This window comes from Lynx canadensis, chromosome E3 (genome assembly GCF_007474595.2).
Source record: "Lynx canadensis isolate LIC74 chromosome E3, mLynCan4.pri.v2, whole genome shotgun sequence".
NCBI lineage: Eukaryota > Metazoa > Chordata > Mammalia > Carnivora > Felidae > Lynx > Lynx canadensis.
The window spans coordinates 12,240,075-12,507,774 of record NC_044318.1 but is presented as its reverse complement, the minus strand read 5'-3'; the positions used below and the strand labels follow the sequence as shown (position 1 = coordinate 12,507,774).

At 45.3% G+C, this 267,700-nt stretch overlaps 3 protein-coding genes across 7 annotated transcripts; 2 read left to right on the top strand and 1 right to left on the bottom strand.

Annotated features, from left to right (window-relative positions):
- The first annotated feature begins 24,370 nt into the window (after positions 1–24,370).
- Positions 24,371–39,081, top strand: LOC115504310 (group 10 secretory phospholipase A2-like). The gene is made up of 4 exons (XM_030301184.1): positions 24,371–24,433; positions 27,451–27,601; positions 29,341–29,447; positions 38,893–39,081. The coding sequence occupies exons 1-4, from the start codon at positions 24,379–24,381 to the stop codon at positions 39,033–39,035; spliced, it is 456 nt and encodes a 151-aa protein (XP_030157044.1). The 5' UTR covers positions 24,371–24,378; the 3' UTR covers positions 39,036–39,081.
- Positions 39,082–41,547: 2,466 nt separating this feature from the next.
- On the bottom strand, positions 41,548–74,572 carry BFAR (bifunctional apoptosis regulator). 5 transcript variants are annotated; one of them, XM_030300068.2, is made up of 8 exons: positions 74,468–74,572; positions 60,998–61,334; positions 59,244–59,448; positions 58,029–58,198; positions 55,208–55,352; positions 46,930–47,103; positions 44,793–44,995; positions 41,548–42,879 (listed from the first exon to the last, which is right to left on the bottom strand). In XM_030300068.2, the coding sequence occupies exons 2-8, from the start codon at positions 61,258–61,260 to the stop codon at positions 42,687–42,689; spliced, it is 1,353 nt and encodes a 450-aa protein (XP_030155928.1). In that variant the 5' UTR covers positions 61,261–61,334; positions 74,468–74,572; the 3' UTR covers positions 41,548–42,686. The 5 variants fall into 5 exon arrangements, with proteins under 5 accessions (XP_030155928.1, XP_030155927.1, XP_030155931.1 ...); XM_030300067.2 differs by having other exon boundaries at positions 74,362–74,549; XM_030300071.1 differs by having other exon boundaries at positions 60,998–61,273; positions 74,468–74,508.
- Positions 74,573–78,199: 3,627 nt separating this feature from the next.
- Positions 78,200–247,090, top strand: PARN (poly(A)-specific ribonuclease). The gene is made up of 24 exons (XM_030300066.2): positions 78,200–78,328; positions 78,777–78,854; positions 80,291–80,370; positions 80,835–80,902; positions 80,987–81,068; positions 88,013–88,073; positions 93,233–93,398; positions 94,589–94,654; positions 95,382–95,420; positions 96,747–96,789; positions 99,574–99,654; positions 103,917–103,973; positions 108,145–108,222; positions 112,523–112,566; positions 113,655–113,697; positions 114,829–114,904; positions 117,355–117,465; positions 117,785–117,854; positions 139,598–139,653; positions 141,092–141,178; positions 144,414–144,488; positions 205,168–205,357; positions 235,406–235,599; positions 246,014–247,090. Exons 1-24 carry the CDS (start codon positions 78,310–78,312, stop codon positions 246,064–246,066), a joined length of 1,917 nt encoding a protein of 638 aa, XP_030155926.1. The 5' UTR covers positions 78,200–78,309; the 3' UTR covers positions 246,067–247,090.
- The last annotated feature ends 20,610 nt before the right edge of the window (positions 247,091–267,700 follow it).

Sequence of the window (267,700 nt, the reverse complement as noted above, 5' to 3'; positions counted from 1 at the left end):
AAAGAAAGAAAGAAAGAAAGAAAGAAAGAAAGAAAGAAAGAGATAACCTTCATGCCAGAGCGCCTCATCTTGGGGCAGCCTGCCCACGGCTGTGCTGACAGCTCAGAGTCCAGAGCCTGCTTCGGATTCTGTGTCTCCCTCTCTCTTTGCCCCTCCTCCACTCGCACTCAGTCTCCCCAAAAGGAAATAAATGTTAAAAAAAAAAAAAAAAAAGATATTGGTTAGGGATGCCTGGCTGGCTTGGTTGGTGGAGGGTGTGAATCTTGATCTCAAGGTTGTGAGTTCGAGACCCACGTTCGGGGTAGAGATTACTTAAAAAAAAAAAAAAAAAAAAGATACTGGCTCTCCTTATCAGTGCAAAACTGCACAGCATAGATCAGTTACAGTGAAAAATTTGCTTTTGGAGGGGAATATACGTGAGTGGCGCATGGGGGTTAGGAAAAACAGAGTGCTGAAGAATAAAAGTGTCATTTACTGTTTGACGTCCTGAACAAACCTCCATCCTTGGGAGTGGGTTTTCTCACAGGTAAAATAGGGGTATTACAGGGAATAGTGCAGGGGATTATGAGGTTCTGAGCCTTATAATCTTCTATTACAGGCTTGATGCTTTGAAGGGCTTCTTTACTTATAGGAAATTGATTCATTAGGGGGAGAGGTTTTGAGGGATCTATGTGAGTCTTGATAGGAGACGCACTGTGGATTCTGCCATCAGTTGAGGACTTTTCCCATAAAGAAGGTGGTGGCTGATTCAATAGGAACAAATGCCCCGTGTCCCCAGACACTGCCATAGTCCCATCAGAGACAGAGCCCCGAGGAGATGCCAAAAGGTCATTTATTTCCCCTGGTTGGTTATTTCAGTTACTGCTATCAAATTCTAGAATTATGTCTTTCTTTTGGGAGAAAGGAATTCCAGCATGGTACTTTTCTAAGAAATCTCAGCCCAAGAAATGAAGAGGGCCAGAGGAACTAAGGAGAAAAGGGTACATTATCTCTCAAAGAGCCTCGACAAAAGGGAATGAGTTCAGACATAGGAACCTGTTGAGGTTTATTAGAGACCCCCACGTTTGAACTGTTTTAGTACTCTGAGACCCAGGGTGCTTTATAGCAAAGGGGTTGAGCACCAAGAGTGTGCTTCCAGTATAAACAGGGATAGAGTGATTGATTCCCAATCTGGAGAGTGCTTTCTCTGAGCCCGTGGAGAAGGAGGGTTGGAAAGAGCCCCTGTAGTTCCTTGGATCCCCATCGTTGATAATTGCTTCAGTGGGTAACTTTGTATTTGTTTTTGTTTTTTTTTTTTTCAAATGCCCTGGCTCTTTGCAATAATAGCAGAAACTAGGGGATTTTTTTTGTTTAGAACCTTCATTTGCTGGAGGTGAAAACTGAGAATTTTAGCAGTCTTTCTTTTAGGGGACTCATCTAGGACGTGAGCAAGCTGGTTTGCCAAATTACCTAACTCTGGAGTGGGCACCTATGTGAAAATGTTGGGGTTCGGAGGGAGAGGTCAAGAAAGAATTCTGGAGACATCTTTGGTGCAAATAGGTGGTTTTATTAAATAAAGCACAGAGAAGGGACCCATGGGCAGAAAGAGCAGCACTGGGACTGTGAGAAAATGGCTGGTTGTATACTTTCGAGAGGGGAGGGGTTTAGGGATAGCCGACTTCTTCTCTAAGGAATTTTGGAAGCAAGGTTTCCAGGACCTTGAGGGGTTAGCTATCGTTAGGAAAAGGTCATTTGCTACTGTCTAATAAAACCTTAGTCATGAGACCCTTCCGATGTATATCAGTGGGCCATATGCTTGGAGGGGGATTGCGAACATATATCTTGGGGGGTAGAGATAAAGGAAGTTTCCAAAGGACTTTTATGTGTTTAAGTGAGACTTACAGGATCCTGGAGGTCAGGATAATGTTAAGCTAAGATTGCCTTTTTCCCTTAGCAAAGTATTAACCTCCAGGCAGCTGAGAACGTAGAGGGAGGTCACTCTGTCCCAAGGACTTGTCAATGGGCTGTAAGTTGTAAGGAGATTTAACTTTTTTCTTTTGCCTTTGTTCCTGACAGGAGGCAGTTTCCCATTCCATCCTGATCTTTTTAACTAAAAGAGAAGGATCTCGGTTCAGTTGGTTAATAACCACAGTGTTAAATGCGACTGGGGTGGATTCAACATCTAAACGGAGGTCAGGGGCGCCTGAGCGGCTCAGTTGGTCAAGCATCTGACTTCAGCTCTGGTTATGATCTAAGGACTAGTGAATTCGAAACCCGCCTCAGGCTCAGAGCTTGGAGCCTGCTTTGGAGTCCGGATTCCATCTCCCTTTCTCCCCTTCCCTGCTTGTGCTGTCTCTCTCTCAAAAATAAATAAACATTAAAAAAATTAAAAAAAAATTTTTTTTTAACACTTACTCATTTTTAAGAGACAGAGAGAGACAGAGCATGAGTTGGGGAGGGCAGAGAGAGAGGCAGACACAGAATCTGAAGCAGGCTCCAGGCTCGAGCTGTCAGCACAGAGCCTGATGTGGGGCTCGAACCCACGAGCCATGAGATCATGACCTGAGCCGAAATGAAGAGTCGGATGCTCTGACTACAGAGCCACCCAGGTGCCCTAAATTACTTTTTGTTAAGTCAGTAACCTTAGTTACTAACTTCGTAACTTAGTTGTAAATGTGCATGTGGAAGGACTGTAGTTTTGCTTTTGTTTTTTAATTTTTTTTTTTAATGTTCATTTATTTTTGAGACAGACAGAGACAGAATGCGAGTGGGTCAGGGGCAGAGAGAGAGGGAGACACAAAATCTGAAGCAGGCTCCAGGCTCCTAGCTGTTAGCACAGAACCTGACGCAGGGGAGGAACCCACGAACCGTGAGATCATGTCCTGAGCTGAAGAGCTGAAGTCAGACGCTTAACCAACTGAGCCACCCAGGTGCCCCTTGCTTTTGTTTTTTAAATCAATGTTATCAACAATTCTGGGTGTTTTTTAATACTTATTTATTTTGGGAGAGACAGAGAGAGAGTGCTCAAGCAGCGGAGGGGCAGAGAGATTGGAGAGAGAAAGAATCCCAAGCAGGGTCTTGGCCGTCAGTGGGGAGCCCCATGAGGGGCTTGAACCCATGAACTGTGAGATCACTACTGAGCTGAAAGCAAGAGTTGGACACTTAACCAACTGAGCCACCCAGGCACCCAGAAGGACCATAGTTTTTAAACATAAAACAGGCCAGAGTTTCAGTAGGGAGGGAAGAATCCCATTTCTTAGAGGTTTTTCTCTAGTGGAAAGAGAACAATGACTAAACAGCAGTTTCAGCAGGAACAGCCTGGTCCCAAAAAGGAGTCAGACCAAAGGCCAGCAGTTTGGTAGGAACAGTCCAGTTCCAACTAGGACTGATACCAAAGGGTGAAGAAGTACTCTCAGAAGGCAAAAGCAAACAAACAAAAACAAGAAAGACAAGAAAACCCAAGGCCTTAAAGTAGATCTTGAATATATGGCATACAGCTTGAAATTCAGGAGAAAACTTACCTTCAATCTCCAGGGTTGGAGAGAAAGCAGTGAGCCTGATTGGGTGTGTGGGTACTGGCACCTGTTTGCGCACCAGCGTCAGGGTTTTTAGGGGTCTTCTCTGGATCCCACATCGGATAATCAAGTAATGTTCACCCTAAAAATAAAACTGCCAATTATTCCATCAGCAACAGCTGGGTTTATTCAGGAATAGCAGAGCATTGCAATTAGAGATAAGCAAGCTATGGCAAAACCATAGGCAAGTCTTACAAAAAAAAAAAAAAAGAGAGAGAGAGAGAGAAAAACTGTCGTATTGTGGAGAAGGAGGAAGTTGGGAGGGGTTGTTTGGAACAAAAGTCCATTGGAGAGAAGCGAGAGTTCAGGGTGATGACGGTTTCTCATCCGCTGAGCTGCAGGGGTGGTTGATTTCTCCTAGGAGATGTACTGTACATCTTTTCCCCTTTGGGGTGTGTAAATGATTCCTGTTGAGATTCTTCTGGTCTGGAATCTGTAATTGACAATTCTTCCTGTAATTGACACTGGGTGGCAGGGCTCCCCCTTCTGGCACCCAGAGTCCACCTTAATGACATTTCCCTTCATTAATTTTCACAGTTGGAAGCATAAATCTGAAGGGAAAGGAGGGCCAGCATGCGTAATGGGTCTTTCAGCTAAGCAGGGACATTGTGTGAGCAGGGGACAATGAAAACAGCCTGGCATATTAAGGAAACTGCCAGTGGACCAGTGTCGTTGCTGGAGGTGCCTGTGTATTCGGGGAGAGTGCTGGAGACATGGGATAGAGACACACAAGTGGACAGATGAGGCTAGAAGGGGTTCAGTGGTCAAAGAGTTTAGGACATGATATAGGGGTTAGCATTTTGTGAGCAGGGGGAAACCACAGAAGGGCACTGAGCAAGGGAATGATAACAGAATTACGGTTTTGGAGACTGCCCTCTTAGGTAGTGTGAAAGGTAGATCGAAGACAACAAGTTTATCATCAGCGTCCCAGTTGGTTAAAGTTCAAGCAGTATTTCAGCGTTAAAAGTATGGACTGAGGCAACAGGCGTGGGTTAAAGAATTAGTGCCTGACACAGGGCACCTGGGTGGCTCAGTCCATTAAGCATCCGACTTCAGCTCAGGTCATGATCTCATCGTTCATGAGTTCGAGCCCCGTGTCAGGCTCTGTGCTTACAGCGTGGAGCCTGGAGCCTGCTTCAGATTCCGTGTCTCTCTCTCTCTCTCCCCCGACTCCACGCATGCTTTGTCTCTCTCTCAAAAATAAATAAACGTTAAAAAAAAAAAAAAAGAATTAGTGCCTGACAAGAAAAGAGTTAAGAAAGTAGAATTGACAAGGGAGAGTATGAGGGAACTTTCACTGATGAGTCATAGCCCGCAGCTTAAAAACACTGTCCTGAGGTCCCCCCTGACCCGGTGGCTTTTTTATAGTCTGAAGTGTTTTTTGTTTTCTTTAAAAAAATTTTTTTAACTTTTCTTAGTGAGAGAGAGAAAGATGGACAGAGCGTGAGTGGGGGAGGGGCAGAGAGAGAGGGAGACCCAGAATCCAAAGTAGGCTCCAGGCTCCGAGCTGTTAGCATAGAGCCTGAGCTAAACCATTAGCTCATGACCTGGGCCAAGGTCAGACACTTAACCGACTGAGCCACCCAAGTGCCCCATATAGTTTGAAGTTTTATACACTATATCTGCTATTTGTTTGTTTGCTTTATTGAAGTAGAATCAACACACAATGTTCTATTAGTTTCAGGGGCACAACATACTGATTCAACCATTCTGTACTCTGTGCTCACCATGACCTGTGTGGTCGCCAGCTGTCACCAGGCAAAGTTATTACAATATTGAGTCTCTTCCCTATGTTGTATTTTTCATCTCTGTGACTTATTTATTTTATAACAGGAAGTTTCTCCCTCTTAATCCCCTCTTTCCTCCCCCCCCTCCCGTCCCCTACACCTCCCCACCTCCTCTCTGGCCACCACCAGTTTGTTCTGTGTATTTAAGGGTGTGGTTTCTTTGTTTGCTTGTTTTGATTGGTGAGATTCCACACATACAGTAGGTCCTTTAAATCACAGGTTTGAAACCTCTGTGAAGTCAGGGCCCCACATCCATCGTGCTCACCACTGTATTCCTGCTGAAGGATCCTGAAACAGATTTTAAAATAGCTATTACAGGGGCGCCTGGGTGGCTCAGTCGGTTGAGTGTCCAACCTCGACTCAGGTCATGATCTTATAGTTCATGGGTTCCAGCCCCACTTCGGGCTCTGTGCTGACAGCTCAGAGCCTGGAGCCTGCTTCAGATTCTGTGTCTTCCTCTCTCTCTGCCCCTCCCACGCTCACCCTCTGTTTGTCTCTCTCTCAAAAATAAATAAACGTTAAAAAAATTAAAAAAATAAAAATATAGCTATTACAGACCAAAGATTAAACAGTATGTTCTTTGACTAAAAGAGTTAAAGTCTGGCATCAGATGTGAGAAGAAAATTCAAGTTAACTTAGCCTGATACAAGCAAAGCTTTTTGGGGGCTTAAAAGAAGACCACATCAGAAATTTGATTAAGAACTGCTAAAAGCTAATGACATGTGAGAAGATTTTCAAATTCTTCAAGTTGAACAGGGCTTAGAAGAAATTATACCTGCATTTTTCAGTGTTTTTTTTTAAGCCATAAGATATTTTTTGAGTACTCAAAGAAAGTTATTATTTTAATGAAAGAAATGCTTACTTTACTTACCTGATGGTGAAAAGTAGTTCTTATACAAGAACATAGAACAAAGCCTTTCAAGACAAAAAGCACAAACGGGCAGTGGATTGTTAAAAAGCAATGCCATGGAAACTCTTTCTTTGAGGCAGGGTCTTGATTAGATACTTATGACAACATACCTTCTCAGAGGAAGCCACTTTCACCCCTCAGATGAAGTGAATCTTAATTTTTTAAAGTTTTTTTTTTTTTACTTCACTCATTTTCTAAAAATGTGGTAAAATACACGTAACATAAAAGTTACCATTTTAACCATTTTTTCCAGCTTTGCTGCGATGGAATTGACATCTAACATTGTGTGAGTTCAAGGTGTAAGACAAGTTGATTTGATACACTTGCAAATTGCAAATTGATGACCACCATAGAGTTAGGTCACATCTCCATCACATCACCTAATTACCATTTTCTTTCCGTGGTGAGAACAGGTGAGGGTGACTGTCTCAGTAACTTTCAAGTACATAATGCAGGATTTTTTTTTTTAATATGTATGTATTTATTTATTTATTTTTCAATGTTTATTTTATTTTTGGGACAGAGAGAGACAGAGCATGAACGGGGGAGGGGCAGAGAGAGAGGGAGACACAGAATCGGAAACAGGCTCCAGGCTCCGAGCCATCAGCCCAGAGCCTGACGCGGGGCTCGAACTCACGGACCGCGAGATCGTGACCTGGCTGAAGTCGGACGCTTAACCGACTGCACCACCCAGGCGCCCCCTTATGTATTTATTTTTGAGAGAGAGAGAGAGAGAGAGAGAGAGAGAAAACAAGAGTGGGGGAGGGGCAGAGAGCGAGGAAGACAGAGGATCTGAAGCAGGCTCTGTGCTGACAGCAGCAAGCCTAATGCAGGGTTCGAACTTATAAACCGTGAGATCATGACCTGAACCGAACTTGGAAGGTCAACCGAGTAAGCCACCCAGGTACCCCGATAATACAGGATTATTAATTAAAATCACCATGCTGGGTGTTAGATCCCCAGAACGTACTTGGCTGGTAACTGAAAGTTGGTACTCTTTGCCCAACATCTCTCTATCCCTCCTACCCTTGCACCCCGGTCCCCTAGACTCTGGTGACCACCATTTTCCTGTTTCTACGAGTTTGGCTTCTTTATTTTTTAAAAAAAATTTTTTTTTCAACGTTTTTTATTTATTTTTGGGACAGAGAGAGACAGAGCATGAACGGGGGAGGGACAGAGAGAGAGGGAGACACAGAATCGGAAACAGGCTCCAGGCTCCGAGCCATCAGCCCAGAGCCTGACGCGGGGCTCGAACTCACGGACCGCGAGATCGTGACCTGGCTGAAGTCGGACGCTCAACCGACGGCGCCACCCAGGCGACCCCCAAAATTTTTTTTTTTAACGTTTATTTTTGGGACAGAGAGAGACAGAGCATGAACGGGGGAGGGGCAGAGAGAGAGGGAGACACAGAGTCGGAAACAGGCTCCAGGCTCCGAGCCGTCAGCCCAGAGCCCGACGCGGGGCTCGAACTCCCGGACCGCGAGATCGTGACCTGGCTGAAGTCGGACGCTCAACCGACTGCGCCACCCAGGCGACCCCCAAAATTTTTTTTTTTAACGTTTATTTTTGGGACAGAGAGAGACAGAGCATGAACGGGGGAGGGGCAGACAGAGAGGGAGACACAGAATCGGAAACAGGCTCCAGGCTCCGAGCCATCAGCCCAGAGCCTGACGCGGGGCTCGAACTCACGGACCGCGAGATCGTGACCTGAGTTTGGCTTCTTTAGATTCCACTAACACTGTATGTGATGAACATACAGCTCTTGTCTTTCTCTTGCTTAATTTCACTTAGTAAAATGTCCTCAGGGTCCGTCCGTGTTGTCTCAAATGGCAGGATTTCCTTTTTGCTGATGGCTGAATAATATGATAGTGTGTATATGTAGCTCTTTCATTTCAGATTTTGTTTATGAGTCTTGTCTTTTCTTAATCTAGCTGAAAATGTGTCAATTTTGTTTATCTTTTAAAAAAAATGCTCTCAGGGGCGCTGGCTCAGTCGGTTAAGCGTCCGACTTCGGCTCAGGTCATGATCTCACAGTTCGTGAGTTCGAGCCCCGTGTCAGGCTCTGTGCTGACGGCTCAGAGCCTGGAGCCTGCTTCTGATTCTGTGTCTCCCTCTCTCTCTGCCCTTCCCCTGCTCATGCTCTCTCTCTGTCTCAAAAATAAATTAAAAAAAAGTGATTGGGTGAAGAAGATAAGAGAAGAGTAAAAAGAGAAGAGGAAGAGAAAGAGGGAGAGTACAGGTGATAAGAGAAAAAGAGATGAGAGGGGAGAGAAGGAAGAGAAGAGAAGAGAGAAGGAGGGGAAGATGAATAAAGAGGGATGAGGAGAGAGGAAACGGAGAAAGGGAAGGGGAAAGATAAAGAGAATAGAAGGTAGGAAGAAAGTGAGATGAACTAGAGGAAAGGAGAAAGAGGAGAGAAAAGATGGAGGAATGAGAGGTAATATAAATATTTATATTTAATATATAAACATATAAATATTAATATTTATTAATATTTATAAATAAATTAATATTATTTTATATAAATAATATAATATAAAATATATTATATTATATAAATATGAATTTTAATATTAAATATAAATAATATAAAAACATTTTTTAATAAATAAATAAAAAATGCTCTCTGTGTCATTGATCTTTTTTATTGTTTTTCAGGTCTATATTTCATATATTTTCTGCTCTGATCTTTGTTATTTTCATCCTTCTGGTAACTTTGGGCTTAATTTCTTCTTTTTCTAGCTCCTTGAGGTGTAAAGTTAGGTTGTTCATTTGAGATCTTTCTTTTTAGGAATTTATAAAGTTGCCTCTTAGAACTACCTTTACAACATCCCATAGGTGTTGTTGGAATGTTGCATTTTCATTTTGGTATGTTTCCCTTTGATTTCTTCTTTGATTAATTGTTTGTTCAGGATTGTGGTGTTTAATTTCCATATATTTGTGAATTTTCCAGGTTTTCTCTTGTTGATGTTTTTTGAAGTTTTCTTTATTTTGAGAGAGCGAGAAAGCAAGCAGGGGAGGGGCAGAGAGAGAGGGAGAGAGAATCCCAAGCATGACACCCCAGAGCCCCACTCAGGGCTTGATTCCACAACCCTGAGATCATCACCTGAGCCAAAATCAGAAGTCAGACACTTAACCAGCTGAGTTAACCAGGTGCCCCTCTCGTTGATTAAAAAAAAAAATTTTTTTTTGGGGGGCACCTGGGTGGCTCAGTCGGTTGAGCGTCCGACTTCAGCTCAGGTCACGATCTCGCAGTCCGTGAGTTCGAGCCCCGCGTCGGGCTCTGGGCTGATGGCTCGGAGCCTAGAGCCTGCTTCCGATTCTGTGTCTCCCTCTCTCTCTGCCCCTCCCCCGTTCATGCTCTGTCTCTCTCTGTCTCAAAAATAAATAAACATAAAAAAAAGAAATTAAAAAAAAATAATTTTTTTTAATGTTTATTTATTTTTGAGAGAGAGAGATTGGGAGACAGAGTGCGAGTGCGGAAGTGGGCGGGGGGGGGTACAGCTCACAGTTTGTGAGGAGCAATGGCTTATATACCTTTAAGTTGGGGGGGTAAAGATAAAAGAAGTTTCCAAAAGGATTTTCCTCTGTTAAAGAAGACTTGTATATCTTGGAGGTCCTGCTGTGGTCGAGCTAAGCTTGCTTTTTGCCTCTAGCAAAGCATTAACATTTAGGAGGTCGTGTTCCTTGAGGAATGTCATACTCCATATATCTCAGGTATTCATCAATGGCTGCTGCTTGGAAGGAAATTTATCTACATTTCTTTTGTCTTTGTCCTCCTTATCACTTCCCCCTTGAACAATTTTGACCACCTGGAGCCAAGACTCCTTCACTGCCAAAACTTCAAGCCAACAGATGATCCTTTTTTTTTTTAAGTTTATTTATTTTGTTGTTTTAAAAACAATTTTTTTTTAAAGTTTATTTCTGAGACGGAGGGAGACAGAGCATGAGCGGGGGAGGGGCAGAGAGAGAGGGAGACGCCGAATCCAAAGCAGGGTCCAGGATGCAAGCCGCCAGCACAGTGCCCAACGCGGGGCTCGAACTCACGGACCGCGAGATCATGACCTGAGCGGAAGCCAGACGCTCAACCGACTGAGCCACCCAGGTGCCTCCAGATCATCCCTTCCACTCAAGGAGATTCACACGTGTTGTCCACCTCGGATTCGGCGACCTGTACCTTTTGTAACTCTGATGTATAAACTCCCCAGCTGACCAACGTTGACCCAAAGGCGACATCTCTGTGCCCCAAATCATCAGGAAGAAGTGACAGAAGAGAAGACCTTCCGCCCTCAGCAACCTTCAAGATTTAAGCGTCCATCTTCTTTCAGTTAACACCCGTGTCGTTCAGGTTCATCGTTGTAGCACGTGTCAGGATTTCATTCCTTCCTGAGCTCATTCATTTCCATTGCATGGATAGCCTGTGGGGCACCCCGATTGAGGGGAGACCGGCGGCCCGGGTGGAGAAAGAATTCATCCAGAGCAGAACAAAGGAGATAGAAATGTACCGGATACACCACGTGGGAGTGGCAGGCCCGACCGCAGGGGAGAGACTGTCTACCACAAGGCAGTGGTGGGGGCTGTAGTTGAGAGGGAAGGTGAGGAGGTAGGAGAACGTATGGACTTTTCCTTTTTATGGTAACTGTATCCAGGTGTAAGTTACCCAAGGGTCAGCTAAGGCTTCTGGATATTTGGAGGTGGGTCACCTGATGGGCCTGTTTATAGTTAGTCGGGAGGCCACTGTGGGTCCTCCTACCTTCCTCAGTTTTCCATTGTTCAGGCTGGTTGCCTAAAAGAAGCTTCTACGCAGACATTCTGTTTATCCATTCATCAGTTGAGTGACGTGGGCTCGCTCTTCCTTTTGGCTATCTTGTCTTTAATCTTTTTTTTTTTTTTAATTTTGAATGTTTATTTTTTAAGGAGAGAGAGACAGGGGAGAAGGAAGAGGAACAGAGAGAAAGGGACACACAGAATCTGAAGCAGGCTCCAGGCTCTGAGCTGTCAGCACAGAGCCCAACGCGGGGCTCACACTTATGGACGGTGAGATCTTGACCTGAGCCAAAGCGGACACTTAACTGACTGAGCCACCCAGGCTGCCCTGTCTGGGCTTTAATGTTGATCGTCAGTCCAAGAATCCTATAAGTAGTCCTCCCCATCAGTGTCATTTGAGTAAAGTACGAGCTGTCTGGAAATGGACGAATTCCAACCTCCTTGCAATGATCTTTAAGGAAATGGTAGCCGAAGACCCCTCCATGTTACATGTAGAATCTACCATTTGAACTTTAAAAATGCATTTTTTTTATTACTGGTATCTGTTTATTTCTATGCCATCTGTCTGTTGAACTCTTTCCTCCTTTCCTTTAAGAAATTTAATACTTTAGGGGCGCCTGGGTGGCTCAGTTCGTTGAGCATCCAACTCTTGATTTTGGTTCAGGTCATGATCTCAGGTTTGTGGGATCGAGCTCTGGGCTGGGCTCTGTACTAACAGGCACAGAACCTGCTTGGGATTCTCTCCCCCTCTCTTTCTGCCCTTCCCCTGCCCATGCTCGCTGTCTCTCTCAAAAATAAGTAAGTTTTTGAGAGAGCGAGCATTCGTGCAGGGGAGAGGGGCAGAGGGGGAGAGAGAGAGAATCCCAAGCTCAATTCAGAGGCCAACATGGGGCTTGACCTTGGGGTCAAGACCTCAGCTGACATCAAGAGTCAGATGCTCAACGGACTGAGCCACCCAGGTGCCCCTCACTTGGTTTTACCTGTTCCAAATTTGCCAGAATGAAATATACTAAGAGCAGGATAATTGTCGTCCGCCTCATAGTTCAGTTTTCTCTACAAAACTATTAATTTTAGCCATTTATTAAAATAAGAATGGGACGCCTGCGTGGTTCAGTCAGTTGAGCGTCCAACTTCAGCTCAGGTCATGATCTCATGGTTTGTGGGTTCGAGCCCCATGCTGGGCTTTGCACTGGCAGCACGGACCCTGGAGTCTGCTTCGGATTCTGTGTCTCCGTCTCGCTCTCTCTCCCTCCCCCACGCATGCTCTGTGTCAAAAATAAAAACATTTTTAAAAAATCTTCAAAATAAGAATGTGTATTTTTAGAAGACAGATGTTTATTATGAAAAAGATACATCATGAAAGGGAACCTGGGAAAACAGAACAAATGAAAGTGTAATAAAGAAAAATGTATCACGCATAACAAAGTCTCCAAGAAAACGTACCAAAGGTCAATGGCAATTAGGATTAGAGAGGCACTCAAGAAACATGAGTTACACAATTTTTTTTAAATTTTTTTTTAATATTTATTTATTTTTGAGACAGAGCATGAATGGGGGAGGGTCAGAGAGAGAGGGAGACGCAGAATCCGAAGCAGGCTCCAGGCTCTGAGCTGTCAGTACAGAGTCCGACGTGGGGCTCGAACTCACAGACCGCGAGATCATGACCTGAGCCGAAGTCGGACGCTTAACCGACTGAGCCACCCAGGCGCCCCTACACAATTTTTTTTAAATAAACTTTTAAGTAGGAAGAATTCAGAATAATTTAAGTTACTTTCTGGAAGAGCCCTCATTTTCACCGTGGGGGAAACAATCAAAGCACCAAACGCTATTTGTTGCCCATATATAAAAACAATGCCAGGAAAGAAGCCAAGATACTCACTGTATCTCTCTAATACTTTTCAAGTTAAAAAATATTCTGAGGACCAATACCCATTATATTCCTTTCTAAGCAAAAAGATCTTACCTTCACACGAAGGAAGTGTTTGTTTCAAAGGAAAAGTAAACAACTTCCGAGTAACACCAAGGCATTTTATAAGAAATTTTTATTACGTTTACCAATTACAAAAAAAATAGCTCTTAAGCAAGGGATTAGAAACCATTACAAGAAACAGGCAAGATATCTTTTAACCATTAGAAACCACCTATTTCTGCAGAGAAGAAATAAAACATACAAGTCTTCTCCACCTCTTGCCTGTTTTAAATATATGGGATGGATTGTCCTTAATTACAATACCATCGGTTTTCAGAGGGACTCACGTTTACGGCTCCAATTTGTAATTTTTTCCCCTAATTAAGCTTGTGGCTTCGTGTTCTTCTCTAAGTGGTGAAGGATCTCATTAACAGAGGCTGTGAGCAACATTTCTTACTACGGGGAATGTTTCTCAGTCCTGTTGCCCGGAAGAATCAAACATCTAAGTTGCTTTAAAAAATACAGATGTGGGCGCCTGGGTGGCTCAGTCCGTTAAGCCTCCGACTCTTGGTTTCGGCTCAGGTCATGATCTCACAGTTCATGGGTTCCAGCCCTTCATCTGGCTCTGTGTTGACAGCATGGAGCCTGCTTGGGGTTCTGTCTCCCCTTCTCTCCGCACCGCCCCCACCCCCACTCTCTATCTCAAAAATAAATAAATACACTTAAAAAAAAATACAGATGCTTCTGCTCTGCTCCAAAACACCTGACTGGTAAGAATTTCTGGGGGCCACATCCTACACCAGAAGAAATGAAAAGTTCCCAGGTTGTTCTAAAGATCATCCAGGGTCAACACCTAGTACTGTAAAAGAAGTAATTTGAAGGTTAATTATGTATAAAATTAGAAAGTAATACAATGATTTTATGTATTAGTTTTATTAGTTAAAATATCTTCAAAAAAAATTTTTTTTATGTTTATTCATTTTTGAGAGACAGAGACAGAGCATGAGCAGGGAAGGGGCAGAGAGAGGGAGATACGGAATCCGAAGGAGGCTCCAGGCTCTGAGCTGTCAGCACAGAGCCCGACACAGGGCTCGAACTCATGAACTGTGGGATCATGACCTGAGCTGAAGTTGGTTGCTCAACCGCCTGAGCCACCCAGGCGCCCCTTAAAGTATCTTTTTTTAGTAAAGCACTATAATACCCCTGGACGTGCAGTAACGCTGGGTTAAATACAGGATTCCCAGTTAAAACAGGAGTTTCAGATAAACATTCAATAATTTCTTAAGTATAATTTTGTCCATAATATTGTCTACGATATACTAAAAAACTCATTGTTTGGGGACCTGGCTCGTTGAGTCGGTGGCACATGCAACTTTTGATCTCAGGGTTGTGGGTTTGAGCCCCACGTGGGGTGGGGCTTAAACTTAAAAATAAAGTCTTGGGGCGCCTGGGTGGCTCAGTTGGTTCATCATTTGACTCCTAATTTCAGCTCAGGTAGTTCTGAATAGGGAGCCTGCCTGGGATTTGCTCTCTCTCCCTCTCTCTTTTCCTTTCCCTCTCTTCCTTTCTCTGTCTCTCTCAAAATAAATTAAAAATTTTTTTTTAAAACTTAAAAAATTCATTGTTTATCTGAAATCCCCATGTAACTGGGCATACCATATTATTTATTTATTATTTATTTTATTTTTTAAGTTTATTTATTTTGAGAGAGAGAGACCACAAGCAGGAGAGAAGGAGAGAGAGAGAGAGAGAGAGAGAGAGAGAGAGAGAGAGAATCCCAAGCAGGCTCTGTAATGTCAGTGAGGAGCCCGATATGGGGCTTGAACCCATAAACCTCAAGACCATGACCTGAGCTGAAACCAAGATTCGGACACTTAACTGACTGAGCCACCCAGGTGCCCCCTGTATTTTTATTTTCGAAATCTGGCAATCCTATTTAAATCTCCCCAACATGGTTTTAAATTTTAGACCTTTAAGAACAAGATGAATACACCCTTTTCAGAATAAATGCTTTTTTTTCTTTATAAAAATAATTCCATATAGAAAATTTGGAAACGATGACTCAGTTAAAAGAAGACAAAAAGCGTCCCATTCACTGAGAATTCAGTGTGAAAAAATACACGAGAATGTTCACAGTGTTTATGCCAGGTGGAATGCTCTCATGAGTAAATGACATTATTTCCATATAGACTTGAATTTTGAATAATTCAGAACAGTTTGAGTTATTCAGAAGTATTCCCATTTCACTGAGGCAACATGAAACACAAAAGGGGGTTCTCAAATGATTTAAAAAACAAACAGAAAAGAAAAAGAAAAATCAACCTGTTACCTATTTGGAAAATTTGTAGAGAAACAGAGAGTATACTTATGGAGTCTTTATTTTGATTAGTTTCCACTTCTCTCACTGGAGAACCGCTGTGGGGAGGAAGGTCCTTGAAAGAGACAGATTAAGCATGGAATTTGGTGGGGAAAATGGAGCCTGGTTTTTGGCATTTGAAAACATATTTTTAAACATTTCTGTTTCAGGGGGCCCCTGGGTGGCTCAGTCGGTTCATGAGTTTGAGCCCCGCGTAGGGCTCTGTGCTGACAGTCCAGAGCCTGGAGCCTGCTGCTAGGCGCCCCTCATTTTTTTTTAAGATTTTATTTGTAAGTAATTTATACACCAATGTGGGCCTCGAACCTACAACCCCAAGATCAAGAGTTGCACGCTCCACTGACTGAGCCAGCCAGGTGCCACCCCCCAAAAGAACTACCTTCTTTCTTAAAACATGGTTTTAAGAAACTAAAACATAGTTTTAAGAAACTGATTGGAAAAGTAATACTTATTTTTTTGTACAAAAATTAGAAAATTATAGAAAAACACAAAGGATAACAACCAACAGAGAAAATTTGATTATTTGTATACAGTATTTGTGACTTTTTTCAACACCATATAGACCTCTAACAAATGAAGGGGTATATATTACTACACTTAGTGTCTTGTGACCTAATTTTTTAGCCCCCAAACATATATCAGTCCTTTCTCAGATAATTACATTTTCCCTCACATAATTTTGATGGGGACGTAGTAGCTACTTATAGGAATGGTTATATAATTATGTACCCCTCCCCATTGTTGACTATTTACTTTTCCCAAGTTTCCCAGTTGTGGATATGGAACATCCTTGGATTTACGTGTGTGTGTGTGTGTGTGTGTGTGTGTGTGTAAGATTTTATTTATTTTTAAGTAATCTCTACACCCAACGTGGGACTCAAACTTATGACCCCGAGATCAAGAGTCACACCCTCTACTGACTGAGCCAGCCAGGCGCCCTGATCCTTGGATACAGGTTGTATTGTATATATCTGATTATCTCCTTGTCCTTAGAAGGGGCTTTTCTGGATCACAGGGCATTCTTCTTAAATGCAGCCACAGGAATTTCACAGGACATTGGGGAGGACTTTCCATGATGCTCCAGAAATGGCAAAAAGGACCAAGGTCCTTCGCAGGGGACAAGACCTTCAGCCAGCACCCTGACCATCCATTCCCTTGCTGTCTATTTAAACTGACCTGGGAAGGAGAGATATCAGGCTTGGGAGCTTTGTGGGCAGTGCCAGGAAGGAAGCCCCAGGCAGCGACTTACAGAAAGACTTAGAGGAGGAGGAGGCTGTAAAGAAGGGAGAGCGGGTAGCTGGATGTGTGCCAAGGCAGAGAGAGAAGGACCTGGGAGATGGGAAACCAGAATGGTGTTGGTGGACAGGCCAGGTTTCCGCTATCTGCTGTAGCGAGGATGTAGGAGTTTTCCCTGCCCAGGTGGACCCTGGGGAGGTAGAAGGTTTTCAATAGAAAATGCAAAAAATATAAATTTTGAGAGATTGAGATAAAGATGAAGCAAATAATATATACATCTATATTTTTTGTTTCGTTTTGTTTTTTGGAAGGGCGAAAGAGCATGAGCTGGGGAGGGGCACGGAGAGAGGGAGACACAGACTCCCAAGCAGGCTCCAGGCTCTGGGCTGTCAGCACAGAGCCTGACGCGGGGCTTGAACTCACGAACCATCAGATCATGACCTGATCCAAAGTCGGATGCTTGACCGACTGAGCCATCCAGGTGCTCCACGAAGTAAATGAAGTTTGAAAAAATCTCACCAACCACAACAGCATCATCCTGTCATTAACTGATACCTGGAGTCCTAATGCCTAGTTAGGGTAAGTTTCAATGTTAACCATCGTGGACATAAAAGCGTTTCTTCAAGAAGCCTTCTTGATAATTTTCCATTTTCTTGGTGGATTATTATTTTTTCAGATATGATTAGGTTGCTATTTTTACCTCCAATATAGTTGGACAAGAGCTCCTTGGGGGAGTCAAAGAGGCATCAACTCTGCCGTTTTTTGGTTTCTGCCCATTTTGTGAAGGTCAAGTTAGAACTATTTTTTTTTTTAATTTTTATTTTTAACGTTTATTTATTTTTGAGACAGAGAGAGACAGAGCATGAACAGGGGAGGAGCAGAGAGAGAGAGGGAGACACAGAATCTGAAACAGGCTCCAGGCTCTGAGCTGTCAGCACAGACCGTGAGATCATGACCTGAGCTGAAGTCGGACGCTTAACCGACCGAGCCACCCAGGCGCCCCAAGTTAGAACTATTTTATAATTTGTAAATCCAGTGGCTACCCATAGGGGTACACACAAAATCCTGAAAATGAACAGGTGAGAGAGAATGTCACTGTCAGCTGCTTTCTGTTGTGGTTCCTGTACTCTCCTGTTAATAGATCTGGGTGCTGACATAACCCACGGAAAATGTGGCTGTGACATCACGTATTCATCTACATTAAGTTACCAGCAAAGTTTCATATCTTTCATTTTCTTTATAAACTTAAAAAAAATATTTTAGAGGTGGAGGAAGGGGCTGTGGGAGAGAGAGAGAGAGAGAGAGAGAGAGAGAGAAAGAGAGAGAGAGAATCTTAAGCAGGCTCCACATCTAACATATATATATATATATATATTTTTTTTTAACGTTATTTATTTTTAAGACAGAGAGAGACAGAGCATGAATGGGGAGAGGGGCAGAGAGAGAGGGAGACACAGAATCGGAAACAGGCTCCAGGCTCTGAGCCATCAGCCCAGAGCCCGACACGGGGCTCGAACTCACGGACCGCGAGATCGTGACCTGAGCTGAAGTCGGACGCTTAACCGACTGAGCCACCCAGGCGCCCCAAACAGGCTTCACATCTAGCATGGAGTCCAACGCAGGGCTCGATCTCACGACCCTGGGATCTTGACCTAAGCCAAAATCAAGGGTTGGACGCTCAACCGACTGAGTCACCCAGGCAGCCCTCGTTTTCTTTTTAGATAAAAAGAAATGTAAGTAGAAGTTTCCATCTTTTCTCTCACACCCCCAGTGAATTTGTTCATTCCTTTAGGTTCAGGCACCTCTCTATGAAGACTACTGGCTTAGGAAAAAAAAAAAAAAGGAAAATGAGGATATAGATGATGTCCTGCCTCCTCCATTTCATCTCTGACTGCAAAATGGGTACGAGGAAGAACCACACATCCTTTACAACAGCGGGTTTTTAAATGAAAGTGGAATTTTTCAAAGAAGACTTTATTTTTTATTACTTTTTTTAAATGTGTATTTATTTTTGAGAGAGAGAGAGAGAAGAGTGCGAGTGTGGGAGGGACAGAGAGAGAGGGAGACACAGAATGCGAAGCAGGCTCCCGGCTCTGAGCCGTCAGCACAGAGCCCGTCACAGGGCTTGAACTCACAGACTGCGAGTTCCTGACCTGAGCCGAAGTTGGGAGGCTCAACCGACTGAGCCACCCAGGTGTCCCAAAAGACTTTATCTTTTAAAAGCAACTTTAGATTTACAACAAAATTGATAAGAAGGTACAGGATTTCCTGTGTACTTCCTGCCCCGGCACACGAATACTCTCTCCCGTTATCGACATCACTCAATGAGCCTACGCTGGTCCATCATCATCACCCAACATTCCTAGTTCGCTTTAAAGCTCACTCTTGGTGTTGCGCCTTCTGAGTTTGGCCAAAAGCATGATGACTCAGATTCATCATTATAGCATCATATAGAGTATTTCCATTGCTCTAAAAGTCCTCTGTGCTATGCCTGTTCATCTCCCCAAACCCCTGCAACTATGGATCATGTTGTCGTTTTCATAGTTTTGCCTTTTCCGGAATATCATAACGTTGGGATCATATAGAATGTAGCTTTTCCCGGGAGAACTTCTTTTCACTTAGTGACATGCATTTATCAAGCTCTTCCGTATCATTTCTCTTTTTCCTTTTTTTTAAAAAATATATATTTTTTAATGTTTATTTACTTTTGAAGGAGAGAGAGACAGAGTATTAGAGGGGCAGGGGCAGAGAGAGAGGGAGGCAGAATCCCAAGCAGGCTCCACACTGTCAGCACAGAGCCCCATGTGGGGCTCGAACTCAGGCACCGTGAGATCATGACCTCAACCGAAGTCGAGTCCCACGCTTAACCAACTGAACCACCCAGGCGCCCCTCCTCCGTATCCTTCGTGGCTTATAGCTCATTGCATTGTAGCGCTGAATACCATTCCATTGTCTGTATGTACCACAGTTTATGTAGCCCTTCACCTCATAAAGGATATCTCGGTTTGTCTCCAAGTTTTGGTCGTTATGGTTCAAGCTGTGTTCAGGTTTCGCGTGCACACGATCTTTCAGCTCTTTTGGGGGAATCCCAAAGAGAGCAACTGCGGATCACGTGGTAAGAGTATATTTGGTTTTGTAAATTGCCAAACTGTCTTCCCACTGAGGCTGCACCATTTCACGTTCCTGCTAGCAATGAACGAGAATTCTTGTCACTGCACATCCTTGCCAGCATCTGGTGGTGTCAGTGTTGTGGATTTTGGATATTCTAACAGGTGTGTAGAGATACCCCACTGTTGTTTTATTTTTATTTTTTGTTTTATTTTTCTCGCTGTGGTTTTAATTTGCATTTCCCTGCTATAATAGGGAGCATCTTTTCCTATATTTCTTTGCCCTCTGTATATTTTGTTCATGGAGGTGTTTGTAAAGCCCTTTGGCCTATTTTTAAACCAGGTTGTTTCCTTTCCCCCCTTCCCCCTTTCTGTTTTATCGTTTTATGATCACTGATAAGAGACTCACAAGAACTTGCAAAAATAGCACAGAAAGTCTCCATATACTTTTCATCCAGTGTATCCCAATCATTACATTGTACATAATTATAATACAATGTGAAAACCAGCAGATTAACACTGAAATGATATGTGTATACGGTTGGATGTTATTTTATCACATGGGTAAATGATTGGCTTCATATTTCTGTTTTTTTAAGTTTTTTATTTATTTTGAGAGAGAGAGTGTGCATATGCAAGCAGAAGGCAGGGAGGAGAGAGAGAGAGAGAGAGAGAGAGAGAAAGAGAGAGAGAGAGAATCCCAAGCAGGCCCCACATTGTCAGTGTGGAGTCCACTGCGAGGCTGAGTCATGATCAAGAGTCAGATGCTTTGGGGGGCGCCTGGGTGGCTCAGTCGGTTGAGCGACCTACTTGGGCTCAGGTCATGATCTCATGGTTTGTGAGTTGCAGCCCACATCGGGCTCTGTGCTGACAGCTCAGAGATTGGAGCCTGCTTCAGATTCTGTGTCTCCCTCTCTCTCTGCCCCATCCCCACTTATGCTCTGTCTATCTCTGTCTTAAAAATAAATAAAACATTAAAAAAATTAAAAAAAATAATTCATTTGCTGGGTTGAAAGGTAAATGCATATGTCTTTATATTTATTAAACAACAACTTCCTCCTTTTTCCTCCCTTAGCTCCTAGTAACCACAAGAATACGAAGTTTTCTAAAAAATTCAAAATGGAAAACCCCAAACCGATGAATATTTCTATTTTTATGCCTTTGTTTTTGTGTTTTTAGAATAATACCAAGACAACTTTCCAATCTTTTTTTTTTTTAATTTTTTAACGTTTATTTATTTTTGAGAAAGAGAGAGACAGAGTATGAACGGGGGAGGGTCAGAGAGAGAGGGAGACACAGAATCTGAAACAGGCTCCAGGCTCTGAGCCATCAGCACAGATGCCTGACGCGGGGCTTGAACTCACGAACCACGAGATCATGACCTGAGCTGAAGTCGGATGCTTAACCGACTGAGCCACCCAGGTGCCCCTCAAGAGACAATCTTTATTGAATTAAAGCTTACGGCTTTGTTTCGATTATTTCCCCATCTGAATCATAAAAATTGAGGTTCTCATAGAAATTTGAAAAATAAAGAGATAAAAATAAGATCCAAGCAACTCCAGCCTCAGAAAATAATCAGAATCTGGGGCATCTGGGTGGCTCAGTCGGTTAAGCGACCTACTTGGGTTCAGGTTATGATCTCATGGTTTGTGAGTTCAAGCCCTGCATGCGGCTCTGTGCTGACAGCTTGGAGCCTGCTTGGGATTTTGCGTCTCCCTCTCTCTCTGCCCCTCCCCTACTCATGCTCTGTCTCTCTCTGAAAAATAAATAAAGAGGAAAAAAATTTTTTTAAAAAGTACATTTATCATGATAAGTTCTGGGGATATATAGAATTGAATTACTATATTGTACACCTGAAATGAATATAACACTGTATGTTAATTATACTGGAATTAAAATAAAAAAAGATAATCAGTATTACGTTTTGATACCTTTCATTCCTTTTTCCTATCTTTCTTTTCCTTCTTCTTCCAGAGAGCCCATGGATCTATGTGCACTGGGTATGTGCATAAAGGCATGCTTATACATGGCTCTGTCTCAGTTGTATAGTCTATAATTATACTGTAACTTTCTGCTTGTTGAAGTTTTTTTTGTCTTTTTTTTTTTTTTTAGAGAGAGAGAGAGAGAGAGAGAGAGAGAGAGAGAGCATGTGAGTGCAGGAGAGGGGCAGAGGGAGAGAAAGAGAAAATCTTAAGCAGGCTCCACACTCAGCAGAGCCCAACTTGGAGCTCAATCCCACGACTCTGGGATCATGATCTGAGCCAAAAAATACCTTTCTAAAGTATTTTTAAGGGCACCTGGGTAGCTTGGTTGGTTAAGTGTCCGACTTCAGCTCAGGTCACGATCTCACGGTTCATGGGTTCGAGCCCCGCGTCAGGCTCTGTACTGACAGCTCAGAGCCTGGAGCCTGCTTCGGATTCTGTGCCTCCCTCTCAGCCCCTACCCCCCTCTCAAAAATAAACAAACATTTAAAAAATTAAAGTATTCTTAAATGGCCACTAAATGTTCTTCAAAAACATCCTCTATTAATTAGAATGGATGTGTATTCTGGGAGATGAAAATCCCATGAAGTTACTACTATCTTATTGTTGGAAACTTAGGTTGTTTCTAGGTTTTTGCTCTCTGGTCATGACCAATTTGGTGCCTAAATCTTGTTTAGAGCGTTTGATTTTCTTAGAGCTAGCCCCTAGAAATAGCTGGGTCAGAGGATGTGGGAGTCTGAGAATTCACTGTTCTGTTTTCCGGGGTCTCATGGGCTGGAGAAAGCACACAGATCCACAAGCTCCCCTTTAAGTGTAGAGAGTTAAGTGTAGAGGTCGTAGAAGATACCCACTTCTGTCACACAGAAGAAGAAATCATTTCACTTAGCAAACATTGGTAGAACCTTTTATCAATGGACCCGGATGAAACCTGAAGGCGTGTTTAGACTCAGACCTACACCAGGGCACATCTCATTGGTCCATATAACTCCCCCTTGGGAAGTGAGCCCGTTTCTGACTGCATTCCATTCTGCGATATCCCCTCATCTCTTAGCACATTCAGCTGAGGCGCCTCTGCACAAGATTTATAATTTTGGTTATTTTTAATGTGTTAATGGAGAAGAGCGTGACTTCAGTATCTTTGGGGATGGACCCGATGCCTCCATTTTTTGACATAATTGTGAACCGATTATTCTGTGCAAACGAGCCTTGCAGATGATGGAGGCTAACTAACCAGTTAAAGTGGTCAAGGTTGGGTACACAAGGTCTGATGCTGAGAACAGGTTTTCCTGACTTCTTAATTATAATGGACCTATTGTGGCAAGTTGGCTTTTCCTCTGTTTATATTGACTGGGAAATTCCTTGAAAGCGAAAACATTTCTCCTGGGTTTACATGCGTGACTTAATCTCCCATTGCTCGTGGGAGACCCTGAGAAGAAAATGTTTTTTTACCCCATGTTTTGGAAAGTCTGACACCCATACTCCCTGAGTGGGCAAGCCTGCATAGAACACTTTTTCTGTGTCAGGCAGGCCCCTTCTGGGTGTTCAAGAGAGGCCCAGGCCTTGCCTTGAGGGGCTCACTCCATTGGGGGGGGGGACAGTGAACGCAGAGTGGGGCTCACTGCAGTGGGGGGACAGCGAACGCAGAGTGGGGCAGCTGCATGGCCTGATGTCTCAGGCTTTCATAGAAGGAAGCAGACGGTGACTGAGCACCAGGCCAAAAGGAATTTGAATCTGGACCCTCCTAATTCTTGGTTCTTCGCTTCTCTGATCCTCAGTGTCTGTCTGTGAAATGGGGACACTGGGGGTCTGAGGTTGTGATAAGATCTGGTGCCGGCTGCCCTTAGCACACGACAGCTGATGAGCCATCGTCACCTTTGTTACTATTACCTTCACCAGAGCTCGGCTGCTGCAGGTGGGGAAGGTGGGGGGTTCCGCTGGCAGAAGTAGTTATGACTCAAAATCAACAGAATTTGCTGACTAATTTGGGTAGGGCTAGCACCGGAGACGAAGGAGAACCAACGAGTGTGAGCGTCGCGATTGTCATCTGTCTCCAGGACCGAGCACCTGCTGCTGTGGTCGACCTTCCCAGGCCTCACGTCGTCGCCCCTAGCGGCCCTTCTTTGCCCCCGAGCGGATGGGAGCCCGAGGCGAGAAGGGACCGCGGTGTGGGTTTTGCTCAGACCCGCCTGCAGCCTCGTCGCCCTCCCCCACGACTCCAGCTCCGTCTAGGAATCTAGGGTGGGGGCGGGGGGGGGTCGCGGAGGGTTGATTCCGAGTCACGTTTCCCGCATTTAAACTGTTTAAGATCATCAGTGCGGTTCCGCCCACCCCGCCCAAGACTTGTGCTCCTTTGGGGCGCCCAGGTGAGCGCCGGGGGGGGTGGGGGGGCTGCAGGTGACCACCGTGAGCAGAGCACCTCTGTTGCACGTTTGCTCCTGGACCCGACCCGTGCCCTCTCTCCGTAATTCTCCCCAGTTCCCCGTCCGAGACCCCAGGGCCAGATTCTCCCTCTGGCCCGGCGCGCCCACTGCCCACCTGGGGGCCCAGCTGCGGAGGTCCTGGAGCGCCAGTCCCGCCCGCCCGCGTGCCGGGGGCCCCGGGGCGGGGGGGAGGTGGGGGCCGGCTGAGGCCGGGGGCGGGGCCAGGCGGGGCGTCCGGGAGCGGGTGCGCCCGGCCCCGAGGCTAGTCCCGCCGCCTGAGCGGCCCGCACCTGCAGCCGTCCCTCAGTCCGCCGCCTCTGAGCCCGCGCGTAATGCTGCCGCTGCTGCTGCTGCTGGTGCTGGGACCCGGACTCGGGCTCGGCGCGGGTGAGTGAGTGAGGAGGGGGGGCCCCGGAGGACCCGGGAGCCCCGCCGCCCCGTCCCTCTGCAAACCCTCCGACCCATCAGCCTCTCCAGCGTCCCCGGAGCCCTACAGCCCCCAGCGCTCCTTCCTGGCCCCACTGCTGCTTTCCTTAGCAAGTTTCCAGGAACTCTGTCCCCCCTCTCCCCCCAAGCCCTGCCCCAGGGGCGCCCCCCAGTCCCCCGGCCTGGGGTCTGTGAACCGATCCTTCACTCCACCTGTCCCTGAGGTAGGACTCCCTGGGGGACGCCTGGGAGGAGCAGGGGAAGTACACAAGGTGGCTTTCTCACCTGCCCCTGGCCATCACCCTTGGGGAGGTCTCCTCGGCAGCTGACTATTTCTGGGGTGCACAGACACAGCCACTCACAGGAAAATACACAGACGCGCCACAAGCAGGGAGACAGGCGGGCACAGGACACCTTCAGCCTCACACATGCAGACACAGGCAAAGATACCTCGGAGGGAACACACACACACACACACACACACACACACACTCACACATACCAGACAGCCCCACATAGACACACACACACACTCTCTCTCTCTCTCTGTGTCTCTCTCTCTCAGGCCCACGGGACGCCTGGATAACCTTGGTGCTGTCGTGGGCAGACAGAGCAAACAGACCCCAGAATGACCTGCCTCACCTAAGTTGGCATGGAGGGAGTGTTTTCCTTGGTTCCAAACCCAGTGCTGGGCGTCTTCCCCATGTCTTGGTTCTGTGTAGGGCTGTGCCCAGGACCCTGAGATGCCAGAGTGTGGTCAGGTCAGGGCGGAGGACCTCTAGGGAGCGCTTTTGGGTGTGGGGTTAGGACTGGGGCCCTGTTAGATATGCTGGGACTGGGAGTGTTCCAAGGGGCTTGCTGGATCCAGGGACCAAGGGACTTTTTCTGGAAGCCCACTTCGTGCCAGCGAGATCATCTGGATCTGTCTACAGCAGAGATCCGCCCTCAAAGAGCTCCCAGTCCAGAAGGGCCACTCCCATAGGCAGACAGCAGCCCAGCGTGGTGAGGACCCCTGTGGTCACCTGGGGACCAGGCAGATTATAGAAGGAGGTGACAGGTGAGCTGGGTGAGCATGGGGTGAGGGCATTTGCAGCGAGGGGGTGTATGTGATAGGAAGTTTGACTGGAGGAGAGGGTACTGGTGAGCGAGGTCCATGTGGGGGCGGTGAGACAGGACCGCTCCTACAGGACCTCTGGGTCGTGGTGTGGCCCCCGAGCTTTATCTGGAGGGTGGGGGGAGCCACAGGCAGAGGTGTGGGCAGCTGGGAGCAGCACCTGGCCAGTTCGACAAGAGCAAGGACTGATCACCCAGAGAGGAAGGCGACATTTTGAACTAAACTCGTTTCTACCTTTTCTGTTTAACTCATCACTCTCCTCCTGCCCCAATAAATGTGGTAATTTTTTTTTTTTTTCCCACTGAGAAAAAACAACAGTGGGTTTAACTTTGGCCGGGACTCTTCACAAAAAGTCAGGGTGGGGCGCCTGGGTGGCTCAGTCAGTTAGGCGTCCGACTCTTGGTTTCGGCTCAGGTCATGATCTCACAGTTTGTGAGTTCGAGCCCTGCATCGGGCTTTGTGCCAACAGTGCAGAGCCTGCTTGGGATCCTCTCTCTCCCTCTTTCTCTGCCTCTCCCCTGCTAGTGCTGTCTCTATCTCTCTCTAAATAAATAAACATTAAAAAAAAAGTCAGGGTGATGAAAACTTGTTTCAGATGAAGAGTTGAGATGTTATGGGCGGGTGGAATGCACAGACCCTCTCTGGACCCTCAGTCCCTGAGTGGTGGAGAGCAGACGCCCAGGAGTCAGGCACAACCCGGCGGGGGTTACTGCTCTGGGCCTTGCCAGCCCTGGGAATCTCCTACCCTCAGTCTCCCAATCTGTAAATGGGGTAATGGCTGCCCACAAGACAAGGCCGCTATGCTGTTGACAACAGGAGATGCCTGTAAATTGGGGAGCACAGTGCTCGATGGGAGGTGAGGTTTAAGGGATTGGTTTTGACCAAACGCCAGAGAGCAGACTCGTTGCTTCACCAGAAGGAGGAGGTGCTTTGCGATTCACGGATGCCCAGGTCACAGCGGGTTTGGGGGCCCCTGGCCCCAAGCCGTGGCCCCATTGATGCCCCTCGACTCTGTCACCCTGCCTGGCCTCCTTCCCTTGCTGTTATTGGTGAAGAGGAAGGTGTGGAGGTCATAAGCCTGGGCTGGAGCCCCCGGGTCAGATCAGGTTCCTGTTGACTGTGGGGGTCGTCCTTCCTACGCGGCTCTCCTGTTCCTCATCTGTGAAATGCAGGGCTGCGTGTCACAGCTGCACGGGGTTCCAGAGAATGGCTGGGCACAGGCTGCAGGGCCTTCCAGTGTGGGAGCAAGCCACGCCTGGGCAGTGGAAACAAGGAGATGCAGAGGGCTCAGAGCCAGACTCTGGAGGGGACTGGTGGGGGAGGGAGGGCAGGGGAGACCCAGGGACAGCAAAGCACCTGCAGAGGAGCCCTCCTTGGTGGCAGGGACCCTGTTGAGCTCATCTCTGGTGCCCAGTGCCCGGCACAGGCAACTGGACAGATATCTGATGTGGGACTTGCGATCTGACTTCACCTGGAGTTGACTAGGGCGGGAGATTGAAAATCAGGACATTCCAGGAAGAGGGGCCAGCCCGTGCAAAGGCCTAGTGGTGTGCTCTTTCAGATACTGTGGCTCTGGAACTTGTTTTCTCTTTCATGGCTGCCTTGAAGATAGTAATAACAGAGCTTGTCATGTGCCACGTGTTTTACATGTGTGATGTCATCTCATTCTATGAAGCGAGGTCTCCTTGTCTCCCTGTTTTATAAATGAGAAAACCAAGGCACAGAGAGGTTGAGTACATTGTCCAAGGTCACACAGCTAGGAAGGAGGAGAGGCAGGATTCGAACCCAGTCATCCAAGCCCTTCTTGGACTAGTGCCCTTTCTCAAGCCCTGCCTTGCAACCTCTGACCTTTGTTTCCCCCTAGCTTCCTGGAGGTCACATGTGCACCGGCGTGGGCTTCTAGAATTGGCAGGGACCATGAATTGTGTTGGCACCCGCAACCCCCTGTCCTACATAAGCTACGGCTGCTACTGTGGCCTGGGTGGCCATGGCCAGCCCCGGGATGCCATCGACTGGTGAGTGCACGCTCCAGCCTGGGCTTAGAAGGTCCCCCACTCCCTGGGGTAGTTAAGGCCTATAAGGAAATACCCACAACTGAGGTTGCTGTTTGGACTAAGAAGATTCCAGCACATGGTACAGCCTTGCAGGAGGCTCAGGGCCTCCTGGGTAACATGGCCAATGAGGGCACACTTTGGTGTCGGCTGCCCCCCAGCCTGGTTGTAGGCTGATTACTTTGGTTGGAAAAAAAAAAAAACCCATAAAGTTGATCCGACTTATTATGCACCAGGATCTGTCCTGAGAACCCCTCTCATCCTCACAACAACCCATTTCAGAGATGAGGACACCGAGGCAGGAGAGATGAAGTAACTTGTCTGGGGCCACATAGAGGGCGAGGGGTGGGGGCTGGGATCTGAACCCAGGCAGTGTGGCTGGATTTGTGCCCCTAATCACTGCGCTCCGCTACCATGTGAGAAGTGCCTGTTCTGTGCAAGGCTGTGGGTTTAGATCTTTCCAGACTGGCTTTCATTTATCCTGGTCATCCTTGGAGGCGGGCAGGCGGGCCGTCCCCGGAGGCTCAGGGAGGCACAGCCACCCGTCCATTTCCACACAGCTAGTAGGTGGCAGAGGGCAGAATTTGACAGTCTCTTCCCTGGCTTAGAGGATTTGATTGTCAAGGACAGCTTTTGGCTCCTCCCTGCCCTTCCGCGGCTCCTGCTGCCGGCCCTGCCCTTCCCTGCCCTCCCGTGCGTGGTTGTCTGCTTTCTCCAAGCCCTCCAAGTGCAGCCCAGGCACTGCCCCCTTTGGGAAGACTTCCCCAAAGGCTGGCTGGGCCTCGCATACCCATTCTGGCCTCTGGCTCCCAGAATCCCCATCCCTTTTCCCCCACTTTCCAGCACTTCTCACCAAGCACGTGGGGTCTGGTGGCTTGTTTCTCCCCCACCAGCCTGGGGGCTCCTTGAGGGCGGAGCGGAATCTGGCCGACCTCTCCCTGCAGGACCCCACCGAGGGCTCCACAGAGCGACTCCACTGGCGGCTGGAGGGAGACAATACCAGTGAATGAAGGAAGGAAGGACAGGGTTAGGGACATTTGTGGATGTTTCTCAGAATTTCACAACAGCCAGTTATTATTATTATCACTGAGATCCTCTTATGCAGCAGGCCATGGCTGGACACGGGGGACACTGTGCAGAATGGAGCAGAAATGGTCTTGTCCCCATAGAGCTCTGGGGCTCTGGCCATTGAGGAGGACAGAAGCTGATCAGTCTTCTCCGGAAAGTGAGGGTCTCATTGTAAACCTGCCCTGAAGGGAAGGACCTAGTTTTATGAGAGGGTGTAACCAGGACGCTGTTATAGACTGGGGAGGCCAGGGGCTGGATGACATCCTGGGATGGGAGCAGTTCTTGGGCTGAGACCTGAGGGAGGAAGGATGGGCGGGAAGCTGCCCCAGGCAGAGGGCAGGTCACGTGCAAAGTCAGGAGGCACGTGGGGCTTGGCTCACTCCCAGCACCGAGAGGCAGCGGGTGTGGCTGGAGCTCAGAGACACAGAGTGAGACAGGCAGGGGCCAGGGGACCGTGCCAGGGCGCCCCACACTGGGGTCAGCAGAATCGTTTCCCGGGGTGGGGGGGATTCTCGGGGACAAAGCTCGGCCCAGAAGATGCTGACCCCCTGCGAGACTTCGCTTACCCGGGAGGATGGCCAAGAGGGCATCCCCACCTCCACCCACCTGCTGGCCTGCCCGTCTGCCACCCACAGGTGCTGTCATCGGCACGACTGCTGCTACACGCGTGCCGAGCAGGCCGGATGCAGCCCTAAGATGGAGCGGTACTCGTGGCAGTGCGTCAATCAGAGCATCGTGTGTGGTGAGTCCCCAGCGCCACCCGCGCCCGCTTCCGCGAGTGGCCCCGGGCGTCCCGGCTGCAATAGCTCACCCCAGCTTCCGACGGTCAACACCACCCCCTGGGGGGATTTACTACAAGCGATCTTCAACACGGAGCGCTGACAAAAACAAAGAGGGGCACGCGGGTGGCTCAGTCGGTTAAATGTACAGCTTCTGCCAAGCGCATGATCTCGCGGTTGGTGAGTTCGAGCCCCGCGTGGGGCTCTGGGCTGACCGCTCGGAGCCCGGGGCCTGCTTCGGATTCTGGGTCTCCTTCTCTCTCTGCCCGTCCCCCACTCGTGCTCTGTCTCTATCAAAAATAAATAAACGTACCAAAAAAAAAAAAATGCAAACAAAGAAACCTATTTCTTTGTTGTCTGGACCAAAGCTAAAAGAGATATCACCAGGTACCTCCAGCCTCCATGCCCATCCGATGGGGCCTGGGTAAAGAAACCCATGAGGTATTCTTACTGCGGGAGACGACTGTAGCGAGCGGAGGAACAAACCACAGAATGATATGTCCAGGAAAGCACCATTTCTGTTAAAAAAAAAAAAAAAAAAAAAGCAGCAGCAGCTTGCAAACTAGTAGCCTACTTGCTTTCCGTGGCTACGTGTAGACACTTGCAGAGCTCAGAAAAAGGTATGTAAAGATACACTGCATGACGGGATCAGGCTGGGGGCGGCGGTGGCAGAAGGCAGTTTCACGTTCCTGTAGTTTCCTTCCTCCCTCCCCCCCAAAGAGAATGTCTTCATGAATTACTGGTGAATCACAGCTTAAAAAGAAAAGGAATAGGGGTACCTGGGTGGCTCAGTCGGTTGAGCGTCCGTCTTCGGCTCAGGTCATGATCGCGCAGTTTGTGGGTTCAAGCCCGCGTAGGGCTTTGCACTGAGAGCACGGAGCCTGCTTCGGATCCTCTGTCTCCCTCTCTCTCTGCCCCTCCCCTGCGTGTTCTCTCTCTCTCTCTCTCTCTCTCTCTCTCTCTCTCTCTCTCTCTCACAAATAAACATTAAAAAAAAAATGATCTTTGAAAGAAAAAAGAAAAGGAAAGGCATACACAGCCTGAACCGTTGAAGGGTAAAGTGCCTGATCGCTGCAAATTACCCTGACCGGCATTGAAACAAAACACAATAAAAAGGTGGACAGACAGATGGGTGGGTGGACAGACGGAGGGGTAACAGGTGAAACAAAATGTCAATGGTAGCCTCTACGAGGTAGGTATGCAGATGTTCTCTGAACAGTTCTTTCAGCTTTTTTCTGGGTTTGAGATTTTCTACAACAAAATGTTAGGAAGCAAAAGCAAATGAAAGCAAAGAGCTTAGTGAGAGGGGCCCACGCCTCCCTTTCCTCACCTCCCAGCCCCAGTGGGTGAGTCTCAAGATGCAGGCGAGCTCCACCTTGGTGTGGTTTGATGACCCCCCTATGCCATAGCTCTGAGACTCTGGCCTCAAATGTCCTGTGCTAGGAGGACCAGAGGCTATGGGTTCTTTCCTTGTGAAACGAGGGTGGGGGTGGGGCGGGGAGTAGAACTTGGACTGACTTTGTAGTGTGAGTGCTCATGTCACTGGCCCTTCCTCCCTAAGGCTGAACCGGCGAAACAAGTCTGTGTTCTACAGACATCTACCACTCACCATTTGGGGACCCTGGGAAAACCCTTTCCTCTCTCTGGAACACTGTGGGCTCCTCTCTCAAAATAGGGATAACAGTATCGCAGTTTGGTGTCTCGTGGGCTACGTTTATCCTGCAAACATCTTGCCTCACCTGCACAATGTTTGGAACAGTTTGAGCCAGTATTTAAAAAATCAGGGGTGCCTGGGTGGCTCAGTTGGTTGAGCGTCCTACTTCGGCTCAGGTCATCATCTCACGGTTTGTGGGTTCGAGCCCCGCCTCGGGCTCTGTGCTGACAGCTCGGAGCCTGGAGCCTGCTTCGGATTTTGTGTCTCCCTCTCTCTCTCTGCCCCTCCCCTGCCTGTGCTTTTTGTCTCTCTCTCTCAAAAAATAAATAAATACACATTAAAAAAATTTTTTTTTTATTAATAAAGTAGGCTTCACACCCGGCATGGAGCCCAAAGTGGGGCTTGAACTCATTATCCTGAGATCAGGACCTAGGCTAAAATCAAGAGTTGGATGCTTCACTGACTGAGCCACCCAAGTGCCCCCTCTTTCAATTCTCTTGATTTTTCTAACTTTGTGGAGGAGAAGTTCTCAGTTCATTGCTACTTTAGCATCCCTGGAATATTTGTTGACTTTTTTTTTTTTTAAATGTTTATTTATTTATTTTGAGAGAGAGAGAGAGAGAGAAAGAGAAAAATCCCAAGCAGGCTCGTGCTGCCAGTGCAAAGCCTAATGTGGGACTCAAACCTACGGACCATGAGATCATGACCTGAGCTGAAATCAAGAGTCGGATGCTTAATCACTGAGCCACCCAGGTGCCCTACTTTTTTTTTTTTTTTTTAACAGAACAGGCTTCTGGCTTATATCCAAGAACACCAGTTCATCAAGTTAATTCTGGCTTGAAAAAAAATTCTTCCTATCTACCCATCCATTTATCTACTTATCTTTACCTCAAGCGGCATGCATTTAATGAGGATAATTGTAACAGAATCTATCCTAACCTTACTGTACATTTTATAGGCCCAGCCACTTCTGAAATTAAAAGAACAATAAAACAGCAGTTAAAAATGTTAAGTGTCCCTCAGGGCAATCTTACTGTTTTTTTTTTTGTTTGTTTTTTAAACAAAGCAGTAAGAAAAGAACTGGGGCATTTATTTTTAAGATTACCTTCTGATGGATGGATGATATTTTCAATTTACAGCTTCCTTTCAGTTAAAAAGTGGAATGCATTTTATTTTATTTAAAAAAATTTTTTTTTTTTTTAATTTTTTTTTTTTTTTTTTTTTAACGTTCATTTATTTTTGGGACCGAGAGAGACAGAGCATGAATGAGGGAGGGGCAGAGAGAGAGGGAGACACAGAATCGGAAACAGGCTCCAGGCTCTGAGCCATCAGCCCAGAGCCTGACGCGGGGCTCGAACTCACGCACCGCGAGATCGTGACCTGGCTGAAGTCGGACGCTTAACCGACTGCGCCACCCAGGCGCCCCTTAAAAAAAATTTTTTAATGTCTATTTATTTTTGAGAGAGACAGAGAAAGAGACAGCATGAACAGGGGAGAGGCAGAGAGAGTGGGAGACCCAGAATCCCAAGCAGGCTCCAGGCTCAGAGCTGTCAGCACAGAGCCCGACGAAGGGCTCAAACCCACAAACCGTGAGATCATGACCTGAGCCAAAGTTGGCCGCTTAACCGACTGAGCCACCCAGGTGCCCCTAGGTTCACCCATGTTGTAGCAGGCAGCTAAAACTCCTTCCTTTTGACGGATGAGTAACACTCTGTTTGTAGGGATCAACCACATTCTGTTTATCCATTCATCTGTTGGTGGACATTGGGTTCTTCACACCTTCTGAGTACTGGGAATAGTGCTACTCTGAACATTCGTGAACAAGTATTTGTTTGAGTGCCTGCTTTTATTTCTTTGGGGTACATCACTGCCAGGGGGATTAACTGGGTCATCTGGTAATTCTCTGTTTTACTTTTTGAGGAGCCACTCCACTTTTCTACAGCAGCCACACCACATCACATTCTCACTCAGCCGTGTCTGAGGGGTCCAGTTTTTCCACGGCGTTCTCAACGCTTGTTATTTTCATGGTGTTTTGTTTGTTTGTAGTGGGGGTGATGTGTGTGCCTCAGTGATTCTGGTGTGCATTTCCCTAATGGCTAATGCTGTTGAACGTCTTTTCATGTGCTTGTTTGGCCGTTTTTATATTTTCTTTGGAGAAATGTCTATTCAAGTCTTTTGCTCATTTTATCCATTCATTCATTCATTCATTCATTCTTAAAGTTTCTCCTTTTAAGTAATCTCTACACCCAACATGTGGCTTGAACTCGCAACCCCCAAGATGGAGAATTGCGTGCTGTACCAACTGAGCCACCAGGCTCCCCTTAGCTCATTTTTTTTTAATGTGTGCTTTATTTAAAAGATTTTTTTTTTAAGTTTGTTTATTTACTTTTAGAGAGAGAGGGATGTAGAGAGAGAGAGACAGAGAGAGAGAGAATCCCAAGGAGGCTCCATGCTCGTCAGCACAGGGTCCAACTCGGGGCTCAAACTCACAAACTTTGAGATCATGACCTGAGTTGAAATCAAGAGTTAGGTGCCTTAGGGGCGCCTGGGTGGCGCAGTCGGTTAAGCGTCCGACTTCAGCCAGGTCACGATCTCGCGGTCCGTGAGTTCGAGCCCCGCATCAGGCTCTGGGCTGATGGCTCAGAGCCTGGAGCCTGCTTCCGATTCTGTGTCTCCCTCTCTCTCTGCCCCTCCACCGTTCATGCTCTGTCTCTCTCTGTCCCAAAAATAAATAAACGTTGAAAAAAAAAATTAAAAAAAAAAAAAGAGTTAGGTGCCTTAAAAAATTTTTTTTTAAGTTTATTTATTTTGAGAGAGAGAGAGAGAGAGAGCAGGGGAGGGGCAGAGAGAGTGGGAGAGAGAGAGAATCCTAAGCAGGCTCCGCACTGTCAGCACGGAGCCTAATGTGGGGGTTGAACTCACGAACCATGAGATCATGAGCTGAGCCAAAACTAAGAGTCGGACACGTAACGGACTGAGCCACCCAGGTGCCCCATCCCCTTTGCTCATTTTTAATTGTGTTGTTTTTATTGTTGAGTTATAGGAGTTTTTTATATATTGTTGGTCCTGGATTCTTATCAGATACGTGATTTGCAAATGTTTTCTCCCAGGTTGTAGGTTCTCTTTGCATTTTACCAATAACATCTTGAATGCACAAAAGTTTTAATTTTGGTCAAGTCCAGTTTATCTATTTTGTCTTTGGTTCATCAGGTTTTTGGTGTCCTAAGAATCCACTGCCAGATCCTACGTCATGAAGACTTACCCCTCTTTTCTTGTGATAGTTTTATAATTTGAACTCTTACATCTAGGTCATCGATCCACTTTGAGTTCATGTTTGTATATGGTGTGAGGTAGGGGTCCAACGTCATCCTTTTGCCTGTGGGCATCCAGTTGTCCTGGCACCATTTGTTGAAGAGATTCATCTTTCTCCATTAAAGAGTCTTGGGACCCTTGTTGAAAATCACGTGGCCCTAGATGGATACCTCCCTGAACTTCCATTCCCTTACCTGGAAGATGGGTGTTGTACAGATGAAAAAGGGGCTTATAACATGAGAAACAGATCCGATGGGGGTTGTTATTCTCTCTCCTCCCTTCTCCAGCTGTCCTCCTGATCTGAACCTCTCTCTGACCCTTGCCACCTCCACCAGAGAAAACAGAGGCTCTGGCATGACTCTCCATTAAGCCCGCAGCTTCTGTGCTGCAGGGAGGAAACCGTCAGAGCGGTTACCCGAAGGTCTGGTCTTAGATATTCATGGGCTCCCAGCTGTATCTCCCTAGCATGAATCAGCATTTGGCACAGAGCAAAGCTGAATTAGTATGGAGACATGGTATCAGTTTTTAGGAGCCGAGAGTGCCTCAGACATCCTCTCCTTCAATCCTCTTACTTAGAGTTGGGGAAGCTGAATGAAGGTCAGGGAAAGAAGTGTCTCACCTAATGTGGTGGTCATGTGTCTACTCCCAGGCACATCCCCTGTCCCCCTCCCATTGTGAGCAGAGAGAGGAGGTGAAATCGGACTTGCCTGGGAAAGCTGTTAAAGATCTCTGCCTTCTCTCTCCGACCTGCATGTTTCCCTTGCCTCTAATCCTATGAAAGTGGTGTCTATAAAATATTTATTGGTGTGTCTGCTGGTGAAGCCCATGGCTGTTTACAGACCTGTCCTCCCTGAACCAAACGAAAAGAACCAAAATATCTATTCTGCATTTTAGGGGGGCTAAAAATATTCTCTTATTCTGTTTGGAGATATTCCGAACATAGCTGTTTACCTAATTACAGGTGTTGCCCATTTTCCATTTATGGGCCTGGCTTCAGTATATTAACATTTTTTTAAGCCTGTAATAATATTTACTGGCAGGCCTTTATTTTAAACTTAATCCTTGGGGGCTGCTTTTCCTTTTAAGTTTTTGTTATTCCTGTTTTTAAAACATGTTTATTTATTTTGAGGGAGAGAGAGAGACAGCATGGGTGGGGGGGGGGAGGGGGGTGCAGAGAGAGAGATGGAGAGACAGAATCCCAAGCAGGCTTTGTGCTGTCAGTGCAGAGCCTGGTGCGGGGCTTGCTCCCCCGAACCGTGAAATTATGACTTGAGCTGAAATCAAGAGTCAGACGCTTAACTGGCTGAGCCACATGGGCACTCCCAAGTTTTTATTATTCTTGGATAACCTGATGCTGTTGCTTTCCTAAGGCCATGGAGCAGTGAGGCCAAGTCTTGCTTTTGAGAGGAACTTTCTTGCTCAGGGAAAAGGGTGATAGCATTAGGCAGGTACAGGCATGGGCTGGAATCTGGGTCCCCCCTTCTGCTTAGTGCTGTGACTTTGGACAAGTTATTGAATCCCTTTGAGCTCCTCTTTCCTCAGCTGTAAAATGAGGATAATAAAATTTAGGTGCTGGGCTTGGATGAGAATTGGAAACGGCGTATGGCTTTGCTATTGTTCTCCCAACAGATGGTAAGAATCTGCTCTGTGCCCGGCTTCATGCTAGGCTTTGAGCGGGAAGGAGAAGCAGGAAGCTATAGTCTAAGAGGAGGAGAGGGAAATCGTGTCTGTGCTAATTGCTATTGTAAGTGCTGTGTTGGAAAGTTAAGGCAGGAGAAGTATCGTACCTGCTACGAGGTGGATGAACCTTGAAAAAGTCATGCTACGAGAAAGGAGCCAGACGCAAAAGGTCACCTAATGTGTGATTCCACTTATGTGAAAGGTCCGGGATAGGGATAGAGACAGAAAGCAGATTCGTGGTTGGCAGGACAGACTGCTGGGACTCGGGCAAGGGATCATGGGGAGTGACTTCTAAATGGGAGTGACTTCTAAATGGGGTTTCTTCTGGAAGTGATAGAAATGTTTCAGATCTAGATAGAAGTGATGACTGCGCGATGTTGTGAATGAACTAAATTCCACTGACTTGTGCACTGGAAAATGGTAAATATTGTTATGGGAATATTGCCTCAATAAAAAATGCAGCAGAGCAGGTGGGGGACACTCTTTTCTTTTTAAATTGTATTGTTTGTTTGTTTGTTTGTTTATTTATGAGAGAGTGCAAGCAGGGGAGAGGGGCAGAGGCGCAGAGAGAGACAGACAGACAGGGAGGAAGAGAGAGAGAGAATCCCTAGCAGGTTCCACCCTCAGTGTGAAGCCAGATGCAGGGCTCAATCCTGTGACCCTGGCATCATGACCCTAGCCAAAACCAAGAGTTGGACATTCAACCGACTGAGCCACCCAAGCGCCCCAGGGATACTCTTTTAGACCCTGGGTGCAGTTGTGCAGATAAATACCTTTAATCAAGTTCTGCTCACAGCAGGGCCTGGGAAGATGATTTCCAGAGAGTGCCTGCCTTCTGCCTCCTGTCATCCTGTCCCTCCCTCCTGGTGCAGCCAAGCCTTCTGGCTCTCATGCTTCACCTTGCGATGGTCTCCGAGGAACATTTTACTTTAATTTTTTTCTTAAAGGAAGTTCTTTTTTTTTTTAATGTTTTTTAAAAAAATGTTTATTTTATTTTTGATTGAGAGAGAGACAGCATGAACAGGGAAGGGGCAGAGAGAGAGGGAGACACAGAATCCGAAGCAGGCTCCAGGCTCTGAGCTGTCAGCACAGAACCCGATGAGGGCTCACACTCATGAACTGCGAGATCATGATCTGAGCTGAAGTTGAACGCTTAACCGACTGAGCCACCCAGGCGCTCCTAATGTTTTTTTATTTAATTATTTGCTTCAGAGAGAGAGAGCACAAGTTAGGGTGGGGCAGAGAGAGGAGGACAGAGGATCCAAACAAAGCAGGCTCTGCGCTGACAGCAGGGAGCTCATGTGGGGCTTGAACTCATGAACTGAGAGATGGCGACTGAGCCCTAGGTTGGATGCTCAAACGGCTGAGCCCCCAGGCGCCCCTCCAAGGAACACTTTAAGAACGGATCCTTAAGGAGGTCAGCTGCAGCTTACTGAGTGCCTGCTGTATGCTCTGCATTTTACACGTTGGGTAAAATGACCTGTTGTGTGTTTTCTCACTCTCCCAGAAGCCCTTAGAAGTAGGTATTATTAGTATGCTCACGTTAGCCTGAGGAAACATCTGGAAGGGGTGAAATGATGTGTCTGAAGGCACAGAGCTGCTACATCCGCGGCTGAGCCGGTTAACTCCAAAGCTGGTGCTTCACGGTGCCTCTGGAAGGAAATTTGGAAGGATTTAATGGCGGGTGGGTTTTATATTTACATCTATGTGAATAACTAAAAGCTAGCACTAAAAGGCCACGGGTGGCATGGTTGGGGGGGGGGATTTCCAAAGCTGTTTCAGGCATTATACCTTCTAGATTAGTAAGATACCACTTGAAGATCACCAAATCATTCTAGTCCCAGGTCGGGAATCTCTAGTGGGAGGATCACCAAGGTAGAAGGAGACTTTGGGTGGCTGCCTCTGTGCCAGGCAGGTCCTGGGCTGGTGGGGACAGATGGACACTCCAGAAGGAGCATGTGGAAGCGATGTGGAGAAAGAAGGCAGAGATATGCGGGTGGAGCCAACGTTGACCGAGTGTACGTCCTGTGCCAAGCCCTTCTGGGTGCTTTCTGTGGGAGTTGTCACTCAGGCTTCCCGGCGGCCCTGCCAAGTGGGTATGCCCCTGGTTTTCCAGGAGGATTTGGCTCCGAAAGCTTAGGCAAGATCACACAACCAAGAAGTAGCAGAGCAGGTACCCCAGAAAAAGCTCTAGATGGTTCCCGGGCACCTACCTACTGCTTATCAGAATGGATCCTCAGATGAAGGGGTATGCAAATATATATACTATATATACTATATATATAGTACTATATAGTATATATATTCATATAAAATGTTTTGGGGGAGAGACACAGAGAGGCAGAGAGAGCCTCAAGCAGGCTGCACACCCCAGTGTGGACCCCGACGTGAGGTTGATCTCACGAACTGTGAGATCATGACCTGAGCCGAGATCAAGAGTCGGACGCTTCACTGACTGAGCCGCCCAAGGCTCCCCAAAGCGGTGTAATATTGATGCGGAAGAGAAGCCAAAAGGTCGCACGGACTTTGAACTTTGCATCTGAAAACGCTTCCCTGGCCACTTCGATTTCCTTTTCTGTAAAATGGGTTGGACGCCACCTCCCTCTGGAAGCTGCCATGACGGAGATCACGCGGTGACTTGTCCCGTGTCGCATAGATGCGACGTATGACGCTTCCCGCCTCCAGCGTCGTTGGCTTCCCTAGTGCCTGTTCTCGAGTCTCTGCCACCGCCTGCTCTAACTCAGTCTCCCCACTTCTTCCAGGACCCGCGGAGAACGAATGCCAAGAAATCTTGTGCAGGTGCGACCAGGAGATCGCTAACTGCTTAGCCCAGACTGAGTACAACCTAAAGTACTTACTGTACCCGCGTTTCTTGTGTGAGACAGACTCGCCCAGGTGTGACTGACCAGCCTGACGTGGAATGTTCTTTTGCACGAGGAAATAAAACTCTTTTTCACTCATCAGCAGCTGCCTTCAGTTCTTGGCAGGAGGGAACGGAGGCTGAGTGTGAAGGCTGCAACCCTTGTTTGCTTTCTCTCCCGGAACTTGGGCCGGAGCCTGTGTGGTTTCCAGTTGAAGGTCAAAAGTCCCATGCTTATTTTATACAAACCACAACCATGCTTGTGGCTGTATTGGGTTTGGTGCCATTTTTGAGGCTCGCCCTTTATACGAAAAGGGCTGAACTCGGTCTTCTAACCTGCTCCCGATGGCGGGTGGTCAAACGTGAAGGAACACCCACCGTGTGCCTGGCCTGGCTCTGGGTTTCCGGACGAGGCCGTAAACAAGGTGCTCGCTCTTGGGAAGATCTAGTCTAGGAGTTAGGAGCTTAAGAAAGAATATTCTTTCCCATCCCTCTCTGCCTAATGGTTGAACTTCCTGATTACAGAAGTGGTATATAGTCAGTGTTTACAAAGATAAAGGAAAACAAAGACAAATATAAAGGAGGGGAGAAAAATCACTTCCACGATCCAGAAAAACCACTTGTGGCATTTCTGTGTGCTACTGTCATTGTTTTCTGTAATGTTCAAAAATGCAGTTGAGACCATCACATGGGATTTTTCTAAGTTTTTCCCCAGGTCATTAAAAAACCTTTGATAACTTCATTTTTAAAAACGTTTTATTTATGAGAGAGAGAGAGAATCCGAAGCAGGCTCCAGACTCCAAGCTGTCAGCACAGAGCCCGATGCAGAGCTTGGACCCACAAACTGTGAGATCATGACCTGAGCCAAAGTCGGACGCTCAATCGACTCGAGTCACCTAGGCACCCCCAGAATTTCATTTTAAATGGTTACCTGCTGTTTTATAGGTTGCCGACTTTGGGGTACTGGTGATATTTCCAGTTTTGATTGATTGTTGATGTGATGAGGACGCTTGTGAATCTTTGCCACACCCCCCCCACCCATGTTTTGATTGTTCCTTAACCCAGAGTAGGGGCCGAGGGCAGGCGGCCCCAGCACAGGAAACTCTGGCCTGAAGATTATTTTGAGCTGAAGCAACAGAGACCCTGCAGGCTCAACAAGAACCCCCTGCCCCTCCCTTAACTACCTCGAAGCATCTAAATTGGGGTCTGTCCTAGAATAAGGGTTATTACCAGAGATAAATTTTATCTGAATGGCCCATCTGTATGGCAGGGCAAACATCTCATTACCAGACATCAACTCTTACTGCCCCGTGAAAGGCATGCCTTCCCTTTGAAGTCCCACACCCCTACCCCCTTCTCCTTAGTTCAGGATGGACATAAAGGCCTCGTTTTGTCCGTCTTTGGAATATCCATGCCCATGTGGCTCCCCCGTATGTACCAAGTTAAATTTGATTCTCTGTCTCCTATGAATCTGATTCTTACTCGACCTGGAAGGACCCTGAATGGGATCAGGAATTCTTGCTCCCTGACAGCAGATCTGCAGAAGTGGAGTGTTTGCATCAAAGGGTCTGAATGTTTTTGACCAACGCCTCCTTCTGATGTACCCAACCCGCTATGATCGAGCGGGTCTGAGGGAGGAGGCGGCCAGTGGCCCTTGCCCTGACTGTACCTGTCTCTGCTCTGGCAATAAGAAGCCAGAGTCCGGCCCAGTCCGCTTGCTCTAGGCCAGTCTTTGCCCCTCCTCCTTCGCAGGGCATATGTGGCTATTACACACTCATCTTCGGAGCAGGATGTGGGGAGCAGGTGGGGACAGCGTGAGGCCACAGGGTGCAGGTGGGGGCACTGGACCGGCAGCGTGGCCTGGGCCCAGCTCCACCAATGCCAGCCAGCCTCCACGTGCTCATCTGGACAGGAGAACGGTGGCTCAGCCAGGCACCAGACCAGCAATGTCAAATACTGTGCGGTGTCTCCAGACCTGTTGCTGTCCGTGAAACACGCAAAGTCAGGCAGCCCTGGGGCCTGACGAGCAAACGCAGGAGGTAAAAAACACTGTCCCTCCTTTCACTTAAGACACCTTGGGGTGGCTCCCTGGTTCCATGTTCACAGCAGGCTGGGGGATTTAAGCGTGACTAGTAGGTTGGTCAGGCAATGCAGATTTTCTGCACAGTTTCTAAGCAATTTTTTCTCTATATAGAATTAAAAAGATTTTTTTTTTTAAGTTTACTTATTTTGAGAAGGGGCGGGGGAGAAAGAGACAGAGAGAGAGTGAGAGGGAATCCCAAGTAGGCTCCACTCTGTCAGCCCACGTGGGGCTCAAACTCGAACCGTGGGATCATGACCTGAGCTGAAGTCGGACGCTTAGCCGACCGAGGCACCCAGGCGCCCCTAAAATGTTTTTTAATGTTTATTGGGGGGGGGGGCAGAGAGAATCCCAAGCAGGCTCCCCGCTATCAGTGCAGAGCCCCACGCGGGGCTTGAATTCACAACCTACGAGATCACGACCTGAGCCAAAATCAAGAGTCGGAAGCTCAACCAACTTGAGCCACCCAGGCGCCCCTATAGAACTTTTATCTATACAAAAATCTTTATTTTACTTTCAAGTGATTGCTTCAAACTTTCAGATGCAAAGTTTGAGTGAAATCTTCAAAGATCAAAGGAGTAACGAGTGGTTCACAGAGTCACAAAACTTACCTCTGGGGCCAATCTTCAGATGCTCAAATTCACACTTGATGTCTTCATACCAGAAAGAAATAAGGGCCCTGCCTCATCTTATTCATATTTACAACTACAGCACTTGGTGTAATTATACCTTGCTGTTTTATACATCAGAACAGGACAATAAGAGAATACAGTGTGAGGTCAAAGTACAAAATGTTTCCTTGAACATAAGGGCTCTCCTGGATTTTACAGATCAAATTCCTGAAAACCAACCATATAAACCCCCACACAGTAATTTTAAGTGGCACTGAGGCAGCGCGGCCTGATGAGAATGACCCTCCATTACTGCCTGACTTCGTCCTCGACACCCCCTGGGAGTTAGGGATCCAAAGTTGCAGTGATTAAATGCAGAGAACACTGACGACAGTCTGACCACCACTCCGTCTCGAACCCTTTTAGAGGCTTCCATCTGAAAAACCTACCACCTCTTTAATAATACAGAATCGTCCATCGGATTTGGGCTTTTCCTCCGTATTTTTTATGCGCAACTGTCTGTGCCTATGACAAAATCTTTTCCTGTTTTCCTAAATTTGATTCAGAGGACAGGCCTGGCCCCAGCAAGCCTGGTCTCAGGCTCAGCCTTGTGCTGCCAACTCGCCCTGGGAGCCTCTGTCCGTCACTGAGGTCAGGGCAAGCGGGACTGCTGACCCAGCAGCCTTCTGAAGTCGCCAGACTGCATCCTCTGGGGACCCCGAGTCCCTGACAGCCCCGGTGGACGGGGCCTCCCAAGTCCCTGTGAGGAGGGCGGCTGGGGGGAGAGGTGCTGTCGCCGTGTCAGCCAAGCTCTGGGATGTCAGTCCCCGCTGCCACGATGCCGCAGGCAGAGGGACAGAGGACCTGGTTGTAGCCTCTGACAGAGCAGCACCTTGTTCGCGGGGCGGAGAAACAGGAAGTCCACGCCCCCCGCCCCCTACTCGAGCATCGGTGCGCACATGTCGAGGAGGCTGGAAGAATCCTTCAGAGCCTGGGCACCGCCAGTCACAACACCTGGGTTTCCAGCCGTCGGACTTCCTTGACCACAAGATCGATATTAATAATTGGGTTGAAGTACAGGGCCCAGTAAAATAGACAGTTGCAGACAAACTGAGGAATGAGGGGCCAGAACATGGCCACAAAAAGCCCCTGCGTCGATACTTTCCAAAAATGGCTCCACATCCTCTGAGGCACAGTCCTGTAAAAAGAAGAGAAGCCTCTGAGAGGTGGACTCGTGACGGGGTCCCTCGTGACAACGCCCAAGTGCTCGGACGCCGGGCCTTTATCCTGATGCACAGCCTGGCTGCCTGTGCTGCGCCGACCTTGCTTCCTCTCCCCTGGGGCCTGAGACGCACCTCTGCCTGACCGACCCATCTTCCACCCCCAGGAGGCAGCCCCACACCAGGTGAGGGCCCCCCAGCACAGCCCCACCTGCTTCATCGCTGTGTCGCACTTGTATGTATCTCACAGACACGGTTTCTCTGCGAGGCTGTAGGCCGTCAGGGTCCAGACTGTCTTCTCTTTTTGTTTTTTGTTTTAATGTTTATTTATGTTTGAGAGAGAGAAAGATCACAAGCGGAGGAGGAGCAGAGAGAGAGGGAGACACAGGATCCGAAGCAGGCTCTGGGCTCTGAGCTGTCCGCACAGAGTCTGACACGGGGCTCAAAACCATGAGCCGTGAGACCATGACCCAAGCCGAAGTCAGACGCTTAACTGTCTGAGCCACCTAGGTGGCTTCTTTACCAAAACATCTGCAGTGCCCAGCAGAGAGCCCGGGACAGAGCAGGGGCTCAACTAACTGTGCATGAATGAACCAATAGGAGATTCTTATCAGGTTTTTGGAACTGTTTATAGGGCTGTTACTGACTGACGAGGCCAAGAACTCTGAGTCATGGGATGTTTAGGGCCGGTGCGATGCTGGTGTGGGGCTGTGTTACTTCTACCTGTCTAGAAGCCACCCCCTTTCTTCTGGAAATGCCTTCTGAGTTTTCCTTCTGGGGGCCTCCTTCCTCATTCTTTGCCGTGTGGTCTCGGTGGGGCTGATGAAGCCAGCCCTTGGTTGGGGGGTGAGAACAGGTCCTGAGCCTGGATAAGGAGAGCCTGGCATGACTCTGCACCATGTGGGAGGTCTGGGTGGGCATGTGATCCAGGCTGGGCCAATCAGAGCAAAGGAGCATGGGCCCCCCCCCCCCCCCTGCCCGACTGTCAGTGCTATGGGGAAAGAAGTGCCCTCTCTCCACCAGGGTTGCTGAGCTGCTCAGATGTATGCCCGGAGTGACCAAGGGCCCCGCATGAAGTCAGCTGAGGCTGAACAACAACACATCAAAGAGAGGGAGAGGGCGAGTCCTGATGACAGCATTTGGGTCTCTGGGTCCAGCCATGCGGGAAGCCTTGACTGGGCATTTCTCTTTTTAAGAAAGCCAATTTAGGGGCACCTGGGTGGCTCAGTCCGTTAAGCGTCTGACTCTTGGTTTCGGCTCAGGTCCTGACCTCACAGTTCGTGAGTTCAAGCCCCGCATCAGGGTCCAGGCTGACAGTGTGGAGCCTGCTTAGGATTCTCTCTCCCTCTCTGCCCCTCCCCTGCTTGTTCTTTCTGTTTCTCAAAAATAAAGAAATAAACTTAAAAAAAAAAAAAAGAAAAAAAAAGGAAGGAAAGCCAACCAAGAGGCACTTGCAACCTAGAGTCCCGGCCCAACTCTCTCATTTTATGCATTAATCTAGAGAAGTTATTAGTGTCCCGGCTGACGGCACAGCAGGATTAGAACTCATGCCTACAGAATTCCTCACCAGATCTCCTTCTGCTCTACCCTACTGCCCCTTTCCATAAAGCACCCTCTTCTCCTTGCTTACGTATTCCTTCATCAAACCCTTCACGCACACCCCCACCCCCGGGAATGACATGGTATGTTCTTACACAGGGAGAAGATAAATGGAGACACACTTGTCCAAACCCCGCCCCCCCCCCCCCCCCCAGACACGAGGAAATTTTCCCATCTGCTGCTTAAGCCACATCTACAAATCAGAGCAAGGGGTGTTTTCACGTCTGCGTAATCAAGAGGACTCTTCTACTACCTGCTGCTCCTGCCACCTCCAGTGTAAACACACACTTACTTCAGTTCACTTCGTGACCAGATCCTCCAAAAGGAGAATAATTCCAGAACCGAGAGTAACATGGCATTGACGATGAGAAAACGTGATGTCCAGTAATGGACCTCCAGCCAGTCCCAAGCAAATTCAGCAATCAGCTGGTATGGAAGGAAGGAGTATTTGACAAGGAATTCTCTCCATTGCTTCCAGGTGGGCTCTCTTAGATCCTTTAGAATAACATAAAAGTAAGCAAAAGGTGGACACAAAAAATCATTAGGATTGACTCTTACAGACTATACCGCAGTCATCACGGTGAACTTTACATTTACTAAAACACAGATATCCAACAACATAACACGAAATTTTCCACCCATCGACTCACCTTTTAAGAATCTTATACTGGATAAATGTTACTGAGGAAGCTGAACAGAGATGCTGGTTATGGAACTGTGGAAGCTCAGAAGTAAAAGTAAAAAAACTCCGAAGCCTGAGTTATAAATAATGAGGGTGCAGGGGCGCCAGGGTGGCTCAGTCAGTGGAGCATCCGACTTCAGCCCAGGTCACGAGCTCATGGTTCTTGAGTTCGAATCCTGCGTCGGGCTCTGTGCTGACAGCTCAGGAGCCTCAAGCCTGCTTCGGATTCTGTGTCTCCCTCTCTCTGCCCCTCCCCCACTCGTGCTTCTGTCTGTCTCTCTCTCTCTCAAAAGTAAATAAACATTAAAAAATAAAATAAAAAAATAAATAATGACGTTGCAATGAACGGAAATTAACCAGTTTTAAAATTTCTTCATCACTGCATGGGTAGCTCAAACGATTTCCTAAATTCAACATCTTTGCTGTGGTAGGATAACAGATCATGGGAAAATTAAACATACACTTTGAAAAAGTAATTTTGGGGAAAATAAACTCACTACAGTTATTAGCAGATAATAAACCAGAGCATTTAAACAACTCATCGAGGCATCCAGAAGGCTTACGGAAGTGTAGCAGGACTGTGCACTATGGAGCAGATACTAAGTATCCCAAGAAGAAAGTGAGCCTCATGAGCACAGGGGTTGTTGAGGCTTGTGAAAACGGAAAGGTAACAGGTGGGGTCTCTGTTCTCCCAGTCCAGAGAGGGCAGGTAATAGCAGGAAACTGGGTAATTAGACAAACACTGTGCCTAAGGGCTAATTAGCAGGCTTTCAACTACATCCAAGGCTCAAGTCAGGCAGATACCTGACTTTAGTATTTTAAAAAGAGTTTTTGGAGATTTAGAAATTCGTAGGTTTTTTTTTTTAAGTTTATTTATTTGAGAGAAAACGTGGTGTGTGCACGTGTGAGCTGGGGAGGGGCAGAAAGAGGTGGAGAGAGAGAATTCCAAGCAGGCTCCATGTGGTCAGTGCAGAGCCCGACGGGGCTTGGTCTCATGAACCGCCAAGATCGTGACCTGAGCCGAAATGAAGAGTCGGATGCGTAACCGAGGGAGCCACCCAGGCACCCCTAGAAATTATTTTAACATTTATGGGTGTGGATCATACACGATGCTTCCTACATCCATGTGACTTTTAATTTAAATAGATCAGAGGGACTGCCCCAGGAGCAGCAATGCAAAGGACAGTACCCTGCCATGACCAAGCAGACACAGAGACAGCCCTGTGTAAGTGGGATCCACCAACAATTCTGAAGACACAAAAGCCAACGTGGGTACCTATCTCTGCCAGGGACCTATGGTCAGCTGAGGTGACCACTCCCATCAGTGAGCTGGACAATGGCTTACTTTTCTGAGGCCCCCAGGATGGATGCTAACCCTCCCTTGCAGTGGGACAAATGATCATCCTTCGGGGATCCTCTTCGAGACAGACCACCAAGCTGGAAGGTCCATAAATTTGACCCTCAGGCAATCTGAACCTATTCTATCTTCTTTTGTAACAAAAGCGATGCCGGTTTTTCCCCCCGTAAATATTTCAAGTCCAGAGGGTAGCCTTCTTGTTACGCAATGCAGGAAATAAAACAGGCTTCTGGGAGTGGGGAAGTTCTGCTTGATTTTCTTTTGGAGGGGCTCTCCTTGCAAAAAACAAATGAAGGCTGGGCGTCGTTGGCTCTTCTGTGACAGCTACAGCCCCGTCTCCAATTCCATACGGCACCGAGGAGTGCCATTCAAGGCACTGTGCAGACCTACCAGAAGCTTGGTGATGATGTCCTCCCCAGAACTGTCTTCCTGCAGGGGGCAGATGGTGTGGATGAAGGGCAGGAAGGTGTCTGTGTAGTCAAATAGGTAGAGGTATAGCAGACCAAGTCTCGGGGAGCTCTTGAGGGCATACAGCAGGAACAGGGACCTGCCGGGGTTCACCGCCTGCAGAGGACAAGGCGAGCGTGGGGTCACATCACAACCACGGCAGCCAGCTCCCCACCCATGCTCCCTCCACAGTCTCACGCCCTTTGCCTTCAGCTTTTCTGTGTGTGGTTTGCACAGTGAATGAATGGATGAATGAATGGGTGGCAAGAAGAGGCCAAGGAATCAATCTGTCGGGCTCTATTTAATGAAGACCCAATCCTTCTCCATGGCTTTGGTGTGTGCGTGTGGGGGAGGTAGGGGGGTGCTGAGACATACACTCCCAGGCGCTGCTAGTAAAACCCAACTTTTTTGGAAAACAATTTTGTAAAATGTATCAAAGAGTCTTCAAAATGTTCAATTTAACCAATGTATTAGGGGGCACCGCTTAAAAGGAAATCAGAAATACAGAAGGCTTTATGCACAAAATGTTTCGTGCTACACCGTAAGAGAGAAAAAGTGAAATCTGGGACCTCAGTAATGAAGTTACAGCGGATGTTCAGCACAGAGTTCACGCAGCCCGTTGAAAAGTGAACATGGGCATTTTTGGATGCTGCTCTTGTTACAGTGTTAGGTGAAAAAAGGATTCCAAGACATGTGGCAATCCGATCTCTCCGGTGTCAGCCCCATACAAACCAGGCCTCTTTCGTGACCCTTCTTAGAGCAGCACCTGGCTCACAACAGATATAAAGATTTGTGGAACGAATACATAAACTAAAGCACAATTAAACTACGCACAAAAAAACTGTCTAAGAAGACGACAGAGCAAAATGCAACGTTAGCCACGTCTGGCTCTCAGGTGGGATTATGGGCCATTTATTTTCATTTTCATCACTTTGGTCAATTTTGCTACAAAGAACGTGTATTTATGTTTTTCCTGATTGTAAAAGTAACTTCAGACGATTCTGTTTACTTGGTGCTACTAAGCATCAGATAAAATGGCCAAAAGATATGAATGGCCACTTCACCAAGGAAGATACAATAAAATAAGCACATAACAAGATGCTCAAGAGAAAGAGAAAACGGAACCAGTTTTCCACATTAGCACCGCGTACTTTATTTGATGGGGAGGGGTGGGGAGCAGGGCTCACAGAGGGGCAGGAGGTGGCTTTGGGGACAGATGAGTATGTTCGTTAGCCTGATTGTGGTGATGATTTCACAGGTGTGTGCAATATGTCCAAACTTACCAAACTGCTGAATGCGGAAAGATGATGTGGTGTATATACACACCATGGAATATTACTCAGCCATAAAAAAGAATTAGATTTTGCCATTTGCAACAATATGATGGACCTCCAGGGTATTGTGTTAAGTGAAATTAAGTCACACAGAGAAAGACAAATACCAATGATCTCACTCATATGCAGAATTTAAGAAACAAAACAAACAAACGAAGAAAAAAAGAGACAACCCAGACTCCTAACTGCAGAGAACTAATGGTGACCAGAGGCGGGGGGTGGGCGGGGGGGGGGGGGGGGAAGCAGGATGGGGATTAAAGAGTACACTTATCTTGATGAGTCCCGAGTAATGCACAGAATCGTTGAATCACGATCACTGAAGCTAACATAACAATGTACTTTAATTATACTGGAATTTACAGAAACTTATCAAATTATACATTTGAAATATGTGTATGTTAACTGCAGCTCAATGAAACTGTTAAAACACATTCAACTTATTTGATGCTATTAATGGCTTACTGTTAAATGTTAAGAAAAGAGTCCTTCTCTTCAGAGATTTACACTCAAGTATTTCAGGGTGAAATAATATGATGCTTGGCTATGCTTTAATATAACCCCATGCATTGAGGGTGTGTGGGGTGTGTAAGAGTGGGTGGAGGGGTGTGTAAAAATAAGAATGGCCACTAGTCAATACTCACTGAAGCTGGACAGGTGTATACTCTTCTATTTCTGCATGCACCTGAAATTCTATAGCAAAAAGGTTTTTTAAAAAGGCCCAACCTATGAAATGGCTGATTTCAGGTCTGGGATAGAAAAGGTACAAGAATAACCTGAACATCCTGTCACATAAGGAAAGAAAGTATCTGGATAGCAACACGCAAAAGAATGAAAATGGACCACTTTCTTACACCATACACAAAAATAAATTCAAAATGGACTCAAGACCTAAATGTGAGACCCGAAGCCATAAAAATCCTAGAAGAGAACACCGACAGTAACTTCTCTGACATCAGCCATAGCAACTTTTTCTAGATATATCTCCTGAAGGCACGGGAAACAAAATAAAAAATGAACTATTGGGAGTACATCAAAATAAAAAGCTTCTGCAAAGTGAAGGAAACCATCAACAAAACTAAAAGGCAGCCTATAGAATGGGGGAAGATATTTGCAAATGACATATCTGATAAAGGGTTAGTATCCAAAGTGTATAAAAAACTTATAAAACTCAACACCCAGGGGCACATGGGTGGCTCAGTTGGTTAAGTGTCTGACTCTTGATTTTGGCTCAGGTCATGACCTCTCAGTCAGTGGGCCCTGTGCTGGGTGTGGAGCCTGGTTAAGACTCTCTCTCCCCCTCTGCCGCCCTCCCCCCTGCTGATGTGCTAGCTCACTCTGAAAACAAACAAAACACAGAAGACAAAAACAAAAACAAAAAAACCCTCAAGATGCAAAAAACGAACAATCCAATTAAAAATTGGGCAGAAGTCTTGAACAGACATTTTCCAAAGAAGAAATACAGATGGCCAACAGACCCATGAAAAGATGCTCAACATCATTCACCATCAGGAACATGTAAATCAAAACTACAATGAGATACCACCTCACACCTGTCAGAATGGCTAACCCAACAACACAGGGAGCAACAGGTGTTGACAAGGATGTGGAGAAAAAGCAACCCTCTCGCACTGCTGGTGGGAATGCAAACTGGTGCAGCCACTCTGGAAAACAGTATGGAGGTTCCTCAAAAAGAAAAGTTCCTTAAAAACAGAACTACCCAACCTACAATCCAGCAATTGCACTACTAGGTATTTACCCAAAGAATACAAAAATACTAATTTGAAGGGATACCTGCACCCCAATGCTTATAGCAGCATGACCTACAAATTATGGAAACAACCTAAGTGTCCACTGATTGATGAATGGATAAAGAAGATGTGATGCGTATATACAATGGAATAACACTTAGCTGTAAAAAAGAATGAAATCTTGCCATTTGCAGTGACGTAAATTGAACTAGAGAGTGTTATGCTGAACGAACAAGTCAGTCAGAGAAAGACAAAATGCCGTACGATTTCACTCATACTGAAGGAAAAAAACCAACCGAGCAAATGGGGGTAGGGAGAGAGATGCCAACTACGAAACAGACTCTTAACTGCAGAGAACAAACTGATGGTTACGGGTGTGTGTGTGTGTGTGTGCGCGCGCGTCTGTGTGTGTGCATGAAACAGGTGATGGGGACTAAGGAGCATACTTATCTTGAGTATCAAGTGTTGTATGGAGATGTTGAATCACAAGTATTGTACTCCTGAAACTAATATTACACTGTATGTTAACTGGAATTTAAATAAAAACTTAAAAAGTATCAGACTTTTGGGGCGCCTGGGTGGCGCAGTCGGTTGAGCATCCGACTTCAGCCAGGTCACGATCTCGCAGTCCGTGAGTTCGAGCCCCGCGTCGGGCTCTGGGCTGATGGCTCAGAGCCTGGAGCCTGTTTCCAATTCTGTGTCTCCCTCTCTCTCTGCCCCTCCCCCGTTCATGCTCTGTCTCTCTCTGTCCCAAAAATAAATAAACGTTGAAAAAAAAATTAAAAAAAAAAAAAAAAAAATATCAGACTTTTGAGGTCATGTCAAAAGGACTCATGGGCAAGTACATTATACCTCAATTCAAATGTTAAATTTTAAAAATAGACTCAAGGGGTGCCTGGGTGGCTCAGTCAGTTGAGCGTCAACCCTGATTTCAGCTCAGGTCACAATCTCAGGGCCGTGGGATCGATCCCCACGTGGGATCGAGCCCTGCATGGGGCTCCACACTCAGTGTGGAGCCTGTCTGGAATTCTTTCTCTCTCTCTCTCTTTCTCTCTCTCTCTCTCTCTCCCCCCACCCCCATTCCCCACCCCATCCCCCTACTCTCTCTCTCTCTCTCAAAATAAAGCTCAGGGGCATCTGGGTGGCTCAGTCGGTTAAGCATCTGTCTTCAGCTTAGGTCACCATCTCGTGGGGCATGAGTTCGAGCCCTGCACTGGGCTCTCTGCTCTCAGCACAGAGCCTGTTTCAGATCCTCTGTCCCTTTCTCTCTGCCGCTCCCTTGTTGTGCGCTCGCTTGCTCTCTCTCTCTCAAAAAACAAACAAATGCTAAAAAAATAAATCTTAAAAAAAAAGAACGCAAAATAATTTCAGGAGACTTATACTCCAAAAATATGGGACAATCTGAGCATCAATTAGAGTAATTACTAAAAGGTACTCAAACATATCAAGAACGTTAAAATCCTTAGTTAATGATGATCCTAAAGAAAGAAACTGGTTCCCTATCTAGGTAACAGAGAACCAAATCATTATTATGAAACTGGTAAATAAAGGGAAAGAATCGAGCATTTAACTGACCTTTCTGTATAAACTGTGCTTAGGGTAATCAAAATGGTTGCTGAGTGAAATTTTCCTTTTTTTTTTAAATTTAATTTAACTTTTTTAGACGTACTTAGCTAACACATGAGGAAGTGACAGAATTACAGAATCACCATTTTGCAGGCAAAGGATGAACGATCATGGTGGCTGCTACCATCAGAGAGAGAGAGAGACAATTAGCCATGCTGAGCCTCCTAATGGGAGAAGATGCCACCAGCTATGAAGCAGTCTTGTCAAAATACCTAAACCAATGCAAGCCTCTAGATTTCCCTACTGAATTATGGGATGTACAGGACACATTACGTGTCTGGTGACAGAGGAGCCTGTCAGGGGACACCGCAGAGGGACAATGAGCAAAATTTAAGATGTGGGCAAACTACGGGACAAAATGACCTGGTTTCGTCAACAAATAAATGCAGGGTGACAAAAAAAGGGAGGGAGAATCCAGACAGTAAAAGAGACTTAAGACACATAATAACCAAATGCAGACCTTGTTTGGAACACGTCAACTGGAAGAAGAAAAGATGTGGTCTATTTGAATACCGACAAGTTACCTGATATCAGAGAATTCAGTTTTGTCTTTAAAAGAGTCTTTACTTTCTAGAGATTCCCAATGAAATACTTACCTATGGGAAAATAAGATATCTTAGATTTTCAAAATAGTCAGGGGCGGGAGGTGGAGGTTATCACTGAAATGAACATGGCCATAAGTTGTTATAGCTGGTAAGGGTACATGGTAGTTTCGTACTCTTATCCTGTTATTGTGTGTGTTTGAAATTAAAAAAAAATATATGTAACTTAAAAAAATTTTTTTTAATGTTTATTTTTGCGACAGAGAGAGAGAGCATGCGTGCGCACATGAGTGGGGGAGGGGCAGAGAGAGAGAGAGACACAGAATCTGAAAAAGACTCCAGGTCATGAGCTGTCAACACAGAGCCCGACGCAGGGCTCGAACTCAAGAACAGTGAGATCACGACCTGAGCTGAAGTCAGGCGCTTAACCGACTGAGCCACCCAGGTGTCCCCCTCAAAAACCTAACTTCTAAAGATATCTTTGCCTCCTAACTTAGATGAGAAATAGAAATGGGGGTAGTTCTTTATCAAAAGTGTTTCCCAACCTGTTTTTTTTTAAATCAGCCCTTAAGAAATCTGTTAAAAACTTTTTGTTTTTCCCCATAATCCTGCCCCCATGAAATGTTAATACCACAGATATACTATAAAACTGTTTATGTACTGTGGTCTTTTAGAGGGGGCCGCAACTCCTGTATTAGGGAAGACTTGTGCATTCCACGCCTATCATCGCCCTGGGGGCAATCCTGCTCTTGCTGAATATGCAAGCTCTCCCGGAGCACCGGTCCCAGAAATAAAGTCTTCGTGTGTCCAACCACATCATGGTTAGTACAAGAGAAAGGGAGAAGACCAGGTTATGGATTTGTAGGTCTGGCGTCAGGGTGGGTGCTGAGGAGGTGAGTGCTTGGCTATTTCCTATCAGATACGGAGGAAAACCAACCACCCAGTAAGGTGGTTACTGGGCGGCACTTCAATGGGGAGCGGTCTCTTTCCCGTCTAATGAGAACGGGAATTGCACCAGGCACTAGGGTTGGAGGAATCTTATCACACACCTCTCGGCCTTTTGGCTAGTTGCCTAATTGTCAAATGGCCACCTCAGGGAGGGGCTGGTGGCACAGAAGAGCCAAAGGAGCCCACTGATAAGATTCTGCCTGCTTTCACACTGGGTGCGGAATCACGTGCCCGTTTGCTCTGGTTAATGCTAAGATTACTTTTATGTTTTTTAAATAGAGGGTCATCGCTGGATGTGTGCCCCACGAATGTTCTGCCAGACACTAAAAACCTACCAGAGGGCTAATATTGGCTACAAAAAGCCCAGAGTTTACTGCATAAACAAAATGGGTAATTTATGATAAAAGCAGGGATTTTCCAAAATTAAACAAATAACAGCGATAACACAAAAAACAACAAACCTTCTACCTAAGGACCTCCGAGCCCATTCGTCAAAATTTCTGAAACTAATGTTTTTTTTGGTTTTAAGATAATACGTGTACACAGTAAACACAATGTTTTCTAAATGGCACAGAAATGTGTTAAGTGACACATAAAATTCTCTCTTCCATCCAAGTCTCAATCCGTAGAGGAAAATACTGTAACAGTCTGCGTATCCTTCCAGACACATTCTGTGCATATGACAACATACAGATACGTACACGTGTGGATTTTCCAATGTGCTTTTCCCTACTTTCAGTTAACAATACAACGTGGGCATCGTTCCTTATTAGCACACCAGCGTCACCACCTTCTGCAGTGGATCCACGGTTGGGTGGGCCCAATTTATGGAACCTGTCCTGGTGACAGGCACTTCGCTTGGTTTCTTTGTGCTGCTGTTACCAACGACGCTGCAGTGAACGTCTTGTTTAATGACGTTTTGGGGCTCAAAGTTCAGCTCTCACTGCGACTGTCACTCTGTGAAGTCATTTACCGAGGAGGAGACAGGCACACAAGGCCCGGGTGCCTGCTGGTGTCCCATAGCCAGCGTGTCCTGGAGAAGCCCAGCGAGCAGCCCAGGCAGTCAGGCGCCTAGCCCTGCTCTTCACCTTGACCGCCCCCCCACCCCCCACCATGCCGCCTGTGTTCCAGGTGCAAAGAAGTGAAACGGCAGATCACAGGGCAGGTGCGGTTTGAATTTGAACACTTATTGACAAACTGCTCTCCAAGGAGACTGCGCCAATTTAGCACCCACCACACCCACGAGTGTCTTTTTCTTCGTATCGTAATGCTCTCTCATCCTTGACAGTAACATGGGTGAAAACGATGCCATCTGGTTGTTTCAGTTTACATGTCTTTAATTATGAGTGAGCGTTTTCTCCCGTGAACTTATTGGTTATGTGTAATTACTTTTCTCCATGCAAATGCAGAAATTTGCCATGTCGGCACATTCCAGGTATCTTATAATTAAAAAAATATTCATTTTATAGCACAGCATTTGCTAAATCTTCGTGAAGGAGAAATCAGCTGGTGCCGTCAGAGCAAAGAATAATTTATCAATACCTCATAAAGCTGAAGATGCCTATTACCTGTGAACTACTAATCCCCTGCTTCAGTATATAACCATAAAGCATAAGAACTCTCCAAGAATTTCCACAGCGGCACTGTTTCTAAGGGCAACAACCTCCATGTGCATGGACAGGAAAATGCACGAACTAAGATACGCTCAAAAGAGAAAATGCGTGAACTGGAGCCAGAGAGGTCAAAGCTCAAAGCTACTTGCAGAAGGACATGCTCAGTTCATGCCTCTCACGTTCAGGCTGAGGGCTCCTAGCGCCTGTGTGTACAGACCCGTAGTCCAAGGAGGGAAATGCGCCCAGGAAGGGCGCCTGGCTCAGCTGCGGGAGCATGGTTCCGCTAGAGAGGGTGGGGAGCCGGGGGCTTCAGTTGTGTCTGCGGTTTTCCTAAGCAGCGGGCATGGAGATGACGGATGGGCTGTTCGCTCTACTTTTTTCAATTAAAAATAAATAAACAAAGAGCTCACCTTATATTCCCAGAGATTCTGGGGGGGCTTCACCCCCAGTGCTTTGACACGCTCCAGTTCCAGGAGGATGGCTCTTCTGTGGCTGCTGTTTTCTATGTTATATGGCGCCCTTGAAAATTCTTCCTCTGTCAGAGTTAAAAGCAACCTGTGGGGGGAGGGGAGCAGTAGATTTCTTGTGAGATTATACACCGGAAGCCAACTCTTCACACCCAGGGTTCCATCCTATCAACACAAATACTTCGGGCTTCCGGTAAGGCAAGATACCTGGTATATGAAGTAACAGTAATAACAGCAAACTACTGAATGCTTGTTAATTGTTAGTGACTCTCTGAAAGTACTTCCACAAACCGTCACCAATCCGTTTAACAATTCTGCAGAGTAGGTGGAATTATGAGCATTACGTGCATGACAAAATGGTTTGGAGGAATAGAGGGGCTCGGCCGAGGCACACCCCGGTCTGTTTTGCTCCTAACTTCTGATCTTTCAGCTAAGCAGCTGAGTTCTCCCAGGGTACTCTCTTTTGCAAAGAAAAATGTAGTATATATTTTACATAGAATATAATGTTCTATATAAAATTATATATATTTCTATAACATATAGAAAAAAATTGGAAAGAAATCCAATAAAATGTGATGACTCGAACAGGAGCTGTTCTGGGGTGGGGGTGGGGGTGCGCCTGAGTGGCTCAGTCGGCCAAATGTCCGACTCTTGGTTTTGGCTCAGGGCCCAATCTCACATTTCATGAGTTCAGGCCCGGCATCGGGCTCTGTGCTGATGGTGCAGAGACTGCCTGGGATTCTCCCTCTCTCCCCCTCTCTCTGTCTGTCTCCCGATCACGCTGTCTCTAAATAAATAAGTAAATAAATAGAAAAAAAAAAAGTAGCTGTTTTGGGGTCGTAATTTAATAAAAATATTTGTAGATCCCTTATCTGGTCCCTTCCATTGGAAAATATGACTCCGCCTCCACAAGAGCCAATCGTTAAAACCACCCCTGTGCACCAGCAAGCGGAGACCCAGCAGGCACACAACCACTGGGGGAGGGATGTGAACTGATGTCCTCTCGTGGGTGATTTGGAAACAATGATCAAAGTTATAAAGGTTTATTTCCTTTGACGTGGAAATTCCAGTTCTAGGAATCCATCTTCTGGAAGGAAGGCAATGAGGCAAAGATGTATCAGCCAGGTAGACAACAAAAATGTTTTTAACCACAATTCGGGGGAGGCGCCAATTCTTACAAAAAGCAGACAACTCAACTGGGAGCGTGTGGCTTTCCCAAAGGAGAGTTAAGAGTTGAAAGTTCAGTTCGGGGGGAAAATGTGACTGGGGTGTGAGGTGGGCAGGCAGGGGCCTGGATGGTGCATCTGAAACAAGTAGATTAGCAGGAGTGGCCGTTCTCAGCACTGCGTGGCACACTATACTCTCCCTACACAGTCCCTCCAAGGAAGGAAAGAGCCCAAGAAAGATGGACAGTGTTCTGGAAGGGGGCATGGGGACATGCTGATGGGCAGAGGCAGGCCTGCCCATAGCCTGGCAATTCCATCCTGGAATTCGTTGTATCAGGGCATTTGCTACAACATTGCTTGGAATTGCCTGGGATAGGAAAAAGGAAATAGCCCAGACGTGCCTTGGTGAGATCAACTAAAGAGACTCTAGTACACACACATACGTACGTACATATGTATACGTATATGTACCTATAATCACAGATCTGTTTAATACAGTTGTATTTCCAGTTTAAACAAATAATATACACTTATGTGTATCTCTGTATAAACGTGGAAGAAAATCCAGAAAGATGTCCAGAAACATGCTAACAGTGGTTTTCTCTGAAGAGTAGAATTATGAGGGTATTTCACTTCCATACCCTACAGTCCTATGTTATTTTAAAATAACTAAAAAATACATGGTTCTTTTCTAATTCAGAAGCAACACACAAAATGCCAGTCACATAAAATGGTTCGGCTGCTCTGGGGAGCGGTGTGACGTTTCCTCAAGAAGGGAAATACAGAAGGTGACTTCAGGCCCCAGCAACGGCACTCGGGCAGACATGCATGGGCCCTCGGAAGCACAGGGTTACACAAAAACCCACATGCAAAGGATCAGAACAGCTCTGTTCGTGAGAGCCCCCAAACGGAGCAACCTGAACGACTGAAGGACGGGTACTCAAGTGCAGTGTAGCCACAAGTGGGAATACTGCTCAGCCATAAAGATGAAGGAAGCATTAGGGGTGCCTGGGTGGCTCAGTCAGTTAAGTGTCTGACTTTGGCTCAGGTCATGATCCTGAGGTTTGTGGGTTGGAGCCCCACGTCAGGCTCTGTGCTGACAGCTCAGAGCCTGGAGTCTGCTTCGGATTCTGTGTCTCCTTCTCTCTCTCTGCCCCTCTCTCGCTCGGTCTCTCTCTCTCTCTCTCTCTGTCTCAAAAATAAACACTAAAAAAAAAAGACGAAGGAAGCAATGACCCACGTGACAACTTGGATAAACCTTGAAAATGCTCTGCAAGGTGAAAAGGCCAGACGCTAAAGGATTCCGTTTACAGGGATTACTCTAACAGGCAAATCCACGGAGCCAGAAGGAGAATGGTGGTCGCCTGGGGATGAGGGAGGGGGCATGAACACCAAAGCGGGGAGGGTAAGAGCTTTCTTTTTGGGGTGATGAAAATGTCCTAACACTAGACTGTGGTGATGGCTGCACATGTCTGTGGATACATTAAACAACATGGATTGGACACTTTCAATGGGTGAATTTCATAGTATGTGGGTTATGACTCAGTAAAGCAGCTTACAAAAAGGTCAATGACACGTCAGAAGAGCCAGCGTCTCACCTTCCATTCACTCTTTCAGATAAAAACCGGTCTCTGTAGAGAGAGGCCCAAGGGCCCAGCTGCTCCAGCCAGAGGACCACTTCTTCTGCTGTCCATTTGGCCACAGCCTTGTGGACCAGGAGGTCGTGCTCAGATTCCCTGCTGCTCCAGTGATACACGAGGAGGACCACCTGGGGACAAGGGACAGAGGCCTTAAGACACAGAAAGGTCAGAGAAGCCAGCTTCTCACGAGTGTGGGGCAGGGAAGGGAAGGCTGAGCTTGACGGGAATGACGCTGAGGCGGTACAATGAACCACTGGCACCGAGAGTTGCGGAGGAGAACTCCAGGTGGGCCCCTGTCTCTGCTGGTTGTGGGGCCGTGAGGGAACAGAGATGGGAACAGGACTCGGCGTAGAGCATCTGGGAGCGCAGCACCCTGGGCCCCAACATCCTGGCCAGCATAACTGCCTCATGTGCCTTTTCTACTGGAAAATTTGTAACCTTTAAATTTGTGTAGCATGGGGCGCCCGGGTGTTAAGTTAAGTGTCTGACTTCAGCTCAGGCCGTGATCTCGTGGCCCATGGGTTCGAGCCTCACATCAGGCTCTGTGCTGACAGCTCAGAGTCTGGAGCCTGCTTCAGTCTGTGTGTGTGTGTGTGTGTGTCTTTCTCTCTCAAAAATAAATAAACATTAAAATAATAATAATAAATTTTCGTACCAGGGAACCGAGAATAAAACAGTCTCCATGTGAGATGTTAGTAAAGGGCTATGCTCAAGACTCAACCACCCAGGTAGACACGGTCTCGGATTCCAGTTCTCACACCTTCCTGCATCTGTTCCCTCACCTCTAAAATGGGAATAACGGGCACCTGGCTGGCTCAGTCGGTATAACATGCGACTCCTGATCTCGGGGTTGTGAGTTCAAGCCCCATGCTGGGGATAGAGCTTACATTAAAACCAAAATAATAGAAATGGACAAATGGGATGGGAATAATCACGGTGACTATTGCAGGGGTGAGGAAGAGGATGAATGGAACGAAGCTAAGAAGAACTGGGCCCTGAATATTACACTGCCTACTTGAGTACACAGCTTCCCTGAAGAATCATCCGACCCAGCGGATGTCAAATGCGTGCAGTGAACGACCACATACAGGTAAGCTATCAATTTCCACAGAAGTGATGTCAGTGAAAACTGGGAGTGGGTCAGGGGGCAGAGAAACATAGCGGTACACTTACTGCCACACCAGTTAAAGCGGTGAGCACTCCGGAAAAGAATCCCCCACCTCTCTGTGCATTCACTCGGCCTGTGTTGGTAGCCAAAGGAGCCTGATCATTCCCGTATTTGTGAAAGGCTGCAAGACTCTGGATTATGTCATTATTCTGCTGAATGTCCTCAAATCGCATTCTAATGGCATCAGGAAATAATTTTTCAATGGCATCCCTATGAAGAATAGGAAAAAAAACCACGTGACAGTTGTTTGACTAAATACGCTTAGGATGTTTAGAGGCTAAAATAAAACTAACAGTCAATATTTAACAACATACAGGCACTTTAGAACAATGGTCAAGACTGACTATGGCCGGGTTGGTAACACCAAAAACGACTGGAAACAACCGATGTGTCCACTGTTAGAGAAACAGTTAAATTATGGTCTATTCACACAATGGAATGTTACAAAGTTTTAAAAATGAATTTACTGGATATCATTTGTATCGAGATGGATAAATTTAAGACATACATATTGTTGAGCGGAAATAATAAACGATGGGGTCGCCAGGGTGGCTCAGTCGCTTGAGCGCTCGGATTTCGGCTCAGGCCATGATCTCACGGTTCATGGGTTCGAGCCCCACGTCAGGCTCTGTGCTGACAGCTAGGAGCCTGGAGCCTGAAGCCTGCTTCGGATTCTCTTTCTCTCTGCCTCTCCCCCGCATGCACTCTGTCTCTCAAAAATAAATAAACATTAAAAAAAATTAAAAAACAAAACAAAACTGTGGAGCCTTACAGATAGTACACCACTGATGTGAGGAAATACTTGCATTTCCTGCTGGCACACATAGGTACAAAAGTATCGTTAAAATTCTGAAGGAAATCACAACAGAGGCATGACTGAAATGACTCTGGGGAAAAGGAAGGACGTGGTGTAAGATGGGGAGGGGGAGGGCAAAGGGATCTTTATCAGTAAGCACTCTCATTTTTTAAAAAGAATATAAACAAATGAAGGTTATCTAGGTATTGCTGATGTTATTCAACATTAATTCCAGAAAACAAGTGGAGCTGTCTTCGTTTTCAATTACACATAATCAGAGAACCTTCCTTCAATTTAAGATCAATCTGCAGGTACCCCAGGCTGAGAGGTGAGAGCAAAGCGCTTGTCAATGTATCTCCCATGAAAAAGAGAATGTTAGGTTAACGTTTTCAGGGAACTTTCTGGTACTCTGTTAGTATCAGGAAGGTAACAGAAGAAAAGCAAGGACTTTAGGCTCGAAGACGTGACAGGTGCAATATGCATGCAAGCAGAAAGGAACCCTCTCTCTGAAAGGTCTTGCCATTTGTTGTGTGAAGCTATACACGGGAGACCATCTCTACCGATGTGAAAACTGGAACAGTTTATCAAAGATTATGAAAATCAGCAGCAAACCGATTCGTACAGAGTTGTGCGGTGACGCCATTTTCTCTATGAGACCTGGGGTGTTCTCAGCGGATACAAATCGATAAAAAGTGTTATAGGACAAAGCATTACAAGCAATGGTCTGATAACCAGAATTTGTTTTTTCCTTTATGATAAATAAACACAAACAAATCACGGTCACCTGTGAGGAAGGAAGTCTGGCTTTGCAGGTCCTTGAGCCCCCCGACTCCCAGGCCAGCAGATCTAGAATGACAGTGGGGGTCGGCCCTGCGCCTCTGGCCTTCTCAAACATGGCTGCTCCCATGAAGACAAAGCATAGCGCGCAAGCTGTATGGGCTACCGATATGGACCGAGCGTTACCTGAGGAGAATATTGACTTTGGGGAAACCTTCCCATTTTTCTCTGCATTCTGGACACTCTGTTTTCTTCGAAGAGGCCCACCATAAAGCTAGGCAGTGCCGGCAGAAGCTATGCCCACAGTTCAAGGTGGTGGGGTTAACCAGGATGTCGTAACAGCAGTGGCATGAAAATTCACTAACAGAAATCTGAGGGGTGGTGCTCTTGAGAGGGTCACCTTCCTCATGGGTCATCTTGTTCAGATCGTTCTGTGCAGGCCCCTCCATCTCTTAGAAAATCCTGGGGTTCACAAGCACAGAAAATTTCAGACTTAGGAAACTGCTCCAAAGCATCATTAAATCTAGGAAAAAAAAAAAAAAAAAAAAGAAAAGGCAACAGAATTAGGACAAGGGTTTGACATTACTGCCGTTCTGTTAAAGCTGGTTTTTATAAATGTTTTTCTTTACATTTTGTTTACTTTGAGAGGGAGTGAGAGCATGAGTGGGGGAGGGGCAGAGAGCAAGAGGGAGAGAGAGAGTCCCAACCAGGCTCCTCGCAGAGCACAGTCATGGGGCTTGATCCCATGTCCATGAGATCATGACCTGAGCTGAAACCAAGAGTCAGATGCTTAACTGACTGAGCCACCCAGGTGGCCCCATTAAAGCTCATTTTTAAATGTGATCAATTTGACTTCTAAAAATTCACATTCCAGAAACCAAATAAACCTACTGAATTTCTTTCTGCCCTGTCAGACTTCTGAAAATTAGGTGAAGCAAAATAATGCAGTAGAAAGTTCAGGGGACTTGGTGACAGTGGGGAATTCTAGATCCTTCTCTTTCACTAACTTACTTGGAAAATGTAATTCCTCTGGCCTCAGTGTTCTTAATTACATTTCTAAAGTCCTTTCTTGTGTATGATTTTACATAAACCAACTTCTTGGTGGAGGGGGGCGGGTCCCTGGGTGGCTCAGCCAGTTGGGTGTCCAAGTCTTGATTTCAGCTCAGGTCATGATCTCACGGTTTATGAGATGCAGCCCCACATTGGGGTCTGCATTGACAGCATGGAGCCTGCTTGGGATTCTGTCTGTCTGTCTCTGCTCCTCCCTCACTTGCTCTTCCTCTCAAAAATAAATAAGTATTAAAATAAACAAGCACATCTATAAACAAAGACAGAAGAAAATACAATGAAGTATTTGTAGTGGGTCTGGGTATGCTGGGTGGGGGAGGGTCGTGATTATTTTGGTTTTCTGTATATACCAAATTGTTTTGTTTTTTTTTTTAATTTTTTTTTTTTAACGTTTTATTTATTTTTGAGACAGAGAGAGACAGAGCATGAACGGGGGAGGGGCAGAGAGAGAGGGAGACACAGAATCGGAAACAGGCTCCAGGCTCTGAGCCATCGGCCCAGATCCCGACGCAGGGCTCGAACTCACAGACCGCGAGATCGTGACCTGAGCTGAAGTCGGACGCTTAACCGACTGAGCCACCCAGGCGCCCCATACCAAATTGTTTTTAATAAAAATGTATATTATAATAATTACAAAAACACATATAAAATTGTAAAAAATATCTTGTATTCCCTTTGACACAACACTAGTGGGGGATTTTAAACTCCAACAATAAACACAGCTAAATTTTAAACTCAGTGTTAAAGTGGAATAAAGGTCCTCATCAGTACTAAAAAGACAATTAGGTAAAGATAAATATAAAATTAAAGGATTAAATATAAAATATAAAATTTTAAAATATAATAATTACATTCATACTGTTATTCACAATAATAAATTATAGTAAAGAGGGGGACCACCTTCTGTATAAGCCTAAACTGTTGTTTTTGGGGCACCTGGCTGGGTCAGTTGGTGGAGCATGCTACTATTTAAAAAAAAAAATTTTTTTTTAATGTTTATTTATTTTTGAGACAGAGGGAGACAGAACATGAGTTGGGGAGGGGCATAAAGAGAGGGAGACACAGAATCAGAAACAGGCTCCGGGCTCTGAGCTGTCAGCACAGAGCCCGATGCAGGGCTCGAACCCACGAACCGTGAGATCATGACCCGAGCCGAAGTTGGACGCTTAACCGACTGAGCCACCTAGGCGCCCCAAGTTTACTCATTCTTGAGAGAAGACACAGCGTAAGTGAGGGAGGGGCAGAGAGAGAGGGAGACACAGAATCCCAAGCAGGCTCTAGGCTCTGAGCTGTCAGCACACAGCCCGATGCAGGGCTTGAACCCATGAATCATGAGACCGTGACAGGAGCCGAAGTCAGACGCACAACGGACTGAGCCCCCAGGCACCCTGGAGCATGTTACTCGTCATCTCAGGGTTGTGAGCTTGAGCCCCACGATGGGTGCAGAGATTACTTAAAAATAAAATCTGGGGATGGGATGCCTGGGTGGCTCAGTGGGTTTCAGCTGAGGTCATGATCTCACGGTTCGTGAGCTCAAGCCCCATGTCAGGCTCTGTGCTGACAGTGCAGAGCCTGCCTGGGATTCTCCCTCTCTCTCTGCCCCTCCCCTGCTTGGGCTCTCTCTCTCAAAATAAATAAACTTAAATAATAAAAATAAAAAATAAATAAAAATAAAATCTTGAGGTGCCTGGGTGGCTCAGTCAGTTAAGCGTCTGACTCGATTTTAGTTCAGGTCATGACCTCACGGTTTGTGAGTTCGAGCCCCACATCACGCTCCAACTGTCAGTGTGGAGAGTGTACCCTTTTTCTCTCTCAAAATAAACTAAAAAACACCAATTTTTTTTAATCTTAAAAAAAAGCTGTTCTTTTTGGAAGAAAGAGTTCAAATAAATATTCTTAATGACAAACTCTAAATCATTTCTGATCATCATATTTACTTATTAGTTGTATGTTTAGTAACACTAAAAAAATTCCTAAGTGCTTTCCTATAGGCAGTCCCTTCACATTGCTAAGTGGGAGATCTTACGCAGATTTTTAGAAAAAGGAATCATTTGCATAAGGTAGTTCCTTTATCTGGCTAATATTGATTAAACAACTGCCATGAGGGGGCCATTATCCCAGGAAATAAATAACTGAACCACTGCTATTAACTGAGCACCTCCTACGAGCTGGGCACTGGGCTTGCCTTCTAGGTACATTCAGGATCTCATCAGGATTCAGTGTCAGAGGAAAGATCCCAAGTGAAGGAGGGGCAGGGGAGGGGTCAGGAAAGATGGGCCGGACTCAGTGCCTTCGTGGGGAGCAGTGAGTGACCCAGAACTACCGGTCTGATATGGGGTCGTGTGTACCTAGGTAATGAGAGGTGGGCCAATGGGAGCAGAGAAAGGTTTCAGACGCATTGGGATCAGCAAAGCGGTGCCAGAGGATGATAAATCTCCTCAGGAAGGAGGGCCGGGCTAGGACATCCTAGAAGTAAAATGTTTCATCACTTCTGGGACTGAGGGGATAAAGAGGGAAAACAGCACAAGAATGACAAGTGATAAAGAAAGGGATCGATGCTATCTGAGGGCTGTTAAAGAAATAACTTACAGGCTCTGGGGACGAGAGAGAAGAAAGACCAAAGATGCTGGCCAGGTGTCAGAGCTGGGGAGGAAGAGAGGTACCCTTCAGCAAGCCTCAGAGAGAAGGTTAAGTTGAATTTTAGAAAAGGTGAGTTCGAGGTGATGACACGACTCCCAAGTAGGATGGTCTAGTGAGCAGCTGGAGGGACCAAACTGCAGCTGGGAGTTAAGAATGAGGCCATTGTACGCACTCGCGAGTAATCTGCAGAGAAATGACAACTTTGTACTGAAATTAGTTTCTCACCAATTAGCCTTTTAAAACTAGAAGGTACCAGTCGTTCCCAGCTTACCTGATCTGAAAGTTTATTTCTCCTGAGAGAAAACAAACCACACGCTGACATCTAAAATGTACTTTTGGGGCGCGTGGGTGGCTCAGTTGGAGCGTCCGACTCTTGACTTCGGCTCAGGTCCTGATCTTGTGGTTCATGAGTTTGAGCAGACCCTGCTTAGGATTCTGTCTGTCTGTCTCTCTCTGCCCCTCCCCTGCTTGCTCTCTCTCTCTGTCTCTCACAATAAATTAAAAAATAAACTGAAAAAAATAAATCAATAAAACATGTTTTTTAAAATAAAAAAAAAAATTTTTAATGTTTATTTTTGAGATAGAGAGAGCACAAGCAGGGGAGGGGCAGAGAGACGGAGACGGAATCCGAAGCAGGATCCAGGCTCCGAGCGGTCAGCACAGTGCCCGACGCGAGGCTCGAACTCACAAGCAGTGAGATCATGACCTGAGCCGCAGTTGGGCGCTCAACCAACTGAGCTACCCAGGTGACCCTAAAGCATATTTTTAAGTCGTATTTTGAGAAGCTGAGGTGGTCACTACCTTTGTCTTATGATTGTCTTTAACAAACTAGAAATGGCATGGACTTGGATTACATCTTGGGAATTTTGCTAGTTTCAGCTTCCCCTAAATCCAAAATGTGAAAGCGAACAGAGAAAAGAGTCCACATCTTAACCAAATTCAGTTGATCTTTTCTGCTATTTCTGTCTGCATTTGGGTCACTTCCCTGAGGGAAAACAGCACTTTCAGGGGAAGAAAGTGCTCTTCAGGGATAAAACGCAGTTCAAACCCTGAACTTCCAAGGTGTGGGTCAACACACCCTCCCGCACTGGCAATGACTGAAGGCCTCTTGGGAGCACAGCGTTCCCAAGGATGTTTATAGATGTTCTGTATAAACTCGGCCCATGGCAGGAGCAGTGAGAGGCTCTGCTGGCTCTGAGTTCCTGCACAAGTAAGCACACATGAGAACGTCCCTGTAGCCTGCTGTCCCCCCCCCCCCCCCCGCCCCTGGTCTGGAAGGCCTCAGAGAGGACGCTGGGGGGGGGGCGGGGAACGTCAGTAGGACTGGGGGAGGAGATTCATTCCCTTTTCCAACTCCTGTGCCCGGTCCACACAGATACACTTTGGTTTGTGTTTAAGCATCACGTGAAATGACAAGTGTTAATTATCTAGTTCAAAGCTAAAGGGGAAGAATGCCTGAGTTCGGAAAAGTCTGCAAGACTGCAAACAGAGACAGGATTAAAACGACAGGTTGAACACTGCAGCACTGAAGAGTACAGTAAACCTCTGGGGACTGAGCCACTCTGAAGAGCTGTGGTTTCTGGATAAAAACTTGGGTCTTTAACTGATGTCTATAAGGCACGTCAAGAGGTCTGTGCACGCAAAGAAATTATAAGCCAAGCTTGCGGTTGTCCTTATGAGGATGTAATATGAACTCTTGCCTAAAGAAGTCGATAGGTTTTACTTAATTTTTTAAAGTCCTATTTAAGTAATCTCTACACCCAACGTGGGGCTTGAACTTACAACCCTGAGATCAAGAGTCGCATACTCCTCTAAGCCAGGCTAGCACCCTGGGAAATCTATAGTTTTTATTAGGCTCTCAAGGAGGACCAAGACCGAAATAAGGTTAAAAACTGTTTATCCACTAGGATAAAGACTTTTAAAATGTTCGCCATCCCACTGGTCCTGGAGCGGTCACGATGAACCCAGGTGAGCCTTTCCACAGTGACGTAGCATCACCGTCATGCACTCCCACCCTCTGGGTCCTGGAACAGTCTCAACACCAGTAGCCACCACTCCACTGTGGTGACATCTGGCCTTCAGGCAGGCTTTCACATGCTGTTTCTCTTTCTCCCTCTCTCCCTTTCTCTTGAATTAGGTGCCAGCCTTTAAAAAAAAATCTGATTTCAGGGGCACCTGGCTGGCTCAGTTGGTTAAGCGTCTTGACTTTGGCTCAGGTCATGATTTCACGGTTCATGAGTTCGAGCCCTGCATCAGGCTCGGTGCTGACAGCACGGGCCTGCTTGAATCCTCATGATCCCTCTCTCTCTCTCTCTCTCTCTGCCCCTCCCTGGCTCTCCCTCCCACTCTCTCTCAAAAATAAACAAACAGGGGTGGCTCCGTTAATTGAGCACCCGACTTCGGCTCAGGTCATGATCTCGTGGTTTGTGAGTTTGAGCCCCACGTCGGGCTCTGTGCTGACACCTCGGAGCCTGGAGCCTGCTTCGGATTCTGTGTCTCCCCGTCTCTCGGCCCCTCCCCTGCTCATGCTCTATCTCTCTCTGTCTCTCAATAATAAATGTTAAAAAAATAAAAAAAAAAATTTTTAATGTTTATTTCTGAAACAGAGACACAGCATGAGTGGGGGAGAGGCAGAGAGAGAGGGAGACACAGAATCTGAAGCAGGCTCCAGGCTCCCAGTTGTCAGCACAGAGCCTGATGTGGGGCTCGAACTCACAAACTGTGAGATCATGACCTGAGCCAAAGTCAATCGCTCAACCGACTGAGCCACCCGGCACCCCTAAAAAATTAAAAAAAAAAAAAAACATTAAAAACTTTTTTTAAAAAGGAAAGGATACATGCACCTTTATAAAAAAATTTTTTTTAATTCAAAAAAAATCTGATTTCACATAAAAATGCAGACTCTTGGTTTCTCCTGAAAAAAATCCGATCAAGCAAGACTGGGATTGCATATGGAGTGACAAGAATCATCGCAAGCTGCGTAACTCAGCAGCTGCACTCTTCAGGGAGGGCCTATCTGCTCTGGTTTGCAAGTCCTCATCCACTTGTGTTCCTCCCCGACCTTGGGGGTATTTGCATTTTCGTGACCCCTCCGTAGGTGAGGCCGGCAGAGTCTACTGATGAGCTTATGATGTTTCTGGGTTAACTGGTCTTAGGCTGGTAAGCTTTGGGAGTTCTATCAGCTGAGAGTCTCCCTGTCTCTGGATTTGCTGGCAGGTTATCATCATTGCTGAGAAAATGATTGCCTCTGAGGTCTTTCACCAAGTTTTCTGAACTATTGCTTCTATTCTGTTACAGACCCTGAGGTCAGACACCCCTACTCAGCAGACTCCGTGTGTGAAAGGCTGTGGGTGAATCGGAGGGCAAGTCTAAAGATTGTAGGTTGGCTTTTTTTCCTCATCATTTCCCCAGAGACCTAGGTCAAAATGAGTGAAGAGTTTGTGGGGTCTTCTGTGAACCACATATTTAGTACAGGCATCTAAAACGCCTGTTTTAATATTTTGGAGGTATTTACTTCCGGGTTCTGAGAAACTGTAATTACACCACATTTTTTTTCCTTCTGTTTACTTGTATCATATAACAATGATGTATACTTCCCAGTTTTAAAGGCAGATGACACATTCTGAGTCCCCCCCCCTTCACTACTTATGAGCCATGAGACTGTGGGCGAATCACTCCCTCTCTCTGAGTCTAACATGAGCATATATAAGACATGGGGTTCCCACTCCGACCTCACAGGGCTGTCGTGAGCATTAAGGAGACACGTGTAAGCACCAGCACAAAGGGAGTATTCAGTAACTGTGGTCTCTTCTTCCACATCATGGTTCTGGTGGGACACTTCCCAAACCGTCCAAGTGAGGGATCCCAAAAGCTGTTCGCATGCTCAGGCCATATAATCAACAACTTATTCTGACATCTCATCAATGTAACTTTTAAATGTTTATTTTTTTGGAGACAGAGTGAGAGAGAGAGAGAGAGAGGGAGAGAGGGAGAGATCAGGAGTGGGGGAGGGGCAGAGAGACAGGGAGACAAAGAATCCCAAGCAGGCTTCCCACAGTCAGCGCAGAGCCCTCTGCGGGGCTCGAACCCACGAACCGTGAGACCATGACAGGAGCCGAAACCAAGAGTCAGATGCTTAACCGACCGAGCCACCTAGGTGCCCCTCACCAATGTAACTTTTAGAAACACCTGGAGAGATATTATTTCCTGAGGAAAACGCCATCTCTAAAATTTCACGGTCAAGAAATGGCATAAAGTCTTAGAAAGCACGACGTGAACGAACTGGGTCATTGAGCTTTTCCAGCGTCACGACTTGGGCAACTGCAAGAGCTCTAGCACTGGAACCTTTTCCGTGTTTCCGCAAGAAATACCTAACTGACATGGTACAGTTATCTGAAAAATCTAGGAAGGAAACAAAAGGACTGGAATACCATATCCCAGCTATTCTGTGTGATTAAAGAACTGGCAATAAACGTGTCTATTGCTCCCTCGGAAGGAAAACTGTTTGATTTGGTCAAGTACCGATCTGTAGAATCATCTAGAGGAAGTGGTGGAAGGAGGTGGTGTCACTGCCATTAACTGTTTGATTCTTTAGTCACCCCGAGGTCAATTAATACAGTGATTGTCATTGAGTTCAAAGAAGAATGCATTCATAATGAGTTTAAATGGAGGATTTTTATACCTCAGCTTATAAAGACTGCATGCAATGAATCACTAAATACTACTCCTGAAACCAATGCGACGCTATATATTAACAGACTTGAATTTTAATAAATGAAACAAAGATGTCACGTAGTGATAGTTAACTCTTTAGAAGTCATAATCTTCAAACTACTTTGTTCAGTGACATATAATTATGGTTCTACCTTTTTGTTCAACAAGACGTTTATTGTGACGATAGTACATACCTAATGTTTTAGGAGTAACTAATTTAGGAGGACTAATTTATTGGGATTCTAACCTGAAAAGAGGATCTCAATCACTACTTAGCAAAGATGTTTCCCTGCAAGAATAAAAAGATTTTGCCTTTATATCATCTTTTAACTAGGTCATTTACTTCTCTTCATTACATATTACCTGACAGCAAAGAAGAATGACAACTACTAGCATCTACTGAGAGCTTATCATGTGAAAGATGATCCTGTGAGATGATTATTGCTCTCAACTCCACTTTACAGATGAGAAAATGGAGGCCTAGTTAATAGAGGACAGAGCCAGGTTTTAAACCATGGTCTGACTTCTGGGGCACCTGGGTGGCTCAGTCGGTTGAGCGTCCAACTTCAGGTCAGGTCATGATCTCACAGTTTGAGAGTTCGAGCCCCGCGTCGGGCTCTGTGCTGACAGCTCAGAGCCTGGAGCCTGCTTCGGATTCTGTGTCTCCCTCTCTCTCTGCCCCTCCCCTGCTCATGCTCTGTCTCTCTCTCTCTCTCTGTCAAAAAATAATTAAACATTAAAAAAAATTAAAAAAAAATTTAAACCATGGTCTGACTTAAAGCCTGACCTCATAGCACTACATTGTTATTGGTTCAAAGGACTAACTGGCCCCTCTATCCTGCTACTACAAAAGCTGAGAAATCCAAACTGCAGAAAATAAACCAGGAAGGGACAACACCACTGCATTTCAGAACATGAACTCTGGCTCGATGAGCATGGTGTTGCGTGAGACAAGCAGACGCAGTCACAAGAGAAACTGGGGTGAAGGGTGCTGGGTGGCTCAGTTGGTTGAGCATTAAAAACTCTTGATTTCTTGATTTCAGCTCAGGTCATGATCCCAGGGTGGTGGGATCGAGACCTGTGTCTGACTCTGTGCTGAGCGTGGAGTCTGCTTAAAATTCTCTCTCTCTCTCCCCACCCCACTCCGCCATTCTCCCTCTCTCCCACTAGCACTCTCTAAAAGTTAACAGAAAGAAGGAAAAGAAAGAAAGAAATAGGGATGTGAGGGGTGCCTGGCTGGCTCAGCTGGAACAGTATATGACTCTTGATCCTGGGGTGGTGAGTTCGAGCCCTATGTTGGGCATAGAGATTCCTTGTATAAACTAAAAAAAAAAAAAAAAAAAAAAAAGAAAGAAAGAAAGAAAGGAAGAAAGAAAGAAAGAAATAGTGGTAAGAGTAGTCGGGAACGCCCTTATTTCTGGCACCCCAGGTCTACTTCTGGGGACACCACTATAAACACGAGTAGAATACTACAGACATTTTAAATGTCCAAAGAGTGACCACACATTTCTAGTGACTATGAAATGAAATGTGCCCAAATGCAAGCAAGGCAAAGGCCATACATGGCAAAAATAAGAGAATATTGTGTACACCTCTTGTAGGTGGCAGAAAGTGGTTTTCATGAACACAAGAGAAGCACTTCCAGGCTCTTCCCATAAAAAACCTTGTCCAAAAATATTTTCTTACTGGACGGAGTCAGACATTACTAGGGCAAAGGTAGCTAGCTAGTGCACTGGCTGACGTGCTGCCTGAACTTTGAGACCCCATGATTCACTGCTCGTGAGGGATGTTGGGCAAGACAAGGGAACACTGAGAAGAGTGTCCTGGATCTCCCTAGAGACTCTTCTTTTGTTTACGTTATGTGGCGTATATTCAGCGATCTATCCTGTATTAAATGCTGTAGATGTCCAATAACTTGGGATAAAAAAAAAACTGATTAGAAACCATACTTTAATTATTGGTTTGAGTAGTCTCTCCTTCTCCAATCAAATTCTCAGCTTCTTGAGATGAGGAACCAAGCCACAGAATTCTATCATCGTATTTGAAGTAGCTGGCACAAGGATGGGTTCTGGATACTTGCAGATGAAAATCAAATCAGCATATATCTGACTCCCCATCACAGTAATTTCTTAGAACCTCTGACATAATCATCTGAGTTTTGTGAAGCTGAAATGAAAAAGGATATCTGACAGAGAGGCTCAAGAATGTACATTTTATTTTATTTTATTTCATTTTATTTTATTATTTCTAAGCAAGTTCCATGCCCAGCATGGAGCCCAACGCAGGGCTTGAATTCATGACCCTGAGCCAAGATCAAGAGTCAGATGCTTGGGGTGCCTGGGTGGCTTAGGTAGTTAAGTGTTTGATTCCAGCTCAGGTCATGATCTCAAAGTTTCACGGGTTCAAGCCCCGTGTCAGGTTCTGTGCGGACAGCTCAGAGCCTGGAGCCTGCTTTGGATTCTGTGTCTCCCTCTCTCTCTGCCCCTCCCTTGCTTGGGCTCTCTCTCAAAAATAAATAAATAAAAAAAACAAAAAAACAAAAAACAAGAGTTGGATGCTTAACCGATGGAGCCACCCAGGTCCCCCAGAAGTGTACATTTTAAACAAGCCCCTTAGGAGATTCTTAATGCACACAGAAGTTTGGGAACTAGAGAGTTGTTACATACAAATAAATAAACACGTGTGTGCCTAAATATATGTTTCAGACAAGGTATAGGTAAGGTGTGAACAAAATAAAGTTTAAACAACATTTTCAAGCTCATTTCCTCTACTCTCCAATCTCTCCTCTCTCCAGTGCCTGAATCATTCTGCTGTAGCAAAATTCTGATCAAACATTTCCTTTGCTCAAAACCACCTTGACCGTGAGAAACTAAAACCCATAGTTGTAAGCTTGTCATTTAAGAATCTTCATGGTCCACAAATCAACAGAACTTTTTAATGAGGTCTTTTGTTTTTGTTTTTGTTTTTTTTTTTTAATTTTTTTTTTCAACGTTTATTTATTTTTTTGGGACAGAGAGAGACAAAGCATGAACGGGGGAGGGGCAGAGAGAGAGGGAGACACAGAATCAGAAACAGGCTCCAGGCTCTGAGCCATCAGCCCAGAGCCCGACGCGGGGCCCGAACTCACGGACCGCGAGATCGTGACCTGGCTGAAGTCGGACGCTTAACCAACTGCGCCACCCAGGAGCCCCTTGTTTTTGTTTTAAGTAGGTTACATGCCCAATGTGGGGCTTTAACTCATGGCCCTGAGATTAAGAGTCGCATGCACTACAGCCTGAGCCAGCCAGGTACCCCAACACAACTTTTCAAACAAGAGCACATCATAAAAAAAAAAAAAAAAAAAACCCAAAAAACAAGAGCACAAAGTCTGGAGCCAGAATGATCGATTTCAAATCCCAGCTCACCAATCACTAGTGTGATCTCAGGCAAGTCACTTAATCTGTGTGCCTCAGTTTCCTCATCTGTAAAACTGGGATATTAATACTACCTTACTGATGGGGTTGTTGATAGGATTAAATGAGTTAATAATATACACACTGCACTCAGAATAGTAGCCAGCACATTAGTGCAAAGTAAATGTTAGTTATTACTATTATTACAATTATCCCCTATTACTCATCTACTCACACACTACACTTTGGTCCCATCTATTAATTCCTGCTCCTTGGGCATTTTTCCGTCACATTGTTTCCTTCATCTGTAACCCAGCTATGCACCATCTCTGGGTCAAAAGTGTTCAATTGACAAGACCCGAATCACCTGCCACTGGAAAGTCTTTAATGGCTAATTCCACTAACACCCAAATTAATCCTTCCTGCCTCTGTGCATTACTGTAACTTTTATTTGTGTGTTTACTCATCTCCTAGACGGCTATTTCCCCTGAGAGGCTTGTATACTTAAAACGTTATGTTCCCAGGAATGGAGACCTGGGTGCCAAACAGGTCACATTTATTCTCCCTAAGCCTCATATTTCTCATTCATAAGTTCAGGATAATAATATCCACTCTGAAGGAGATTTAAATAACAAACTCTATCCATAGGTAGTCAAAGAAGCGTACCGAATAGTGATAGAATGATTAATAGCTGCCCTTACTGATGTCAGCTACGTTACTGGCGTCAGTGCCAAGCACTGGAGGAGACAGTTTTTCCATCTCGTTTATGGAAACAGGCTGGGAGACGCAGAACACACCATACACCCAGATAGGCTGTTTACAAAACAGCCGGGACAAAAACAAACCAAACTACCTAACTCGCACGTGCGCTTTGCGCCGGCTCTGGGGCGTGTCCGGAGGACAGAGCAAACCTCTTTTCTATTGGCCTTTCAGAGGGTGACATCAAGACCACCCCCAAAGGACCGACCAATGGGCTTTAGCGGGGAGGACCCAACGGCGACAGCTGAGGGCATGACAGTGTCTGGACTTTATAACCTCTCCACCAAAGTTGGGGGGCCGTCTCCTGCCCCGCCAAAGAGCCTCGGCTAGACACAGCCTGATCTTCATTTACCCCTCTTTATATTTTCTTTTAACGACAACTTTTTGTACAAGTTCCCATTAGAAGCCGTGAGCATGGAATCATAACAGCTGTGTTCTAGCCTAACCCCAGTGCGACTCTGGGGTTTCACTTTCCCTTTTGAGCGCGTCCGTTACCCTATTTTATAACGGGAGCAATCGTTCCGCGTTAGGGCAGGAACTGCCTCTCCAATCAGACCCGTAGCTCAGTCTAGCACCAACCTGATCAATTCTGGACGCGCAACCAACGGCTGCGGCAGGGGCTCCTGGGAGGCAGGCGTCCCTTCGTTCCACTCCAAAATGTGTGGAAGCGATGCCTCCTCCCTCCCGCCCTGGGGAGATCTTGGAGCGGTAGGCTCTGACCCTGACCCCTGAGGGGACGCAGGCAAGTCCCGGCGATCCGCCCTGTCGACGTAGGGCTCTCCGGAAAGGACGGGGAAGTTGGCCACGCGAGGGTCCGGGCCCGGTGGCCGAGACCGCGGATGCTTAGGACTCGGGCCTGGGCGAGGAAAGCCCCTCGCACCTGCTTCTCTAACCCGTCCCCCACAGCCGTCCTCAATACGCCGCCCCGAAATGCAGCCCGGGCCTCCCTTTGCCCTTTCCCGCCACGCTGGGGCTTACCACTCTGCTCCTTCCGGGCCCACCCGGCCGCCGCCCGCCTCCCGGACTCCCACCGAAGCAGAGGAAGAGGTGGCCACTTCACTTCCGGAAGTAACCGAAGACTTACTGGGGAGAAGAGAGCCCCGGCCCACGACCATAGAGGAGAAGCCGCACTCTTCTCTCAACCCTCTCAACCCCGCGACCTCCCCGCTGCCTAGAGCGGCCACTCCCCGGCCGAGGATTTCGGCGCATGCGTGCCACCGCCGGCCCCGCCCATTCCTCTCTAGAAATAGACTCGGGGCCACGGTGGCTTTACACCCAGAGGGTGAGGCGGGTGTCTGGTTCAGGTCCTCTTGGGAGGTTGTCTCTGTGTCTGGAGGAAACAGCTTTACCCAGAACTTAAATAAGACCGCACTGTACTCTCCACAAAGATTTTTTGCAGAAAATCCCAGGACTTTGGCGGAAGTTCTCTGTGTAGTGTTAAGAACGGGAATTAAAGTGACTTTATGAACCTTTTTTTCTCCCATTGTTTCGGGGCGTTGAGAATTCATGCTGGGTATTTTTAAACCACTGGCCTGGAGTTTGTTAAACTGATCAGTTGGAGTGACATTTTTCTTTCTAACATAACAGATTGGCAAGGAATTAAAAGACTGGTCCTATGCTAGGGCAGGGAGTGTGAACTCATTTTCTGGAGGGTAATTTGTGTCAGTGTCAGTGTGTATGTGTGTGTGATACGACATAAAATTTACCATTTTAACCATTTTTAAGTGTACAGTTTAGTGGCATTCAGTACTTTCACGTAGTTGTACATCTATCAGCATCCATCTCCAGGACTTTTTCACGTTAGCAAACTGAAAATCCATACTCATTATACATTTCCAACCCGCACTTTCTCTCCAGCCTCTGGGAACCGCCTTTCGACCTTATGTCTTCGTCAATGTGACTTTGCTAGGTACTTCACGTGAGTGGCATCATACTGTATTTGCCTTTTTGTGACTGGCTTATTTCACTTAGCATAATATCCTTAAGGTTTATCCACCTTGTAACGTGTCAGAATGTCCTTCCTCTGTAAGGCTCGATAACGTTCCATTCTAAGTATATACAACTTTTTGTTTATCTGTTAATGGACACTGGGTTGTTTCCACGCTTTGGCTATTGTGAATAGTGCTACTAAGAACATGTATGTGCAAATACCTATTCAAGCCTCTGCTTTCAATATTTTTAGGTGCATGCGCAAAAGTGGAATTGCTGCATTACATGATAATTCTATTTAAAAAATTTTTCAGAATCTCCATACTGTTTTCCACAGCAGCCACACCATTTTAGCTTGCCACCAACAGCACACAAGGGTTTCAATTTCTCAGCGAAGGGATGTGAAAGGATTGGAAAAAAAGAAAGGCAGCTCTTTCTGCCCACAGGTCCTGTCCCAGTGCTTTAATAAAACCACCCTTTTTTTGCATCAAAAAAAGGGGAGGGGATGGGAAAGGATATCTCATTACTGTTTTGGTTTGTGTTAGTGATGCTGAACATCTTTTCATGTGCTTACTGGTGATTTGTACATCTTTGGGGAAATGTTTATTGAAGACCTTTGACTATTTTTTAATCAGGTTGCTTTTTGTCATTGAATTGTAGGAGCCCTTTATGTATTGCGGATATTAGTCCCTTATCAGATATACAGTTTGCAAATATTTTCTCCCGTTACATGGGTTGCGTTTTCACTTTGATGATAGTATCCTAGTATCCTTTCCTGCACAAGTGTCATAAATTTTGATGTCTGATTCATCTATTTTTTCTTTTGCTGCCTGTGCTTTGGGTATCATATTTAAACAATAAAATCATTGCCGAATACAATGTGAGGAGGCTTTTGCTTTATGTTTTCTTCTAAGAGTCTTATAGTTTCACCTCTTACATTTAAATGTTTCATCTATTTTGAGTTAATTTTTTAAAATGTTTATTTCTTTAGAGAGAGAGCGAGCATGTGTGAGCAGGGGAGGGGCAGAGAGAGAGGGAGAGAGACCCAAGCAGGCTCCCCTCTCTCAGTGCAGAGCCCAATGTGGGGCTCAGTCCCACAAACCTTGAGATCATGACCTGAGCTGAAATCAAGTCAGACACCTAACCAACTAAGCCACCCAGGTGCCCATATTTTGAGTTAATTTTTATTTTATATATAATTTGTATTTGGTATAAAGTAAGGATCCAACTTCATTCTCTCCCATGTGGACATCCAGTGTTCCCAACACTATTACTGGCAAGACTGTTCTTTTCCCACCGAGTGATTTCAGCACACTTGTAAATCATATGTCCTTAAATGCAAGGGTTTATTTGGGGGAGGGTCTCTATTTCATTGGTTTCTAGGTTTTTCTTTATGCCAATACCACACTGTTCTGACTACTGTAGCTTTGTAGCAAGTTTTGATATTTATTTAAATTACTTAAATTTTATTTAAATTACTTAAAATTACTTATTTAAAATTATTTAAATTACTTAAAATTTAAATTTAAGTGCCATATATGTTTAGTACTTTCTGTATTTGACTTTTTTTTTTTTTTTAAGTAGACTTCACACCCAGTGTGGAGCCTAAAGCAGGGCTTGAGCTCATGACCGTGAGATGAAGACCTGAGCTGAGATCAAGAGTCCGATGCTTAGCTGACTGAACCACCCAGGCACCCTGTATTGCACTTTTTAAGCCGAAACAAAAAAAGGCAGAGAAATATTTCAAGCCTGAGGTTTGACTACTTATCATATTTTTCTCCTTCCCATTTCCCCTGAACTCTAGAATTCACATTTACTCTCTGCTGTTCACATTAAGATAGTAGACATAATTACCTATATGTAAATTTCCACTGAATGAGGCAAGGGAAATGAATTTGTTGAGGGAATTGGTGGGGAAAATATGGCCAGACTCTTATGTGTTCTTTAGAATATTTAATACTGCATTTTGGGGGGGAAATGGTCATCTTTTTTTTTTTTTCAAAAAACAGAACGGATTTTGTACTCAATAAATGTCAAAGTAAGGTGTGAACGCAAGGGAATTGTGGCAAGGCACAACTCTAATCCTGTCTTACATTGACGCAGCACTCTACACTTCACAGACATCATCACCTATCCTCAACCCTATTTAGTGGATGAGAAGATCGAGGTTTAGGAATGACGAATACGTTCCAAACCTAATTAATGGCAAAGGTAGCCTTTGAAAGCTGGTCTTCTAACCAACTACATAGTCGGCTTTTGTGAAAGATGAAAGTGAATTCATTCACTCAGCTATGTTTATCGAGCATCCACTATGTATCGACACCGTTGTAGGCTCTGGGGATCCACAGTATACTCCAAACAAACCAAACCAAGACTTCATCTATTTTGTTCGCCAGTCCCAGTGGCTAGTGCAGTAGGTCTCAGCTTTGTATTCTCTTCACCTCTCTTAGGTAACCCTCCCTCCAGTTATTCCCCCCCCCCCATTATTTTTATTGCAGCACCGGGCTCTCGCTCTTCATAGCGCTGATTGTGTTTCCAAGTGGCAAGTTTGATACCTGCCTGACTTTCCCCCTTTTCCCCCAAGTTAAGCTCCAAAGGGGCAAAGATTTTGTCTCCTCTGTTCAACACTGTATCCCCACCCGTTTGAAGCGCCTGGCGCATAATATCGCCAGGAAATATTTGTTCACCAATTGGGCGTCAAGACATGATTATTTCTTAATCTGAACTTGCTGTCCCACGTCTCTGGCCTCGCAAGTTAGCCCAAGTCTTGGCGATTTCCATAGCCACGCCCCTTCTCCAGCCCTGAAGTAGTGAAAAGAGCCCAGGCTGGCCCCGCCCCCGCCGCTGACGCAGACACACGTGACGCGCGCCGGCGCGCGCTGTTTCCGGAAGTCGCCGCCGCGGTCTCCGCCGCTTCTGCCTTCGCTGCTGCTGCGGTCCCAGCGGAACTTTTCGTGTAGAACGGCCGAGGCGGGCCGAGGCGGGCCCATCTGCAGAATGGAGATAATCAGGAGCAGTGCGTGTCGCGCCGTGCATCACCCCGAGACTCAAGGCCCCCTCACCCGGCCTGCTAGGCCCAGACCAGCGCCGGTGTGCTTGGCGGGGCCTGGGGCTGAAGCATCCCCTCAGGGGTTTGCCTCCCCTGAAGTCTGTGAGCTTTAGGGGGTCTTGTCCCTGCCTTGTCCTGCCTTGTCCTGCCCGGGCGTCCCCCAGGGCTATGTGCCTCTGTGGCCCGTGCACCCTCGGGGCTGGTCTTCCTCCGGCCCACGCACCCACTGGGGACTTGATCCCCTCCCACCATGCACCCCTCGGGGACTTGATACTCTGTCTTGTTTATCCCTCTAGGACTTGTCCTCCTCCCGCCTGAGGCCTCAGGATCTTCCCAGCCCTTCCCTTTCCCATTAGGAGCTCTTGGGCAGGAAGCCCGGCCACTGGTTCTGAGCCTCTTCTCGGTTTCTCTGCAGATTTTAAGAGTAATCTTCAAAAAGTGTACCAGGCCATAGAGGAGGCCGACTTCTTCGCCATCGATGGGGAGTTTTCAGGTATCCCTCGCTTGCAAGCTGGGGGCTAGCGATGCATAGCCAACGCTCCTCGTGACCCTCTGACTCCCCGACCCCCCCCCCCCCCCCTTCTGCCTGCTGGCCCCTCCTGTTTGTGGCCTTGGGCGTTGGTTATATGAGTCTCAACGATTTCTCTTAAGCGTTTCAGAGGCATGGAAGACGTGCACTGGGTTTGTGAGAGTTACAGATAGAGATTACGGTTTTGGTGCAGCTTAAAACTGACATGCACGTGGTAGGGTAAAGGTCAGGCTTTTTTGTGCGTATGATAAAATATACATCACTAACATTTACTGTTTTATTTTTTCTAAAGATTTTATTATTTTTTAAGTAATCTCTGTACTCAGGGTGTGACTCGAACTTACAACCCCGGAGATAGTCACAGGCTCCACCAAGTGAGCCAGCCAGGTTCCCCTAAAATCTTACTATTTTAACCATCTTTAAGTGGTTTTACAGTTCAGTGGCATTAAGCACATCCACATTGTCTTGCGTCCATCTCCAAAACTTTTCCATTTTATCAAACTGGTATTCTACTAATTGGACAGTAACTCCATTTTTCCCTCCCTACTGCCTCTGGCAGCCATTATTTCTGTCTTCTATGAATTTGACTGTTCTAGGCACTTCCTGTAGGTGGAATCATCCGATATTTTTCCTTTATGACTTTATTTTTTCCTTTAGCGTCAGGCTCTTGGAGGTAATGAAGGTTTTCCTTTATGCATTAGTGGAAGTGTTCGTTGCCTACCTCTGCATGGGTGTATATGTGTGTGTAATGCTTTACCAGCACTTACAGGTGCAAAGTTTTTTTCTCCCCCTTTGGATGAAAGACTAATTTCTGAGTTTTTGAAGTCAGTGTGAACAATTGCTATAGATAGCCACTTTTGCTAGCAGATTTTATATGTTAAAAACACTTCAGACCTTTCTAAAGGAAATATGTTCCTTACCTTTAAGCATGAAGTGTCTAGCTGGAGTCAGTTCACTGAGAAGCTGTGTTTTCACCAGAAATAAGTTTTCTCTTTGACCTTCAAAATTCCTTTGTTGTGTGTAGATCTTTCTCCAAACTGTTAATCAAGACTTGTACTCTAGCAATAATATGCGTCATGATTCCTTGATGTCTGATTATGCATTAATCCTTTTGAAAGCAGAAAACTTAATTAATTATAGAGATTGCTTTCTTAAGTCATTACTGCGTTTTGAAACCTATTTTAGACCCTGGAACTGGGTCTAAATTGAAGCATTTACATCTCTGAATTCGTTATTACAGAGTTCAGCTTGATGGCCAGTGAAATTAATAACTAATTTTGAAAAAGTGAAGTAAGGCGTGCTTTCAAGTAATCTTAATTCATAAGAAAATGAAATTACACAGCCTTTGAATAGTTGACCTTTTTATATTAGTGTTAAAATTTTTTATTTATTAAAATTAGGAATCAGTGATGGACCTTCAGTCACTGCATTAACAAATGGTTTTGACACTCCAGAAGAAAGGTATCAGAAGCTTAAAAAAGTAAGTGAAAATCTTTTTTCCCCCACGTTGGTCTTCCTTATGTTGAATCGTAAAGAAACGTTGTCATAAACTTGCACGTTAACTTCTCTAATCCCAGCTGTGAAATGATATTTTAGTGATGTTAAAAACAACAGCAAAAATAATTGTTTGCTGGAAAACATTTGGGGAAGGTTTACTATTTTCATTGTTAATTTGATTGATAGGAAATATGATGGGATGATAGTAATCATTTGCAGATCGGCCTACTGTGATGCTCTGGTTGGTGGATAGGTGGTTAATCAGGAAAAATATTAAGAAGCATTTATAAGTTAACGCTTCTGACACAAAAGGTGTAGCCTGTTGTAATCGGAAGTATTCTGCTAAAAGTCCAATTGAGTAGTTAGAAACCCCACGTGCCTGAGTGTACTCTTGTCACATTGAATATACAGCACTGATTTGACAGGTGTTTTGTTTCCCTTTTCCAGCATTCCATGGACTTTTTGCTGTTTCAGTTTGGCCTTTGCACTTTTAAGTATGACTACACAGATTCAAAGTAGGTTGTTTTAACAAGCAGTGGATTTCTTTTCTCGTGCTATAATGTAACCCACTAAGTCCCCTTTTATCTTATTTCCCCCAGGTATATAACGAAGTCATTTAACTTCTATGTTTTCCCGAAACCCTTCAATAGATCCTCGCCAGATGTCAAGTTTGTTTGTCAGGTTGGTAGCAGAATTGATTTTCTTCTGTTATGAATTGTTGATGAGGCAGTATGGAAACGTGGAACCAGAATTCTTTTTTAAAATTCGGTTCTACTACTACCTTTGGGCTTTCGGCAAGCCCTTCCACCTCTCTGACTTGCAGTTTTAGGGTTGTGAATGAACGACACTGCTGTCTTCCTCTTTGCTTCAGAATCAAGGGATAAGAGCAAGAAACAGGCAGATGGAAACCAGAACACGAGGTGTATTGTGAGCAAAGCTGACTTTGGGAACATGGCTTTGTTGGGGACTTTTAACGTCTGGCCCCTGATTTGAACCCATAGATCAGGTCCTTCAGGCTTCTTCCCACCCCTTTATCTTTGTTCCCATCTTTAAGGGTGGAGCTTTATTTTCCAGAGGAATAAGTATGTGTGTATCTTGTTTAAAAAGAGAGAACCCAGTTGGGATGAGCACTGGGTGTTGTATGTAAGCCAGTTTGATAATAAATTGTATTAAAAAAAATAATAAACAAAAAGAGAGAACCCAGAAGGGGCTACACTGCATACATATGCTTATTTCTTTTTTGCAAGTTTCCCAGTTAGGAAAAAGAGTGCATGGTTTGCCCCTGAGGAGGAGAGGGCATACTTTCTGAGCCAAGGTAAGGATACAGGGAGGTTCCCCTTTAGAACATCACCTTTAGAATTGGAACCCATCTGTTTGACACTAAATATCAGTTTCCTCTTCCTGTACTCTTAATAATCTGTGATAGTGATAAGGAGGGTGTGAAAAAGCTGTGTAGTATATGGAAATGTGATTAGGGCTGAGGGTCGATCTTGTTTTCCCTTCCAATCTTGTGTCCTCGCTTCTCTCCGGGTGGCATCATTAGTTCTTGTGAGTCTTGCCATCCTTCCCTTCTCCTCCACATAAGTAGGAACACAGCTGGGAAAGCCTGGGGGGTAGGCTTCTGAGTGACTGAGCCGTACCAGATTCTTTGTGTACTATGGCAAGAGAGAAACAAGTGAAATAATGAGTTATTCATATGTCTGGGGCTGAAGAGAAAAGGTGAAGGCAGTTTTGGTCTTGTAACCTGGCTTCTCAAATTACCAAGTAGGCCTTTATTCAGCAATTGGTTGATAACTACTTAACAATTCCCTTAGTAGGGGATACTAATGAGACAGTATTTATGGATTCTAAAGTTTTCCAGCGGTACCAGGAGAAGACAGAAATGTAAGTGGGTTCTATGGCTTTAGCCGGGAGTCAGTCAGGCAAAAGTGGACAATCGCCATGAGACACCTTTGGATGATGCTTTGTTCTAAAATGCCACCACCAGTACAGTTATTCTAGGAGATCCACTAGAAGTGGATCAGAAGAATCTACCTGTTGTACAAAGCTATTCTGTGGCTACACCTGGAATATTTAATGCAATCTAGTTGCTAGCCACTCCCTAAAAAAAATATAATAGATTTGAACAGGCTAGAGACCCCTGTCTAAAATAGACAATGGGATAAGCGTGTTAACAGTGTTTTAGTCTGAAAAAGCAAAGGCAGAGAAAAGATTTACACTCAGTATGAACTTGTGAATTGTTTGGCTGGAGTGAATGATAGTATTTTTGGGGCGTCCGGGTGGCTCAGCCAGTTAAGTGTCTGACTTCGGCTCAAGTCATGATCTCATGGTTCGTGGGTTCGAGCCCTGTGTGGGGCTCTGTGCTCACAGCTCGGAGCCTGGAGCCTGTTTCAGATTCTGTGTCTCCCTCTCTCTCTCTCTGCCCCTCCCCTGTTCATCCTCTCTCTCTCTCTGTCTCTCTCTAAAATAAACAAACATTAAAAAAATTTGTAAGTGAACAATAATATTTTTGAATTTTCTTTTTTTGGTTCTCAATCTAGGGTGGTTTCTGTTTTGTTTAAAATTCTTTGAAAGAATTTTTTTTTTAATGTTTATTTTTTGAGAGAGAGAGAGAGTGAGCAGGGGAGGGGCAGAGAGAGAGACACACACACAGAATGGGAAGCAGGCTCCAGGCTCTGAGCTGTGAGCACAGAGCCCGACACAGGACTTGAACTCACGAACTGCAAGATCATGACCTGAGCTAAAGTTGGATGCTTAACCGACCGAGCCACAGGAGCCCCTGTTTTGTTTAAAATTCTAAGACTGCAGCACTTGCATCTTACAAGGAAGTTAGCTTCTTGACTCACAGAGCAGGGTGAAAATTGTGTCTGGTCAAAAACCACTCTTGGAGGGCACCTGGGTTCACGAGTTCGAGCCTAGTGTCAGGCTCTGCACTGACAGCTCAGAGCCTGGAGCCTGCTTTGGATTCTGGGTCTCCCTCTCTCTCTGCCCCTTCCCTGCTCTCTCTCTCTCTCTCTCAAAAATAAATAAAACACTAAAAAAATTTAAAAATTAAAAACAAAACAAAATATGAGATCATGACCTGAGAGCCAAAATCAAGAGTCAGATGTTCAATCCACTGAGACACCCAGGCGCCCCCATGTTTCACTTTCAATATGGTATTCAATAAATTACATGACATACTTAATGCCATATTATAAAATGCTTTGTGTTAGATGATTTTGCCCAATAGCAAGCTAATGTAAGTGTTCTGAGCACGCGTAAGATAGGCTAGGCTAAGCTGCGATGTTCGGTGGGTCAGGTATACTAAAAGCAGTTTCAACTTAACACTATTTTCGACTTAGAGTGGGTTTATTGGGGCATGCACCATCGTAAGTGGAAGAAGTTCTGTGTATGTATACATGTATGTAAAAGCTAGAAAAGAGTGAGATGGGGAAGGAGGTGGCACGTGGAAGAGGGTATTAAAAAAAGAAACTCGTTTCTTACCCTAGAGTCAGGAGGAGTATTTTCATATGTCACAGTCGTTTGTGTATTATTGTCAGTGAATTCAACATTTGATGTTCAGCTAGAAAAATGGAGAGAAAGAGATGAAAACAATGTGAATGCCTAAATATAGATGGTTGCCAGAGGGGAAGGAGGTAGGTGGATGGGCATAGTGGGTGAAGGGAGTGGAAGGTACAGGCTTCTGGTCATGGAATGAGCAAGTCATGGCAACAAAAGGTACAGCACAGGGAACACAGTCAGTGATGTTGTAATACTTTTGGAGGGTGACACGTGGTAGCTACCCTTGTGAGCCCAGCATGACATACATACAGAGATAGTGAATCACTATGTTGTACACCTGAAACTAGCGTGATATTATGTATCAGCTGTACTCAAAAAATTTTTGAAATAATGTAAATACCTGCCATCCCACAGGATGGGTACCTTCCCTGGGAGTGTGTGTGGTTCTCAGTCTGCCCGTTCTTCCATATCCTGCCCAGTGTGTGAGCATCTCACTGTGCGTACAGACGCTTATTTTGCAAGGAGCACCTTCAGTTGCTTTGTTTCCAAACTCTATCTGCTTTAACAGTGATAAGAGCTTTCCAAGAGTGATTTTTTTAAAAAAAAATTTTTATATTTATTTATTTTTGAGAGAGAGGGAGAGAGACAGAGAGCAAGCAGGGGAAGGGCAGAGAGAGAGGGAGACACAGAATCCGAAGCAGGCTCCAGGCTCTGAGCTGTCTGCACAGAGCCTGACGCAGGGCTCGAACCCACAAACTGTGAGATCATGACCTGAGCCGACGTCAATACGCTTTACTGACCCCCATGATCTCATGGTTTTGTGAGATTGAGCCCCGTATCGGGTTCTGCACTAACAGTGCAGATTCTCTCTCCCTCTCCCACTGCCCCTTCCCTGCTTGTACTCTGTCTCTTCTCTCAAAATAAAAATAAATAAACATTAAAAAAAGAAAGTGAAACACAGAATGGTTGTAAGTGCTGGTGTTTGCATGGCTGACCGAGAGCTGCAGCTGGTGCCGCTGTCCAGCATCGTGAGAGAGTCTTGTACTGTGTATCACTAGTCTGGAAAAGGTCCAAGTTCAAAACTCAAAGTATAGTTTATACTGAATGCACCACCATGAGGTGGAAAAATCCTGAGTTGAACCATTGTTAAGTCAGGGACCATCTGTATCTGTGTGTCTACACACATGTATGTAACTTTAGTTCTTTTCTTTAATATACACAGAATTCTGATACTCATACTTTAAATAACTTGCATTTTCCACTGAACACAGTTTGTACATATTTCACCGCGTGGATGTGGGTAATTTATTTAATTTGAATTTAAAAGTTTCCAAAGGTTCTCTATTTTAAATAATGTTAGAGTCAACATTCATGTGCAGTGTATCTTTGTGTATATGTAGGAATTAAAAAAAAATTTTTTTTAATGTTTATTTATTTTTGAAACAGCATGAGCAGGGGAGAGGCAGAGAGAGAGGGAGACACAGAATCTGAAGGAGGCTCCAGGCTCTGAGCTGTCAGCACAGAGCCAGACATGGGGCTCGAACACACGAACTGCAAGATCATGACCTTAGCCGAAGTCAGACGCTTAACAGACTGAGCCACTCAGGTCCGCCCCCCCTCCCCCCCCTTTTTTAAGTAAGCTCTACATCTAATGAGGGGCTCAAACTCATGACCCCGAGATCAGGAGTCGCACACGTGCTCCACTGACTGAGCCAGCCAGGTGCCTCCTGTATGTAGGAATATTTTTATAGGATAGATTTCTTAGAAGGGAAATTGCTGAATCATAAGGCATATGCATTGAAAATTTTGATAGAGGCTTGAGATTGTCATCCCAAATAACTGTGCTTATTTTTTGAATCCTGAAAATGATACATTTAGGACAAATCAAAGTTATTGGATACAAAGCACAAATATATTGTGTAGGTTCAATGGATTTTTTTTTTTAATTATGGTAAGAAATACGTAACATAAAATTCACCATTTTAAGTAATTCTAAGTTCAATGGCATTAAGTACATTTCTCTTGTGTAAATTGAAAGGTGGTATTTGAGTGGAAAATACAGAGCTTCAAAAAGGGATAGATGAACTTTTTTGTTTTACATTTATTTATTTTTGAGAGACAGAGACAGAGCGCAAGTAGGGACGGGGCAGAGAGAGGGAGACACAGAATCTGAAGCAGGCTCCAGACTCCAAGCTGTCAGCACAGAGCCCAACACAGGGCTCGAACTCATAAACTGTGAGATCATGACCGAGCAGAAGTTGGGTGCTTAATCAACTGAGCCACCCAGGTGCCCCGGAAAAGAGATGCAGTTTTAACTGGATATTTATTTTATTTATTTATTTTTTAAAGTTTACTTACTTGTTGTGAGAGAGGGAGTGAGCATTCGTACCATGTGGGAACGGGGGAGGGGCAGAGAGAGAGGGGGGGAGGGAGAAAGAATCCCAAGTAGGCTGTGCTTACATCACCGAGCCCCATGCAGGGGAGATCCCAACAACAAGGGGATCGTGACCTGATATCAAGAGTTGGATGTTCAGTGACTGAGCCACCCAGGCGCCCCTGACTGGATACTTAAAGGAAAGGAGGTTAGGGTGTTTTGGAGTCTAGTGAAAGGAGGACAGAAATGCCTTTCCGTAATCCATCTTTCAGTGCCTCTGTCAGTGGGGAAATGTTTTGTGGGCAGAACTGCAAATATCGAGGCATGGTAGACAGAAAGGAGGCTTGTGGCCCAAGCCGGAAGACATTGGATCTTGGTTCAGAACAAGATAAAAAGGGAAGATGTGGAGGGAAAAGTTGCTTGTTCTAAACCACAGAGAAGCTGGAGATGGTGAAAATAACGTGCATGTACCCAAGTGTGTGTGTGTGCGCGCGCGTGTGTGTGTGTGTGTGTTTGCGTATGTTTGTGTGTGTGCACGTTTATGTGTATGTGTATGGTGGGGGGTTAAGATTGCCATTTACATCTCATCACTTTTTAAGAAGAATCTGTTGTTGATGAAGATAAATATAGTGTTTACTTCTTAGCATAAGGCTTACAAAATGAGTCAAGGAAAAATTGGAAGAAATAAAAAATGAAGACAGGATTCCTACAATATGAATAGAACACAGAAATTTGTGCTAAAGAAAGTCTCTGCGCTTCCTAGCAGCTAAGACAGGGGAAACACACAGTCGCTTCTGTGGTCCACAGGATCAGCACAAACCAGGGCTCGGAAGTAGAGCTTTTTGCTCAGGCTAGAGACCTCAGGACGTGCGCCTTTCATTATCATACGGAAATCACGCATGTAGAAACCCTTGTCTTCAGCTGTAGCTTAGCGTGAACACCGTCACGAATGTAATGGGGTGGACACAGCGTCCCTCATCTGGGCTGATGGTGTCCTGTGACAGTACAGGTCAGGAAAGGTAGATCTGTGAGGAACCAGATTAAAATGGCCCAGGCGTGTCGCCCTCTCATGTTCTGATGAGATATTAGAGTAGCTGCGGTCCTTTTTGTGGCTCTTCCGTTAGATCGAGTCCAGAGCTTTGTGGTGTTTGCCGTTCTTGTGTACCATGTGTGGTAGTATCTATTTAATATTTTCACTGAAATTTACTTCTGTATTGTTGCTCACTGCATATTTGAGATGTGTTGGTTTAATCAGCCTTGTTACCAAGAACTTTTCTCTATTTTAATCTCAAGTGTGAAGAATAAGTTATTAGAATCTACCTTGAGGTGGATATTGATGTGTTAGGATTTCTACATGTGAGCTACTTTAAACTTGAACTGGGGGGGGGGGGGGGGGGGGGGTCAGATAATATCAATACATTTTTTTTCTTTTTATAGTTTCCTACTCAGTACAGCGATCAGGAGTTTTCCGCTTCTTGGAAGGCTGTGATGTTTACCCAGTATATTTTTCTTAAATATTGTGAAACAAAGGATATTGTTTGTAAGCCATAAAGGAGAACAGCCCACCTAGTTTAAGTGAATGGATTATATGGCAGCCTTGGAGTAGAAATCTTAATTTTCTGACCTTTGACCTGCTCCTTTGTTGCCTGGCTGCCTTTGTTTACTTGTCTGAGTTATCTGTCTGTGTCTGTTCACGTATCTGCCACCGACATCACCAAAATGTATGTTCTGTTCACTCTTGTTTCAGAGCTCGAGCATTGACTTTCTAGCAAGCCAAGGATTTGATTTTAATAAAGTTTTTCGCAATGGTAAGATTACATCTGACCTCTCCTTAGCGCTCGTAAATTTGGGTTTGATTGAGAATGATCTTTCTGTGCCTGCTGTCTGAGACAGAATCTCAGGGTCCTGCCACACCATGTGCAGCCTTAGAGTTGTAGACGACTCTTTTATCATGCCTTTGAAAACCTTTAGCCTCGTCAGCCACGAACGGGGAGAGTAGACAGTACTTCATTTTGCCCTAACGAGGCCGTGCCAACTCCTCATTTTATTTTATTTAAAAAAAATTTTTTTTAGTTTATTTTTTTATTTTTAAAGTTTATTTTTGAGAGAGAGAGAGAGAGAGAGAGAGAGAGAGACCGAGTGCAAGTGTGGGGCGGAGGCTGAGACAGAGGGAAGCACAGAATCGGAAGCAGGCTCCAGGCTCTGAGCTGTCAGCACAGAGCCCGACGCGGGGCTCGAACTCACGAACCGTGAGATCATGACCTGAGCCAAAGTCGGATTCTTAACTGACTGAACCACCCAGGCGCCCCTGTTTATTTTTTTGAGAGACAGAGTGAGCAGGGGAGAGACAGACAGGGAGAGAGAGAATCCCAAGCAGGCTCTGCCCTGGCAGCCTGGAGCCCGATGCAGGGCTTGAACCCATGAACCATGAGATCATTACCTGAGCCCAAGTCAGATGCCCAAGCAACCGAGACACCCCAGCGCCCGATTCCCGATTTGATTGAGTGGAATTTATTCTCCTGCTGGTATTGTGACTCAAGTGGCCTAACAGACCCACTGTGGAGAGCACAGTTTCCCCCATTTTCTTCCAGTGAGACAGGTGTTAGAGGACTTAAGAAAGGACCTGCATTCTAGTAAATGCCGTAATGAAAAACTCCCTCTTCCAAGTGATGCTTGTTTATTATTCAGAGAGAGTTGCTTAGTTCCTCACACACGGCGCAGTCATGACAGCTCACCGTGTCGTGTGACAGATGGGCGAACGTGCTTAGGAAAGGGACTGCGTCTTATACGTTTCATGTCCCCAGGGCATAGCCCAAGTCGTCTTCTGTGTCAGGGAGGTGACCCTAATATTCGATGAGCGAATATTGGCCGTGAAAGTCCCTACCGGAGTTTTTCCCTTCCTTTTGTTCCTGAAAAGTGTTTAGGAAAGCCTCTGGTTTTCCCAGCGGTTTTCAGCACCTGCTGCTGTAAGGTCAGTAACTACTTTTACCTAATCTCATAAATTGTATTTTTTTCCATAGTGAATGCCCAATTATTGAGTGAGTTAAGGAGGGAGATTTTTTGTAATACAAGTGTTGGAACACATATTCAAAAACTTCTCTTCCCCCCACCAGGATCTCCTTGTGAGCCCTTCAGAACCCACACCATAGTGTTTTTTAGTTGACTCAGTGGTGCTGCACCTTCACTTTTTTTTGTTGTTTATTTTTGAGACAGAGAGAGTGAGCATGAGTGGGGCAAGGGCAAAGAGAGGGGACAGGGGATCTGAAGCGGGCTCTGCACTGACAGCAGAGAGCCCAAGGCGGGGCTTGAACTCACCAACAGTGAGATCATGACCTGAGCCGCAGTCAGATGCTTTACTGATTTAGCCACCCAGGTGCCCCTTAACTTTTATCGATTTTTTAAAATGTGTATTTAATTTTGAGAGAGAGAGAGCATGAGCGGGAGAGGAGCAGAAAGAGAGGGAGACACATACTTGAAGCAGGCTTCAGGCTCTGACTTGTCAGCACAGAGCCCAGCTTGGGGCTCGAACTCATAAACCAGGAGATCATGACCTGAGCCAATGTTGGATGCTTAACTGACTGAACCACCCAGACACCCCAATGTTTTTGACTTTTTGAAAAAAAAAAAAAAACAAAAAAAAAAAAAGATTTTGGAGCCCAAAACGCTTAATGCAGTGAGTGAACCAGCTGGGCAGCACAGTTTGGGTATTCTAAAAATTTTTTTCCCTTTGGCTCAAACTTGACTCTGAAAGCTGTTATCAAATACAAGTTCCAAATGTAGTTAGAGCGCTCTATTGGAATAAGTGCAAAAATCTGTTGAAGGAACTGCTTTAACCAGTCTCCTGTGGATGTATAATTTCCAGCCTGATGGTTTTATTTTCATAAAAGGAGAGAAACAGCCAAGTTGGAGTGTGTGCCTCATTCTCCTTGTTTTATAGTCAGACCTCGGAGTATTTTCGTCACAACTGAATCGGGACTCCCAGGACATCTGTCGTTGCCAGACTCTTAGCCCCACACTGTGGCTGATGCTCTCTCAATCTGTTCTCGACCGTCCCTTCTCTTTCTTACCAGTTTTTTGCACTCGGGCTCTGCAAATCCAGACCCTTTTCTTCTGGCCGTCTTGTCAGAAGTGCCTTTGACTTCCTTGCGTGAAAGGGAATCAGGTGACTCTTGCTTCACTTCCCCTACACCCTCTGGAGCATAGGTGGTTTTCTCTCTCTCTCTTTCTCTCTCTCTCTCTCTCTCTCTCTCTCTCTCTCTCTCTCTCTCTCCAGGCAGGCGTCGGTGGGTGTCCTTGTTCTACCATGCCATGTGACAGCCACGTGGATTCCCTCTTCCCAGGAGCCACGGGATGTGTCATGGGCTCTACGGCCCCTCTTTTTGCTGATTTCATGGGTGTGGCATTCATGACAGCCTTGGCTTCGGCTTTCTGTCTTCTCTCCACTCCTAACTCTCTCCTCATTATGGGTGACATCACCACCCACAGGGATGACCAGCAAATGCCCTGTCCTGTCTGTTTCTCGACCAGTTGCTCAGCGGTCTTTGCTTCCAGCTCCCCTTAGCCATCTCTGCCCTTGGGAGCACCGTGGGTCTCATCACCAGTAACTGAACCCACCTCCAGCCTTTCTTTCTGTGACAGCACTACCTCTTGTCCTTCTCAAGTACTCAGTCTCATCACTTGTGGTGTTACCTTTTTTTTTTTAATTGTGGAAAAATGCGCATAGGATTTACCATCTTAACCATTTTTAAGTATTCAGTTCAGTGCTAGTAAGTACATTAACGTCGTGCAACTGATGGTGTTATTAATGTTGATCGCCTTTTCCGCCAATTAGTTTTAGCATTCACCGATGATTCTTGCATGGAATAATTAGTATTACTGATAAATGGTGATTTTTCTAATTCTATCATCAAAAAAGTTCATTACTGTCCCGTGGCTTTTAATGCCACCCGTATTCTGATGATACCTAAATTTATATCTCATTACCTTTCTCCTGAGCATTAGGCTTATATCCACAGCCCTTAATTCATAGACACCCTTAGCTGATTTATGTATTCAGATGGTAGGTTTTGATTTTCATGTCTTGGGCCCCAAAGCTATTCTTTGCCCAGGGTTCCCTACCTCTTTTTTTTTTTTTTTTTTTTTTTTAAATTTTTTTGTCAACGTTTATTTATTTTTGGGACAGAGAGAGACAGAGCATGAACGGGGGAGGGGCAGAGAGAGAGGGAGACACAGAATCGGAAACAGGCTCCAGGCTCCGAGCCATCAGCCCAGAGCCCGACGCGGGGCTCGAACTCATGGCGCGCGAGATCGTGACCTGGCTGAAGTCGGATGCTTAACCGACTGCGCCACCCAGGCGCCCCCAGGGTTCCCTACCTCTATAAGTACGCCTGCCGTCTTCCCAGCTGCTTACACCTAACAACTAGGTAGCGTTTTCGATTCTCCTCTTCCCTTTATCCCTCCCTTCCAGTATATCAGCAGGTTATATCTCTCCCATCTCTGTATTCATCTTCTCTGTCTCTAGTCTAAGGTGGGTCACAAACCAAGACCCACAGCCCATTTTGCAAATAAAGTCCTATTGTAAATAAAGCCATGCCCATTCATTTACCCGTCGTGTGTGGCCATTTTCATGTTACAAGAGCAGAGTTGATTGGTTTCAACAGAGATTCCCCATGTGGCCCACAAGCCTAAAACATATAGTTTACGCTTTAAGAGAAAGGTTACTGACCTCTGATGTAAGCAGTTATCTCTTGCCTGGATAATTGCTTTTAACTGGCTTCCCTACTTCAATCTTCATGGGAGTCGAAATGATCTCTTTAAAAAACAAACAGATAATGTAATTGTCTTGCTTAAAACCTTCTAATGGCATTCTGTTTCTCTTCGAATAAAACAAGTTCTTTTTCTTCAATTTAAAAAATAAAAAAAAATTTTTTATCATTTTAATTTATTTTTGAGAGACAGAGAGAGACCGAGCGTGAGCGGGAGAGGGGCAGAGAGAGAGAGGGAGACACAGAATCCAAAGCAGGCTCCAGGTTCTGAGCTGATAGCACAGAGCCTGATGCGGGGCTCAGACTCACCAACTGCGAGGTCATGACTCGAGCCGAAGTCGGACGCTCAACAGACTGAGCCACCCAGGCACCCCTTTAATTTTTTTTAATGTTTATTTATTTTTGAGAGAGAAAGAGAGTGAACAGGGGAGGAGAAAGAGAGACTGAGACAGAGTCCAAAGCAGGCTCCAGGCTCTGAGCTGTCAGCACAGAGCCCTGTGTGGGGCTCGAACTCACAAAACCGTGAGATCATAACCTGAGCCAAAGTCCGACGCTTAACTGACTGAGCCACCCAGGCGCTCCCAATGCCCCTGAATAAAACAAACTCATGTCATGACCTGTAAAGGCCTGCGCAGTCTCACACCACCGTCTCCATGCTGACATTGTGCCATTCTCCTGTTCCCTGTGTTCCGGTCACGCCAGCTTCCTTGCTGTTTCTGGAGCTGTCCACACCATTCCGTCCTCTGGGCGTTGATCGTTTTTCCCCAGCCTGAAATACTCTTCTCCTGGCTCCTTGCTGGCCTGACTCCTTCTCACCCTTTCGGTCTTTGCTCTCAGTGGCCTTCTCTGATCCTCCTGTCAAAAGTCCTTCCCTTCACTATGGAGCAGAAGGTGTCTGCTTTGTTCGCTGTTAGATCCCTTGGGCCCACTGCAGTACCTGGCCCGGTGTAAGTGCCAAAGAAACATTTGTTGAAAGAAGAATGCATGGTGCAGAAGCAAAGACCAGTGTATTTCAAAATCATTTGTCTTTTCTGTTGATTTTTTTGGGATATAGTTAAATATGGTAAGTCTTGCCTGAGCATTTTAGATTCACTGGTTTGCTAAAAAAAAAAAAAAAAAACAAAAAAAAACCCAACTTTTTATGTTGAAATTTTTATGTTTAGTTACCTCTGCTAATGCATTCTTTTTCAAATTACACTTAGGAATTCCCTATTTAAATCAGGAAGAAGAAAGACAGTTAAGGGAGCAGTATGATGAAAAACGCCTACAGTCCAATGGTGCAGGAACTCTGTCTTACGTATCTCCCAACGCGTCAAAATGTCCTGTGACGATTCCTGAGGATCAGAAGAAGTTTATTGACCAAGTGGTGTAAGTTCCCGGACTAGAAGAACGCGTCACGCAGATATGTTGGGGCAGGACTGACGTCTGTATCTCAGGCTTGTGCGGCACGAGCACTGCACACACGGGTGTGATATCGTGAATGGCAGGATTCCACTGGGTCATGTCTGAATTTGTGCAATCACAGCACATTGTAAAATAGAATTCGATGTGCTGTACTTAGACTGGTAGCGTGTCACCCGGCAAGAGACTATCTCAGTAAGTGGGCAGACCTCCCAGTTGGGTCGAGTAGGCATGGATCAAGGGCCTGATAGGCACTGTCCAGTTTCCCTGAAGGCAGGGAATGAAACAGGCCTATCCAGATATTTACAACATATCCACGTTTTTTAAAATTAAAAAATAAGTTTATTTATTTATTTTGAGACCGAGAACCTGGTTAGGGAAGGGGCAGAGAGAGAGGGAGAAAGAATCCCAGACAGCCTGTGGGCCAATAGCAAACCATGAGATCGTGACCTGAGCCAAAATCAAGAGTCGGATCCTTAACTGACTGAGCCATCCGGAGCCCCTCGTTTTGTTTCTTTGAATGAAGTTTCTGACAAGTACGCATGCCATTGGAGGAGTGTCTGGTTTCACTGGGTTTTCAGTATAACTGCCTTACGAGGAAAGTAAAAATTAATCACTTGATTTTATTGGAGTATAGTTGACATGTTGTTATGTTAGTTTCAGGTGTACAAGGTAGTGATTTGACGGGTTTATATATTATGCTGTGTTCGCCCCGAGTGTAGCTACCATCTGTCCCATTACATCACTGTTATACCATCATTGATGGTATTCTTTTTGTTCTCTTTTTATTGCTGCGACTTACTCATTCCATAAGTGGAGGTCTGTATCTCCCTCTCCCCTTGACCCGTTTTGCTCAACCCTCCACCTCCTCCCCTAGAAAAGTAAAAATTTAAGTTCCTTGTATCAATGAATCCTTGAGAAGTTGTCACTAACTCATGAATAACGACAACGAAAAGAATACGTCCAAATAAAGTATTTTTCTTTAAGGGTAACCAGGTATAACTCTAAGTATAACTTACAACTTATAACCTGATTGGGTAGAGTTACATTGTCCTGGGTTCTTATATTTAAATTGCTTCGGAGTATGATTAATCTGTTGGTTGGTCGCTTCATTCCTGAAAGGTACTGATGGCGATGTTTTCATTTTAACTCCTCAGAGAGAAAATTGAAGATTTATTACAAAGTGAAGAAAACAAGAACTTGGATTTAGAGCCATGTACTGGGTAAGTTGCCCTCAATATTTTCACATGTTCTTTTTTTGGAGAGTGGATGATTTCTGGCATGTGCTCTATTTTGGGTTTTTAAACCCACGTTCATAAACGGCCTTTTTATTATAGGTATGTTCCCAAGATGTAAGCCCTAACTTTAGCATTAACACATTGGGGACACTGGTATATTGTGACAGAGTGAACAGTTTGTCCTGTCCTGGAGGGGAGAAACCCCTTGTTGCATCTTTGACTTTATGTTATGCTCCAGCTATGCTCTGGCGTAGCTACCTGAGCCTCGAGGGGTGCTTAATACATAAAGGCTTCAAAGAAAAGAATTCGCCGTCGGGCTACGTCTATCCTTTTAATTTCTCTCTGCAGTAGAAAACATCAGTGTTTCAAAGAGTCAGTGGCTCAGATAATTTGTGCCTAGCTTCACAAAAGTGTTTCAGTGTGTGTGTCTAGTTTAAACTCCTTGTACAGCCGCAGGCAGTAACACTGGGGTTGGAGAAGAACTTCTCCCTCTTTGACCCATGCGATACAATAATATTAAAGAACATTCTGATGAGGACAGATGGTAGGAGATCCTGCCACTCAAACATCCTGCCGGGTTTTGTTTGTGTGAGACCTGTCGCTTCTCGTGGAGTCGCTTTGAAAAATTAAATGTCTTTCCTAACCAGTGCTTGATCAGTTAGGATTTTCTTTTAATGAGCCCCAATCAGTACCTTCTCTTTTGTTTTTATAGGTTCCAAAGAAAACTAATTTATCAGACTTTGAGCTGGAAGTAAGTGTTTATATTCTATGTGAGAGCTCTGTGAGGGACCCAGGATTGAAAACTAAATATTATGTCTTAGCTCTCCTTTCACTTCTGAGATTCTTGGTGATCTGACCATACCATGTTCTTGGGCAGTGCTGTATTGAACTTCCCCTTACTTCTTAAGTTCCTTGAATACCCACTGATTTTCTTTGTTGTTATTTCGTAGAGGATGCTTTTAAACCTTTTAAATTTCCTTTCAGTTGTCACCTTGGCGATAGGTTCATTAAGTTCCGGATGTATAGTGTTTTGTTCTTTGAAGGTTAAATGATAAAGATTGGGTTTTAAGATCTAGGAGATAACTCAGATGAATGCTCTTTCTCAGGCAGGGGTTAGACCATGGGTACGTTTTAGGCGGTCTGTGAACCCCCTGAAATAATATCCAAAATTGTGTGCCTGTATTTCTCCGGCGCTGTATCCGTTTGTTTCACTGTATTTTCGAGCAGACCTCTAACCCCAAATTGAATATCGTTGTCGAGCAGGGGGAAGTTTGCATTCGACTTTATTTGGGCCTCTTGTTCTTCCATTAGAATCTACCAGTGATGTATGTGCCTGGAGTTTACTTTGAACAAAACTGGAGAAGGGCCACTGTCCTCTGACTAGGCTCCTGGCCTGTCATGTTGTCCTTTCAGTGGACTCCATGTGGGTTCCAGATCCCTCTCCTTGGCTAATGCACGTGCTGCTGCCAGACTATAGTAGAGTTACTCTTCTCAAACCTCCTCTGTGTATGCCCCATACCATTTAAAACAACCTTCACAATTTCACTTAGGAAGTAAACGTTATTGCATTTGGGAGCAAGATGCCTGTGTCCTAAAACGTTAATTTGAAATCAGATACACTCTGCATTTTTTTTTTTTTTTTTTTTTTTTTTAGTTTTTATTTTTTTTAATGTTTATTTTTGAGAGAGAAAGAAAGAGCACGAGTGGGGAAGGGACAGAGAGAGAGGGAGACAGAGGATCCAAAGCAGGCTCTGTGCTGACAGCAGAGAGCCTGACGCGGGTCTTGAACTCACATCAACCATGAGATGATGATCTGCATCGAAATCAAGTCGGACACCCAACTAGCTGAGCCACCCAGGCGCCCCTACACTCCTGCATTCTTAAAGCAGACATAGGGAAACATTCAGTAGCTGAAATATTATGGAATAGGTTTACTATAAAGTCTTTGTTGTAGTAGTATTTATTTTATATTTAATAAAACTTCTTAACATAGCTGTCAAGTTGCTTTTTAAAACACCTAGGGTTTTAGCTGTCATTGGCTCATCTAGTGATGTCCTCTTGTCTCTCTCTTCTTTAGGTATCCCAAAGGCATTCACGTTGAGACTTTAGAAACTGAAAAGGTAACCCCAAGAACTGTCCAGGGCCAAACACATACAATGATACAATGACGTGCTGAGAGTCAGAATTGACTCCTGGCTCTGCTTCCTGTGAGCTGGGTGACCTTGGGCAAGTCACTTTACTTCTCTAAGCCTCATCTTCCTCCTTTGTACCCTGGAGATGAGCATGGGGATGGTGATCTGTGCCTGTTTTGATCACAGCTGTTTTGTGGTGATCAAGCAGGTTAACGGATATGAACATGATTTGTAAACTTGAAAGTATGCACATGTTACTTTGTTAGTATGTTAGTATGTGTTCTTGTTACGGCAGAAAGCTGTAGTGGTCTGCATGAAAAACTGGCTTCCTGTTACGTGGGCACGGGAAATGAAATTCTAGAATCTGGGGCATAAGCGTGAGCATTGGGAATACATTCAGGCATGTGTTCCCAAGGTGCGCTGATGGAACCGTGATGGGTAATGGGAGGCTGAGGGCGGGTTCCTTTAGCAAAATTTTAGAATTTTAGAATTTTGTTGTTGGTCTTTTTTTTTTTTTCTCTGTTGTTGCTCTTGAGTCAGATGTCAAATGAGAGATGAAGTAAATTAAAAAAAAATCTTGCTTGAAGATAAATCTCAAACTTTGACATAGAATGTGGTGTGCTTACTTGATTCAAAACGGAATATATGAGAAAGAAGGGACTAGTTTTCTGACAAGTTACCTGGAAATCCAGGATATGTTTCTAATGTCAATGAAATGAGATAGAGACATTTTATTTTTCATTGAAAAAAAATTTAAATTGTAGTTAACATACAGTGCAATATTGGTTTCAGGAGTAGGATTCAGTGATTTATCACTTACATACAACACCCAGCGCTCATCATGACAGGTGCCCTCAGTCCCCGTCCCTCATCTAGCCCAACCCCCACCCACCTCCCAGAATCAACCCTGTTTGTTCTCTTTCGTTCAGTCTCTTGTGATTTGCTTCCCTCTCTCCCCCCAACTTTTCCCCCCTTCCCCTATGTTCATCTGTTTTGTTTCTTAAATTCCACATCTGAATGAAATCATATGGTATTTATCTTTGTCTGATGCACTTATTCAGCTTAGCATAATACGCTCTAGCTCCATCCACGTCATTGCAAATGGCAAGATTTCATTCTTTTTGATGGCCGAGTAATAGTCCGTTGGTGTGTATTCATACACACACACACACACACACACACACACACTTGCACGTGCACACATGCCTATACACACTACCACTACATCTTTCTCCATTCATCGGTATGGATATTTGGGTTTGGGTTCTCTCCATAGTTTGGGTATTGTTGATAACACTGCTGTAAACAGTGGGGTGCCTGTGCCCCTTCGAATCAGCATTTTTGTATCCTTTGGGTATCTAATAGTGCAATTGCTGGATTGTTGGGTAGTTCTATTTTTAGAAGTAACTCCATACCCTTCTCCAGAGTGGCTGCACCAGTTTGCATTCCCACTAACAGTGCAAGAGGGTTCCCTTTTCTCCACTTCTGCGCCAACACCTGGGTTTTGTGTTGTTAATTTTAGCTATTCTGATAGGTGTGAGGTGGTATCTCAGTGTGGTTTTGATTTGTATCCCTGATGATGAGTGAGGTTGAGCATTTTTTCATGTGTCTGTTAGTCATCTGGATGTCTTTGGAGAAGTGTCTATTCGTGTCTTCTGCCCATTTCGTCACTGAGTTATTTGTTTTTTGGGTATTGAGTTTGATAAATTCTTTATAGATTTTGGATACTAACGCTTTATCACATATGTCATTTGCAGATGTCTTCTCCCATTCCGTTGGTTGCCTTTTAGTTTTATAGATTGTGTCTTTCACCATGCAGAAGTTTTTTATTTTGATCAAGTCCCAATAGTTCGTTTTTGCTTTTGTTTCCCTGGCCTCTGATGATGTGTCTATTAAGAAGCTGCTTCAGGGAGCCTGGGTGGCTCAGTTGGTTGGGCGTCTGACTTTGGCCAAGGTCATGATCTCACGGTTCGTGGGTTTGAGTCCCGCATTGGGCTCTGTGCTGACAGCTCGGAGCCTGGAGCCTGCTTCCGATTCTGTGTCTTCCTCTCTCTCTCTCTCTGCCGTTCCCCTGCTCACACTCTGTCAGTCTCTGTCTCGAAAAATAAATAAACATTAAAAAAATTAAAAAAAAAAAAGTTGCTTCAGCCAAGGTCAAAGAGGTTGCTGCCTGTGTTAGAAATTTTATTTTAAAACTGACTGTTTAGAAATTCACGTTCACATGCGGTGTAACTTCTTAGTGTTAGTCGTGGAAAGTGTCTTATTCTCATGGTCTATTGATACTTAAAAAAAATTTTTTTTTATTAAGTTTATTTATTTTGAGAGAGAGAGAGAGAGAGAGAGAGAGAGCACAGCAGGGGAGGGGCAGAGAGAGGGAGAGACAGAATCCCAAGCAGGCTCCACACCATCAGCGCAGAGCCTGATGCGGGGCCTGAACCCATGAACTGCGAGATCATGACCTGGGCCGAGATCAGGAGTCGGACGCTCAACTGACTATGCCACCCAGGCGCCCCTCATAGTCTACTGATACTTCTGATGTCGGTGGGGGTGAGTTAATAAACTGCAGGAGGATGTCATTTCGGCGCAGAGGCAGAATCTTGGTTTGTAATGCATCAACTCAGTTTTCGGCAGCGTTTCAAAATGCTTTCAGGGTATTTAGCCCATGAAAGGCTGTGTGGTGATAAAACATGTAACTTCAAATGGTAGCAGTATCTGAATTGCTTGCCATCCGGTTGCTTGCAGAAAGTTGTACGTCTGGCTTATGTCTTTCAGAAGGAGCGATACATCGTCATCAGCAAAGTAGATGAAGAGGAACGTAAAAGGAGGGAGCAGCAGAAACACGCTAAAGAACAGGTAATGGAGTCATGGTCACGTCGTTTGGGTGAGAAACAGCATCTAAGTACTGATTTAGTCCTTTCGGTGTGTTTGCAGATCACGTGTCACATTCCAGTGTAATGAATAGTTTCCTATCACAGCAGAATTGAACTGGCAGAAAAACCTAGAACGGAATGAGAGCAACTTAACGGTGAAAAGTGTAGACATAGCCACCAACAGGAGCCTGACATGGTGGTTGACCACCGTTCACCTTTGTGAATCTGTCTTGAGGGAAGTGTTCTTGGTCTGCATTCAGATTGTGTGGCACGGAACCTCATGCCCGTTAACTGATACTGCTGTGTTGAGCCTCGGGCACGGTTGCTGTTTTCCTAAAACGAAGGGTAGTACGTGTGATTTGACAGGTTAGGATGGCTTGGTTGGATCTGCGTCGTTAGCAGCCTCCTCCTGGTTGCTGTTATGTGCTGTGGAGTAAGTCATCTGGCCAAGAGGTGTCGGTGAGCGAGAACAGAACAGTGAGTGAGTAGCAGTTGAGGTGGAACCTGGAAGCATTTAGAAGGTAGAATCGGTGGAATTTGGGATGGGGTGTGGGTGGCGAAAGTGGAAGGGGAGAGAAGAACGATAGGCCAGAGATTGGAGCTGCTGAGATGGATGGCAGGTGGGGTGGCCTGGAGTGATACGTGGGTGGAGGAGGCCAGGAGGTGACCCAGGGGTGAGTGGGGGCCACACCTGACCGATTGAACCAGTAAAGATGCAAAAAGCCACTGTTGGATTTAGGCAGCTTATTATATAAAGAAGGAGGATCAGCCAGTGGTGCCAACTACACCTGGTCCCTGTCCCACACACCAGAAAGACGACACTGAAACCAGAGGGGCCAGGGGACTGCGGCGTGAGTTGTGGCTACCCGTTACCGAACAGTGGATTCTAGACCACAGCTAAGTGCTTTTCTGTGCCGTAGCTCCATTCTGCAAAGGAGGGTGGGGCAGAAAACACACATGCCTCATCAGAACCTGAGAAGCGGTGAGAAACCCTGACAGCCTCCTGGGAGAGAGAGGGAGGCGGGCGGGAGATGGCCGCGTAGCAGCTCCTCACAAGCCCCTGCGTCCCACCCACCGGCTCCCCCTGGGGTGTTCCATCAGGAGATTGGTCCTGACTCAGGCCTTAGCCTGTGTGTCTTCAGTGGATATGTGCAAGGGTGAGTGTCCTGTAGGCAGGCTTGTCATTCTGGAGCGCAGGAGAGAAGGTGAGGTGAGGGCTAGGTGTGGCTGTCGCGGGCGGAGAGACTGGGCCTGGGTTGGAGCACCTCCCAGGTGCTGAAGAATGAGAGTAAGATGGTCTGGGGTGGGTTCCTGAAAGGTCTAGCATTTAAATGTTAGGCAGAAGTAGAAACATGTGCCCAGAGAGTATTGTGGCCAGCAGCCCAGGAAAGAGAATGTTCAAAGAAGGGGACGTTGGCGTGGAGGAGTAAGGATAAGGACTGAGATGTGGCCGTTGGCTTAGCCTTGGGAGGAATTGTTCTTTTTTTTTTTTAAGTGTTGCAGTAAAAGTTTAGTAACAGTTTTGAGAGATAGAATTCCAAATATCTGTTATAGTTTGCCAGAGGACAGAGGAGAAAGAGACAGAAATCTTGAGACCCAAGGGAACCGGGATATTTAGCTGGGACCCCATCCCAGCACTCCCTACCACAGGAATTCATGCACTTGACGAGAAGGACCTTTGGTCACAAGGAAGAATCAAAACTTTGGTATAGGAATTAGGGTCAGATTATTCACCATTTATAACATATTCCCCATATGTTCAAGCATTATGGTAGGTACAGAGGGTATAAGAATAAATGATTCCTGGCTTTCCTGTCTAAGAGCTAACAGTCTGTCTGGGAGGAAGCCATCAAAATGTCATTAAAAATTTGCATAGCGATGTGAAGTTTCTAAAAAACGGTCTTAAAAGTTAAAAAAAAGTTTTAATTGTGGCAAAATACACATAAAATTTACTACCCTATTTCTTTTTTTACATTAAGAATTTTTTTTATGTTTCATTTTTTATATTTGAGAGAGAGAGAGAAAGAGAGAGAGACGGAGTGCGAGCAGGGGAGGGGCAGAGAGAGAGGGAGACACAGAATCTGAACCAGGGGTCCAGGCTCTGAGCTGTCAGCACAACCTGATGCGGGGCTCAGACTCACGGACCATGAGATCATGACCTGAGCCGAAGTCGGATGCTTAACCCACTGAACCACCCAGACGCCCCTAAACATTTATTTATTTTTGAGACAGACAGAGAGAGAGAGAGAGAGCGAGAGCGAGCAAGCAGGGGAGGGGCAGAGAGAGGGGGACAGAGGATTAAAAAGCAGGCTCTTTGCTGGCAGCAGAGAGCCTGAGGCGGGGCTCAAACTCACAGACTCAAACTGTGAGATCATGACCAGAGTGGAAGTCAGACACTTACCTGACTGAGCCCCCCAGGCGCCCCTATCCTATCTCTAAGTGTACATACAGTTCTGTGGTAGTAAGTATGTTCACCTTATTGTCTAGCCATCACTGCCATCTGTCCTCGTAACTGTTTTCGTCCTGCAAAACTGAAACTCTGTCCCCATTAAACACTGGCTCCCTGTCTACCCGCTGCCCCAGCCCCTGCCTCCCACCATTCTACTTTCTGTCTCTAGGAGTTTGACTACTCCTGGTACCTTCTCTGAGTGGAGTCCTACAGTGTTTGTCTTTTTGTGACTGGCTTATTTCACTTAGCGTGATGTCCCCTGGGTTCATCCATGTTGTAGCAGGGATCAATATTCCCTTCCTTTTTAAGCTGAATAATAGTCCGTTGTCTGTATATGCCACATTTTCTTCACTCATGCATCATGGATACTGGGTTGCTTCCACCTTTTTGATCTTTGTGAAATAACGCTGCTGTGATCAAGGGTGTGCAAATATCTCCTGCTTCAGTTCCTTTGGGTATATACCCAGAAGTGAAATTGTTGGATCATATGGAAATTCTTTATTTAATTAAAAATTTTTTTTTAAAACATTTCTTTATTTTTGAGAGGGAGAGAGACAGAGTGCAAGCAAGACGGGGACACACAGAATTCGAAGCAGGCTCTAGGCTCCAAGCCGGCAGCACAGAGCCCGACTCGGGGCTTGAACTCACGGATCTCGAGATGACGGCCTGAGCTGAAGTCGGACGCTTAGCCGACTGAGCCACCCAGGCGCCCCTATATATTTAATTTTTTGAGGAACCACCATACTGTTTTCCGTAGTGACTGTGCCACTTTCTGTTTCCACCAACAGGGCACGAGTGTTACAGTTTTCTCCACATCCCAGCCAACACTCGTTAGCTTTGGGAGTTGTTGAAAGAGAGGAGCAGCTTCAGTGAGGGAGAGGCCAGAGAGCAGAGGGCTGCAGGTAGCTGACAGTGAGGCTGGAGCTAGTGAGCAGAGGGAAGACTTGAGTTATGTAGCCATGATGAGAGCAGACGGGGCTGCGGCTGCTCGCAAGATAGAGAAATTGAGCCCATTTACCCACCACCGGGAAGAAAGCAGTGACGAAACCGAATGGGGATGGGTCTCAGAATGTTGTACTATAAACGTTGTATAAAAAATGCATTTGACGAAAAAGCCGGGAGAATTTGGAGAATGCTTGATGGGATCCGTCAACTGCTGGATAGGTTTCCTCAGAATTTAATGCAGTGTTGAATTTGGTCAGCAGGTGGCAGCTGAGAAAAGTTTGTGTTTTTTTTTTTTTTTTTATGTTTGTTTATTTTTTGAGAGAGAGAGACAAAGTGTGAGTGGGGAGGGGCAGAGAGAGAGACACACACACACACACACACACACACACACACACACACGCACACAGAATCCGAAGAAGGCTCCAGGCTCTGAGCTGTCAGCACAGAGCCCGATGTGGGGCTACAACCCACAAGCTGTGAGATCCTGACCTGAGTCAAATGCTTAACTGAGCCACCCAGGTACCCTGAAAAGTTTGTGTTTTTAAGACTGCTAGCTATCCATAGAAATTTCAGCAAACGTTGTGCAGTGATGGGTAAACCCTAGGCACTGTTAGTACAGTAACTAATAAATAATTTGCTCCTTGCTAGTTCCATGTTCTAAAACAGAAGAGTGGTCTATGCATTGGTCATTTCAGATGCAGTTGTTTAGGATGATGGAGACAGAATATGGGAAACTAAAGCTGTCTAACTCGATGTAACATTTCAGTGCTTTTTGGGGGCTAGGTTTTAACCTGTCCAACTAAGGAATATATGTACGTCAATAGTTTCCTTGGTTTGTTTCTCTAAATTAGGAAGAACTGAATGACGCTGTGGGATTTTCTAGAGTTATTCATGCCATTGCCAATTCGGTAAGTGAACCAGGGTCTATCTATTTTCCTTCCTTCCTCCCTCCCTCCCTCCCTCTCTCTCTCTCTCTCTCTCTCTCTCTTTCTTGCTTTCTTGCTTTCTTTCTTTCATTTATTTTGAGACAGAGAGAGACCGTGCGTCAGAAAGAGGGAGGGAGAGAGAATCCCAAGCGGGCTCTACACTGTCAGCATGGAGCCACTGTGGGGCTCGAACTCATGAAATGTGAGATCACAACATGAACTGAAACCAAGAGTTGTACCTTTGACTCAGCCACCCAGGAGCCCTTTTCCTCTTCTTCTTTTTTTTTTTTTTATTTGTTTATTTTGAGAGAGAGGGAGCCAGAGCGGTGGGTGGGGAGGGGTGGGGGCGGGCAGAGAGATTATCATAGGCAGGCTCTGTGCTGTCAGCATGGAGCCTGATGTTGGGCTTAAACTCACGAATCATGACCTGAGCTGAAGTCTGACGCTCCACTGACTCAGCCACCCAGGCACCCCCAGGCTTTTTCTTTTTAACTAGGTTTCTGAATATAACATCTAAGGTGAGATGCTTAGTTATGATTGTGGATGAGCCATTTGGTCATGTGTAGAATGTTTACCTGGTATGGAGGGAGACTGGTTATAATGCACCGGGTGGGACATTGTAATTGTTGATTGGATCCACACCATTTTTCGGAAGGTTTTCTCGTAGGGGCGCCTGGTTCCTCAGTGAGTAGAGCGTTCAGCTCTTGATCTCGCGGTTGGGAGTTCGAGGCTCATGTTGGGTGTAGAGATTACTTTAAAAAATTGAAAAGAAAAGGTTTTCTTGTAAAATGCATAGGGTTATACTACAATGTCTTGATATGGCTGCGTGAAACTAACATTTATTATTCTCAAAACTAGTAAGAAGTGGAATAAGAAAGGACAGAGTGTGGGGAGAAATAATCAGGTTTCTGACTGAGGGCGTTTTTGTTCCTTAATTAGAAGAATCTAGAGGACAAAAATAATGGAGTTCTGTATAACTGTAACTGAATCTTCTATCTTGATAGCTTTGATGATATTTGATGAGTTTTCAAAATGTGTTGACCATTTGTGTATATATGCTAGAGGGTTCCATGATAGGTATGGTAGACATTTTTGCTTGTTTCCTAAGTTCCTTTGGCAAAGAGGCCTCCACATCTTGCACAGATAAACTGGGTCAGGCTGCTGGTGGTTTTGCGGATTGTATATCCGAATCAGGCAGCTTGCTGGGTTGCTAAATAGCCTGGAGTCTAAGACTTTCTGTTCCTTGAGTGTCCGCCATGGAGAAGAAATTGTCCCCCCTAGAGACGGAATCATCTCGTCCCTTAGATGCCCAGCTTTGTATCAAGGACACTTTAAGGCAATAGAGATCCCCCCAGAGTTCCGTGGCTGTCCCACCACCAGGCGTGGGCTTGTCAGATCAGGTCTTGAGGGCAGGCCTGCCACTGTCCTCGACTGGGGACAGACAGCAGTGACAGAACCCTGAGCTCACTGGGAGCTGTTGGTCTGAAGTGAGTGAGGTAGTCAGAGTGGAATAGAAAGCCAGATGAGTCTGGAGAGAAACAAGGTGAGAGTCTGTTCAGAAGTGGCTAGGATAACAGGTATCCAGAGGAGCGAAGAGGGTCTTCTGGTCACATTTGCTTCCATTATACACACTCAGCCTGCGGACTTCAGTCAAGTGGTTAATTTGACTGAGGCTGGCCTGTACGGACATGCAGGGCGTCAGTTGGCTTTGAGCTCTGGTAGCCATCCTGAGAGTGTTTGTTTTCCTGGTTCATATTCAGATGCCTTCGCTGGCTGTGTGTTTGTTGGTTTTCCCTCCCTGTTGTCTTGTCTCCTACAGAATAATTCATAGCATGTTGATGACCGTTGGTAGTTAACGTCACAAAGCCTATTACTGAAGAAAAGTCCTATTTCTTAGCAATCCAGACATTTAATATTTCTAAGCCGCATCCCTTAAAAACATACTCGGGCTATGTAAAGCCAGTGAACACTGAACACTCTTAAATATTTATATGACACCACGTTCTCTCCCTGGCACTGTTCGTAGTAAATATGTATTTTCTATAGTTTAAGAAACTATAGACAAGTCGCAAAAATAGTAGAGTTTCCGTAGATCCCTCGCGAGCTGCCCTTACACTGATGCCTCATATAGCCACGGGGGTATCAGAACCAGGAAATCAACGCTGGTACAGTATTATGAACCGGACTCTCGAGCTTATTTGAACTTCTTCACTCTCCCCACTGACTCCGTTTTCCATTCACAATTCTTTCCAGGATCCTATGTCGCATTGACTTGTCCTTTCCCTTTAGTCTTCAGCCCTCTGAGCAGTCTCTTTTTGTCTTTTGTAATTCGATGTGCTTAAAGAATGCTGATGGTAATTTTGTCAGATATCCCTCAGTTTGGGTTTGCCTGATCTTTTCTCACGATTGGATTGAGGATGTACAGTTTTGGCAAAAATCCCACGGAAATGATAGTTTGTGATGTTGACCTTGATCACCTGGTTGAGCTGGTATCTGCTGGAATTGTGTACTGTGACATCATTTGTCCCTCTGTGGCTAATAAATTCGGGGGGATACTTTGAGACTATGAAAATACTGCTTTTTCTCAACCTCTTGCCCACTAAAACAGCATGTCAGTGGATTTTGTCTGCAGCCATTATTGGTTTGGTGTTTTAATGGCGAGTTTGTATTTTCTTCTTTCTTTCTACCCTTGTTCTTGGAATTCTTCTGTAAGGAAGCGATGTCCCTTATTTCATGTTTATGTATTCATTTAAAAAATGTTTAAAGGGGCGCCTGGGTGGCTCAGTCGGTTAAGCGTCCGACTGCAACTCAGGTCACGATCTCACAGTCCGTGAGTTCGAGCCCCGCATCGGGCTCTGTGCTGACAGCTCAGAGCCTGGAGCCTGTTTCAGATTCTGTGTCTCCCTCTCTCTCTGCCCCTCCCCCATTCCTGCTCTGTCTCTCTCTGTCTCAAAAATAAATAAACGTTAAAAAAAAAAATTAAAAAAAATGTTTAAAGAAGCATACACTTCGAGGAATTTATGTTATTCTACAGATTGTAATCTGATATTTTTATTGTTTATTTTGTTGCTCAAAATGTATCACTTTTGGCCATTGACGCTTCTTCAGCTTGGCTCCTGTGTCCTTTGAACAGGCCCCCATCCTTCTTGGAGCAACACCTTACTCTCTGGCATCACAGAATGTTCAGACTCCTATTGTGTTTTCCCTGCCTTAGTCCTAGAACCGTAAGGTCTCCATGGAGGCCTGGTTCCTTTCATTGCATAATGGTGTTTAGAAATCAGATCTGGCAGTAGGTTCCTACTGTGGTAGTTACTGCTGTGGCCGAAAGGAGAGCTTGTGTGCTGGATTTGGAAGATTTTGTATGGAATTATTTATTTCAGAGAATTGTGGTTAGCCCTATGAGTCAAGGAGTATCACTCTGGAGGTGCACTGGGACCCGGTCAAAAGCTCCATGGTAATGACCAGATGCTTTATGTTAAAAATGGTGTCACCTGGCTAGCTGAATGTAGGTCAATGTTCCATTTTGATAGTTAAATTTTTATCATGATGGAGTAATTGATTGAACACATATTGTAGTTCAGTTGGTTGAAAAGCAAAGCAGCAAATGGCACTGGAAATGCACATGAATTTTGACATAGATGTGAAGGAAATGGAAATTCATCCTGTTTAATAGAACTCAAGTTTATTTATTTTTTGTACCTTTCAGCGTTCTTGTGAATGTATCTTTTAAAAATAAATGAGTTGTTTTAAAGAACACACTCCTAGAATAGATGTTTGGAATCTGTTGACAAATTATTGACAGGTCAAGGTAGTTAGCATTTTCAGTTACTTTTTTGAGCTCTTCAATAAAAATTTTACTACTTCTGATTCTTGAAGGTGGCAAGATGAATAAAAAGCAGAGAAAAACATCAATGAAATCAAAGTCATTGGTGCTTTTACTTTGCATTCTGGATCTAATACGCTGAGATTAAAGAGGAAGAAAGCCAGGCCCAACTTATTTATCCACATATAAGGTTTTTTTGGTTTTTTTTTTCCATGTCAAAAAGTCAGTTTAGGACAAAGTCCTCATAGAATCTGAACCGCACATTTCCGTCTCAAGCACCAGTATAATTTTGTGCCAAGAAGTCTTTTTCCTGACATTGACTTTCTGTAGGGAAAACTCGTCATTGGACACAATATGCTCTTGGATGTCATGCACACGGTTCATCAATTCTACTGCCCTCTGCCTGCGGTAAGTGACTGAGCCTGGGCCCAAATTTTTTTTTAATGTTTATTTATTTTTGAGGGAGAGAGAGGAGAGAGAGCGAGTGAGCACAGGGGAGGGGCAGAGAGAGAGAGGGAGACACAGAATCCCAAGCAGGCTCCAGGCTCCGAGCTGTCAGCACAGAGCCCGATGCAGGGCTCAAACTCACGATCTACAGGATCGTGACATGAGCCGAAGTCGGACGCTCAACGGAGTGAGTCCCCCAGGTGTCCCAAGCTGTGTTAAAACTTCATGATTCCTTGCCATGGCAACGACATTGGCGGAGCTAGAGAGTATCATGCTAAGTGGAATAAGTCAGAGAAAGACAAACACTGTATGATTTCACTCATGTGGAATATAAGAAACAAAACGAACGAGCAAAGGAGAAAAAGAGAGAGAGGCAAACCAAGAAACAGGCTCTTGACTGTAGAGAACACGCTGATGGTCACGAGAGGGGAGGCGGGTGGGGGATGGGCTAGGTCGGGAGGGGGAGGAAGGAGTGCACTTGTTGGGATGAGCTCTGGGTGACGTGTGGAAGTGGGGAATTACTATGTCGTCCGCCTGAAACTAATATTACACCGTGTGTTAACTAACTGGAATTTAAATGAAAACTTAAAAAAAGAAGAGAAATTCCCAGTTCCTTATTACTATGACAGTGTTCTCTACACGAGAGCTGTTTCCTTGTAGGCACCATGTTCCCAGGGAGAGAGTCTCATGTGCTTAGTCGTACATTTTTGAAGAGATGTACTTACAAGCCGTTATCGGGAATCTTCAGTCATCCGCCATTGCCAGAGCAAAGTTGGACCTTTGTTCCGTCTTGACGCCAGTGGTTTGCTCAGTTAGCGCTGGCCGGGGCTTCTTCGGCCACGGCTGTGGTCTCCCAGTTCGCTGCTGCTACCTTTAGCTATAATGGGGCCTTTGAAGGCCAGTTGTGCTGCGGGTCAGCCGAGCTGGATCAGGTCCTACAAAATTCACGATTACCTCTTGTGGGGCTGCCTCCCTTAGATTCTGTGTCAACCTTGCCGTTTTTGCTCCTGGAGCCAAGTTGTCTCAGTGCACCAGGGCACAGGCTTCTTGGGCCCTGCAGGAAAGGAGGTTCTCTTCTGTCTCTTCCTCCTCTGCTCCCAACTGTGCACGTGGCCTCATCTTGCTTACCTCCCATTGCTCGTCCTCCCCTCTCCTTTATTGGCTCTCCCTACTTTCCGCCTTCGGGGATCTCACCCACACTCATGCCGTCAGCTGAAGACAGTGCCATCTTTGTCGCCAGCCGTAATCTTTCCCCGGATGCAGGTGCACAGTGCCCGCCGACTCCACACGACTCCATCCGGATAGCCTTCAGACCAGGAGGTGTTTGTGATTTACAGGTCTCAGACGAGATGTGTAGCTTACACTGCCTTTCTTCCCTTCTCACTCTCTCCCAACCAGTTATCTCTCCTTATTCCTTTACTATAAATTATAAATGATACCCTCTCACCAGTACTGTTTTTTGACATTAGTTGGGCCTCTTCCTGGTCACTTACGGAATCCTGACCACTTGTCTCCGTGCTGTCTCTCACATTTGGACCTCTTCATTTTAACTGCAAGTAGCCTTCTCATCTGGAGCCTAGCAGACCCCAGGCAGGCTTCCTTGTCTTTCAGCTCATCCTTTAAAACAAAGGTTGGCAAACTTTTTCTATAAACGGCCAGATAGTAAGATATTTTAGGCTTTGCAGGGTGTACAGTCCATATCACAGCTCTCAGCACTGCCATTATAGCCCAAAAATGGCCATAGAATGGATAAACAAATGGGTGTGGCTTTGCTCGAGTAAAACTCTGTTTAAAAAATAGGTAATGGGCCAGATTTGGCCTGTAGACCATGGTTTGCCAATCCCTGCTTTCAGCTGCCACCACATTAATCTTTTATGACTTCTGGACTGGAAGAGCTCCTTCAGAGCTCAGTGTCGCTTATACATAGGCAAAGCCTGAGTTATTTCATGTTTCTTATGAGACATTATTCCATCGCCATCTTGATTGCTTTCTTTGGAAAAGTCTAGCAAAGCCCAGCTGAGAATACAGTGGATCTGCTGCTCCCCTTGTCCTATTTCTGTACCCTCAGGACTGTCAGGGCTTTTAGGACAACTGTATCACCCTCTGGGACTCAAAGTTTTCGTAGTGGTGAGTCTCAAAACAAATAGGACCGATGTGAATTTGCAGTGTATAATCTAAACAGCTAATGTTTATTGCAGATCAGCCACTTCTGTTGGCCAAGTACAGCAGCTCCTCTCGTGATTTTTTTGACCTTTAAACCAGTGAAGTGATTGGTAAGGAAAGAGGAAAGTGTATTACATCCTGCGTCTGAACGCCAAATAGATCTTGGCACAGAGGAGGCATTGAATGTTAACAATTGAGCTATCTTCCGACTGTGCTAGTTTTATAATCTTCTGATATATGGCTCTGTTCACATCACTGACCCTGCTCAAAAGTCTGAACCTAATCCCACATTCTTTGCTTTTCTATACAGCTGATTCTTTGTAGCCTGGCGTATCCAGCTTCTCTGTGATGTGGCCCAGCTGTCCTGTGCCTTCTAGTCACTTGTTGGTCTCCTTTCGGCCAGCAGGCCCGGCTCATTTGTTCCTGGGAGCTGCTTTGTGTTTCAGCCTGTCCGTGGTTTGGTCTACCATTTCCTCCACTTTGGATTTTCTCCACGTTTGCTATGTGCAGCTTTCCCTGTCTTACCAAGGTCCAGCAAACGCCTCTTCCGTGAAGTTTTCCATGCCCGCTTGCCTTGCCCAAGAGGTGATCTTTCCTTTCTCTGAACTCTCACAGAACTGTGTACCTCTTGTGCCTACAGTTTTTGTTGACAGCTCTCCCCCTTTCTTCTAGGTGATCGGCTCCTCTGGAGAAGGGGTTTACGGGTCCAAACGCCTAGTATAGCACATTGTCCACGCGCTTAATAAATGTCACCTTGAATGAAACTATTGTAGTTCTGAATCCAGTTCTAGTAGAAAGGGCATGTGATTTGCCGCAGAGTCGGACATGAGTTAGGAGACTTGGCTTCATCCCTTGCTTTATTACTAAGGCGACCTTAGTAAGTAATTGAACTTTGTGTTCTGTCCGTCAGAAGGAGAAAATGGTTTTCTTCCAGCTAGTTTTGGAAGAAGCATTGAGAATAAATGCGAAAACATATTTAAAATGGGAGAACTTTTGCATGCACTAGTAACACATTTTGCATTTAAAAGTGTTCTGAAGAATCCATGTTTTGGAGCTGCCTTTTAGGGGAGAGTCTCTTCTGAAGAATCTTCTTGGTACTTAGGCATGACCTTTTAGAAGGCATTGGTCCAGAGCTCTGTTATATATGCTAGCCCTGGAAGGAGCCAGAATTTTAATTTTTTCTTGCTTTTGAGGCTCTGTGATGGCATTGAGGGGTGACAGCAGTCATTGTATTTTTGTTTGGCTTCAGCACTGAAACCACTTGTTCACGTATTGTCTGTTAATTTAACGACAGCCACTGAAAAGCTGGTAAATATTCCAAACTAGCTAAATACAGTGTGTATTTATAGACTTGGAAAGCTAATTGGAAGTGGCAGTTTGCTATGAAGCATGAATAACGCTGAAGAGAAGTGTAGTTACAAAGGGTCAGGAGTATGACGATTCAGTCTAGCGTGGCAATTATGTATGTAAATGAGTTCATTCAAAATTGGAGTCGCCTCCTTTCAGCTTTAGACTTCCTGATCAAAACAAACCGGGAAATAAATTGTCTAATTTAGGCACTTGCTACTGGTGCTTCTTTAGCAATTTTCTGAGTAGTTAAAGCATGCATCTTGCATATTGGAAGGTCTGTGCTTTAATGGCCTTTTTAACTAGCATTTCAGAGGCGTTCTCAGTAACGGTATAGCCTAGTTTACACAATGCCCATTTCCTATATAAACCATTCTATTTAAATAACCGTGCTAGTCTCGCTGTTAGGATGGATTTGTTGAATAGAGCTATTACTAAAAGCTTTCTTTGTGTAATAGAAACCTTTCCCCCTCCTGTTTCAGCCATAAGATACTGGAGTTTGTCTATTTTGGTTATGCAAAGGTTTTATTTCAGATCATAGGATCCCAGTCAGTGAGGAGATTGTGAAGATTTTCAGAAAGTAATTATTAATTGGAAATGAATCTGGCCGTTGAGTTTAAAGGGCCCGCGTGAGTATCAGTTTGAAGAGAGAGCTGTGAAGCTTGAAATGTTCATGTATGTTTGCAGTATTGTGAGTGTGTTTAGTAAAATCGCAGCAAGTCATCGTCCGTGTTTTGTTGTTGTTTTTTAGGACTTAAATGAGTTTAAGGAGATGACAACATGTGTTTTCCCCAGGTAAGCTTTCTTCAAGGATTCTTTTTGTCTTTCATTCAAAACAGTGCTCCTACTATCTGTGATACAAACAGGTAATAAATAGTAATAATAGTAATTACCTGATCATGGTTATGATCCAGTTGATACAAGCTGGGAAATGTTTTAACAGGTCCAGCTGTGATGGTTTGATTTTATAATCGATGGTTTGTTTTATTCCACTAAAAATCAAAATTTGAACTCAGAGTGAAAATAGACGGCAATTTATTTCTTCTTGTCCCACACCCTGCGGTCCGAAAAACCGGTGGAGACTTCTTGGATTGGCTCTTGTCTCTCTGATACGTTGAACCTGCCTTGTCCTTGTCAGGTGTCCAGTTGAGAGTATTCTGTAGTTTGTCAAGAACTTTCTGGCTAGAGATTTTTTCCCTCAACTCTGAGTTTACCTGTTAGTGTCACAGGTCCCATGTCAGCCACGTGGAGCCTCCAAAGCGAGGGTCTGTGTGTGAGGACAAGTCTGAAGAGGGACGGGCATGGTAGCAGAGCTGTCATTCTTCTCTCTGGGCTAATTCTGTCCTGTTACCTACACTGTTCACATTTATGCCAAAAGAAACAGCGTTTTCATATTAGTGTCTCTCTCCTTTTTTTTCTTATTCTAATCTCTGAAACCGAATTCTAACAAATAACAAGAATACCATGAAACTAACAAATGCAGATTTTTCCCTCCACGAGTTTATTTTGTACAAATCTGGGTAGGACAGCAGTTGGTAATGAATGGTGTTGGGGGCGGGGGGGTGGGTGTTAGACCTGCAACCATATTTGAACCATGTAAAAACTTGGGAAGATCTTTGCTTTCTCCTTGAGAGTGACATAGCCCACACCCTCTCGGGGTCCAAGCAAATCTAGAGCTGTGCTCTGAGTGTGGTGGAGTCCCGTAGTCTCGTGATGAAGAGGGGTTGAGAGGACGGAGTCCCAGTCTGATGTGGAGATGCCGGCCCTATGTCAAAATGGCTCACGTGTTTAATTCTCCTGTCGGCTTTTAGGACAGTAGGCTTTTCATTTGAGTAACATACGTTTTGGACCGTTTGCCTTATTGAAAATTCTTTTGTTTTTAGACTCTTGGATACAAAATTGATGGCCAGCACACAACCTTTTAAGGTATTTTTAAAATTTGAGCTATCACTGATAAGCTGTGTTTTGATGTGTTTCGAATTGCCACTAGGAGCTTGAAATTCTGGTCTATTTAAATATCATTTTCTTTCTTTTATATATATATATATTTTTTTTTTTTAACATTTATTTATTTTTGAGACACAGAGAGACAAAGCACAAGCAGGGGAAGGACAGAGAGAGAGAGAGAGAGAGAGAGAGAGAGAGGGAGACACAGAATCTGAAGCAGGCTCCAGGCTCTGAGCTGTCAGCACAGAACCTGATGTGGGGCTTGAACCCAGGAGCCCTGAGATCATGACTTGAGCTGACGTTGGACACCGAATGAGCTACCCAGGCGCCCCTAAATATCGTTTTCAAATATACCCAAAAAAGAAAAAAAAATTGGAAAAGAACTAGAAATAAATATATCAAAATGTGAATAATGGTTGTCTTTGGGTGGTGGGATTATTTTTTCTCCTATATTCTTTTTGAATATAAACGTTTTTAATGTTAAAATATATAATGTGTTTTTTTGAGGGAGTGCGCTTGGCTGGCTCAGTCAGTAGAGCATGTGATTCTTGTTCTTGGGGTTGTGAGTTCAAGCCTCATGTTGGGCATAGAGCCTACTAAAAATGTGTGTGTGTGTGTGTGTGTGTGTGTATAATGCATTTTTTAATAGGTTACACATGCACACACTTCATTATTTTGCTGATTTTGTATATTTTGGTTCTATTTTCTAATCAGGAAAATTCAGGTAAAAGTATAGTTGTCTGCTGTTTTGTGAAGTGACTTTATATAACTGAGCAAAATGAATGCCAGAACTGTATAGGTTTCTGGCCCAAGTTCTGTAGGTATTTAACATGACTTAAAAACCTTTCATGTGGTGATACTTACCAAGCATGGTGAAAATGACACTTGGCTGTCTTTCACATTGAGTGAATGATGACTCATGTGTTTCTTCAGAGAACACAAGGGGGCAGTACTAGATACTGGGTTTTATTTTGGTTTGTTTTTGTTTTTTGTTTTTTGTTTGTTTTTTTGTTTTTTTTTGGAGGATTCTGACATTCAGTGAATCTCTGCTGTAAGTTGTACTGAGATGATTTAAGCTCATACATAATTCTCTGCTTTTCTGGTTTGTAGGATATCATTAACAACACATCTCTTGCAGAACTGGAAAAGCGGTTAAAAGAGACACCTTTCAACCCTCCTAAAGTTGGTAAGAATATAAAGTGATACTGATAGTGCCCAAGGCCCTTGTGATCATTACTGACGTATATCACACAAGGAAGGAAAAGTTGCTCTGGAAACCAGCCGTGCACATTTGTGGATCTTGGCTGAGTTGCCTTGCTCCTGCCCTGTGTTGACTTATGCTTTCTGAACAAAGCTGGTCTCATAATCCTACATCTATTTTAGGTTAATCAGTCAGGTAGTCATGCATTGAGAAGTTTAGCAATTAAAGCTTCAGGGCTTTTATTTCTTAATGCTTGGAATTCTCCCAAAACTTGATGTATCTATCTTTTCTATGGGGCAACGTTTAAGCAGAGACAAAGAGTTGGTGCTTAATTGCCAGGGGTCGAATGGAAACACACTTTTTGTCTCAGGAAAGCCCAAGAACTGGGGGTCTAGGAAGGAGGGTCTCCACCTTTGCCTCCCATCATTGGTGGCCAAGCTATGGAAGGGCAGCAGCGAGGAACACCAGAAGTAGGGAGGAATGTTTCTCAGGGCAGAGATGTTTTACCATGTCTGGTCATGGCCCCTACCCAGGTAGGGCCCTACCCAAGTCACGTGTTCCTTCCTTGGTTCCCGTTCGCCTCATTTTGCTGCTGATACCATAATTGGCATTCCATTAGCTGTAGTCTGCAAACTTCTGAAGACATTGATAATTGGACTAATGGTTCAGAAATTGACAATGGAAGGTACTAAAGCAGCCAAGATTACAGCCATTTGTTTCCCTTTCTGGGTAATAGTCCAAAAAAGGAATTAAGAAAAGGAGGGAGGGTGAGGGAGGAAAGCCTAGACCTTTTTGTCTAACACTATGATGGAAATCATTGATTTTGGAAATAAATGTGTGTTTCAGTTGATGGTAGAGTAGAGCCTCTTACCTACTTGGCGTCATGTTAACAGATTTTTTTAAAGCTTAATGTCTAATATTTAATACAGAGGTTAAAAAAATTCTTGCTTAAAGACCCTTATGTTGACTTAAGAACATTCACAGTCTAGGGGCGCCTGGGTGGCTCAGTCTGTTAAGCCTCGGACTTTGGCTCAGGTCACGATCTCTCTTTTAAGAAAGAAAAAAAAAAAAAGAACAGTCACAGTCTTTTTGTTGTTAATTTCCATTCATGCTTTTGGTTTTGTTGCAGCATTTTGATACTCATTTCCAGAATGGTGCTAGGAAATATTTATGAGTGATAGTTGTTTTTTTGTTTGTTTGTTTTTGTTTTTTGTTTTTGTTTTTTTTTTTAAAGAGTTAGAGTTTTACCCTATTCTTTCTGTGTAATATTCTGGGACGTGGCAGAGAATTTACTCTAAAGCAGGTTACTCTTCCCAGACACTGCACTCAGCATCTGTGTGTTGATCAGTGTGACGTAAGAATCACGTAAAGCGGTCTGTCCTAAGAAGTGGCCCCGTATTTGATGGGCAGCATTTTTCTTTAATGTTGTTTAATGTTTTATTTATTTTTGAGAGAGAGTGAGAGATACAGAGCGTGAGCAGGGGAGGGTCAGAGAGAGAGGGAGACACAGAATCCGAAGCAGGCTCCAGGCTCCAAACTGTCCGCACAGAGCCCGACGTGGGGCTCGAACTCACGACCCGTGAGATCATGACCTGAACCAAAGTCGGACGCTTAACTGACTGAGCCACCCAAGCGCCCCTCCATGGGCAGCATGATCGCACGTTCTGATCTAGTTTGGGAGTTAGTTGTACCTTCATCTTTAGATCCATACATTTGGAAATGTGGCAGAGGGCAGTGCTGATCATTGGCAGAGTTGCCAATGCCGAGTGGCGTCTTTTGCCTTCTGGGAGGGTTACCTGGGGTATTGATAGATGACAGTTACCAAGCATTTACTACGTGCCAGGCACGATGTGAGAGCTTTACTGACATTAGGTCGTTTGATCCTCACAAAAGCCTAATGAGGGAGGTTTTCATCTCCATCCTGCCAAAGTGGAGGCCCTGAGGTCAAGCGACTTGCCTAAGATCACATAGCAAATAAATGGTGGAGCCAGGATTTAAACTCAGACGGTGGGACCCACAAATCCATGCTCTTAGTCATGACTGAAATACCCATTACGTCTCTCTATCATCAGGAAGAAGTTCCTCGTGACCTCAGAAAGTGGGCAGAAGACAGGTCATTGTCATAGAGCAAGTTATACATGATCGTAAATAGCACCTGCCCGTGTGCAGTCGGGAGGCCTGTGGCTAGGTCTCTGATGATGTAACTGAGGCATTTCTCTAGTCTAGACCCAAGCTCTCATGTTCAGTGACCCTTTTTTCTCATATTGCAAGGTCTTGTGTGGAGAGAATGAAGAAGTAGATAGCCTTTTCCTGCTTGTCTGGGATATTTATACAGCACATACCAGTGCAATTTGGATGTGGTAGGGTAGCGTGCCTACTAGTCTTCATGATGTGTGATGTCCTTGGGAAAACCCTTTGTTCTTTTTTCTCTTTAGAAAGTGCAGAAGGTTTTCCAAGTTACGACACAGCTACTGAGCAACTCCACGAGGCAGGCTATGACGCTTATATCACAGGGCTGTGCTTCCTCTCCATGGCGAACTACCTAGGTACTCACTAGACCTGTTTCCTCCAAACACACCACGGTCGGGGGTGGATCTTGCCTGTCTGCGCTTTACGTGGGGCCCACTTTCCCAGGTAGAAGTGGGGGGGGGGTTGGAGGTCAGAGTGGGAGGGCTTTGCGGTAGGGCGTGGAGAGTGCATGAGGAAGACCCGTTGACACTTAACTGGTGTGGCGCCTGGCACTTGGCCCTTACGAGTGCCTCTGACCCTTCTGAACAGGAGAGTTGATTGACATAGGCTGTCGTCTGAACTTTCAGGCTCTGTCTCCTTGACCGTGTGTAACACTCTGCTTTTTTTCTTCATTAGGTTCTTTTCTTAGCCCTCCAAAAATTCACGTGTCTGCCAGATCAAAACTCATTGAACCTTTTTTTAACAAGTAAGTAAGCAGAGCCCCAGTGGCCACGTTCTCTCACTGATGTCAGGGTGATTGGGAGCTCTTGTGCATTTTTACATAAAGGATTTCTCATCTCTAGTGACTCATGTGTTTTTTTGAAAACAGAAATTGACCTTCTGGGAAATAATTTATTAAATACATTGGCTTAAAAAGAAAGAAAGAAAACACTGCCAAAAGCAGTGTGTCTCTTCCAAGACGAAGAACTGGTGGTTTTGGCATTTGAATTGCCTTTAAGGGAGACTCTGAGAGAGAGAGAGAGAGGGAGAGAGGGAGAGTGTGTGTGTGTGTGTGTGTGTGTGTGTGTGTGTGTGTGTGTGTATGTATACACAGTTGGACCTAACACTGCTAACATACTTTACACATGAGGTTATTATTTATACTTGCATTATTATCTCATTAAAATTCTTTCTAAGGAGATGTTGGTTACACAAATGGCTTTTAAGATAATCTATGGAGAAGTCTTGATTGTCATTTCATCCTGAGCTTTCATCTGCGTGGATTCAATGAAGTAAAAAGCTTGCTCGTGTACTTACAGTTGGAAGAAGTCTGTGTGATTTAGGGAGACGTCAAAGTTCAGAGCATTTTCAAAGACTCTCTAGATGATGACTTCAAAGTGTGGCTTGTGCTTTCTTGGCATCGTTGAGACTAAAGTTATGGATGTGACCCTCAGGCTGGCCACAGTTGGGCTCTGTGCCAGAGCCCTAAGCCTTCTTTACCCCTGCTTTCTTAACAGAATTTGTTCTAGGAGATTCTGGGTGAGCCAGAAAGAATGAGGCAGCCCACATCGGTCATTCCCACTGGGAGAAAGAACTGTTTGAGCGTTGGGTTGGTTACATCATTTCCTTACATTATACACAGCACTTTACAATTCTTTCAGTGAGAACACCATCTCCTTTGGATGTCTATATAAATGCTAGTATCGCAGTGCTTGTACTTAAGTGACATGCTGCAGAGACAGATGTTAATTGCAAACATCTGGATTCCTACAGGTTTGGAATTTGTGTAGTCTGAGTTAGTAAATTTTATCACACTGTGGCTTCTGATTTTGAAATCTTCTTTTATCTGGAAGTTCAGAGGTAAATGTGTTTGATTTTTTTTTTTTTTTTTTATTTTGAGAACGAGGATGGTGGGGGGAGGGACGAGGGGGAAAGAGAATCTTAAGCAGGCGCCACACTCAGCGTGGAGCCCAGCACAGGGTTCACTGCCGTGACTGTGAGATCATGACCTGAGCCGAAATCACGAGTCAGACGCTCAACCGACTGAGCCACCCAGGTGGCCTTCTACTGTGTTTGACTGTCAAAACGTCTTTCAGAGAGGAATGGGAAGCAATGTAGTATATATTGAAAATCAAGTTGAAATTTTTAATTAAGTTTTTAATTTTAGTTCCAGTATAGTTAACATACAGTGTCATGTTGGTTTCAGGTGTATACTATAATGATTCAGCAATTCTATACATTATTCAGTGTGCATCATGCTAATATACAGAGTTTAATTTCTTTTTTTATGGAAAATTAATTCTGCTAACAGTTGAGCCCTTGCTGTCTATCCAATTCCTTATGGGAAAAACAGAATATTCTTAGCTCTTAACTTTTATTTTGGGGGTTGTGTTTATCTTTGTAAATCTTTGAAAGGGCAGCTTAAGTCATAGACCATGGAGTGTGCAGGTGACCTTAAATATTGTTTGGGTCATGGCCAAACATTTTTGCATTTTTATGTGCAGGATGTTAATTCATTGTTCAATGATATTTTTCAACTGGGACATGTTTACTCATTTTTTAAATATAATTTTAAAAATCAGTTTATTTTTTATTTTTTACTAAAAAAAATTTTTTTTAACATTTATTTATTTTTGAGACAGAGAGAGACAGAGCATGAACGGGGGAGGGTCAGAGAGAGAGGGAGACACAGAATCCGAAGCAGGTCCTGGGCTCTGAGCTGTCAGCACAGAGCCCGACGCGGGTATTTTTAATTTTTAAATGTTTGTTTTGAGAGAGAGAGAGCCTGCATGAGGGTGGGGGAAGAGCAGAGAGAGAGAGGGGGAGAGAGAATTATAAGCAGCTCCACACTGTCAGGTGTCAGCACAGAACCCCATGCAGGGCTTGATCTCACGAACTGTGAGGTCATGACCTGAGCCAAAATTAAGGCACCCCCGTATTTACTCATTTTTAAATATTTAAAACAATGATCCTGCTTCTCCACTAACATCAAGTCCTTATAAAATCAGGTGATGGATACAGATTGGGTTTGATAATAGGCTGCATCTAGTTTATCAGTAATCTGCGTGACCGACATGAAGAGCAATCAAAATTAGCTTTAAGAAATTTAACAAAGACTTGATATATTTCTAGATGAATTTGTTATTGCTGATAATATGCAAGGCTATTACTCAAGAGAACTGGACAATTTCATTAAAAATTTTTTTACATGTATGTATTTTGAGAGAGCGAGAGCGTGCGTGTACGCAGGAGCGTGAGTGGGGGAGGAGCAGAGAGAGGGAGACACAGAATCCGAAGCAGGCTCCAGGCCTTGAGCTGTCAGCACAGAGCCTGACGTGGGGCTTGAACTCATGAACCACGAGATCATGACCTGAGCCGAAGTTGGTCACTTAACTGACTGAGCCACCTAGATGCCCCAAGGACAGTTCCAGTTTAAATTTGGAATGTTCATTTATATTTTTTTCCTGAAACCTCGCTGCATAGCAAAAATGGTTGAGGATTCAGGAATCCTCCTGTGATATTGCACTGAAAATTCTTGATTTTTTGCTCCATTTTCCCCCCCATCTGTAAAGGAAGAATATTTTCTTCGTCTTTGAAGGAAAAAAAGTCCTTCTTGAAATGCAAAATAGGAACTATTTTTATTGTGTATTGGAATAGCATGGTCAAGTACAGTCATCCATTTTTCTTTGAAAAATAATTGGAATGCAACGTTGTGTTAGTTTCAGGTGTACAAAGTAGTGACGTTATATTTACATACATTATGAAATGCGGTCATCCCTTCTCAACCCACCTAAAAAGTGGGAAAAGCACTTGCTTCTTTGAACATCTCTTTCTGTGTTAATAATGACCTCATTCTTAACTTCCATGCATGTTTGATTTATGACATTAACCTTGATTTTGCCATTTTTTTCAAGATACCCTTGTAGAGAAACATCCAGAAATGGCCATCAACATTCCCTCAAGTGGTTGATTTTAGAAAAATCTGTAAATTTTTCTGAGAGTTTATTTGTTTGGCACCAGGCTTTTCTCAGCGTGAGCTTAACTAAATATTGCACAGTCCTAACATAAATTTGGATGGAAATCTAACTGCCTACATATGCAGAGAACGTTTTGTTCCTCTCTCGCCAGATTTATGTTTAAAAAGTAAACCTTGAGGGGGAAATAAACTGCACCTATTTCTGCATTATTCGGAATTAGCATTTGGCTACATTAGTTATGCCTTCTTGGGAAGTTTTTATTGAGAGCTATCGGGAGCTCCCTGAGACAGCTGGCATTGGAGAGGTCTGCAGAGACGGAATGAAGCGTGAGGTGCTTTCTGAGCCATATTTGTCTGGAAGATCGTCCTGTGAGGATTTTGCATGCTGCCATTTTGTCTGTTTCATGGTCCTGGGCACCTCCTACATTTCTCCTTCCTTTGTTGGAAACCGAAGGCAAGTCCTAAAGGAGTAGAGCAGTGGCAGTCCGCATCAGACCGCTGCTGCTGATTGGCTGTGTGGAGTGTGCCCTTTGTTTATGTTGTAGGCTCTCTGGGCAGGAAGTGATTCACCTCCTTTTAGAACCTTGGTCAGTTTTGATCAATGCGTGGAAAACCAAACTTCGAGAAGATCCTTTGGTCAAATCCTTTTAGGCTGGAAAGAGCTAAAAATACTCTCTGCTTTCACTTCTTTTCATACCACAGAAGGCACAAAATCAGGCTTTTGCCTTAGGTTTTGTTAATAGTCATCTGTGTCTGCAAGGCACGTTGAACTCTCGCTCGATAACCTTTTCTGAAGGTTTTTGGGAAGGTTGTTTTCTATTGACCTCATTTCTTAGAAGGAGGAAGGAAATGAGCAAATCTTATTTTGGCTAATCTCTGCACGTAAGGGAATTAAAAGGAAGACTTGCCTGCAGTTTGCTGTAGAGGATGGCCGTCTTGTTCTTGACACAAGTGTCCTGAGTAGGAACAGGATTCCTCTAGAAATCTAGGCCTTCCTGGGATGACATTGCTGGATTTTGTCCCTACACTCGAGGTGAGGACAAGCCAGAAGAAGGAGTGATAGGCTCTTGGGCAAATTGTTTCCTCCCCTGTAAATTGGGGATAAAACTATTCATCTCCCATAGAAGTTACCAAGATCGCATGAGGTGTTAAAGTTCATTGCCCGATATTTACTATTTTCCTTTCTCGAAGCGTAAGAGAATTTAGCACGCTGGGGGATCTGAAAAGGAGATGCGGTGGTGGATGTGTTTTGTGTTAATGGTTTCATGATAAAGAAGAAAGTTGGTTATCACGTGGATATAAAATTAGAGCACATGGAAAGTGTTCACTCTTTTTTTTTTTTTGAATGTTTATTCACTTTTGAGAGAGAGACAGTGGGAGTGGGGAAGGGGCGGAGAGAGAGGGAGACAGAGAATCTGAAGCGGGCTCCGGGCTCTGAGCTGGCAGCACGGAGCCCGACGCGGGGCTCGAACTCATAAACCGTGAGGTCATGACCTGAGAAAGTCGGACACTTAACCGACCGAGCCACCCGGGTGCCCCAGGAAAGTGTTCACTCTTGCTTGTACCCACCTTTTAGTGTTTGCCTGTGAGAAATCAGGTGGTGAGGAAGTGTTTCAGATTGGTCCATGGCGGAAGCAAGTTTGCTTTGGTTTGGAGCATTTATATTAAAATTCTATTAGTCAGATGAATACAGCAGTTTTTGCAAAAGGTTGTGTAGGTACCAGTAAACGTGATTAGCGTAGAGGGGGAGGGGTCATTATGATGCCTGAAATAAAACACACCGTGTTTTTTCCCATTTCCTCTGTGGAAAGCAATCACGTGCTCGCCGCAAGTTGTTTTTTTTCCTTTTGTTTAAAACCTCTATTCATTATTTTATTTTATTCTACTTATTTATTTAATTTTATTTCTTTAATTTACATCCAAATTAGTTAGCATATAGTGCAATCACGATTTCAGGAGTTTAAGATTCCTTAATGATTCCTTTAAGATTCCTTAATGCCCCTTACTCATTTAGCCCATCCCCCCCCCCCCACAGCCCCTCTAGTAACCCTCTGTTTATTCTCCATATTTGAGTCTCTTATGTTTTTCCCCCTTCCTGTTTTTATATTATTTTTGCTTCCCTTCCCTTGTGTTCATCTGTTCTGTGTCTTAAAGTCCTCACATGAGTGAAGTCATATGATATTTGTCTTTCTCTAATTTCGCTTAGCGTAATATCCTCTAGTTCATCCACATAGTTGCAAATGACAAGATTCCATTCTTTCTGATTGCCGAGTAATACTCCATTGTGTGTGAATGTATGTATATATATCTATATATCTATATCTATATCTATATCTATATCTATATCTATATCTATATCTATATCTATATATCTTTAAAAATTTTTTTTAATGTTTATTTATTTTTGAGAGAGACAGAGATAGAAGGTGAGTGGGTTAGGGGCAAGGAGAGAGGGAGACACAGAATCCGAAGCAGGTTCCAGGCTCCAAGCTGTCAGCACAGAGCCCGATGTGGGGCTCAAACTCAGGAGCTATGAGATCATGACCTGAGCTAAAGTCGGACGCTTAGCTGACTGAGCCACCCAGGCACCCCACATCTTCTTCTTTTTTTTTTTTTTAATTTTTTTTTTTAACGTTTATTTATTTTTGAGACAGAGAGAGACAGAGCATGAACAGGGGAGGAGGGTCAGAGAGAGGGAGGCACAGAATCTGAAACAGGCTCCAGGCTCTGAGCGGTCAGCACAGAGCCCCATGCGGGGCTCGAACTCATGGACCGCGAGATCACTACCTGAGCTGAAGTCGGACTGAGCTTAACCGACTGAGCCTCCCGGGCGCCCCCACATCTTCTTTATCCATTCATCCATCGATGGACATTTGGGCTCTTTCCATACTTTGGCTATTGTTGACAGTGCTGCTATAAACATTGGGGTGCACGTCCCCCTTTGAAACAGCATCCCTGTATCCCTTGGATAAATAGCTAATAGTGCAATTGCTGGGTTGTAGGATAGTTCTATTTTTAATTTTTTGAGGAGGCTTCGTACTCTTTTCCAGAGCGGCTGCACCAGCTTGCATTCCCACCAACAATGCAAAAGAGATCCTCTTTCTCCCGCATCCTCACCAATATCTGTTGCCTGAGTTGTTGATGTGAGCCTTCTGACGGGTGTGAGATGGTATCTCATTGTGGTTTTGATTTGTATTTCACTGGTGATGAGTGATGTTAAGCATCTTTTCATGTGTCAGTTGGCCATCTGGATGTCTTTTTTGGAGAAGTGTCTATTCATGTCTCTTGCCCATTTCTTCACTGGATTCTTTGTTTTTTGGGTGTGGAGTTTGAGAAGTTCTCCATAGATTTTGGATAGTAACCCTTTATCTGATATGTCGTTTGCAAATATCTTCTCCCACTCCGTCGGTTGCCTTTTAGTTTTGCTGATTGTTTCCTTCACTGTGCAGAAGCTTTTTATTTTGATGAGGTCCCAATAGTTCATTTTGGCTTTTGTTTCCCTTGCCTCCAGAGACGTGTTGAGTAAGAAGTTTCTGTGGCTGAGGTCAGAGAGGTTTTTGCCTGCTTTCTTCTTGAGGATATTGATGTCTTCCTGTCTTTCGTTTAGGTCTTTTATCCATTTTGAGTTTTTGTGTCTGGTGTAAGAAAGTGGTCCAGGTTCATTCTTCTGCATGTCGCTGTCCAGTTTTCCCAGCACCACTTGCTGAAGAGACAGTCTTTATTCCATTGGATATTCTTTCCTGCTTTTTCAAAGATGAGTTGGCCATACGTTTGTGGGCCCATTTCTGGGTTCTCTATTCTGTTCCACTGATCTGAGTGTCTGTTTTGTGCCATCATTTTTTCCCTTGTAATATATGCGTGTGCATCACACTTAACATCAGAGAGATTCAGAACTGAAGGACTGTAGGAAAACAAAATATGTCCTTTCTGTCCAGCCCTTTCACTGACAATGGGGAGAGCCACGCTCATTTGCCCCATTTGCTAGCAACTGCCATTCGTACGGAGCAGCGTGGAGTGCTGGATCACTCGTGAGTTGTCCGTGGGCACAAGTGTTTGGAAGTGCAGACCCTGCTTGTCTCTCGAGAGTGCTACCCAATCACCTGCCAGGTGATTGCTTATCCTCTTCCTGGTGGTCCCTCCCTCATACAGAAGGTGCTGGAATAACAGGAGGACCAGCCTGCTGTATTCTGATTCCCTGTGTTGGCTCTCAGTTTTTAGCATCCTGACTGATGGGTCAAATGTGTCTTTACTGACTGTTCAGGTCGAGTATAAATTAAGTCTGTCGTTAGAAGCGTTACAGTGATTTCCCCCACCATGAGACTTGCGACGTCCCAACATAAGTGAGAGTTACAACACAGTTTGTACCATTGGTAAGGCACGGCTGGGGCTGTCACAACAGCCCGCATAATTGGTTCCATTTGCTTCTCAAATTTTAAAAGACTTGTTTAATTCCTCTAGTAGAATTGTTTCATTTTGGGATATCGGGTGGTAGCACGGTGCACTTGTGGTCTGTGTGGTCAGGTACCTGGGTTTGAATTTGAATCCCAGTCCCATTTCTTAAACCTGTGCCACCTTGGGCAAGTTACTTACCCTCTCTGTGCCTCAGCTTCCTCATCAGTCAACGGAGAACGTTCCTGCTCATTTGATAGGCCTGTAGTGAGCTTAGAATGAGAGAATGTGTGTAAAATGGACAGTGGCTGGCAAATCGTGGTGCCCGGTCAGCCTGGGGCTGCTACGCTGCCATGGGGACATTTATACCTGGAGGATGTGCTTCTCTGACCAGCTGCCAGGAGCACACACAGGGCTGTTTGACTTTCATAGAAGACACCCTACGATCATCCCTCCTGTGCTGCCCACACCCTGAAAGTGCGGTTCTCTATTCACTTACGAGCCTTGATCAGCAAAGGGAAGGCGGGGAGGAAAGGCCGCCTGTAACTGAGTGGTGTCCAGGGAGAGGACCTGAATGTGTTTTCTTCTTTTCCTTATTGCTTTTGTCCTTTGAGGCCTGTGGTTGTTTCTCAGCCTTTGTGCTGTGTAGCATTTCCAGGTGTGGATTTTTACTGGGAGAAGAGAGGAAAGAGATAGCATTTGCTTAGTGACCTGTGGGAAGCTGTTTCTTTTTATTTTTTTTTAACAGCTTTATTGGGATGTAAATTCACACACCATATAATCCACCCATTTAAAGTGTCCGATCCAGGGCTCCTGGGTAGCTCAGTCGGTTGAATGTCTGACTTCGGCTCAGGTCATGATCTTGCAGTTCATAGGTTCAAGCCCTGCATCAGGCTCTTTGCTCACAGCTCACACCCTGGAGCCTGCTTTGGATTTTGTGTCTCCTCCTCTCTCTGCCCCTCCCCTGCTCATGCTCTCTCTCTTCCTCTCTCAAAAATAAATAAATGTTAAAAAAAGTAAATAAATCATACAATCCACTGGTTTTTGGTATATGACATTATTACTTTTAAATTATGGCAAAATACGTGTAACATCCAATTTGCTGTTTGAAACACACATTTTTAAAAAAAAAATTTTTTTTTCAACGTTTTTAATTTATTTTTGGGACAGAGAGAGACAGAGCATGAACGGGGGAGGGGCAGAGAGAGAGGGAGACACGGAATCGGAAACAGGCTCCAGGCTCCGAGCCATCAGCCCAGAGCCTGACGTGGGGCTCGAACTCACGGACCGCGAGATCGTGACCTGGCTGCAGTCGGACGCTTAACCGACTGTGCCACCCAGGTGCCCCTGAAACACACATTTTTAAGTGTACAATTCAGTGGCATTAAGGACATTCACAGTTTGGTGCAACCATCTTCCTATATTTTCAGAGCTTTTTCCTCACCCCAAATAGCAGCTCTGTAACCATTAAGCAATAACTCCTCACCCTTGCCTCCCCTCAGCTCCTGGGACCTTCTTCTGATCTACTTTTTTGTCTTTATAAATTTTGTCCTTTTCGTGAGCTGTTCCTTTTTGAGCACCTCATTGCTTCAGTGAGATTTTAATCTGTTAGAACAGATTACACTTTGCAAACACCTGGGGCATCTTTCTTTCCCATTTGTTTGCTGTCTTCTGTTTCGGTCACTTCTTAGACACACGCGCCTCGAGATAGGTGGATGCGACGTTGTGCGAGTACCTCGGCCGAGGGTTGCTTGTTGGCAGGTCTGCGGAAGCCTGACGAGCGGAGCAGAGGCCTCAGGCTGGGCCATCCCGCCACGCTGCTGGGACAGTCATCCTTTGCGCCGCTGGGCTTCTGCGGCTGGGAAACGGGGTTAATAAACTTTCTCCTGGTCGGGTAGACCTGTGGCTGCAGCGCGGCGTGCGGCCTGTCGTGGGTGCACAGAGTGCGGTTGTCGCTGTGACTTTGACTGAAGTGAACCTCCAAGAAGGGAACGTGATTCTCGTTTTTCCTGGTAGCAGGGGCAGTGGTAGATAAAGCAAGCAGGCTGTGTGTGCGTCGCTGAGTTGTCTTGGGGCCGAGGTGCACGATGGCCATGAAAACCTTTCTCTAGACGACAGCATCCCGGGATCTGCTCAGAGAGTGCCGCCTAACTGTCTTCGCGTCGGAGTGAAAAAGGTCTTGCCGCGAGGTTGGGTCGTGAATGGGAACCGGAGACTCTGCCCGTGTGCCGGTCACGCTTGCGTGTGTGGAGACTTACGAGGCCGGCGAGGCAGCCAAGTGAGGCACACGGTGTCCTCTGTTCATCTGCCACCGGGAGTGCCTGTGCCGTGTGCGCGTCTCTTGCCCCAGCAGCCTCCGGTGATGCCGGAGCCGAGGAGGTCAGGGAGGCGGGACGGAGGCAGGCCGTGGCAGTGGTGATTGTGGGACCCTTCTTGTCCAGTGGGCTGGCTTCCCCAAAAACATGTAGCGGTTGTCCTTTAATTCTGTATTCGCGGCGCTGGCATGAAGGGGTCATGTCCTCTGCCCCTCACCTTCTTCCAAAACTGGATTTTGCACCAGGGACAGGGAGCACAGTCCACCACTCATTGTGAACTGAGTAGAAGGGGACTGTGGTGCTATCGTGGAGGTGACCTTTTCGTCATAAAGAGCCAAGCAATAGGAGTCCAGGGGGCGCCTGGGTGGCTCACTGGGTTAAGCGTCTGACTCTGGCTCGGGTCATGATCTCACGGTTCATGAGTTCGAGCCCCATGTCGGGCTTCACGCTGACAGTGCAGAGCCTGCTTCATTCTTGCTCTCTGCTCTCTCTCTGCCCCTCGCCTGCTCATGCTTTCTCTCTCTCTCAAAATACATAAATAAACTTAAAAAAAAATGGAGTCTGGGGGGCGCCTGGCTGGTTCAGTCGGAAGAGCATGTGATGCTTGATCTTAGGGTCATGAGTTTGAGGCCCATGTTAGGTATAGAGATTACTTAAATAAATAAAAGAAAAAAACTTAAAAAAAGAGTCCATTTTCAACTTCTCCAATTTGTGCAAATCTTGGAGTCTGGCACCATGAGGAGTAAAATCGCAGCACTGCAAATTCTTAGAGCAACCTCCCAGATTCCAGAAGGATTAGAGCCGGTTTCTCCCTAGCTTCCAGAATGTGTTTTACTCTAGTACACAGGATGTATTTTATCCTCACATACCTTAACCAAAGCCCTTTGTTTATTAATTTTTTAATTTATAAAAAATGTTTATTTATTTTGAGAGAGAGAGAGCACACATGCACAAGCGAAAGAAGGGGCGGGGGGGGGGGTGGGAGGAGAGAGAATCCCAAGGAGACTACGTGTTGTCAGTGCAGAGCCCAACTTGGGGCTCGATCCCATGAACCGGGAAATTATAACCTGAGCTGAAATCGGGAGTTGGACGCTTAACCGACTGAGCCCCCCAGTTGCCCCCAAAGCCCTTTATTTAAACCCGAGTCATGTTTGCTTCACTTTTGGTTCCCCGAGTTACTAGGATAGAAAGAATCTCCAAGAATTGACTTGGTTTGATCACCCCAGAAATTCTTAAGTACGTTGGTTTTCAGGAAGGTAGAAAACCGCTGAGTCTCGGGCACATTAAATTCTTCTCAGGCCTTTAGTCTGGCTTAAGACGGGGACCCTGTGGTTGTTTCCATGACTTCTTCAGGGAAGAGAGGGCTCGCCTCAAGTTAGTATTTCCTTGTCTAATTTTGACCTTGCTGTCTTGATTGCCGGAGATCAGCTGAGATGTGTCTGTGGCTTTATCAAAAGGCTGCTTTTGAAGAAAACGTAAGGGGCACACCGCACACACCTCTTCTTGTGTTGCTAGCCCCGCGGGCCCTACGGCGGCTGTGCACCTGCTGGGCCGTGCCAACCTTGTGTTGGCTCTCCTTACTTTAAACTACATTTCCCCCTGGCTTAATAACTTGTTTACCCTTATGATAAACATATCACCTGTAGAGGTAAAAAAATCAACCAACCCCCAGGTAGGTATGTAAGCAGCTCCCTCTTCCACAGAAGGGTATTGTATTAGTTTTCCTGTTGCTGCTGTAACAAATCACAGCAAGCTTTGTGGCTTTAGACAAGAGGAATTTATTCCCTATTCCCTTCTGGTCTGGAGGCCAGAAGTTTGAAATCGAGCTGTCGGCAGGGCTGCATTTCCTCCAGAGGCTCTGGGGAAGGATATGTCCCTTGCCTGTTCTAGCTTTCGGTGGCTGCTGGCAGTCCTTGGCTTCTGGGCACATCTCTCCGCTCTCTGCCTCCATGGTTACATTGTGGCTTCCTCTGTGTGTGTATGTGTGTGTGTGTGTGTGTGTGTGTGTGTGTGTGTGTGTGTGTGTGTGTTCTCCCTTTGCCTCTCTTGCAGAAGGACACTTGGGCTGGCATTTAGGGCCCACTTGGGTAATAATCCAGGATAATGTTCTCAAGAGGCTTAACAATGATTAATTACATCTGTTGGGACCCTTTTTCCATATAAGGCAACATTGACGGGTACCGGGATTAGAGTGTGTGTCTTTTTGGAGACCACCATTCAACTCACTGTAGGCTGTTAGTAGTAAAGTCAGCATTCTTAGGTATTCCTCGCCTTGCTTTAGCAAGGAAAAACCAGGTGGTAGTTATTTTTAAGACTATGTAACATTTCATTCGTACAATTCGAGGGTCACCAGTGTACCTAATATCTGATAGTGGCTACCCCAAAATCTTCTCCGTTGAACACCTTCCACTCTTCGGTGAGTTCCCTACATCATTTATTCACATTCGCTCTAATTGCTTCCAGCAATGCTCAGAGGTAAATAATAATGTCCCCACTTTAAGTCCTTAATTTTTAAAAAAATTTTTTAACGTTTATTCATTTTTGAGAGAAAGAGTGTGAGTAGGGGAGGGGCAGAGAGAGACGGAGACACAGAATCCGAGGCAGGCTCCAGGCTCCGAGCTGTCAGCACAGAGACTGATGTGGGGCTCGAACTCATGGACCACGAGATCAGGACCCAAGCTGAAGTCGGACGCTTCACTGGCTGAACCCCCAGGCGCCCCTTGAGTTCTTACTTTTAAGTAATCTTTCCACCCAAAGTGCGACTCAAACTCACAACAACACCAAGATTAAGAGTCACATGCTGTACTGACTGAACCAGCCAGGTGCTCCAATCATGTCCCCATTTTATTTTTTTAATTAATTTATTTAGAGAGAGCTCACAAGTGGGGGAAGGGTGGAGACAGACAGAGAGGAAGAGAGAGAATCTTAAGCAGGCCCCACACCCAACATGGAGCCCAATGCTTACAACCCTAAGATCATGACCTGAGCCAAAATCACGAGTCGGATGTTCAACTGACGGCCCCCCAGGCCCCCCAGTCATGTCTGCATTTTAAGGCTAAGGCTGTCTGCCAAGGGTCTCAGAAATGGCAGAGTCGGGGATGACCCAGGTCTGTTCTCGCCCAAGAATGGTTTCTTCCTTCCCAGCACACGGTTTCTAAAGAGTCAGTTCTGTGGTGGTTTGCTCATTTTTGTAAGAGACAGTGCCAGTATCTTTGAAGGGTTTCCTTTTCTCTTGGGGTTTGGCCTGAGCATTGATCATAAGAGATGTTGACTTTGACCCCTGGGTTCTGCGGGACTAGTTTCCTGTGACATTTTACAGTCCACCCTTCCATAGGCCGCACGCATGACTTCTTTGTATAATGCTTAGTTTAACGTTTTTATGTGATGCCATTTGATACGGTTCATTTGATGGGGACTGTTCACATGAGCTGCTGTTCTCACCCCCCTTCCTTGTTTCTAGTGTTGTATCTGTTTAAGAAAGGCCATGAGTTGGCTTCAGGACAGATGTTGGGTAACGCTCTATTTGTCAAAACATCAAGCGACTATAGATGGAGAATTGGGTGCCTCCCGCCCGAGTGAAATTAAAATAACTGATGCCACAGCCAGTCCCTTCCAGCCCGCGGATGTCTTCGTATTTTACACGAGAGCTTTAGCGAGCAAAATAAATGAGCTTGTTTTGTGAGAGATGTCTGCATGCTTCCTACCCTGGATGATGAGATTAGTTTTTTATGGCACATAAATATGTATAATGATGAGCCCTTGCGTACAGGGTTCTCATGAAGTGCTTTTCCTGCTGTGTCCTGAAGGAAATACCGAGACCGTTTGCAAGTACAGGAGAGCTGGCCGCTGTTAAAGGTTGCAGTTTTCCTTTGGAAGGCTCAGGACGTGGGGCGAGCCTCAAATTAATTCCCTGCTCACATTGTGTAGAGATTAGATTTTACTCCACATCTCTCTATCCCAGTCTTCAGTGGTGTCAGGGGAATGCAGTTTTACTTGGAAAGCTCTTTTCTGAGACAAAGCTTCTTAGGAACAGAAGCGCAGTCTGGAAGAAAGCACTTGAGCGAACGCAAATGTTTAACTCATCGAATGAAATCCTGCGTTTCTAGGAAGAAGAGCAAGGCGTTCGGGGGCTAAAGGTTTTTCTTTTTGTTGGGGTGGCGGGGGGGGGGCAGGGATCAGACGAGCACTGTTGTACTTTATTCAGACATGCCATAACATTAGAGATCCTTCCAGATCATTCAGACCTGGGTGTTATGTGTACAACTCTGATGTTACAGGAGGCAGACTCTCGTATTCAGGCGCCTATAGGTCTCCCAGGCTGGGATGTGCCGGTTCGAGAGTTTTCCTGAGGTCGATCACCGCGCGTGGGGGCAGCTGTGCCTGGGAAGCCTGGGAAGCCCGAGGCCCAGGCAGCCCACGGTAGCAGTTCTTCCTGCATTGCAAACAGGGGAAGATTGTCCTTTTCTTTTCTTTGAAGATTATATTATTTATTTTGAGAGAGAGTGTGTGCGAGTGGGAGAGGGGCAGAGAGAGAGAGAGAGAGAAAGAGAGAGAGAATCCCGAGCATGCTCTGCACAGAGCCTGACGCCTGACTCCGAACCCACAAATCATGAGATCATGGCCCGAGCAGAAACCGAGAGTCAGACGCTTAACCAGCTGCGCCACCCAGGAGCCCCAGAAGGTTGTCCTTTTCGTCTGTTGACAGCCTGGCTTTCCTTGCGGCCTGTCCTTCCCATTGCCTTGAAATTTCAGCCTCCCCGCAGCTCTTGCTCAAACGGCAGCCTCATTATGTGCCTGGGCTTGGTTATAATTTAATCGGCCATTAGAGCATTACCAAAAAAATGTTTCTGGGACCTTGTGTCTGAAGCTCTTGCTTCATCTGGGGCTTGGGTAGCGACTGAGGACTAAAAACGTGACTCGTCCCTGTTTGTTCCTGCTGGGGCTCCAGCCTCAGCATTTCACATCGAGGCTTTGGAAACAGCTCAGGTTACAAGCCACACGTGAGAGGGGTACCCAGCAGAGGCGGGTGGGCATTACTGTAGAGCTGGTAGTGAGAAGCTTTGGGCCTGAGTCCTGTCTCTGCTCCCGTGGCGGCCAAAGGGAAGCCAGTGAACTTGGAAGAACCTTCCTGCTTCCTGGTCTGATGAGACTGGCACTTATCTGCCTGTCCCTCAGACACCAGATGAGATAGGGTAAACGTACAACAATACATTTTGTCTTTCTGGCCAGGCACTTTGTGCTTCATGTTTTTTTGTCTCATTGAAACACAAAATACCCACTCTTAATTCCACCAGCCAAAAAAAAAAAAAAATCCCCTCACTTTAGAGCATGTCTCAGCAGTGTGTTTTCTGTGTCTGTTTCATTTACTAATTGAGATCAGTATGATTCATTTACTGATTGAGACGGTACTCGTTTTATAATTTTGCAGCTTAAAAAAATACAGTAATGAATTTCCACAAGACATTCAAACCAGTGGCCAGCATCACGTGGATGGCTTTCAGTGGTTCGTTGGGTGGATGTATCATGGTCCTCTTACAACCTAACCTTCGTGTTTGGGCCTCTTGTCAGTCACCATGTCCCCTGCACTGTGATGGGCATGACCGTTTTTTGCCAGTTGCTTTTTTTTTTTTTGAGAGAGATGGAGTGTGAGTGGGGGAAGGGCAGAAAGAGAGGGTGACACAGAATCCGAAGAAGGCTCCAGGCCCTGAGCTGTCAGCACAGAGCCCGATGTGGGGCTCAGACCCATAAACCATGACATCATGACCTGAGCCGAAGTCGGACGCTTAACCCACTGAGCCACCCAGGCACCCCCCTGCCAAGTTGCTTCTTTTTTTTTTTTTTTTTTTTTAAATTTTTTTTTCAACGTTTTTTATTTATTTTTGGGACAGAGAGAGACAGAGCATGAACGGGGGAGGGGCAGAGAGAGAGGGAGACACAGAATCGGAAACAGGCTCCAGGCTCCGAGCCATCAGCCCAGAGCCCGACGCGGGGCTCGAACCCACGGACCGCAAGATCGTGACCTGGCTGATGTCGGACGCTTAACCGACTGCGCCACCCAGGCGCCCCCCAAGTTGCTTCTTAAAGTGGCCATCGACACACCGCTCTGATTTGCTTTCTTTCTCTACCTTTGGATTTAGCCCTGGAAAACATGTTACTGTGGGAGCAGAATTAAATATTTTCTTTCATTTCCAAATAGAATCATTGTTCTTATACATAGTTGTGCTTATGCAGAATTTCAAAGAACTGTAAGGATCTTTTCAGTTCCCCGAGATTTGAGCCTCTTGTGAATAGTGTTCCTGAATCACCTTTGGGACTTCTTGCGTGCATTTATTTATTTATTTTATTTATTTATTTATTTTTTTTTATTTAAGATTTTTTTTATTTTTTTTATTTATTTTTGGGACAGAGAGAGACAGAGCATGAACGGGGGAGGGGCAGAGAGAGAGGGAGACACAGAATCGGAAACAGGCTCCAGGCTCCGAGCCATCAGCCCAGAGCCTGACGCGGGGCTCGAACTCACAGACCGCGAGATCCTGACCTGGCTGAAGTCGGGCGCTTAACCGACTGCGCCACCCAGGCGCCCCAATTGCGTGCATTTTTGAATATCACTTTTGCCCTCTTTGTTCGTTCTTTTCCTTTCTTTCTTTCTTTCTTTCTTTCTTTCTTTCTTTCTTTCTTTCTAATATTTATTTATTTTATTTCTGAGGTGGGGGGGGTGGGCAGGGAGAGAAGGGGAGACACAGAATCCAAAGCAGGCTCCTGGCTCTAAGCTGTCAGCACAGAGCCCGATGCTGGGCTTGAACTCATAAACCTATGAGATCATGACCTGAGCTGAAGTTGGACACACAACCGACTGGGCCACCCAGGTGCCCCTGCCCAGGTCTTTGTTTTCTTTAGCAAGAATTAAAAAAAAATTTTTTTTTAACGTTGATTTTTGAGAGATAGACAATGAGCAGGGGAGGGACAGAGAGAGAGGGAGATACAGAATCTGAAGCAAGTTCCAGGCTCTGAGCTGTTAGCACAGAAACAAGTTCCAGGCTCTGAGCTGTTGTTAGCACAGGGCCTGATGTGGGGCTTGAACCCACGAACCCTGAGATCATGACCTGACCGGAAGTCAGATACTTAACTGACTGAGCCACGCAGGCGCCCCTGCCGTCTTTGTTTTCTTGAGCTTAGCTGCACAAAATGGGTTAACACTGGCATCAGCTTGGCAATCCGTTTTTATTCACCAGACAACTAGGGAATGATGGTTCAGAGAAGCCATAGTCCAAGGCAAGCTGTCGTGTCATCAAAGAATAACCTTTAATCTAAGTGTACTTCTTTGAGCAGCCCAGTGTGCTTTGTGGTTGCCAGAGTCAGAGTCTGACACTTGCTGGTGAGGTCAGAGAATTTCGATAAGGTTAGAGGTGTCTGATTCCGTGTGTCGGGCATGTTACTCACGCCAAGTGTTGGCCAATCTTCGGTGCCGCGTTAGTGCTGAAGTTTAACGCGTGATGCTAGAGGTGTTCATCTGTAGCCAATTCACAGAACCGGGGGGACTTTTGCCTTAAGTTGGCAAGAGAGTCATATTAGTGATCTTTTTGCGCCTTTCTAAAAAATGAGAACCACGGTTGTCAGCAATAATGTCCCCGCAGTTTAGCTCTTGCAGAGAAGCTAGTTGCTGGTCACAGTTGACCTCCTGGTCTCAGGGAGTGGTGGAAGACTTATGTCATTGCTTCCTTGGTTTTTGTTTTGGTAGTTCTGTGTTTTTCTAAGCCAGACTCATTTAATGTACACACATCATTAAGACTGATGCTTTTTTGGAGCCGTTGGCACAGCTTCTTGGTCCTTCTTATGCTGGTTGATTACTGAATCATCATTAATGGCAATTAGCACGAGATTGAACATGCTCTTTTCGTGTTCTCTCAACTTGGTGGTTCTCAGTCTGTAGAGTTTCTGAGTCGGTAGGTCTTCGGTAGGGCCCGGGGATTTGCCTTTCTAACAGGTCCCCAGGTGGTACTGATACGGCTGGTCTGGGGAACCCCATTTTGATAAGAACTCAAGGTTCTGGGCTGCTAAGAAGTTTTATACCTGGAATGAGCTTCTGCAGTGACTAGCAAGCCTCCTCACGTAGTCTAGGTCCCAATGTCATACTGCCCTAGGCTGGAAAGGATATGGGCAGATGGCTTTTCGTGAGTGCTATGCAGCATATGGGAGACTTTAGAGATAAAAACATTGTGCACAGTAGCCCATTAAAGAGGCTGAGCTGAAGTTACCTCGTCTGATGAGCAAAAGACCTTGGAATTTGCTGTGCTTTACTGTTGGATCTTTCCAGGCGTGTTTGAAAGCCGAGATAAACAGCATCATGAATCACTGGAGAACACTAAAAATCTGACAGACGCCCACAAGGGTAAACTTTGTTTCGCGGCATCTAGAATGTGAACTTGAGTTTACGGTTTCTTAGAATAGAATCTTGGTATAAAATTGGCGATTGTACCAAATAGGAGTTTTAATTTTAACCTTTGATGGAGTTAGTAGCGTCAGCCCTTTTAGAGGGTAGGTGCTAAAATAATATTTCATCAGAAAGCTTGCGGGGATGTGGCAGGACTTCTGCCCTGTCATGTCTGTACTCAATTACAGCCATCTTGAATCTTCTCGAAAATAGAAATACCATGTTGTGCAAGTGTTGGTCCAAATGTCTTTGACACCCGCAGATTCTGAAGGCCTTCGGCAAGAGCATTGTTCAGCACAGTTCACGGCCAAGGAACACTCCTGAGCGTATTTACCGGCGTTTCTGCCTGCCCAGTGCATTGTCTCGTGTGTTAGAATGAACACTGTCAAGCAGATGACCCCCGTGTGAGGTCTTTGGTCACATCATTTCAGGCCTTTTGACAGCCAGTTTGTATGAGGCAAGCGTACAATCAAATGTTGTAATTTTTTACTTCAAAAGGGCAGGGATGTGACCAGAGCGGTGGCTTGCAGACAGCCTGGCACACAGAGGTGGGGGGGCCACCGGGGAGTTGACTTTGGTTCAGTTCCACCGACGCTCAGCTACGCTTTTAGGGTCGGTTTCCCAATGACACAGCTTTCTCCAGAGTTGCAGTTGGCCAAGTCACACGCGCACTTGGTTTGCGTGTTCTTCCAGGGTTTAGGGCTATTCATTTCTCTCTAAAGCCCAGACACGGAGGCATCGGGGAAGAGTGAGAAGCGCTATTAATAATTTATTTGAAAGGGGTTTCTATTTAGTGAAAGTGTTGAGCAAGCAAACAAGATAGTGTGGAATTAACTAACTTAAAAAAAAAAAAAATCTTTGTGGAGTCTTTTTGCCAAGAACAGATTTTTATTTATTTCAGTCAGAGGAAATATGAGAGAACAAATAGCCTGTATGTTGGGTGACGGAAGATACCTTTCAAAAAAGGGTTTGAAACATTTAGGTGGTGAGAGGGATTGGGGAAGTCTCCTTTTTAAGTATAATTCTTGTTGCAATTCATAGCACCGTTGATTTTCTCAGTGTGTTAGTGAGGTCGCATGATTTTAGAAACAAAATGATACTTTAAAAAAGAAATCAAGCAATTTCAGACTCAGACATGTGATTTTACTTTATATTCCTCTCTCCAGGACGGGTAAGATGGGGCACAAGATTGATCTAAGTGGCATTTTCAGTCAGGTGTCTCTGGCAGTCTCTAGTTATTTCCCCTGGGCCTCCCAGTTCTGCTAGCCTTTAGTTTATTTTTTAAGTTTGAAAAGTAATAGTGGGGCACCTGGGTCGCTCAGTCAGTTAAGCGTCTGACCTCGGCTCAGGTCGCGGTCTCGCCATTGGTGGGTTTGAGCCCCGCGTCGGGCTCTGTACTGACATCTCAGAGCCTGGAGCCTGCTTCAGATTCTGTGTCTCCCCCTGTCTCTGCCCTTCCCCTACTCATGCCCTCGCTCTCTCAAAAATAAATAAACATTAAGCAAAAAATTTTCATTGTTAATTTGGATCATTTAATGCTGTTAGAGAACATGAGCTATTATTTACTGACAGCCCAGTGTATTATTGAACCTTAAGGTCACTTTTGATTTTTGGGGTGTTTGTGTAGCAATGAACATGTTGATTCAAGCTTTTATTCTTCTGTTGAAATTAGAGTAAACATTTTAAATTATTTTTATGGTGCTTGCTATGTTGCATTAACTTTTAAATTAAGGTTTTTTTTTTTTTTTTTTTTAATTTGGTTTTTAGAATCGGGGACTATCTCTAAATTTACTAAATGGAAAATTGAAAACTTTTTGAAGCATAAATATATTGAGCCTTCTCACCCAGGAGTAACTTCATAGGTTCTGGTCGGCAGTAGTAGTAATAGCTGCCGTCAGTGACAGACTCTTTTGTGATGGGTGCTCTGTGCGATAGTGTCTTCTGGGGTCCCAGGTAGTGTTGATTGAATTGGGTAAAAGGCTCCCAAGGGCGCCTGGGGGGCTCAGTTGGTTAAGTGTCTGTCTTTGGCTGAGGTCATGATCTCATGGTTTTTGAGTTCAAGCCCCGCATCAGGCTCCATGCTGACAGTGCAGAGACTGCTTGGGATTCCCTCTCTCTCTCTGTCTCTGTCTCTGTCTCTGCCCCTCCCCTGCTCACGTTCTCTCTCTCTCTCAAAATAAATAAATAAAAACTAAAAAAACCAAAACCAAAAACGGCCCCCAGAGCCAGAATAGTATATGCTTGAGCCTAAATTAGTGAACTAAAAATAAAATTGGTTTCTTAGCCATAGGATTTGGATTATTAAATTGTAGGCCAGGCAACAAGTTCTTAAACCACAGAGTACCATGGCTTTGTTTTTTCTGGCATTAACCAAACAGTGTTATTTATACTGATGGTTCCATTTGTAAACTAGATCATGCCCTGCTTGGCGTTTGAATGCCTGAATAATATGCCTTAATTGTGGGTCAGTGAAGCCAAACTAATTGCTTGTTGGGCTCTTGGATTGCCTTTTTAATTTGCTGTATAATGCAGTCTCCACCAGAAACATACCATGTATTGTCATCTAAGCAAAGCTTATTAAAATCATCTTACAAACAACGGAATGCCTGATATTTTGTCCATAATCTTGCAAATAAAAAAATTAAATGCATTACAGAGAGTTGTAAGTTACAAATATGCTTTTTTGAGTGCCTTTGTATCTGTTTCGGAAAGTATACATAAAATGCCTGTTCTACGTTTTATATCAATGTGATTGCTTTCTTTACCACAGATTGTTTCGCTTTGTGCTTTTAATATGTTTTAAATGACAGTAATGGCATGAGCTTCTAAGATGGTCACTTATTTCAGACTGTGCAATTCACCCAATAAGATTGGTATTGGTATTCGTCCAGTGACTTTCTGTTTCAGTAAAAAAAAAGAAAAGACATATTTGCTGTCATTATCAGTTCTCCAAACACCAGTCATAAGAGTTCCCTTTATAATTTGTAGGGACAGTTGTTCAGAAGTCGGTAAGATTGTTAGCATTCTCCGATACTTGTTTTCTCTCAGTTTCTCTCAACTAACAAGCAGACCTGCAGAGGACTTTCTTTTGACTCTCTGGTCACTAATTTCGTCCATGTAGCTAATATTTATTGAACAGCTGCTGAATGCCAGGAACTGTTGTAGGTGGAGGGATGCCACAGGTTGGTGGTTGTTTGTTTGTTTGTTTTTTTTTTCTATTTATGATTAATATTTAGTCCTAGAGAAAAATCTTTGAGGTGAATTGTAAGAGCTTTTTAAAATGATTTTAGAAATGGAGTAATATATTTAAGAAGTGTCTACTTAAGAATTTAATAGATGCCTATGTCGGGTTTTCAGTAGAAATTAGCCCATTACCTGTTTTTCTTTTCTTTTTGTAGGTTATTTCTTATGAGAGTCATGGATATCCCCTATCTCAACTTGGAAGGACCAGACTGTAAGTGAATTTGTATTTTCTCTTTGCATCTGCACATGTAAGTGTGTGGTCTGGAAGGGATAACAGGAAAAGTACGACTGAAGAAAGAGCTTTATTTACTTAAAAATAGGCAGTGATTTTGTGGTGGATATGAATACTATGCTTAACGTAATGGTACCCTTGGGTCTTGATTAACTCATCTCTTGAGTTATATTTTCCAGTTTATGCATGAATTGAATGTTGAAAAATGTATATCTTCTCTTCATTATTTCGTTTTCACTCAGAACTCTAAATTCATCATTTCCCATAAGCGCACATGATAAATTTTGAGATGTGTTAGCTGTGTTACTAACCATAAGTTCTCTATTTTCCAGTTACTTGAGTATGTATATTTTTTGGTTGGGTGGGGTTTTTTTGTTTTTTTTTTTTTTCATTTTCCTTTTTCATTGAAAACCTTGGAAGTCCAGTCCTTTAGGGAGATGGTTACTGCTGCTTCAGATTAGTTTTCTACTTCATCCTCCTCACCTTCCCACTTTTCTTTTCCATCGCTTTCTTTTTTTTTTTTTTTTTTTTTTAATTTTTTAACATTTATTTATTTTTGAGAGACACAGAGAGAGACAAAGCGCTAGCAGGGGAGGGGCAGAGACAGAGGGAGACACAGAATCTGAAGCAGGTTCCAGGCTCCGAGGTGTCAGCACAGAGCCCGATGTGGGGCTCGAACTCACGAACTGCAAGATCATGACCTGAGCTGAAGCCGGCCACTTAACCAGCTGAGCCCCCCAGGCACCCCTCCATTGCTCTCTTTCTAACCTTGGTTTATGGGCCTCAATCCCTGCCATTGGATATAGATGTGGGAGAACTGTAACTGATGGTAACAGTCCTTGCGGTGATGATCAGAGGACATAGGTGCAGAGACAGAGACAGAGGACATAGGTGTTGCATTCCATATCGGAATTCTGTTTCGGTGTACTCTTGTCACAAGAATTCTGCCACCTCAGTGCCCTCATTCCCGGTTTATAGCCACGAGTAGCCAGAGCGGTTCAGTCCTAGGACTACCTCTGCTTAAACTCAGCCCACTGAATGTGGACGGTGCGTTACCTACACATGCAGACAACTAGATTAAAAGGAGAAAGTTAAACACTTAGTGAAATATCTTGAATAGAGTAGCCTTTTATTTTTCCCCTTTAAATAATTTTCATGGGAACTTCATGAGTTCCTGTGGTCTGCATAGAATTGTCAGGATTCAAATTGTTGTGGGTTCAATAAAGTATCAGAGCCCGAGTCAAGGGTGAGATGACAGAGTGCTGCCGTTCCAAAGAATACTTTTAGGAGTTGTTTGGTAATCATGAGTCCTTCACAGCAATTCCTCAAGTTAGCTTGGAGGCAGTTCCTTTAAAGAACCCCTGGTATATCATTCACTTTTCAGCTGTCAACCTTTTATCCAAAACTTGTCTCCTAGTGCAACCAAAACGCGATCATGTTCTCCATGTGACATTCCCCAAAGAATGGAAAACCAGCGACCTTTACCAGCTTTTTAGTGCCTTTGGTAAGTAAATCACAAGTACATATGTACTTTTAGGATTTTGCTATGTTTTTGGTCTGTGCAGGTGGCCACAGGTATATGACAGCTTCAGCTCGGACGTGAAAGAGTATTGCTCTGCAAGAGTTTAGTCGCACTCATGGAGTATTTCAGGGTTTGATATATTGCTATTTTTGTGCTAATGTGACCTGAGGAACTTTTAATAGCGCCCCACAATAGAGTGCTATTATTAATCCACGGAAAGCAGGATACTATTACTGTGACTGCCCTTAGTGCTGACCATGGAAAATAAATCTAGGCAGAGGATAAATCATGTTTAAGATTAAATTCAGAGAGAACGTCTGTTTCGTAAGGGCAAGTCACGGCTTGACACTGAATAGTCCAAGCACATGAGCACAGATGTTTAAGAGGACCGAGATAGGAGTTATGAGGGCGGTAGGGCACCGTTTTATCAGGTCAGGTGATAGGTGGAATCGAACAGTCTTCCGATGAGGGTTTATAATGACCCTTCTGAAGTCTTCAGCAGTTCCTCTTTAACCAGTGAAATATTTAAGCTCTTCTCTTTTGAAATTTTAGGTAAAGGCAGCACGAAATCTAAATGGCCAATACTAAGACTGTCCGTTAATGTTTATGTACCTTTTCACTGGGCTAATATCCTCTAAAATGTAGCCATTTAAAAAATATCTGAAGAGTTTATTAAAAGATGGTAAAGTGTTTATATTTTAACATTTCATGTAAAAAGCAGGTACAAAGTAGAATTCCTATATAACTTTTTTTGTTAACACTTTGTATAGAAATCAGACTGAAAGGAAGCTTCATGCTATTACCACTGACTATTTTGAGTTTTTTTTTTTTTTTTAATTTTTTTAGACAGAGAAAGTGCGAGCAGGAGCAGGGAGGGGCAGAGGGAGAGAAAGAATCTTTTTTTTTTTTTGAGAGAGAGAGAGGGCACAAGTGAGCAAGGGGCAGAGAGAGAATCCCATGAGGGACAGAGAGACAGAGAGAGAGAGAAAGTCAGGGCTCATGTTTCTTGCCCCAAGCAGGGATCGAGCTTACCCGAAACGGGGCTCATGGAGAGAGAGAGGATCTTAAGGAGGCTCCACGCTCAGAGTGGGGGTCCAACACAGGGCTCGATCCCACGACCCTGGGATCATGACCTGTGTTGAAATCGAGAGTCAGACGCTTACCTGACTGAGCGACCCAGGCGCCCCATCGCTGACTGTGAGATAGGCTTCTTTATGCTTTTCTGTATTTCCTAAAATAAGCATATATGTATTAGATTTTATAAGCAAAACACTTTACAGACTTAACTTTTAGAAACGTAAGCGAAACAAGGTATGTTTCCCAGTCTTTGCAGCCATCTCAATGACGTCTGAAATTCTGGTCTTGCTTGTTAATTTAAATACAGATCTGGAAATGCAATTGAATTTCATGGCTAATTTGTTTTGAGAGCTTTTGATGTTGTTGCCGTTCTTTCTCGAATTGCGAAGTGCTTACCCTATTTAGTCAACCTTTAATTGGGTAAATTAAGTAGAAGGCTCAGGGGAGAATTTTGTTTTCTTTTCTTTTTTTTTAACATTTTTTTAAAAGTGTATTTATGTATTTGAGAGAGAGAGCACAAGCAGGGGAAGGACAGAGAGAAAGGGAGAGAGAGAATCCCAAGCAGGCTCCACGCTGTCAGTGCAGAGCCCAATGCGGGGCTTGAACCCATCAACCCTGAGATCATGACCTGAGCCGAAATCAAGAGTTGGACGCTCAACCAACCAAGCCACCCAGGTGCCCCTCAATTTTTTTCTTTTTAAGTTTATTTATTTTGAGAGAGCAAAAAAGCCTGGGTGGGAGAGGGGCAGAGAGAAGGTGAGAGAGAATCCCAAGCAGGTTTTGCACTACCATCTTGGAGTCTGATGTGGGGCTGGAACCCATGAACTGTGACATCATGACCTGAGCCTAAATCAGACACTTAACTTGACTGAACCATCCAAGCGCCCCTGTTTTCGTTTTACTTAAAAAACAAATGAGTTGTGTGATACTGGACAGATAATCTCTCTGTGTGTCTGTGTCCTCACCGGAGATGCTGATGATGCCACTTACTGTATTCAGCATTTCACGAGGACTAAATGAGCTAATTCGTGGAAGGCATTTAGCATAGTTTGTGGCCTACAGCAACTAAATAAATGTTGACTATTATTATTTATCTAAAACACACACAGTAGAGAAGGGACTTTAGTCATTGAGGAAGTCATTATGGTACCTTGCTGTGCAACAGGAAGTGAGTTTTTGTCCTATGACAATGAGTTTGCAAGCATTTGTAGCCTTTGAAAATTTCAGCAGGAATTAAAAACATTTTTTTTCACTACTAAATTCCGGTGATGTTTACCCAGTTTTAATAATTCCAGTCTTGCGTGTCTTTTGGAGGAGAGCAGTAGCAGAATAATTAGGCCTCTGCTTGCCCTTCAGTTTTCTTGAGCTCCTGCCCCACCACACCTGTCCTTCCTTCTCCCCAGCGCCCTCGTGCCTTCTGTCTGTCTGCAGGTGGTTAGCCTTTCTGGAAGGTCTGTCTCTCTTCATGTGAACATCACTTGGTTTCGCTAGACTGCTTTCTGCCCCTCTCGGGTTTTTCTTGCGTCCGTTAGTCTGTCTTGGTTTCCTCTCTCTGACACCTTCTTTTCTTTGGTCCTCGTCTACCTGCTACCTGTTTGCTTTACCTGGCCTTGAGATCAACGTTGAGTTTTTCTCACTTCTTGCTACTTGGATTCCTTTTGTGTTTTCCAGTTGTAATTTTCAAAGCTTATGCCTCTCCTGAAATGCTTAATGCAGTAAGTGCCATCGTCATCATCTGACGAGGACAGAGATGCAGAGAGATTATCTGTCCAGTATCACACAAGTCATTTGTTTTTTTAATTAAAATGAAAACAGGGGCGCTTGGGTGGCTCAGGCGGTTAATCGTCCGACTTCGGCTCAGGTCATGATCTCACGGTCTGTGGGTTCGACTCCCACATTGGGCTCTGTGCTGACGGCTCAGAGCCTGGAGCCTGCTTCAGATTCTGTGTCTCCCTCTCTCTCTCTGCCCCTCCCCTGCTCATTCTCTCTCTCTCTCTAAAATAAATAAATATTAAAAAGGAAAACTAGGGGAAAAATTTTAAAAAATTAACACATTCTGAAATATATCAGACATGCAAATGAAGTCTGGTAGTGATCTGAAGGGTCACATGTTCCCTTTACTTTTATTTCGCTGTTACAGGTAACATTCAGATATCCTGGATTGATGACACATCAGCGTTTGTCTCTCTCAGCCAGCCCGAACAAGTACAGATTGGTGAGTGCTTGGGGTAGAGGTTTTGTATATGAATGAAAATGCAAGCTTGCCCTCTTTATGCGGTGGCTTCAGTCCTCTGATACACAAGCATTGCTGCCTGGTTTGTTTAGAGCTGTGTCTAAAATAAAGGGGGTAATCAGTCAGTATCACGTGTAGATTGCCTCCTTTCTGTTCCCCTCGCGTTGCACTTTTTTAAAACGAGTTGCAGATTGGCTTTGAGAATTAAAAGTAGCAAATTGAGCAGAATGGGGAGCATCAAAAAGTGATACCTGTATCCATTGTTCATCTCTGTACTGTTTCCATTTATTTATGTTTTTGTCATCTATTCATTTCATTAAACTTGTCTCGAATACTTGTTTTACAAACACACTGGAAGATGTTTTATTTGCTTTCAAAATAGAACAGTAAAAGATGGAACACCACATCTCTTACTGGATCCTAAATAATTTTGCTCTTAACCATCTGAAAATGTATTTCCTTAGGACTGAAAGTTATTGATAAAATATGTGTTGTTAAACAGCTGCTTCCTCAAATAGATTTCAAGTTTCCCTGGTGCTTAATAATGTAAGCGGTGTGGAATTTTAAAGTGTTCTGTCTTTTTTTTTTTAATGTTTATTTATTTACTTTGAGAGAGAGAGTGCTTGTGTGAGTGGCAGAGGGGCAGAGGGAGAGAGAGAGAGAATCTTAGGCAGGTTCCATGCTCAGCAGCACAGAGCCTGACGCGGGGCTCGATCCCACGACCGTGAGATCATGACCTGAGCTGAAATCGAGTCTGACTCTCAACCGCCTGAGCCACCCAAGCTCCCTAAAGTGATATGTCTAATTAAACTTTTGTTTATTTAACAAGGTACCACGTACTGAAACTATATAATTCTGATAAGGTAACTAAATGAGTAACTATATATGAAAACTTCCACAAGTATGCCCATTCAGATCAGAGTATTTTGGTGTTTCTTCTTAATTATATGACCACTGCAGGAATATAGGTTACATTGCAGTGAAGAGCTTAGACTCTGGAATCACACTGCTGCCCTACCTGTAGTTGTATGACCTTGGGCAAGTTCTTTAACCTTGACAAGCTTCTGCTTATCTCTCTAAAGTGAGGATGACAGTATGAATTTATTGGGATTATTGTGAAGATTACAGGAGATGATGTACATGAAGCTTGGCACAGCTTTGAACGTGTATGACGATTACTTGGTAGTGGATTTCAGTGTGAAATGTCCTTCAGGAGCATGTGACACCGAGAATAGTGTTGGATACAGGGTTTGAATGATGTTGCTTGTTAAATGTTTTGGTGTTTGCTTATTTCTGTGATTCATTCTCCTGCGATCCTTAGAAAGGCCTTCGAGATGGCCCCCAGAGGGACTGATTATTAGAGAGGCAAAGATAACTTCGGGGAGGGGAAAGGGACTCTGAGATCGAGAGTGTAACAAGACTTTCTTGCGGCTGCAAGGACACAGAACTAGAACTTTTGGCTGGAAGTCTAGCCACACCTCCTTGGCCCAGCATCACCCTTCACCTCCCTCACAGCGCATACTTGTGTGACACTGAAGCCACATGGTGGGGTAGAGGAGATGCAGACTGCCCCGGGGCCTACCCTCGCCCCACCGCTCGTCGGCTGTGTGTCTTTGGGCAGGTTATGTGAACTCTCCAAGCCATGGGCTCCTCATCTGAGAGGTGGATTCGGTGACGGGTACTTTGTGAAGCGAGGTCACAGACATTAGTGGGGGGCCTGGCACTCCACCAGCGGTGCTTGACAAATGCTAGGTGATTATTCCCATATCTGCTTGGCCTCCCTTGCTGCGAACAGTAAAAATGAGAGTGTGTGAACGTGCCGTGAGATGTGTACAGCACCAGCTGGTGGTATTTGCTTGCACACACGAGCAGACTCCTCGTTTATGTGTGTGCGGTATCACAGCTTCTTGTGACGTTCCTCTGGTACCATGTTTGACGTCTAGTAATGCTTGCTCCCTTGCTTACGATCGCAATATGCCTCCAACGGTAGCTTTCGAGCTCACTATTTCATTCGGCGATACCTGACATCTGGGAACTGCATTTCAGAATCACGTTGCTCCGGAGGCACATCATTTGATTGGTTTTGTGTGTTGCTTCCCTGAGGGCAGTATTGAGTCCGCCTCGTTCCCCACTGACTCCTTCTCCAGTGCCGAATGCACCGTGGCATGAGTAGAAACGTGTGTTTGAGTGGGTAACATGGGGAAGAGGCCAAGATGAAATTGTGACCTTTTTACCTTTTTCCTCGTACCTGAAGTAGGTGACTATTGTGTCTCAAGAGATGCAGCTTTACTAGTAAAGTCTCAGTTTCCATTGTAGGCTCTTACACAGAGGACAACACTTAACAGAAATACCTGGCCGTTTGCACATGCTGTGCCTATGACCATAAGTTTCTTTGCCACAAGCCACCTCTTTACCATCCTTTTCCTCCAGAGCTTGGCTATGTCCCATTTCCTGCCTCGTGTCGGCTTAAACATCCATTTCTCTGGATGTCTCCTTCTCTGGGCCCCATTTCTGTGCAGCCTGGCATCCTTCATGGATATACCTTGTTTATCTTCCCTGGCGAACTGTAAACTCTTTGAGAGCAGGAACCAGACCTCTTGCTCACCGTGGTGTTTTTAGTGCTGAGAGTAAATGTTTATTGAGCTGGGTAAATGATAGTCAAAGTATCATGACTTGGAAATGCCTTTTTGCTGGACCACCTGGGTGGCTCAGTCGGTTAAGCATCTGACTTCAGCTCAGGTCATGATCTCACAGCTCCTGAGTTTGAGCCCCGTGTGGGGCTCTGTGCTAATAGCTCAAAGCCTGGAGCCTGCTTCGGATTCTTTGTCTCCCTCTCTCTCTGCCCCTCCCCTGCTTGTATTCTGTCTTTCTCTCTCTCAAAAATAAATAAAAAAAAACATTTAAAAAAATTTTTTTAAAATGCCTTTTTGCATGGGATGGATATTTATAATGTCTCTGGTCTTTTGCCGTGATGTCTAAAATTATGCAGTTTCATTGAAAGTGTAAAAATCTGTTTTTTATAGTAGTAATTCTGATGATGAGAGAGACCTAGGATAGCTAATGTGCTGCAAATCCTATTAGTGTTAACTTAAACAAATTACTTATTCATTTCAGCGGAAACAAAGGGCCTGTTAGATCAATAATGTAACATTGGAAAAATCATTAAATGCCTATTTATATAGCAGCTTGTAATGGCTTCTTTGGCTCTGTTACAAACTAATTTTTGATTTACATTTAAGAAATGGCTTCTAAACTGACACCTGTCTTTTGATAATACTAAGTCTAACCAAGATTAAAAAAAAAAACCAAAACATTTTCAGTATCTTGAATATGAAAGTTCCCTTTTTCTAGGGAACGTTGTTATACTAATAATTAAAATCTTTCTACTGAGTGCCATTTGGTTTGATTCCTGATTGTTTTGTTTGTTTGCAAAACATCAAGGTGAGGGTCTTTGTGGCTTTGGGGTGTTCAGGTGGTGATAGCCCATTCAAGCCATACACTGAGCATTGTTCCCCGGTAGCTCTTGAGGTAAGGTAGTTCGTGACCATGGAGAATGTCACTTAATGTCACTGTTGGGGAATTTTCCTCAAAGAACTGGAGTGAGAAATCACCTTTCATTGTAACTTCTGAATTGCTCATTCATATTTAAGATTCTTATATTCCTGGGGTACCTGGGTGGCTCAGTTGGTTAAACATCCAGCTCTGGGTTTCAGCTCAGGTTATGATCTCATGGTTCGTGGGATTGAGCCCCGCCTCAGGCTCCGTGCTGATAGCTTGGAGCCTGCTTGGGATTCTCTCTCCCTCTCTCTCTCTGCCCCTCTCCTGTGTTCTCTCGCTCAAAATAAATAAAAATAAACTTGCAAAAAAACCAAGATTTTTATATACCTAATGTAGTTTTGTTAGGGAGGGGCCCAGCAATATTTCAAAAGTTCAGAGAACCATCTAGTCATACCCTCAATGTTTAGACATTGAGTATTTTTGTCTTGAGTGTCCTAAATGCATCATACATTTTCAAAGTAATAGCTTGAGAAAAAAAAACCTTTTCACTTATGTTGAAAGCTGGAAATTGTAGCATACTGCCAGAAATATTTAAAAAGCAGAAATTGATAAAGGCACTTCAGAAGAGGTAGAAATCTGACAATTATTTTGTAAAGCCAGCAGGTAGTTGTATAAATTTCTGATATGCTGCCTTAGGAGCTCGTTCAGGACAGTTTGTTGGGATGGAGGGAGAAACTTGCTTCACTTCACTTTAGAGTATGAGCATGTTTATATTAAATTGTACTTTTAAACGCACAGCTTTTATTTGCGCAGAACAGGCAAATCTTTGAGTTGTGGATATGACCCGAGGCGATTAGTCAGCATTGTTTTGCTAAAGGGTGCTTATAACTTTAAAATTTACCCGTGCTTTTTGTTTTCCTTTTAATGCCTGCAGAGTCTGTAGTGATAATGCCTTGCTTCATACGTGATATTAGTGATGTGTGTTCTTATTTTTCCTTGATCGTGGTTGGTTGGGGTTACTAATTTCGACGGTCTTTTCAAAGAACCAGCTTTTGTTTTAATTCATTTTCTGTATTGTTTATTATTGCCTATTTACTGGGTTTCTGCCCTTTTTTTTTCTTCCCTTTTTCCTTCCTTTTATTTGCTTAGGGTTTACTTTGCCCTTCTTTTTTTCCCACTTGCTGAAGTAGAGCCCTATGTGATTGATTTTTATTTTATTTTATTTTATTTTATTTATTTTATTTTATTTTATTTTATTTTATTTATGTTATATTTTATTTTTTGGGGGGGGTACAAAAAGGTGATTTTATTAAAGCACAGGGACAAGACCCGTGGGCAGAAAGAGCTGCCTTCTGTGATTGATTTTTAAACGTTCTTCTACACTTGTTCACCCCTGGCTTCCTAAAGGTCGCCCCTGGGTCAATATAGCTCAGTGGTCAGCCAGGGAGTGGTCATGTGTGTGCTTAAACACCTTGAGCCGGTGAGGCTTCTACCTTTTGCCAGCTGGGTTGGGGAAGATATGCGACGTGTAAGCAGTTTGCACATCTGCCCCGTTTCTTACTCTCAGCTGTACCTTCTTACTTTCTGTGTGGGTGTGCAAGCCCTCACAGCCAGCTAGCACTGTGGATGTAGCCGAGACTCTTTCCTAGCCATTGACTTTGACCTTTTTTGTTTCCAATATAAACATTGCAAGCCACAAATTATTCTCTAAGCACTGCTTTAGGTGCCTCCCACAAATTACGTGTTGTAATCCCATTATTATTAAATTAGATGCATTTTCTAATTTCTCCTTTGACCCTGGATTGTTTAGAAGCATATTGCTTCATTTCCAAGTGTTTAGAAATTTTCCTTGAACTCTTGACACTAATTCCTAATTTAATTCTGTTGTGATTAGAGGTTTCGCTATGATTTCAGTCTTCTAAAGTTTACCGAAACTTGCTTTATGGCCTAACGTAAGGTCTACCTTGCTGAACATACTGTGTGCCCTGGAAAAGAATGTGGGTTCTGCAGTATATGGTTTGGTGTATAAAGGATACTGGTGCTTAGATATTCAATGTCTTTACCAGTGTTTTATTTAATCTATTAATTTTTGAGAGAGGGTGTTAATAAAATCTCCTGTGATTATGGAATTGTCTATTTCCTTTTTTTTTCTTTTTTTTCTTTCAACGTTTTTTGTTGTTTTTTTTTTTATTTTTTTATTTTTGGGACAGAGAGAGACAGAGCATGAATGGGGGAGGGGCAGAGAGAGAGGGAGACACAGAATCGGAAACAGGCTCCAGGCTCTGAGCCATCAGCCCAGAGCCCGACGCGGGGCTCGAACTCCCGGACCGCGAGATCGTGACCTGGCTGAAGTCGGACGCTTAACCGACTGCGCCACCCAGGCACCCCTGGAATTGTCTATTTCCTTTTAATCGTGTCAGCTTTAAGATTGTGTTATTAGGTGCATACACATTTTTTTAAGTGTTATTTATTTTTGAGAGAGAGACAGAGAGACAGAGCAAGTGAGGGAGGGGCGGAGAGGGAGTGGGGGGCACAGAATCTGAAGCAGGCTCCAGGCTCTGAGCTGTCAGCACAGAGCCCAAAGGCGCCTCAGTGCTTTTGTCATTTTAAAATTTGTTCTTTGTTCCCTCTACTTTTGTTCCTTTGTTTCTCCCTCTCCTGTCCTCTTTTGGGTTATTTGAAGTTTTTAAAGAATACCATTTTAATTTCTCCCTTGCCTTTCTAATGCTCAGTTCTTTACATTATTTTTTAGTGGTTGCTTTAGATATTTTAACATCTGTTCATAACTTTTCAGTGTAATTAGAGTTCATATTATACCACTTCACACATGATGTAGAAAGCTTACATTCCATACAGGTTCATTTATTGCAGTCCCCATTGGTTTCAAGCTATATTTGGTGTATGTATAATATTTGCATGCATTATAAATCCTACAAAGTCGTGTTATAATTTTGCTTTAAACAGTCATATGTATTTTAAGATATTAAAAGGGTGGATTCTTTTCTCTTTACCCAGTACTTAGCAATTCAGATGTCTTCATTCATTCCTGAAGATCCAAGTTTCTTTAGAGTATCATGTCGCTTTAGTGTAAGGAACTTCCATCAGTATTTCTTATAATGCTGCTGTTGTGGCAGCTGATCCTCTTAGTTTTCCTTTATATGAAAATATCTGTATTTTGTCTTCATCCATGTAGGTTATTTTAGCTGGGTATGGAATTCTGGGTTTCTCTTTTAGCATTTTAAAGATGTTGTTCCACTGTCTCCTGGTCTCCAACGGTTTCTGAGGAGAAGTGTACAATAATTGCATCATTGTTGCCATGTAGAAATATAGATATTCAAGATTATCTCTTTATCCTTGGTTTCAGCAGTTTGACTATGATGTATTTAGGAATGGCTTTGTTTGTAATTATCCCATTGGGTGTTGACTGAGCTGCTTGAATCTATAAATGTATGTCTTTCACCAGATTTAAGAAGTTTTTAGACATTATTCACATATTTTTTTCCTGTTCTGTATTCTCTTGTATCTCCTCCTGGGGGCTCCAATTACCTATATGTTAGAGGCTTTTTGATGTTATTCCAGTAGTTCATTTTTTTTCCTACCTTTCTTTTCTCTTCTTCTTGTTGGGTATTTCTGTTGATCTACAAGCTCACTGGCTTTTCCTTCAGTTCTCATTTTTCTACTGTTAAGCCCATCCAGTGAATTTTACTTCGTGTATTATATTTTTCTGTTCTGTTATTTCCATTCAGTTTATTTTTATCTTTCCTTTTTCTCTGTTGAGGTTTCCTGTCTTCATTTATTTTGAGCCTCTGTTCCTTTACCTCACTGAACATAATTAGAATAGCTTATTTAAAGTCTTTGTCTAATAATTCTAGCATCTGCATCACTTATGTGTTGGTACCTGTTGATCACGGTTCCCTTGAGATGGGTCATGTATTCTTGGCTCTTCACATGCTAAGTAATTTGGGATTGTTTTCCTGGACATTGTGAATATTCTTTCCCGGAGACCCTGCATTCACTTAGGTCCCTCAGAAGAGTGTTGATATTTTGTTTTAGTTCTAGCAACCATTTAGTTTAACTAAACTCAGACTACAAACTCATGTCTATGGCAGGTCTGTGGCTCAGATCTCAGCTCACACTGCTTTCAGTCTGCCACATGCGAGGTTAAGTAAGGGTTGGAGCACCTGGCTCAGTTGGTAGAGCATACAGCTCTTGTTCTCAGGGGCGTAAGTTCTAGCCCCATGTTGGGTGTAGGGATTACTTAAAAATAAAATCTTAAAAAGGTTAAGTAAGCATCATGCAGACACATGGGCTGAGGCTATACACCAAATTTGGAGTTCCCACTTTCTGGTTTCTTCTGTTCTGGGATTCCTTTGTCACTGGTTGCCTCATGCTTCTGGTTCCTCTTACCAGGAAGACATAGGATTCTTCTTTCAGAGTTTTAGTTGCCCTATGCCCCTTTAGCTGCAATTTCCCTTGAGGGCATAGTCTCTCTCTGTCTCTCTCTCTCTCTCTCTCTCTCTCTCTCTCTCTCACACACACACACACACACACACACACACACACACACACACACACACACAAACAAACCCCCAGGAAATTTACTTTGTGCCAGCTGGCTTCCTCCAATTTTTGACTCCTTTGCAAAATCTACCTGTTTCTGTTTATATTCCAGAGCCCTCAGATACTTGGGGTTGTTTTTGTTTTTTCACTTTTTCTCAGATCAGCAGAAAAGTTGATTTGTCAGAAGCGTATTTCTCCAGTACTGGAGGCAGAATACCTTTATTTGTGCTTTTAAATTGTGTAGTATATGATTTCGATGGAACACTTCCTGCCATATTATTATGTTGTGCTTAACTACCTCTTTCTGTTTGTTAAATAACATTTATTAAAAAAATTTTTTTTAAATGTTTTATTTATTTTTAAGAGAGAGAGACACAGAGCTTGAGTGGGGATGGGGCTGAGAAAGAGGGAGACACAGAATCTGAGGCACGCTCCAGCCTCTGAGCTGTCAGCACAGAGCCCGACACGGGGCTTGAACTCACGAACTGTGAGATCATGACATGAGCCGAAGCTGGACACTCAACTGAGCCACCCAGGCGCTCCATGTTAAATAACATTTTAAAATCTCATGTTAATGCATTTAAAAACAAAAAACAAAAACAACAAACAACCTGGGACTTAGCTCCTTTAACCAATTAAAAGTGACTTAAATTCAGTTCCTTTTGGGTAGGCATGTATGCCAATAGACAAAATCAAAGGATTTGATATCTTTGCTTCTTTCTATTTGTTGCCTTTTTCATAGTTGGCTAGTGTGTTATTGTGTATTTACTCTTGTCAAAGAGGAAATGTGCAGAACATTCAAGAAAGAACCAAAAAAAAAAAAAAGAATGTTTTTCCTTTCATGTTAATTTTCCTAATCTTAAACTCTGTGTAGTGTTACTTTACAACAGTTATCTTGAATTATAAATATAGCAGTAGATAAATGAGTTCAGCTGTGACATGACTTTCTAATGGTTCTATTAAATAAGCTCGTTTTAGAGGGAGGCCCTAATAAATTACTTGTGTGTTTAAATGATACATGAGTTTCATGCCATAAGTACTGCATCCGAGAAACAATGCATTTGTTTTTATACAGGCGAAGTTTTTGTAGTAGTGGCTTATTGGTAAAGGAAAATCATTATTAGTGAGATAGCGTGAATGTCTTGTTTTGTGTATATATATCTTCTGTTGAAAACTTCTTAAAGCAATTGACTTTTTTTTTTAACTCCTCTAAATCACTTAATCTGCAGAAAGTACTGTGGAAATTTTTAATAATATTTATTAAGAGCCTTGTTTTCCTAATTCTCCCATGTGTTTAATCTTGAGAATTAGCAGTGTTGCACATCTGTCCTATGAGATCTGTATCAGGCAGGTTTATGTAAGAGAGTAGCGATAACTTGAAATCTCCCTAATTAGTATTCTTTAGGGCATTAGCTGGTATGAGAATTGGGCAGAAAGCTTCCTGACTGCCAGATAAGGCTTCCCAAGTTCTTAACATAATTACCCGTTTTAAAGCAGCAATAAGAAAATGAGTTCTGTGGCAGTGAGAATGTAACCAGGAGAAAGAGATGCAGTGTTAGAGCTCTAGAGGCTGAATCTTCATGTTCTGTTAAATTGTTTCTGGTCCATAGCAAAACATGGGATTTGATTTTTGTGTTCTCGAGCCCATGTTGTCTGGACCTAAGAATGTTGGCTTTCTGTTACACTATCAGAGTATTTAGTGGATCTGTCATATTTAATTGTAGTATCACTTGTAACAAACTGCTTTTGTTGTGCTCTCTTGCCCCCAGTTTTAGAAGTAAATCAGATTCATTGTTGGAAATGTGAAAAATACTTGAAAATATGAAGAAGAAAATTCAACCATGGTCTCACAACCTGGTCATAAATACTAGTATTATTTTGATTAGTATTTCTTTTTAGTTATTGTATTTTGTAGAGATGAGTATTTTCATGACTTTTAAAATCAATTGGGATCTGACTTCAGATGCATTTTTGAGTCTGCTTTTTTAGTTAATATTAGGTCATGAGCGTTTCTCGTGCTGTCACACAGTTTTCTGGGAGTGTTTTCTTTTTCGGATGCATTGCATTTCACGTAACTTATTTAACTATGTCCCTTTTGGATGACAAGTGTTTACTATTTTAAATTCTTTAATTTAAAGGTGTCTTTATTAATGCCTTAGTCTATCTTTCATTTCAAAACATTTTTTTCAAGTTTATTTATTTTGAAAGAGGGAGAGAGAACAAGCTGGGGGTAGGCAGAGAGAAGGAGGGACAGATTCCCAAGCAGGCTCCGTGCCATCAGCACAGGGCCTGACGGGGCTCAGACTCACAATTTTATTTTTAAAATAAATTCTGGAGATGCAAAAATTATTAGATTCAAATGAAAACGAAAAAAAAAAATCTAAAAACAGCTCATTTTTTTCTTAGTAAACAGTGATGATTTATTGTTATTAATAGTAACATTTTAAACTACCAGAGAACTCGAAAAATTGTCCAGTGTCCCTCTCTTTATTAACAAAGATAATTGCAGTAATATTTGGGATTTACCTTTCACTTGTGTATGTGGTATTTAAGTGTATATTTCATCTAAAGTAATGTATGCTTTGCGTATTGTTTCACAGTTTGTTCTTTTAACAGTTTTCTTTGTTGGACATTTAAGCAATTCTAGGCCTCTTGACTCCTATTCCAAAATAAGCTTTTATTTATTCTTCTGATTGAGCTTTAGAATCGTTTTGTTAGGGTCAGTCAAACAGCCCATTGGTATTTTTCGCTGACATCTTAACCAATTAATTATATTGACGTCTTTATTTGGACATACTGAATCTGTATGACTAGGGATATGATGTGTCTCTTTATACACTCAGATAATTCTGTGTATCCTTGAATGGAGTTGTATGTTTCATTGTTATTTTTTTAAATTTTTTTTTTTTCAACGTTTATTTATTTTTGGGACAGAGAGGGGCGCCTGGGTGGCGCAGTCGGTTAAGCGTCCGACTTCAGCCAGGTCACGATCTCGCGGTCCGTGAGTTTGGGACAGAGAGAGACAGAGCATGAACGGGGGAGGGGCAGAGAGAGAGGGAGACACAGAATCGGAAACAGGCTCCAGGCTCTGAGCCATCAGCCCAGAGCCCGACGCGGGGCTCGAACTCACGGACCGCGAGATCGTGACCTGGCTGAAGTCGGACGCTTAACCGACTGCGCCACCCAGGCGCCCCTCATTGTTATTTTCTTTTTTTTTTTTTTAATTTTTTTTTTCAACGTTTATTTATTTTTGGGACAGAGAGAGACAGAGCATGAACGGGGGAGGGGCAGAGAGAGAGGGAGACACAGCATCGGAAACAGGCTCCAGGCTCTGAGCCATCAGCCCAGAGCCCGACGCGGGGCTCGAACTCACGGACCGCGAGATCGTGACCTGGCTGAAGTCGGACGCTTAACCGACTGCGCCACCCAGGCGCCCCTCATTGTTATTTTTATCGTACATACTATTTAAGGTTATGCAGAATACTAAATCGTGCCTGATTTAGTGCCGTGTCACTCTTAGTACATTTTTGGAGTGTTGGTGGTAGTAGGACGTTTAAAGCTGTGAGGCCGATCTTTCTGATTGTTTTCAGGCCCCTGATAGACAAACTTTGAGGACTCAGTGTGAACGTTGTGTCTGAGTGTTGTTCCTGAGGCTTCCAGTGCCAGTAGGTGTTGTGTTTTTGTCATCAGAAATAGCAAACTGCTGATGAAGTAGGTTAGCTGTGTCCGTCTTTACGCATTTACGTTGTTCTCTCATCCGTGATTCCACATTTTACAACCTGATTATTTTTAAAAATGAAATAAATCTGGTTTTAGCAAATCTGAAATGGTATACGTGAAATAATTTGGGGGCACATCAATGGCTAATTCAAAATACTATTTTGTTACTAAAAATGTCACCAGCAAGTCACTTGGGGTGATGGAATTACAGGTAGTTTTACTTCATTGTGTGTTGTGGTTTTTCTTTTTTTTTCATTTTCTGACTTTTCTAGAGTGAACAGGTTTTACCTATGTGTTAAAATATTTAAATTTAAGACTGAAACATTACTTGCCTTTATATACGTGCAGGAGCACAGCAAGGGGAAACATTTTGCTTTTGAAACAGACGGCTGGCAGAATAGTTCTTCATACGGTTTGACTGTAGTTATTTTATGTGTCTGTTTTCTAATCCTGAAATTTATGGAATTAGTTTCTCTGAATTTTCCTCCTTCAATTTCTTGGCTTAAATCTGCTATTCTGAAAGGATGAATATGAAACATTTTTGATACATGATATTTGTTGATAATATTTTCACTGTTGAGTATTTTTACAACCTGTCTTTTCTTGTTTGTCCTGGAAAGAAGCCCAAATATCACTTTAGTAGCAGGCTAAACGTCACTTCATTATGTTTAGCAAAAATGCCAGAAAATGCTAGACAACTGAAGTGTTAAGTAACTTATAACTGATGGTGGTGATGGCCCCTAACACTTCAGACCATGGCTTTGCCTTAACTTCCACACCCCACTTCAATATATCTAGGTATTAGTGTTTTTCAGGTTGTATGATTATAAGAAGCAAACATTGCTTAAAATAACTGTTTAGTAACAAGGCTTTATATTAACACTGTCCAGTTAGAAGGAATGGCCTTTGTCCTTTCTACATGTTAATTGGAGAAATGTGGGGTACTGTTTTTTTTTTTTAAGTTTACGTATTTATTTTTGAGAGAGAGGGAGGGGGAGAGAGAGGGACAGTGTGAGTGGGGGAGGGGCAGAGAGACAGGGAGAGAATTCCAAGCAGCCTCCGTGCTGTCAGCCGTGAGCCAACTAGGGGCTCAATCCCAGGAACCACAAGATCATGACCTGAGCTGAAATCAAGAGTTGGGATGCTTAACCCACTGAGCTAGCCAGGTGCCCCTTGGTTTGTTTTCTAATTGCATCAAAGGCAGGGAGCAACCTGCTGTAGTATTAGGAAAAGGGAGCCTAGAAAAGGCAACACATTAAAATGAAACTTTAAAACTGAGTTTTTTCCCCCACATGCATCCTTTATTACCATGTAGTTAACAAGAGAAGGGAAGTAAGTTATGACAGCATATTATGTAGCAAAAAGAAAATATGAGCCACTTATAGGAGATCTGCTGATTTTGGTAATTGTTTATTTTTAATGATTTAAAATAATTATTTAATAATTTAAAATCATTAAAAATTGAATAATTTTTAATAATTAATTGTTTAGTGTTATTTATAGTAACAACGTAGAAGAGAATAATTATGAAGGTATGTTGTACAGGTTTTAATAACATGGTTTTCTTCTGAAATCTGCAGTGTTCATCTTTGCATAAATATTTGCCAGTCTACTCTTGAAGAACGGAGGGACTAAATTTAGATGGGAATAGATATGAAATAATAGTCTCTGCACTCAAGGAATTCATGGCCTAATGATGCAGATGGGTATCTAGGCAGCTAGCGCGTCCACACGCGCTCAGTGCCGTGATGAGGGAGAACCCGCCCCGCCTGGCGTGGAGTTGCAGACGGGGGGGAAAACAGGGAAGGCTTCCTGGAGCAGGTGACGCCTTTGCTCACCCCGGCAGGTAACCTGGTACAGGAAGGCTCAGAAAGCTTTGCTGGAGAGCACGACCAGCGCATCCTTTGGTGGGACTGGAGCAGAGGGTCCATGTGGTGGATTGGCTGGAGGGGAAGTTAGAAGGTAGAAACACAGAAGTTTGCGTGTTTGAATTTTACCCTTTGTACGAATCTTGCTGTAAGGTTGGTTCGGTGTTTTGCTTTGTTTTGTTTTAATTCAATCAAGTTTTAAAAATAAAATACTACGTCTGACTAGTTTTCTTTTAGAAGCCGGGGCTTTTGAGAGAATTTCCAGGTGTTGAGTGCCAAGTTTGTCGACCAAACAGGGAGCCGCCTTTGGAAAGCCTCATTGTTGTCGGAGTTGGCTCCCCCGTCCCCACGGCACTCCTCCATATGTGTATGGTGGCGTTGTGGTACCGAGTCAGAAATAGACGGACATATTCGAGCAAGTTCTATTTATTTTTAAAAGTCTAGAAGCGTGGTTTTTGCATTTACTCTAGTTCATAGCCCTCTCTGAGAGACTGAGGCCAAATTGAATTTATCTGGGAAGCTGCCACCTCTGTAAATGCTGCACAGAGTAATAAATGGGCCATTGGCTTCCAAGAATTGGTGACAGTGCACTTCGGTTCCCAATTTAGAGTTCATGAAAATTATCCCTTGACAAACAAGATTATAAAAAAAAGAAATTCCACTTGATGGATCCATCTTTTGATAAACTGTTAAATGTCATTTACGGAAGCATTTCTGGGGCGAGTCAGGGTGGGGAGTAAATGACCGAATGAAGGAATGCCAGTGGCAGGTGTTTTGTGTTCAGGGCAGGGGCCGTGTCTGAGCCAAATCTTGTCTCGCTCGCTTTGTCTCAGTAGACTAGGGTGGGAACCAGCTGTGGTTGTTCATTTACATCCTTGGAATCTGGGAAGGTGCTGGGCGCTGAGCTGGGGAGGCTTTGAGGAGAGGCCTGGGTGTGGTCCTTGAGAGGGCTGCCTCTGGGTTAGCAGAGAAGAGGGAGGCGTGTGCAAGCACAAGAGGGCCGAATGAAAGTGGATGTTGGCGGCAGCGTTTATCAGACGCTGCTTCACACTCTCTCTGTGGGTTGTGAAATCATTTTAGTGAGCATGACCAGCTTTTTAAAAAAAAATGTTTAGGGGCACCTGGGTGGCTCAGTCGGTTGAGCGTCCAACTTTGGCTCAGGTCATGATATCTCAGTACATGAGTTCGAGCCCCACGTCGGGCTCTGTGCTGACAACTCAGAGCCTGGAGCCTGTTTCAGATTCTGTGTCTCCCTGTCTCTCTGAACCTCCCCCGTTCATGCTGTCTCTCTCTCTGTCTCAAAAATCAATAAAGGTTAAGAAAAAAATTTTTTTAAATGTTTATTTGTTTAGAGAGATCGAACGTGCACATGTGTGTGCGCGCAAGTTAGGGAGGGGCAGAGAGAGAAGAGAGAGAATACCGACAGGCTCCATGCTTTCGTCACAAAACCTGGACTCATGGCTCAATCTCCTGAACCGTGAGATCACGACCTGAGCCGAAATCAAGAGTTGGATGCTCAACTGACTGAGCCACCCTGGCACCCATGAGGCGCATTTTTATAAAAGGAAGGATTTAGGAAATTTCAGAGTGAGTCCCATATAATAAAGGTAGGCTTGCTTTTTTTTTTTAATTATTAGTTTTTTAAAATTTACATCCAAATTAGTTAGCCTACAGTGCAACACTGATTTCAGGAGTAGATTTCCCTAATGCCCCCTACCCATTTAGCCCATCCCCTCTCTCACAACCCCTCCCATAACCCTCAGTTTGTTCTCCATTTTTATGAGTCTCTTCTGTTTTGTCCCCCTCCCTGTTTTTACATTATTTTTGCTTCCCTTCCCTTATGTTCATCTGTTTTGTCTCTTAAAGTCCCCTATGAGTGAAGTCATATGGTTTTTGTCTTTCTCTAACTGACTAATTTCACTTAACATAATACCCTCCAGGTCCATCCATGTAGTTGGAAATGGCAAGATTTCATTCTTTTTGATTGCCGAGTAATACTCCATTGTGTATATATACCACATCTTCTTTATCCATTCGTCCATCGATGGACATTTGGGCTCTTTCCATACTTTGGCTATTGTGGATAGTGCTGCTATAAACATGGGGGTGTATGTGTCCCTTCGAAACAGCACACCTGTATCCCGTGGATAAATGCCTAGTAGTGCAATTGCTGGGTCGTAGGGTAGTTCTATGTTTAGTTTTTTGAGGAAGCTCCATACTGTTTTCCAGAGTGGCTGCACCAGCTTGCATTCCCAAGGCTCGCTTTTTTTCATGTAACCTTTTTAGGTATAAATCTGTACATGCAGATATACGTGTATGTGTACCAGGTTGTAATAAAACAATATCATTGCAGGTTTGGTCCCCAAGGTTTGAGCTCACATGCTTTAGGAGACTGCCATGCATGCAGAGCATGATAGCTGGTGTTAGTAGTGGGGGAGGAAGTGAGGGTAACGGACAAAGATCTTGATCCTTGGGTGCTTCCTGTCTCTAGACCAGTCTGGCGCCACAGGTTCATGTGGACAGCACCTAGGAGGCACGTTCATTCCTTTACATCGCATCTCCAAGGGCCAGGAGGAGACCTTTATGCTTGTCACCAGGAAAGGGAGATTACGGTTAAACATCTGACCCTGTTGTCCGTCCCCCTTGTTTGGGCCTCCCTGTGGAAGGAGGACGGATGTCATTATCTGATTATCTCACAGCCAAGGGCCTTTTTGGCCGGGAGGTAGGGGTGCTGCATTGAAGAAGGCAGGCCTGGAAGCCAGCTGTTGGGGTCCCTTGTGGCAGCACAGACTAGGAAGCAGTGGGGAGTGTAGAGGCTCCTTGCAGCCGTCCGGTCTCTTCACGGATGGGGTCTCCTGGGCTGGTTCTTTTTGGCGGTGGTAGCAGCTGTGTAGTAGGAGGCCCTGTTTACCTCAGGCCCAAGATCCATCTCCGACGCCACCTCCTGAGGAGTCCTCGACTTTGGGGGACACAGAAGCGAGGCTGAGTCACATCTTCCATCTTTCTCTCGACTTGTGAGGACCCCTGAGACAGGGTGATGCTCCCCACCTGCCATCCAGCACCAGTGGGAGGTGTGGTCGGAAAGGGCCAGATTCTGACGGCCTGGGTGGCGGTGGCTGGCCCCGTCACATTTCGCTGTGGCATATGAGCCACGGGAAAGGCTTTCTGCACACCCAGCAGGGTATGGGTGTGACCCTGGGGACATGGTGAGGAATCTCTTTCACGGGGCATGACAGGTTCTGCAGTGTGGGAGGGCTGAGAGGCTGGGTGGGGCTCTAAAGTTTCCAGAAGTGGAATGACAACCAGTAGGGACCCCTGGTTCAAATTGTGTCTGTTCAGGGGCGCCTGGGTGGCTCAGTTGAACGTCTGACTCTTTATTTCAGCTCAGGTCATGGTCTCACAGTAGTGAGATCCAGCCCTGCATCGGCCCGAGCTGGGTGTGGAGCCTGCTTAAGGGTTCTCTCTCTCTCTCTCTCTCTCTCTCTCTCTCTCTCTCTCTCTCTCTCTCTCTCTCCCCCTCCCTCCCTCTCCCTACCCCTCCCCCCAAACAAAAAAAATAATTTTTTTTTTCTGTCCATGATTGGTCTCTTAGGGTGTTTACTTACCACTGACATGGTTCAGATTTTGTGAAAGCTTCATTTTCTAGTTTGCCTCCCCTCTGGGTCAGTTACCAAACTGTTGAAGGGCTATTTAACTCCACAGCCGACTTTGTGTCTTAGTTACGTTTCACCAACCAGAAGATGGTGCTGGCGTGCTGGCAAGCCAGTCCTCCGTTCCCTCTTGAAGGGAAACTTGTCAGCCGAATGCTTATTCATGCTAAGTAATGCAGACAGATTTAGCAGGCTGTGTGCGCCGTGTACCCCTCATGCAGTGTGTCGCCGGATAGGCAACAAGGAACATTCGAGGGATCAAACCTTCAGGACCTGGGGCTATAGAAAGCTGACACAGGGGCCCTGGTTTTAAGGTGCTCGCTCGGGGCCACCTTTGCACTTGGGGTAAAGTGACACTGTTAGAGTCAGAGTGAAAACATCCTTTAGGTGCTGTGTGCGTTTGTAAACTGACCCCCGTACTCACAGAGGACATGGGGAGACAGCAGAAAGAGGCAGACCGCCCCAAATGGGTAGCCAGTAGGTTTAATAAGGGAACTTACGAGGCTTGTCACGGGCGCCGCAAGACAAACAGATCTGCTCCTGCCGGCCAGAATCTTCCAAGTTTATGTAGAGGCCTTAATGGGGTTCAGTCACGTATACTGCCCAGATGGTTGCAACACCACCTTGTGGTCTCAAGGCTGTGTCCTTGGAACAGCTCCCACTGTGGGAACGGTAGGCGGGCAAGGACAGGGGAGGGGGTGAGGATCCTCCGAGGGCCCGGAGCCAGCCCGTGGGTCAGCTGGGGATCACGCCCTCACCATCATCTCCCGTAGCATGCATTTGATCTGCGTGCAGTCTTCCATGATTTGGTTTGAAGATTTCTGAATAGAGACAAGAACAGTTTCCATAGACGGAAAACATTTTCTCTTGTTCTCTTTTTGGAAAAGATCTGAGTACTTAGAGGAAGACTCATGAATTAACTTGTAAGAGATACTGTGCGCGGTTCAGGGCTTAATTAAACCCTGAACTAGCGTTCAGCTTGAAATACCTGAGCCATCTCTTGATTTATTTTAACCTCTTGAAAGAAACCCAGATTGGATGATGGACTCGGGAGTAAAGTTGTGTGATCTCGGGTGCCCGATTGCACCTCTCTGAGCCTGCAGCTGCGACCTGACGTTGGAAAGATCCACCGCTCAGGGCTGGGAAACATTGACGGAGGTCATAAAGGTAATGTTCTCAACACAGTGCCTGGCACCGGCTGCTTGGTCAGTGTCCATTTCTTCCCCCCATGTCACCCCTTTCAGAAGGGACATCGGATTAATTCAGACATTAAATAATATTCAAACACGAAAAATCAGAAATTCAGACATTAAAATAAGCTCTTGGCGTTTGCTCAGCTTGCAGGACGATGTGGCCTTCAGGTGAGGCCACGTTTGTTGCTGTAAGGGACTTCCAGTTAGAAGCTTCTCCTGCCTGTACCTTTTGAACAGAAGGCCTGAACTGTTGCCACAGTGGCTTTTAGTTGTCTTTCCTTTTCTCTTCCGTGGCTTCCGACAGCCGGACTGCCATTCTAATGAATCCCTTATCCTTGTAATGAGGGCTCTCCCCCTGAACCTTCTCGGTGGGTCCACCTGACAGTTCCTGGCTCAGCTGTCCGTGATGGAGGGTGGCTCTCCAGCAGATTCCTCAGTAACAGGAGGGTTCTGCAGACACAGAGAATTCTGTAAGATTGCTCTGAGGTCGGCCTATGGATTTATCCTCAGACTTGGTTTGGGTAGCTGGTCTGGGGACGGTCTTCAAAGTACAGTCAGTCCTCATTCTGCACAGATTCTGTGTTTGCGAGTTCACCTACTCGTTAAAATTTTTTTGCAACCTCAAAATCAGCAGTCTCGGAGTTTCTGCGGTCACTCATTGACTTGCGCAGAGTGCTGAAAATTCTAGTCGCCCAAGTCACGCGCTCCCTAGTGGAGGTTGAACAAGGAGACACTCTGCCTTCCCGTTGCAGTCCTCAGACTGTAAACGAGTGTCCTGGCACAGTCTGTTTAGCGCCACGTTTTCTACATCTTTGTGCTTTTTGCTGGTTGGTCTTGCTCTCTGAAATGCTCCCCTCCCCCCGGCACAGTGTGCAAATGCTGTCAAGTGTTCTTGGGCCCGAGAGGCCTGGGATGTGCCTTCTGGAGCACATATGGGTGTCAGACGCGCTTCGTCCAGGCACGAGTCGTCGTGCTGTTGTTAGCAAGTTCAGTATTAATGAACCAACAATGTATATCAAGTAAGGTGTCTTGGAACAGAAGCACGCATAAATCAGGAGTGCGTGTTGATTGGTTTACGGAGATGGGACTAAAGCCTTGAAGGAACCTAACCCTGGTTTTCTGTGGGAGCAGTGGGTCACAGACCGCCGTTTGTTCCCTTCTGCCTTCCTTTCTCCTCCAGGGGGTTTGGCCCAGAGCCCTTAGGGAAAAGGATTTCTGGGCCACCTGCTTTTTATTTGTTTTACAAGGGCAGGTACCTATTCATAAGAGCATCCTGGCCCTTAATTGACAGGAGCACTGGGTTGTCTCCGCGACGCAGTATCGCAAGTTGAGTCGCATACTCACTGGCTGTGTCATAGAGGATTAGGTGGATGGAGACATAGGGTCTTTCTTTGGTGAGACGAGAATGTCGAGCCATATTCTCAGTTTATTACAACTTTGGTCACTTTTTAGAAATTGTAGTCCCTATAGCTAAAGGATCGAGATTAAATTTATTTGTGTATTGAACATCTGTGCTTTTATTTATTTATTTTGGTTTTATTTATTTATTTTGGGAGAGTGAGAGAGGGAGAGTGAAAGAAGGGCAGAGAGAGAAGGAGAGAGAATCCCAAGCAGGCTCCATGCTGTCAGCGCAGAGCCCGACGTGGGGTTCAAACTCATGAACCTGTGAGATCATGACCTGAGCTGAAATCAAGAGTTGGAGGCTTAACCAACTGAGCCACCCCGGAGCCCCAGACATCTGTTCTGTGCTTTTTATTCTGTGCCTTGAATTTGACTGTAGTCAAAGATGATGTTGTCTTTTTCTCTTGATACCTTCTGTCTCCAGATCAGTCCTCCGATGGACTTCTACCTTAACTGTTTCCATCGTGGGGTGAGGTTTGGCAGAAGCACGGCCATGTGGTTTGCCTTGCCGGCCCTTTCATTTCAGGCTCATTTTAACTGGTGAGAAAATTTCAACCCTTGAGGGAAGAAAGGGTTGAGATGGGAGAAGAGTATAACCTAGTGGAGGACTCCGTTAGTTCTTTCAGCAGGTAGCTGGGAAAGGAACGAGTAGCAAATTTGGTTGAATTCACAGGAAGAACACCCAACGTCGCGCTCTGTGTTCTGCCTTCCCACCTCTGCACACGTGCCGCACGGACCTCCCCCTGTGGAGCCACAGTGAAGGAAAGTGCCGTGTTCACTCTGTCAAGCGAATCAAATCCTTGGATTCACTGCGCAGCTCTGACCTGTCCTTTGGCCTGCAGGACCCCTTTCCAGGTGGGCGATAATGAGGAGAGGCAGCAGGGAATGTGGTGGACGTGCCCAGCTGGACTGTCCTGGGCCCCCGTGACCGCCCGGCTGGCCCGCCTCTACCTTCACTCATCCACCTGGGAACCTGTTCCACAGACATGGCCTCACTGACTTCCATGGGAGTGGGGTGTCTGCGCACCCTGCCTCCGTCTGGGAACGACGGGGTGCCCTGCCTTGCTGTCTTGGACGGGTTGCCCCTTTGGTGACCGCTGCATCGACGGGACCATTATCAGTATTAACTACTGACACTGACAAGCCTTGGCCAACTTCAAGCCAGGCTTCCTGCATTTTCCAGACACATCCCTATCTTTCAGATGGGAGGGCGTCATCTGTTTCATTTCTTGGCAGAGAATGGCCTGTATCCATTGGTGCATTTCCTTCCTCATCTGTAGTTAAGAGTGGCATAGGAACCTAATCTGGTTGTTTTCCCCAGAGGTCTCCAAACTGAAATTCTGTGACAAGATTATCTGTAAGTATTCTGGATCACGTCAGACGGGCAGAAACAAGGAAATACTTCAAGACCCCCATGTGTTGCTTTTTAAAAAACTTAGGAGTAGTAGTATTTGTTCTGGAAAATATCTAGCTTAGACTGTTTTAAAATCTGTCATCGTTTAATCCTCCTTTTTGTCCTTCCTCATGAAGTTAGACCTTTCTTCCTTGCTATTACATATACTGGGTCGGGCTGTATTTGAAAGGATGTATATACGTACATATGTAAAATGCAACCGCAGTATCTAGTAATAGAAAGATTTGGTGGATCTGAATGAGGAAAGATACACACCATAACCATAGGCCAGGGTCTGAATGGCACCACCGATGACTATATTTTGTTGATGTTCACTCCTTGGAGAAATTTTTACAACCAGTCGATAATCAGTTTTAATATTGCTTCAGAGACATTTTAAGGGAAAAATGTGTGCGAAATTACATAAAAGTAGAGAGAAAGTGTTTTCAGGAAAGCGTTTTAAGCAACTTTAAAGACTTTCCTCTAAATTTTCATTGAATTTCTCATTTGAATACAGGGAACTTTTCCCCTGCCATGCTTGCTAGCATTTGGAAAAGTGATTATGTCAGAGCTTGATCTTCGGCTTCTTATCTTGATAAATCGAATCCTCTTAACGCTGCCATCTAGCAGCCTCGGTGAGCAGCTGCCCCTAGGAGTAAAGATCTTTTTTCATAATTCATGTTTGGACGGGAAGGTGTACCTGGTAATGAATCTTGATTATCTCAACTGCCGGTGACGGACTGGGGGTATGATAATATACTGGTTTGCCTTCAGGCCTCGGCTTTTCTTTGAGAGCTTACTGATAAGGAAAAACAAAACAAAAGAATCCATAGGTAGTTGTCCTGGGGAAACAACAGCTCCTGAAATGTTTTAGGCGTTTTAGACTGAGGAAGAAAGAGAATTTAAATAAAGCTCACAGGTTAGAACCAGCTACTTGATTCGTCTCTGGGCTCCCCTGAACGACTTAGTCCTTTGTTGTCTTCTTGATCCTTCATGGCTCCCAGGAGACACTGGGGTCAGGCAGGTTTTGTTTTCCTCATGTGGTTAGCTGCTCTGTCTTTGATATTGTGTCATAATCATTCCTTGTACTATATGAACGTATAGCCTTTCCTGTGGTCGTACAGGAAGTCTACGTATATACAATATTCGTGTTATGTTAGCTGGAGGACAGACTGTTCTGTGCTCAGAGAAATGGGGCAGAAAGTGAGGATTGTTCCAGTTTGTACCCCAGTCCTCACCTCAGAGTTCCTGGCTCTCTTCACATCATGTTACAGACTGTGGTTGGGACGGTCTTGGGTAGGGGCTCCTGGGTGGCTCAGTTGATTGAGCGTCTTGCTCTTGATTTCTGCTCAGGTCATGATCCCAGGGTTGTGGAATTGAGCCCCGAGTCGGGCTCCGCACTGAGCGGGGAGCCTGCTTAAGATTCTCTCTCTCTCTCTCTCTCTCTCTCTCTCTCTCCCTCCCTCCCTCCCTCCCTCTCTCTCTCCCCCTCTGCCCTTCTCCTCCACTAGTGCCTCTAAAAAAAAGATAGTCTAGGGACATCTGGGTGGCTCAGTCGGTTACACATCCGACTCTTGATCTTAGCTCACGTCATGATCTCATGGTTCGTGGGATCGAGCCCTAAGTTAGGCTCTGTGCTGACAGTGTGGAGCCTGCTTGGGATTCTCTCTCTCCCTCTCTGCCCCTCTTCTGTGCACACACTCTCTCTCAAGAATAAATAAAGAAAAAGAAAAAGATAGTCTGTGGTATTGGTTGAATCTTGCTTTATGACCAGGTTCATTTTTGTACAAATTCCAAGCGTGTTTGGAAAGAAAGTATAGTTTTCTAACTGTGAAGTCTAGGGTTCCATATGTCTGGCAGATCCAGCTTGTTAAATATGTAGTTTTAACGTCTTATTTATTTGCGAATTACTTTTGTTTGATCTATAAATCTATAATTGGGATTTTTTTTTTTTTAACTCCTACAGTGCTTTTGACATGGTTGGTTTTCCCTCGTAATTCTGTCCATTTTTGCTTTGGATAGTTGAATGTTGTCCTTCTAATTAGTGATTTGTCGTCTCACGGTTTGGACCTGAACCCAATTTTGTCTGATATAACTTGTTGCTAGTAAGTTGTTGCTTTCTTAAGCTAGTATTCGCCACAGATGTCTTTGTATGTCTTCTTACTTCCAGCCTTTCTGCGTGGCTCCAGGCGTGCGTATATGTCTTTGGTGAGTTGCATCTAGATGCAGATTTGCGTCTCTTCAGTCTGAGAATGTTTGTGTTTATTTTAATTTTTAACTTTTTTGTTTTTTAATTTTTTTTTTAATGTTTAATTTTGACAGAGAGAGAGAGAGAGACAGGTAGAGTATGAGCAGGTGAGGGGTAGAAAGAGGGACACACAGAATCCGAAGCAGGCTCCAGGCTCTGAGCTCTCCACACAGATTCTGATGCGGGGCTCAAACCTACGAACTGTGAGATCATGACCTGCCAAAGTCGGACACCTAACCAACTGAGCCACCCAGGCACCCCCAACTTTATTTTTTTTAATGTTTATTATTTTTGAGAGAGAGAGTGCGCGTGTGCGTGGAAGGGGCAGAGAGAAAAAGAGAGAGAGAGAGAGAGAGATGGAGGGAGGGAGGGAGGGAGGGAGGGAGAGGGAGGATCCCAAGCAGGCTCCCACTGTCGTGTCAGCTCTTCATTTGGAGACATTGGGCTCGAACCCACGAACCGTGAGCTCATGACCTAAGTTGAAACCAAGAGTCAGATGCTCAACCGACGGAGCTGCCCAGGCGCCCCAAGAATGTTTGTTTTTTAAACGGTGAATCTGGTCGGGATGCCTGGGTGGCTTGGTCAGTTAAATATCTGACTTTGGCTCAGGTCATGATCTCACAGTTGATGAGTTCGAGCCCCGCGTTGGGCTCGGCACTGACAGCCTGGAGCCTGCTTTAGGTTCTGGGTCTCCCTCTCTTTCTCTCTCTCTGGCCCCTCCTCAGCTTGTGCGCGCTCTCTCTCTCTCTCTCTCTCTCTCTCTCAGCAATAAATAAGTAAACTTAAAAAAATTATAAATGGTGAACTTGGTCAATTTATCTTTACTGTTTACCATGCTTGTTTCTTTTTTCGTCACACCCACTTGTGGAGGAGGCTCGAGGTGTGATTTCTTCTCTCTTCCCAGCTGCGGCCTTCGTCAGGGACAGATTTGGTTGGCCCTTCTCCGGGCCAGTTGGCTGGTCTCTGTGAGAGGGCAGCTCTTCTGTGTGCCCAGCTTGATGCGGGGCCCTCGGGTCAGCTTCCCGCCCACACACGCCTGCACCCGGGTCTGGATCTGTGTGTGGCTGCTGGTGTTGGGGCCTCTACCCAGTTCTGGTCCTCCTCTCAGGACCACCTCTGCTGCTTCTCTTCTGAACTCCTGGCTTTATGTTCTCTTCTTGGTGACACCTAAGGGTTTCCTTTTCTTTCTTTTTAGCTCCGCTGGACGTTTGGAGGGGGGAACGTGGTGCTAGTTTGCTTTCCCTGCCATTCCTGTGTGTTTCTGGTGGGAGGAAACGCTGCATCGTGTGTTAGCTCCCTCGGCCTCCTCGATGGCACCTCCCTCTCTTTGCTTCTTCATGTGATATAAGTGACGGCTGTGGCTGTGGGTCTTCCTGTGGTGGTGGGTCGGGCTTTTTTGCTTTTACCTGCTGAACTGCTTTTACCTTTGACGTCGCCCCCTGCTGATATTTAACAGAGATTCCGAGTGGAAAATAGCCGTATTTGTCTGTTGGCGTGCACGGATGTTCAGTGGTTCCACGTGTTCATTTACTGATGCGTGACTCTGTCCAGATTTTACCACGCGTCGGATGTTTGCCCTGCTGGAGGATCAAGGGTGGCTGGGACCTGCGGCCGTCGAATTTTTTGGCAACCCTGGTTTGCTTTCAGAAAACTGCTATAAAAGCTTGAGTTTGGGGATGTGTTGGCTCCATTTATTGCTTGAACTCCTAATGCCCACGAGAGTGAATGTTCCAGGGGAGCCAGATTGTGGCTTAAGCCAAAGATGTCTTAGCTGATGCCTAGGCCTCGTCTGGATTATTCTGGAAAAAAAAAGATTAGAGGAACTGGGTTCGTTGCATGTCAAGTGCTCTATTTTCCTTTAACATGTGAAAAAGAAAAGAGAATGCTTTGGTTTGCCAGAGTGTGTTGTTATAACAGCTCTTGGGAGAGCTGAAAAGCAGCGGAAGTGAAAATGCCGTTCTGACAAATCTTTTACCTTAGTTAATTAAGCTCTTTGGGGAAGTAGACTGGAAAACCGAAGGGTAACACACTGCAGCATAATTACCATAGAGGCCAGTACGATGGAGAGTCTTGGGCCACAGAAAATTCTTGTAGGCTCTTTGAGGGGCATGAGGAGGGGAGGGCAGAGACTCCCGTGGTCTGGTTGTCTGCTTGGGTGAACTGTTTTTTGTTGTTGTTATTGTTGTTGTTATTTTAATGTTTATTTTTGAGAGACAGAGACAGAGCGTGAGTGGGGGAGGGCCAGAGAGAGAGGGAGACACAGAATCCGAAGCAGGCTCCAGGCTCTGAGCTGTCAGCACAGAGCCCGACGCGGGGCTCAAACTCACAAACCACGAGATCATGATCTGAGCTGAAGTCAGACACGTAACCAACTGAGCCACCCAGGCACCCCTGGGTGAACTTTTTATTGTAGATAACTTTTAAAGATAGCCAGAAAAGACAGAACAGTGTCATAATGAATCCTTCTAGGACTCACCCCTTCCCCCTTCTTCCCTACCATGGCCAATCCTGTTTGATCTCCACCAACCCTCACTCTCTCCCTTTTTGTCTTACTTTGAAGCATGTTCTAGATACCACATCATATTCACTGGTAAAAAAAAAAAAATACTCCACTGTGTATGTCTTAAAGACAATTTTTTTTTTTTGCAACATAGCCACGATATTATTATTGCTCTTAACACATAAGTTCTTAATACCATCAAATATTCATTTACTGTTAAAATAAGTTCTTAATACCATCAAATATTCATTTGCTGTTAAAGTTTCCAATTATCTCACAAATATGACTTTTTCTTTTTCTGTTTGAGTCAAGATCCATGTAAGGGCCACACATTGCCATTGTTGAAATGTCTCTTAGGTTTCTTAACCTGTAGGTCCCTCTCAGAGTCTCTTCCTCTCATTTATTGAGGAGACAGGGTCACTTGTCTGCAGTTTCCCGCAGTCCTGATTTGAGTGATCGTATCCCCTTGTGTTGTTCTACGTATTCTTCTGTCCTCCTCTTTAACCTAGATCCATTATTTCATTAGCAGTTGCTATATGGCAGCTATTGTAATTCTCTCATTGCTTTTCCTGTATTCGTTGGGCTACATCTATATAGAGAAACTCTCACTTCCCTCCTGTGTGGCTTGCAGTTGGGATAGGAAAAGCAAAATATATATTTGATTCTTTCCTTTTGTTTACTGCTTGTTGAAAAAGTGAGTTGCTTTACTAGAATTCTCCATTGGTGACCAGTCAGTTAGTTACTTTGTCTTACTGTCCTTATGAACTCATGGACATATGACATTTAAATATCTTCAGTGTGATGCAGTCATTTACAGTTTGACACTTACTAGTGATCTAGTGCAAGTGAGAGCCTCTCTGGGTTGGCTGAGTCCTTTTGACTTGCCCTGTGATATGACAAGACGTTCCTAGGCTCATTTTGTACATTTTCTGCCCCCTGCCTGCAATCAGCACTTCTCCAAGAAGCTCTGGTTACTTTTCATTAAAATACTGTTTCAAGACCACAACCTGAGTGTTAGAGTTAGCTAACCAGTACTCGGTTGGTCGTAGTTTCTGAGCCTTTAATAGACAGAGCTAAGAAAATTTATTTTCTCTTTGTTTCTCTCTCTTTCAGGTAAAAATACATCTTGAGTTCAAACTAGTATTCCTTATTCAGCATCAAGACTACAGTTTTTTTTATTTAACCTCTCTGTGTCCTACATATATATCTTCTTTATCTTATACGAAGAATCCTGGTTCTTAATAATACCAGGAATGGTAGAAATAGAATAGCATATAATTATTCATTTGCATTATCTGAAAATACATACCCAGCAGTCTCAGAATAACAAAACCAATGCATTCACCAACAGTATGACAATTGAGAATAGTTTAATATTTTTTTGCATTCCTTTTTAGCTTAGAGTATCTCCTTTGATGGAAGCCCAATCTGATAGCTGTTTTAAAGCTTCCTCAGTTCTGTCATTATTTTATATTACATACGTATGTGCACAAGTCTTTTATACAGATAGTCTTTCTCTATATGGTCTGTTTTATTTATTCTCTTCTCCTTTAATTAGTATGTTTTTTGGTTATTTTCCTGTCTTTTTTTGTTTTTAGAGCAACCTCACATTTTTATTCTGAGGGCTGCATATTCTTTTTTTTTTTTTTTTTTTTTTTTTTAAATTTTTTTTTTTCAACGTTTATTTATTTTTGGGACAGAGAGAGACAGAGCATGAACAGGGGAGGGGCAGAGAGAGAGGGAGACACAGAATTGGAAACAGGCTCCAGGCTCCGAGCCATCAGCCCAGAGCCCGACGCGGGGCTCGAACTCACGGACCGCGAGATCGTGACCTGGCTGAAGTCGGACGCTTAACCGACTGCGCCACCCAGGCGCCCCTGAGGGCTGCATATTCTAATGCCACTAAATAATTCCTTAGCCACCCCCTTGTTTTATCATCTGTTAGTACCCTTTCTGTGCATGATGATTGTTAATATGCCTTCAGCTGAAGCAGATCACATGACAATTTTAGATTCAAGGGAGAAGTAAGTTTACTCTTGATGAAAAGAGTAGGAAAGCCACATTGCAAAGGGTGTACCATAAAAATAAGGCAGAATTTTTGGCCATTTTATAATCTGCCACAACTATAACACTATGTAATATTTTTATCTGGTCTACTTTTTGTCATTGTCTGTTGGTTTCCCATGGTGAGCAGTATTGAAATTTAGCCCGTAATCTTTCATTTTCCCTGCCTTCCCTCTCCCGGGTATCTGATTCGAAGAAATACCCTTTTACTCACCATTGTTAACTGTAGGGAGGGCACCCCTCTCTTTCTGCTTTTCTTGTATACCCTCCCTTGTTTTCTTTTTCTTTTTTATTTTTTTAACGTTTATTTATTTTTGAGACAGACAGAGCATGAACGGGGGAGGGGCAGAGAGAGAGGGAGACACAGAATCTGAAACAGGCTCCAGGCTCTGAGCCATCAGCCCAGAGCCCGACGCGGGGCTCGAACACACGGACCGTGAGATCGTGACCTGAGCCGAAGTCGGACGCTTAACTGACTGAGCCACCCAGGCGCCCCTCTTGTTTTCTTTTTAAATAACTATACAATACCTGCATTGTCAGAGCAAATGGCCCTTACACACCACACTCTCTCCCTCACAGCCATCATTTCGTCTTAGTTGGACAGGTGAATATGTAATGCTCCCTTTTAGTTCCTCTGATGACACTTCTTCAGTTTGGTTATCTGAAACTTCTTCTCTAGTAAGGTTTTTAGGAAGTCGTGGGAAAAATGCTCCCAGAATTCTGGCATGTTGGTTTGAAAGCCAGTTTAGTTAGATATATATTTTTATTTAGAAGAGTTCAAATATTCTTTCCTTGAGTATTTTGAATATGGTATTCCATTTCCTTCTGACTTATAGCGCTTCTCTCGGAGTGTTAGGGCAATTTGATTTTTTTTTTTCTCTTCTAAATGACTTCTTTTTTTTTTAAGTTTATTCGTTTATTATTTCTGAGCGAGAGAGAGAGAGAGCGCACAAGCAAGGGAGGGGCAGGAGAGAGAGGGAGACACAGAATCCAAAGCAGGTTCCAGGCTCTGAGCTGTCAGCACAGAGCCCGATGTGGGGCTCGAACTCCCGAATCTCGAGATCATGACCTGACCTGAAGTCAGACGCTTACCTGACTGAGCCACCCAGGCTCCCCGCAGTGTGTCTTTTCGTTGTGCAGGAAATAACCGTGTCTTTTTTTGTTGTTGGTTACTTCAGCCAAGTTGTCTTGAGTTAGCATTGTCAGCATTGTTCTGTTCCGTTGCTTTTGTCTTTGTCTATGCAAACACAAACCCATTTGGGCCTTTTTTTACCTGTCTTCTGTGTCACTTTCTTGGATGTCATTTTGAATCTCTTCATTCCTTTTGGTTTAAAACGTGTCTTCCTTCTCATCTTTTCTCTCCTAAGACATGTTGCACGTACTCACCTTTGTATTCCGATTTCGTCATCTATAAAAGTATTTCTTTTGTATCTCATTCTTTCTTGAGTTCTGTTCTCTTAAGCGCCGTCACCTCCTTTCTGAGTTTTTCTCCTTGTGATTTTGTCCTCGTGCATTAGATTATGGTCTTAAATTCTTTCAGTTCCTTTCAAAATATTAGGTTCAGTTTTCATCTCTTTTGCAGGCATGTCTGACTGGCCTGCTCTCACCCGCTATAGGGATAATTTTTCCACTGCTTCTTTATAATAACTTCCCATGGGATTTGAGCACAGTCCTCTTCTGTTACTCATTTTGGCTGTACTCTCTTTTTCTTTTTACTACTAAAACCCCTGAAGAAACATTAAATTGGCAATAAAATATGTTCTTGTACACATACTTGAGCTCACTTGTCAGTCCAGTGATCTAACGGCAGTGAAGTGTACCTGAGAATTCACTTCCTGAGGTGAGTTACAGCCATTTCATGTTTATGTTGTGGACATTGTTTAAAAAGGAAGTGAGGGGCGCCTGGGTGGCTCAGTCGGTTAAGCATTCTACTTCAGCTCGGGTCATGATCTCACCGTCTGTGGGTTCGAGCCCCGCGTCGGACTCTGTGCTGACAGCTTGGAGCCTGGAGCCTGCTTCGGATTCTGTCTCTCTCTCTCTGCCCTTCTCCCACTCGTGCTCTGTCTGTCTGTCTCTCCCCATCAGAGATAAATAAACATTAAAAAATTAAAAACTACAAAATATGAAAACAGGACGGGAGCATCTCCCGAGTCCACGGGTCCAAGTTATGCGTGAAATGCTTATGTCTGAACAGTGAGAGTCAACAGCAAGTACGTGTTTTAGAATTTGGCCAACACAATGACTTGGGCAAATTTGGTTCAAGGGGAGAGTAAGGAACGGGCAAGTGTTGCTTTGGGCCTCCTGTAAAGACGTGTGTTCCCTGGACCACGTGACCTGTTATTACCAACAGAGGGGTTCTGTGACGAAAACTTTGCTTCACCTCTGCAGCTGTGATCACGAATAGTTTCACTTCACATGGCTCCTCTGTGCCGTCTCCTTTGTACAGAACGTCATTATCGAGTGCCCACTGTACGCCGGCTTGTTCCAGGCTCACTCCTGCTGTGGGCCTTTCCACTGGCTCCTTCCTCCACCTGGAATGATCTTTCCCCCAGAAATTTGGTGACTCACACTCTCACCTCAGCTCCTGTGAATCAGTGCTCAAAAATTCTTCGTGGTGCTTTGCCTTGCCTCACTCCACTGAAAAGTCACTCTTCCATCCCCGCCCGCTTCCTTGCCTTATTGTTCTCCAAAGCAACGTGACTGTTTGGTTTCCCATTTTGCCAGCACCGCCCCACCCGCCCCATGTCTGTTTCCCCTTATCAGAACCTAAGGTCCAGGAAAGATCCCTGGATCCTAGAACAGTACCGGATCGACCCTCGGCACGCAGAAGTTTATTGAATGAGTGCATGCATGCTGGGCCCTCACCTCGGTGCTGAGGATAGTGCTGAGAGCAACAGTTGCCCCCACCCTCATGGAATTTTGGGGGCTTAGTGGGAGAGGGGACTTAAATTAGTCCAAGTGGGGAAAGTGCTGTGTGAGAGGGCAGAGCAGGGATGCAGAGCTAGTCCGGGGCAGTCGGGGTGGGCTTCTCCAAGGGAGAATTTTGAGCTAAAAAGTGAAGGCACAGTGGCGTATGAGCTTTGTGACCGTGGTGGGGAGTGTTCCAGAAAGACGGAGCACCTTTCTCAAAGACTCAGTGGCCAGCGGGAGCAAGGCTGACCTGTTCAGTTCAAGGAATTGAAAGAAGGCCAGTGCAGCTGGAGCCCCGGCGGGGAGCTGGAGAGAGGTGAGCGGGCAAGAGGTGAGCAGACACCTGGGTGCAGCCGCCCGCCCAGCAGACCCTTTAGGCCCAGCCCTCGACTAGCTCTCGGTGAACTTCCAGAAAGTTATACCAGTCACAGTCACGTCGCTTGGGTCAGAACCTAGACGGTACGGTCTATCACAAGATGTATAGTAAACACAGGATTTTACAGGACATCCAGCATGTCATTAGAATGATTAACAATGGAATCCATTCTTCATGGCCCACAAATGGTTCCCTCATAGCGATTTTGAGAGCCCTCGGATACAATGAACTTATGTACAGTAAATGGTTCATGTTTGCATTATGTGTTAGCAAGGTTACGGTACTGTGATGTTTTTGTTCTTACTAGTACACTTATTTGCTGAATTTTGGCAAGTATTATTTTAAGTGCTCCTGGAAGAGAAGCATTTATTTTAGTTGTAAGATTAAAAAAAGAAGGGGGGGAGGAAACCTTTAAAATGTACTAGATGGTTGCTTTCAGTGCTAGTCTCCCTCGGAAAGGTCAAGTTTTATAGATCCGTATGGATGAAAAAAAGCATCCAAGGCACTAGGGCAGAATGGACAGGCCTGTGTGACTTCTGGGTCCTGGCTCTTAATGGCTGTGTGACGTTGGCCAGTTACTTGTGCAGTCTTTCTGAGCCGAGCTTCCTCCTGTTTAAGACAGAGCTGAAATCCTACTTTGCCCACCCACCTATAGCAAGTCAGGGAGCCTCCCCTCCACGGAATCAGGAGCTTCCCCTCCTGGGAATGGAGCCCCATTCCCACTAGCTGCTTTGTTACAGGCCCTGGAGGCTGGGTGACGATATGTGAGAGGCTGACTAGGGCCACACTCAGCCCGGGCCTGGCCCTTCGGAAGCGCCCAGCTAAGTGCTAGTAGCTCTTACGTAGGGAACGGAAGACAAAGTTATGTGTCTTACTGGGTTTTGCACACAATTAATGGCTTTTAAAATATGCCTTCCAAAAGGAGAAAATAAAATCACTTATTTTTAGACCCTGGAGGTTTTTTTTAGAATTACTTTTGGATGCATTTAACCCTTTGGGTCCATGGGTCTCAACTTGAATCTGTTAAATGTAGTAACTGCAGAGGCATACGAGAGCCAAGAGATCTCAATCTTAACTTTGTCTTGATTTCAGTGCGTTGATTCAAGCTTATGTTACATGTGATGTGTTTATCAGCTACCCTCTCTGACTAATGTTGTAATCATCTCTTGCTTGAATGCATCCCAAGAAATTTTTTTTTTTTTTAACGAACCATCAAATAGGTTGTGGCTTGGGGTTTTCTCAGCAATGGGAATATACATGTGTTAATATGTCTAGACTCTCTTTCCCCCTTCTTTGTGATCAGCAGAATTCATTTCCAAGCAGGGTGTTAGGGATATAGACTGTGTCCCTAGAATGAGCCAAGCTATCTCATCCTTGACCTTTAAAAGATAACAGGACCTTGGACTTTCCGCCCTGCCCTGTGTTAGCTCATGGAGATAAGCGAGGTCTGTGCTTTATAGTCTGAGCTGGCAGTGAATTAAAAAAATTTTTTTTTATGTATAAGGGAAGACCATTGTACAACTTAAAGAAATATTTGTATAGATTGTAGATAAAATAAGAGTAAGAATTTGTGATCTGATTTTTGTGTGTTCTTGGGACTTTGAAATGGAAAATGATCCAGAAAGCACCTTTATTGTACAACCTCATGATTGGGTGGCGTTCAGAACTTTGGAAATTGGTGAACGTATTTTTTTTTGCTTTGTGATTCGGTTCTTTTCTACCTTTTCTGCTCTTTGTGTGGGTTTATTTTCTTCTCTTGTCTTTCCTCCTTCCTGGTTTATCCTAACAGAAGAGCAAGCTTGGCTGGATGATAAGCATTGTCTGCACAGCTAAGTCAAAACACCATGTCACAAAGGGGGTGGTAGGTACATGGTCTGATGCCCTGTGCTTCCACTGGGTGCAGACCCAGGGCTCCAAATGCAGGGACCTCCCGTGGTCTTTGGAAAAGCAGAATGGTGGATTAAGGAACTAAGTCCGGCTGTCGGTTTGGGCTTCCTTCTTTGTCATTGTCACTAAGCAGTTATTTCCTTGCCTAGATCATCCTTTTTCCTCTTCAAATCATACAGATTAATCTCTCTTCTTGTGCTTTAAAAAAATGAGTGTTTAGGGCCTCCTGGGTGGCTCAGTTAAGCGTCTGACTCTTGATCTCGGCTCAGGTCATGATCTCACAGTTCCTGAGTTCGAGCCCTGCATCAGGTTCTGTGCTGATGTCATGGACCATCACTACCACCCCCCCCCCCGCCCCCCACCGCCAATTATATGCTTGCTTGTTCGCTCTGTCTCAAAATTATTAAATAAACTTTTTAAAAAAGTGAATTTTTTATAAATCCCTGTATCATTTGTGGTTCTACACAGGGACTTAATTATCCCTAAGTAAATAGTTTTCCCAGCCTTCATTTTTTTCTAGAATTTGTAAGAATGATAGAAAAACACAGTACTGGTTAAATTAGCTATTATAATATGTATTAGGAGTTGCCCTGGATGGCAGTTTATAGTTTTAGGAGAATATCTCTTTTTCTGCAATTCTTGTTGAAATTTGTTTGCTGAAACTCATTATTACCCCCACGGTTTGGAAATGGCCCTGACCTTTTCTTTTCCTCACAAAAGAACAAATCCCCAGCCCTCTGCTGTTGTATTTCCCCTCCAGGGAAGAGTCTTAGGCAGCAGACAAGCTTGAAAGTGCCCCGTGGCAATACTGAGTAGGTTAAATTAGTAACCGTTGGATTTCTGGGAATCTTCTCTGAATACAAGTGTTTCTGCCAGCTGTTTCTGTCACTGTTTTGTTGGGATGTTTTTGTTTGTTTATTGGCTCTGGATAAGGAGTTAGAACTTTCTACTGAAAGAAAATTTAGGACCATGATAGCACGATGGATTGTCTGCCTCCACTCTGGAGAGTTGTGAAGCCCATTTCTTAGGGACCAGGAAGAACAAGGGCACTTAACCATATTCTTCCCTATTAATGAAAGTTGCTACCCAAGTGTTTATTCCTTCAAGACTAGAAAAAAATATATAATCCGCCCCACCTCCCGCAAGGGTTAGAAAATGCACTTTTTCTTTTTTTTTTTTTCAAAAAATTTTTAATGTTTTATTTTTGAGAGAGAGACACAGTGCATGCATGCGTGCGCCCACGGGGGAGGGGCAGAGAGAGAGAGGCAGACGCAGAATCCGAAGCAGGCTCCAGGTTCCGAGCTGTCAGCACAGAGCCTGACGCGGGGCTCAAATCCACAAACTGCAAGACCATGATCTGAGCCGAAGTGGGACGCTTAACCGACTGAGCCACCCAGGGGCCCCAGAAATGCACTTTTTCTTGTGAAAGGAATTTCTGCCTGGAACACTAGATTCTGTAGGCTTCTGTTTGTTTTTTACTTCAGCTATGGAAGTCTCTAATTTGCTTTAATACATTTTTACCCTAACACAGTGTTTCAGTTAATATTACAAATAAAAATGCTTTTCAGGTGCTCTTAGATATTGTGATCTTTGATCAAGTACTAGAGCTTAATATTTGTGAGTTTTAAATCATAACACGAATGATCAGAGTTTACAATTTGATATTCATTTGATAGCTCTTACGTGATGGGCAGGGTTAAGGGTTTAAACATTTCGTCCCCCAAGTATTCCTTCCCATGAAAGTGGATTGGTAGTTACAGTGCTTTACCATCTGTGACATTTCAAAATAATCTCTTCTAGCTGCAGAGAAACTTAGTAACTAATCATGCAATACATCATATTTTTTGGATAGAGTCTTCTCTTCCCCTTCTGGCCACCCCCAGTTCAGTAACTGTTAAGTGCACACTGTTTGTTCTTTCTGTGGGGAAGCAGCATGGCCAGTGTAATGACGACATTCTCACGACGGAGGCTGGAGTCAGAGTACCCGTCTGTGCGGTGGTGTCCTTGTCTGCATGGACAAGGGGGCCGACCGGGGAAGTCAGAGAAGCAGGTTGACACAGTGTTGTTTACTCTGGCAGCTTGTAGCCTCCTGGGAAAGGTTCCCTTCTCAGTAGAGGGGGCTTTCTTGGGAGATTCGTCTCAGTACGCACAGTCCACTACGTGGTTTATTTTATGGCAAACTTTACATATGATTTCAGAATAATTTTTATTTTTTAGTCATTCAGCTTATTTGGAAATTTTACCTCCGGGATCCTCATAATGATTTTATTATTCTCAGAATACTATACCTCTAAGAGTAATTTTTAAATTCTATCAAATGGTAGAAATTGTCAAGTTAAGATGTTGATTTGCATACGTTCCACAATGATAGAGAGGCGCCTGGGTGGCTCAGTCAGTTGAGCGTCCAGTTCTTGATTTCGGCTCAGGTCAAGATCTCGTGGTCATTGGATCGAGCCCCGCCTCAGGCTCCGTGCTGGGATGGAGTCTGTTTTGGATTCCCTCCCTCTTTATCTCTCTCTCCCCCTCCCCCTCTGCCCCTTTCCCCCACCCGCATGCACACTCTCTCTCTCTCTCAAATAAAAAGATAAATTTTATTTTTTTATTTTATTTTATTTATTTATTTTTTCAACGTTTATTTATTTTTGGGACAGAGAGAGACAGAGCATGAACGGGGGAGGGGCAGAGAGAGAGGGAGACACAGAATCGGAAACAGGCTCCAGGCTCTGAGCCATCAGCCCAGAGCCCGATGCGGGGCTCGAACTCACGGACCGCGAGATCGTGACCTGGCTGAAGTCGGACGCTTAACCGACTGCGCCACCCAGGCGCCCCAAAAAGATAAATTTTAAAAAAGAAATGATAGAGGGATTTCCATTTACTTTGTGATCTTTTAAGCCAGTGAGTAGTCATAAATGAAATGAATTGTGGAATTTTGGTTGTGTCTCGATTAGGATTTTTGAGGTTGAGCTATAGCCAAACACCGAATTTATTAAATAAAATATTGAGACTACATTTATTTCGGTGTTGGCTGGCATTAAATCAATCCTTTTGAGTATCTAGCATTTCAGCATATTAATAATAATTTGTGTAAACTTATTCATAACTCATAGCCTTCCTCTATAATTTTCAGAAACTTTGCTATACCGCGGCCAGATAAAAAGTTTTCATTTTAAATAGAGCTCTCTCCTAGTTATTACAGAGGACAGCACTGTAGGAACATGAGCCTGTATTCCCTACACCCAGTTTTCAGGTCATCAGACAAGGTAACTACAGTAACAAAAATTTCACTATGTTTCAAGTCTAAGAATGCCAATTTTTCTGGTCTTTTATTTTTAAAAGACACTTTAAAAAATTTTTCTTTAATGTTTACTTTTGACAGAGAAAGAGACGGCGGGGGGGGGGGGGTCGGAGGGAGAACGAGCAGAGGAGGGGCAGAGGGAGAGGGAGACACAGAATCTGAGGCAGGCTCCAGGCTCTGAGCTGTCAGCACAGAGCCCGACACGGGGCTGGAACTCACAAACTGCAAGATCGTGACCTGAGCGGAAGTCAGATGCTTAATGGACTGAGCCACCCAGGCAACCCTATTTGCTTATTTATCTTTAAAGTTGATTTATTCATTTTGAGAGAGACAGAGACACTGCGAGCAGGGGTGGGGCAGAGAGAGAGGGAGAGAGAGAATCTCAAGCAGCCTCCATACTGATGTGGGGCTCGAACCCAGGAACCGTGAGATCATGACCTGAGCTGAAACTAAGAGTCGGACGCTTAACCGACTGAGTCACTCAGATGCCCCTAAAAATACTTTAAAAAAAAATCGGAATACAAGCTCGTTATAAAATTTCTTTAATGTTTTACTTTTGAAAAAGAGAGAGAGAGACAGAATGAGCAGTGGAGGGACAGAGAGAGAGAGGGAGACACAGAATCCAAAGCAGGCTCCAGGCTCTGAGCTGTCAGCACAAAGCCCGACGTGCACCCTGAACCCATGAACTGTGAGATCATGACCTGAGCGGAAGTCGGAAGCTTAACCTACTGACCCTCCCAGGTGCCCTGAATACGTGCTCATTGTAGAAAATCAAGTAGAGACACACAACACACCAATAGAATTAAAAAACAAAATCCCCTAGAAATAATCGCGATGACATTCAGGCATATTTTCTTGCTGTATTTTGCCTCTTTATCTTATGTGGGTAGAATCATACCATACACAGAGCTTGAGGTTTTGTTTTTTTTCAATAACAGTTGTGAGAAGTTTTCTCAAGTTATTTTAACTCTGTGAAAACTGGCTGCATTCGTTAAATCAGTCTGGGTCGATATACCATGATTTACCCAACAATATTATTATGGAGTTTTTAAGCTGTGTTTCATTTGTAATGTTATCAATAACACTGTCAAACCTCTTTGGGCACAAGAATGTTATATGAAAGAAGAAATTCCATGTGCAAAATTCCAAGTCTCTGGAGTGTCACTTGGTCCTGTCTGTGGCACGATTTTTGGTTTTTGGTTTTATAAAAGGCTTACAAATCAGAATTTCTCATATTGCCAGTTTGCCCCATGCAAAGGTGTTATGTCGGTTTATCATCCATCCAGTGTTAGGTATTTTTTTTTTTTTTTTTTCAAAACATTATCAGCACTTCTTTGATTGCTGAGGAAGGATGTATTTTCTTTCTTTGTTTTCCTTGCAGTTGGACTTGATGCATTTTATTTTGTTTAGTTTTTGCTATTTTCCCCAACTTTATACTTTGAAAAGTTTCAGACCTGTAGATAAGATAGCAACTTTGTCGTATCTGCTTTAACTCCCCCTTAGTCTCCAGGCACATACATGTGCACACACACATATACACGTACATTCATAACAAAATAGCGTATATCAATGTGTGTGTGTGTATAGGGGCGCCTGGGTGGCGCAGTCGGTTAAGCGTCCGACTTCAGCCAGGTCACGATCTCGCGGTCCGTGAGTTCGAGCCCCGCGTCAGGCTCTGGGCTGATGGCTCGGAGCCTGGAGCCTGTTTCCGATTCTGTGTCTCCCTCTCTCTCTGCCCCTCCCCCGTTCATGCTCTGTCTCTCTCTGTCCCAAAAATAAATAAACGTTGAAAAAAAAAATTAAAAAAAAAATGTGTGTGTGTGCGTGTATTTTTCTTTGTAGGAAATGCATGATCTTGGTTTAGGTCCCAGTTAATGCCTATTAGAGTTTTTTATTATTTTGAAACAAGAACCAGTCATCACGTATTTAGTCCTCATGGCTCTTCAGTGTTCCTTATTCTAGAACAGTTCCCCAGCACGTTTTTGTTTTTCACAGCGTTGACATTCTTGAGGAGTTCAGCCCAGTGGTCATTTTGCTCTGTGTGCTTTGTCCTTCCCATGATAAGATTCCAAGTAAGAGCTTGTGGCGCGAGTCTTACCTAGGCGATGTGTTCTCAGCGACAGTGTGTTCCATTATTACTGATGTTGCAGTAGATGAGCTCGTTAGGTGGTGACTTCTCTCTCCCCTGTAGCTTTCCCCCTTTGTGATTAATAAGCACTCCACAGATAAGACTCGTGCAAGGATGTCATCTGTTCACTGTACTTGTTGTCCCAGCGGCCCTGGAGTTACTTTGACAGTTTAATTGGTTCTTCTTATTTAGAGAATTGTGTGCTTTTCTTACTGATTTGTAAGTATACTTATGTTATGATTGTGATTTATTTTTAATACTCAGCGAACCATCGGTTATTAGATATTAGATGCTGTTATCAAATTTTCCTAACAACTCTGTGGAACACAGGTATGATTTCCCCCCTTCATTTCACAGAAGAAATGGATGCTTAAGGAGATTAATTCTGGGTTTTGTGTTTGCAGATATTTACCCCCGTTTGTCATGTACTTCTTCACATAGGTCTATTTGACTACACCACACCTTTGCATTTTTCCATAGTAACAGCTATTAATTTATTTTTTCATAGTTTCTACCTTTGGCATCTTCTTTAGAAGCATGAAATATTTAATCCAATGGGAACAAGTTTTGCTCAAATGACACTTGTTGGTAAATATTTAGGATTGCCAGATTTTGCTTAAAATAAGTGTGTCCCAGATATTGTATAGAATGTACTAATACTAAAAAATGATCTGTTGCTTATTTGAAATTCAGCTGTAACTGGGCATTCAGTATTTTTATTTGCCTCCTCATCAGGAAGCCTTTCTCTATGTCATTTAAAACTGTAAACCCATCTCAGCACTCCCTGCTTTTCCTTTTTTCCAAAGCACGACTCATCTATGGTGTATTTTCAAGTTTTTGTTTAGTGTCTCTATTTTTTTTTTTTTTTTACATTTATTCACCTTTGAGAGAGAGAGAGAGAGACAGACAGACAGAGTGTGAGCAGGGGAGGGGCAGAGAGAGAAGGACACACAGAATCTAAAGCAGGCCCCAGGCTGTGAGCTGTCCGCACAGAGCCCGACGCAGGCCTTGAGCCCAGGAACCATGAGATCATGACCTGAGCCCAAGTTGGATGCTTAACCGACTGAGCCACCCATGCACCCTTCTTCTTCTTTTTTTTTTTTTTTTTTTTTTTTTTTTTTTTTAAGTAGGCTTCATATCCAGCACAGAGTTCAATGCGGGGCTTGAACTCATGACTCTGAGATCAAGTCCTTAGCTAACTAAGATCAGGAGTCAGACGGTTAATTAACTGAGCCACCCAGGTGCCCCTAGTGTCTGTATTCTTCTATTGGAATGCAAAATCCATGAAGGCAGGACTTTTTTTTTTTTTTAATTGAAGTTTAACATACATAGAGAGAAGTGCATGTATTGGGGCACCTGGGTGGCTCAGTCAGTTAAGCGTCTGACTCTTGGTTTTGGCTCAGGTCATGATCTTATGGTTTTGTGAGTTCAAGCTCCATGTCCAGCTCTGCACTTAGCAGCACGGAGCCTGCTTGGGATTCTCTCCCTCTCTTTCTCTCTCTCTCTCTCTATCTCTGTCTCTCTCTGTGCCCTCCCCCACTCATGCTCTCTCAAAATAAACTTAAAAAAATTTTTTTTGAAAGTGCATGTATCATAAATGTACTTCTCAAAGAATTACCTCAAAGTGAACATACCCATCTAACCACCATCCAGAAGGGCAGAGATTTTTATTCTAAATGTATTTTCAGTGCCGAAAATAGTGCCTCACGTATAGTGGGTGATCAGCACGTATTTGCTTGAGTGCATCAGTATTGTAACCTGTGGGCTAGGCATCCAAGTTACTTTTGTCCAAATAACTAGCCAGAGAACTTACTGATTATTGTTTGGTTATTATCCCTTTGAAAGGCATAACTTTTAGTGAATATGACTAGCACATTACTTAGCTTTTACCCTACTGTTGAACATTTAGAAGGTTTATTTATGTTTCTCTTTTTAAGTTTTATTTATTTATTTTGAGAGCAAGAGAGAGCACGAGTAGGGGAAGAACAGAGAGCGAGAATCCCAAGTAGGCTCCGCACTATGAGCACAGAGCCCATTGTGGGGCTCAGACTCACAAACTGTGAAATCATGACCTGAGCTGAAACCAAGAGTTAGAGCCTTAACTGACGAGCCACCCAGGTGCCCCTATTTATGTTTTTTTAAATGTATGTATATACATTTTCACCTCCAAACATCTCTGTGCATAAAAAAATCAATTCTCATCTTAGGTTGTTTTCATGGACTGGTTTCCTAAAAGAAGAATCACGAGGTCAAAAGATATGAGCTTCTTTAAGCCCCTTCTCACGTAGATAGAACATTCACTGACAGTCTGTGGACTGTCTGCTGCAGAAGGCACACAGAGAGGACTGACGGGATGGGACTGTGTCCCCTACGTCCGAGAACAGCTAGGGTAGGTGGCCAGTGCGTGGCAGCTTCCTTGCTTTGGTCGCTAGAGTGACCGAATGCCTTGTCTGGGAATGCCACTTTCTCGCATTACATAGGCTGCAAGACTTTGGTCCAGTCAGTTCGCAGATTTCAGTTTTCTCCTCTTACACAATGTGGGGAGCAGAGGGTAGCGTCAGCGGTGTGGACCATGCCGGATGTGGTCTCAGCAAGTGTCAGCGGCTCCTTCAGTGCACGTGGCCCCCGCTGCTCAAAGTTCCCCCAGGCCCTGGTCCGTACCATTCAGACGAGCTAGCTGACTGATGCAAGGGGACCCCTTCACCCAGGCCAAGACATAGTTGTCCGGTCAGTGAGGGATGGGGTGTGAGCTTGCAGGACAGGATTCCCACCTTCCATTGTGCCCACACCTCCGTGGGTCAGAACCCCTTTTGGACAGATTTATTTGAACTTTGAGAGCGCACCCTCATAGCATGGGCTGCCCCTGCCTTTCCTAGATGGTCCACGATACATCCGTTTCTGGCACCTTTGCTGGAAAAGTCGATATTGCATTACCCATTACCCTTTTCTCATACCAGTCAGCTCTTTCCAGGACTGCTTCTAACTATAGAGAACTCCTCTAACAGCTCCATGAATGTCGTTTGTGAATCTAGAGTACAAGTTGTCCTGTGTAAGCTACTCTCTATGTATATTACATCCACCTCCTGGCTGCCAAGAGAAAGTGGGGGTTCCTTCTTCCTTCTTATATTCTCACTCTAGCAGAAAAGAGAATTGGTCATTCATTCAGCCAGTATTTATTCCCAAGGGCCTCTGTGGGAGAACGTGATTCTTAAAATCCTGAACTTCCACTAAATACCCCTAACACCAAAGGAGAGCCGGTTGGAACGCTCAAGGGCATTGGGGGCGAGGAGGGGGGGAGTGGAAGGAGAGATAGAGGAAGGAGTTGGCATTTCTGTGCAGTCTCGTGTTTTATTTAAACCCTTCTCACAAATTTAAAAAATTCCACTCTATAATACATCTTTTATTTTAATATTAAAATGTTTTAAATTACCAGATTAATTATTCAGCTTTTCCTTCCCGATCTCCAGTAAAATCCATGCTCCGGGAAAGTTCAGATGTGGTTATTCAGTGGCTTGTAGTAAGTCTGCAGGCACGGGGCTGTTCGGCAGCAGAGAGGTAACCGTATGAGATATTCTCTCCCAGAGAAACGTCGCTGGTGATACAGGATGACTGAAACACGTTCCTTGTCTTCCCAGAACTGGCCTGGGCGTGTGTGGTTAGAGGACAGGCACAAGGCGTGGATTGTGTAGTCACTAGTTTTCCAACCACAGTTGCTTCATAACATTTTTAAGCTTGAGTAAATTCAGCCATTCAAACTTACTCATTTGGGGGAGGTGGTTTTTTTTTTTTTTTTTTTTTTTTTTTTTTTGCAGCAATACTGGTTTTGCTGGTCGCTCCACCCAGTGAAAGGATGCATCCAAGTGAGTCGGAGATGAAATGGGAAATACGGATCTGCTTCTGCCATGTGAATATCAGTTCTCCCCTTCTGCCCGTAGCGAGCTGTCTAGAGTGTGGTCAGCCGCGTGGTCCTCACGTGCGACCTGTCTTCCGCCTCTGGTGTGGGAGGGAAGAGGAAACGCGGTGTACGTTCTGACCTTGAGGGGAGGAACAGCCACGTGGGGTGCCAGTGTGGCACCTCCCAAGGGCATTTTCTCTTCTTTTTTAAGTTTTATTTATTTATGTTGAGAGAGACAGAGATGGCGTGAGTAGGGGAGGGGAGGAGAGAGAGAGAGGGAGTGAAAGAAAGAAAGAAAGAATGAGAATATCTCAAGCAAGCGCCACACTGTCAGCTCGGAGCCCGACGCAGGGCTCGGACTCATGAAACCGTGAGGTCGTCACCTGAGCCAGAACCGAGAGTGGGACGCTTAACTGACTGAGCCACCCAGGTGCCCCCAAAGGGCAAACGTTTTCAAGGGTAACTTTGACGCAGTCTTCCTCTTTAGCCTCCCTGCACACGTGCACACTCTTGCAACCCCGCAGCGCTGGTCACCCGCCCCGAACTGAATGCGGAAACACCTCGACTTGTCAAAGATAAGACAACAGTCGTCCGGGGAGGCTCAAGTGCTGGTAGCCACTCAGTCCAGCGGTAACTGCCCAAGCCCAGAAGACACATCCTCCCACTGGGCCTGTGCGCATGCGGTCTTAGGAAAGTCTTTCAAACCGTGAGGCGATCACACCGTTTTCCTCCCTTAAATAACCCACACAGCATTGAGTCCAGGCTTCCAGGGAACCGGGGACTGGCTCTGCCCGAGCTCTCTCTTTGGCAACTGCGGTGCCTGCCGGCCGCGCTCTGCCTGGAGTTGGAGAAAGAACGTGCCCCCTGATCGGCAAGGCCGCCTTCAGGTAGCTGCTCCTCGCGGTTCACCCCCGCCCCCGCCCCCCACGTTTGTGGGGAGAGAACGCGCAGGGGGAGCTGCGGAGTGCCTGGGACGCAGCCTTCCGGCCCGCCCTCGGGACTCCGCCGCCCGCCGGCCGCTGTGAGAAAATGTGGACGTGGGGCGGTGGGGATTTCTTTCCTCCTTCCCGTACCCAGAAGCCCTGCGTCAGCGCCTGCCGACCGCTCCGGGAGGAGTAGCGGATAAACTTGGCTCTGCGGGCCGGCCTCTTTAGTGTTCATGCCTCCGCCTGCGCTTTGACATTTGCTGTCTTTTCCGTTCTCGTTTGCGTGTCATGTAGTCGGACGCTCAACTGTCTCAGCCACCCCGGCACCCCTAAATGTTTTTAGCAGCTGGACGGTTTGACTCCCACATCGAGTCCTGAGGGGAGTTAGCTCCCGAAAACACGCCCTTTTGTGTAAAGGAGTCGGCATTACTTTGTTTTTCTTTTTTTAATTTAATTATCGTTTAATTTACATCCAGCGTTACTTCATTTGTGAATCAGGCCCATGGCTGGTCTCCCTGAGCGTCAGCCGCGTAGCAGCAGTCTGTGGCCAGGCGCATCCTTGCTGCGGATTTGGTTTTGATGACGCCACTGTGGCCTTCGGAGCCAGCCTGGCTCGTCCTTGTCCAGCGGTTGAAGGCCTCTGACGGCTGCCCCATCCTGGCACAGGGCGCTGCCTGTGAGCTTGCTGAGAAAATGTGCTTTGTGGAGCTCTGCCTCTGGGTCCCAGGGACGTCGCTGTCGCACACTCCCGTCTTCCTCCGTTACGGTCATAGCACGGTGCCATTGCAAAGGCAGCGTGAGCACGTCCAGTCACTACACAGACGTGCTGGAGCTGTCGGGCCTTAAATCGAGCGGCTGGTGTCAGAGGCCCTAGATGCGGGGCCTCAGAGGTATGATTTAAAGGACGGTACCGTTTTTGTAGGGAGAAGTAAACGTAGAGTACTTTTAAAAATCCACGGTTGCTGCATGATCAAGCGCTCCGCGTTCTGGATCGATACGAGATTTTCAGAAGCCATTGTCCAGCTTCCCAGTTTGTGTCGGCTGTTTTGACGTTGCGGGAAACCCTTGGGTCGTTGGGAATTTTAAGAGAAATATGTTACACAACATTCCAAAATACGTCAAAGTGTAGTGATGTCATGACGCTTGCCACTCTATTGTTGTTTTTCATGTAAACGGCTTTGTTATTTATGTATGTAGGTAGTTATTTTAATTGCTTTTTTCTTTTCTGCATGTAAATGTTTTTAATTAATTAATTAATTAACTAATTAATTTTCATTAGAGAAAGAACACGAGCAGGGTTAAGAGTCACAGGGAGAAGGAGAGGGAGAGAGAGGGAGGGAGGGAGGGAGGGAGAGAGAGAGAGAGAGAGAGAGAGAGAGAGAGAGAGAGAGAATCTTAAGCAGATTCCATGCCCAGCACACAGGTGGATCTCAGGACCATGAGATCATGACCTGAGCCAAAATTGAGAGTCAGACGCTCAACTGTCTCAGCCACCCCGGCACCCCTAAATGTTTTTAAGTGTGACACTTGGTTGCATTATCTAACCAGTTGGATTTGGCATTGAATGTCCAAATAGACAAAAATATCTACATTACTTTCTCCTTAGGATGTAGAAGACAAAATGAGTATTTAGAACAACTTAAGAGATATTAACAACTCGAGGCAGGAAAGCTTAACTTAAAAAAAAAAAATCAGAGCACCTGGGTGTCTCAGTCGGTTGAACGTCCGACTTCAGCTCAGGTCCTGATCTCGTGGTTCACAAATTTGAGCCCCACATCCGGCTCTGTGCTAACAACTCAGAACCTGGAGTCTGCTTCGGGTTCTGTGTCTCCCTCTCTCTCTGTGCCTCCCCTCCTCGCATTCTCTCTCTCTCTCTCAAAAATAGTTGAAAACATTAAAAAAAAGTTTTTCAATCTACCTCGGGGCGCCTGGATGGCTCAGTCGCTTAAGTGTCTGACTCTTGTTTTCAGCTCAGTTCATGATCTCATGGCTCGTGGGTTCAAGTCCCGCATTAGGCTCTGTGCTGACAGTGCAGTGTGGAACTCTCTTGGGATCCTCTCTCTCCCTCCCGTTCTGTTCCTCCCCCACTTGCGCTGTCTCTGTCTCTCTCAAAATAAATAAATAAAACTTCAAAAAAAAACCCCAAACCTTCCTTTTTCTCCTGCTGGCAGAGAGGCTCATAGGTTCTTCAAATGTTCAGGAGCAGAGAAGCACTCGTTCTCTGATTTTCTGGGAGACACCGCCTTCTGAAAGCACTTACCACATGGGAAAAGCTGTTCTCCTGGCGCTCCCCACCCACTTCCCCTCCTTGTCCCTCTGTCCCTCTGTCCCTCTCTTCCCCTCTCTCTTTCCTTCTCCCGCTCGCTCTCCTGTGTATACATATGTTTGACTGGAGAGAAGTGTCACTGAGTCGGCCTCAGCAGCTTTTGACAGCCTAACGTGCCCTCGTCAGAGCCCAACACTGCCTGTCGGGCTGACCACGGATTGCTGGCACCGGGAGCCTGCCATCACAGGGACACAGACTTACTTAGCAAATAAAGAGGTGACCAGTCTCCCTCAGATTGTGAAGTCCCTAGAGAAGTGATTTGGTAACATGAAAGGAGAAAAATGATGCAGGCGCAGAATGAACGTGTTAAGTGCCGAGTGGGGAGGGGCTTGGAAATTGAAATAGTTCTCATCCAGTTTCCTGCTGCCCCTTTGGCATGTTTGGGCATCCTTAGCGTTTTAATGTGTCCCCTACACACGGGACCCACCCGTGAAATACATTAGTCTTTGGGCACATCTCAGCAAAGCAGAGTAAACTTGATGTGGAAAATGAGACTTCACTTTGTAATTCTTTGTTCGCCCTTTGGAGAAGTGTGTGATTTCTTTTTGGATACTTCTCTTCTGAGGCCAAGCATTGCCAGTTACATCAAATGCATTTCATTGTGTCAAGGCAACCTGTATCTGAAGAGCAGATTTCATTCCTTTTGTTATGAACTGATTACCTCCCCACAAAGGGTGGGCCCCGGGCCAGCCAGGAGGGCTCCGTGAAGGCGCGGAGGTGGCTGGCCGCGGTGTTAGGTGAGGTTGTTTTGGCATTTTTCCGAACCTTTCTGGTGGTGACAGATCCTACGTGGGGTGTCCCGGAGATGCTGAGGAGGCGGGTGCGTTTCAGAATGTTCTGTAGGCACATCGCAGGCGTAGAGTAGAGGAGGTGAAAGGTAGAGCTCAAGAGAGCGTTCGCGTTCACATGGTGGCCTCGTGGTGCCATCATGAGAGCGCCGAGTGGGGCCAGACTGGCGGCATGACAGGAAACAGTTAACGGGACCCACACGCAGAACTGTCAGGGTTTATGTGGAATCCTTTCCTTATTGGGAAAGGCTTCTGGTGGCCGACACCCTGCCTCCCAGGGGTGATGACTCACCTTGCAGGTGAGATGGCTCGGCCCTGCCTGGCTGATAAGGGCCTGTCATTCCTGTCTCTCCAGGGCTCTCCTTCCCTCCCCGGTTCACTTGGTTAATGAATAAGCTGAGTCATGAGGTGTAAGTAAATAAATGCCTTTATCCAATGAAAACCACATCAAAACATCCAGCAGAGACATTTAATGAAGGTGTAAATATTACAGCCCAGCATCCAGTATCTGGTTGGCTTATAAACAAACAGACTTTAAGCTTTTCACTCCTGAAACCTTTAAATCTGAAAATGGAGCTGCCCTGTCAGGCTTTTTGAGTCAGGGCTTTGGGAAGTAGAGGGAAGATGGGATGCTTATGCTTTATCGCAATGGCACTGACATTGTGGCAGATTTAATGCTTCATAAACAGCGCAACAAGCCGCCAGAAGTATTGTCCTGGCGTGTGTGGTGTGCGTTGATACTGGGCGCATATCTGGGTCTGGCGTCCGAAGTGTTAGTGAGAGCTAGTCCGGATTAGAGAGCCCGCTTAAGTCGGACTGCGGGCCCAGCCGCTGCCTCCAGTTACAGGCATGCTCTGGTCGGTGAATAGGTTGTGTCCTAAAAGTTCCTTTGTTGACTAACCTTTGAGAACACAAAGCTCATTGTCGCACAGAAATGCCGTTTTGAATGGTGGGCGTCAGTGAGCCGTGGGGTGTCTCAGACTTCGGATCAGGGCCCATTTGTGGGCCAGGAAATCAATGCTGGTCGACAGCAGTATGAAAAAAGAAGGTAGAAAGAAACAGAGCAGAAGACATCAGAGTGGGTTGCGTGTCGTCAAGGTGGGTATTGTTTGGCGATGCTGTCACAGCTTAAAACTTACTGCGCACTGCTGCCTTTGGAGCCCCAAGGACTCTGATGCAGGGGTGTTGTGCCCGCGGTGACTTAAGTCTGTCCATTTGCACTGTCTAACACTGTGACATCAGGCAAGTGACTCGTCTGGGGCTCTGTCTTGTCATGTTCACAATAGGGCACTTCTGTGGAGGTAGGGTTACAGACAGAGCGTGTGTTAAGATTAATATATTAAGATCCTACAGAATATAGGGTAACATACCTGGGGTGGGAGCTAATATCACACTTTGTGCACGGTAACCGTTCCGTAAGCCATGATGATTTTTTACTTGTGCTTCTTTGTGATGTATATGGCCAGACCTTAAAGACACTGTTAGAAAATAGTGTAACTGAGGCATGTACTATTTATATTTAGTCTTCCCCGGAGTAGAATTTATTCAGTGGTCTTGACGTTTAGGGTCTGATGTTTCAAATCTGCTGTGCTGCAGAATCTCGGAGATCTTTGATTTTACCTTAAATTATTCCTGTGTAGTTGAGACATCAATCTTGATCTTCTCCCAGGGAGGATGAAGAATGGTGTAAATTACTTAGGTCTTTCGGCTGTCAGGTTGACCGAGACTAGTAAGTATGGGATTCTTCCCAAGTCCTATTTTAAGTTGTGTGTCTTAAATAAAAGGGTGGGGGGCATTCTCATTCTCTCTCTCTCTCTCTCTCTCTCTCTCTCTCTCTCTCTCTCTCCCCGCCCCCACTCTCCCTCAAAGTAACTCTCACTTTTAAACTTTGTTGGAAGTTGGTCCACTCCTGTGTGACTCCATCGTGAAATCCCTTCTTCCTGTCTGGTCTCCACGCCTCAACACCACTTGTAAGGAGCTGTGTCGGCACTTGAGACCTGCTTTTGTTCGTTTGTTTGTGTGGCTAAGGTTTAGAGCCGCTGCTTTGTGGACGGCCGTGAGGGGTAGGTTAAAACAGTCATAGAAGCATGGCATCAAAGTCAGGGGCGTCTGTCAAAATAGAGTTTACTGCCCAGCTCGTGGGGTTGTTTTGAAGAGAGGGTGCAGGGGCGCGTCGGTAAGTCTGCACAGATGGCCGCTGTCTCAGGCCGGATCCTCATCTCATCAGCAGCTGGCCCCACGGCTGTTCTCCCGTTCTCTCGATCTGCACCCCGGTGCTCTCAGGAAGACCCAGTCCCTCACCCAGGAAACAGCCAACTTCCGGGTGCTGCCTCCTACCCCTGGATTCCTAAAGCTCTGTGCCACACCTCCTTTCTCTCAGAAGCAGATCCCATCGTGTGCCTGGGGCCCCGTGTCCTCTCCGGGGCCCTGTGCTGCACCTTGTCCCTGTGTCCACCCATTGACTTCTTCCCAACAGCGTGGAAACCTGCTTTATCCCTTCTGTCTTTTCAAAAGACTCGCAAGATCCCAGTTCGCCTTTGCTCCTGATGATTGCTTTCCTTCTGCAAAGTCAGGTGCTCTGCATGTGTCACCCCATGTTCCCCCTCACTCGGCTGTCGGTGGACCCCGTGCACCACTCAAGTCACTCTTGCAAATGTCCCTGTGACCTCCGTGCCATAAAGCCACCAGGCTCTCCCCTCCTCTGGCCTTGGTCACTCAGTCCCCTGTCCTGTTCCTTGTTGGGTTCCACAGAGCCGTGCTCTCTAGGTTAGTCCCCCTCTTCCTTGGCCTGTGGCTTCCCGGGCGCCCATGCCTGCGCTTCCCCACGTGTATGATGAGGAAGTGTTGGCGTTCCTTGGAGTTCTGTTATGACTTCTTTTCTTACTTCAGGCTGTCTCCATTCCTCTTGTTCTTGCCCCTTCAGGGGCAGCGGTCTTGTAGAAACACACGTCAGATCACATCCCTCCCCCTGACTAAACACCCCGTGGTGACTCCCCCTGCATGCAGCGTGGCCTCAGGCCGTTGCACTGTGCCCCTCGCTCTAGCTTTAGCTTGGGCTCCTCTCCGCCCCCTCCTCCGTGTCCGCCATGATGGTCTTCTACTTCCTCGGCCAAGGCTGTGCTTCCTCATTCAGAGATTGGTCACTTCATGTTCCTTCTGCCCAGAACACAGTTCCCACCCCCAAGTAGCCTCCCAACATTCCAGTCTCAGGAAAGAGCCCAGTGTCTTTTCCTTAGGGAACCGTCCCCACATCCTGGGCGTGGCCAGCTCCCCGTGGGGCCCCCAGAGCGCCTCTCCATTTCCATCCCTCTGCACACGTGTGGCGCTCTGTTCACAGTCTGTCTCCCGGCGAACACAGGGCCTGTGTCTCTGACCTACCCTCACAGCCCCGGTCGCTGAGGCTTAGAGGATGGCATGTTTGTTCCCGAATGAATGGATAGATGGATGAATGAACAAATGAGAATTTAATACATCAGTGTCTGTATTCATAAACTAATGGATGCACGAAGAAGTGACCAAGTGAGAACTAAGTACATTTGTTTGTAAAGCGTTAACATAGTTCTTATAGACAGTAAATACTCAGTAAATGGGAGCTTTATTTATTTCTCGTTGACTTTTCAGCTAGGAACTACGAAAAGAAAAAGAACAAATGCAACACCGGCCGGTTAATGGAAGCAGTGTTCCTTAGTGACCTCATTCATTGGATGCTAAGGCGCTTGGCGTAGGCCTAGGCCTCGGGGGCTTAAGCCCAACTAGCACCCTCGCCCTCAAAGTCTACCTTTAGCCAGTTGGTGTTGGTCCTCCCCTCTCCTTCCCTCCTGCCCCTCATGTGAACATCCTCATGCCTGGATTCTTGCCTACCTGGCGTTTGCTACCAATCTGTTCCCTTCCTGTCCTCCTCTAGATTGTGGGCCTCTTCAGGGCGGAGAATGTCCCATGTCTCCTGCCACACCCCGGCGCCCAGCGCATCGCGCGGCGCCCGTGTTTGTGAATGAATGAGGTGAATGTCTGTAAAGCTGACTGTGGTGTTGTCAGCAGAGTTAGTGAAAACAATTGGATTTGTTTTGGCCTCAGTACGGTTTTGAAAAATGATACTTACAGACTTCTGGATTTTACACTTGTCGAGTACGGTTGGTATACCGGTCCCCCCGTTTTCCGTTTGGTTTCCACGCTTTTGCACGGGAAAGCTTTTGCTAGATGGCATCCGTGTTCTAAACAACGGCGTGTCCCGTGAGCTAGTGCGGACTCGGGGATGTCAGGCCACGCTCGCCTCGGGCACACCAAGGTGTGGTGAGTTACAGCTCGCTGATTCCGTGTCAGCTGTAGAACATCCATATGGGCTGCAGCACCGTTCTCTTTGTCCGAACTACATGTTTTGTGATTTAACAGCAGTAGCCTCCCTAACGAGGCACCTACTGTGTGCCAGGCCCTGTGCTAAAAGCTTTGCATGCACAGTGTCCACTCTTCTAGCCGCTTCATAAAGTAAGTAGGGAAGCCCATTTTATGGGTAAAGAAAAGAAGCCAGGGAGCACGTTAAGATTCAGGCAGGATTTGAACCCAGGCCTCTGTGGCCTCAGAACCTATGGTTTTGCCACTTCGTTGTCTTCCTTTTAAATAAGTCAGAGGTGGGGGTGGCGCCTGGGTGGCTCAGTCGGTTAAGCGTCCCACTTCAGCTCAGGTCATGATCTCACGGTCTGTGAGTTCGAGCCCCACATCGGGCTCTGTGCTGACAGCTCAGAGCCTGGAGCCTGTTTCAGATTCTGTGTCTCCCTCTCTCTGACCCTTCCCCCGTTCATGCTCTGTCTCTCTCTGTCTCAAAAATAAATAAACGTTAAAAAAAAAAATTAAGTCAGAGGGGTTTTAAGGTTTTAAGTCAATGTCATCCCATCTACATGCCAGCCTTTCCGCACTTTGCAGAGTAGGTTTTCCTTGCCACTTCTTCGGCCTTAATTAGAGAGCTGGGAGGTGACATGAGGCATGGGAGCAGCAGGCAGAGTGAGTGGCCGTCTGTCTTTAATGGAGGGAGTGATGTGGAGAGAACACGGTCACGGGCACGGCCTGCAGGTGGCAGAGCCAGGGTCACACGCACTTCCTTCTCTCAGCCTTGTCAGCACGCAGGGGCGCCGCCTGCCCTGGCGGTGAGGAGCCCTGAGCGGGCTCGGTAGCACTCAGCTCTCCCTCCGCCTTCACATTTCTGTAGCCTGGTCCCCGGCCGCCTTCTCTTACCGGGCGCCTCCTGTGTGTCAGCCGCTCCGTGGGGGACCTCGGGGAAGCAGAGATGACAGCATCACGTCCCCTCTGCCTTTTCCCTCGTTATTTCTGTGCGTCCTCTTCCACAGGCCTTGAGGGCTTTCGTTTCCACCCTTTTATTAATTAATTATTATTATTTTTTAATGTAATTTTTTGTGAAGTCACCTAACAAACAGTGTGTACAGTGTGTTCTTGGTTTCGGGGGTAGATTCCCAGGATTCATCGCTTAATACAACACCCCGTGCTCATCCCAACAAGTGCCCTCCTCAGTGCCCATCACCCATTTCCCCCTCTCCCCTGCCCCCCACTCATGAACCCTCAGTTCTCTGTATTGAAGAGTCTCTTATGTTTGCCTCCCCCACTCTCTGTGTGTAACTATTTTTCCCCCTTCCCCTCTCCCATGGTCTTCTGCTAAGTTTCTCCAGTTCCACAAATGAGTAGTGAAACCATATGGTATCTTTCTCTGCCTGACTTATTCCACTTAGCATAATACCCTCCAGTTCCATCCACGTTGCTGCAAATGGCAGGATTTCATTCTTTCTCATTGCCAAGTGGCATTCCATTGTGTATATAAACCACATCTTCTTTATCCATTCATCAGTTGATGGGCATTTAGCTTTTTCCATAATTTGGCTGTTGTTGAGAGTGCTGCTATAAACATTGGGGTACAAGTGTCCCTATGCATCAGCACTCCTGTATCCCCTGGGTAAATTCCTAGTAGTACATTTGCTGGGTCGTCGGGTAGTTCTGTTTTTAGTTTTTTTGAGGAACCTCCATGCTGTTTTCCAGAGCGACCGCACCAGTTTGCATTCCCACCAACAGTGCTAGAGGGTTCCCCTTTCTCTACACCGCCAGCATCTGTAGTTTCTTGAGTTGTTGATTTTAGCCACTGTGACTGGTGTGAGATGGTATCTCAGTGTGGTTTTGATTTCTATTTCCCTGACGAGGAGTGACATTGAGCATCTTTTCATGTGCCTGTTGGCCATCTGGATGTCTTCTTCGGAAAAGTGTCTATTCATGTCTCCTGCCCATTTCTTCACTGGATTATTTGTTTTTCGGGTGTTGAGTTTGGTGAGCTCTTTATAGATTTTGGATACTAACCCTTTATCTTATATGTCATTTGCAAATATTTTTATCCATTCCATCAGTTGCCTTTCAGTTTTGTTTAGATTGTTTCCTTTGCAGTGCGGAAGCTTTTTATCTTGATGAGGTTCCAATAGTTCATTTTTGCTTTTAATTCCCTTGCCTTCAGAGACGTGTCAAGCAAGAAATTGCCGCCGCTGAGGTCAAAGGTGTTATTGTCTGTTTTCTCCTCTAGGGTTTTGATGGTTTCCTGTCTCACATTTAGGTCTTTGATCCATTTTGAGTTTATTTTTGTGTATGGTGTAAGAACATGGTCCAGGTTCATTCTTCTGCATGTCTCTGTCCAGTTTTCCCAGCACCATTTGCTAAAGAGACTTTTTTCCATTGGATATTCTTTCCTGCTTTGTCAAAGATTAGTTGGCCATACGTTTGTGGGTCCATTTCTGGGTTCTCTATTCTGTTCCATTGATCTGAGTGTCCGTTTTTATGCCAATACCATACTGTCGTGATAATTACAGCTTTGTAATACGGCTTGAAGTCCAGGATTGTGATGCCTCCTGCTTTGGTTTTCTTTTTCAGTGTTACTTTGGCTATTCAAGGTCTCACTCTTTTAGCCTCAGCGCTTTGAAAAAATAATTTGGCCCAGTCGCCAGAGCATGCAACTCTTGATCTCGGGTCGTGAGTTTGAGCCCCACTTTGAGTGTAGAGATTCCTTTAAAAAATAAAATAAAATCCTTAAAAGATAATACCGTCTGTTGGAGAAGTGCCCACTGCATGGAAGGAAGAACAAGGAACCAGGAATTGTGGGTCTTGAGTCCTCACCCGGTGACTAAGGCTTCCCCAGTCTCAGCTGTCAGCAGTGCTCATGCCTTGCTTTCCCAGTGTCGCTGTGAGGTTCAGGTGGGGTGACGTGCACCGATTGTCACTGCCCCGGGAAGCCCGTCTTGAGAGCCGGAGCCAGAGCCCCGCTTGCAATCCGGGGCTCTCGTACACCAGCTCGGGCTTCAGCATGGACTTCTTAACCGAAGAGGTTCTGCATTTTCCCTCTCGGGTGGACACAGGCTGCCAACAAGTATAAAAGCTGTGCTTCTTCCCCGCCCCTCTCCTGCCACAGTCTTAGATTCACCTCCTGTCAAAGAACCGTGGTGGAACCCAGTTGCCAAAAATATGGCTAGGGCACAGGCCCTGCCCTCAGAGAGCACCCGGGCCTGTCGGGTAAGAGTGAGGAAAGAGCCGGCATCGAGGCCGGCAGCCGGCCACGCGAGGCTGCGGCTGACGGCCTGGACGGCACCCTAGCACGCTGGCGCTTTCTCAGCAAGACTCGAGAAGGGCCTGGCTCTGGAGGGGAAGGAGGGACAGCAGAGGGTAAACCAGAGGCCGCCGCTGTCCAGGCTGGCTGGATCACCGCCATGACCTGTTCAGACAGCAGTGCACCAGTGTTCGGTCCCCCATTCCTGCCCTGGCCTCGGGCTGGGCCTGCTCTCTCTGATCGAGGGAGGGGATGTCCACTCACAAACACAGGAAGATGTTCAGAGTGACCGTTAGGGTCGAGTGTTGGTGTTTTGTTTTGAACTCCTTTCTCTAAAGACTTTAAAGTTTGGGTTCCAGTAGAATCCAAGAGAACAGCTGCCATGCTCTGTCTGGTAAACGGGGAGAGGTGGTCAAGCTGTTGTAAACCCAACCTGGTCAAAATCAGGTGGAACGTGAGAAAACTCGTGTTTACCACGTTCATATTTAGATAAACGAGCAAACACAAAACAACATTTGGCGTCACCCTGGTGTGGGGTGACAACCCAAAATGACAGCGCCGTGGTGCAGGGCCCTGAGCTGCGGTCGTGGGAGGAGGAGGGAGAGGATGTCTTCCAGTGTCTGACGTAGGCAGGCATGACGGTTAAAGCACACGCTGACGCCCAGGGAGTCGGGCTGCGTCTGCAGAGCGTCTTCGGCTGGTGGGTGAATGTACTGGCTTATCAGGCTTCTCTGTCAGGTACTCAGAACTGTTGTGGAGAGACAGACTGTGATTCTCTTGAAAGACAGAGGTAGATGCCTGCATTAACCCTGAATGACCCCATCTGGGACCCTTGCAACGCCCATGGGTGTCATGAAAAGAATGTAGGCTTTGGTTTGGATCCTAGCCCAAGCACTTCAGGTCCTTGGGCTAGTCCCTTGGTCTGAGCCTCGCTTTCTTCACCTGTGTAGTCAAGATAACGCTCACAGGATTCCCCGTGCCTGGCGGAGGGAGCATCCAGTAAATTCCTCCTTCCCAGAGCGATTAGACTAGTAAGAATGAAGCGTGAGACGTTGAGAACTTAATGTCCGCAGCGGATGGCCGTTGCAGACGCCACACGCGGGGCTGATGGTACACCTCACCGACCTCAGCCGTCAGGTGGCCAGGTGGCACTGATGTGCCTGGCTTCCTGAGGAAGTTTGGAGATGCGGCACCGCCGTGTCACCGAAGACATTGAACCTGGAGAGACTTTTCACCTTGTCTTTGAGACGCCTTCCAACTTGGAGCATCTGTCCCAGAAACGGCCCTTAGTACTTGGACAGGGTAAACTACAGAAAACCTGAAGAATTTGTTTCAGATGTAGGGAACATCTATGAAACTGCCGCTCAACCAGGGATCTAAACTGCTAATAAATTACATCTTTCTGTTGTTCCTCCCCGTCCCATCCTTCTGGTTCCCTGCCGGGGGCGACCGCTCTCCTGAAAGCTGTGTTGATCATTTTCTTGCTTTTTTGTTCTCTGTCTCTCTGACTGTCTCTGTCTTTGTTTCTGTCTCTCTCTCACTCACACACACACACACACACACACACACACACACACACACATACCCGCACACCTCCTGGGATATATTTTTTGTTTGTTTGATTTTTGTTTTAGAACACAATAAAAAGGGTGTCATTCTGCAAATGAACTTCTAGGACTTGAATTTCTCATTCACTATTACATCCCTCAGATCCATCCATTTTATTATATGTTGTTGTAGTTCATTTGTGTTTACTGATACATAGTATTGCATTGTGGGAATATACCACAATTTGTCCGTTCACCTGCTGATGGACATTTGGATTGCTCCTGCCTGCCTGCCTGCCTTCCTTCCTTCCTTCCTTCCTCCCTCCCTCCCTCCCTCCGTCCCTCCCTCCCTCCCTCCCTCCCTCCCTCCCTTCCTTCCTGTTTCCCTTGCTGCCCCCCAGCTGTTAATAACCAGTGTGTTCTTTAAAAAAAAGAATCCTTGTATTTACCTTGTAATACGTAGTATTTTATATTTAGGAGTGGAATTGTTGGGTCATAGGGTATGTGCATCATGGTCCACTTCAAATGAGAGTGCTAAATTGTCTTCCATAGCGGTGGTACCAGTGGAGATCCTATTGCTCCACATCTTCCTCATCATTGCTCTTAGTCTTTTCTGTTTTTGCCAACAAAACAGGCACAAAGTGAGATCTTACTGTGCTCATAATTGACTTTGCCTAGGCTTGAGCATCTCTTTAAATGATTATTGGCTTTCTGTGCTTCCTTTTCTGTGAAATGACTGTGCATGCTTTTCATGTCTTTTGCCCATTTTTGTGTTGGGTGTTTTCTTTCTGATTTGTAGGTGTTTTTACATATTCTGGTGCTAAACCTTCACCAGTTCCACACATTACCAACATCTTCTCCCGGTTTGTGGATTGGCTTTGCTCTCTAAAGTGTCTGCTGATGGACAGGTTTTTATTTAATGTAGTCCTACTAACTGACCTATTTTAATGCTTAACGTTATTTGTGTCTTCATAAATTCTTTCCTACTTCAAGCTCAGAAAAGATATGCACTTATATTTTCTTTTCAAGTTTTCAAAGTTTGCTTTTGACATTTCATTTCTTCATCCATCTGGAGTTGATTTCTCAGCATGATGTGACTAAGAATCCAATTTCGTTTTTTTTTCCTATGGATAAACAATTTTTCCAACTTTTCCTTTCCCACATTTTCTGTCATGCTGTCTCTGTCAAAAATCAAAGTTTCAAAGATGCATCAGTCTGTTTCTAGGCTCTTCTGTACCCTTGGTCAGTTTGTTGATCTCTGTACCATTTATACACCATCTTAGTTACTTTGGCTTAAAGGAAGCTTTTATAGCTAGCAAGGCAAGTCCCCCTTCCTTATTCTTCTTCAGAAATGTCTGGGCCATTGTTGGCCCATTTGTTCTTCTGTTTAACTTTTGGAATCAACCTTTCCAATTCCACAGAATAATTGGGGTATAATTTTTGTAGAGTAAAAATACCCTCTTTGTGGCGCAGCTCTGTGTTTCAGCAAATGCATATAGCCCTGTAACCACCACCGCAATCAAGATATAAGACTGTTCCATCGCCCCCCAAAATTCCCTCATCCCCTTTGTACTTCACCTCCCCCCCCCGGTCCCTGACTAACCCTGTTCTGTTTTCTATTGATATTTGTTTTTAATTTCATTTTTAATTTTTTCGATCTTTTATTAAAATGTGGAATTAAGTCTATAGATCAAGTTAGGAAGAAATCTATATCTTAAGTCACCTGATCCATAATCTTAACGTATCCACCAACTTCGTTGGAGAGGCTTTGCGTGACAGTAATAGAAAGTTCTTAAATTTTTAGGGAAAAATCTAAACATTCTTTAAAACCCCTAGTAAAGGAAGCATTTTAGAAGACAACCATCAATCTAAATAACCACATAAGTACATACAAATATATGGCAGACACATGGTGGTATCACCTAAAAAGTCATGTTTTGGTTCCACACCAGCTTTGTCACTTGCCTACAAGACCTTAGGCCAGCAGCCTGGCTTCCCTGATGTCAGTCTCTGTCCCTGGGTGGTGACTAGAGCATCCCTTCCCTGCGGGGCCCCCGTGAAGATGAAATGCTGTAATGCGTGCCGGGTGTCAGGAGATGAGCGGCCCTGGCCCGGGGAAGCTGTGGTGGGGTGGGGGGGGGCTGCCTGGCTCCCCTCCAAGGAGGTGGGGAGGGCCGTCGGCATGTGCGCTTCCCCAGAGGCTCTAACCAAGTGGCACCACCAAAAGGTGGCCTTGAATCATTTCCCTGACAAATTTGGAAAAGGTTAGTATTACCGCACGGCTCGCTACATGCTGCTGCTGACAGGCGAGCTGGAACCACTGGAGGACACAGCTGACAGCCAATTCATTTTGCTGATTCATCCGTTCGAGGAGGGGTGGCTGTGAGCCAGAGCTTGGCTTCCAGATGAAAGGCCGCGAGCTCTGGAGCTGCTGGGACGTGAAGGAATGCTGGTAAATGACTGCCATGTGAAGGCCAGCGGTGAAAAGTGGCTTGTTATTTGTTTCCCCTTTTAAGTGATCCCCATTCCACATGTTCTCGGGTAAATTCCCCACCGTGGTCAGGGGCTTGTTTGTAACATTTGTCCGTGGGGCTGCCCGCTGGATTATTGGAAACGACCAGATACTGTTAAATAGATCATCTTGGCTCCTTTATGACCCTATCATCACCTTTGCTTTCATGGGGAATATTGACTCAAGCCTACTCTTTTACTTGGGAGTCCAAATGAAACTCGAGAGAGGAATCATTGCAGATGTCATCCCTTTGGGGCATGCTCGCAAAATAAACCTGCTGGAAGAAGGAATGGAACTTAAGGCAAGGAAATTCGGGAGCTGCTCATTGGCCGACCATCAGGACCGAACAGTGATGATAGAATCTTTGGGTTCTCATCATAGATCACGCTGAAAGTTTAACCCGTGTCAGTAAGGTGGTCTTACGCTTCCAGTGAAATCCCCTCCACGTGACGTTTGCATGTGACAGGATAAGCTTCAGAGAGTGGAAATTGTGTCTCGTTCTCCCGAACATCTGACACGGTCCCCGGGACAGCGAGCAGTGGCCAGGTGGGAAGCATGGGTGGTTGATGTGTATTGGATGTATAAATGGTCGGGTGGTTAAGTGAGCGGAGAAAGTCAGAAATGCAGTCCACTGAAAGCAGCAGAAGTAGCTGTCCCACGGAGTAAGATTTTCAAGAAAGGATCCCGTTTTCTGTGGTTCTGTGCTCAGAGTGACTTTGGCCGGTAGTGCGTCTCCAAAACTGGATGCTTCTTCTGTTTATCTTCTTGTGAGTGAGTCAGGGCACGCCGCCTTGAGCACACATCTCAGCAACTCACTCTCCTTCTCTGGGAGACTCGCTGTAATAGGGAAGTTCTGTAATACTCTGAGGGTCCTCCCTCCCACCTTTTTTCCTCTTTAACTCTAGAGTGATTATTTGAAAAGTTACAGCAAACTTCTTAGTAAAAATATGTGTTTTTCTTCAAGAGTGGAGTTGGTTTTTTTTTTTTCCTTTCTTTCTTGTTTTGTTGTTATGTTTTGCTCCTCAGATGGCTAAACGTTTAGGGCATGACATTCTGTAAACCACTGCTGTGCTTAGAAGTTTTAGGCAAATCTGGCCCACTTAGAGCGAAGGTGAGAAGCGTTAGGTGTCAGATATGTGGAGCCTCTGCCTCTGATACAGTTGTCTTTCCCTCTGATTTAAGGTCCCCGATGTCCTGGAGTCCCCTGTCTGGTTCTGATGTGCTCACGGGCCGTGCGTGCTTGTCACTGCCGTGTGCTTGTTTGCGTGTTATTTAGTGAGAACTACTCCGCACCCAGGATGTTGCCAGGAGTGGGGACACGGACCCTCTTGTAGACATCATGGTGCTTTTGCAGCTGTCCAGGTAGAAGGTCTGCCCTCAATGGCCCCTGCCGGCATGACCAGGCTCTCGCTGTCTCACCGCCACCGTGGGCAGTCACTGTTGGTGGTGACCGTGGGCTCGGAGAGTCTGTGCGCAAGCTGCAGAAGCCAGAACCAGCAAAATGGCCACCCGGCCACCGACAGGTCTTCCCCGGGTCGTCGGTCCCACGCTCCCAGAGTGTTCTGTCCACCAGCCTCTGAAGAGCAGGCAGCGAAGACTGTAAGAAAACTGACCTGGCCTTAGTGAAATGTCAGCACTAAGGAGGGAATGAGCTCCAGCTTCCAAGCGCTCCCGCCAGCCAGAGGCACATTGCAGAGAATTAGCAGTCTTTCGGTGTGGAAGGAGGAGAGGCGTGCTTGTGGGGATATCTTGAATTTGCACAGTTGAAAGTGACGTGCAGAGTGACAAGAAGGGCCCTGGCCTTCGGGTCCAGGCAGCCTGGTGTTGCTTCCCAGCGCTGCCACCAGCCCGCCGTGTGGCCTGTGGCAGCCACCCAACGTCTGTGCCTCGCTTGCGAATGTGTTGTGAGGTTAGACGTCTCGTATGGAAGGCACTGGGCACAGACATAGGGTAGACCTTCCATATCGGACACGGTGGTCTCGGCTCTCCTGTCAATATTGCTTTCATTTTCATTTTCACTCTCTAACAAGGAGGAGTTTACAGTTTTCCCTTAGTGGGTTTTTTTTTTCTCCCATTTTCTTACTCTGAAAATGAGTAATGTTACCTGCAAATGCACTTTACTTATCTCATAATGGTTCTTTATAGTTTACAGAGCACTTGCACAGAATCACAAAGATTGGGGTATGACGGCTCTCTTTTCTCCCGATGAGAAAACAGATTTGAAGAGCCTGTGGGACATTCCCGAGGCCACCTGGCTTCTAAATGGCACAGCTGGGGTCAGAACTCAGACCTGAATCCCTGGTTTCTTTTACTACCTCTGGCCACCTTTTGAAAGTGACATCTCCAGGGCAAGGCCAGACATTTTTACATGGATTTTTTTTATTTTCCTCGTAGCCGTCAATACCAGCAAATACGCGGAAAGCTATCGGATCCAGACCTATGCTGACTATGTGGGAAAAAAACACGAGGAGAAGCAGATCAAGAGAAAGTGGACAGAAGATAGTTGGAAGGAGGTTGAGAGAAAGCGGTTAAACACTCAGTGCATATCCTATGCTCTGCAGAATCACTATCACCACGCCAATAGGTAAGAGTTCTCGGTGCTTGATTTAAACGGGCAGAGTTGTTCTGGCAACGGCTTTTCTTGTTCTCACAGGACTAGAAGTCATAATTCTGACTTGTGAGAAAGAGCGTTTTCTAACTCTCCATGTCATACCAGAAGTTATTGCCACCTTCATTCCTTCCGCGCCGTGTAGACCCAACTCCTGTGCTTAACACTCACACGGCCCCACTGAGGCAGACCGGATACGTGTTCTTCCCAATTGAGGGTGCGGCAGCTGGGGCTCTCTGACCTGCCCGCCAGTCCAGTGAGAGAACCAGGATCAGAGCTGAACCCCTTCCGTGTCCAGTGTATGCCCCCTTCCTCCCCCCGGTCCACCATCGTGCCCCTGCCTGAGTGTCCGGCCTCCTTGCAGATCCCATGGAGACACTGAACCACATCCCTGCTGTAGAAAGAGAACTTGACTTACTACCCCTCATGACCCATAACCCTTCCTTCAGAAGATATAGGCTGGTCACATGCTGTCTCTTAGTAGAAGGACAAAATACAGGTGTAGAAAACCAGGAGAGAAAGTTCATTACAGAAAACGATGAAGATTAGAAAAGTGTGAACTTAAAGAAGAAAGTATGAGCCATAATCCCACCACCCAGAAACAATCACTGTTAATATTTTGGATTGCCCTCCATGTCTTTTTTCTTTTTGTTTCTTTCTTTTTTATTTTTTAAGAGTGTGTGCGAGCAAGGGGGAGGGGCAGAGAGAGAGAGAGAGAGAGAGAGAGAGAGAAAGCATGCAAATGGGGCTGAGGGGCAGAGGGAGAGAGGGAGAGAATCTTAAGCAGCCTCCATGCCCAGTGCGGAGCCCAAAGCTGGGCTCGATCCCACAACCTTGGGATCATAACCCGACCTGAAATTGAGAGCCAGATGCTCAACCAACTGGGCCACCCAGGCCCCCTGATCCTTCATGCATTTTAAGTGGTTGTTTAGAGATTTAAAAAATTGAGGTATAATTAATATATAATAAAATGCACAGGTCTAAGATGTTTATTTCAGAGGTTTTTTTTTTTTTTAAGGAAAAGATTTTTTTTTTTTTTTAAGTTTATTTCTTTTTGAGAGAGACAGAAAGAGTACAAGCAAGGGTGGGACAGAGAGAGGGAGAGAGGGAACATCCCAAAATGGCTCCATGCTGTCAGCACAGAGTGTGACCCGAGGCCCGGTCCCATGAACCGTGAGATCATGACCTGAGCCAAAAGTGAGAGTCGAATGCTTAACCGACTAAGCCACCCAGGTGCCCCCTTCCTTTTTTTTTTTTTTTAACAGTTAATACTTTTAAAGAAAATAAGGGTCTAAAACATGATAAAAATGGCATACGTATACTCACAAAAATTCAGGCCTTCCTAGTTAAAGGTACAGTTAAGATTGTGGGGGCCCTTATGGTCGAGAGGAAGGACCCCCGCAGCTGTGTGCCTCACTTCTCTCAGCCTTAGCAAGTGGACTCCGAGACCCTGGGAGCGCTGTCACCACCGCTGAGCTTCTCCTGGGGGCTATTAGCAGTGCTGATAGAAATGGACATTAGTTTCTCCAGCTGCTTGCATTGGTAAGGCACATGCTTCTTTTCTTTCCGGTGAGAGATTCAGTGTCCAGAATATTCAAGAAGTTTAGGTTGATAACTGGACAAAACTAGGGCTGAGATTCTGAGAAACTGGACTGGACGTAAATTTGCTTGAGGGAGAGATTTGGTTGGGCGGCATGAAATCTGAATAAATAAATACAGGTTAGCACGGTGTCTGAAGAATCCTTCTTTACAGTAGATACTTAAACACTTAAAATCTCCCTAATAGGTATTTAGTCCCCATAAATAAACACTGATGCTCGAAAGATTCCTGAAAGGCAGGTGCTGTTACCATTCTCATTTTATCAAGAATGTTCTGTAATTAGAGAAAAAGGTTTTCCAAAGCCACTTTGTCCTCAAAGCCACTTTGTCCTCAAAGCCACCTTGCCCTTTCGAGATTTGGGTCGGTCTTATCTACAGATTATTTGCAATTTGGCATTTTTCACCTGTTGGGAAAAACCCTTTGGCTCGTCTCTTCTTTCTAGTCTTTTCTGTCTGTGAGACTCCACTGCGGCCTTCCTTGACAATGTAGTAGCTCCTGGGAATTCCTGCTTATGTAAGAAACGCTAAAGCATACATCAGAGTTACGGTTTTCAGATTCCACATGATTGTCGTCAAAAGTTCGGGCTTTCTCCAAGTGACCAAATGAGCTTATTACAGTAGGGAAAAGGAGGGGCTGCCCTTTAGAGACCAAGAATTCTGATTAACCTGACTGTATTCCAGGACCCATTGCTTTGTCAGACTGCTTGCACATTTACTTATAAATGTGGGGCAGGTGTTTTCTCTGTTCCTACTGAAAAATGCCCTGGAGACAGCAGGAGCCATGGAGTGGCGAGGCCATGGAGGGGCGAGGCCGTGGAGGGGTGAGGCCATGGAGGGGCGAGGCCATGGAGGGGCGAGGCGGCTGACTCCCCAGGCAGCTAGCAGACAAGGGTTCTAGTTCAGGCTCTGCCGGTACCTTGGAAATGACATCGTTCACTCTTCCCTTTAGTAAATACCCTTCCAGAGCCCAGTATCTGCCTCTGTCTTCTCATCTTAAAAGAGGCATTTTGTTAAAGTCCATTTGGCTCTTAAATTCCAGATGTGTTTACTATGTACAATGCAAGGAAGAAATGGATGCACGCTTTAGAGACCCTTTGACTTTCTCCTCAGGGAGCAAGTAGTTTCTTCTCAACCTGTGAATGAGAGTGCTGAAAATGCCCCTGGTTGGAGAAGTTTTAGATAAGGAGCATATAATAAAGACCAGATTGGGTGAACCAGTGTCACAAGCAGACCTACGAATGCCTTTTACTACAACGAAATCGTAAACGACGGTGCACCAAATGCAGAAAAGATCCTTGACCATTTCAGTGGGCACTGCCTTTTAACCTCCTCCCTGCCGCCTGTACTTACTCTAGAGTTTCTCAGAAGCTCTTCTCCCTGTGATTCAGGATGATCAGAAACCACTAGCCCGTGGTGCATCCGATTGGGTCTCAGCCCTTTTTTGTCCTCTGTGTCTTGGTCCTTTGCTTACACGTTCATTGCCTTCCCGCTTCTGTGACTTAGAGGGGTGGCCTCTCGCCTTCAGGCCCCCCGCACCCCTCCCACTGTCTCAGAATGTCTCTGTAGCCGAGCACCACCCATTTTACCCTGGTGGCAGCTCACTCTCAGAGACTGGGCAGTGCATTTGCAAGCTCCTTGTTGACCATCGCTTGCTTCTTTTTTCTTGCCCTGGCTCCATTGGTCCACAGCAGAGATCTTCGTTCAGCTTCTTCTTCTTCTTCTTCTTTTTTTTTTTTTTTATTAAAAAAAAAAAAATGGAAGTAGGGGCACCTGCGTGGCTTAGTAGGTTAAGCATCCAACTTCGGCTCAGGTCATGATCTCGCGGTTTGTGGGTTCGAACCCCGCGCCAAGCTCTGTGCTGGCAGCTCGGACCCTGGAGCCTGCTTCGGATTCTGTGTCTCCCTCCCTCTCTCTCTCTCTCTCTGCTCCTCCCTCACTCATGCTCCGTCTCTCTCTCAAAAAAATAAACATTAAAAAAAAATGGAAGTGTAGTTGCCATATGATATTGTATTAGTCTCAGGTGTACAATACAGTGATTCAGTACATGACTGTATCCATGACTCAGTGCTCATCATGATAAGTGTAGTCACCATACAGCGTTATTACAGTGCTGTTATCTGTATTCCCTTCGCTGTGCCTTACACCCCCGTGACTGGTTTGTAACTAGAAGATCGCACCCCTTAATCCCTTTCCCCTGTTTCGCCCATTCCCCCCCCCGGCAACCACTAGTTCCTCCCGTTCAGCTCTAACTGCTGCTGCTTCTCCTGGAGGAGATGCCGTTGTTTTCCTTCTTGTCTGCTTCTGGGTTCTGTACTTTAGGAACAGACTTGACGTGCAAATGACGTTTCCCCAGTTTGCATGTTCCCTTGGATAGACCTTACACTTCCTGAAAGGGCTCCTGAAGTTTTCTCGGCTAGCCACCTCGCAACCCTTCCTGTATTTGGGAAGCGCGGGTGTCCGCAGATTCAGTGTCGAGCCTGTGGGTTGGGTACGTTTGAGCAGAGAGGATGTTTCCGGTGACACTTTTTAAACCATTGAAATGATAAACACACATAATCTTTAAAGATTTGCCTAGGACAGGAGTATATAAAATGCAAGAGGGGAGAATCATTGCTCCTCCCTCCCCGCCTCTTCTTCCCAGTGCCTGCTACTCTTCCATTTTCTTTCTTTCTCTTTTTTTAGTTTATTTCTTTATTTTGAGAGAGAGAAAGAGAGAGAGAGAGAGAGAGCCAGCGTGGGGGAGGGGCATAGAGAGGGAGACAAAGAGAATCCCAAGCAGGCTTTGTACTGTCACCACTGAGCCTGATGCAGGGCTCGCATTCACGAACTGCAAGATCGTGACCTGAGCTGAGATCAAGAGTTGGACGCTTCACTGATGGAGCCATCCAGGTGCCCCTTTTCCCTTTTCTTTCGGTGGTTTCCGCTCTACCTCTCTTACCAACTTTGACCAATATACCTTGGTCAGTTCTATAAAAGACAAATTTAGCGCGTGCATATTACCTTCCATCTCTCTGTTTCTCTTGTCCCCAGGGTTCGTTATATTATTTATACTGTTCACTACTTTTTTGTGTCTCTACTTTTGTGCTCTTTTGAGAAGTGGATTTTAAGAGATGGCAACAGGCATACGTCCTGTTTATATTATGATTATGTAAATGCAATTCTCTGAAGGAAAAATGTTGCAGCAGGGCCCACGGGGAAGAAAGTGTATTGCTGTGTCATAAAACTTTGCTGTCCAACCAAGAATCTTCTAAATATCCCAGGCTTTTTTGTGTAGATCTTTTTGAGAGAAGCAGTTTCCTTTTGCTTGAGTGATTTTGATTTTTTTTTTTTTTTTTTTTGCGTATATAGTGTATGGTTAGTAAACCCTATGAAAATGTGTCTGTTTCACCTTCATAATTGATAATGTTGCTGGATAGAGAATTCTAGATCATAAAATTTTATCCTCTCAGAGCTATAAATACATTGCTCTTCCCACTGTAATCAATAATCTGCTTTCCTGTTTTCCTTCAAGGCAGGTGCCACGTTTTCTGTGTCTTTTTATCTCTCGCACCTACCCTAGAGTCTGACCCAGAGTTACATTCGCAGACGTTTTGTGAATTAATGGATGAATAAGTACTGGAGTGTCCGTTTCCTCAGTGTGGGCTCTGGGCTAGGTCATGTTTTCGCTCTTGTGATGCTCACAAGAAGCATCATGAGGGAGGTGAGGTCTGTCCCCCTCTCCCAGAGGCTCAGGGAAATTAAACAGCTCTTGGCAAAGATGTGGGTTTGATACCAGGATTATCTACAGAGCCCTGTTCTTTCCACCATGTCCCTCCCTGCCCCCCTACATCTTCCCAGATCTGGTAGATCCAGTCCTGTCCTCAAGGGAAGAAAGGACTCAGATGATTGCCTCTAGGTACGTGCCACATAGGGGACAATTGTCTTGACTGTAGTCCCCACACCAGCAAAGAAAACATCTTAAGAGCTTGTATCTTTTCATTTAAAAGCAATATCCTGGGAAGCACAAGAGAGGCCCTTTTGGATTTCTGCTTAGAAGAATCCCAAAGCTTTCGTTACAGAAAAATCTCAAGCATAAACAAAAGTAGTAAAAATAATATAAGAAAGTCTTAGCGTGCTGTCACAGAGTGTCAACAGTTAGTGTGTGGACGGTCCTATTTTAATTAATACTCTTTCTCTCCTTCTCCCTTCTGGTCATTTTGAAACAAATCACAGACTATTGTTTCAGCCATAGGTCTATGTAAGCATGTATCTAAAAGATTGGCAGTCACTTAAAAACAGAACTACATTGCTAGTAACCACAAAAAAATTAACAATGACTCCCAAATATCAGAGAGCCGGTATTCAAGTTTCCTGCTCACTGATTATTTTATTTTTATTTTTTTAACTTTTAATTTTTAAATTAAAAAAAATGTTTTATATTTATTTTTGAGAGACAGAGAGATACTGAGCATGAGCAGGGAAGGGGCATAGAGAGAGGGAGACACAGACATCGAAGCAGGCTCTAGGCTCTGAGCTGTCAGCACAGAGCCGGAAGTGGGGCTCAAACTCATGAGTTGTGAGATCATGACCTGAGCCGAAGTCAGACACTTCACCGACTGAGCCACCCAGGTGCCCTACAGATTTTTTTTTTAACAATTGTTTTGTTTGAGCTCTAGTTTCCAAATAATTTGTGTACTACATTTGGATGATATGTCTCATCTTCTCTCAATTTAGAATCCCCTCTGTGGATTCTCCCCCAACCCCCAGTGTGCACAGGAAGGTAGGTTGTGGGGCGCCTGGGTGGCTCAGTCGGTTGAGCATCCGACTTCGGCTCAGGTCACGATCTCGCGGTCCGTGAGTTCGAGCCCCGCGTTGGGCTCTGGGCTGATGGCTCAGAGCCTGGAGCCTGCTTCCGATTCTGTGTCTCCCTCTCTCTCTGCCCCTCCCCCGTTCATGCTGTGTCTCTCTCTGTCTCAAAATAAATAAACGTAACAAAAATTAAAAAAAAAAAAAAAAAAAAAGAAGGTAGGTTGTTAGCTCTGTAGAATTTCCCACATTCTGGTATATTCTTTTAAGTTTAACACATCCCCTGACTACTGTATTTGAAATGAACTGGTAGTGAGATTTACAAACTTGATCAGATTCAGGACTGAACTCATGGCAAGAATATTTCATAGGTGGTGATGTATTTTTCCTATAACATCACATTGGGTGGAACCAACTGTCTACTTGTCTGTCTTTTTGTGATAAGATTGATCAGGTGGCTTCAGATGTTGCCATCCTGGTCCATCCAGTGTAAAGTTCCCTATCAGCTTTTTACCTGATGGTTTTACTGACCATTAATGATCAAAGGCTACATTCATTATTTCATTAAGGATGCAAATGGTAATATTCTAGTTTACTTCATTTCTTATCCCAAATGCTCTTACTAAATTAAAAAATTTCTGGGGTGCCTAGGTGGCTTAGTCCATTAAGCATCTGACTCTTGATTTCGGCTCAGGTCATGATCTCAGGGTTGTGAGATCAAGCCCCTGCATCGGGCTCCGTGCTGCTCATGGAGCCTGCTTAAGATTCTCTCTCCCTCTGCCCCTCCCCTGCTCACTCACTCACTCACTCTCTCTCTCAAAATAAAATAAAAAATTTCTTCTCATCATCTCTTTGGTTACCTGGAGATACAGTTCATATAGGAAAAGCAGAATAAATTGTTTAATCTCTCCCCCCCCCCAAAAACACCTTGTAAAAACCAGTTTTCAGGATAATTATTTGGTTTCCTATCACCTTCTAACAGTGGGCAATGAGATTTTGTTTTATTTGTTTGAATCATGAGGTTTCTAAAATACATATGTTTTATGTATTTTAGTGCATTACAGTTGCTGTTTTTTTTCTTAATGTTTATTTAATTTTGAGAGAGAGAAAGAGAAAGTGAGCATGTAAGCAGGGGAGAGGCAGAAAGAGAGGAAGACAGAGAATCCCAAGCAGGCTTCTCGCTGTCAGCACCAGCCTGATGCGGGGCTCGAACTCAGGAACTGTGATATGACCTGAGCTGAAATCAAAAGTCAGAGGCTTAACCGACTGAGCCACCCAGATGCCCCACTGTTGCTGTTCTTTTCGATGCTCTAATTATCTCGTTTCTGAGCACTGGAAACAATTTTGAGTTGTCTCTTGAGTCTTCTGGTACAATCCCAGTAGCCTTTAATAGCCTCTTTCACTGCTAGTATTTTTTATCCCAGGCTCTTCTGTGTATTTCCTACCTTATGTTTAGAATCAGCCATTTCTCCAAGGGGCCTGTTCCTTTTGATGGAAAATGGTATTTAGAAACCGTAATCTAGGTTATCAGGGTGTTTATTGATATTGGATTCATTGTTGTTTATAGCCGTTTTGAATTAAAAGGGCTAACAAGGAAGTCTTCCTTCTTTCTTTCCTTTTTCTTTTTAAAATTATTTTATACTGTTATTTCCAATTCCAGTTAGACTCCAGGACTTCTTTAACTTTTTAAGATTTTGTTTCTTTTTTCTTTTTAAAATTTTATTTAAATCAAAGTTAGTTAACATAGAATGTAATAATGGTTTCAGGAGTTTTTTGTTTGTTTTTTTTTTTCTTATGTTGACCGTTATGGTTCTCAGTGATATTAAAGTAGTTTTTTTTATTTGCTTTATATTACTATATATAATAATTTCAGAATAACTATAACAGTACCATTACAAGTAATATAATTACTGAAAATAATTTTTTTGCAGTAATTTTTTCCCCCTAGAGTGTATCTGACTAGAGATGAACAAACCACCTTATTTTAAAGTCACTTGAGATAATTCCTTTGTGTGGTTAATCTGCCAACTCAATAAACATTTATGTTTGTTTCATTTCTAACTTTAGGGATTGCCTTTTTTCAAATCAGTTTTGCCTTATAAGTATGCAGAACATTTATGTGGTTCCAGAGTCAGATCTCCTCAGCTCTTCTCCCTGCCTTCCCCGGCTGGTTTTCTCCCTCCCTCGTGGCGACCAGTTTTGTTAGTTTTTAGTATATTCTTCTATTTTACAAATGTATTAAGCAACTTCATATATAAACTCTCACCTTCTGCTAGGTAGATGGGAATGGACCGTATGAACTTTTCTCTACCTTCCGTTCTTTATTTAGCCATGTGTCTTGGAGGTCCCTGTTACTCTGCTTTAGGTGAAATGAGATTCTTTGCACTGCAGATGGCTTTAGTGTTCTTGAGCCTCCATAACAGAACATCCCACACAGCTGAGTCTGGTGTGTGTTCCTAGTTCATGGGATCAACCTCATGGTGAAATTCACGAAGATTGTATGTCAGATGGTTTGTGAAAAATGAATCCATGACCTGTGCTCCTTTTGAGAGGCATCATTCTTCATTTCCCTTTTCTCACCTTCCCATCTCTTCCTCTGTCCCATCAGTGTGAAGGTGTAAAACTCACCGACACCATGCCTGCTTTTGGAATATCTTTGGACCTAAGTGAAAAGCAAGAAAATGTTCATATATATTTGTTTTTTAAGCAGATTCTTCATTCCAGGCACTGTGCTAGATGCTTTACATCTTTTAAAAAAATCTGTTTAACAACTCAGTGAAACCCTTGGTGATATTTTTAATTTATGTATGAGAAAGTTGAGTCTCAGAGAAGCTGAATAATTTAGCTGAAGTGACACACAATTCTTACTTACAGTGCATTACGTTGCCTCTTAGGAACATAGCACATCTACACCTGTGAGCCTGCATGTTTGAGAGAGATACGGTCTCATTTTAATAAATTATGTTTTCTTAAGAAAACAAAACAAAACAAAACAAAAAAACCTGTGTTAAACCCTAAGTCTGAAACCTCTGAATTTCACCCTTACTTCTTTGGGGAGTGGATTTAGATGTCTAGTCCTACGCATCATCAATGTAAAATTGTTAGCTGAAAAATAATTTTTCTTAATTTTTTTTTTTTTATTTTGAGAGAGAGAGAGAGAGCATGCGATCATAGGCAGGGGAGAGGGAGAGAGAGAATCCCAGCAGCTCCATACTATGTGTGGCTCAAACTCACGAACTGTGAAATCATGACCTGAGCTGAAATCAAGAGCCAGTCGCTTGGGTCACCCGGGTGGCTCAGTTGGTTAAACCTCCAACTTCAGCTCAGATCATGATCTCACGGTTCATGGGTTTGAGCCCCTCGTCAGGCTCTGTGCTGACAGCTTGGAGCCTGGAGCCTGCTTTGGATTCTGTGTGTATGTGTGTGTGTGTGTGTGTGTGTGTGTGTGTGTATGTCTCTGCCCCTGCCCAACTTGCGCACATGCGCACAAGTACACACTCTGTCTTTCTCTCTCAAGAAAGGTCAGACGCTTAACGGACTGAACCACCCACATGCCCCAGTTTTTAAAAAATTTTAAAAGAAACAGGAATGACCCTGGGATGTACAAGCCAATAAATATCAAAAATCCTGAAGTGTCATCCCCTGGTATGTTCAACACTTAGTAGAATCCAGTCTTGGGCTTCGATGGGTTGAGGGGTTGATTTTAAGTAGAGGAACTACAGCGAGGCCGGAGGAACATGACTTGGCGGTGAGAAAGGACAGACACGCATGGTGTGTTCAGCCTGGGACAGCCACTGGAGGGAAGGGCAGGAGGAACCATGGTTAAGATCCTGAGGTGCCTACGAGAAGAGCAGTGATTTCTCTGTCCTCACCCAGGGCTGAGGAAGAACCTGGGGGAGACTCAGGTGGCATTATTAGTGTGTGTCCTGCTTGCCTCCTAAGAAAACTCAGAGAGGGGACATGCCTTGTTCCAGATCCTGGAGCTGGCGCTGCCATAGACGGAGCTCCTTCTGCTGCCTTCCCCTCCTCTCTGCTCATTTTGGCCAGGCCTAATTGTCTTCTGCGGGCGGTGCTACTTTCAGACTGCAAAGCTGGTGGAGACCTTTAACATCTGTTCTGAATGATTTTTTTGTAATAACTGAGGAAAAATGACCACGGCCCTCCACTCCGCCTTCCCACTTCTTCCTTTCCACATCTGAGCAGTTGGAAGAAAGGATCAGTCTGGTCTCAAGGGGGTATTTTAAGATATTGGAATTAAACACGGAGCATAAAACTAGAGTCTGGTTAATATAAAATACAGAGTTTTAAAGTACGTAGTTACTAATAAAATGGAATGATTAACCATGCAAATTGGGTTTACCACAGAATGTCCCTAAGACATAAAACCTAGGAGGGGCGACTGGGTGGCTCATTCAGTTAAGGGTCCAACTCAGTTTTGGCTCAGGCCATGATCTCACCATTCGTGAGTTTGAGCCCCGTGTCGGGCTGTCTGCTGAAAGTGCAGAGCCTGCTTGGGATTTTCTCTCCCTCTCTGCCCCTCCCCCACTCAAAATAAATAAATAAACTTAAAAAAAAAAGACATAAAACCTGAGAGATTTTAAAACAGGATGTAGGAGCAACTCTTAAGAAATATCCCTTGTCCCATCCACTGGCCAGCATCAGGGAGAAAGGAACTGATTTAGCTCGTCTCTCTCCTTCAACTTCTCTTGGGCCAGTAGATCAGGACACCACTGCTTTCTCTCGGAGGAGATACGTCCGTAGGATTCCTGAGAATCATATAAAAAGAGGCACAAGGAGATTGGATAAACAGAATGTGGTTGATGCATACAGTGGAATATTAGTCAGCTTCACAGAGGAGGGGGAGTCTGACATGTGCCGCAGCATGGGTGAACCTTGAAGACCTAGCGTTCAGTGCAGGAAGTCCGTCTCACAAAGACACATACTGTACGATTCCCCTCCGACGAGATAACCTGGAGTTGTCACGTTCGTGGGCGTGAGGTGGAATAGTGACCACCATGGTGGGGGCGCGGGGGGGGCAGAAGGAGTGAGGAGCTGGGCGTTAGCAGGTGTAGAATTTCTGTTATGCGAGATGGAAAGAGTGTTAAGAGGTCAGTTGCGCGGCACTGCGGGCATACCTAACGGTACTGGCCTGCACGTTTCAAATGGTTAGGTGGTAAATTTTGTTATGTGTATTTTATTTTATTTTATTATTTTTTAATGTTTTATTTATTTTTGAGACAGAGAGACAGAGCATGAACAGGGGAGGGGCAGAGAGAGAGGGAGGCACAGAATCCAAAGCAGGCTCCAGGCTCTGAGCTGTCAGCACAGAGCCCCACACGGGGCTCGAACTCACGGACTGTGAGGTCATGACTTGAGCCGAAGTCGGATGCTTAACCGACTGAGCCACCCAGGTGCCCCATGTTATGTGTATTTTAGAGCCTTTCTTTCTCGCGGTACCTGGGGAAGGGAGGACGCTGATGACAGACCTAGAATACTTTAAAAATTTGAATAGAAAATTATGAATTTGATAGAAAAAGAGGGGATGAAGTCGTCTTTTTCAGTTACTGCTCATCTGTTTTATACTTTATTTAAATGTGTTTGTAGATGAAAAATTGTCAAGATAAGACGAGAAGTTGTTGAATTTGGTTGGAATACGCTTCTGAGATCTGGCCTTTCTTTTCTTGTCTGTTGTATGGGCTGTCGTGTGGCTGGCACCCAGATGGGTTGATTTGTAGATGAAGGTCTCCCGTAACAGATCTAGAGTACGAAGCGTCAACGCTGCAAAAACTGACAAAAGCAAAAAATGGAAAAGGCTTCTTTTCCTTCACAGTTGAAAGCAGAATGTCCTGTCAAGATTTTATGTTAAAGAACACGGAAGCTCAGTTGAATAGCGTCTTGCGCTCACACGACTTCTGATGACTGGAAACGTGTTCATGTCTCATAATGGCAGTGGTGTTTGAGAATTGGTGTTTTCTTTCCATATGCTTGGTGTTATTTATTTGATCAACCATAATTAAAAGTAATTACCTGTGTTTCTAATAATGTGTTACATTCCTCATACTTATCTTCATGTAAGAGTATGATTTTTTTTACATTTCAGTTTATTTTGAGAGAAAGAGAGAGAGACCATGAGTGGGGGGGAGGCAGAGAGAGAGGGGGAGAGAGAATCCCAAGCAGGCTCCCCACTGTCAGCCCAATGCAAGGCTCTAAGTCCCCAACCCTGAGATCATGACCTGAACCGAAACCAAGAGTCGGATGCTTCATCAACTGAGCCATCCAGGTGCCCCGATTATAATTTTTTTTAATGGTGCTAACAATTGAAATTGCCCTCGGCAGGCTTAGATAGGGCAGGGAAGTACTTGTTTTTATATGTCTGTTAACTAAAGAAAAACACATTTCCTGTTTCATTTCCGCAGATCAGTGCAGTTAGGATTATTTCTGTATTTCTTGTAGTACTTATAGCTGAAATAAAATATGAAATGTGTAAATTGTGTAGATGAATTTCGAAGTGTAGACATTTTTCACGTTTTTCTGGCAGTTCTTTTTTTGACACTGTATGCTTTTAAAAAATTCTGGGGGCGCCTGGGTGGCTCAGTCGGTTGAGCGACCGACTTCGGCTCAGGTCTTGATCTCACAGTTCGTGAGTTCGGACCCCGCATTGGACTCTGTGCTGACGGCTCGGAACCCGGAGCCAGCTTCGGATTCTGTGTCTCCCTCTCTCTCGCTGCCCCTCCCCCACTCGCACTCTGTCTCTGCCTCTCAAAAATAAAGAAAACTAATAAAATTTTTTTTTTCAATTCTGCCAGTCCATCCTAAGTCAGCAGAAGCAACAGGAGGTTTGTGTTCATTTGGCGAAGGTCAGCTGTGAGGCCCAGCTATGGTTGCTGTGGCCCAGCACCACGTTGGTCTTTGTGCTCGTAGGCGCTTCCGGGTGTAAATGCCGTCCACAGAGTTGATGGGCTCCGCTTTGTCCGTTCAAGGATCCCCGAAGCACAGATTCCGTTTCGCTCAGTCGCGCTGCTGGTAGTGCAGACGGCACGTGGATGCTTGCCAGATGGGAGCGTTCACAGCCTCCCTTTTGTGCCCCTTTTCCCAAATGCAAAAGAACTAAAATTTGCTGTATATTTTCGTATCTTCAGTCCCAAAGTAGAACTAATCGTAGAGTCTAAGTGATGGCTGAATGGATGTTTACTGTGCGTTTCTTGAAACTTTTCTGTGCATGTGAAGTTTTCATGCTGCTGGGGAAAAAAACGGAACCGTGTCTTGTGGAAGCCTCGTGTACATTTCCAACATGGTAGGGAGTTTGGGGAGGTTCTTGACGATCTGCAGGTTCCACGCACCCATGAGTTGACAGGTGGCAGTTGGCCGATGGCTTCACGCCCGCCGGGGAGGCTGCTGGACACCTGCCCTCCTCCCCACTGCGGCCCGTACGACCTGCGCAGGCTGCTTGCGACTCCCTTCCGCTCCCCCTTCTCTCTGTCTCTGTCTCTCCTCCTTTCCTGATGGGTTGCGAGGGTTTGGACCCCCGGCTCTGAAGACTCACATCAGCATCATCTCCAAAAACATGCCCACCCATGCCCACCACACGACAGGGAGGGGACAGCGAAGGGACAGCGAAGGCACCGTCGTCCAGGTGTCTGCCACGTGCCAGGCACTGTAGCTTGGGCTCTTGTATTTCTTTTTCTTGCTTCGTCCTCATCATAGCCTATTCCTTAACTGAAGAGAGTGAGACTCACCAAAGTACGGGAATTTGTCCGGAGTCCCCAAACCAGTAAATGACGGAACCCGGATCTGGGCCCTCATCGCTCTCATCCCAGATCCCATTTGTGCTCTTTCCAGAGTGTCTGCCCCCTCCTCATACACCCTTTTGTGATCCTTCTCTGCTCCCAGAAATGCCTTCTGAGATGCCGTCCAGGCCACCTGGGATCCTCGGGAATTCTCCGCCTTGGGGAAAAGCTACCGTTTATTTATACTGTGTTCCAGGACCTAACGTATGCCTGGTGGTCACTCAAAGAAAGGTTTAAGTAACTGAATGAACAAGAGAATTCGTAACACCCTGGCAACATACCTTCTAACCTAGCGTCGTATTGGGGAAAGGTCCTGAAGACTACTTTTTCCCTTTTTTCTTTTTTTGAGGGAGAACACGCATGCCTGTATGTGCAGGGGTAGGAGGGGGAGGGGCAGTCGGAGAGGGAAAGCGAGTCTTAAGCACACTCCTTGCCTGGCACGGAGCCCAATGAGGGGCTCGATCTCACCACCATGAATCACGATCTGGGCCAAAATCAAGAATCGGCCGCTTACCTGACTGAGCCACCCAGACGCCCCTGCTTTTTCCTTTTTGAAAAATATAGATCATACTAGGAATGCTTTCTTTGCTAAAAACAAGGCTGAAAGGAATGACATTCTTTTATAATTATACCATAATCCACTTTATTTTATCGTCTTGTTGTTTAGACTGAAAGAGCCGTATGAAGGTGGGTGTAGATTGACCGGATCCTTGGAATATCAGCTCTGCAGAAGATTGTTCACGTGTGCCTTATCATAATGTTTTAAGGGAACATAAAAGGCAGTTAATCTCATGCTACAGAAATCAGTGTTCAGGCCACCATTTTCTGAGTATCCCATCAGTTGTCCTCGATTTGGTAAAAGAATCAGGGAATTCTTGGGAACAACCATGAGGTCGTCATCTTAGATGAATGGTTGTAAATTCTTGGAAGGGATTTGATTCTAGCGTGCTGCAGTCACAAATTACTCCAGAAGGGTCTTCAAAAACCGAACCAGGATGCAAGAAGCGTGTGGTTTCCTGATGTCAGAACAGCTTCCGGGAGGTCCTCTGTTCCGAAGGAGCAGAAATGATGTTGTCTTGTCCTGGTAAAGCCATTATACCCTGTTGATTCATCAAGTCAGATCGGTAGTGCTAATGAAGTCATCGCAGCATTAATTTGGTTAAATATGTGATGTGAATGTCCGTTCAGAATGGCGGAATTAGGGGCGCCTGGGTGGCACAGTCGGTTAAGTGTCCGACTTCAACCAGGTCACGATCTCGCGGTCCGTGAGTTCGAGCCCCGCATCGGGCTCTGGGCTGATGGCTCGGAGCCTGGAGCCTGTTTCCGATTCTGTGTCTCCCTCTCTCTCTGCCCCTCCCCCGTTCATGCTCCGTCTCTCTCTGTCCCAAAAATAAATAAACGTTGAAAAAAAAAAAAGAATGGCGGAATTGATGGCTGTAGTGAAACTACTAGACTTTAGAGTGGCATTTTCCATGTGGTCAGTAGCTCTCTCTCTCTCTCTCTCTTTTTTTTACTATCTTTCGTCACCAGTGTCTCCCTCTCCGTTAGTTGAGATCATTTTGGCTGCAGTAAGCGTGAGTGCCCATCCAGGGAGGAAGAGTTGGATCCTTCATGAATATGATATCCCACCTACCTACTTTCTTCTTCATCATTTGTGGAACAGTTTTCTTTCAAATTTGAGCCTGATGCTCACTTGACATGGTTTTTTTTTTCCTTCTCAGGTTGGATTTGGTGGGTTTATAAGAAAAACTGGGGCACTGGGGTGGCTCTTTCAGTTAAGCGTCCAACTCTTGGTTTCTGCTCAGGTATGATTTCATGATTTGTGAGCTCGAGCCCCACATCCACACAGAGCCTGCTTGGGATTCTCTCTTTCCCTCTCTCTCTTCCCCTCCCCTGCTCTCTCTCTCAAGATAAATAAACTTTTAAAAAGTCAAGAGAAAAAACACCAGTTTCCAAGGAGATGGGATGTCTTAAAAAATATATAGGATTATGATCCTGATGCTTTGAATTTCATTGTTGTTTGGGTAACTGGTTTTAATTTTTTTCTTAAGAGTCGTTTCTACTTGCAAATGCTCATAACTATGCAATCCTGTGTTACCACACTAATTCTGACGGATGGAAGTGTAGACTGAAGACTAGTCTACATTGTAGGACATTTGCGAAGAAATGAGATAGATTCTTTGAAGGACTCGGTCGCACCTGTAACTGTGTGAGCAAAAGTTTTACTTGATCACACTGTACGCTCATGGAGCCGGAAGATGCTTGAAGGTGATCTCGTCCGCTCTCCCTGGAGTTAGAGAGCAGAACTGGAGGCTCTGAAAAGCGGTGTCTTATTCGAAGTCTCAAAGGCAGTGGGTGTAGGAGAGCTGAGCATGCCCGTTTAACATGGACAAGTAAGGACCTACTGGTATGAAGGTTTTTCACGACGCCAAGTGCATCTTTGGGAAGTCTTGGCTTTTTTTTCTTTCTGAATGTTTTCAGCGAAATACACGAACATTGTTTTTTAAAGCCAAGTAATAGAAAAATTTTATAATTAAAAGCAGCTGTCCCTGATGCCCTCCTCCTTTCCCTGAGGGCCAACCACTCTCCACTCTTTTCTTTTGATACTTACTTTTTTCAAGTAATGCAATTATTGCTGTGTCTTAGTTTTTCTGTTTATCCCTTGACTTAGAAAAATGGTAGGATTGTCCAGTCATTTTTATGGTCCTAATAGTATGTGGAAAGACTGCCCGTAGTGGTTAAAGTTTTCCCGCCTCCCTGCATTGTCTGTTTCCTCAGAGTTGATTCTCTCTTTATGCTGGTCTGCTCTGGGTTTTGACTCTTGTGTTGAAGATTTTCTTCAAATATCTGACTCCTTTGGTTTCTTTAAGAATAAACTGAAAAGAGATAAGAAGCTGTGGGTGTGGAGGCTAATGTCATTGGTGTCTTTTCTCTGTGGAGCGATGAGGTGAGAAGCTGGCTTTGCAATTACATGTGTTTTCCCCGAGGCTTCCGATTTTCTTTACGGCTTGTGCTTTTTGTGATCTACTTAAGCAACCCTCGCCCAAACCAGAGTCAGGAAGACTTTCTTATTTTTTTTTCTGTAAATTTTTACAGTTTTTGGCTTTATGTTTAGGTACGCAATCTATTTCGAGTTGATTTTTCTGTGTGGTGTGAGACACGGGCACAAGTTCGTTTTTTGCACATAGGTGTCCATTTGTCTTGGCAACACTGCCCTATGTTGAATTACTTTGACTTCTTTGTCAAAAGGTGTCTATATGTCCATCCTTTTACCAGCACCACACTGTCTTGATGACAACAGGTTTACAGGGAGTCTTAAAATCAGATAGTAAATCCTTCATCCTTGTTCTTCACTTTTCCACATAAAGTTTAGGGTCATTTTGTTGACTTCTCCTAAAAGCCTGCTAGGTGGGGTGCCTGGGTGGCTCGTTTAGTTGAGCATCCCAACTCTTGACTTCGGCTCGGGTCACGATCTCATAGTTGGTGAGTTCGAGCCCCACGTCGGGCTCTGCACTGGACATTGTGGAGCCTGCTTGGGATGCTCTCTCTCCCTCTCTCTCTGCCTCTCCCCCACTTGCGAGCACGTGTGCTCTCTCTCTCTCTCTCTCTCTCTCCCTCCCTCCCTCCCTCCCTCTCCCTCTCTCAAAAAATAAACTTAAAAAAAGCCTGCTAGAACTCTGATTGGGGTTATGTTGCATCTATAGATCATTTTAGAGAGAATTCACATCTTAACTGTATTGAGCCTTCCAACTCATGAACGTGGTGTATCTTTTCACCTGTTGAGGTTTTCTTTGATTTTTCTCATCAGTTTATTATAGTTTTCACCATACAGATTTTACATATGCTTTATTACAGTTGTCCCTAAGTATTTTGCTTTTTGATGCTATTGTAAGTCATGTATTTTCAAGTTCTGATTCCATTCATTCATTTATAATATAAAGAAATACAGTTGATTTGTATATCTTGACCAAGTATTGTTGAACCTCACTAAATTCACTTCTTAGTTCTAATAACTTTTTTTTTTAGTTCTAATAACTTTTTATAGAGTATTTGATATTTTCTGTTTAGACAACCATGTCTGTAAGTAAAGGCAACTGTATTTTTCCCTGCCCAATGGGCCATATACATTTTTCTTTAAAAAAATTTTTTTTTAAATGTTTTTATTTATTTTTGAAGGAGAGACAGAGCGTGAGCAGGGGAGGAGCAGAGAGAGAGAGAGGGAGACATAGAATTTGAAGCAGGCTCCAGGCTCTAAGCTGTCAGCATAGAGCCTGATGCGGGGCTCAAACTCACGAACTGTGAGATCATGACCTGAGCTGAAGTCAGGCACTTAATCGACTGAGCCACCCAGGCGCCCCTAAATTTTTTTTTTTTTTTTTAAATTTTAACGTTTTGTTTTAGTTTTTGGAGAGACAGAACAGAGCGTGAGCAGGGAAGGGGCAGAGAGAGAGGGAGACACAGAATCTGAAGCAGGCTCCAGGCTCAACGCTGTCAGCACAGAGACCGACACAGGGCTCGAACTCACCAACTGCAAGATCATGACTTGAGCCAGAGTTAGACAGTCAACCGACTGAGCCACCCAGGCGCCCCATATATAAATTTTATCTCTTTCTCTTGTCTTATTGCACTGTCTAGGGCCTCTAGCACACTGTTAAGTAGAAATAGTGACAGCCAGCCTTGGCGTCTTATCCCTGATCTTAGGACAAAAGCATTCAACATTGTGGCATTAGCTGTAAGGATTCAGGTATTTTTAGATGTTGATTTTCTGATTTGTACCTCAGGGGAAGTGAGCCTGACTGTTGGTGCTCTGAGTACTGATCGGCAGGAGGGAGCTGGGGGCCTCCCTTCTCAGGATGTGGGGGATGCTCCTTCCCCTGTTCATCGCTCCTTATTGTCCTACTCAATCCCACTCTGCAATTCTGGGCTTAGTGCCTCTGGGAGAAAGCAAACCCCTGTCCCACTCCTCTTGGCCTGGGGGTATGCTGGTCCCCGGCTTCCCTGGGACAGGGTCGGGGATCCTAGGACGGCCTTTCCCGTCTTGTCACCTCCTTGTTTTAGGAATCTGGTGCCTCTTATTTGCCGAGACTTCGCAGGGCTCTGTTGAGAGTGAATCAGCTTTTTATACAACACTTAGATTTCTGTTTCCTCCTCTGTGCAAAGTTCTTTGGCACTCTTTCTCCTGTCGTCTCCAAAGAGTGTCTCCAAAGTGAGCTGACATCCTGTCCTCTGATGCTGCCTCTCCTGTTCTCTGTGCCTTGGTCAAGTTATTTATATCTCTCTACAGATAAATATGTGTGTCCAACTGGTCGTGTTTAACTTCCTGGAAATTTTTAAAAAGCTGTTTATTTTCTGCAATAGTTGGACTTTTGGTATAGGGGGAGTTGTTTTGATTTGCTCACATTACTGATTTGATTAGTAAATCCATTCATCAGAGACAAAAGTAAACTTTAGTGCGAAAGTAAATTTCATCCCAGCCTCTGAAAATTTCACATGTTTGTTCTGAATTTGGCTTCAACTAATTCTGTGTTGAGTATAAATTCCTTATCTAGGAATTATCATTAATTTCTCTGTGCATCACCAGTTAATTTTTTCTGTGTTGAATTAAAGTGAGTTAGCAGTACGGGATTATTTAGCCAAGTTCAAACCACGTTGAATGCCATTGATTCTTTGCAACCAGAACCAATTTTTCAGTTATTTAGGCCAATCTCCTATTTAACTATGAACTTGATACCTAGGACTGAGCCACATACTCACACAATATATTCATATATTCTCTTTCTTTTCCCTGCTTCCCCCATATGAGGGGGGAATAATGCTTCTCTCATTCCTTAAGAGATATCCCTTAATCCTGGGTAGCTAGCATACAGACATACCTTATTTGATTTTAATTTTGCTTTTCAAACTCAAATTCTTTGTTAGAAATGAGAGTCACAGTTCATCAGCTGTGTCCAAGGGATTGCCTTCTGAATGGAGCGTAGCCTAGTAAACATCCTCCCCTGGCCACCCAGATCATGCCCACAAACACAGAGACACTCATGCTCGTGGAATTTGAATTCAGCATGAGAATTTGTGAGAACAATAAAAATGCATTTTCTAGCTCCCACTTCCGCAGATTTTTCCAGTTCATTTTGCTTTGTGAGGTAGTTTGCTCAGAGGGAGATTAGATTCCTTCTTTCCGTTAGGTATATCTCATAGGGAATGTGTTTTTATCCAGACAGATAGGGAAAGTTGACTATATACTGGAATGTAAACCATGTTAACGTCATATATAATTGAGGATGAAATGAGCAATTTGTTGTTTGTCACTTGCCTTCTTGCTCTTAGAGGGGAAGCATTCACTTCATTTATTCCATCCCTTCAGCAAACCTTGACTGCAGAGGGCTGACTGATGGCCCCGACCCAGGTACTGAGAGGCCCCTGGCCATCAAGGATTGTGAGAACCTGTTCTCACGGAACTTAAAATGAAAAATGGCTGTTTTATCCAGCAGCATGAACCTCCCAGCCAACTGAAGGACTTATCCTCTGTCTTTAAGACTTACTATAAAGCTACAGATATAATAACAGTGTGGTGCTGGCATACGGAACGACGAATAGATGATGAAACAGAATAGAGTGTCCAGAAACACAACCACACATTTATGGTCTGTTGAGTTCCAGCAGCGTTTCCATGCAGGAATCTCTTCCTGACATTTCTAGGGACTTTTTTTTTTTAATTTAAATTTAAATTTTATTTTAGAGAGAGTGTGCACAAGTGGGGGAGTGGGACAGAGGGAGAGAAGGGGATAGAGGGAGAGAGAGGGAGAGAGAGAGAATCTTAAGCAGTCTCCATGCTTAGCACAGAGCCTGATGTGGGGTTCAATCCCATGACTAGAGGATCATGACCTAAGCTGAAATAAAGAGTTGGATGCTCAACCGACTGAGCTAACCAGGCACCCTCTAGGGACATTTTATGTTACTCCAAGTTGTGAGAAAAATCAGTCAACTAATCAGGATAAAGGAAGAAAATCTGTGGGCCTTAAAGTTTAATGATCAACATAGGTATTACTAGTTCAAAGGAATCCACTCACATGAAGTTGAAAGCAAGAGTGGAATCAGTGTCAAAGGTTAAGGTCAGCGTTTCAGAGACCAGCACAGGAGCGTACGGAGCAGAAGGGGCCACGGTCACATCCGTCATTCCCATTCGTCACTGCCACCATGTTGTAAGTGTATGGTCGTAGCCTTGGCTGTTGCTAACAGTGAGTCATTTTTATAAATAAAAACATATTAATGAGTTTACTCACATCAGTACACTTTATAAAAATCCTGCAAATCTTGTTCCAAGAAATAATAAGTTTTGGAAGCAGTCTTTAAATTGGCAGTTCTGAAACATGTTTCTCTGTAATAGCTCTATTGACCTTGCCAGGATACCCAAATGTTATGTCATCTTAATGGAATCCAGTGGCGTTCTAGTGTTTGAATATTTGCTGTAAGGCTACAGTTCTTTGTAATTACCTTTACGGAAGAAATGCAAAGGCAAGATGTAAATAGCATCGTGGAATACTTTGATGTGCAATCAGCTCATCCCAAATCTGAATTAGGCCAAGCAATATCAAAACCAGGATCAAGGCAAGCAGACAAAATGTTTTCATCCCTCAAAGAGGAAATGAGCTTACATGAAGCAATATGTAATCTTAACACCCAGCTTGTATTTGCTTTGGACACACTCAGAACAATTTGACCAACTTCAGCACAACATGAAAGAAACTTTTCTGCATCTGGATTATTTGTCATAAGACAAATAGTAGCAATTAGTAGTTACGTATTTTAAAATCTTATTTAAGAATAACTTTTAAATATTAAATATTTGTGACATTTTTTAGTTAAAAATTTTTTTTAATGTTTATTTACTTTTGAGAGAGAGAGGGAGAGAGAGAGAGAGACACAGAGTGTGAATGGGGGATGGGTAGAGAGAGAGGGAGACACAGAATCTGAAGCAGGCTCCAGGCTCAGAGCTGTCAGCACAGAGCCCGATGCGGGGTTCAAACCCGTGGACTATGAGATCATGACCTGAGCTGAAGTCGGATGCTTAACCGACTGAGCCACCCAGGCGCTCCATTTTTTAGTTTTTAAATGATGTTTATTGGGCATCCATTCAGTGCTAGTGTTTTATCCTTTTAATGTTTTCTGTTACCAAATATCTATATCAGGTAGAGATTATTTTTACATGTTATGGAAATACATAATTTTGTCACACTATATAGTTTGTAATCATAATAACCATACATTTATTATTATATCTTATTTTACTGAACTGACCCCTGAAACTTTAAATATAACCCTGTCACAGAAAGGTGATTCATTATTTACGATTATAACTATTATTTAAAAACATGTAGTAAAGTGCTATGAAAAGTATAGAATAATTTGTTATTCAGGAATTCTGACTTCTTGTTCTCAAACTCTCAAGATTAACAACTGTCAGGAAGTTGGAAAAATTTGACATTCCTGACAAAGGTGCTGATAATCCAGGAGGCAGAGTTAGGTTTGTCAACAAATAGTTGTGAAACAATTGTGTAGTGGTATGCAAAAATTGAACTTCTCTTAAATCACACCATATACATGGTTAACTTGAAATGCTCATAGACCTAAGTTTAAGAATTAAAACTATAACACTTCTAGAAGAAAAGATGGAAAAAGTATTAGTGACCTTGTGCTCTTAGTCTGAATTGTGGCACCTGCACCCCCAAGTTCATGTGTTGAATCCCTAACTCCCAATGTGATGGTATTAGAAGATGGGGCCTTTGGAAGGTGGTTAAAGTTAGATAGGGTCATGAGGGTGGATCCTCATGGTGGAATTAGTGCCCTTGTAAGAAGAGGAAGATGGAGAGAGCTGGCTCTGTCTTCCCAACAACAAAACACTGCCAAAAGAAAGAAGATCTTCATAAATGAAAAGATACCACCTGTTCATGGATTGAAAACTTGATATTGTCAAGATGTCAGTACCAGCCAGACTGATCTATGGATTCAGTGCAATCCCTATCAAAATCCCAATGACATTTTTTGCAGACATAGAAAAGTCCATCCTAAAATTTATATACATTCTCAAGGAATCCCAAATAGCCAAAACAATCTTGAGAAAGAAGGACAAATTTGGAGGACTAACACTTTCTGATTTTAAGACTTACTGCACAACTACAATAACCAAAACAGTGTGGTATGGGCCTGAAGACAGACACAGAGAGCAATGGAATAGAATAAAGAGCCCAGAAATAAACCTTCCCATATACAGTCAAATCATTTTTGATGTAATAATGCCAAGACCATTTTGTGCAGAAAGGACAGACTTTTTGGTAAGTGGTGTTGGGTAAACTGGATATCCAAATGTAAAGAATGAAGTTGGACCCTTACCTTACACCATACACAGAATGAACTCCTATCTCCGATAATGGATCAATATCTAGCATTTACAGGGAACTAAAACTCAACAGAAACCAACCTGATTCAAAAACAGGCAAAGATCTTGCATAGATGTATCTCTAAAGAAGATATACAAATGGCCGATAAGCTCATGAAAAGATTCTCGACATCACTAATCATTAGGGAAATGTAAATGGAAACCACAGTGAGATACCACCTTATGCCCATTAGGATCACTACCGTAAAAAACAAACAAACAAACAAACAAACAAACAAACAAACACAGCAAACCAGAAAAAAACAAGTGTTAAAGAAGATGTGGAGAATTTGGAGCCTTATGCACTGTTTGTGGGAATGTTGCTGTGAAAACAGTATGATGGTTCCTTCAAAACTAAAAACAAACTTAACTGTCTGATCCAACAATTCCATGTCTTGGTATATGCCCAAAGGAATTGAAAGCAAGGTCTTTGTACACCCTGGTTCAAATTAGTATTTTTCACAGCTAAAATACGGAAGCATCCCAGGTGTCCATTGACAAATGAATGGGTAAGCACACATTGGAATAGTATTCACCCTTAAAAGGAAAAGATGTTCTAACACCAGCTACAACATGGATGAACGTTGCATGACATCGTGCTAAGTGAAATAAGCCAGTCACAGAAGGACAAATACTACATGATTCCACTTCTATGAGATACCTGTTAGAGTAGTCAAAATCAAAGGGGCAGAAAGAATGGTGGTTGCCAGGGGTTGGGAAGAAGGGAGAACAGGGAGTGACTGTTTCATGGGTACAGAGTTTCAGTTTTGCAAACTGAGAATACGGGAAATGGATGGTGATGGTGGTTTCACAACATTACAAATGCACTTAATAGCACTGAACTATACACTTAAAGTGGTTAACATGGTGAATTTAATGTTATGTGTATTTTACCATGACTTAAAAAAAAAAATCCAGAAAAGCCTTTCCACAAGTGTTCACGGTATTATTATTTATAACAGCGAAATGTAGGAGGCAGCCCAAATGTCCGTCAGCTGGCACACGAATTGTGGTATGGCCATACTGTGAAATAACGCTCAGTAATAGAAGGAATAAAATGCCAGTACTTGCAGCCGCATGGCTGGTTCTCAGGGTATTGTGTTAAGTGAAAGAGTCAAACACAAAAGACCAAAGACTGTGTGATTTCACGTATACCAACTTCTAGAAAAGGCGAAACTATAAGGGATTGCAGGCAGATCAGAGAATTCAGGGCAGAGTGGCCCAAGGAATCTTTTTAGAGAAAGGGAACTCTTCTCTTTCTGTTGTCTTTGTCCTTACATAGTTGTACACACAGTTCCAAAAATTAACCAAACTGTACCCCTAAAACGAGTGAATTTCATTGCATGTAAATAATAGCACAGTTACCGACCTCAGGAATTTAACATTGATATAATATTTTAATATACTGTTCATATCCAAGTTGTATTATTTGATCTAGCATTATCTGTATCACTTTCCCCCGTCCGTTAGAAGACCCAGTCTGTGAGAATGTCTAACATCTACTTTTCGGTGGCTCTCTGGTCTCTTTTATGACAGTGACACTGTTGAGGAACACCAGCACCTCCCCTCAGCACCCTTTTTCAGTAAAATGGTTTTCATTTGGGTCTGTCTGATGTTTCATCATGGTTACATTTCTGTCACACTGTCCTGACCGGAATAGTACATAAGTGATGCTGTGCCTTTGTGACGGTATCACTGTGTTGGGAGACACTTTCAGACCAGGAAGATATCCTCCTCTTCATGAAAACATCTCCCCAGATGGGGTGCTTAGGTGGCTCGGTTGGTTAAACGTCTCACTCTTAGTTTCAGCTCAGGTCACGATTGGGGTTTGTGAGTTTGAGCCCCGCGTTGCGCTCTGTGCAGACAGCATGAAGCCTGCTTGGGTTGGGATCCTCTCCCTCTCTCTACTGCACATGCGCTCTCTCTCTCTCTCTCTCTCTCTCTCTCAAAATAAATAAACTTAAAAAAATAATAATTAAAAAAAAATCTCCTCAGATGTAGCAGCTACCGATGATATTTGCCTCAACCATCCTTCGTGTGATGGTTGCAGAAGGGTCACCTGGGAACTCCATTTGTCTTCCGCCATTACCATTTCATAGTTACTACTCAACTAGAAGAGCTCTCCCTTCTCCCTCCCCCCTACCCCATATTATGTATTCTCTAAACCCATGGATTTCTATGTTTTCAACAGTTTAGAATTTGTTATTGCCTTTTAATTATTTTGGTGCTTAAATATCTGGCCAGTGAAAGCCCTCTCCACCTGGTCCTTAGGTCCCGTGACATACACGCCTCATCATCTCTTGAGCAGTTTCCTCCTTTGTGGTAATATTGTGGGATGTTCCAGGCTCATTCTGTGCCTCCTTTAGGCCACCTGTGGAATGGGCCAGTTCTTCGAGAAGCCCTGGTTTTTTTTTCAGGTTATGGTATTAGAAGTTAAGATATGGACACTAGATGTGCTCCTGGCTCCTAGGCCCTTTCAGTGGATAGCGCATGGATATACACACGTGCACACCCACATAGTGGTGCGCACACACGCACGTTTGTGGATGCGCACATGTAACATACTTGTTTTAAAAACCGTTCCACTCCATCCCCATGGGGCTCTTCCTTGTCTTCCCCCATTCTAGTATTTTTATGTCTGGCTTCCAGCAACATCAGCTCATTCAGATTCACTCAGTGCCGTAATGCATCTAAGTATTTTCGGAATGGTTTCACTCACTGAACAGCAGAAGATGCAAAACTCCTTAAGGGTTCTTCCCCACACCCCACTCCAGATGGGGAGTACTGGGTTCATAAGTTGCGTTTTTTCACCTTCCTTACTAGAAATCCTTCCCTATCAGTTCTCTGAGATCTTCATTGTTTCTTACAATTGCTCCGAACTTCATTGATTATGTGTACACAGTTTACGTAACCAATTTCCCATGCTTAGACATTTTGGCCATATTTCCTAATTACAAATAAAGCTGCAGTGGGGCACCTGGGTGGCTCAGTCGGTTAAGCGCCTGACTTCAGCTCAGGTCATGATCTCAGGGTTCAAGGGTTTGAGCCTTCATGACTCTGTGCTGGGCTCTGTGCTGACAGCTCGGAGCCTAGAGCCTGCTTCAGATTCTGTGTCTCCCTCTTTCTCTGCCCCTCCCCTGCTCACATTCTGTCTCTTCTCTCAAAAATAAGTAAACATTTTTAAAAAGTTAAAAAAAACCCAAACAAACCGTAAGCTGCAACGAATCCCCTGTGCCCACATATTTTTGCAATGTTGGAGGTGTGCCTTCCAGATTCCTAGAAGTGGGATGTGGGCTCAAAGAGTAAATGAATACATAGTTTTGTTAGATGTTGCCACCTTTCCCTCCATAACAGTGAATTCATAGCTTTGCCCATTTTTCTGTAGGATTTTTATCCTTTTTTCTCTTCAGTTTGAGAGTTATTTGTATATCAGGGACATTAACCTTTCATCTGTGATGTATGTCACAGATATTTTTTCTTGGTTCCTCATTTGCCTTTTGATTTTGCTCATCTCATTTATTGCCATGCAAAAGGTTTTTATGAGGTCAAATTTATAAATTTTTTATTGCATCTGGATTGTGAGTCATAGTGAGAAAGCCTTTTTGTATACCCAGAATTCACCCGTGTTTTGTTGTGGTACTAGAGAGTTTCTTTTTCTTTTTCTTTTTTTTTTAACTTAGAGAGACAGAGAGCAAGCGGGGGAGAGAGAGGGAGAGGAAGAGAGGGAGAGAGAATCAAGCAGGCCCCATGCTCAGTGCAGAACCTGATGCGGGGCTTGATCCCACGATCCTGGGATTGTGACCTCGGCCAAAATCAAGAGTCGGACACTCAGAGCACCTGGGTGGCTCAGTCACTTAAGCTTCCGACTTCAGCTCAGGTCATGATCTCACGGTTTATGAGTTCCAGCCCTGTATCAGGCTCTGTGCTGACAGCCAAGAACCTGGAGCCTGCTTCAGATTCTGTGTCTCCCTCTCTCTCTCCTCCTTCCCTGTTCATACTCTGTCTCTCTCTTTCTCTCAAAAATAACATAAAAAAAAAAAAAGTCAGACTCTCAACCAACTGAGCCACCCAGGCGCCCCTAGATAATTTCATTTTTTACACTTAGATATCTGATCCATTTGGTGTTTATTCTTTTGTACCAAGTGAAGAATGGGTCTGATGCATCCTTTTTCAGCTGTTCCAACCCTGGAAAAGTGTTGAAATGTTCATCTTTGGCCCAGTAGTTTGAGATACTACCTTTATCATACTCTAGATTTCTATTATGCAGTTGGGGCTATTTCTAGACTTTGTATTTCTCAAAGTCCCAGCTGAGTTTTCATTAAACATTTATGTCTCAGAGGCTACCAGGTTCCAGGATTTACAGTACAGAGGAATTTTTTGGCCCCTACCCCTTTTGTGGTAGAAAAGCAGGTCCTTATTGTTTTTTAACACTTTTTGAATTTTCTGAATGTTCAGAAACCGGCCAAAATTATTTTTGTCTTTAAGAAAACTTTTGTTTATTTATTTTTGAGAGAGAGAGAAAGAGAAAGAGCGAGTGAGCAGGGGAGGGGCAGAGAGAGAGAGAGGGAGACACAGAGTCCAAAGCAGGGTCTAGGCTCTGGACTGTTAGCACAGAGCCCGACGCAGGGCCTGAACTCATGAACTGCAAGATTATGACCTGAGCTGAAGTTGGACGCTTAACCTAAGACTGAGTCACCCATGTGCCCCTTTAAGAAAACTTTTAAAAGATATTATCAGGGTTTTTTTTAAGTTCATTTACTTTGGGGTGCCTGGGTGGCTCAGTCAGTTGAGCGTCCAACTTTGACTCAGGTCATGGTCTCGCGGTTCGTGGGTTCGAGCCCCACGTCAGGCTTTGTGCTGACAGCTCAGAGCCTGGAGCCTGCTTCGGATTCTGTGTCTCCCTCTCTCTCTCTCCCCCTCCCCTGCTCATGCTCTATCTCTCTCTGTCTCCCAAAAATAAATAAATGTTAAAAAAAAAACTTTTTTAAGTTCATTTATTTTGAGAGAGAGAGAGGGAGAGAGCAGGAGCAAGGGAGGGGCAGAGAGAAAGAGAGAGAATCTCAAGTAGGCTCCATGTTGTCAGCACAGAGCCCCACACGGGGTGTGAACTCACAAACCATGAGATCATGACCTGAGCCGAAATCAGGAGTCCGTCACTTAACTGACTGAGCCACCCAGGCGCCCAAGGTATTACCGGTTTTTAAACCGTAAACTTCAGCATGAATTTTTAATAACCTCCCAAAATATTACCATTGGAATACCCCCTTAATATCCCTTCCATAAAAGAGGTGTTTCAGAAAAGTGCATGTAACGTATGTGAAAAAGAGGACACGTGTGAAAAAGGGGCCAGCTAGTCTTTCGAGGCCGTGTGCTCTGAGCTCTGTTCTGCCTCGTGTGGCTTCTAAGAACCACCAGGGAAGCAGTTTATTCCTCTCTTTCACGTGAGCGAACGAGTATAAAGTACAGAGCAGCTGTGAGTGCAGGAGTAACATGGAGGAACTGGAATAATCGGCTGGCCAGTGTTGTTTTTGTATGCAGCGTTTTAAGTATTCACTTCCTAGAAAAGGCTTGAATAGGGGTATGTACGCATTTGCTCTCTGCCTTCCCGCCCCCTCCCTGTTCCCGAATGGCCTCCCTCAAGTGGAATGAGTTGATTCTTAAATGTTTCTCATAACTTGGGGGCTCTAATAAAAAAAAAGATCTATTTATAAGACCCATTTAGAGGAGACAGGACTCACATCGGCCATGCGGTCTCTGTTTTTATCAAGTTATATTTCAGGGAACATATTTTCTCAAGGAGAAATCAGGACATGTAATTTGATTTAATTCAACATGTCACATCCTATAAAGCTTTAAAAGAGAAGCCAGGTTTAATTATAAATTTGACAAGTCACTGCTTTGGAATAGAAGAGAATCTGTGAAGGTGGGCTCTGCCCTGTAAGTGTATTCAGATGACGAGCAACGTGACAGCTGACACACTCAAGAAGTGCCCTGTTGTCCCGCGTGTCCGTGAGGCAGTCATGAAGGGAGCAGGGCTGTCTTCCAATGTGGCGCCACGACGACTCTTATCTTGTTATCTCAGCTCTACTCTTCTGTTCTGCTCTTCTCCTGCCAAACAGAGACCAGGAACTTTCTTTAAAAAATGTTGTCCTTTGAAGCACTCAGAGCCGCTTAGATTCGTACGCATAGGGACACAAGCGTAACGTAGAACGTGCTCCTGGATAACCTTGACTTGTCATGGGGGAACCTTTGGATTTCAGTTCGCATTAAGGTCTTTAACTCGTACTTGTAGGTGGCAGCCACCCATGTTGTTGACTGTTAGTGAAGTGGTAATGGACTTAAGAGTATTAAGACACGTCATAGGCTCGTCTTCCTGATAGTCTCCACACCTTTCATGTCGTCCCTCTGTGTGCCTTTCAGTCTTACCTCGACCAGCACGGTAGGAAAGAGAAATCTGAGCCCCAGCCCAGCAGAAGCTGACTTGGAGACCAGAATATCAGGGGAGATTTCTGACACTGAGCTGGAGCAGACAGAGTCCTGTGCAGAATCCCTCTCCGAGGGAAGGAAAAAGGCCAAGAAATTAAAAAGGATGAAGAAGGAGCTTTCGCCAGCAGGTTTGTATAAGGTCTTACTCAAGTTCTGGAGGTGTGTACTCTTTAACGCTCTAGAAACTCATATTTTGGGGAGAAATGATAGCAGGGCTTTGGTCGGTGGCAAAGCCGTGTGCAGTAGTCTCCCCTTGTCCACGATTTGCTTCCCGCGGCTTCAGTGACCCGCGGTCCACCAAGGTCCAGAAGCACATGATCCTTGTCAGAAGGTCAGATGTATCGTCCGAAGGTCCACGGTCGCCTAATGCTAGGTCACGGTGCCTACGTCACTCAGCTCACTTCCGTCTCGTCACGAGGGCATTTTATCATCTCACGTCCTCACAGGAAGGGTGAATAAGCTATTTTATTTTATTTTATTATTTTTTTTAATTTTTTTAATGTTTATTTTTGAGACAGAGAGAGAGAGAGAGAGAGCATGAACAGGGGAGAGTCAGAGAGAGGGAGACACAGAATCTGAAACAGGTTCCAGGCTCTGAGCTGTCAGCACAGAGCCCGACACGGGGCTCGAACTCACGGACCGTGACATCATGACCTGAGCCGAAGTCGGCCGCTCAACCAACTGAGCCACCCAGGCGCCCCTGAATAAGCTATTTTAAGAGAGAGACCACTTCACAGAACTTTCATCATAGTACATTGTTCTAACTGTTCTCATTTGCTATTAGCCATTGTCGATCTCTTCCCGTGCCTCGTTTATAAATTAAACTTTATCCCGCATGTGTATGTGCAGGAAATCACGTGGTACCTAGAGAGGTTTCAGGCTTCCTCTGGGGGGTTTGGAATGTGTCCCCCGCAGATGAGGGGAGCTGCTGTAGTTTTCCATGGGACCAGCTGCTTTTAGGATCCATTTAATTTAATATGAGGAATCCCTAAAAAGCCCTGTCTCTTGATAGAGGAAGGCTTGGCAGGGGCCTTCTTAGTTAAAGATGGTTAGTCCATTTTGGTAATCCTCTCTCTCTTCTCCACGGTTTAGAGGTTTTGCTGATGTGTGTAAGTAGCCTCAGTATTTTAAATGTGCATTTCAATTTGCACGGAGGCCTACTCCTACGCATGTTATTTTCAGCGGCAGAATTTTCACCGTTCCCAGCAAAACGCCAGGCAGCCTGGATTTCTCTCATAAGCAGAATTACATAAGGAGCAGAGGAAACCGGAGGCCAACCCATGTTGAGAGCCTAGTATGTGCTAGGTGCTGTGGCAGGAGCACCAGGCCTGCCCGAAGCCGAATGCCACATTCTCTCCACCACCCGGATGCTGTGGGGGCGGTTTTGGTGACCTAACCCAGCCTTCCGTGCACAGACCCTCTACGGCGCCGGACCGTGACGTGAGGGACGGGCTTGCTGTCCGCGGGGCCAGTTCCCTGCCCAGGAGATCCAGCCATCACCTACCGGGTCCACCAGCTGTCACAGGGACGACAGTTACGGCCCCTGCTGACCCCTGCTTGCTAAGGGTCCGGCCTGGCATCTCATGCCCGGCAGAAGTGCTTGGCTCTAGTGTTCTGAGGTAGTCACCATGGTCCATTTTACAGTGCAGAGAATAGAGGACTTAAAGTTTAACGTGACTTGCCCAAGGTCACGGAGCCCTTAAGTCTGCCCTGCAGGAAAGCCAGGGCTTACAAGCACAGTTGCATATTTTCTGCTCCGGATGGGAGGGCGGGAGGGCCGCTGACCGAGCCCCCGTGGTTCCTCCTCTGTCTCGGATCACCGCGGTCTCTGGGCAGCAGAACCTACAGTCAAATCAAAGGAAAGTGGTAAAGCCCTGGAACTTGGTTCATACACAAGCTAAAGAGTTCATCGTGTTTCAAATCAGTTCCTTCTTTTACATGTGGCCTGATCTGACCACAGAGAGTTTTCTGAATCTCCTGGATAATAATGAAATCAAAGAAGCAGCAGAAATGTTGCATATGTTTTTATACATTATGCTGAGGTTTAACTTCAACTAAAAACTGAACTCCTGTTTGAAGCCCAGATTGTTTATTTTTTTAAATGTTTTTTAACATTTATTTTTTGAGAGACAGAGCGTGAGCGGGGGAGGGGCAGAGAGAGAGGGAGTCGCAGATTCCGAAGCAGGCTCCAGGCTCTGAGCTGTCAGCATGGAGCCGGACGCGGGGCTCGAACTCATGACCTGAGCCAGAGTCAGGTGCCCAACCGACTGAGCCACCCAAGTGCCCCATCAGATTGTTTATTTTAGCTGCCTCCTTGAATCCCGGGTTCTCCTTGACTTGCCACCCTTCCCTTCCCTAAATTGAGTTTTGGAGAAGTTTTTAATCTGTACCATACTTCGTCCTCGCCTGTGATACCTTCTTACCACTGGCACATTGTCCTTGCTCGGCGAATGTTCATATTAAATGTTGGCGTGACTTTCAGAGATCACCAGCAGCATGCCGCGGGGCAGGGTCCCCTCTTGTATTCTTTTCCTTCTGACCTCATTCTCTTCTGAATTTTCAGCTTATCTGTTACTTCTCAGGGACAGGATGACAGGTGGTCTCCCCCCCTTCTGTCTCAGCATAATCTTAAAGGTATTAACATTAGAATACCTAACAATAGACCACATGAATAGATTAGCTCCTTTTTATAACTTTAATCTTGCGAAGTGAAAACTTTCTACAAGCTATTCGGGGTCTCGAGTGTGTAATGCCGTCATTAAAATAGGTTTTTATTCTCCTCCCATTGACAGTAAATCTGTCACTGCCTCAAAATTGGGGCTAAAAAAGAAAAAAAATGATAAATTTTGTATTTCTTCACCAGTCCCACTAAAAGAGAAAAACATCTTGACAGCTTTTAATTGAACCAGAGACCTGGAGATAACTGGGCTTTCTGGAGCAGCATTCACCGAGTGAGACCTTCCAGCAGCGCAAAGCTGGGAGTTTAACGGGTCATTCTTAGCTGCTGTGTGGTAAGCATTTAGTGCTAATGTTGTCAGCAGGATGTGGGTCGGGATATCAGGCTCTGAACCTGTCGGTGACTTTCACGAGGTCCTGTATCGAGGGAGAATACAAAAGTCTGACCCCACGAAGGGTCCGTGTTAAGCTCTGAAGGGTTCAGAGGATTCCAGGAGCTGTGAAGGTTGGGGGGTGTGCGGCTACCGGGTCGGACACTTTGGTGCAGCCTGGGGAGGTCTGTCTTGTCCAGGCAGCTCCCAGCTCTCCTCCTGGCGAGAGTGTCTTGACAGGACCTCAGGTGACACACGAAGGTGTGTTGGGTGCCCAGCACTGTCAACAAAGGCACAAAAAGTGTGAAAGAAAGCGTTTCATCTGTTAGGGAGCTTGCTGTTTTCCAAGGAGGAAGTTGCAAAAAGTAGGACCATAGAATATTGTCTATAGTAGCAGTCCTGGGACAATTGGTGCTCAGTGAATCCCACACAAAATTGTCTTCTGTGTCAGTTATACATTTTAATATCTAAGATACACAGGAGTTCACTAGACCCCTTTCCAGCTAATAAAATGACTTAAATTGCAAAAGGAATGACTGTTAATTTATCACGTACCAAGCATTGTGCCAGGAGCATCCTTTACTGTCTGTCCCATATAAGAAGCTTGTAAAGTATAGGTGTCATTATTTCCAATTTCTAGAGAGGAAACAGGCTCAAAGAATTAGAAACTTGCAAAGCAAAATATAGCTGGTATTGGGGGCCGTGGGGAGGGCTCACACATTGGACCACTCTGCAGTATGTGAAATCTACCCAAACTTTTTAGTTATTTTGAGAGAGAGAGGGAGAAAGAGAGAGAGAGAGAGAATGAGCATGAGCAGGGGGAAGGGCAGAGAAAGAGAATCCCAAGCAGGCTCCACGCTGTCAGTGCAGGGCCTGACGCAGGCCTTGAACTCACGAACCGTGAGATCATGACCTGAGCCAAAATCAAGAGTTGGACGCTTTACCGGCTTAGCCACCCGGGCGCCCCAAAATCTTACACATAATGTAGGTCCCTCCTTTCAGACTTTTAATGATTAGCATAGATTGGTAGTGTTATCTACTTTTCCTTGGGAGAATTCAAGGTACATTCTCCATTGGCACATAAAGGAACCCAGTTCCGCGTGTCATCTGTGCTGGAATAAAGTATCCCTGGGAAATGTTCTCCGGGCAGTGCTTAATGGATGCGTTTCTACAGCACACTTGTTCTCGAGGATAAGTGAATAGTGTCCCCCACTGTCCTGATGCTGAGAAGACTGGCCGTCCTCAAAATACTGATGGACCAGTACCCAGGGTTTCTCTCGGGTCCTGTGAGTGCACGGAGGAGTGCCCAGAGACACTCTCCCTGGTGATCCTCTTCATCATATGATAGGCCGCTACAAGTCTTTTTCTTCCTTACGTTTATTTTTTGTCATTGTTTTTAATGTTTTATTTATTTTTGAGAGAGAGAGAAAGAGACAGAGTGTGAACGTGGGAGGAGCAGAGACAGAGGGAGACCTAGAATCTGAAGCAGGCTCCAGGCTCTGGGCTCTCAGAACAGAGCCCCACTCGGGTCTTGAACTCACGAGCTGTGAGATCATGACCTGAGCCGAAGTCGGACGCTCAACCGACTGAGCCACCCAGACACCTCATTTCCTCCTTACATTTAAAACACAACACATTAGACCTTTACGTTTTTTTATTTATTTTTGGGACAGAGAGAGACAGAGCATGAACGGGTGAGGGGCAGAGAGAGAGGGAGACACAGAATCGGAAACAGGCTCCAGGCTCCGAGCCATCAGCCCAGAGCCTGACGCGGGGCTCGAACTCACAGACCGCGAGATCGTGACCTGGCTGAAGTCGGACGCTTAACCGACTGCGCCACCCAGGCGCCCCCACATTAGACCTTTAAATGTTTACCAAGAACCAGCAGTTTCACTGGGGTCTTGACTAATCTGTTGAACCTTTCATGCTTAGACCCATAAGGTTACAGCATGGAAAATGGAGGGTCTACTTAGATGTCACTCAGTCCGCCTTTGCTGAGCACTCAGTCCAGGCTCAGGAGGTCCAGCCAAGCTTTTTAATTCCTCAATGGAAATGTGGTTGACGGCCTCCGTGTGACCCATGAGGTGTGTGCTGCTCAGTCCCCATTCCTCATGGCAGCCCGCCAGGGCTCCCCGTAAGCCACCCGGGAACCCTGCCTTCTCGGGGGTGGGAAACCGCCCCCTCACCAGGCACTTTGGAACGTTTCCCGGTTAAAAGTGTTTGTGTAACACCCCAAAGGATCTTTCTGTATACAGAATTCCACTCTGCAGAAAATGATATGATGGCACTTTTCCAGGGTACCATGTAGTTTTTTAGATTCTGCTCTGGATTCACCTGAGGGAAGAAATCTCTCACCTCTCAGAATTTCTCCCTGTCAGCTCTGTCAGGAGAAAGGTACACAAGCACCAACGGTCACCTGCTGTGTTGACCACTTTTCATTTTCTGTTGTGGTCTTGTTAATAAAAATCGTGTGCTCACTACGAAAATCTGTAAAATGAAGAAAAACGGAAAGAAAATGAAGCCCCGTGGTTGCCTGATACTCTGTTCATAAGTGTTTTTAGTCTGCCTGGGATTTTTATATGTAGTTGGTTGGCATCATGCTTCTTAGGCAATTTAGTATCCAGTGTTTTTCCCCATTTAAAAAACTCTCAGTCAAATCATTTTAATTAATAGCATATTTTATTTTTACATTTTTTGGCTTTTTTTTTTTTTTTTTTTTTGAGAGAGAGAGAGAGAGGCACACACAGGGGAGGGGTAGAGGGAGAGAGGGGGAATCTTAGGCAGGCTTCAACGTGGAGCCTGACATGGGGCTTGATCTCACAACCGTGAGATCATGACCTGAGCTGAAATCAAGAGTCGGATGCTTAACTGATTGAGCTACTGGGGCGCCCCAGTTTTTTTTTTAGCTGTCTTTTTAAATGTTAATTTATTTATTTTGAGAGAGAGTGTGTGTGTTTGAGCGCACAAGCAGGGGAGGGGCAGAGAGGGAGGGAGAGAGAGAGCATCCCAGTCAGACCCCACACTGTCAGCACAGAGCCTGACATGCGTTTGATCTCATGAACCTTGAGTTCGTGACCTGAGCCAAAATCAAGAGTCGGACGCTCAACTGACTGGGCCACTCGGGTGCCCCGGTTTTGTTGGATCTTGAAGCAACATTCCTAAGGGTCAGCTTTATTAAGATACAATTTCTGAATAAACTGAGGGTTGATGGGGGGTGGGAGGGAGGGGAAAGTGGGTGATGGGCATTGAGGAGGGCACCTGTTCGGATGAGTACTGGGTGTTGTATGGAGACCAATTTGACAATAAATTTCATATTAAAAAAAAAGATACAATTTATGTACAGTAAGTCCTCACTTCTAGGTGCACAATTTGAGGAATTTTAACACATGTGTACAGCCATCATTGTGATCAAGAGAGAGAATGGTTTTATCATTCCAGAAGATTCCCTCGTGCCTCCATCCCTCCTCCCACCCCCAGATCCTGGCCCTGATCTGCTTCTTTCTCAACCAAATGCATTTGAGATACATTCATGCTATTACATCTACCAGTGGTTCCTTATTCCTTGCTGCTGAGTAGTGTTCTTTTTATGGACATATCCCTGTCAATCCATTTTGCCAGTTGGCGTGTAGGTTGTTACCACTTTTAAGCAAGTAAAAAAAAATGCTGTAACCATTTGCGAACAGGTTTTTGTTTGAACTAAGTTTTCATTTCTTTTGGGTAAATACCTAAGAGTGGAATTGCTGGGTCAGGTAGTAAGTGCAGTGTTTTACTTTATAAGACACTGGCATGGCCTTTTCGAAAGTGGCTGCACCATCGTGCGTTCCCGCTGTCAGCGTGTGAGGGCTCCGGTGGCTCTGCACGGTCACCAGTATTGGGATTGTCCTTTGTAGCCCACTTTAGTGGGTCTGTAGTGGTATCTCATTATGGCTTTGACCTGAATTTCCTCTAATGACTAATGTTGCTACGCATGTCTCTGTGCGGTTATTTACCATCCAGATCTCTTCTTGGGTGGAATGTCTTTTCAGATCTTTTGCCCATTTTTTCATGGGGTTGTTTGTTTTCTTCTCATTGAGTTTTGAGAGTTCTTTGTATATTCTGGATCCAAGTCCTCTTGGGTTTTGCTCATTCTTCCAGACTCTGCTTTTCTTTTCATCTTCTTAATGTTATCTTCCAAATAGTAGTTTTCAGTTTTACTGAAGTCCATTGTATCATGTCTTTTTCCTTCCATTATGCTTTTGGTGTCACAACTAAGAAGTCTTTGCCTGACTCTACATTACAAGGATTTTCTCCTGTGTTTTCTTCTAGAGGTTTTATGGTTTTAGGTTTTGTATTTAGATGTACAACCCATTTTGAGTTAATTTTCGTGTATGATGCAGGGTATGCATTGAGATCCATTCTAGCAGGAGGCAGATGTCCTGAAATACTCATTTAAAACGAATCGTTCCAGAGTAATTCTCTGCGCTTTAGTAAAACAGGCCTGTGAAAATGAGCTCCCCCGAACACTGACCCCAGCTCCTTATCCACTAGCTTTGAGACTCATCCCTCAGTCTACAGTGCTCCCTTTCCAGAAAGTGCTGGAAAGAACACCATCAGTGACCTCCAGCCCCCTCTGGTCTAGGTCTCCTTCAGATGGTTCTTAAAGTTCTGGTTCCTCTGGACACATCATTGTTGCTCAGCAGCTGTACGTTTTAGGCAGTGGAAACTAGGCCCTTCTTGACTGGAGGCTGTTGGCTTCCTGGGCAACGACCATGTTCAGTGTCGGGCCACCTTACTGATAAGAAGAAGGGACTTGACATGCATTAAACATGTTCATGTGTCAGGAACTCTGCCGTATCACAGCAGGCCAGTGTGGCATGAAAGTAGTCTTCAGTCCCGCTGATAGGTGAGGCTGTGAGAGTTGTTCAGAGCCATACAGCTAGTCACATGGCCAAGCCAGGCTGGCCTCATCCAGAGCTCCCACTAATTCCATTCCTCCTCACCAGCTCTTGGGCGAGTCACTTCCTGTGTGTCTGCCGGCCTGCAGCCACGCCCACACCCAGTCCCATCCAGCCAGCAGCAGGTGCTCTTGTAAGGATGACTTATACTTTCAGCCATTTAGCTGTTTTATTTGTTTTCCTCGCAGCTAGTTTTAATTTACTTCAGTCCCCCACATTGGGCAGTGTGGCTCTTGCCTTTAAAATGGCTCATTGGGGGGCGCCTGGGTGGCGCAGTCGGTTAAGCGTCCGACTTCAGCCAGGTCACGATCTCACGGTCCGTGAGTTCGAGCCCCGCATCAGGCTCTGGGCTGATGGCTCGGAGCCTGGAGCCTGTTTCCGATTCTGTGTCTCCCTCTCTCTCTGCCCCTCCCCCGTTCATGCTCTGTCTCTCTCTGTCCCAGAAATAAATAAAAAAATAAATAAATAAAAAAATAAAATGGCTCATTGGCGGGGTGCCTGGGTGGCTCAGTCGGTTGGGCGTCCAACTTCGGCTCAGGTCATGATCTCACGGTTCGTGAGTTCGAGCCCCCCATTGGGCTCTGTGCTGACAGCTCAGATCCTGGAGCCCGCTTCGGATTCTGTGTCTCCCTGTCTCTCTGCCCCTCCCTGACTCATGGCTCTGTCTGTCTCTCAAAGAATTAAACATTAAAAAAAAATTAAAAAAGAAATCTTTAAAATGGCTCTTTGGCTGCTGTAATATTTCTTTTGGTATGTGAATCATACAAATGCCCTCATCGATGTTTCTTTTCCTCCTTCCAGTTAGGCATTGTCTAAATGCATGATTGAGAAGGTCAGGCTGGCCAGGTCTCATCACAGCCCGTCTGCAGTATTTCCTTGTTCTGGGGAGGGGAGCCTCTCTGTGTTTCCTTCTCTGATCAACCTGGATCCCCAGAACATCTCCTGTCCCTCATCTCTCCTCACCGGAGGGGCCTCACGGTCTTTACTGTGAGTGCCGACACATGAGTGTCCGACACAGAGATGAGACCCAGGGCAGAAGACTTCCCGAGTGTCCCTCTGCTGGACCCCTCGTGCCATCTGTCCGCACTGTATCTCCGGCAGTGATCCCACGCGGAAATTCTTGCCTTGGGTGACCGAGATCCCGTGTTACTTGGTGTGTTCAGATCTGGTTGTCTTTGGACATTCCTGTCCCTCAGGTGGCCACTGGTGGCCAAATGATTTCCTACTTTGCAGGACGCTGCACCTCCTCCGTGTTTTAAACTTCCCACTTTAGGCAAGTGTCAGAGCCCTCTCTCCTTTTGGAACGCTGGAGCATTTGCCGCTGGGGTTAGCCTTGCCGGCTTTCCCTGACAGCCTTGCCTGAACCCCGGGGCCACCCCCCCGGTCTGTCCCACTTTCCATCGCAGACACGCTCTTCCCTGACTTGATTCCCCTTCTCTCAGCCCCGGGCACGCCTGGTCCAGGCCCAGCCCAGCTGTGCCGCTGCTGTTCCAGGGAGTGTCCTGAGTGGAGAAGAGCCTCCAGCTGCCTGGTGAAACTGTTCGGAACTGGAGAGGACCTTCAGGGCTTAACCAGTGTTGCCAGACTCTGAAAAGGCTGCCTTTTGGGGTCTCTCTGAACCCCCATAGGTCAGCTTCTCGCCTCTGCAAAGCCGCCGGCCCCTCGGGTTTCTCATTTGGGTGCCGGTACGGCCCAGCACAGAGGAGCCTGGTGTCCTGGGACGCGACAGGGCTCTGCATGCCGTGGGAGGAGCCAGTCCCATCTCAGCCGCTCTCTGGCAGTGAGACTGGTCATCTTACTTAGCCTCTCTGAGTCTGCTCCTGCATCTGTAAAATGGGGATATTGGTATCACCATGCTGGGCTTTTATGAAGATTAAATGAACGGAGGGCTGCCTGGCTGGCTCAGTAGAGCATGTGACTCTTGAACTTCGGGCCGTGAGATACAGCCCCATGTTGGGTGTAAACCTTGCTTAAAAAAAAAAAAAAAAAAAAGGAGGGGCACGTGGGTGGCTTAGTCTGTTGGGCAGCTGACTTCAGCTCAGGTCATGATCTCACAGTTCAGGAGTTCGAGCCCCACATTGGGCTTATTGCTGCCAGCACAGAGCTAACTTCAGATCCTTCCTCTCCCTCTCTTTTTCTGCCCCTCCCCTGCTTACAAACCTCTCTCTCTCTCTCTCTCTCAAAATAAATAAACATTAAAAAAAAAAAAAAAGGATTAAATGAACCCAGTGCCCAGTGTGGTGGCAAAGAATACAGTACGTGCTCCCCGAGAGATATGTGAGCGTCCTTGCTTTAACCCCCGTGAAGTTAACAGAGGCGTCCGTCCAGGGAGGTGCGTCCCTAATCCTACGTGCGAAGTTTCTGTGGGGTCGCCGCCGTCTGCTGGGCACTGCCGTCCGTGGGCAGGGCCTGTTGTGAACCATCTCTGCCCAGCCCAGCCCCGTCTGCGTCGGCCTTTGCGGCTGGCAGTGGGCGCTGTGCTCCCAGCCAGTCGCTTGGTCCCCCAGGTGCTGTCCCTCTTCTTGTTCACCTTGTTTTGTCCTTCCCCCCCCCCCCCCCAGGAGGCCTCCCGGGCAGCCCTGCCAAGCTCTTCGAGGTTCCCGACACGTGGTAACCGAGACCCGAAGGAAAACAAATCGCTGGTGCCGTGGCTGAGGAGGACCCAGCTGGCACATTCAGAAGCCATACTGTATTTAATTTCATGAAATGTGGTATGGGAGGGGTTTGAAGCCAAGTCTGTGTCCTGGCAAAAACCCAGTTTCTTTTATTTGTGTGGCTGTGTTTCTTTTCTTCCTTTTTAATGTAAACTGTCTGCTGACACTCAGCACGGTTGTAGGCCGTCTTGAATGTGCACATTATTAACCAGTTGATGATTTGTTGCTCACGTGAAACCCCTTTTCCAGTGTCGTGAATTTTAGCGCGTTTAAGAACCTGCCTGGTGGGGATCGTCGGCTGTGAAATAAGCGAAGAGCTGACATTCTTGGGCGCCGGGATCATGAGTTTTGGGGTTGAAGTCTTTACTGCTTCGAGAGGTTTCTTTTCGTGTTCTCATGCGCAGATTTGGGGGCCTCCGCAGCACGCGGTTACAGTCTCCCCCGTGGAGAGACCCCTCGCGTCTGCCCACTTCCCGCCATAGCTGCCTGAAAATACTAAGCACTCCAGCTTGTTTTTCCAGTAGGAAAATGTCTAACGCCGTCCACCCATAAAGACGCTTACCATATGCCTTGGCCTTTGGGGCATTTTTATTTAGAGACCTTCTTCCTAACTTGTGAGTTTCTCAAGGCGAACTGGACGAGTACAAAAAGTTCACTTCTGTTTTTACACGTAGTGCTGTGTTCCCTTTTCCGTACCTTAGCCTGCTCACCGTCTCTGTTCGGGAGTGTGTCTGGGGGTAAGGTGGCATGTGTGTGTACACGTGCGTGTGTGTGTGCGTGTGTGTGTGAAATCACAGATTACAACGTGTACCAGCCCTCTCTCTGTTGAAACAGATCACAGCAGCGACAGGATTTCATGGATCTACTTCCGTAGGTCTGTTTCATGTAGATCATTGTTAGATATTTAACATTTTTTTTGTATCATGGAAAATAAAAATGAAAAATGTATTTCCAAGAGATGAAAATTAAAGAAATTTTCCTAGGATTCTGGTTTTCTCCTGTTTCTTTTTGGTAAGCGAATGACGTATTTGATCTTTACATAGATGTATTTCTCTCTAAAGATCACCCCTAAAAAGCTCTGGTAAGTCAGGAAGCCTGGTGTTCGTGGATTTTTTTTTTTTCTTTTTTTTAACCTCCAACTCCTTATACTTGCGTTAACGAGTCAGATGCCCGTTGCTGGAGCCGAGCCCTGTGGAGAATGGCTGTGTAGGAGGGTCCGGGTGTCCTGCGTGGCGGGTGGAGCCCTCTGCCATCAGTGGTGCTGTGTGAATTCGGATCAGTGAGACACTCTCCCCAGTTGAGAGCCTCTTAGCGCTTCCCCTCCCTCCCCCACCCCGCCTTACCCAAGAGTTTGTGCAGAGTTACAAACCCAAACTTGTCTGGGAGGAGCTCCCACCCCTTCTAGAGCTTCGTCCCTGCTCACAGCCCAGCGGGGTGGTGCACAGGGAGGTGCAGATAAAGGCTGATGTCTACAGGAGGCTTACAGGGCACTGCCAGGGCTGTGCCGGGTCTCAGAAACTGACAGGTAGGAACAGGTAGTGCCTGATACTTTCTAACGTAGTAAACAAGAGGGAAAACCAACCACAGACTGTGATTGGCGCACGTCGGAGAAGTACGTGTGGCCTGAGGAACACACTTGCGTGGCACCCTGAGCCCGGTTCTCCCTGCTCAGAAAGCTTTACACACACACACACACACACACACACACACACACACACACACACACGGCTGCTCCGACTCCAGAGGAGGGCTCGGGGAGGGGGCGTGCTGGAAGGGGCCTGTGCTCTGGAGCCTTCTAGAGCTGGACTTGCACCCCAGCTCCAGCCGTGGGTTCTCGGACACATTACCCTCTCCCCGCCTCTGTTTCCTCAGTGATAAAATCAGGGCGATAAACCTGCCTCTCAGGGTGGTTGCCAGAACTAAAGGAAATCACGTAAAAGGCCCAGCATACACAAGTGCGCGGTAAATGGCAGTTAGATTTGAAGATGACGCTTTTGAGACCCTGTGTCGTCGTCTGTCAACTGGAGCTGAGTCACCGGGGATTTGGCTCAGGATTAAATACATGGCGGAGCCCTCATCCGTGCTCAGACCCCTATTTTCTTCCCAACTGGACCCCGTCACTTGGAACACTTGTCCTGGGTTGGCCCTCAACCCACCCCCCCACACACATACAGGCTTTCTCGATGTCTCTTGGGCCATCAAACCCTAGGGTGGTGCTCTGGCTTTCGAGGCGGAGGCCCAGGGCCATATGATGATCATGGATCTGTGTTTCTGGCTTTTGTTACGTGTGGAGCCAAAGCTGCAGGTGGGTGTGGAAGTGGGGACCTCCGTTTTTCCCTGCAGATAGTTCTGTGGTCCTTTGATTTCAGAGCTGGGGTGGAGACTGAATGCTGCGCTCTTGTCCTTTTCTATAGTTTTGAATTCACTCAGTACCTTCCCTCCCCCCCCCGCCCCGCCACATTCTGTTGTCAAAAATTTCAAACATGCAGAGAAGTTGAAAGAATTATTCAGTGAACACCCATTTACTCACGTGCCTCCTAGATGGTACAGCTACTATTTTGCTATCTTTGCATTATTACATAACCAGCTATCCCTTCTTCCATCGGTTCATCCTAGTTTTTGTTGTTGTTTATTTATTTTGAGAGAGGGAGAGAGAGCAAGGGAGGGGCAAAGGAGGGAGGGAGAGAGATAGAGACAGAGAGAGAGCATCCCAAGCAGTCTCCATGCCATCCACACAGAGCCCCACACAGGGCTCAAACTCACAAACCGTGAGATCATGACCTGAGCCAGAATTAAGAGTCAGACACTCAGCCAACTGAGCCACTCAAGCGCCCCAATTCAGCCTAGTTTTTGATGTATTTCGAAGGAAGTCATAAACTTGGGTGCACGCCCCCTACCAGATACTTCAGCATGCTTCTCATTAGCCAGAGTTTAATATTTGTTGATGATGGGGGGGGGTCAGTGGGGATAAAACTTACAGTGAAATGCTCAAATCTTTTTAAAAAAATTTTTTTAATTAACATTTATTTTTTTGAGAGAGACAGAGCACAAGCAGGGGAGGTACAGAGAGAGGGAGACACAGAATCAGAAGCTGGCTCCAGGCTCTGAGCTCTCAGCACAGAGCCCGACGCGGGGCTCGAACCCATGAACTGTGAGATCATGACCTGAGCTGAAGTCGGTCGCCCAACTGACTGAGCCACCCAGGCGCCCCTGAAATGCTCACATCTTAAGTGTACCAATTAAGAAGTTCTAGCAAATGCAACCATAACTACCAAGATACAGACATCCCCATCACCCCCAGAATATTCTCTTCTGCCTCTTTCCAGTCAACCCCAACACCGCTGCCACCCCCCAGAGGCACCCACCAGCCTGCTTTTTTTTCCACTACAGAGTAGTTTGACCTTTTCTGGAACTTCATGGGAAAAGAATCATGAAGGGTGTGCTCTCCAGTGAGGCCTCTTTCAGCATGATGTTTTTGAGTCTCATTCATGCCATTGCTTGTGTCAGGAGTTCCTTTTTGTGGCCGAGTCTGTTTTTTAGAGAATTTTTTCAATATTTATTGTTGAGAAAGAGAGAACAGAGGAGGAGCAGAGAGAGAGAGGGGGACACAGAATCTGAAGCAAGCTCCAGGCTCTTAGCTGTCAGCACAGAGCCCAATGTGGGGCTCGAACTCCTGAACCGCGAGATCATGACCTGAGTCGAAGTCGGACGCCTAACCAACTGAGCCCCCCAGAAGCCCCATGTTTTTAACTGATGGACGCTATGACTGTTCCCGGTTTGGGGCTTCTAGGAATAAAGCTGCTGGGAACATTCTAGAAACTCCCAGGTCTTTCTCCAAAGTGGTCATAGCATTTACATTCTCACCCACAATGTATGAGTGTTCCAGTAGCTTTCGTCTTTGGCAACACTTGATGTTGTCAGTCTTCAGCCATCCTGGCAGATACATCGCGCATCTCATTGCAGTTTTCCTTTGCATTTCCGTGATGATGGCTGATGATGTGTTTATTGGGCATTTGTATGTGTTCCTCTGTGAAGTATCTGTTCAGTCCTCTTGCCTGTATTTTATCGGGTTGCGTCTCTGTTAGTAAGTTGTAGATGCTCATTATATATTATGGACATCAGTCCTTTGGTAATTATTGTGTAAATGTTTAGTTCCAGTTTATAGCTGTTTCTTTTCCTTCTTTCTCTTCTAGCCTTAATGAGATACAATTGATACACAACATTGTGTAAGTTTAAATTTCTTTTAATGTTTATTTACTTTTGAGAGCGAGAGAGACAGTGTGAGTGGGCGAACGGCAGAGAGAGAGGGAGACACAGAATCCGAAGCAGGCTTCAGGCTCTAAGCTGTCAGCACAGAGCCCGATGCGGGGTTTGAACTCACGAACTGCAAGATCATGACCTGAGCCAAAGTCAGAGGCTTAATCGACTGAGCCACCCAGGTGCCCCAACATTGTGTAAGTTTAATGTGTTCAGCGTGTTGACCCAATACATTCCTACACTGCAAATAATAACCACCATAGTGCTAGCCAACATGATCACATGATCACCTTTTTTTTTTTTTTTTTTTTTTTAATTGGCGGTGAGAACATTCAGGATCAACCTCCCAGAAGCCTGTTTATTTTCTTAACAGTATCTTTCATGGGGCAGAAGCTTCTGATTTTAATGAAATCTATTTTGTACATTTTTCTTCCTTCCTTCCTGGGACCCATCTGTGGGGATATCATGCCATATCTCTGCCCTTTCTCAGAAACCCCCAGGTTGTAAAGGTATCCTTTCATGTTTCTTCTGGAAGCTTTAGGGTTCCAGGGTTTACGATTACGTGTCTGATCCGTGTTGCGTTCATTCTGTGTGTATGGCCTGAGGCAGGAGTTGAGGTCCCTTTGTTTGCATGCGGATATCTGGTTATCCCAGCCCCATTTGTAAAGAACACTCTTGCAATTGGATTGCTTTGGTGCCTTGCACAAAAATCTTGCGATCTACTAACAAAGGTGGGTCTTAGCATGTGTGCTTTTATCTGTTTTTTTTTTATTAATTTATTTCACATTTATTGATTTATTTAGAGAGAGTGTGAGTGGGGGAAGGGCAGAGAGAGAAGCCCAAGCAGGCTCCGCACTGTCAGCGCAGTGCCCCACGCAGGGCCCAAACCCTCAAGCAGTGAGATCGTGACCTGAGCTGAAATCAAGAGTCGGACGCTCAACTGACTGAGCCACCCGGGTGCCCCATCCTGTGTGCTTTTAGAGTGCACTGTCACTCTGGCCAATCAGCAGCACAGAGAGGCTCTCATGCGTTTCTGCGTGTGCGTTTCCCACTCTGACATCTTAGGGCCGTTCACTTGACGCGGAGAGGAAAATGCTGTGATCCTTGGTTCCTGCTGACGCCAGGCCACTCTCTCCTGACCTGGGAAACCAGTGAGTGTTAAAAATAGTCCAGTCTTTTTGGATGTTTTTTTGTTTTGTTTTGTTTTGAATCTCCTGACTTAAGTTTCATGACTTCGACTGAAATCTTTATTTCCCCCCAAATGATTCATGGGGTAAATTGATGCGTCCGATTTTGTCGAGGAGGGGAAATGGAATACCTGGAGGCCAGTTCGTGTTTCCCCTGGTTGTGAGCCATCCTGGCCTGCAAGTTGTCTGGTCCCTGGTGAGAGCAGTTCAGTCTGTCTTCTGCCGCTTGCCCATCTCCGTCTCGGGTCGCCCTCGGTCTCAGCCAGGCCATGGCCCTGAACTTGAGTAAAAGCTCTTGGTGTGGCTGTCCCTGCTGAAAACATTCACGAAAGCTGAGAGGGTTAGACAATTTAAAATTGAAATGTGTTAGACAAGACAACTCTGTCATAAAAGAAAGGACAGTTAGAAAGAGTCCCCCACTAGGGGCGCCTGGGGGGCTCAGTCAGTTGAGCGTCTGGCTTGAGCTCAGGTCGCGATCTCGCAGTTCGTGGTTGGAGCCTTGAGTCGGGCTCTGTGTGGACAGCTCAGAGCCTGGAGCCTGCTTGGGATTCTGTGTGTGTCTCTCTCTCTGCCCCTCCTCTGTTCACACTCTATGTGTCTCTCTGAAAATAAATAAATAAAACATTTAAAAAAGAAAAATAAAATAGAAAGACACCCCCCCCCCGTTTTTTTCTTTTTTCTTTTTCTTCTTCTTCTTCTTTTTTTTTTTTTCTTTTTGAGGAAGGGAATGTGTTTCAGAAAAGAGATAGAACCCTTATGCCTGTTTCTTTTAAATGAGAACATAGGGAAATACTAGAACAGAGAGCTTGGAGCCAGAGAACCTCGCCTGTGTGTGTGATGCGTGTACACACGGGAACCCCGTGCGGAGGAAGCCAGTGTACCCAGACCTGTCTCGTGGGATCCATCTGTGGGGATGTAATTGCACATTTCTGAGACCAGCTGGAGGACCAGGCGCCTGCCTCTTGACGCTTGCCTGCTCCAGCCCAAGGACAGTGGAGACAGCAACTCTCCGTCCCACCTCCCCAGCAGGTGGAATCTTCATTACTGGCAAATGGCCAGACCTCCAAAAAACACTGACTGAAGGGGGTTCCCTCCCTCTTCCTACAGTGGCGAGGAAAGTAAACTGTGTTCATATCTCCTCCCCTCTGTGCACTGCGGCCCGGTCGGCCTAGCCTCTTAATTCTCAACACCCAGAATCTGGGCACCCGGCGTCATTCCTTGGACTCAGGAAGGGCTGATCTTACCCGGAAGCTTGCCCTTCATTTGTTGAAGGGGGCTCTGTGCCTACAAGCCACCTTGATGAATGATCGTGGTCCAGGAGTGTAGCCTTGTGCCACTTTTGGAGGCTGTATCTAAGTCGGGGAGGTGGAGAATCCTTGGGTGTTTTCATTTTACAACCCCCATCATTACTCCATGGCGCAGCTGAATCCCTCTTCTGTGGAGTGTGAATCGGGCGCGCCCCACCTTATGGAGCCTCAGAGTCCTCATCGTCTCCCCTTTTCTGTCTGCCCACTGCCTCTTAAACTTGGAAGCCTTTCCACGGACATCCCGGCTTGAGAAACCGCATGGCCGAGGCAGCATGCTGTGAGGCCCAGCATCTGCAGTCTGGGATTGCCCAGATCTGAGCTCACGGCCAGGACCAGGACACCAACTCAAGTTCAGTCTCCTGTCCCTCCAGCCGGACCCCCGCCACCCCCTCCCAGATAATAGGTCTTTGTCCACTTGGCTGCCGTCATTCACTTACACTGGGAAAAACCCAAGAGTCTCCTCTTTGAAAACACATAACCCCTGTGCTCTGGAACTTTCCATTTCAAAGTAAACTCCTCCTCCAGTCTTCAGTCCTTGCTTTTTGAAAGTAAAATTTCTTGGGGCACCTGGGTGGCTCCGTCAGTTGAGCATCCGACTCTTGGTCTTGGCTCAGGTCATAATGTCACAGTTCGTGGGTTCGAGCCCTGCGCCGGGCTCTGTGCTGACAGCTCAGAGCCTAGAACCTGCTTCTGATTCTGTGTCTCCCTCTCTCTGCCCCTCCACTGCTTGTGTGTGAGTTCTCTCTCTCTCTCTCTCTCTCTCTCTCTCTCTCTTTCTCTCTGTCTCCCTCTCTCTCAAGAATGAATAAGCATTTAAAAAAAAGAAAGTAAAATTTCTTGTCTACCCTACTGTGTGTTTTTCTGTAATCATACTGGGGAATGCATATAGAAACATACTCTATTCTAAATGCTTTGTGATTTTTTGACATGTAGATATCTTACGCCCCACTGAAGATAAAACCGAGGCCCCGGGCAGTTAGGTAACTTGCCCTGGAGGTCACGGCCAGTGGCAGAGCCGGAATTCAAACCCCAGTGATGCCCATGTGCCTAATCAAGACTTGTCACTGCCTTATGTCCACATGAGGGGCATCACGTGGAACAGGAATAAAGAAGTGACAGCAGTATACGTCCTGAGGGAATCGGGGCCGCCGGCTCATGGGGGCATGTCCGTGTGCAGCTGGAGTCCGTGCACTGGGCTGTGGCCAAGTTCCCCCTCTCTTCACACCCCTACCCCACCCTGTCCATCCCCAGACCTGCCACCTCCTCGTCCAAGCTACAGGTGATGATAAGGCTTTGTCTGCGTCTTAGACAATTCCTTAAGGGACAGCTTCCCAGAGGAGGATTTACAGCATCAGGAAGCAGAGGCATCATAAAGGCTCTGGACATGCATGGCCAAATCGATCTCCGTTTTAGGATCCCACCAGAAGCCTCCACACTCTGAGCAGCAAGGTGTGGGAAAGGCCCACCTGCCCAGTGAGCCAGCCAGCCAGTCACTTCACCTACGAAGCCCTGGGGGGGATCCAGAGCTGGAAGGCACACCCTGGTCTTTGAAGCTTGTGCGTTCCCAGCAGCTGCGTCAGCATCACCTGAGAACTTGCTAGAAATGCAAATTCTTGGACCTCACTCCCAGTCCTACTGAGTCACAAACTCCAGGGGCGGGGCCCAGCTGTCTGGAAACAAGCCCTCTGGGTATTTCCAGTGTTTGCTCAGGTCTGGGAGCCACCGGTCTTGGGAAAGCTGCAAGGGTAATGCACACGCTTTATAAACCGACTCCGTGAGGGCCGGGAGCAAATCCAAGGGCAAGGTCACTTCCATCTCCAGCTCACGGTCAACATCATCACCTTAGCTGGTTCGCATCTTTAGGTGGATAATTAGAACCATGTGGAAAATGTTACTCTTTCATGTTAAGGATCTAGCTCTTCTAGGCAATTGTTATTTGTACTTAAGAGGTGTATTATGTGCCAGGCACATTATTATTATTATTTATTATTATAGTTGTTATTATTCCCTCCGGAAGGGAAAAGGAGGGCTTACAGCAGTTTAGCAACAGCCTAACGTCACACAGCTTGTATGTGGCAGAACTCAAATTGGAACCCCGTCTGTCTGCCAGAAACTGTGCCCTTCATGGCCACACCGCTTGAGAGAAGGAGTTGAGATCCTTCCATAACGCGGGCGCCTTTCAAATGATTGGGTTTGTTGCTGTTCTGAAATCTTCCGAAGCTGTGTAGTAGCTTTCCCCCCGATTCCTGTAGCCTCGTACTTGGACAAACCCAAGCTGCTCTTGGACCCACCTAACTCTTGCCTGGTTGACCATCCCTAGCCAGTTAGCGAGGCGATCTTTTGTTTCCCTCCACGTGTTTCATTTTGACTCCTAAGGATTTCTTCTAGAGTTTCCGGACTGCTGACATCCCTTGGTAGGTAGGTGAGCGTCTCAGCTGTAGATCATTTGAGTTCTGTGACACTTTATGCAATGAGCTCTCAAGTCCTGTGTCAAGTGACAGGCAGGGGCCAGAGTCGCTCGGGAGGGCAGGGGTCTGAGGGGACGCTGAGTATGGGCACCTGTGTTTTGTCTGTTATCACCGGCCCCGGGCGGGAGGGGGCGGGGCGGGCAGAGAGCCTACAGTTTGGGATCCACACTGGCCCTCTGGTTTCCCCTGGGGCTTGGTGGCCCAGCTTCCAGGGAGTGGCAGTGGGGGATACCAGAGGCCAGACCGAAGAGCCTGAAGGCTTGCCACCACCCCAGAGGCATCCCCGCGGAGGGTCTCAAGAGGGCCTGCCATCAAAACAGAAGAGACTGCAAATATTCCCTTTTGGGGCCACGGAAGGGAAGCCAAATGAAATGTGAAGAGGTGTCTGAAAGCCGAGAGGAAACCAGGAAGCCCTTCCAGAAGTTCTATTTGTGGGAAGAAACTTTGGCATGGGGCAGCCGGCCCTGCTGCAAAAATAGACCGAGATGCCGAGAAATGGCTCCATTCTGGAAGCAAATGTCCCTCTGCGCGGAGCTTGAGCGGGGCCTTTGGAAAGCTCGGCCCCGCTCCTCTGCCTCCCTCTGGACCCCAGCACTGAGGAGCGAGAGCGAGAAAAGCCAAACATTTAAAAGCAGTCTTGCCTGTCACCGGGGCTCCACCGTCACCAGTGGGGCCAATGGAAACACAGGGCAAAAAGGAAGGTTTCAAGTCAGCGCCTGGAAACCCAGCAGGTCTGCGGGCCCGGCTCCCCTTTGCCGTGTTCGTTCTCGGCTCTGCCCCCCCAGGGGTGACACGGCTAAGAAAACAGGGGACGGCGCGCAGCAGGAGAAAGTGTGGCTAGACAGAAAACGCAGACTTCTAGAGATCGAGGGCGGTGCCCCTCAGCAAGGTGTCCTTTAACACACCAGCCTGACAGCCCAGCGGGGGTTGAGATGTGGCTGTGGAAGAAGGAAAGGTGGCAGGACGGACTCCTGAGGTCCATCGTGACTCCGGAAGGCTGCTCTCGCCCTCTCTCTGTTCCGTGCTCATCTGGCACTGTCTTAGGAGAGCGACCCTGGCCTGTCCGCAGCTGCGAGGGAGCGGCAGTGACCGCTGTCGGGGTCGGCCGACCTCCTGCCACCGCGGTGGGGCCAAGCCCGAGAGCCATCCGGGTGGTCCTCTGCCCTGGACTCCCGGCCACGCTACGTGCAGGGTCACGACAGAGTCATGTTCCTTGGAAAGGAGCATTTTAGTTTATGGCCCAAGTAGTTTGGAGGGGGAAAAAAAAACACCCCATAAATGAGTGCAGACCCCAGGTCACCTTGCGGAGAACTGGGACACATCGAGCAAATCTGACCCGCTTGCCCCTTCCTGCAGGAGCTGGATGGGGTCTCTAACTTTGCTCCTTGTGGCCAAGAACTGTCAACACCGCTGTGGCTCTCTGAGGAGTTGCGGTAGGAGTTGAAAAGGTCCAGGGTCCTCTGGAATTAGCAGCCCGGCTCACAGGCAGCTCTTCTTTCTTCAGAGGGCATGAGGGCCGCTGTTGGGAGGCTTAGGTGGGGACTGGCGTGGGGGTTCCCTCTCTGCCGACGGGGAAAGCACGTGCTCGGGGGGACCGTCCTGCGGGGAGAATGGAGGGGTCTGCCCCCCAGGAACACCCCAGCTGGTGGTTAAGATCTCCCTGCAAACACAAGCAGGTGGGAAGGATGAGGGGAGACTGTCAGGAAGACAGAAAGCAGGGAAGAGGGAGAGAGGGAGGCGAGGGGGAGGGAGCCCGCTGCCCGGTTCAGGAGTGGCCGTGCCTTGAGAGCAAGCATCTGCAACAAGCTGGGGCGGTAGGGCACTTGGGTTTGCGCAAAGCGGCATCCACGTATTTGCAATGCTGGACTGACGCAGAAATGGATTGTTTTTTGGTTTTTGTTTTTTTTTCTGGAAGCATCCCATTTCTTTGAACTCTCATGTGCTTCTGGCAGGACCTGCCTTTCACAGCCCCCCTCCCTGCAAGCAGGGCCCAGGAGGTGGGCACACGCCCCGGGCCCAGCGGGTCAGAGTGCCCCCGTCTCCCCGGGAGGGGCCAGTCACTCCCCGGGCAGTTTGGGGCGCTGCGCTGGAAGAAGGTGACCCGAGGCTGCTGGGCAACCATTTCTCTGGTCGCGTGGAGAACCCACCCGCCATAGTCGAGGAGGCCACCTGCTTTGGGAATGAACATAGACGGCATCCCCGGGGGCCTGGATCCGTGTTTTCCCACCACTGGATCCCTCCACCCCGTCCCTTCCAGTGACGTCCATCAGTGTGTCACCTCCCTCTTCCCGCTTATCTCAATTTGAGTTACATTTCTGTCCCTTGCCACCATAGAAGCCCCGACCATGAGAGGGAATATTTCGGCACAGGGGGCGCCTGCAGTCTGTGAAAACAGCTCGCCAGTATATAGACCGGCTGTAGACTAATGCACAGAGTCAAACGGGTGTGTATAGCTTAGCTTGAGAAAGTCCAGGCTTTTCAGGCCCTTGAGAAACTGTCACTGACCTACGGCAAATCCCTCTTCCCCATTCATCCAGGAAGCTTCGTTAATGGGGTGAGTGCATGGAAGGAGAAGAAAGTCCTTACCCACAAAGAGGCCATGCAGACCTCTGGTTGATGGAAGGCTGCTGTCTCTGGCAGGTTCTGGGGTTTGAAATGGAGTTCACTGCTTGGGGGATGCCCCGTCTCAGCGAGAGCCTGCCCTCCTACTCTGGGGGCGCCTGACAAGGCTCTTCTCCAGAGGGGACGGCCTTGTGCCTTGGAGCGTGTAAGTCGGTCTCTGCTCCGAGAGGGCGTTATTGCATATGGCCCGTAGCCTCCAGCACTGGCTTCAAACACAGACCATCTGTTGTCCAGACTTCTTGCTCTATCCAGCCTTCTCTATCACTTTTTCTGAAGCTGGGAACATTTCCCAAACCAACCACTGCCCGGTCCGCAGTGTTCCTTGCTGAGTGTCCCCACAGGAGAGATGGGGGACACGATGAATAAAGCCAGCCATCTTTGCTTCCCACCCTAGCAAAGGGACCGCTTTGCCAGGCTGCAATCATAGACCACTTCTGTCTTCCGCTTGCCTTCACGTGGTATAAACCGTCTAGAAGATGGGGCAGGAACTTCACATGATTTCCCCCCACAGATCCCTAGAAGCATTGGGAGAAGGATACATTTTGTCATGAGACAAATTAGAAGTCAAGACCAGGCTATGGGGGCACCTGGCAGTTTAGTTGTTGGAGCTTGTGATTCTTCATCTCAGAATCGTGACTTCAAGCCCCACGTTGGGCATGGAGCCTCCTTAAAAAAAAAAAAAAAAAAAAAAAAAAAAAAAGACCAAGTTCAACTACTTGCTTGCTTTGGACCTTGGATAAGTTTTGTGAAACTCAATTTTCTGCTCTGTACAATGGAGATAAGAATGCAATAGGGCTTGAGACTGGTTCAGCTGTGAGCGACAGGGTTCTGCATATGGTGGCTTGAAACACTCGTAAAAGACATCCAAGGGTGATTGTTGCCAGGGTGTGGGGAGAGGGTGAATGGGGAGTTAGTGTCCAGTGGGTACAGAGGTTCAGATTTACGAGATGAGAAGTGTGCTGGGGGAGGATGGCAGGGGTGGTTGCATAGCTGTGTGAATGTACTTAGTACCCCTGCGCTGTAGGCTTAAATATGGCTACGATGGGACATATTATGTCATGTGTATTTTAACTCAAAATATAAAATCACAATTAAAAAAATTTAATTCAGAAAAAGGATGTAAGGGCTCCCGGCTGGCTCAGTTGGTGGAGCATGCGACTTTTGATCTCAGGGTCATGGGTTCAAGCCCCACACTGGGCATGAAGCCTACTTAAAAAAAGAAAAAAACAAAAACCAAAAAGGATATTTGCAAAAAACAAAGAAAAGACTTCCAAGGCAGGCAGTCAAGGCTTGTAGGATAGATCTGTGAAATCATGGACCCGGGCTCCTTCAGTCTTCCAGCGCTAGTTTCATTCTAAAGGTCTACTCATGGTCCAAGGTGGCTGCTAGAACTCCAGCCATTACATTCCAATCTGTAAGAATGAGGAGGTACATTCTGACTCACCTTTTAAAGAAGTTTTTATATATTCTTAAACTTTTATTTTTGAGAGAGAGAGAGAGGGAAAGAGAGTGTGTGTGTATGTGAAAGGGGGAGGGACAGAGAGAGGGGAAACAGAGGATCCAAAGTAGGCTCTGCGTTGACAGCAGCGAGCCCGATGCATGGCTCGAACTCATGAATTGTCAGATCATGACCTGGGCCAGAGTCGTACATGCACCCGACTGAGCCATCCAGGCACCCATGACTCACCTTTTTAGAAGCCGTCCCCAAAGTCCACCATAAAACTTCCACTTACGTTCCATTGGCTACTATTGAGTCACGTGGTCATGTCTGGCTGCAAGAGAGTCTGGGGGAAAGGTAATTGTGGGAGGTAGCCTCTAAATTGGCCCCAACAATCCCTGCCTCCTGCTGTCCACTCCCTTGTGCAATTCCCTCCCCTTGAGTGTGGGCAAGACCTAGTAGCTTCCTTCTAATCAATAGAATCTGGCACAAATGTGGGGAGGTCACTTCTGAGATTAGGTTACAAAAAGATGGCGGCTTCTATATTGGGTGCCCTCTCTTGCTCTGAGGAAAGCCAGCTGACATGTGAGCTGCCCTATGGAGAGATCCATGTGGCAAAAGGGACTGGTGTCTCTGGCAACACGAGTGAGCCTGGAAGGACATCCTGCCTGTCCTTCCACAGCCCTGGTGGGCCATCTTGACTGCAGTTTCATTTGTTTTTTATTTTTTTAAGTTTATTGATATATTTTGAGAGAGATGGAGACAGCACGAACGGGGAGGGGGCAGAGAGAGAGGGAGAGAGAAAATTCCAAGCAGGCTCCACATTGCCAGCACCGAGCCCGGCACAGGCTCAAACTCATGAACCGTGAGATTGTGACCTGAGCCGAAACCAAGAGTTGGATGCCTAACCGACTGAGCCACCCAGGCGCCCCTGCAATTTTTTGAGACACCTGATCCAGAAAGCTCACAACGCTGACCCACAGAAACAAAACATGTTGTTTTCAGCTGCTAAATTTTGGGCTCTTTTGTTACACGCAACAACCAACTAATACACTTTCCCAAGTGAACACATTCCCAGGTTCTGTGAGTAAGGAGGAAGGGAAGATGGGCCTGGGAAGCAGCCGGTAGTCACTCCCGCCCCTGCCTGCCTGTTGTAAGGATGAAATGAGGGAAGTCTATAGAGGGCCCACCTACGGTCTGCCTGCACCCAGAAAGGGCCCAGACCGAGGTGATTCGTGAAGGGCCACCGTCCAGACTCTACTTCCCAGGCTTCTTGCCAGACTCCCCCAGGAGATGCCGTTGTGCTATGACTTTTATTCCCTTCTCCCTTCCTCCCTCTCCCTTCCACAGCTCACACCCCCACCGACTCCACCAAATCCAGCCCGGAGAGTGACTACTCCTGCAAAACCAGAGGTCCCCAAGCCGGCTGTTGGGCTCCCAAAACGGTGAGACTTCAGAGGAAAGGGGGCTTAATCCAGCCCCCCTCTTACGCTCTGAACCCCTCTGGAGTGATGTCCTTGCCTTCTGCTCTACCTTCTCTCTGCACTGCTTTTGCTGAGGTAGAGCCCAGGGTTTGGAGCACTTGTCAGGTTCCCTGGTTTTGTCTTTGTCTGTGTCTGTCTTTGTCTGTCTTTGTCTTTTTTGTTTTCTTTTCCTTTTCCTTTTCCTTTTTCTTTTTCTCTTTTAAAGAAATTGCATTAGTTGAACCCAATTTTCTCTCCCCAAAAGGAGTTGAAGTCGGGTTTATGGGACATGAGGAGGTTTTTGAGTGAATAAGCATCGTATTTTCTCCCGGTTTCCCTTTGAGCTTTTGAGGAATTTTCCTCTTACCTGACCAGAAAGACCTAAGGTCTGTACAGTGTCTTGAGAGCCTATTCTCCATGTGTATAACTGGGAGAAAAATCTAGAGAATGCTCCCCTGGGTTCCACAGTAATGTGTGCACCTAACTAAGGCAAGAATTGAGTCTCCCCTTGTATTATAACCTTCAAGGATGTAGGGATTTTTTTTTTTCACTGTGGAAGAAGGTGGACTCCCAAATCATTTCACATACAATGAAAATCTCAGTTGTTCAGAATGGGTTGATAACGACCAAGGCCTTTCCGTGAAAACAAATATTCCAGGGAGAAACAAACAAACAAAAAAAGGACAAGTCCCAAGACTTTAATGATGAAAGATAAAATATGCCAATATTCTGGCTTGTTATTTTCGTTAGTGAACTAGGATATACAAGAACTTACAGAAGAATGCTGTGTCAACACGCTTTCTTAAATTTAAAAATTGACTTAAATAGGTTTTTAGCATGACGTCGCAAACGCTTACCGGGTTCCTGCAGAGGAACTCTACCAGTATGAACGCTGTATGAGCAGAGAACTGTCTACTCATGTCTCCGCAAACACCTAATTTGAGAAGTCCGGCGTGCCCTGGGGAGGTAAGGCATGGAGAGGCCAAGCGCTCTGACTTTAGAAAGTTGTCACAACAAAATGACGCGTGGAGTGGTTTAACACCCTCTCCTCTGGGAAGGGAGAGCAGACTGAGCCGCGTGAGTGAGTGGGTGTGTGGGCACACACGCATGTGCCCAGGGGGGCTTTGCGCGGGAGAGGAGGAAATTAACACTTCTGCTCTGATAAAGAACAGGAGCGTTTATAAAGCAGCAGGGAGGTGGGTATGTGCCTAGTTTGAGTCCTGGCGATGAGTAATTGATGGTCTTCAGCTTAGCGACAGAGTTATAGACCGGTACCCAGGTGATTGCTTTTCTCCACACCGAGCTCTGCCATTATATTCTCTATTAGGAATTTGATGTGCTGGAAAGACAGAGTGAGTTGGCTGTTGGCTAACAATGGGCCTCTTGTGTCAACCATAGGAAACATTACCTTGCGTTTTTGTGACCCTGGCGTCAGTATTTAGCCAGCGGCAACTTCCTAGCCCTCACCTTTTCAGACCCTGGGGGGTGGCCTTGTAACCCCAGAGCTAAAGCTGTGGGTACAAAAGTCACTGGTCAAAGGGTGTCCGGGTGGGGACCCCGTGCGCACCAGGATTCATTTGGGATGGTTTCCCTCTCTCAGCCTGGTTTCCCCCACCTCATGCTCTGTGTGCACCCACTTCTCACTGTCGTGGGTGGTCGTGTGTTTGCAGCGAAGCAGGACTGTTCTCTCCTATGTTTCATCGTGGCAGCCAGCCTCAAGTGGAAGGCAGCGGGGGTCTGGGTGCATGGCTGTCTTGGGCTGGACAGGGAATCCAGTGAGGAGAGAACATGGTGGCCTCACCTTGTTTGTGGGGTGGGTCCCAGAATCTTCTGCGTGAAGCTGGTGCAAAAACTGAGCCCTGAAGAGGTTTCTAAGGGAAGCACCAGCTTGGGAGGAAACAGGTAGCCACTGGCCATGGTTTCTAAAAACAGTGGCACAGCAAGGGAGGAATGACCAGGGTAGGCTCTCCGTCAGGTCAGTGGCCCAAGGAGGGAGGCTGGTGAGGGGACGTTTCAGGGACTCACCGATGCATCTTTACTTTTTCCTCCTTAAAGATTTGGAAGAAAACTTGATTTTTTCCCCCTCTGTCTAATATTCAGCACTTTAAGAGACTTTTGTCCCAGGAGGATGTCCAGGTGTTTTAGGACTTCTCACCTGAGGCTTGGAAAGTGCCAGGCAGGGTCATAACAGTGATAATAAGGACAGGCATTTATGTGGCCATGCTGTGAGTCAGAGATTGCTCTAAGTGCTTTGTGTGTGTTTAACAGCTGACCCCTGGCTCAGAAGAGGCGGATAGAGGGGCTAGAGGCTGGTGGGGGTTAGCAGTCAGTAGCCTTCTTGCTGGGATCTGCCATCATTAGTTAGATGAATGAATTTCACTCCACAAACGTCACACTCCTTTTTTTTTTTTTAACTTGTTTATATATATATATATATATATATATATATATATATATATGTGTGTGTGTGTATACATATATATATATATGTGTTTATACATATATAAATTCAAGTCAGTTAATATACAGTGTAGTCTTGACTTCAGGGGTAGAACCCAGTGACTCATCTCTTACATGTGACACCCAGAGCTTATCCCAAGTGCCCTCCTCAATGCCCATCACCCATTCAGCCCATTCCCCCTACCCCACCTTCCTTCAACCCTCAGTTTGTCCTCTGTATTTAAGAGTCTCTTATGGTTTGCCACCCTCTCTGTTTTTCTTATTTTTCCTTCCCTTCCCCTACATTCATCTGTTGAGTTTCTCAAATTCTACATATGAGTGAAATCGTGATATCTCTTTCTCTGACTTATTATCCATGTTTTTTGCAAATGGCAAGATTACATCCTTTTTCATTACCAAGTAATACTCCGTTGTATATATACATTATATAGTCTTTATCCAGTCATCAGTCGATGAACATTTGGGCTCTTTCCATAATTTGGCTACTGTTGATAGCACTGCTATAAGCATTGGGGTGTGTGTGTCCCTTTGAAACAGCATTTTTGTATCATTTGGATAAATAGCTAGTAGTGCAATTGCTGGGTCGTAGGGCGGTTCTATTTTTAGTTTTTTGAGGAACCTCCATATTGTTTTCCAGAGTGGCCGCCCCAGTTTGCATTCCCACCAACAATGCAAAAGAGATCCTCTCTCTCCGCATCCTCGCCAACATCTGTTGTTGCCTGAGTTGTTAATGTGAGCCATTCTGCCAGGCGGTATCTCATTGTGGCTTTGATTTGCATTTCCCCGATGGTGAGTGACGTTGAGCATCCTTTCATGTGTCTGTTGGCCATCTGGATGTCTTCTTTGGAAAAGTGTCTGTTCATGTCTTCTGCCCATTTCTTCACCGGATTATTTGGTTTTTGGGTGTTGAGTTTGGTGAGTTCTTTATAGAGTTGGACTTTGGTTTACTTTGGATACTAACCCTTAATCAGATATGTCATTTGCAAATATCTCCTCCCATTCCATCGGTTGCCTTTTAGTTTTGTTGACTGTTTCCTTTGCCATGCAAGGAATAGTTTTTACCTTCATGAGGTCCCAGTTGTTCATTTTTGCTTTTACTTCCCTTGCCTCCAGGGACGTGTCTAGTTAAATGTTGCTGCAGCTGAAGTTAAATGTTGTTGCCTGTTTTCTCCTCTAGGATTTTCATGGCTTCCTGTCTCACATTTAGGCCTTTCATCCATTTTGAATTTACTCTTGTGTAGGGTGTAAGAAAGTGGTCCAGTTTCATTTTCCTCTATGTCACTACCAAATTTTCCCAGCACAATTTGCTAAAGAGACTGTCTTTTTTCCAGGGGATATTCTCTCCTGCTTCGTCGGAGATTAGTTGGCCACACAGTTGTAGGTCCGTGTCTGGGTTTTCTATTCTGTTCCATCGATCTCTGTGGCTGTGTTTGTGCCAGTGCCATACTGTCTTGATCACTACAGCTTTATAATAATAACTTGAAGTCTGGGATTGTGATGCCTCCCAGCTTTGGTTTTCTTTTTCAACACTGCTTTGGCTCTTTGGGGTCTTTTCTGGTTCCATACAAATTTTACGATTGTTTGTTCTAGCCCTGTGAAAAACACTGGTGTTATTTTGGTAGAGATCGCATTGAATGTGTATATTGCTTTGAGTAGTATAGACATTTTAAGCATATTTGTTATTCCAGTCTATGTGCATGGGATGTTTTTCCGGTTTTTTTTGGGTCTTCTTCAGTTTCTTTCATACGCTTTCTACAGTGTTCAATGTACAGACTCTCAAACTCTCAGCTATTCGCAGCTGACATGATACTCTGCATGGAAAACACAAAAGACTCCCCTGAAAAACTGCTAGAGCTGATATATCAGTTCAGCAAAGTCAGAGGATATAAATCAATGTACAGAAACCGGTCGCATTTCTATGCACCAATAATGAAGCAGCAGACCGAGAAATCAAGGGATCCATCCCATTTACAATTGCACCCCAAACCATAAGATACCTAGGAAGAAACCTAACATCACAATCCTTTTAAAAACACTTGTTTATTCGAAAATTTTTCCAGCTATATTGCAATAGAATTGACACATAACATTGTGTCAGTTTGAGGAATACAAAGTGTTGATTTGATATACTTACATGTTGCAAAATGATTACCACCATATCTTAGCTAACCCCCCCGCATGGCATCCCGTGGTGTCACTTAATCATCTGTTCTTTTTCGTGGTGAGAGCATTTAAGATCTACTGTCTTAAATACTTTAAAGGGGTGGGGGGCTGAGTCGGTTAAGCTACGGACTTCAGCTCAGGTCGTGATCTCACAGTTCGTGGGTTCCAGCCCCAAGCTGGGCTCTCTGCTGTCAGCACAGATCCCGCTTCGATCCTCTCCCCCACCCCACCCTGCCCTTCCCCAGCTCGTACTGTCTCTCCAAAATAAATAAAAACAAAAACAAAAACACCTGAAAAACAAACACTTTTAATCATTTGATACAGGGTTAATAACTATAGTCATCATGCTATCCATTAGATCCCCAGAACTTATTTATCAAGATTTTTTAAATTTTGCATATTTTTAAAGAGAAGAGCACGAGTGGGGAGAGGGTCAGAGGAAGAGAGAGAATCTCAAGCAGGCTCCATACTTAGCGCAGAGCTTGACACAGGACTCGATCCCATGACTCTGGGATCATGACCTGAGCCAAAATCAAGATTCAGACGCTTAACCAACTGAGCCACTCGGGTGCCCCTTATTGTGGTTTGGATTTGCATTTCTCTGATGATCCATCGTGCTGAGCATCTGTATGTTTTCTGTGGGAAAATGTCTATTCAGTTCCTCTGCCCATTAAAAAAAATTTTTTTTAATGTTTATTTATTTTTGAGAGAGAGACAGAGACAGAGGGTGAGCAGGGAAGGCACAGAGAGAGACAGAGACACAGAATCCGAAGCAGGCTCCAGGCTCTGAGCTGTCAGCACGGAGCCCGACATCGGGCTCGAACCCACAGTGAGATCACGACCTGAGCCAAAGAGGGATGCTCAACTGACTGAGCCACCCAGGCGCCTCTCCTCTGCCCATTTTTAAACACGGATTGTTTTCTACTGAGTTGTAGGAGCTCTTTATATATTTTGGATATTAACCTCTTATCAGATGTATCATTTGCAAATATTCTCTCCCATCTCTGGTCGCCTTATCTTTTTGTGGATGGTTTCTTTGGCTCTGCAGAAGCTTTCTAGTCTGATGGAGTCCCGCTCGGTAATTTTTGCTTTTCTTGCTTGTGCTTTTGGTGGCATATCCCAAAACTCATTGCCAAGACCATTGTCCAGGAGCATTTTTCTCTGTGTTTTCCTCTGGGAGCTTTATGGTTTCAGTTCTTATCTTTAAGTCTTGAATCCATTTTGAGTTCATTTTTGTGAGTGGTGTGTAATAGAATCTGTTGATGGCTTTGGGTGGCGTTGATGGCCTTTGGGTGGACAGGATGTCCGTCTTTAACTCCTCTCAGTCAAGGGGAATGTGTTTTGAGTCACTATCTGTTTATTGGTACCGGGGCTCCCGCCCTCGCTCCTTACATTGGGGAGAGAGTCTCAGGACCGTATGGAGTCAGAACACGCATGGAAAGGCCTTCTCGTCTCGAATCCACACTGAGGCCACCCCGTGTTCTGACTCTAAGTGCCCGGAGCCCTCCAAGGTGGTCGCTCCACTACTCCTGAGCCAAGGGTGGGGACCAGGCCCCTTCCCAGCAGCCAAAAAGAACGTTCATAGTCTTGAGAGCCCTCACTCTACCCTCTGTCTCCCCACAGGGGCCTCTGCCAAGCCCCAGGCTCCTCCCCAGTCTTGGGGAACTGTTCCCAGCCCCCTCTTTAGCATGTCCCCTTGAATCCCCCTACCCCACTCCATCCCTCTGAGATCTGGGACCATGCTTGAACTCCTCTTTTTGATTCTTACCTTCCTGGGTAGGCCTGGGGACTGAAATGCTCAAAGTGGCCTTGTCCCTTGACACTGTAATTGTTCCTTGTCTTCCACTAAGCAGGGACCAAACTTTGTCTAGCCCAGCACCTGCTACAATACAGGTGTCAGAACAATAACCTTGGGAAAGTTGCCCAGCCCCCCCAGACCTCAGTTTCCATGTCAACACGTTGGTTCAAGGTGCTTTCGCACCGTGTCCCAGTTCTCTCCCACAGTGCAGGCGTAGATGGAGCTTCAGGAGCAGCTGGATCCAGGCCCTCAAACGGGGTATCAGGAATCCTTTGTACTGACTCTAGTTTTCTCCGGGGTGGTTTCACACAAATGCAGGTTCTGTCCTCATAGCAGCAAGATGGCTGCCAACTTGTCAGCTTCCCTAGGGTAAGTCGCAACAGAAGCCCAGGTCGAGTGTCCTTGGTGCTGATGGGGTCATCTCTCCAGGC

What these genes read in the sequence shown, in the direction of transcription:
- BFAR (XM_030300068.2), bottom strand. Translation starts at nt 61,260, where the DNA reads ATGGAGGGGCCTGCACAGAACGATCTGAACAAGATGACCCATGAGGAA. An exon ending in AGAATCTCTGGGAATATAAG is followed by an intron (nt 47,104 to 55,207) that starts GTGAGCTCTTTG and finishes TGTCCTCTGCAG; the next exon opens with GCGGTGAACCCCGGCAGGTC. An exon ending in ACATCATCACCAAGCTTCTG is followed by an intron (nt 44,996 to 46,929) that starts GTAGGTCTGCAC and finishes GTTATTCTAAAG; the next exon opens with GATCTAAGAGAGCCCACCTG.
- LOC115504310 (XM_030301184.1), top strand. Translation starts at nt 24,379, where the DNA reads ATGCTGCCGCTGCTGCTGCTGCTGGTGCTGGGACCCGGACTCGGGCTC. An exon ending in CGGACTCGGGCTCGGCGCGG is followed by an intron (nt 24,434 to 27,450) that starts GTGAGTGAGTGA and finishes GTTTCCCCCTAG; the next exon opens with CTTCCTGGAGGTCACATGTG. An exon ending in CCCCGGGATGCCATCGACTG is followed by an intron (nt 27,602 to 29,340) that starts GTGAGTGCACGC and finishes TGCCACCCACAG; the next exon opens with GTGCTGTCATCGGCACGACT.
- PARN (XM_030300066.2), top strand. An exon ending in AGAAACACGCTAAAGAACAG is followed by an intron (nt 99,655 to 103,916) that starts GTAATGGAGTCA and finishes TCTCTAAATTAG; the next exon opens with GAAGAACTGAATGACGCTGT. An exon ending in TTCATGCCATTGCCAATTCG is followed by an intron (nt 103,974 to 108,144) that starts GTAAGTGAACCA and finishes GACTTTCTGTAG; the next exon opens with GGAAAACTCGTCATTGGACA.